This window comes from Carassius gibelio, chromosome A18 (assembly GCF_023724105.1).
Source record: "Carassius gibelio isolate Cgi1373 ecotype wild population from Czech Republic chromosome A18, carGib1.2-hapl.c, whole genome shotgun sequence".
Lineage (NCBI taxonomy): Eukaryota > Metazoa > Chordata > Actinopteri > Cypriniformes > Cyprinidae > Carassius > Carassius gibelio.
Window position 1 is genome coordinate 23,355,194 of NC_068388.1, and position 273,787 is coordinate 23,628,980.

At 37.4% G+C, this 273,787-nt stretch overlaps 14 protein-coding genes across 21 annotated transcripts; 6 read left to right on the plus strand and 8 right to left on the minus strand.

Moving 5' to 3' along the window:
- Positions 1-2,388: 2,388 nt before the first annotated feature.
- Positions 2,389-9,633, plus strand: LOC127934585 (aminopeptidase RNPEPL1-like). Its single transcript, XM_052532066.1, has 11 exons — positions 2,389-3,281; positions 4,431-4,571; positions 4,656-4,807; positions 5,079-5,195; positions 5,283-5,518; positions 5,704-5,817; positions 6,088-6,200; positions 6,301-6,409; positions 6,604-6,828; positions 6,943-7,085; positions 8,207-9,633. Exons 1-11 carry the CDS (start codon positions 2,817-2,819, stop codon positions 8,462-8,464), a joined length of 2,073 nt encoding a protein of 690 aa, XP_052388026.1. The 5' UTR covers positions 2,389-2,816; the 3' UTR covers positions 8,465-9,633.
- Positions 9,634-11,029: 1,396 nt separating this feature from the next.
- On the plus strand, positions 11,030-47,887 carry LOC127934609 (segment polarity protein dishevelled homolog DVL-3-like). Its single transcript, XM_052532104.1, has 15 exons — positions 11,030-11,553; positions 23,505-23,574; positions 31,870-31,994; positions 36,893-37,029; positions 37,108-37,243; positions 38,853-38,946; positions 39,032-39,101; positions 41,465-41,604; positions 41,691-41,767; positions 41,875-41,942; positions 42,865-43,014; positions 43,721-43,852; positions 44,898-45,065; positions 45,169-45,384; positions 46,202-47,887. The coding sequence occupies exons 1-15, from the start codon at positions 11,393-11,395 to the stop codon at positions 46,582-46,584; spliced, it is 2,127 nt and encodes a 708-aa protein (XP_052388064.1). The 5' UTR covers positions 11,030-11,392; the 3' UTR covers positions 46,585-47,887.
- Positions 47,888-50,174: 2,287 nt separating this feature from the next.
- On the plus strand, positions 50,175-65,021 carry LOC127934399 (AP-2 complex subunit mu-B). Its single transcript, XM_052531771.1, has 11 exons — positions 50,175-50,367; positions 51,834-51,947; positions 55,561-55,826; positions 56,763-56,845; positions 57,482-57,617; positions 57,705-57,849; positions 61,153-61,272; positions 61,346-61,481; positions 61,563-61,660; positions 62,537-62,648; positions 62,848-65,021. The coding sequence occupies exons 2-11, from the start codon at positions 51,874-51,876 to the stop codon at positions 62,980-62,982; spliced, it is 1,305 nt and encodes a 434-aa protein (XP_052387731.1). The 5' UTR covers positions 50,175-50,367; positions 51,834-51,873; the 3' UTR covers positions 62,983-65,021.
- A 3,841-nt stretch (positions 65,022-68,862) lies between these two features.
- Positions 68,863-78,205, plus strand: LOC127934400 (matrix metalloproteinase-23-like). The gene is made up of 8 exons (XM_052531772.1): positions 68,863-69,057; positions 70,549-70,691; positions 70,952-71,091; positions 71,193-71,360; positions 72,791-72,955; positions 73,372-73,482; positions 73,659-73,785; positions 77,536-78,205. The coding sequence occupies exons 1-8, from the start codon at positions 68,917-68,919 to the stop codon at positions 77,729-77,731; spliced, it is 1,191 nt and encodes a 396-aa protein (XP_052387732.1). The 5' UTR covers positions 68,863-68,916; the 3' UTR covers positions 77,732-78,205.
- Positions 78,206-80,224: 2,019 nt separating this feature from the next.
- Positions 80,225-88,636, minus strand: pcyt1ab (phosphate cytidylyltransferase 1A, choline b). Its single transcript, XM_052530753.1, has 9 exons — positions 88,429-88,636; positions 84,742-84,848; positions 84,568-84,664; positions 84,368-84,484; positions 83,881-84,032; positions 82,198-82,276; positions 81,980-82,122; positions 81,691-81,879; positions 80,225-81,414 (listed from the first exon to the last, which is right to left on the minus strand). The coding sequence occupies exons 2-9, from the start codon at positions 84,844-84,846 to the stop codon at positions 81,205-81,207; spliced, it is 1,092 nt and encodes a 363-aa protein (XP_052386713.1). The 5' UTR covers positions 84,847-84,848; positions 88,429-88,636; the 3' UTR covers positions 80,225-81,204.
- A 2,339-nt stretch (positions 88,637-90,975) lies between these two features.
- Positions 90,976-171,437, minus strand: LOC127934639 (spectrin beta chain, non-erythrocytic 4-like). 6 transcript variants are annotated; one of them, XM_052532149.1, is made up of 37 exons: positions 171,049-171,437; positions 155,951-156,118; positions 155,363-155,514; positions 154,337-154,510; positions 150,253-150,344; positions 149,447-149,527; positions 149,222-149,337; positions 147,601-147,713; positions 147,312-147,499; positions 144,032-144,149; positions 142,648-142,806; positions 142,264-142,566; positions 141,978-142,128; positions 139,968-140,838; positions 138,900-139,037; positions 136,102-136,858; positions 129,928-130,130; positions 127,457-127,547; positions 122,777-122,923; positions 109,047-109,310; positions 106,966-107,187; positions 106,792-106,881; positions 105,779-106,057; positions 104,851-104,981; positions 104,473-104,677; positions 104,106-104,351; positions 103,301-103,435; positions 102,913-103,157; positions 99,990-100,128; positions 99,402-99,486; positions 99,104-99,300; positions 97,883-98,682; positions 97,430-97,490; positions 96,307-96,563; positions 95,262-95,429; positions 95,133-95,175; positions 90,976-93,977 (listed from the first exon to the last, which is right to left on the minus strand). In XM_052532149.1, exons 2-37 carry the CDS (start codon positions 156,093-156,095, stop codon positions 93,741-93,743), a joined length of 7,803 nt encoding a protein of 2,600 aa, XP_052388109.1. In that variant the 5' UTR covers positions 156,096-156,118; positions 171,049-171,437; the 3' UTR covers positions 90,976-93,740. The 6 variants fall into 6 exon arrangements, 5 of the variants coding, with proteins under 5 accessions (XP_052388109.1, XP_052388107.1, XP_052388106.1 ...); XM_052532147.1 differs by having other exon boundaries at positions 95,262-95,432; XM_052532146.1 differs by having other exon boundaries at positions 99,990-100,176.
- A 1,202-nt stretch (positions 171,438-172,639) lies between these two features.
- LOC127934336 (flavin reductase (NADPH)) lies at positions 172,640-175,107 on the plus strand. The gene is made up of 5 exons (XM_052531645.1): positions 172,640-172,877; positions 173,646-173,807; positions 174,120-174,209; positions 174,304-174,435; positions 174,543-175,107. The coding sequence occupies exons 1-5, from the start codon at positions 172,793-172,795 to the stop codon at positions 174,695-174,697; spliced, it is 624 nt and encodes a 207-aa protein (XP_052387605.1). The 5' UTR covers positions 172,640-172,792; the 3' UTR covers positions 174,698-175,107.
- A 69-nt stretch (positions 175,108-175,176) lies between these two features.
- On the plus strand, positions 175,177-177,706 carry LOC127934335 (uncharacterized). Its single transcript, XM_052531644.1, has 2 exons — positions 175,177-175,385; positions 176,443-177,706. Exon 2 carries the CDS (start codon positions 176,453-176,455, stop codon positions 177,281-177,283), a length of 831 nt encoding a protein of 276 aa, XP_052387604.1. The 5' UTR covers positions 175,177-175,385; positions 176,443-176,452; the 3' UTR covers positions 177,284-177,706.
- A 428-nt stretch (positions 177,707-178,134) lies between these two features.
- LOC127934334 (potassium channel subfamily K member 6) lies at positions 178,135-191,854 on the minus strand. Its single transcript, XM_052531643.1, has 3 exons — positions 191,420-191,854; positions 180,115-180,510; positions 178,135-179,124 (listed from the first exon to the last, which is right to left on the minus strand). Exons 1-3 carry the CDS (start codon positions 191,733-191,735, stop codon positions 178,901-178,903), a joined length of 936 nt encoding a protein of 311 aa, XP_052387603.1. The 5' UTR covers positions 191,736-191,854; the 3' UTR covers positions 178,135-178,900.
- Positions 181,237-191,413, minus strand: LOC127934333 (uncharacterized). Of its 2 annotated transcripts, none has more exons than XR_008147747.1 (2): positions 181,625-191,413; positions 181,237-181,352 (listed from the first exon to the last, which is right to left on the minus strand). XR_008147747.1 is itself a non-coding variant. In XM_052531642.1 (2 exons), the coding sequence occupies exon 2, from the start codon at positions 187,588-187,590 to the stop codon at positions 181,825-181,827; it is 5,766 nt and encodes a 1,921-aa protein (XP_052387602.1). In that variant the 5' UTR covers positions 187,591-187,828; positions 188,101-191,413; the 3' UTR covers positions 181,237-181,824. The 2 variants fall into 2 exon arrangements, 1 of the variants encoding a protein (XP_052387602.1); XM_052531642.1 differs by having other exon boundaries at positions 181,237-187,828; positions 188,101-191,413.
- Positions 191,855-194,458: 2,604 nt separating the features above from the next.
- Positions 194,459-202,429, minus strand: LOC127933859 (uncharacterized). The gene is made up of 6 exons (XM_052530887.1): positions 202,027-202,429; positions 199,094-200,964; positions 196,731-196,930; positions 196,215-196,336; positions 195,613-195,736; positions 194,459-195,424 (listed from the first exon to the last, which is right to left on the minus strand). Exons 2-6 carry the CDS (start codon positions 200,940-200,942, stop codon positions 195,302-195,304), a joined length of 2,418 nt encoding a protein of 805 aa, XP_052386847.1. The 5' UTR covers positions 200,943-200,964; positions 202,027-202,429; the 3' UTR covers positions 194,459-195,301.
- A 634-nt stretch (positions 202,430-203,063) lies between these two features.
- LOC127933824 (neuroblast differentiation-associated protein AHNAK-like) lies at positions 203,064-219,005 on the minus strand. 2 transcript variants are annotated; one of them, XM_052530839.1, is made up of 8 exons: positions 218,927-219,005; positions 214,048-214,097; positions 213,828-213,935; positions 213,615-213,740; positions 212,702-212,867; positions 212,256-212,449; positions 207,796-212,131; positions 203,064-207,615 (listed from the first exon to the last, which is right to left on the minus strand). In XM_052530839.1, exons 4-8 carry the CDS (start codon positions 213,648-213,650, stop codon positions 203,954-203,956), a joined length of 8,394 nt encoding a protein of 2,797 aa, XP_052386799.1. In that variant the 5' UTR covers positions 213,651-213,740; positions 213,828-213,935; positions 214,048-214,097; positions 218,927-219,005; the 3' UTR covers positions 203,064-203,953. The 2 variants fall into 2 exon arrangements, with proteins under 2 accessions (XP_052386799.1, XP_052386798.1); XM_052530838.1 differs by having other exon boundaries at positions 203,064-212,131.
- A 10,476-nt stretch (positions 219,006-229,481) lies between these two features.
- LOC127934630 (5'-3' exonuclease PLD3-like) lies at positions 229,482-238,684 on the minus strand. The gene is made up of 12 exons (XM_052532136.1): positions 238,520-238,684; positions 236,775-236,842; positions 236,534-236,584; positions 234,401-234,561; positions 234,046-234,226; positions 233,857-233,974; positions 233,626-233,753; positions 232,667-232,864; positions 232,302-232,441; positions 231,035-231,197; positions 230,498-230,597; positions 229,482-230,405 (listed from the first exon to the last, which is right to left on the minus strand). Exons 2-12 carry the CDS (start codon positions 236,799-236,801, stop codon positions 230,218-230,220), a joined length of 1,455 nt encoding a protein of 484 aa, XP_052388096.1. The 5' UTR covers positions 236,802-236,842; positions 238,520-238,684; the 3' UTR covers positions 229,482-230,217.
- A 28,676-nt stretch (positions 238,685-267,360) lies between these two features.
- Positions 267,361-271,405, minus strand: LOC127934679 (hepatocyte nuclear factor 3-gamma-like). The gene is made up of 2 exons (XM_052532213.1): positions 270,973-271,405; positions 267,361-270,074 (listed from the first exon to the last, which is right to left on the minus strand). The coding sequence occupies exons 1-2, from the start codon at positions 271,042-271,044 to the stop codon at positions 268,827-268,829; spliced, it is 1,320 nt and encodes a 439-aa protein (XP_052388173.1). The 5' UTR covers positions 271,045-271,405; the 3' UTR covers positions 267,361-268,826.
- Positions 271,406-273,787: the final 2,382 nt, after the last annotated feature.

Genomic DNA, 273,787 nt, shown 5'->3' on the forward strand with positions numbered 1-273,787 from the left:
CAGAATTGTGTGAATTTCCTATCATCTGTCAGTGAAGCTTGATAACCACTGGTATTCTTTCACTTTTTTATTCATAGTTTTCACGTCATGTAACACCCTTGCAAGGACACCCACATGGAGGGCAAAACAAGGCTTTCCTCGACTGACCGCCAGTTATTTTTTACGAGGTTTGCATTAAGTAGTTATGTAGTAAGAAAGTGATATTTAAAAGGCAAATTCGGTATGCACCCGATTGATGATGCATTCTTTGTTCAGTGAAGCAGATGAGCCCAGAATTTAAAGGCAATGCGTAAAATTTTATATTAAATGTTTTCCTATAGAAAACTATAATAAAGAAAACGCAACCATTTAGCACATTGTCTGCATATTCCGGGCTCATCTGTTGTCCTGTATATAGCAGGCATCATCAATTAGGTCTGTACTGAATGAGATATTTTAATATCATTACATTACATTTATGCATTTAGCAGACGCTTTTATCCAAAGCAACTTACATTGCATTCAGACTAACAATTTTCTTCTATCATGTGTTCCCTGGGATTCAAACCCCCCAACCTTGCGCTTGTTGACACAATGCTCTACCACTTGAGCTACATAGCACTGTTTTAAAGGCACTTAAGTGTTTAAAAATTAAACGTTTTAGAATGTTTCTATGTTTTTAGTGCTTGAAATATTGCGGCAGGTGCTTTATATGGATTGCTAATGGTTCACATATCTTTGTTTTATTCTTTTGGGAGTTGTTCTAAATATTTTTGGATTGGAACAGATAGAAGGTTGATGGGCTTGTGCTGCAGATCTATGGATATTTTGCCCACCAGGTCTTCGTGCCAGTCATGTGAATGTAAAAAAAACCCAAAAAACTATTTGTATTGAAAAGAGCAAACCTATTTTGCTAGATAATTCTTTAATGTTCCAAGGAAAAACATGTTCAAAGTACCATGTTGATAAATAAATGACAGAATATAATTTTCAAGTGAACTATTCTTTAAATGTCCTGCAAAAGGTTCATGATTCATCCATTCTGGAATCTGTAGGCAAGGTAAGTTTATTTATATACTACGCTACACAATGGTAATCTAGTTCTTTAGATGAATAACAAAGAAAATGTAATAGTATTCATACAAAGTTACATAAGAAATAATAAAAAAAAGCAACATTTGGGTTACCCCTGACAGCTTCTGGAAGCTTTTCCCAGCTGTGGTTGGCATAAAAGCTGAACACCATCTCACCAGAATATCTCCAAGGCCATCATGGGATTTCAGTGCAATTAAAAGTATTCTGAACTGGAACCGGAAGCTAACATAATGAACTAATGACTTGCATTATACTCAGTTTTTTGGTTTGACAGAAGCCTGCAGCAGTGTTTTGTATGAGCTGCAACTGTCTAATGGTACTCCAGGCAAGGCCGGTGAGAAGTCTGTTGCAGAAACCTACCCTGCTGGTCATGAATGCATGATTAAGCTTCTCTAGGCCTACTTTAAGTTTGTGCACGAAAAAAAGGATCTGATTTGTACTGTTATGGATGGAAGTAGGCTAATTAGTAATGGCTTTTGAAATAATTTTCCAGAATGTTACCAAGTTTCCTGACTTCATTTGATATTTCATCTTTATTTTCAAATAAAAGGACCTCTCTTTTGTCTTTATTCAACGTGGAATATCCAGCTGTAAATGTTATTCATGCACTGGCACAGGGATAGTATGGGACTCATAGCACAGCTGTGATTTATATGGCCTGTGGGAGTATACAAATTGAAGAGCTGAGGCTCAAGGATTGAAACTTGTAGACGTCTGTTTATCATGGCAGCCCAAGTTAGATTTGTAAATGTTCACAAAGCTGCCCTGCCTGCTAAATATATGACCTGAACCATCTTAGCACTGTTTCAGAGTCCAACCCACATTTCCAGTCTGTTAATGAGTATACTGTGGTCGACAGTATCAAATGCAGCACTGAGATCCAGTAAAACCAACATTCTGCCAGAATCAGTATTTAAAGGGGGAGTTCACCTAAAATAGAAAATCTGTTCCAAACATGAGTTTATTTCCTCATTTAAACACAAAAGAAGATATTTTGAAGAGCAGCCAAACAGTTGGTGTATTTTTTTCCATATGGCAGTCCACTTTGGTTACACACATTCTTCATAATATATTTTGTTGACTTGAGTAAATAATAACATCATTTTCATTTCGATTAATATATTATCAACAGTACTGTGAACACTTTATATAAACTACATTGTAATCCATCACAGATATAGCCCAGTCCTGTTGTTTTAGTTTTTGCGGTTCATCGTGAGATGTGTCGCGAGCTCCGCAGCGCCGCCCTGCAGCTCGAAAACTTTCCCGTCTCGGAGTGAGTTCCTCCCCTCTTTTTACTTCCTGTTTTCTAAAGGAGTCCCTTAACTAAGCTCGTTTCTTTTCATCGGGGTTTCGCTATGCGTTTCTTCTTCTGCCGGTAGTTTTTTACCGATCTTTCCGTAGGGATCTCATGACGGACTGGGACATCCGCATCTATATTCTGCTTTAGATGGAGGTCGGAGGACTGAAGTCAGTCGTGTCTGCGGCTCTAATGGATTTTACGTAGACTTGTGTTGTGTTTTAATGACTTTTACTGCCTTCCTGCTCGTTTTATTATCATTACTTTCATTCGGTTTGCTCCTCCGCGGAGTGTCCAGTCCCTTTAACTCCGGCAACAATGTAACTAACTGGATCGCTTGCTCATCTCTCTTCCGCCGAGCTCCACTCCGAGGACCGCAGCTCGCCACCGCCGCTTAGACGCTCTCGACACCTTATCGTGTGTTTAATCGCCGAGCTTCGCGATGGCCGAGCTGCGGCGGCCGACGCTGTGCTGCTGTCGGAAAGTGCTGTCCGTGGCCGGTAATAAGTCCTGCGAGGGCGGCCGGAGTCTGGCGCACTGTCGCCTGGTGGACGTCGCGTCGGCGTCCAACTTCCACAGCTTTAAACTCCGACATTTCCACCTGGACCTCCACCTGAACTTTGCCATCAAGAGGATGACGGGATGGCAGGTTCTGGAGCTCACGCCCGTCCAGCCCGGCGTCCAGTCGCTCATTCTGGACACGCATCCTTCATTATTAATTCATTCCGTGGACTGCAAGGTGCCCGGGGCGTCCGGTACTCCCGACGTGTTTTTGTCGCTCACCTACCGAATAGAACCGTTCACCGATTACGGCTCGTCTCTGAACATCAGCCTCCCGGCCGCGGTGACCCGGCCGCACCGGGCTTTCCGTGTCACCATCCGCTACACTTCCACAGACGGTCCTGCGGTAAGGTCAACGCGGTGACAGCTGGCGAGCCGCCTCTCATACACGCTAATAATAACTTTGTTGCACAGGACCATTGTACACAGAGTCAACATCCACTCAAAATATCCCAGCAGTGCAGCTCTGCTCCCTTCTGCCTCGTTCGCTCTTATGCCTTTGTTTTGGCAGATTTAAGGGGTCCTGTGGGGTCACCCCGTTTATTTATTAGACACACGCAAAGGGGGAACCAGTGAGTGTACTGGAGCTATACTGATTGGAATGACCTCAGTGTAGTGTCATGTCCCCTAGAGTCATGATTATGAGTGCACGAGATAATAACTGGAAGGTGGGCTGTGTTAAACACGTTTCAATTACAGATGGCTAGATATATATGCTGATTGCAAAAACAAATCTGTTTAGTCATATTTACACTGTAACCTGTACATGTCATTGCCCACTTGCACTGATGGATTTCTTTTTATTTATATATATTATTTATATTAATGTGTATTTAAATAAATACAAAAACGTTTTGGATGCAACTGATTTATATAATTTGCAGTATTAGCCAGAAACTGCACCGCTTTAAAGTATCAGCGTGACAACTGTTTCTTGGAAAACTATTTTTCAACCCAGCAAAGCAAAATATTCTCACAAATGCTTCCAAAACAATTCATTATCACAATTTCGATCAAAACTTCATCTATAATAGCCAGCTAGATAACATTACCTTGACAAACACTTGGCATCGGCAGAATTCATAATATTAAACAATTAAACATCGTAGAGAGTCAAATATATGAGTTTGCAATGCATATAAATAAATATTAAAACAGCTCAAGAGACTAAATTGGACATGGGCTGTAAGGTCACTCTTACCGCTGAGCCCTGCTTACACAGTGCTGTTTTAGTGGTGTAACAAACACACAAACCATGGGCACTTTAGCTGCTCACCTCTATATGGGTAATTGTTTTCTTTTTGTTTCTTCAACTTCATATTATTAAATGCTTCACCTGTATGGATTAAATGAAATGACAGCACTTTAATCTATTAAACTTGCTACCTAAACCTGGTTAGCTGAATCTGTATTGAATCATTTCAGAGCTATTCTCTAGAATGGTTATTTGCCAAAGGTACTCCCTCACTTCATTGTTCCCTGGTTCCTTCATCAGATTTGGTGGCTGGATGCCGAGCTGACATGTGGACAAACGCGTCCGTTGGTCTTCACTCAGGGTCACTCAGTCTGCAACCGGTCGTTTTTTCCCTGTTTTGACACCCCAGCCGTCAAAAGCACCTACTCTGCCACTGTCAGGGTGAGTCTGCTCAGATCCACCAAAACAGCTTTGTGGGCATTCAGTGTTGTTGTCTGGTTTTAGATCATGTGTGCTGTGTTACAGGTACCAGAGGGTGTCACAGTGTTGATGAGTGCCTCAAGAAGTGCATACTCTAAACAGGACAGGGTTTTCCAGTTCTCCATGGAGTACCCTGTCCCAGCCTACTTGGTTGCCCTGGTGGCAGGAGACCTACATCATGCAGACATTGGGCCCAGGTAAAGAGGGATTGATATGCTGGGGCTCAGTTTAAGATACGCTTTTGGTGGTTTGTCTCTAATAGGTTTCTTAACCACAGTTTGGTTAAGCAACAGAAAAACAATGCCAGTTGCTGCTTTTGCTTCCAAGCAGCATTGATTGCATCAGCTATATCAGAGCCAAACCAGTACTATCCAGCTATCTCAGGCTCATTGCTATAAATCCTTGTGGGATATGTGCATTGCTTTCATTAGTGTTTACTGCTTCACCTTGGCGACAATCTGCTTTCAGGAGTCGTGTGTGGGCAGAGCCCTGCATCCTGACGTGTGCGGTCAGTAAACTGGGCGGCAATGTGGAGCGCTGGCTTAATGTGGCAGAGGGGCTTTTTGGGCCGTATGTATGGGGAAGGTCAGTTCTGTGCTTTTCAGTCATATCAACCTCGTTGCATCAAGTTTGCTCTCATATACAGGTATTAACCGATCTCTTCCTTTACAGGTACGACATAGTGTTCCTTCCTCCTTCATTCCCCATCGTTGCCATGGAGAATCCCTGTCTTACTTTCATCATTTCCTCCATACTGGAGAGTCAAGAGTTTCTTCTGATCGACGTCATCCATGAGATCGCTCACGGCTGGTTTGGCAATGCGGTCACCAATGCTACCTGGGAAGAGATGTGGCTCAGTGAGGGTCTGGCCACTTATGCTCAGAGGCGCATTACCACAGAGGCCTATGGTATACACGTCCTCACACGTATCCAAACATAGAAACATTAGGAAACATTCCACATTGTATACATTCCAGTGATATGGGAGTGTTACACCCATGCAAATGCAAAATCTCTGTGGAGTGATTCACACAGGCCTATACATATTCCACAATGCTCTCGTCACATTCATCACTTCCATTTTCTGATTCAGGAGAAGCCTTCACTTGTCTTGAGACTGTGTTCCGTCTAGACGCTCTTCACAGACAGATGCGTCTTCTTGGAGACAACAATCCTGTCAGTAAGCTGCAGGCCAAATTTGAGCCAGGTACAACCTTTCTAACAATAGAAACCAGCCTTTGTATGAGTCTGAGAGAGACCTTGGCTTTGGCACTTGGTGGTTTTTCCGTACACCTGAAATAGCTGTGTGGTAAATGCATCTAAGATTCCATGTCACTCCGATTTCAGAAAGACAGAAGCAAGGAAAATCCTAATTTGCAATGTTAAGCCTGTCTGGAAAATGTGCTGCTTACATATTTATAACGTTCTTTTGAAGTGTCAGAGCCATGTTATCCATTTTCCTCCTCTTTCTCCGAAGGTGTAAACCCCAGCAGTCTAATGAATCTGTTCACCTATGAGAAAGGCTTCTGCTTTGTATCGTACCTCTCGCAGCTGTGCGGCGACATCCAGAGATTTGATAGCTTTCTTAGGGTGAGAAACATGACATTGCGTGAATTTTCATGCCCCACTGTGCACATGTGACACAGTCCACACATGAAGCTTCTGAATCTTCCCACCGTGCACTGTGTAGGCCTACATTGAGAAGTTCAGATTCAGCAGCGTGGTCGCTCAGGATCTGTTGGACTTTTTCCTTGGCTTCTTCCCTGAGCTGAAGGAGAGCTGCGTTGCTCAACGAGAGGGTGAGTTTCGACAGCTGTCCGAGATGATGATTAACACACAGAGACACTTCTAGTTACTCATCTCACTGCGCTCCGTTTGTCCTCAGTTAGGAATTTCCCTGTTGAGCCAGTCATAACACCCAGTGAGGGGTCAGAGCAACATTAGCAGAAATGTGACACTTCTTCCCCTCCTTCTTCCTTCCCCTCTTGCACAGGTCTGGAATTTGAGCGATGGCTAAATGGCTGTGGTCCTCCGTTATGTGAACCAGATCTCTCGGCGGGTAGAGCTCTCACGGGCCCTGTTCAGCACCTGTGTGATCTTTGGGGAGTGGATGCCCCTGACCCCCATGTGATCTCTACATTTGACCTCTCCTCCTGGAGCACCTTTCAGACCGTGCTCTTCCTGGACCGACTTCTAGACCGCTCACCTCTGCCTCAAGGTATTAAGAGTCCATTTCGCAGTTTGTCAACATTCCTTTCATTTCAGTATCCCCTTTGCTTCGACGTTGGACATCTCTTCTCTTGTGATGTGAAATATGTGATTGACCTTTCAGAGGTGATGAGTCTTTTGTCAAGCTGCTACTCTGCGCTGTTGGACGGCATGAACGCTGAAGTCCAGATTCGATGGCTGCAGATAGTTGTGCGGAACAGCTTTTATCCCGATCTGCCCCGAGTTCGCAGCTTCTTGCATAAACATGTGAGTTTTGTGAATTAAGTGCCTAACTGATAATACATTAAAGGTGACATAACACACAGTTTCGGACAATCTCGTGTTAATCGTGAGGATCTATATTAGGGCTGTGCAAAAAATCGAATGTGATTTTCATGCACATCTCATCAGTAAAGATGCTCCTGTAATTAGAAGTATATCTCCAGCACGTGCGTTAAGATCATGGTTGCCAGGTTTTCACAACAAATCCTGCCCAGTTGCTTCTCAAAACTAGTCCAAAACTAGCACAAACGCGATTCCAGGAGGTTCCCCGATAAAAAAAATTGCTTCCCGGGGTTAAAGTTTAAGTTTTATGGCATGGTTGCCTTGGTAAAATTAGCATTTTAGGCGCTAAATATCACGTTACTGGTATTGTCGCTTCGACCCGCGGACATGAAAAACAATCACAGATTTGGCAACATTGGTTGGCATTTACTACACAGAGCCGTAATTCACTGACAATCTACACAAAATCGATTTTAAAATCGGTGGCGATTCGTCGTCGATTTTGAAAGCGATATTTTTTTTTTGTTAGTTGTCGGTAGACTACGGCTTTGTGTAGTAACTGCCGCTCCACCTGAACCAGTGTTGCCAAGTCTGCGGTTGTTTTTCATGTCCGCGGTTTCGAAGCAACCCCATACCAATAAAGTAATATTTAGCCCCTAAAATGCGAATTTTACCAAGACAACCATGCAAAAAAAAAAAAAAAAACGTATATTTTAACCCCGGGAAGCAATTTTTTCAAAATCTGGGAACCTCCTGGAATCGCGATTAGTTTTTGACTAGTTTTGAAAAGCAACAGGGAAGGATTTGTTGTGAAAACCTGGCAACCCTGATCTGAACACACGTGCTGGAGATAATACTTCTGATTAAAGGAGCATCTTTACTGATGAGATGTGCACGAAAATTGCATTTGATTTTTTGCACAGCCCTAATCTATGTAGAAGTATTTCATCCTTCATATCTCTGAAGAGTCTTCAGTTTTATCAGATTTAATAAAAGAAAGATACAGCTTCACTATTGCTATTGCATGCATAGAAAATAAGTTTATTCTTGTCTGTTTTATCAGTGGTTTGTCTATAAACTTTCCTCTTCACTTTTCTTTCTAGACCTCACGGATGTACACCGTGCCGCTTTACGAGGATCTGTGCGGAGGGGTGATGAAGTGTTTCGCTGTGGAGGTATTTCATCAAACTCAGGCCAGTCTGCACCCAAATCTACGCAGGACACTTCAGCAGATACTGTTCCAAAGCAACACCAGCACCGCTTCACCTCTATTCACATCAGCCCCCTCTGCCCCTTCCTCGCCCACAGACCCCCCTGCCAACGGGACCATAGCCTTACGAGACGTCAATGTGTCCGCATGAGTTCAAAACCTCTGTGGAGACGCAGAAGGATGGAGGTGAAAAGCCAGAAGGGCAGGAACTGGACAGGAATTGAAATCCTTGGCTCAGACTGGACAATAGCAATGCATTGTGGGAGGCCAGCACTGATGAGTGTACACTCTCACCAACACTGGGATGTCTGTTTATAAAGGCAGACACTGATTTTTATAAGCTAAACATATAAAGCTGCTTAGGGCTGTGGAACAAAGTGGAGGACAATTGTTTTCAATGGTTATTAATGCCATAGCCTGTGTGTTTGTGTGTGTGTGTGTGTGTGTGTGTTTGTTTATTTTTGTGGGTGTTTCGCGTATGTTCTGCCGGCCTATGCACATCATCTCACGTTGTGTTTCGTTCTCTGAGAAATCAACTGGAGGACTTAACAAGATTTCCGACTTTCCTTTTGCTAGCTGCGCAGAGGTGTTCTGAGGAGGACCAAGTGTTTGAAAACTGACGTGAATGCACACCGTCTGTACTCACTGTGCAAATCTGATCATGGCCTAATGAAGATCCTGCAGAACCAATGCACTCTCAGCCTTCCTGTGATAAACAGACCGTTTCCTTTTTGATTGACCTGGACTCTGTGTTTCTCAAGCTTCTCTTTCCTGGTGCTAACCACTCGACATAAGTCTCAGGTATATCAAGACAGAAGACTTGGTGCCATGTTAGTGCCTTTCAAACCTTTCAACACTCCTGTTCAAATGAACAGTCTGAATTTGTTATTTGAGCCATTCTAGGGTTATATTGGTGACCATTGTCCTACATACATTGTGTTAGAGGTTGCTTTCAGGAATTGAGATGCTGTGGTGATTTCTTTTTTTATTTTATAATAGGCAAATTTCCCTTAAATTGGTACATTTTGAAGAGAAGGGAGCAGTTTATGGATTGAGAGGATGCAGTGACCAGGTGTTCAGGGTGGGGTTAGAGCTAGATGGGTCCAAGCTGATCATCAGTGGCCTTAACTACAAGCACAGTTCAGTTTTACAGTTAATAAAGACATCAGAGAGGACTGTTCCAAAGACTGGACTGGATTTCACCTTCTTGCATATGTGGCAGACACAGTTTCTCTTCTTTTGTTGACTGAAGGTTTAAACCCTGCACATCCAAAAATAAAAGGGGTTGTTTCAACCCTCATCAATTGATGTTTACTTTAATGAGATCCTGTCTGTGCTGTGTGTGCTCTGACCCCTTCAGCCCATTGTTAGAAATGTATCATGGTTTTTCTATAGGTACAACTCCGCAGCTATAGAATTGAGATTTTTGTAGATGCTAAATCTTTTTAGGATTGAACTTAATTTAATTACAACTACGGCATTAGTTATTACCTGTCCTACACCATTGTTTTAGAGAAAAAAAACAAAGTGTCGGAAGTGAGAAAAACACGATTCTTGTAATGAAATATTTTGTTAGATCTACTCATGCAAGTATTATATGCCTATTATAAGACCATTAGACTTCACAGCAGAGGCTATAAATATGTTAGAGTATTTCACAGGGGAGGGGGCTTGTGAAAATGTTTAAAAAAAATATATATATATATATATATATATATATATATATATAATATATATACATACACACACATCTCAATAAATGTCATGGAAAAGTTCATTTATTTCAGTAATTCAACTCAAGCTGTGAAACTTGTGTATTAAATAAATTCAAATTCAACTTTGTTAACATGCTTCGATACAGCACTCTGTGAACAGCCAGCTTATTGGCAATGAATGTTTGTGACTTACCCTCCTTGTGAAGAGCCTAGTGAACCAAACTGAGAGACCATTTTGAAAGTTCAGGAAACCTTTGCAGGTGTTTGAGTTGATTAGATGATTGGTATGTCACCATATTCTAATTTATTGAGATCGTGAATTGATGAGTTTTTGTGAGTCAAAATCATAACAATTAAAAGAACTAAAGACTTAAACTACTTCAGTCTGTGTGCATTCAATTTATTTAATACACGAGTTACACAATTTGAGTTGAATTACTGAAATAAATGAACTTTTCCACGACATTCTAATTTATTGAGATGCACCTATATATTATAAATGTAGAAAGATAAGTAAAATAAAAAAAGTATTTCATATTTAGATTCTTAGTGGCGAAATATGACCTACTTTACATATTTTACAAGATATTTACCCCATAAAAGGCATTCGAAGTCTGACATATGCTAAGGATTTTTTGTTGTTGTTGTTGATGAATGCTAAAGTGCACCTCCAGAGTTAAACAGCTGTTCAGGATCCGTGTCATCCTCTAGAGGGCGCTACTCTCAAACGAATCATTATCCAATGTGCCAATTTGTAGGGATACTACCTCACATCCCCAAAAACATTTAAGGACATTGAAAATAATTTAACAATATATGCAGTTTGCACGCAGTCCGAAAGGTCGAGTTGTTTTATTGAGTGATTAATATGCAACAACACGAAATAACACCTGCTTGCGTAAATGATATGCATCTTCCCACATATACTTAGATCAAAGATTAAATTTAAAGGCCAAAGACCGGTATAATATTGGTAAAGCTCGTCCTGTAGAGGGAGCGCAGTGATGAATCGATAGGAGGGGCTGTCTCACTGTTCTCACATCGGCCGATAGTTGTTTCCAAAGGACAGAGAATAGGAAAAAGCAACAGTATTCACAAGGAGCCCAGAGGAGACCGACCTGCAGGTTCTTTCGCATCGTTTTGGAAAGAAAATACACAGGGGGCCGTCTATTATACTCATGTATTCTACTATTAGATAGATCTGTATTACGTACGACCGCAAGTATACTCTGTTCTTGTGTTTAATCGTCTCTGACTGGAGAGCGCGCGCGGAGGCTGCGGCTGGACAGAGGCGCGGTGGAAGCGGAGAGCGCGAGCCGCTGTGGGGCTGATGCGCGCGGCCTGTCCCTCAGCAGCGGCCCGCCATGGCGGAGACCAAGATCATCTATCACCTCGACGAGCAGGAGACTCCGTACCTCATCAAGCTACACATCCCCGCTGAAGACGTCACGCTCGCCGACTTCAAAAATGTCCTCAATAAACCCAACTACAAATATTTCTTCAAATCCATGGACGATGATTTCGGGTAAGGCACACTATGCGCGTTAAAAGACAACAAAACCCTTTGTATCTCTATCGTCCGCTGTTCCTGTCAGACTGACCACTTTCACCGGCTTTATTTTGGTTGGCATTATTTTGTCTTTTCGCAAACCTCCCGTCGCTTTCTCTCACACAACCTCAGAAATCTGAGCTTTAGTGGTTGTATTAGTTTTGTTTCCAGGTCGTTGTAAACGCTATATAGTTTCCAGCACATATACCTGTCTATTGTATAAACGGTGTTCAATGTGCATGGGAGGAGGCTTTATGTGATATAAGGTTCAAAGTCTGAGTTTTTTTTTTTTTTTTTTAATGGCTAAAAAGACCAGCTTTAGATCAGTGAGAGATCAGGTGTGAAACCATAAACCAGACTAAGAGAATGTTTTCAATGTTTCATGTTAAAATAATGACTTACAATATCAATAACACGATGTAATTATACAGTACAGGCTACTTACTCATTATTAACTCATGTAAGCTTACTGTGACATGAATATTGCAATGTAAAGTGTGTTTGAAGAAGAATAGGTCACTTCAGGGCTCCCAGTTACATGGAAAAAGTTCTAGAGGTGTGTACTCTTCGGGGTGCAACTTTTAATAAAAAAAAAAAAGGTTTAAACACATACCAAACAAACAAACAAAAAACGTGTTCTAGTAAAAGACGACATTGACATAGGTCAGTGTTGTGAGAAATCTGATCTTCACATTTTGAGAGAGAAAGTAACTAGTAGATAGTAATTAATTAGTAACTTTGGCTCATATAATCTTCTGACACAGTTTCTGATTTGCACCCGATTTACAAAATGTTCATCAGCTCTACTGAAAACAATAAAACCAATTCATTCCTGTATATCTGGTCTAACTCGAGACCTGTTAACATTCAGGGTTTCAACTGTGTCTGGAATTTAAAATTGTGATTTCTATGCCCTGGAAAAGTCATGAAAATAAACAAAATTCTCACAAATTATATTATTTCCATAGTGATTATATGTAGGAAGATATTGTGCAGCTCAAAAATATTTCAAAATCTAGAATTTTCTGTTTGTGAGTGCAGCTTTTCTAAAAGGATTTATAAATTTGATTTACTAGAAATTAAGAAACGTAAGGAAATCTGATTCTTTAGGGCTGAACTTGGGTTTGAAATAGTCTTACATTCAGACTCTCATCATATTCAGCTACACACACACTTTCTGATTTGCACATGATTTACAAAGTTTTAATCAGCTCTACTTTAAACAATAAAACCAATTCATTCCCTTATAAATGGCCTAACTTGAGACTTGTTACACATTCAGGGTTCCCACAGTCTTGGAAAACATCAGGGAATTTTAAAACTGTGATTTCCAGGTCTGGAAAAGTCATGAAAATGACTAAAATCCCCAAAGTTAGGGAACTGTCATGAACACTATGACATTTATCAAGTAATGTGCAGCTCAAGAAAAAAATGAATAAATCAGCAGCTACAAAAATTGATCTTCGTGAGTTAAAACTCAATAAAATTATTTAAAAAATCATAATCTAATAACCGATGACTATAAAAGTAATGGATATTCATTGGTCAAAAAGTGTGGGATCGTGCCCCTCATTATTTAGATGGTGTTGTTTCAATGCTACTGTGTTTATAAAGCAGCAGGCTGTGTATTTAGATGTAGGAGTTGAAAAATGACTTTGCTCGGTCACCACCCCCAGTAGTGCAGCAGTCGTTCCAGTGTTTATGAGCGGTAAAGTGCACTTTAGTGCTGTTACGCACCTCCAATGCATGCGGCTGAGGTCTGGAATTCTGACTTGGAAACACCGGACCACTCGGGAATCATCCTCACTGATCCTCTGAGCAGATTTCTGCAGTCACTGTTAAGCCACAAAGAACAGTGTCATGTTGCGAAATTCAAGTCCATGTGATCTGCTTTTTGTTTGCTTTTCTTGGCATGCCAGAAGGTTTTCTTTTAGACGCCAAGCTACACAAACTTCTTCACGCACACACAGACCCATCCACCACATGCAAACCAGGACCCTCCGAACCCACTTTTCCTGTCCACTTTCCTTGTTTGTATCAGCGTACTGCCCAAACCTGCTCATCAAGGTGAACAGCCAGCTATTGTTCCGTACCCTGTGGCATAATCACTTCCAGACTCTGCCCATGCCATGATGCAAAACAGGCTCGCTTGATCCATGCCCATTACACTGCACGTGATTTCAAATCAAAACATTAGCTGAATTCATCTCAGTGACCTGGAGCAACAGGCAAACTACGTGAAAGATTAGTGAGAGTGACAATAATAAGTTGTGGTTAACGTTTGTACATTACAGCACGTACAGTAGCATTAGGTTTTATCCTATTGATTGGCAGGTTGACTTGTTTTATTTCTGATTTTAAAAAGTCCGCTTATGAACCTCACCGTTTCTTTGACTAGTTACATTCCCAGATGTTTCCCATGTGAATATGAAAAGACCATTTAAATCTCAGGGTTTGAGACATTAAGATGATTCACAAACTGTAGCAATCATGATCTGATGATCTAGTGTCTGTAAATACACTGAAAATATTTTGGTGTGGAAACAACTGTCACTCACAAATTGGCAGTAAATTTCATAAAAAAACAAACAAAGAAAAAGCAAGTAACACATTGCATTAAACATAAAATTTCGAAGAAGAAAACTTATATAGTATTTTCTTGTAAAAAAAAAAAAAAAAAAAAATCTTCACAAAAGTCGCAAAAAAAGCTTAAAAAAAGCTTTAAAAAAAAAAATATATATATATATATATATATAAAATACAATCGACAATACATATATTGATATGTTTTTGAATTTATTTTGATTGGAGCAAGTAACCTGAACAGTTAAAAGTGTTTAGCCAGATCAATGTTAATATTGTTTTGGTAACACTATTATAGGGACCAATTCTCAGTTGCTTTTTTGCATGCATATAACTACCATATTGGCTGTTTATTAGTACTTATAAAACACACAGTAATGCCTTATTCTGCTTGACAAAGTTCACTTATTGAAAAAGCAAATTCATTCTCTGCCAGCAGGTGGCGCTTTCAGAGCGGCAGAAATATAGTGATTTCCCCGGTAACTGCAGGGGGTGAACTAACCAACAGTGCAACCCTGATCTCCCTTCTATTGGTTGGCACCTTGCACAATTCATAATTCCCTAATTTTACCCCAAATGCAGTGACTATTCCTTTCTACCAGCAGAAACCAAATGGTACGCACAATATTCATTATTAGCCAAACGCTTTTCACCTGCCTCAAGATTTCTGACTGTTTACACTCCAATTGATGCACATGAGCAAACAGACGATGCAATTCCACATTTAGTAACTTTTTCACCACCACACCTTATATTTTATTCCTAACTTTTAATCCATAATGGAGTGTGCAGCACTGAAGCGTCACACCTGTCACTCTCACTGTTTACAAGGGATGAGCCACGATGAGCTTTGCAGTCAGTTAGTGAGTATTGAAAAAAATGGCACTGACCACAGAGTCATGGACAGCGCTTACTACTGAATTGTACATCACAGTTGTCATCAAATACACTTTCCACTGCTTTGGACCACTAGGGACTAAGCTGTAAAATCACTGCATGCGTGCATGACAATCGAACAACATGGTGCTTGCCAACATTGAATGGTTACAGTGGGACTCTCAGCCTTGTTTTTGCACACACACTCCAACTCGCTACAAATGACAGTTTCAAACTTCAACACATAAACCGTGTCGTTGCATCTGCCAGTCATCTTGTTTCTCATTTCCATCACAGCACAACTTCAGCTCAAGCACTGAAACAAAAGCAGCATCTGAAGAACTTGCCTGAGCACAAATTAGTACAGTACTAATGAACTAGGAGGAATTCTATTCATGACATGTTCAAGGCTTACTAGAGCAAAGATGGGCAATATCTGCTGTCTTATCAGTCAGAGTCAAATCATCAGATGCACAAACCCTCAAACTGACTGGTTGGGGAGTTATGGAGGGACTCTCATCAGTGCTTCACACCACTGCCTTGTGTGGAGAATCCAGAGTATCCGTCTCCATGATTTACTCAGTGACAGGAACTCTTTTCATAGTGCGAGGAAGAGATAGGCCTAAAAGTAGAATCAGATGAAACACAACCGTTGGCCACAAAGGGCTTCGCTGTCTGCATCTGCAATCACAGTCTTGTTCGGTGAGGACTATAATGTAGAAATCCCAGACACAACTGAACTAAATCAGTACTGCCAGAACATGTGCTCATCCATCCACATCGACCCCAAGAAATGATGGGAAACCAATGAGCACAAAAACCCCAGACTGGCAAGAACTAGCAAAGGCTTACTTGTGTGTGCCCGCACCGTCTGTGCCATCAGAGAGGGTGTTCTCTGTGACCGGACTAATTGTGAACAGATTGTTCTCCCGTCTTCATCCCGAACATGTGAACATACTCTTTTATTTTTTTATTATTTTTATTTTTTTTATAATGTTCTATGGTGTGGCTAAATGGTGCTGAATATTGGGATCATAACACCTAGTCCTATCATGCAAACTGAGATTATTGTTATGAAGACAGACATCCTCAGCTTCCTGCTTCAGTGAGAGGTGTAATTTATGATCATTTGAAACCAGCTGCAAATCTACTTTTTAACACATTATAAACACAAATATGTATTATTAACACCATTATTCTGACTTTATCCAGTGGCAGGAATGTGGCGTTATGATGTAGCACGAGAGCATGATGAAGCTGAGCCCACTGCAGATGTGTCATCAGTTTCAGGGAAACAATCAAGACTCAGTTTCATTATACTTCATGTCCATGTCTAATATAACAATATAAAATAGTGTTTTTTAAGAAGGTGCTATTGGTGAGAGATATTGTCAGACAAGATTGATTAAATGGGTCACTAAGTTTTCATTCAGATAGACCTAGGGTACATTTTGTGGTGGTAGTCTGAATGACTGCGTGTGTGTGTGTGTGTGTGTTTGTGTCAGCCTCTCTCTTGGGTCTCTCTCATAACAGCTGCAGGGCCAGTAAGGCCATTAGCATCATGATCATCGTTATAGTACAAACACACACACACACACACTGGTTTCACAGACAGATTGAGGATTCTGCTAGAGTAAAGCCTGACATGGTGAAACAGTAATAAATGGTGATTCAGAGGATTTGTGGTATATGAAATTCTTGTTGCACGGTTATCAGTGACGCGATAGGATCACAGAGCCCTAGCCCTAAAATACTGTCTGTGTCACAGTGTTTTCTGTGATGCATGATAGCAGTTCTTGAGTTCAGCTCATTTGGGTAAAAACATGTTTTTGATTGTAATTAGGGATGTCAACGATTAATCGATGATCGATTAATTGTCGATAAGAGATGCAATCGATTAAGGCTATCGATGGTCGGTTAACCGATTCAATGTTGGGCTGCGTGCGGCTCATGCGCACTCAACACGTGCGAGCGGCTGTGAGTGACGGTGACGATATATAAAAGCATAATCATTCATTCACAATGTACAAATTAAGCTTTTAATGTGATTTAAACTTTAAAGTACATTAAAATAGAAGCAACATAAAAGTTATTCAACATTAAATGCAATAGAAATGTAGTTACTAATCATTTCATCAGATAACTGTTTTATATCGTGCACTTTGCAGGGCTGCGGGACACAGTGACAGGACAGGTTGTCTATTCATTCCTACAACTTGTTAATTCATTCCTACGAATTATTAATGTGGCAATTGTCCATGTTTCATTAATTTTGTTCCCTAAATAACCCATGATTTAAGTGAAATAAGGGAACAAATTAATAAATCAAACGAATTCTTAATTCATGAAATCTTTAATTTCCCTTCCCATGTTTACCACAGTAAGAGATGCGAAAACAGTTATTAAAAGCGAAAGATAATAAAATAAACCTGGGAAATTAGAGGGTTAGACTATGAAGATTTAGGAAAAGAAACAATGCCTAAATATACTGAATTTGTGGAAATTCGTGACCAACCGGCAAACCAGAACAAAGCCGCGTAAATGAAGACTATGGGGTCCAAAAGCATGGTCGCGATCTAACATTTTCCAGTTAACCTATTATTCCTCTAATAAACAAAGCTTTTATACCACACTTGTCATAATCAGATCTTATCATTTCTAAATAAATAATTGCTGGATTCAAAACAGCGATTAATAGGCGCTGTGACCGACACATTCCTGGAGCATTCACTGCTGTCACTAAACGGTGACGCCGAGCATCGTTCACAAGTTTCTGCATGGACCTGACTAGGGCACAGGTTCTAAGCCCTGGGCAAAATGAGATGTTTTAAGGGAAATTTATAGCCTACTAAGTAATAGGCCCAACATAAAAATAACAATTTGTTTTCATGTTTTTTTTTTTTTTTTTTAAATAGGCAATGCGAAATATATCCGACTTAAATAGGCTAATTAAGATTAACGGATTTAAAACAGAAGTGTGGGCGCTCCATAAGTTCACAAAAAAAAAAAAAAAAAAGGATGACAACGCATTCTGTTTGTTTGCTTTATTTCACAAGAGCACAAATCTTCTGTTTTTATTGTGAGTGTGCACAAATGAAAGTAAACACTTTTGCGGAAAATATATATTTTTTTTAATGTCTCCGCTGTTTCGATCGCCCCGGAGCCTGCTGCACACGTATATTCTAGCGATTCAAACTTACATCGCAGTCTGTTCATTATCAAAATAAAATGTCAACTAAACATTAAAAGGTTACACTGGTCAGTTTAAATAGACCGTAGTATACCGGTCCACTCTGCTGTTATGCCAAGGACGTTTTTGCTCATATGAAGAGGATCATCTTTTCCGTCTATATGCGAATGCGTGTTAAGTACAAGCCTAGTTTACATTATAAATAATAGTTTAACATTCAAATACATTGCGAATATGGAAACATTTCGATTTGTGCCGAATGAGACATGAGCAATAACCTCCAAATAAATCTAGCCAAAGCCGCGCTCGCTCATCCTCGTCTGCACGCATGCACTGTCACGATCTAATGCGCTGTATGCCGGATTTTTAAAAATCTGGGACAGATTTCTAGGACAGAATCCAGCAGGATCAAATTAATGTGAGCAACTGTGTTTTGGTGCAGCAGCGCCGATGTAGTTCACTTAATGTGCAGCGCAGTCACACGCGCTCCACATTTCGGATAATTTTATACAATAATGTCAGTTGAAAACATTGCAATTGTGCTTTAAAATACAACAACAAGCACCACAAAACCATTTAAAGAGGCGCGTTCAGCGTTCTCCGTGCGGGATTGGAAACTGTCAACAAAGTAAAATGACCTCAAAAGTATGGCGTGCTCTCTTCATTTTATCAAATGATCATAATCGCATCTATTCATTTTATAATCCTGCTACTAGCATTTTATTCAGACTAAAACCTCTTTAATTCAAGTGAGAAAGCGTTTTGTGTGTGTGTGTGGCTTTTGCACATCCTGTCATACCGCTGACTGCGTGCCTGCAATAGACGCATTTTGCAGTATTATGGTTAACGATTAATCGATTAATTGATCGTTAATTTAAACGACGATCGATCATGGAAATAATCGAAATTTGACATCCCTAATATAATATTTGTAATATGTGTAATATATAATATGTTTATTTGATTTATCCTACATTAAATACAAGAATTGTAGCAAAATAAATTTTCATTTTAATATTGAAAACTTTTAATCTTGGGCTCTAAAACTTTTGTGATGATGATTAATAGTCATGCAAATATAAATTAATTTATTATCTTAAATTATTTTTTTTCCTTGGAAACATATATAATAAAATGATTTATTTCAATGCTTTGAAAAATACTAATATAATACAAAATATTTTTTATTGATTGATTGTGGCTTTGCTTTTAGTTTTAGTTGTAGTTAACTAATAACTCTGAGTACGACTCCCCTGCTCTCCCTATACTACACCGTAGGGCTGGGAATCGGTTCCAAAAAGAATCAATTCTGAGGCGTTAGGAATCGAAAGTCCTCATTCAGAGTGTTTTTCAGTTCAACAAAGCTTATCAATGGAGTCTCTCAAACGGAGAGCTACATCCGACAAAGGCTGCACACATTTAAATTCATGAAAATAAACAGTAAATAAAAAGAGTCAGTACTGATCAATTGAATTTTAGGATGTAGCCTTCTGTTTCAGAAGCACGATTCACCAAATCCATAATTACAAAAGTTGTGAGATAAAAGATAATTTTCAATTTTCATTAATGTTCTGGGTATTTTGTTTCAGTGTACAGTTTGTTACTATTTGTTATCATATTATAGGAATGACACATTATACGACATATCCTGCTGTCATCGTGGTAAGATTAGGTTCCTTTAATCAAAAAAATAAATAAATAAATAAAATAAAAAATTGGAAAAGAATCAAAAACCACAGTGAGGAATCGATTCCAAGATCAAAAATTGGAATCGGAATTGGAAACAGCCCTACTACCCCGGAAAAAGAGACACTATATCACACAAGTGCTTACATTTCAATTATGTTGATGGCAAAAAATGTATTTTCAAAATACGTAATTATTGTAATTGGATCAAATAACCACATTCAGACAATTATACAATGATCACGACAGGCGTAATATTCATTTAGAAAACATTTTAAATGTGAAAGGAATCATTCATCTCATTTGTCATCGTGGAAGCAAGGACTTCAGTGTTTTTCAGTGCACTGAGGGGGAAGTGACCCATACATTGTAAAATGATGAAGTTGATCATTTTGTCACTGTTGGATTTCAATTACATAGATCATTTCTCGGGTCATATTGCAGTGCTCTGATTCTTGTATACAGCTGGTGCACACACACACATCCAGTCCACTCTGCAGCATACTGCATCAACTTTGTTCAGTATTTGTTTTTTTAGTTTATAAGGTACACAGAGTATTTAACCTCCTTTGATACAGAAGTTGAGACTTTTTCTGTCTTGAATAAAATATGTGTGAGTGGTCAGTCTGACAGAGAGCCTTTCACTCTGTGATGGAAGTGATGTTTCTTTAAAGGAGACTGACCTACTTTCCCTGCTTTATTTTCCTGTCTTGTCTTCTCCCAAGTGTGCGCGTGAGTACAGTTTTCCAAGTGTGTTGGACAGCATTGGTATATTGTACGTGTGTGAGATTTCCATGTTATTAGCATTGTGTGTATTTTGGGTCTCTGTGGATTTCATTGCATCACTGGCTCATTGTCTGGTGGTCTCAGGATTTGGATTGACCGCGTCTCTAAAGACAGGAATGAGCACTTCGGTAGTGCTTACATCCCTTTCTTTTTTATTTTCATCAATTGGCCTTTTCTCTTTTCTTCCCCCTCTCTCTCCTCCTCCACATCTTCTGCGGTGGGAGTCCAGGCTTGTTTTCTAGACTAAATCTAATCAACGTGGGTTATGAAGAAGGAAGGCCTCTTCATTAGAGATCAGCTCTGCTCACAAATCAATGGGCCTGTTTGCACACACATGAGCCATCTGCACACACTGCCCCAATTCCAATGGGCTAGTCTGATGGGTCAGTGTGTGTGTGTTTGGGTGTGTGTGTGTGTGTGTGCGTGTGTATTGCAAGTTTTTTTTTGTTTTATTGCTAAAGTACACAGAAAAGAGATGAAGTTATTGTGTTTGTAACAAATGAAGGAGATCTATGGCTAAAACAGTTGGAAACCACCTCAAAAAAAAAAAAAAAAAACTGCTTGGATGCACATGTGGGGAAAGCAGACAGAGCGTCTTGAATCTATCTGAACATCCTTACAAAGGTGTGGACGTCCAACTTTAATGCACCCAGCGTTTCATTAATTTAAAAGGTTGCTAGTTCATCAAGAAATAAGTTTTTCCAAACCCATATGATTTTTTATAAACAAAAAACTGTGATATTTTGAAGAATGTATGTGTTGCTTTTTCAACTACTATGTACTGACACTTAAATTAATAATTTCATACAATGCTCTTATTGTATCCATGTTCCTGTGCTTGTTACACGTTACATGTACTATACAGTAGTAGTAACAATAAACTATGAACAGCTAACCTTAAAACAAACCCTCATCCTAACTCTAATTCACTTACATTTATAATTACACTGTAACAAGGAGACGTAAAATAAAATGTTAACAAAATATCCACTCAGTAGCCCATTATGCAAGTTGTTGATCGAATATAGTCTTGGAAAAAAATAATAATATTTAAGTGAAGCATATTCTATCTGTAAAGTATTTGAACAGTACATGGCTATATAATACATATGTCATGGTTATGTTAAATATTTATATCAGATGTACATCACAATCCTTAAGAAAAGATGGCTACCTCATTTCATTGCAGCTTTTTGTGTTCCACAAAAGAAAGCCATACAGGTTTGGAAAGACATGATGAATTGATGACAGAATTCTTTATCTTTGGGTGAACTGTTCATTCAAGTAAAAATACAACTCCTATCTGAGCAGGACTTTTGCTTCTATCTAAACTGAGGATCTCAGATAAAACCGCTTTAGGAGAAATGGGACCTCATGCTGTCGGAGGAATGAGGAGAACAGAGGAGAAGAACAGAATGAGAAAAGGAGAAGTAGAGTTGCTCTCTGAGCCTCTTATGCCACAGTCCCTGCTGAGTTTTTATTGCATAGCCCAAGCAGGATTAGAGTCTGCGCTGTGGAACGATGTGAAATCCACTCACTAAAAGAAACAAAGTGCTCAGATTGGAATTCTCTGAGAGCTGTCAATCATCTGGTCATGCCAAAGTCTACACACTCTGCATGGGATCAAATATGCACAGACCCATGCAAATAAAGACCTCTCATAAACTAGCATGCTGCCTATATAGATGTCATTTTGGGCATCATCGATTTGGCAGAACATTTAGAAGAGTTTGTAATAATACATACAGCATTCAGAGGCATCCACCATTATGACTTCCAAAAACTCAACAGCATTGCTTTTCTGTATGCTGTAAATTGGGACAGAGAGTTGGAATGAGATCTTGAGCCTGAGAGACTCTGACTCAACTGAACAGATGTGAATCCAGTGGATACAGTCACTGTTGAAGGGTTTCATTAGATCAGCTTCATCTGGCAGGAAGAGAGAGAGAGAGAGAGAGATGATGTATGACACAAATAAAGCCCTGAATGTGGATGTAAGCTGTAGATTTTTTTTTTCATAATATCTACAGTGTACATAATATAATTGACGTAGACAATAGGGGAAAAGCAGAAGAACAAGCCAGTCAGATCAGATTGAAGCTTGTTGTTCTCAAACGTTGCTATTTTTATGTACAATGTGCATCAGATGGTCTTTTCAAAGTCCTTGGAAATGCCATCTAAAGCTGAGAGTAGCTCGAATGAAAAACACCACAAGAAAGCATTCACATATATTTTTGTCAGTAGGGGAAACAATAAGCATGTCCCGTGTGCAATATTGCTGTTATTTTATAGCATAGTCTCTGTTTCGTCACCATTGCTGTGGTGTGTGATTAAAGACAGCCGTCTGGTGTTTGATTTATGTTGCATGAGTGCAATCATGATCACTCGATAGATTTTGATTATTAATAGATCACATGGTCTGTTCCTGCAAACCTCGCATGCTTTCCCAGCCAGCTGTCAGCACCTTTTTAAGGAACAGCCAGGAAGGGGGAGGGACTCTGGTTTATTTTTTGGGGGAGACTAAATTAACCTGTGTGCATGTGAGGGGGCATTTATTAATGGAGCTGATCATTGTGTCTTTACTAATTTAAAGGTGTTTGTTAAGTCAAGCCTCATTATCAGAACATGTTTTGATGTAAGCTGGTAGGCAACCTTTTAGCAATCACTCAGAACACCCTAGCAACATCTTAGCAATGCCATAGCAGTCAACAGAACACAACAGCAACCTAACAACCAGTTAAATCACTATAACTGTTTATTTGTTATTCCGGCGAAACATTTTAATAGACCTGTTATGTCTCTGCAGGGTGGTGAAGGAGGAGATATCTGATGACAACGCCAAACTACCGTGTTTCAACGGACGTGTTGTGTCATGGGTGAGTTTGTGAGTTTCACACAGACACACACACACACATATATATACAGATCTTCCCACATCTAATTTTTCATTGAGCTCAGAAAGTAACAAGGCCCTGCGTCTCGATGTTGCTGGTAAAGGTTTGATTAGAAAGCCCAGGTGTGAGGGAGTCTCTGAGCTCAGAGATCAGTCAGTCGGGCGTGAGTGTGTGTTTGGATGCGGTAAATTGAGCGCAAGTGTTTATCGGTTAGAAAACATCTGCTCCTCGGCTGTCTGTCTTAGAGACACGGGAGAGGATATTGAGAGTGGAGATTTTTAATGGTGTTTTCACGCCTTTGAAGGCCACTGCGGGACGGAGATGCTACTCGGAGGGTCTCTTTTCATAAAGGGTGCATGGACGGTTGATGTGTATCTTATTCAGTTCAATTCAATTCAAGTTTATTTGTATAGCGCTTTTTACAATACAAATCATTGCAAAGCAACTTTACAGAAAATTATGTTTCTACAATATTTAGTAGTAGCTTTTAAGTGGTGACTGTCAGTTTGTGCACATATGTATAATACAAGCATAATACAAGACGTAGTCAACCAGATTATATTATGTTATATGATGCAGTCACACTTGTAGCAATATTTGTTAGTTCTCTTTGTTGATTCAAGGTTAGCATCATCTGGGGTCCTCTGAGGGTCAGCATCATCTCTTCTCAGGTGTTCTGGATCCAGACTGGAGCTTGTGTAAATCATAGTTACACAAAACAGAGAATAAAATAGAGACATCATTAGCGTAGCTGCTGATCTAACAAAGTAAAATTAGTTTAACCCAAGCTAATGAATAAAAATGCACCTTTGATCAGATACAACTACACTCACAATTTAAGAGATACATTATTCAAATGCTTGGTGAAAGAGATGTGTTTTTAATCTAGATTTAAACAGAGAGAGTCTGTCTGAACCCCGAACATTATCAGGAAGGCTATTCCAGAGTTTGGGAGCCAAATGTGAGAAAGCTCTACCTCCTTTAGTGGAGTTTGCTATCCTAGGAACGACCAAAAGTCCAGCGTTTTGTGACATTAGGGTGCGTGATGGATAGTAACGTGGTAGAAGGGTAGTTAGGTATGCAGGAGCTAAACCATTTAGGGCCTTATAGGTAATGAATGATAATTTGTAACTGATACAGAACTTAATAGGTAGCCAGTGCAGAGACTGTAAAATTGGGGTAATATGATAATAGTTTCTAGACCTGGTAAGGACTCTAGCTGCTGGATTTTGGACTTTCTGTAGCTTGTTTATTGACGAAGCAGGACAACCACCTAGAAGTGCATTACAATAGTCCAGTCTAGAGGTCATGAATGCATGAACTAGCTTTTCTGCATCAGAAACAGGTAACGTTTCGTAGCTTGGCAATGTTTCTAAGATGGAAGAATGCAGTTTATGATGGTCTTATGATGGTCACTTCAAGAAATTAGGTTTACGATTTATGATCAGTGATGTGTCCTCTTGTGAAAAACATCACACTTTGGCATATTTTTTGTAATATATTTAAGTGTGAACTGAATGTAATTAAATTAAAATGTACTATAGTTTAATTATATTAAAGGCAATTAATTCAGTCAGTCAAGTTTACATTATTTAAGAAACTGATAGCCAATGGAGAAAATAAACTCCATGATGTTTTTTTTTTTTTTTTTAATTAAAGTGGAAATCAGTTGTTGTCTCAAAATATGGTTAAAGTGTAGCCTACTGCAGAGAATGTACAGACAAGCATTTATGATCAAGTAAAATATTATTTGATGTTATTCTATTTTATGTAATGTACCTAAATATATGTCTAATTTTGCTTTTGGAATAATAATACGTTTTTTGTAAAATTTTAATAATAGAGTTAAAATTATAATCAAGTACTTTACAGGTGTATGTTAGTATTTTAGTGTCACATTGAGTTTCAGGAAGCCACACCATTAAAAAATAAAGTACTAATTCAATAGTAACGTATAAAAACATAAAAATAATCCACAAGGTAAATTGACTGAAGGCAGTGAACCAAAGCAACATGCTCAGACAAGACCGGACAACCAAAACTGAAAACACAGAAACACAGAGATGCACATAGCTATATACCTAAAATTTTTGTATCATATCGGTTTCGTCCAGATCGATCCGGTGTTTTCGAGCCTGAAACCGATACTTTTTGAACCCGGGTTCCAGAGTGGATAAATCTGAAAATGACACCAGTGTGTTTCATGTGTTCAGTCAATCCGTATATTTTCATTATTATCATCACCGTTACATCACATTACGGCAGCAATATTGGCGGAATGTACTTAAGTGTGTTAAGAAACATAGTCATGAAAGTGACTTTCTTTAAGTGCATTGAACTGACTTTTATTTTTTTATTAATATTATACCATCTACAATTATTTAAAAAAGTATACTTTTAAGATAAGATACACTACAAATGCACATTCCATTCAAGTAAGCACACTTCTTTTTCACAAGGAGTCATTTAAGAGCTTGCCTGTTTTTTTGGTATTTTTACTTAATACCTGGTAACTCCGGGTATTAAGACTTGTATGGCTTAATATAATGTAAATTATGTCTCTTACTAAAATATAAAGTTAAAAATCCCATGAAAGATGTACGCTATTTAATAAATGCACCTTGTTTTATATATATTCTGTACTATGGGGGCGCCATGATTTCAATGAATAAAACTTCCTAAAGACCTGCGCCTTTGTTCTCTCCACTTTAGTCCTGATGCCTTTAAGGCTTTTAGTAGACCACAGCTACTGAAAGAGCTTACAAACGGCAGAGACAAGAAACATTAGATGAAAACATGCCGACACTTGTCATGACGCCGCAGCTACTGAAGGAGTTTCTCAGCGCGGGTTTCACTCGCTATCCGGGAGCGTTTAGACTTCTTACGGTTATGGCATTTGGTTTAAGCCTACGCTTATATCCATCGCCACCTGTAGGATCTTTCAGTAGCTCTTTCCTATCAGTATTTTATTTTCTGAGTTGTGTATTTTTAGTTTTGTTGCAGTAAAAATGACAACAGGTAGTGCCAGTAGCATGCAACCATTTGACGTCATCAAAATAATGATGCCCCCAATAGACCAAAATATGTATAAAACTACGTTTTTTTTTTAAAATAATGTAAATCTTTCATGCATATTTCAGTAGACATCATTTACCTTATATTAAGCCATACAAGTCTTAATACCCAGGGTTCCCTTTAAAAATGTTAATGAAAGAAGTTTTTTTTTTTTACAAATAGGATTCAGTGAACAGCTTTTGCATTTTTGCTGCTAGGGTATCAAGGTACCACATTCTGATTCAAAAATAAAGTCTCAGTGATGCATGTCTTCATATATTGTGTACCAAAATCCATTCACACACAAGTGAGACAGTAATACTCACTCGATCCTCACTTTGGAGTGGAATCAATCCAGTGTGTGTTTGGGTCAGCTGAAGTTTTCTGTCCGCTACTGTAGACAGCAGGTGGATGTAATTGTGTTTTGACTCTCTTGTTTTGCTTTTTTTGTCATTTTTTGGGGTGCTTGTCTGATGTCAGTGCTGGTTTTATGCTGCTCATTTCCGTGCTGTGTGACAGATACTTTCTCTTAAACTCAAGATGACATCAAAAGTGACCCTGATTTATCTTCTTAACACACATTCCAGGTTTTATTGGGTGTGTTCACACTGTGGCTAAATATGGTTGTCACTCCAGTTTTAATCCCATTCTGTGCATATTTCGGTTGTTTACAGGACCCTCGTGAAAAAGAAGTGCACTTAATTGTATTAAATAAACAATTAAAGTGTACTTCAAATCTTAAGTGTATTTTTATACATTATGAAATAAAACATCACTTAAATGCACTTAGAGTTCACTTATATAACTATATTTCTTGGCAATCGTGTACACTTTTAATAAAAATGAACTTGCAATAATGTTAAATAGTTTTTTCTGCAAAGTAAATATTTTAAATGTTTAAAAAATATATTTCAAGTTATCCACATTTTAAAGTTAATATATTTTAAATGTATATAATTTACTAATTACAAATATATTTCAAAGCATGACGTACATTATATACCATATTTTAGTTTACCATAAATGCTTGTCAGTACTTTTTAACAGTATTTCAAAGACAACAGAAGAAATTATAATGAAATTATGACCTAGTGCATTTAATATGTACTGTGGTTTCTTCATATTGATATCCTGAAAAACATCACATTACAGAGATAGGTTTTAAACACTCTCTTTCTCTCTCTCTCTCTCTCTCACTCTGAATCACTTATTCACACCTGGTTGCACAATTTCAATGTATTGAAATGAATTTACAGATGAATGCACATGTAAGTTTCACATTCCCTATAAATTTTATTCTATATAGTCAGACTCACTCTGATTGACTCTTTTCCACTCACACATACACACACACCCTGTATTTTTCAGCCAAGGGAAACAAACTAAGCACACATACACACACACACAGAGATAGAGGCTACGTAGCCAGACTCCCATTTCTCAAATCTCCTGTTCCAGAGAGAAACACAAGGTGTGCTCTTTATCACTGCTTTACTCCCTGCCATCTACAGATGCGCTTTTCCAATGCAGCAGCCAGAAGAGGCAGGAACCTGGGGCTAGGGAAATATGCATGTCCTCTTACTGCCCCCGTTTCAGATTCAGACCAGCAGCTTTCCCATGCAGAGCTGAACCTGTGGAAGCTGTCGGGCAGGGAGGGACTTGGCTCTGTCCAGAGCAACGCCAGTGTGCTGCAGAGGCATCTAGTGGCCAGAGCATCACTGCAGTCAGCTGTTTATTACTGTAAAACACAAAATTTGATTTAATATATGGCATCCATCAGTTAGAATTAGATTCAGTGTCATTCCATTTGAGTCTGCCAACAGGAAATTAACCTTTGCTTCCAAAAAAGCAATTTATTGTGGTAGAGTAGTGATCGATATGCATCACATTAAGTTTTGTATTTTTGTTTTTGTTCATGTAAAAAAAAAACAAAAATTATCCAGAGATATAGAAAAAACAAAACAATACAAATACACAAAACTTATTTATAAGTATTATATTTATTATTTTATATATTAGCATATCTGTCTGTGTTTTATGTATTTATTTATTCTATTGTTTATTTATTCTTTCAGGTTCTTCATGTAGCTTTTTCTCTTAACTGTTCTGGAAAATAATGTTTCAAAAAACAAAAACAAAAAACTATCATTCAAAATGTAATAAGTATCACCCAAGCTGTAATAAGCGAAAATGGCTGCTTATTCCCTGTGTGCTGCTGTGCTCTTAAAGCACACTGTCTTCTTCCATGTTGGCTGTGATTGGATTATCTAAGTGAAGTCACAGGGTGGGTGAAAAACACTCCTGAAATATCCCCTCCGTAACGAGAAGATTCAATCAGACAGATTTAGGGTGGTGTTGGGACTCCAATGCAGCACATTATGGCCAGCGTCGTGGATGTATCAGAGCGGATGTGGTTGTATAAGAAGCTCTCTGTTTCTCCAGAAGGCATATGAATGCTTTCTTTCCAAGAGATTCCTAATGATCATTATTATAGGGTTCATGGCATTCTGATTCATTTATTCCCCTCCTAAACCATGCCCCCTGTGCCCTCAGACCGCATAGAAAACAAAGCGAACAGTACACATTTCATTAAGATTTAACACAAGTTCAAAGTTCTGTACACTTACAGTGATACTTGTACAATGGAAATCTATTGCACTGAGATGAACATGAACTGTTTATAAAGCTTATATATTATACATTACTGTTCAGAAGAATGGGGTCGGATTTGTTTTGGAAAGTTTCAGACTAACTGAAACACCTCCGATTGGCCCCTGCTTTCCAGAAATCAACAAATATGTCTGTGTAAAAACACGTTGTGAATAGAAACCTTTGATGCTCCCCAGAGCGCAAACACAAAAACACTTTTGTTATGTTGTTTCTGTTTATTTTGTTATTAAAGTCATGTTTGCTGGGTTCCCTCGTCCTTCTTTGTACTTTGTACTTTGTTACACACATATATACAATTTCCTTAAAGGGATACTCCACCCCAAAATTAAAATTTTGCAATTAATCACTTTCCACCTTTAATCAACCTTTAAATCATCCTTGTGACCCATTTTTTAAGTCTCGTGACTCAGGGTTTGAAACCACTGCATTAAATTGATCTAAAGTAACTGTGAAGACATTTATAATGTTACAAAAGATTTATATCTCAAATAAATGCGGTTCTTCTGAACCTTCTAATCAGCAAATAATCCTGAAAAATAAAATGTATCACAAAATCTGAAGCAGCACAACTTTTTTCAACAGAAATCTGAAATGTTTCTTGAGCAGCAAATCAGCACATGTGACACTGAAGACTCGAGTAATGATGCAGAAAATTTAGCTTTTTTTTTATTTTAGATTTTTTTATTTGATTCTAAAATATATTCAAATAGAAAACAGTTATTTTGAATTGTAATAATATTTCACAATACTTCTGTTTTACTGTATTTGTAACTAAATAAATGCCACTTTGTTGAGCGACAATTCTTTCGAAAAACATTTTAACCTGTTAGTCTGCACCCAGACACTCTCGTCCTGAATGCCCCTCAACTCGCACGTGTCAACATTTACGAACAGATTAAATGAAACGGGACAAATTTAATCTTGACAAACTATCTATCATTATAAAGATCTAAGCCTCAAGCATCGACGACAGATCACTGTTTTTCAATGGAAAGCTAATAAAAACTATATTTGCTAAATTTGTGTAAGCAGTACACATAAAAACATGAACATCTGAAATGCTGTACATAGCAGATCCGTCTTAATAACGAGTCATAAACACATCCACAGCTGTAAATCCTGGTTCAGTTAGGAAGGTAAGGGTCCACTGAATGACATCTCATGAAGCACGTTTAGTCCAACGAAGCAAAAAAGGTTGTAATATGGATCATAATTCCTTTGTTTACGTTTCAGTTCTTCAGCGACAGAACTGTTTGCGTCTGTTATGATATAACTCATGGTCGGAAACTACGTCTTGGTAGTAGTTTTGCAGCGTACAGTGTCACAAACAGAATGAGACGATCCACCAGAAAAAAGAATAGGCGAAATATAGTTTATTTGAATTTTATTTTGGCGCTCCCTCGTGACGAGCTCTGACGCACCTGTCAGCTGATGGAGGCGGAACTTATAGCGACCGCCTTTTTCTTTGTTTCTTTTATTTTTCGACAGTTTTTATATATGTGAGGGTGTGTTTTATGTTGCATGTGAATGTATCTGCATGATTACTATCTGTTTGAGTGCAAATCAGCCCAAATCAGCTCAATATTACTGCATGATCACGGCTATCAAAGTGAACGCGTCTATATGAATAGAGAGAGTGGTTTATTTACTTTATGGCACATTTGTGTTATTACCATCTGTAGAAGTGGCCATCAGCACATCAGCACTTATTTGCATCGTAATTCATTGTAAATGCTGTATTTCTAGCAATCTCAGGATTTTCTGTAATTGGCAAACAAAGTTAAATCTTTTTTTATTTTTCTTATTTTTCTTACTCAAATTATTCTTGTTGTATTTTTCTAGTGCAAAAATAAATCACTTATGCGATGTCTATGTTTCTGTCTAGTGTTTTATAATTGAAAAAAACTATGCAGTGGTATGTTTACTGACTAAATAGTTTGTAGAAGAATTCAATACTATTGGGAAATATGTTTTTGTATATTTGGGGGATGGGGGTGTAGACATAGTCTCATAAAAATATTTGCAGGAGTCTCACTTTTCATGATATCTTAATCAGATTTGAAATAGAAACTCATGACACATGTGGCTTTCAACCCATTACTTTTCTAGATTGCTCCAGGTATCATTTAATGCATTTTTATATAAAAAAAAATATATATATTGTGTGGTAAAAAATATAATTGTGGTAAAAAAAAAGGCACTTCAGTGTCTATAACTTTCAATATTTTTGAGCATTGTCAAATCTGGTTGATAAAAAGTAAAGCCCAAAGGGTCTTCTTTTCAAAGACACCAAAATTATGTTTGTAACACACTGAAGTAGGAAATTGTTACAATTATAAGTTAGGTAGAGCACTTTCAGCTGTGAGTCCCATAATGGTGGGTGCTGGCTAACAGGTTAAAATCTTACAGATCCCACATTTTTGAACGGTTGTATTTACTGGCATATTAGCATGAGACATGAGGCATTGTCGATCATGTCACAGATGCTATAGATAGAGCTTCCTTTGCTGTAGATAAGCCAATTCCATTGTTTCTCTTTGTGTCTCGGTACAGCTGGTGTCTGCGGACGGCTCTCATGGCTCTGACGGTGGTTCAGTGTGTGCAGACTCTCAGGCCGATGTACCGCCCCCGCTGGAGAGGACAGGAGGCATCGGAGACTCCAGACCCCCTTCCTTCCAGTCAGTAACCCCACAGCTGTCCCACACTGTCTCTTACTGTGTGTGTGTGTGTGTGTGTGTGTGTGTGAAAGAGAGAGAGAGAGAGTGAATGTGTCTATTTAATTGTACACCAACAGACCAAAATAAAATTAAAGTCTTCATTTAGCCAAATACTGAAACTGGAAGTAATGTTTATGTAATAATTAATTAATTAAATCTATTGAATAAAATCAACACTCCAATAAAAACGCAAAATTTCACATAAAGCAGTTTTTATAGGAACTTTTTAATGATAAAGTTATGTTTCTACTCCAGATTGTTGTTGAAATATAAACATTTAATCAGTGGCTGTAATAACTTGTTTTCATGACAGATTAATTCAAACATGGATTAAATAATGAAGACATCACTAACAATTTAAGCTCCGGCCACACTTTATTTTAAGCTCCAACTTCCACTATTAATTATGACTTTTTTGCCTCAGTTAACTCATAATTTGCAGTTTATTAAAGGAGTCATAAGATTATCATATGATTACATTTTTCCTTTGTTACAAGCTCTTGGTTTATGAAGAAGATCTGGAAAGTTGCAAAGACTAAAGTCTCAAATCCAAAGAGATATTCTTTATCAAAGTTAAGACTCTGCCACGCCCCCTAAAACAACTCGTTTAAACACGCCCCCACATGTCTCTGTCACTATGTGGAAATATTAGCGTAATGCCGCCCAAATGTTCACACAAAGAAAGAAGGCATGGTTTCACTTGTCAGAAGGAGGGACTTTGTAGAAAACTACGTGTTTGAAAGAAGCGGGGATACATGACTACAATAATGTACAGTATTTAAAATAAAATAGTGTTTTTTGAACATTAAACCACGTCAACATATTCTGTTACACCAAATAATCATCTTTAAAAAAGCATCATATGACCCCTTTTAAGAGTTTGTAGGTAGTTGTTAAATTTAGGTATGGGGTTGGATTAAGGGATCTAAAATATGCTCATAAGGCATTAATACAGTATGTGCATTATAAGTACTAAAGCAGTTAATATGCTAGTAATATGCATGCTAGTTAAAAGTGAGAATTGGTTCTTAAAATAAAGTGTTACCATTTTTTCTAGCTAACTGCCTAGTTTGTGGACATTACATTACATGGCATTGTTAACAAGCTGTTTGACGTCTTTCAGTGGAGGGATTACATTTTTATCACAAAAAATAAAACCAGTGCCATTCTTTATACTTATTGAAAATTGTGTTTAAAGTTTTTCTACAAGTAATATAATTATGAAAAACAGTAAACAAGTTTCACTAAAATTTTATTTGTCTTTTAATTAATGACATTTAAACATTTTATTTTTTGGGTAAATAAAGGGGATTTGCTATTAAAATTAAAACATGGAAGTAATTTTGTGTGAATTATTTCCCTTAAAAAATAAAGTTGTATTAATTTTTTCAACAGTAGTAGCAGTATCACATACATTCTACTAAATAATAGTGATATTTCTAGCACAATGTCTTTATGTAAAAATTAACTTTTATTTTGACGGGCTACTTTTATTTTGACACTGGTTTTACTTAATTGAAACGGTAAAATGCTTGTGAAGTGACTCAGAACAGTTCTGGTGATGTAGTTTATGTATTTATGTCCTCATTGAGACGGCAGATGCTGAAATTACTGCAATCGTCACGCGCTTCAGTCTATGTAGTAAACAAACCATTCATTCATTCACACAGAGACGCGCGGGAAAAACAGGATTCATATTTACAGGCTTAACATTTACAGATAATGGTACATATGGAGATTTGATTTAAATAATTCATGCTAACTTTGACAAATTCCGTGACCGTACATATTAAAATGTAAGTTTAATTTTCATGACTGGATTTTGAGATTCTGTCCGTGTTTTCTGCTTCACGGAAATCAAAGCGCTGTATGCGTCAAGAACCGGGTTGACCGGGTACTCGGTACCATCTGTACTTAAAGAAACCTGGTACTGTGACATTTTCATTTTTTTACGGAAGTACCGGGTCTTTTGACAACACTACCACTGGTTGAGCCAGACGCTTCAGACGCACAGTTTTCTTGTCAGATACACACTCGGGAGGTGGTAAGAGACCAGAAGCGCTCGCTTTTGACATGAACTCATTAACCTTCAGTTTCCTTTAACATGCACTAATCAGAGCCTTAACCTGAGAGCGCTAGCACGTCAATACCCTTAATGACATCTGTCAGATCACAGGAGTGTGTTAAGAGGAGCTGTGCGAGTCTCAGATCTGTGCGTGTTTAAATTCTCCAATAAGCCTGGAGACCCCATTACGTGTTAATCTAATCAACTCTACAGGCCCTCAAAGAAAGACGCTCATCCATTTAGATCGACGTTTTACCTACAAAGGCATCGATTGCGTTAAGTGCTCATTATGATGGGAATGTGGAAGACGAAGAAAGACCTGATGGAGGTGAAGTGTTTTAGGTCTGAACAGCTAATTAAAAAGCAGTTTAGCCTTTATTACTGCAATTTAATTTAAATAAATAGTCAAAGTCCAAAGTAAATGAGCAGCCTTTTGTTTAGTCTTTGTTATAATACATTTTTTACAGTCTTTTCACACTTGACTCATTCTTAGTTGCTTTTGCAGATCATATATATCATATACTATAGGAATATTAGGTACTTCTTTCATTTCAAATCAACCCTTGAGAAAAAGAAGTGTGCTTATTTGTATGCAATGTGCACTTTCAGTGTATTTAAAAATCTTAAAAGTGAATAAAAAATACTTGCGGATAATGTAATATTAATGAAATGGAAGGACACTTAAGTGCACTTAAAGAGAGTCATTTAAGTACACTTTTAAAATCTGCACTTTGTAATCAGATAAATTAAAGTTGACTTTAACTGTTTTAATAAAATGCGATCTTGCTTTAATGGTGTACATTTATTGTGATGTGTCGATTAATATACTTAAGCACTTGATTTTAATTTTAACTGTAGTGTGTAATTTAATACTACATTTAAAGTTAACATATTTCAACTGTACTAAATGGCAGCTTAAATATATTAAAATACATGACATACAAGTTTCAATAGAAATAACATTAAAGTATATATTAAAGTATATTTTGGTTTACTACTCAGCAGTACACTTTAACCATATTTCAAAGAACTGAGATAGAGAAATGTACTTACATCCTACTTAAGTGGGTCAAAAAAAGTTAATCTAATTGCATTTAATACATTTTATTTAAATTCAGTGAACATGCATTTAAGTGTCCAAAAACATAACATTCGGTTCACACTTAAGGAAAATTATTTTTAAAAGTATGCTAAAGTCTATTTTATTTCATAAGTAAAGAAGTACCATTTGATTTTAAAGATGCATTATGAATCACAGCTCTATTCTTCATTGATTTTTATAAAAACCCTTACGGAGAAAGTGAAAGGGAGAATACTTCTGAAACCAAGGCCGGTTGCTGTTGTGATCTATTGGGACATTAAAAGTTTTATGATTTCACAGTTTAAATATCACACTCAATGTTTGTCAAAATCATACCAATGTGATTTATTTTGACCAAATCGCACAGCCCTCATATATGTTTTGATGTTTTTTTATTTTCTTGTCCGTATCAGTGTCAGGTTTCTGGTTTCCCCACAGGTCTGTTAGTGGCATTGTTGGTCAGTGGGTGTCTTTATCTGTGTGTAACCACATGTGTGTGCATACTTGTTTGTCGTGCTGGTGTTTCCTGTCTGTGTGTGTGTGTTTCCTGTTCTGTCTGTCAGGCAGCATGACTCCCCTCTGTGTGAGTGTGTTTGTGTGCAGGTTAATTATTCATGCACTGAACACACAGCTCGAAGCAGTCAGGTGAAATACAGCAGCAACCTGTGATCGCCCTCTGCTGCTGATCCACAGCTTTTCTGACTTGCAAACTCTTATTAGTCATAATTAGGTTTTCGTTGTGAATCTTTATGGTACTCTTTAGTTTATACATATTATTATAAACTATTAATGAAGAATAGCTTTAAAGCCAGCTAGAAACTGCTGCTTATGGCAAGACTGGCTAATGAAACAATTACTGGCCACATGTTCTTCCAGTGTTATTTTAATATAATTCATATACTATTATAGTAAAATACTTTTAAATATATTATCATATTTTTTTCTGTTTTTATTTTAATTTTAGTTAAAGTATTTTTTTTTTTTGGCTTTTTTTGTCCATATAGTATTTATTAATTTTGATTTATTAGTTTTAGTTTATTTATTTGATTTATTTAAGTACAAAAATTTTAGTAAAATTTATTTTAAGTTACAAAAATGAGAAATGTTAATGGCTAACTCATATCAAATATGTTACATTTTTTTATTTTATTTAGTATTTTATTTAAAAAAATGTTTTTTTTTAAGTATATTTTTAAATGTATTTCAAAATATAGCAAAAATATGGTGTGTGCATAAATATATATTTTTTACTAACAAATTCTGGGCCATTTTTTTGTTTTGTACAATAATAATGATAATAAAAAGTAAAATAATCATTCTTGCCGCTAAAATAAATATTTGGAAATATTGGTGTAGAAATGTTGAACTATGTATAAATTCAAGTATATATTCAAGAATTTCAAGTAACAATTTTTGATGGTTTTAGTTTTATTTGACAATAATGATTTTGTTTAAATGCATGGAATAGGTTGAATGTTGAGTTGCCTGTGATTCCAACATGATTCCAACACTTTCATAGTCCAATGATTTACAAATGCTTTATGATTAGATTATCAAATGAATCATTGATCAACTAAAACCTGTTTAGAAGTGGAGTATAGTTCTCTTTAAATAAAAAGCTTCCTTGTGTGAATTGTGTGTGGCACTCAGCTATGTTTTAGTCACCATCTGAACACTCGTCCTTCATTATTCTGCCTTCCTCTTTTTGTCCAGTGCGAATGCCGCAGGAAGTCAGGATGACCTGGGCAATGATACCGAGCCTGAGGTGGGTCCATCGCCGAGAAAAGACCGAGACAAAGTCAGAGACAGAGACAGAGAGAGGCCTCGTAGAAAAGATACACACGACCATGGTGAGTTTACCCATAAGTCAGTCCTGGCTTATGATGAGGAGAAACACAGGCTTGTTTGATGAGTGTTGTGTGCTGCAGGAGGCCGGATGAACGGTCACTCGCGGCCGGAGCGCAGGCCGGACATCACCGGCTTCGAGAGCTCGTCCACGCTGATGAGCAGTGAGCTGGACACCACCAGCTTCTTCGACTCCGAGGAGGAGGACTCTACTAGCAGGCGAGTCCTGCTCTCACAGACAAAACAAGGATTTTAATTACTCTTTAGAAATAGACATCTGATGTGGGGCTGCTTTTAACATCTCAATATCTTCATATCTGCTTCACTTTTAATTTCATTTGAGAAAAGCTACTGTCAAATACAAACTGAAACTCAAAGATCTTCACAACAAACCACCAAAATAAATTTAAAAAATCTTAACTTGAAGAAATTATGACATAAATGTATTACAATGTATGAATATTAAACTCATATGTTTGTACTTCTCAAAGTAATAGTACAGTAATAATAGTAGCAATTATTTTTTAACCCAGATTTTTTTTATGTACTGTATATAGTTTGGTTTGCAGCATGCTATTTGACAAATGCAATGTTTTGATTGTTTCGAAAATTGTAAATTTTTAATTTATTTTCAGATTATTTATATTTTCATTTAATTACATTTTAAAAATACCATATTTGATTAAACATTTGTAATAAAACATAAAACACAGAATGCATAAAAAAATTTATGTAAAACAGGATTTTGGGGAAAAGTTTAATTTTGGGCCCTAAATTAAAAGTTAGATTAAGCTGTGTAGAGTTTAATTGTGAACAAACCCATTATGTTTACATTTATTATAAACTGCATAATGGTCAGTTTACAAATCTTTCAGACTGAAGAGGGAAAAACATATTTTGCAAATAAATATAATCTACTTTACTATTAGCATATTGAGATTTTATTATTTAATTATTTCTAATTAAGCAGGTTTCTCATTTTAATGATAATTTTGATTACAATAATACAGTCCATTTTCAGTGTATTACAGTAAAAAATACTGTTTTACAATGTTTTTTTGGTAAAAAAAAAAAAAAAAAGCTCAATATTTTAACAATGATTTTCATGACTGTAATACAGCCAGTTTTTACCGCATTACTGTACAAAATAATATTCCTCAATTATTAGTATTTTTTTTTAAATAAATTAATATTTCTTACTTCAAACAATGGCATTTGCAGTAATTTTTAACTGTGTTGTAATACAAAATACAGTTTTTTTTTCATTTGATTTGTTTTTTTAGTAATGTAAATTAACATTATTTTTAATTATTTTCATTACGGTAATACAGTCCATGCTTTATTTTATAACAATATTAAATACAGTTTCACAATGTTTTAAAGAAAATATTTCTCATTGTTTTTAACAACAGTAAAACAGTTGATTTTTATTATATTAGTAAAAAATAGTGATCAATGACAGAGAGCTATTCTGATATTTTTCACATGTAAAGAGGCCAGTCTTAACAGAGGTCATCTGGATATGGACATTATAAGGGTATTTATACAAAAAGAGTCAGAGTTATGGTGGAGCTATACATCTTAAGTGTAGCTTTGGCTCCTCATGAAGACTCAGATCACATGCTCTGGAAAGCCAACACAAAGCATGGTTTTCAATGCTCTGATACACTACTACACTATTGCAGACGATTGGCTGGTAAGCATCACATGACTCTCCTGACCAATCAGAGCAGAGACGACTGTAATGTGCATTATATGTGCACAAAAGCCACTTCCAGGCTGAATATGATGTTTTGAAGATTGTGTTTCGTCTGTGATGCTGCTACAGGTTCAGCAGCTCTACGGAGCAGAGCACATCGTCACGTCTCATGAGACGCCATCGCCGCCGCAGACGCAAACCCAAAGCACCCAGGATGGAGCGGGTGAGAGTCCAGATAAACCTCATGGCTATCAGTGTTTATATCAGTGTGTCCTCATCTCTGGCTCTCTTTCTCTCGATCTCTCCAGTCCTCATCGTTCAGCAGCATCACTGACTCCACCATGTCTCTGAACATCATCACTGTCACATTAAACATGGGTGAGTATGTGCACATGTATATCTGTGTGTCTGCCGTCCAACATACACCACAACATGAAGGACATTCACTAACGGCGTTCATTTCTGAGTGGAACAGAACTGTAAACCGGGGCTTCGGTTTTCCATCTCAATTTATTTAGGTTGTGAAAAGTTATATTATTAAAAGTATTGTAAGTATCACACTTTGATGTGTAACTCGTTCTGAACCATCTGTGCTATAGACAGTAGTGGAAAAGATCTTAAATACACTACTGGTTAAACATTTTGAATTTTTTTTATGTTATTGAAAAAAGACTCTTATGTTCACCAAGGCTGCATTTGTTTGGTCAAAAATACAGTTAAAACAGTAATCTTTTTACAATTTAAATGAAAAGTTTTCCATCTGAATATATAGTCAAATGTATTTTTTTTCTGTGATGCAATGCTGAATTTTCAGCATAATTCCTCCAGTCTTCAGTGTCACAAGATCTTTCAGAAATCATTCTAATGTGCTGATTTGCAAAACAATAAATTTAGATAATTTTGGGTGTTTTTATTAATATTGATTTATTAATATTGGTTCTTATGATTGTTGAAAAACTGTTTTACAGCTTAATATTTTTGTGGAAACTGTGATAATCTTTGATAAATCGAAGTTCAAAAGAACAATATTTTTTTTAAATGTACTTTTTTGTAGCGTTATAAATTACTGTACTGTCACCTTTGATTAGTTTAACAACAATAATAATAAACTTTATTTTATATAGCGCCTTTAAAAGTAGCATCTCAAAGCACTTTAAATAAAAATATGAAATTAAAAGATACACATAACTTTTTTTGCAGGCAGTAAAAAAATTAATAAAAATAAAAAGCCAATATAATAACAAACAAAATAATCACATGAATCACATAAAAGCTACCCTAAAAAGTATGTTTTAAGGGAAGATTTAAAAACACTGCATTCTGCAAAATTCTGCATTCCTAATCCTAAACCAAAGAAGAAAAGCCTGATCACCCATAGTTTTTAACCGTGTTGTTTAGACAGTTAAAAGACCAGCTTCAGAAGAGCGTAGAGCATGTGTAGGAGTGTAGGGGGTTAAAAGCTCAAACAAATATTGAGGGGCCAAATTATTCAAGGCCTTATAAGTGAGCATGATAATTTTAAAATCAATACAAAAAATAACCGGAAACCAGTGCATTTTTTCCAGGATAGGTGTGATGTACTCCCTTGCTCTGGTCCTAGTTAGAATTCTAGCAGCTGAATTTTATACAAACTGTTATTTACTTTGCCAGCCAGCAAAGCATTACAATAATCAATACGTGAGAAAACAAAAGTGTTGATTAACTTTTCAGCCACAGAGAAAGTCAGCATGGGACATTATTTGGCAATGTTTCTGAGATGAAAAAATGATGCTTTGAATGTTAAATTGGCGTCAAATATCACCCCCAGATTTTTTTGTTTACTTTGGAATTGTAAAGCAGAGCCAACCACACTTGAGGTTATGAACTCTGCTTCACGCAACTGATGAGGTGAACCAATAAGCATCACTTCAGTCTTGTCAGTGTTTAGACAGAGAAAATTTTCGACATCCATTTTTTTATCTCAGTAAAACATTAAGAAAGAAGAGACACAGGCTGAATGTATATAGATCTGAGTGTCATTGGCATAAAAGTAAAAAAGTTAAGACCAAGAGTTCTTAAAAGTTGGCCAAATGGAAAAATGTAAATACAAAAGAGTAAAGGGCCTAAAACCGATCCCTGGGGAACACCAGAGTGCACCACACTGACCACAGACTTGAAATCACCCATCACAACAAACTGCTTGTGATCAGAGAGGTAAAAAAAAGAGTCCAAAAAAAGAAAAAGTAGGGTGGGACATTGTTTTACACATCAGTTGTTGATTGGATGTTGAGAAATGGGTGTGGCCCTAAAAAAAGAAGGCAGATGAATGTGAACTTGCAGTGGTGGAGTTTAAGAGGACTAAATAATTGAAGAAGACCTTCATTCCTCACCAGAGAGCAGTCTGACATTTTTCGCTGGAAAATCCAGTTTAGACATTTTGATTAAACATTATAAGGTCAAAACATAAAAAGTGCAACATTTGAACAGATTAATTCGTTCATAATAAGATCTATAACATGCATTTAGAAACTCGATTGAATTTTCGGCCCTGTGTTTCTTTCAGTTTATTATTTAATGTCTTGTGCAGATTGCGTTTTGTTAATATTCCTTCATATCTATACCCCTGGAAAATTATTTGTTATATTTGTTATATTTTAACAAATGATTATGAGATAGATAAAAATGTTGCACTCTATCAATACTGAATCTATAGTCTGCCGTTCATCTCTCCATTTTGCTTTTCTCTCTCCCCCTTACTATAGAGAAGTATAATTTTCTGGGCATCAGTATAGTCGGGCAGAGTAATGAGAGGGGTGATGGAGGAATCTACATCGGCTCCATCATGAAGGGCGGCGCGGTGGCTGCTGACGGACGCATTGAGCCTGGGGACATGCTTCTGCAGGTCTGATTCGGCTGCTTGATTTGTACTGTAAGACGTTCTTGCTCACGGTTGTTGTGATCTATAAGAGTTGCTTTCTTTTGTTGCAGGTGAATGATATCAACTTTGAGAACATGAGTAATGATGATGCAGTGAGGGTGCTGCGAGAGATTGTCCATAAACCTGGGTAAGAGGTGGACACTGTGATGTCTGCTGCTCTTATTATGGATTAAATTAGATTAATGGCAGCACCGACCAACATTTCTACTAATTGTGTATGATCACATTTTTCAGACCCATCACACTGACTGTGGCCAAATGTTGGGATCCAAACCCCCGGAGCTGTTTCACTCTCCCACGAAGTAAGAGTGCTTTTAAAATAGAAAATGTACTCACCCTGAGGACATCCAAGATGGAGATGAGTTTGTTCCTTCATGGGAACAGATTTGGAGAAATGTAGCATTGCATCACTTGCTCACCAATGGATGCTCTGCAGTGAATGGGTGCCGTCAGAATGAGAGTCCAAACAGCTGATAAAAACATCACAATAATCCAGAAGTAATACACACCACTCCAGTCCATCAGTTAATGTCTTGTGAAGACAAAAGTTGGTTGTTTGTATGAAACATATCCGTATTTAAGACAGTTTTAACTTCAGACCATCGCTCTTCACTCCATAATATTGCTTTCTCCAGTGAAAAAGTCGTCTCGTTGAATCAGGAGAGAAATATGCACCGATCAAGCACCGAAAACAGTCCAAAAATGTCCTGAAGAAATATGTTGGTGGATTTTGATGTGAGAGGACAACTGGAGATGGACGTTTTCCCTGGAGGAGGCGTTATTATGGATTATGGGCTCTTATTTTGCCCAGCAGTGATGGTTTAAAGTTAAAATGCCTTAATGATTGGATTATTTCTTACAAACATACAGCTTTTCACTTCACAAGACATTAAATGATGGACTGGAGTGGTGTGGATTATTGTGATGTTTTTATCAGCTGTTTGGACTGACGGCACCCATTCACTGCAGAGGATGCATTAATGAGCAAGTGATTGAATGTTACATTTCTCAGACAAAGAAACAAACTCATGTATATTTTGGATGGCCTGAGGATGAGTACATTTTAATTTCTGGGTAAACTATTATTTCAAAGAACTATTCTTTTAAACATGAAGTGGCGTTCGCAACCATTTCACTTTCACAGGTAAAATGAAATCATTTTCTTTGAATTTTTTTGTCCTCTTTGGTATCATCTGAAGTGACCAGGCATCTGTGTTTGTTCAGGTGAGCCGATCCGTCCCATAGACCCTGCTGCCTGGGTGTCTCACACTGCCGCTCTGACGGGGGCGTACCCAGTGTACGGTATGAGCCCTTCCATGAGCACAATCACCTCCACCAGCTCCTCCATCACAAGCTCCATTCCAGAGACTGAGCGTAAGTGTTTATCCATCCACCCTTCCCATAATCCACCTCTGCTGTGCACACGCTGTCTGTCACCAGAGGATGACTTCATCTGCCAACCCACTGCTTACTGTGTTGTGATCGTAGCCCTTTACAACTGAGTGTGTCAAATCAAAGATTTGTGATTAGTCTTGAACAATTAAAAATGAGGCAGTACAGGCCTTGTCAATAAGACAAGAGTACATGCAAATAAAAAAACTAGTATGAACTGAATGTAATGTTTACACATAATTGCATGTTATTTACAATTAAATAAATCTGTATTATATTTTACATTTGATTAATAATAAACACCACAGTTAAAATTATAATCAAGTAATTTACATGTGCTTTAGTATGTTAACACATCAAAGTAAGTGTACGTCTTTAAAGCATGACAAAAAAATCATTAAAACATAATGATATAAAATGTACTTTAAAGAAAACTTTTGAAATTATTAGAAAGAGCACTGTGTGTAAGAAAGAGTCATGAAAGTGTATTTTTAAGATTTGAAGTACACTGTAAGTGCACATTAAATACAATAAAGCACACCTCTTTTTCACAGAGAATATTAGATGGATTTGTAATGTTTGAGAATCAGATCAGATCAGTTGATAACGGCTAGAACATCTCGATGTTCGTCTTTGTAATTCACGCTCACATCTGTGGACTGCTGTCTCACTGAGCTTCACTCTGCAGGGTTCGAGGATTTCCATCTGTCCATCCACAGTGACATGGCAGCAGTAGCCAAAGCAATGGCATCTTCAGAGTCAGGCCTGGAGGTGCGGGACAGAATGTGGCTGAAGATCACCATCCCAAACGCCTTCATAGGTAAACCTGCAGCCTCACTCTTGAAAATGAACCTGAGCCACCGAAAGGGATAATCAATTCCTTGTTTATCTGTTATCTCATATCTGATGTTTTTCACCATTTTCAATATCTATCCAGTTAAGCCAGTGTGACGAAGAAGTGTGCTCAGTTGTATTGAATGTGCACTAGTAGTGTGTTTCGAATCTTAAAACTGTAATAGATAATATAATAATAATTAAATAAAATGCCACAAAAAAATTTAAATAGGTCTTTGTAATCATGTCAAATTATTATATTTTATTTTAAAGTAATACTTATGTAACCTAACTTTATATTAGGCGTCTTAAACTACTATGTTAATATAAAGTGTGTTCCAGTATGTTTAATAATCTTTTGCTTTGAAGAAGTACACTTATTTTGATGTGTTGACTGACTCATATACTAAAGCAAGTGTACTTGATCAGAATTTTACCGTATAGTGTAATATTTGATATTAAAGTTAGTTACTATATTTTAAATGTACTTAACTCCATCATTACAAATGTATAATTACATATATATATATATATATATATATATATATATATATATATATATATATATATATATATATATATATATATATTTGTATGTATGTATGTATATAAATACTTTATTAGAGGTTTCAATAAAAATTGAGAACTATATTTTAGTTTATCATAAACGCTGTCAGTACATTTCAAAGAGAGTATAATTATGACATTACATTTAAAAATGTATTTCAGTAGATTAAAAGGACTCTTTAAGTTCAGATATCAGCATTTAATATAAATAAATAAAACTATTTAATACAATAAAGTAAATAGCATGTGAATAAGTGTATTGTACTCAATTCCCACCTAAATATATTCCTATAAAGTAACATTTAAAAGTATGCTAAAGTTTACTTTCCACAAGGGTGAATTAACAGCCACTGCTGTATTTGATTTGATTGTTAACAGTCATGTTTTTTTAAAAATAATAATTCATTCTCGTTAGATTGAAGTTGGATGTGGACATTGCGCTAGTGTCTTTGTTTTCCTCTCAGGTTCAGACGTGGTGGACTGGCTCTTTCATCACGTCGAGGGCTTTCCTGACAGACGGGAGGCACGCAAATACGCCAGCAACCTGCTCAAAGCTGGCTACATCCGGCACACTGTCAACAAGATCACCTTCTCTGAACAGTGCTATTACATCTTTGGTGACCTGTGCGGCAGTGAGTTCCTCCACTTCTCCCCACTCTTTCACACTGAAGCATCTTTTATTTGTTCATTTGGAGTGAACTCTCTTCCCTCCTGTTTGTTCCTCTTCTGTCTCAGATATGGCCAGTCTCTCCTTGCATGATCATGATGGCTCTAGTGGGGCGTCTGACCAGGACACTCTGGCTCCGCTGCCTCACCCTGGTGTAGCTCCCTGGCCGCTCACGTTCCCCTATCAGTACCCGATCCCTCACCCGTACAACCCCCACCCTGTGCACAATCCCAGCTACAGCTTCTCTGCAGGGGGCGGCAGCGCGGGCAGCCCGCACAGCGAAGGTGAGACTGCCTTCCATCAGGGGCTTGGGGCAAAAATGGCATCAAAATAAACAATAATATCCCCATTAGCCCCTGCACAATTACAGTAAAACAAATGTGATTATTTCGGACAAAACACAGATATCCAACATTCACTGATTAAAAACCTTGTAACTCCACTTAAGCTCGATTTTGGTCAAATCTTTATAACATGCAAGGATCGGACAATATTGTGCCGAGATACAACTATATGAAAATCTGGAATCCGACAGTGCAGAAAAATCGAAATATTGAGAAAATCAGCTTTCTAGTAATATCACCAATGCATATTACTAATAAAAAATAAAGTTTTGATATATTTACGGTAGGAAATTTACAAAATATCTTCATGGAACATGATCTTAATATCCTAATGATTTTTGTCATAAAAGAAAAATCGATAATTTCGACCCATACAGTGTTTTTTTTTTTTGGCTATTGCTAAAAATATACCCCGGCGACTTAAGACTGGTCACATATATAAAGCCATGATATCATCTTTGACAACACAGTGTTTAATTATTAAAAAAATATACAGTGTTTTTATTTTCTCATTTCCTGAAAAGTAGTGTTTTTGAACAATCAAGGTTTCCACCCAACACTGACAAGCTGTAAGTTCTATTAAGTTTTTAACAAGCAGTATACACAATAGACTAACTATTAGTTTTGACTTGTAGCTGATATAGTCTTTTTAAGGACAAGAACACTTTTACATACAAGGTGAATACCTGGAAAAGTTATCAAAGAGTTAGACTTGAACAGGAAGTCTCACTTTTGCTTTCTTTCATTTCGCTCGCAGGCAGTCGGAGCAGTGGCTCGAATCGAAGCGGCAGCAAAACCGATGCAAACGCCGCGGCTGGAACCCAAGAGTCTGGAGGCCGATCGGGCAGCGGCAGCGAGTCGGAGAAAAGAGAGAACGCTCCCAGCGAGCGCTCCGCGGCGCCCCCTAGTGAACACAGTGTGTGTAGCTCACACACCATCCACAGCGTCCAGAGCCTGGTGTGTGCAGCACCCGGCCTCCCTCCACAGACACACACACACACACAGACACCCTCCACAGCAGCGCCGGGCTCTCCTCCAGACCGAGACCTGGCCTCGGTGCCGCCCGAACTCACAGCCTCGCGCCAATCTTTCCGCATGGCCATGGGGAACCCCAGTGAGTTCTTCGTCGACGTCATGTGATGAGCTTCATGTGACCCCGAGGGTCGACCCACATGCTCAAGGCACTGTGAAATCAAGAAAGAAAGATGGGGAGGAAGATGAGAAATAGATGCATTGACATTTTAGTGGCTGAGTGTCCCTCCTGTGTCCTGTGGCTTGCACTTTCTTCAGTGAAGAAGACAGATCACGTATCCCATCATGCCCTCAGAGACCCGAGGTCTCTGATTTAAGGAGACTCTGTACGATGCAGTGATGAAGGTGAATGCTTGCTGGTTTTGTGCACTCTTTTATGTACTTTACCTGCATTTTTTTTATATTTTGTCCTCTGACCAGTTTATTAACCTTAAGATCTGTTCTTAAATCAAAGATGAACTAAATTAAGCGGAAGCATGACATGAGGAGAAAGTCATGATATCTTTTACTCCTAAATCACCTTTTGCTTTTTTTAAAAAGTCAAACGTTATCAAAAGAGAGAATCTTTGTCAATTTTTTTATATTTATGGCTTTCATTTTCTGCTAAGAATTGTGGAGAGTGAGAGAGAAAAAGAGAGAGTTTTTATGTTTACAGACTGGTCTGCCTCACTCTTTGGGTTAAAATGAATTCCTTAAACATAATGCATGATGTTTTTCATCTGTTTTGTTGTTTTAATAACCTGAACTGATAAATCGTGCACATTTAGACCAGGGACATTTATTAAGGAAATCAATCAAGTCAAATTTAGAACTTTTTATAACAGTGCACCTGTATTACATGTTCTGAACCTGCAACAGTGAAGAAGTTTGAAATAGATCTTTAATGTTTCAATGTTATCATCAGTCCTATGATGCACTATTATTATTATTATTATTCTATGATGGAGACTCTCTCACTCTTCCCCAAACAACACAGTACTTATATCTTAATGTCTGTCATCATTAACTATCAGCACTGTGCTTCATTGTTTCTCTGTAAACCTTACTTTTTTTCTTCACCAGGTGCATTTATGACATTTTTAATTATTGGAAACAGATAGTATTGAATAGTTCAATTCAATACTCGCTGTACACTGTTTTATGACAACAAAAAACAAATTGTTTTATTTATAATATAGTTTATTGCCTAAACACTGAGTGTGAATCTTTTCTTTTTTTTTTTGTGCGTGTGAAAAGAAAATCACTTTTATTCTTCTGCATCATGAAGACATAACAAAACATAATGAAGTCCTCCTAATTCCTTCAAACCTTACAACTGAAGAATACGTTTTCAGCAAACAGCCCCTTTTACATTTTAGCACAATAAAAAAATATAAAAATCAATAATAAAATGATGTGTTTGTTTGAGCTATATGTGTGTGATGGTGTGTGACACTTTACGATGACAAGAACATTTCATGCATGTTTACAACTAATACAATTAAGTTGTATGCATATTTTAAAAAGATAACTTATTATGGAAATAAATAATATACTTTAAAATAATAAACATGCAAACTGAATGTAAAGTTTTTGGACACTTAATTGCATGTTATCTACAATTACATGATAATATATTGTAGTATGAAAGTATATTCATGCAATTAGTTGAACTGTACAGTGCTAATCTGAAGCACTTAAGTACATCTTTATGTTTAAAATGTATTTCTACATTGGAATTGGGTGTATTTAAAATATAATTAATTTAAAGTAAAAAATGTAATATTGGGTAACAAACTACAGTTAAAATTATAGTCAAGTACTACATGTTTTTTAATATCAAAATAAGTATAGGCCCACTTCATAAATAAAAGATTATTAAAACTGTGATTTAAAATGTGAAGCTTTTAATTTGACATTATTAAAATGCACTTTTTTAGAAGCTACTTTAAGGGTAAGTTCATTGAAAATGAAAATTATGTCATTAATAACTCACCCTCATGTCGTTCCAAACCCGTTTATCTTCCGAACACAGTTTAAGATATTTTAGATTTAGTCCGAGAGCTCTCAGTCCCTCCATTGAAGCTGTGTGTACGGTCTACTGTCCATGTCCAGAAAGGTAAGAAACACATCATCAAAGTAGTCCATGTGACATCAGAGGGTCAGTTAGAATATTTTGAAGCATCGAAAATACATTTTGGTACAAAAATAGCAAAAACTACGACTTTATTCAGCATTGTCTTCTCTTCCGTGTCTGTTGTGAGAGAGAGTTCAAATCAGAGCAGTCTGGATATCCGGTTCATGAACGAATCATTGGATGTAACCGGATCTTTTAGAACCAGTTCACCAAATCGAACTGAATCGTTTGGAACGGTTCTCGTCTCCAATAAGCATTCATCCACAAATGACTTAAGCTGTTAACTTTTTTAATGTGTCTGACACTCCCTCTGAGTTCAAACAAACCAATATCCCGGAGTAATGCATGCACTCAAACAGTACACTGACTGAACTGCTGTGAAGAGAGAACTGAAGATGAACACAGAAATAATTTTGATTTTTCGGTGAACTAACCCTTTAAGTGTTAAGACTTGTACTCTAAGTATACTTAAGTGGCATTTAATATTAGATTATTTGCACGGACCATTTTCTTTTTTTTCTTTTTTTTGTGATATACCTTTAAGATTTACGCACATTCAAAACAAGTGTGCACAATTTATTTTCTACAAAGGCATTTATTCTTTACCTAAACACGTATACTTGGACCCAGGCATAGGCTTTTGTCCTCTGTATATAGAGGACAGGAAATTTTAGTGAATTTCTCTGAGACACATGCCACAGTGTTTCTGGATGTCCTGTAGGCTCCTGAGCACATTAGGGCTTTTAAAAAATATCAGATGTTTGGAGGTTTGATCATATACACTCCCTCTCCTTGATCTTTAGATATGACTGATATTGATTAGCACAGGAAATATGATGGTGTTTTAAATTATCATTTAAATCTTACTAATTTTAAAAAATGTTACATCAAATGTTAAAATAAACCACTGTTATGTTATGGGGTTTCAAATCGAAATATTACTTTTTGTTACGAAACGGCATAATTTTCATTCATGTCTTCTGTAGAGGACTCCAGGAGAAACATCAAGTTAATCAGGTGTTTTTGGGAAACACAAGTCAATAAGGAAAGAAATTATAGATTAATATTTCTTTTAAATATAGATATTCTTATAAAACTGTTGCCAAGCTATAACTCCCATTATTGCACTTCTTTTTTTCATTAAGGTTTGCCCCAATAACACATTATTATGCAAATCAAATGCAGTATATAGATACATTTTATAGAATGGGAATAGCAATTTATGAACATTTTATGCACACATTGAATAAAGTAAAATAGTACATCGAATAATTATGTTATATATCTTTCATAACATAGCTGAGAATCATCTTTGTAGAAGTTTGCTTAAAAAATAGCCTGAAAAAAAGATTGGTTGAATGAAAAAAAAAAAAAAATTTATTTTCTATTTTTCTAAATATCAAAAATATTTTTTTTTCTTATGCTCCAACCAATGTGTGACTGTATCGTTTTGTTTCTTACCTGCTACTATGTCTCACAACTATGTGTAAATTATCTTATTTTCTTCTGTGGAGGTTGGCAAAGCTTAAAAACAAAAATGAACAGTGTCGAACATTGTGTAGCATCGTGAACCCGACATGTGTGCGCGCGTGCGCGTGTCCAGTGACGGCTGCAGAGGGAGTGAGCAGCGGCGACATCTTGGATTCACGATTGAACGGTGACCTCAGCCTAAAACACCATACTATCGATTACACGGAGCCTCGGTCAGAAGCGGACATAGCTGTCTCTGCTGAGCCGGACCCGTCCGGAGGACACCGAGTGACTGACACACAGAGGTGAGGGCGGGAATCCGCCGCGCGGGGCTAGTTAAAGGTAGTTAGCTTAACCAGCTAACCAGCCGGACGCGGGTGTTATACGTTGATTCACTGATGGGAATGTGTTAAATCAATAACAGGGAGTATTTGAGTATTTGGGAAACAATAGTTAAAGAAAACATAATGTAATGCGTTTTAAATCGTGATGTCTCTGCGTTTTAAGGGAAATAGCCGCTGTTATCGCCACATACCTTTACTGTTAACTATCTCGGGAAGATATTTAAATTAAATTATACAATCTGTTTTATTGATGCTATGATATAGAAAGCAAACAGCATGTTTATATATATATATATATATATATATATATATATATATATATATATAGTTGAGGCGAGATAGTCTCGGTGGGCAGGCATAAAATATGTTGCTGAGAATCACGAAAAATCACATACTGATTAAAAATCAATATTGGACGTAATAGAAACCTTATAAAATCCCGGACATAATTGCCATGTGAACTCTTCTATTTTACCATGAGCAGCCATGATGCTGTAGAGCTGAGAAATGACATCATCATCAAAATGTGATGTTCTTATGAGTATTCAGATATACTCGGAGGCACAGGAACGAATGTGACAGGTTTTATTGTTGAGAGGGTTGTAATCCTACACAGGCTATGTAGTCTAGCTATATAGTTATAATAACTTCACTTATAATTCATTGAAGAGATTGCACCCACATTAGGTTCAGATTTAGTTCCTGTTAGCCAGAGGTGAGTGTGTGTGTGTGTGTGTGTGTGTGTGTCAGTCTCTGGGAATGTAAAATCTGACATAAAATTATCGGGAAAAAAATTATTTGGAACACTATTCAACCTTTAGACAAAATATGAACATTTGCATATGTTCCAAAAGCTTAATTTATCATATTTGATGAGTTATATTTTAATAATTTTTTATATATGAAGTTATTCTCACATTTACTTTTAAAAATCAGTGAAGATTTCACCGCAAATAGGCAGATGAACCACAGCCTGATGAGAGAACACACACGGTCTGCTCATTGTGTGTATGATCGCATGTTTTGTTTCGTCTTATTGATTTTTTATTGATTTTTTTGCCGTGATTTCTGTTAGGTGTAATTTTAGGTCTTTTCTGAGAGAGGATAACATGAGCAGGTTATTAGTAGACTATCTAGTAGTCATGTTTTCAGCAACTCTGTGGTTGTGCATTTTAATCTCTTGTTAAGCCTCAGAAGCAGAGATGTTTTTTTTGTGTGTGTGTTAATTTTTAACAAAACTGAAAACAATCAAAAGTCAAAGCAGTTGACTGTAAGACAGCAAATAAAAAAAAAAATACAATTAGGAGATTCAACCGGAACAAATATTATCATGGTGCATGTGTACAATCTACAATCTGTGTCCTTTATTTTTTAATGCGTTCTCTGTCCAGTGACTGACAGCTTGGCTCCGCCTCTTTTTTTTCCAGTTTTCTAGCATGGCCCGTGGACACTGAGAAGAACTGCACCATGATCGGAGGACTCTTCATCTACAACCACAAGGGCGAGGTGCTGATCTCGCGTGTCTACCGGGATGACATCGGGTAAGTCATCGTAACGTTGTGTTTCAGGTGTGGAGAAGATGGGCTTTGATTACTCCCAACAGGAGGTAGCTCTAGGTTGTGACATCAAGGGAACGTGTCGTTCATGTTCATGTTCATGATCTGATGTGTTGATGTGCTGCCTTATTCGCATTTCTTTTCCTTCCATAATCACCCCGTCGGATGTCAGATCTGTTTGTTTCATTGGCCTTTGTGGGAATAACAGCAGTCAAATGCTCCATCTCCACCTTCAGTCCTACTTTCACTGTTAGAAATAGAAAAGGGCTGAATTCTAGATCACTGTTAGAATTTTAGAATGAATTTTAGGCTTCTGATTGTGTGCAAGTTCTTTCTGGAAGATCCTGGCATCCTTTAAAACCACAGAGATGGTGTGTTCAGAGAAGGGTTTCTATGGATACTGTGGGTCTGTACATCGCTGCCAGCTCGTACTGTCGTGTGTGTGTTCAGCTCATACTGTCACAGTGTGTGTGTGTGTGTGTGTGTGTGTGTTCATATAGCATGCAGGGCTTTATGAGAAAGAGAGATCATTAGATGGAGTGGCAGTGTGTGAGCATGACGAGTTTGCCTGGAGGAAAGGGAAATCTGGGAAGAAGAAGAAGAGAGGGCTTGAAACCATGTATGCAGCTTAAAAACAGACCGTTGAAATGAAGCAATGATGATTTATAAACCCAGTGATAAACAAAACATAAGCTTGATTACAAACCCTGTGATCTATTTTTTGATTGCATGTTATAGGTCTTATTAAGCAGCATGTCTACAGATGTGCACCTGCTTCACCTTCACTTAGTTAACTGATGTGATATTGGATAAATGATTATCAGAGAGTGAATCCATAAGTGAATGTATTCAAATTCTGAATGGATTATAGCCTAAAAAGTGCACAAAGAGTGCACCCTTATAATCAACGGAAAAAAAAAAACCTAGACATATTGTACACTGAGATAAATTTGCTATTTATTTTTTATGTCTGTCAGAAAAAAAAAGACTATGCCAATTTGAGGGTGTTTGTGTCCAGGTTTTGTATGTTGTTGTTGTTTGCATGTTAAAATAAACAGGTGAATTTTTTTATTTATTTAATACTAATTTATTATTCTAATTTTATTCATTAATGGTTAATGTTCAGATAACGATCGGAGGTTGCTGGTCAGGAAAATTAACCTAAATGACCATCCCCACATCCTTCAGTAAGAACGCAAATAATTCCTGAAGGGAGCTTTCCATTAGCATTCCCAATCATCTCAGTGGTAGATGCTTGGCTGACACAGAAATGTAATTAGAAAATGTAAATAAAAAATTAGACTTTTGAGAAATTTGACTTTTTCTTTTATGCAGTTTTTGGATGGATGTGATATGTATTTTTGTATGTATTAAGCCCAAAGTTTACTTCGTTTTGTATGTGTATGCATACAGCCGAACACGTCGCCTTTCAAAGTATACTCCATTTGATAGTGTGCGCGAACACAGGCGGTCCTTACATGTGCTCCAGAAATCTTTGACCAGCATCTGCTGTATTTTTCTGCAGCAGTTTTGACCACCAAAAATGTATTTGAACTCTTTTAAACTAAGGTTGTAGCTCTCTCTTAACCCCTTCACACAAGCACTTGCCACTGCGGCCATCAGCTGTTGTTACAGTCTCCGACTGGTGCGTACAAAAGGAGCATGCTTACTAAAATCGTATGGTGTGCATATAGTACACCTGTACTAATTTGGTTCACTAAATTTGCAACATAGGCACTAGGGCTGCACGATATTGGGAAAAAATGACATTGTGACATTTAATTTTTCTGCAATATATATATTGCGATATGAAATCTAATCAAAAAATTTTCTTACAAACAAAAATGGGTGAGCACACATACATTCTCATTTTAAATTATTTAAACATCGACACCATCGTGTCAATTGATTAATATGAGCGAGGGAGAGAGAGCAAGACAGCGCTCGTGTTGTTTGAAAACGGTGAGCGTGCGGCCACGGATCTCTCTCTCTCTCTCGCGCTCTCTCTCTCTCTGCCCTGTTAAACTGACAGGACTTCAAATTTTAAAATTGCTGTGCAATTAATCCACGAATCACATTCGTCAAGGGCCGGGGAGCAGCTGGCATATACAGTTAATGAATAACGGATTACCTACGACAGCCTACGTCGCACATCCTGCGATGTGACTATCGTGGATTCGTACATCGCGATATCGATGCTTAAACAACACATCGTGCAGCCCTAATAGGCACTGTACTTGGACCTACGTGTATGCGTAAAACGCAAAGTATGCTTTTGCTTTTAGAGTATCATGCTGTTGTTCTAGCAGTATGATAATGCAGAACTATTGAAATCTACTGTAAAAGTCACATCTCTTCTGCACTCTCATTAGGATATTACACGTTGCTTTCCATGTAGAGTGTGATTGAGGTTGAACAGTTGAACAGTGAGGTTTCAATTCAGTTGAGGTGTTGTTTGCTCTAGCTGTAAGTTTTTGACATCAGAGTCCCGTTCTTCGTACGTCGCTGACTCAGTTAGCTGGATTTGATTGTTGATGATTTAGCATTATCTTGGATTGGTTGGTTCTGCGCAGCTCATTTTGGAGTTGCTTTCATAGCAACAGGTCTGTAAGCTTAAACCTGCTCGGGAGGGTTTACTTCATGTAAAGAGGATTAGATCGCATCTTTTTAATCAGAATTGATACTTAAAGTCAGCCCATTTCCACCTCTACTTTATAAGTAGAGGATCCTACTGATACAGGGACAATAATTTAAAATAATAATTATTACAAAATTAATTTAAAGATAATATAATAATGTTGTGTAGTCTTTAATGCTCTAGACACAGCCAGTTTTACTCACTAAAAGATTTATTCGTCATAAAATAATTTACGTCATAATAGGATTAATTCGAGTCTTCCAGACAGATAATGTAGAGTCGTGCATTAATTTGAGTGATGATGGATATTATGGGAGTGGCTTGATGGAGCGCAGGAGATGCAGATAACATGATCTTGCCCGTTAAGAATCCTTAATTGATGCTGCGATGTTACAGATCTGTTCAAATATAAAATTTTATTTGAAATATGAATTGCTAATTACTACATTAAAATAAAAATGTAAAGCCAGTACAAATATTAGAATTCATGAATATAAATAATTGGGAATCATGTAAAAAAAAATATATATATATATATTTTTTATTATTGATCTATTATAGTTTTGTTCTCTTGGCTGTTTTCTTATAAAAGTCAAGTTTTTCGTCTTTTGGTGTCTTTTTGGTTATATGACATCATCACATTGCTGTTTTGCCGCCAGCCAATCGCTGCACTGCTAATCGTGGTTTCGAGTATCGATGCATGGCCCCTTTTAAACCAAACCATGAACCCCCAATTATCTCAGATAACTAATTCCAGCCATACTAATCATCGACAACCGGTGTGTTCAAAGAACCAGATTAGCCAGATCCAGATTAGCGCGATGATATCGAAGAACGGACCCCAGAACTATTTAATGATTTAGCAGGATTCCAACCTGAATTAGAATAAGGCTGCAACTACAGTTTCAATTTCAGTGAATTAATCTATTGATGATTTAGATCTTGATGGTGTCTCTGCAGGAGGAATGCAGTGGATGCGTTCCGTGTGAACGTGATCCACGCTCGCCAGCAGGTGCGCTCACCCGTCACTAACATCGCCCGCACCAGCTTCTTCCACGTCAAGCGCTCCAACATCTGGCTGGCTGCAGTTACCAAGCAGAATGTCAACGCTGCCATGGTGTTTGAGTTCCTCTATAAGATGTGTGACGTCATGGCGGCCTATTTCGGCAAGATCAGCGAGGAGAACATCAAGAACAACTTTGTGTTGATCTACGAGCTTCTAGATGGTACGATGACTTTCCTGATCCAATACTTTCCTGAATTATCTTTAAATGATTACGAAAGTAAAAAGATATCCGCCTAAATGTTGCTTGGCCATAACATTGATTATATTGCAGTTGAGTTTTCTTTTCCCTCCAGTTCCAGCCATGAAGTCTCCCACAACTGTTGTGCTGTTGTTTTTTTAGGTTTTGATTTTTATGAAATGGCGATGAGAAAATCAAAACCTAAAGAAAATACTGCACAGACAGACAGACAGACAGACATCTCCTCTGCTCTCTGAGATGGATGCTGTTGATTTACAAGTGAAGTCATATTTATTTGAGCAGCACTTCATACAATACAGATTGTTTCAAAGCAGCTTCACAGTAATAAACAGGAAAACAACACTCAGTGTTTCACAGTTAATCAGTTATGAAACAAATTCACTTTCAGCTGTAAAGCAGCTCTACAGAACGTAATCTTCAGGACTGAACATTATAATGAAACTTAGAATCCCTTGTGATGCTGACTTCTAAAACTTCATGACAGATTGATGAGCACAATTTCTTTGTTGACGATTTTTTTTCTTTTTTAAGCTGTAGTTCCCTTCCCTGTAGCAAACCTATAAAAACTTAAAAGAATGCACAAAGACTTTTTATTTATGTAGCCATATGATAGTTGGGAAGCTATATAAAACATAAGCGTTAGTGTAATATCATTTAAAAACTTTACTTGAACAACGTTTAATTTAAATTAAAACAATTGCATTTCATTTAAATCCGATTATATTTTTAACAACATTTTTAGGAGTACACCAGGATATTAGATGACCAGTGATCGACATGAAAAAAAAAAGTCCAAAACCAAAACTACAATTTTGACTTCATGGATTCTGTAGAGCTGCTGTTTACTGCTGTATTAGTTCAGCACTGTCAAAGTTTTTCTCTTTGCCCTTACTGTAGAGATCCTGGATTTTGGGTACCCCCAGAACTCTGAGACCGGAGCCTTGAAGACCTTCATTACTCAACAGGGTATCAAGAGCCAGGTGCGTTCTGCTCGAAACACCAGCATCTGGTCCATTAGGTTTTCTAATATGTAAAGGACAGTTAATATAGCTTTAACAGAAGTGTTGAAATCTGAATTTGTTGAAGTATGTGGAAACTGAACTGTGTATTAATGTCTCTGTTATCTTCACATCATTGCTCACCACGTGCCTGATGACCTGTAACCCACTGCTTCCAGCATCATGTAAGCACAGCTGTATTTGTACACTTATAGAGCACTGCAGTGATGACGTGTTTTTGTAGGCCAATCCGAAGCTATCATCAACCGAAACCAAAGAGAAATTTCCCATTGACTTTCGGATTATGCCAGAAATTAAGCTTGTGACCAACAAAGGCTTATGGTACATTCATGTTTTGTTCATCATGATAATCTTCACAAATGAGCACATTTATGAATATAAACGAACTCCACTCGATTTTTTTGTGCTAAAATGCTAACTCGTTCCTGGGTTTCGGCCTACAAATACATCATCCCTGAAACAATCTATACCCCACTTTTATATTTTCCAAGTTGTGTTCACAAAGCTTTACATGACTTCTTGCAATTTCAAATATCTGGCTTCTTGTTTGGCGGTGCTCATATTTCTCTCACACTCTACACTTGGTGTTTTTCTCAGACGAAAGAGGAGCAGTCTCAGATTACCAGTCAGGTCACCGGACAGATCGGCTGGAGACGGGAGGGCATCAAATATCGCCGCAACGAACTCTTCCTGGATGTACTGGAAAGTGTGAACTTGCTGATGTCACCGCAGGGTGAGAGTTACTGTACCACATGGTTAATTTGACCATCATTCATTACTTTGTGATGAAGCTGCACATAGTGATGTTTTGTGCGTGCAGGTCAGGTGTTGAGCGCACATGTCTCAGGGCGTGTGGTGATGAAGAGCTACCTGAGCGGAATGCCAGAGTGCAAGTTCGGCATGAACGACAAGATTGTCATCGACAAGCAGGGCAAAGGTGGCACGACTGATGACTCGGGCAAAAGGTGAGTTGGATGACACTCAAATGGAAATGTGAGAGCCACTGTGGTGAGTAAACCATAGAACACATGATGGAGATACATTGTTTATGCTTGTTACTAATTTCCTAAATGCCATTTAATGACTCATAAGGCCAAACTAATGTGGTTTATTTAATTTTACATAAAAAAAAAAAAATATGTATAATATATATATATATACACTGATGTCACGGTTCGGTTCAGTACCTTTTAGATACAGCAAAAATTAAAAACATCTCAACTTTTCAGAATGCCGCAAACGCACCACGGGTCATGTGACAAGAACTAACCAATCAGCTTCATCCTTTCCCTTAACAACGTTGAAAGCTCAGCCAAGATGAAGGAACAGCTGATCATAGTTGTATATGTATAGGTCTGGTGTTTGTGTGCACTTTGGATTCCCTGTAAGCAGTGTTAATTTTGACAGCAAATTCGGATTTAGTCTTAGTCTTAGTCTTTTGAATAACACACCATTTAGTTTTAGTCACATTTTAGTCATCTGAAATGTTTTAGTCTTAGTCTAGTTTTAGTTGACTAAATATCATAAGAGTTTTAGTCTTAGTCTAGTCTTAAGTCTTTTAGTCTTAGTCTAGTTTTTTTTTAGTGGAACAAAGTCAACTTAGTTGACTTGACTAAATGTTTCCATCAGTCTGTTATGGAATGGTATTTATAAAATAAACATAAGGCCTGCTCTCAATGAAAAATAAACATGCTCTCTGAAAAAGATATGCATTCGTCCTGAATGATATGCAATGCATATGACATTCTTTCAAGATGAAGTACAGTATTATTGAAATAGACAACCACCTATATTATATTTGTATTGTATGTTCATTATATTTCTTTATTTGTGCTATTTACACAAAGTTTACATTTTTTTAAGTTTGTTTTTGTTCATTTAAAATAGCACTGCATAGTCTTCACTGTAAAATAAAATACACAATCAAACCAAAATGTATTCAGACACCTTCAACGTTTCTTACAATATCACAGTTTATTTGCTGTAGTTTAGAAATTGGTAATAAAATATGACATAACTCAGGGTTAAACTGTGTCAGAACAACAAATTCATCTTGATAATGTCTGATGCAATGCTTAATTTGGTTCAGTCTGTGGTGTGAAAAGGTTGCATTAGAAATTAAAGAAAGAAACACTTAAGCAAAACATGCTCAGGTCCCTAATAATTTTTTTTTATTTTTTTTTAGTCACTAGTAAAACAATATAATCTATTCTATCTGATTTTCGGATTGACTTTGGATAAATTCTTGTTAAAACTACAAAGTAATTCAATCAAGAGTGATTTACTTTCATTTTCATACATTAAAGACACTGACAGCAGAGCTAGTAAATTAGGCGCGGTCACTTTAAGAGACAAATGCATCCATCATAAAGATACGCATCCGAGTTCTTTCCAACGCTTTACTTTCACTGAAGACATAACTACCGACTTTTTCGAATACACTTTCCAAGACGGGTATTTCCACATATTTAGTATGTATTTGTTGTCGGTACAAAAGCAAGAAGACTTTGAGACGCGTCTCTGCTTGCTCCCTGAACACCAGAACGCCACGCTGCTGAATTGAGCTCTTTCACTTTTCGCTTTTTCTTATGTTTATTTAAAATGCGATTTGTATTTGTTCGTTCAGGGTGCAGGAGGACGCAAACGTCCTGAAAGAGAGCTCGGTTCAGTGTTACGCGAGTAACCAGCTGCTCTGCTCAGTTCAACTTTCCCGCATCGCGGGGCTGAAGCCAACTTGATGTGTTGAATGCTTGGAGCACGTTATAAAATGTATTCTTAAAATACACATTTCTGTTTTAATAAATGCTCATATTAAAACATAGCATTACACATAAGTAGGTACAAAAATAATCAGTGATACATTTACGACCCAAGAGCAAACTCATCTTTGTTCTCTTTTCTGTGTAACTGCTGCTTTGTTTAGCTGTTGCGCTTGCATTTGCCGCGGCTTTTTAAAATGGCTCGGCTGCTTCTGCATAGATCAACCTACCCTCAAAGATTCGCACTGATTGGATCTCTTCTCCATTCGTCCCTCCCATATATTTTCGTCTCATTTTTATTCGTTGACTAAAGTGTCAGTTATATTTCGTCACGTTTTTCGTCATCATATCTGACTTTTTATTTAGTTTTTATTTAGTTTTCGTCCGTGAAAAAGGTTAGTTGACGAATATTTTTCGTCATAGTCTTCGTCAACGAAATTAACACTGCCTGTAAGCTATAATGGTGATGATAGAATGAATGGTAAATAGTAAGGTCTCATATCCGCGGCTCTAATGTAAATGAAGCCTACCAATCGCTGCGGTGATGTCTTTTGCCCTGTTTGAATCCGTTGGAAATGTCTGCCTAAATGCTGCGAGGATAGTTTGTTGCGCGTATGTTTCTCCTTTTTTTCGTCTTTTTCCAGATACTGACACACTAAGGTGATGTCGGCGTAAATGAGTTGACATGTTTCAAGTATTCCCGCTGGTGTTTTTTATTTTTTATTTATTTTTTAATTTTTCTTTTTTAATTTTGTATTCCCGCTGGTGTACCCTATTGTCATGTAGCAGATGCGACATACCGTTGTTGTTTTTTTTATCCACCACTCTCTTGCCATCACCATTTTAGCTTACTACTGAGTGAGCGAGCGCCTGACTGAGTAGCCTAACATAAACATATAAGTTGGTGTTTTTTTCTTCTTCGGGGTGTCAGGGGCATTGCCTGTCACGTCGTTTGGGTTATTGGGCTACCTTGTTTAACGCATATCATTATATTTCACTTTCTTTTCTTTTTTTTTTCAAATATAATTAATTAGTCCAACGAACCGTTCGGTACATAATGCGTACCGCGTACCGAACCGAAAGCCTCCTACCGAACGGTTCAATACGAATACTCGTATCGTTACACCCCTAATAAATATATATATATATATATATATATGAAACTGAAAATCATTCCACAATAAAAACCTAAAAAATTTAATGACTCAAAACATTTTAAAATGAGTTTTCTGAAACACCAGGATTTGCAATTACCCCATTTGTGATGTCATGATGTTCCTCTACATGCTCCTTTACGTGCATATTTAAATGCATACACAGCCCTTCCCTCCAGTAGAAATCTGAAAGCGTCCTGTGTTGTATATCAGAATATAAACCTGTTGACCGTTTTCTGCCGTCACACAGTATACTGTCATGCTGCCCACCCCTGATGAGTGATGTGTGTTTAGTCTCTCTGCTCATGCTTCATAGTTTCCTCATCGTTTTTCTCCTCTGTGTCTCCTGCTGCAGTGGGAAACAGTCCATTGCGATCGATGACTGCACGTTCCATCAGTGTGTCCGTCTCAGCAAGTTTGACTCGGAGCGCAGTATTAGCTTCATCCCTCCCGATGGAGACTATGAGCTCATGAGGTCAGTGAAGAGCGTGTGTGTGTGTGTGTGCATTTGAGTGTCACACAGCACAGTTACGGTGTCCCTTTCTCAGGTACCGTACCACTAAAGACATCATCCTCCCCTTCCGGGTCATCCCATTGGTCCGAGAGGTGGGCCGCACCAAGCTGGAGGTGAAGGTGGTGATCAAGTCCAACTTCAAGCCCTCCCTGCTGGCACAGAAGATAGAGGTGAGACTGACAGCAGTAATAATATTCATTATTCTCAAAGTGGTAAATATTGCATTGGAAATCCTGTGTGTTTCTCTACAGGTGCGCATTCCTACTCCACTCAACACCAGTGGGGTTCAGGTCATCTGTATGAAGGGGAAAGCCAAGTACAAAGCCAGTGAGAACGCCATTGTTTGGAAGTACGGCTTGATTTTACTGTACAAGTTCATTTTCTTCATTTGCAGTTACATCTGTTTTGGCCATTCTTACATTTCCCTCAAAATGTTCAGTTTCCAATCCCACTGTTCAGATTTGTACTCTTTTACTTAGGAGTGAGGATTTTATAATAAAACTAAATTTGCTTTGTTCTTGCTTCAAGTCATATTAACTTATGCTTCCGCTGTCATAGAAAAAGCCAGAGTTTTACACTTGTAATTTCAAGGACCAGATGTATGAAACTACGGATAGTTTTTATTTGATCTATTCAGCTATCCATTCATCCACCCATCCAAATAATTTATCCTTTCATCCATCCATCCAAATACTCCACCCATCGACATAAATACCATCCCCTTGGAATTATAAGGTTCTATCTGACATTTGTCAAAATTGAGTTATTCCCATATTGTTGTTCTGTGACAACTTATTTACATTGATAGATTTTTTTTTATGTTGTATACAATATGGGATTTTTATTTAAAAAACAATAAGGTTCTATCTACACAGTCGAATGGAATGCAAAAACTTTGAAGCTCAATATCCCAAAACTACTCTGAATGCAGATAGAACCTTATAATTAAATACCTCCATCCATCCATCTGTCCATTCATCTTTCTGTTGCTTTAAATACACCATCCATCCCTCCGTCCAAATACTCAGTTGAGTATTATTATTTCAATATCAGAATGTTTTTTGGAGACATTTATAGTAAATATACTCATTTAAAGCTATAAATTCCAAGGATTGGTACTTAACATGCAAATGAAAATCTTTCTGAGAATTTAAAGTGTTTAATGGGTGAGTTAAAATGTAAGTGGTGACATGTTTTTATTTTCATATTGTTCTTTTTTTTGTAGGATCAAGCGAATGGCTGGTATGAAGGAATCTCAGATCAGCGCTGAGATTGAGTTGCTACCAACTAATGACAAAAAGAAGTGGGCTCGCCCACCCATCTCCATGAACTTTGAGGTCAGCTTGAATCCCTCTTTCACACAGCATGGTCTCTAAAGATGGATGGAAATTTTTTATGTTCTATTAAGTGGCATGTCAATTATGCTTATAATATTATAATTAAACTAGGTTGTTTTGAGATTTTCTTTAGGTGCTTGGTTTGGGAATGCAGTCTCTGTGTAATGAAGCTAAGGATCCATTTTCTTTTGTTTTCCAGGTACCTTTTGCTCCATCAGGACTGAAAGTGCGTTACCTGAAGGTCTTCGAGCCGAAGCTCAACTACAGCGATCACGATGTCATCAAATGGGTGCGTTACATCGGTCGCAGTGGCATCTATGAGACCCGCTGCTAACAGCAGCCCTCCTGTGAGAAGAGGGGAGGGACGCAGATGGATAAATGGGCAGAATTAACAGAGGATTATTCATTGTTTCACTCTCCTCTCCCTTCCTCAACTTTTTATACTGGGCTCTGTTCACACTAAAAACATCAACACAAGGAAACCCAAAAAGAACATCCGAAACCTCATGAATTAAAACAAATGTGCCCTTTAAAATAAAATGCATAGTTTATCTGCAACTATAAAAATATTTTTATCCAGAATTTCACTTGCTATGAGATGTAAACCCCCTCTCGTTTCTCCTTTCTAATTCTTCCACAACATGCATTCCAGACCCCCAGTCCCCATTGAATCCCAGCTAATTTGGTGCCCAGGCCCCCTTTTCAACCCAGTGATTAGCGCTGAACCTGTGTTCCTGCACGCAGGCAGTATCTGTGTGGTCATGTCCTGCTCCTAAGTCTAAGTCTATCTGCTAACCTGGACCCTAAAAACAGATCTTCATTTTTGTAGTGGTCCCTCCTATGAGTATTAGTTTGGTATTGTCCACATTCTTGTTCTCTGTGAATTAGTGTAAACGTTAAGCAGATGGCCCCACGGTGTTCTTGAGCGTAACTTTTCATTGAAAAGTTGTTTTATGTACACTGATGTAACCATTTGGGTTTTGTCTTAATTTTTTGTTGTTGTCTCAGTATAAAATAATTTCTTAATGTGACGACAATGAGGTTCGAGGACGTTTGAATTAAAGCAACAAATTATACTTATGCTTAGTCCAGCTGTGTTTGTGTGTATATGCTACACTGTAACAAAACCACCAAGCTGATTGAATTACAGCTTTCATTTGGTGTCATATAGTGAATGGTGCTTATGTGTGTGAGTTAGGGGTCCCCAACATCTCTCAGGGACTTTTCATTTGTTCGCTTAACCGTCTTTTCATGTCACACTAACTTTCATCACTTTGTTTACTTGACTGAAGTTTACCGGTTGAGTTTGAGTGCACTGAGTCTGTCTTTGCATTAGTGAATTCTCTCCCTGCATTTCAACACGTCTCCTGGGATTAGTTTAAAGGCAAATGCAACTTTAAAATGAATTTCAGTAAATACACGAGTGAGGGGCTAGAATATTAGGGAGTCACATTTCTAACCTCCTTCTTTAGTCCTGATCTAATGCAGGAGATTTTGGATATTTCAAAACATTGAAGCCATGTCTGCTTTTAAGGTCTTGAACACCGTGCTTGGTCCTATAATGTGCGCACAAACTCTCCAGTCGGTGTCCTTGGCGGAAGGTGCAGGAGGATTTATCTTGATGTGAAAGCATTTTGGTTGAACAGCACAGAGACTACAGCAGTTTAGTGATGAGCTCACTGTCAACTACTACACTAGTGCTATCTACGTTATGTTTCATATAGGGATGCACGATATTTCAGCCACCATATTGGTATCAGCCGATAAATGCTCAATTTTCTGTTATCGGTATCGGCCCGATAAGAAAGTTTGTCCGATATCTTAAAGGCGATAAATAATGCATTATATCCTTCAGAAACACTTGACTTGAGATGACTTGTTTGCATTATTTATGCATTATTTTATTTATTTGTAAGACTTTTTATGAAATTTGGTAATGGGAGAGTTAAGCTATTTTTAAAATTTACACTGTTCAAACTAGGCTGCTTATGTTGAAGTGTTTGGGATGTGGCTTTAAATTATGATCTTTTTTATAATCAGGCTCTCAAAAAGTATATATAAATTTGGATATGGATTTATCGGCCAACAAATCGGTTATCAGCTTTCAAATAAAAATAAAATATCGGTTATCCGTATCGGCCAAAATGTTTTATATCGGTGCATCCCTAGTTTCAGACAACACTACTAACTCGACCCTGCAGATTTAAGTGTGCCACTTCTTAAACGCTTGTGTTGTAACACTCACACCGTCTGACCTCAGTGTGTTTAAGCTCTGAGAGATGATGAGGCTCCTTTTGCAGTGTATTGTCTTCATTTGGTAACTTTGTAACTGTCATCTTAATCCTAATAAAATGTGTAATCTGTTATTGTTAATGGAGTTGGAGTTTTTGTTACATATTATATAAATATTGTATGCTGTTTTAAATTTGCCATTGAATAGAAGTAGACAGTTTGCAAGACCTTGGTTCCCTCGACAGAAACCCAATAGGATTTTTTCATAGACTTTTGGATTATTGCAGAAAATAAGCACTGTGACCAACAAAAGTTTTAGATTCTTACATGTTTTGTTTTTTGCATGATGATCTTCACAAATGAATGAAACTTTTGAGTTTTGAAGCATAAATAAAATCACCAAAAGTAAAAAGCTGAATGTATGCTATAAACAATCTACACCACGGTCACATGACTTCAACGTCACCACCATTACGCTTCTGACCACTCTATCATTCATTATCTAAAAACATTTCCCCTAGACGTTTAAGTTTGACTAGATTGCAAGAGCACAATTATAAATGCTATGAAACTGAAAGCAACTAATGAGTAGATGAGTTTACCTGGTTCTGTGTGATGACGTTTAATGTAGTCCCATTTAGACACTTAACAACTGCCTTTTTCAAGACAAGTAAAAGCGTTAAAGAGGCATTACTGATCTATTAGATGTCGTAGAATAAAATGTGAAAATATTTTGAGCTTCATATGTTAGGTTTGTATCTTGTAGAGAACCCTACAATTGTTTTTTAAGGATCTAAATCTATTGGATGACTGAAAGTGAAGGGGAAAAGACTAACCATTGCAAACAAGTGTTTGGATATTTTATTTGGGCTTCTCGTTTACTATGGGCAGACCGTTTTTTTATTTCATGTGGATGTTTTTTGGATGGGTTTATATTGGCTGTAGTGTACTGTAATCCTCTGGATGGAAGCATTTAATCAAATTGGCCAAAAAACGGGATACAAGAACACAAGAATGTGCAAAACCTAGTGAATTATCTGTGGAGAAAAAAGAAATGACGTGGATACTACGTCAAACCACCCAAAACTTCTGCATGAGTGAGACTTCTAACAGAAAAGCCTTTCTCTTCATTGTTCAATGGCTTCGTTTAACAAAAAAAGTAAAGGAGCTTCAGTCAGACATATCGAGAGCACTGCATAACACCAACGGGTGGCACAAAACAAACTATGAACCATGTGAAACAAAGTATCCTAAAAATAAAAATTCTGTTAACAGTCCTGGGGAAAGGTACTTTTGAATGTAATGCATTACAATATTGCATAACTCCTTTAAAAAGTAACTAATTGCGTTAGTTAATTTTTATGGAAAGTAATGTATTACATTACTGTTGTGTTACTTTTTATCATCTAGGCTGGGCTTAAAATAAAAAAAGTTATATAGTTTCTGTAAATTTAAAGCCCTTTCACACACAAAAGTTAAACAAATAAGCCTCAGCCTGAAGGAAAAGTAAATCCACATCTGTGTAGTAGAGGCACAGCTCAAACAAACCTTTCAAGAAGATGGAGAAGAATGTTCAACACTCCAGCAATTAAACAAAAAAAAGGAAACATGGGTTTATCTAAATTAGTTTTTGCTTAGTAGTATTGGAATTGGATCATTGAAGGTCAGCATAAGAGACATTGGTTAATAAAATGGGATTAAATACATAAAGGATATTTGTGATATTTAACATATTACAGGTTTGCGTCATATTCTTAATTTGCTTTTCACTGTTTTTATTCATTTTGAGAAATACTGAATATGTTTTTGTGTGAGTGGGATGAATAAATGCATGTTTACATTCATAAAACTACTAGAGTAACATCCTGGTCACATGGCGCACTTCTGCACTTACTCGTGATTTTAACATGGGGACAAGAGAGCTGTCAGTCTATAAATGGGAAAAACTGCTGTTACTTAATAAAGTAACTCCGATATTTTCTTGTAAATTAAAAAGCAAAAAACGTAACTGACTGTAACTTACATCAACACCATCTGTCACTCATTTTCATGTTGTTCTAAACCTGTATAGAGGTATCGGAGGTCAATTGTTTACCAAAAAACTGGTTAAAGGAATTCTTCAAAATATCCTCTTTTCACAGAAGGAAAAAATGCATGCAGGTTTGACCTGAATGACATGAATTTTTATTTTTGGATGCACTATTCCTGTTATTTATTCAAGGGTTGGCAAGATCATGTTATTTCTGCATAGAATGCCTTTAAAAAATAGAAGAGAAATCTCTGTTTATATGTAACATTTTTGTTGTTGTTGTTGTTTTATCACTTTGACATAAGCCTCACAGAAGAAAAAATCAGTAAACGAGACTATTAGGAACGCTTTCAAGCGCTGTTTGTGGATTCGGATGGTCGTTGGTGGTCTGATGTTGCACCAGTGTCTGGAGCTGTTTTCCTGCGGCAGGGATAGAAGGAGTTTTTGTGTGGGAAGTCACTCATTAGCGCGAGTATTTAGGCTGACGTCATGGCCAATCATTAAGTGGGTGCAGGAGCCAGAGGACCTTCTGATGGATCGATGGCCAATTAAACTCTCATCTCTCAGGGCCCCTGAAAGAGAATCTCCTGTCCCGCTAGTCTTTTTCTCCTTCGTCCTTCCGTCTCCCTTTCTCTTTCTTTTTTTTGCTCGTTCCCAGAGTGAGTGACAGGGAAGGGTCAAGCAGCCCCCGGTTCCGCAGTCACCTGGAGCGCAGCCAAAGCCTGGGCCTCCAGCCAAATTCAAAACCACTCGCAAAAGATACGAGACTGCCTTTCAGGTGCCCTTCTCCAAATCCATGTTTCTCTCTGCTTCAGGAATGCCATACTTTATGTTAAAGCAGCCGTGGCATTGCTATTCGAATGATACTGACTGAAAACCAACTGTGGGCTCGCTGAATAGTGACACGATCGACTTCTAGAGCAGAACCGGACTTGTTACATTGCTTACAACTTACAACGTTGATAGATAGAGAGCTAAACTGAACCGAATAATGACACTATTGTAACCACATATATATATATATATACATGTATATATATATATATATATATATATATATATATATATATATATATATATATATATATATATATATATATATATATATATTTTTTTTTTTTTTTTTTTTTTTTTTTTTTTTATTGAATTTGTTTACAGCATTGACACTAATTTTCCTATTTTATTCAAGTGTAGCTGCTTTTGAAACAATCTGTATCGAATAAAGCATGACATAATAAATGAATGACTTTTAATGACATTTTGCTTATGTATATATGTAAGTAGTCATAATCTGATTTTAATATATTAGATTAGCAATTTGAGACTGAATGGGTGCCCAGGCTTTGTTTCTAATAAATGCATCGTCTTTTAGACACCGACCAAGAAAGGCATCATGAATGTGAAGCACTGAACACCCTGCATGTTGACCCGGCAGGTCAAAGAAAAAATCCAACATAAGTGACTGACTTCTCTCTCCTTAGTGATGTGAGAGTTAAAGTACAGCACTGTGAAAAGTCCTGGCTGTTCCTGAACCCTCCGAAGGTCGACCAGACTAATGAGGTTAGGGCTAGAGACTGAGGGCTGTTTGGCCATGCGTGCCATGTGTTATGCCAAAATCTGCAATTCTTCACAATGGATTTTTAATGAGCGCAGCTTATGCATGCTTAATTAAATGAACTAAAAAAAATTAAAACACTTTTTTTTGCCTTCAAATAAATAGCCTTTGCGATTATTATGCTGCTCTGAGTTGATAACAGAGAGTGCACATGCATGGAGAGCAGAGGGAGGAGAAGAGGAGGAGGAGGAGGAGGAGGGGGACATTAGCTTTGGATCCTCCCTGCACCCTAGAGAGAGCGAAAGTTCAGAGCAAGAAGCAGAAGTGCGCTAAATAAAGTCTATCCAGCGCATTCAGAAACATTCGCACGGAGGCGCGCACACTTCTGTCTCGCGCGCGCGTCTGGATGCGCTTAGCTCTGTGGAAATACTGCCTCACTCCAGAATAAATGGATGAAAAACAAATGCAAAGTGGAAGGTAATCCTCGCGGAAAGTTGTGTGGTTTTAAGATGCGCTGGGTTTATTCCTGCGCGCTGCTGATTGTGCTGGTGCTGGATAACGCCGTGGCCGCGCCTGCGTGGAGAAAACACACGGTAAGCGCTCGATATCATCTCAAATTCATATTAGGAGATTTGGTGTGTGTCTAGACCTCATAAAAGAGCTGGAAGTGACATGCACAGCATTTCAGGACCCTAGAGCATAAATTTGGCACTGACATCTGACGTGGCTCTATTTCATTGAAACTATTTAAACTAATTATTTGATCATTTTCATGCATGCATTTTCGTGCATAATAGAATACATATACTTTTTACACTGCTGAAAGGTGATATCATGAAAGAAAATGCAGACTTCTAAAAATATACTTTATGCACAACATTTACTATAAAGCTTTCACTTAGATATTTTTTTTGTAATTTTCATAATTAATTAAATACAAGTAACGCGTTGAATTAAACGTGAAATCTTGAAGCGTAAAGACAGAAGTAGCATTCTCTTGTAAAACCTACTCCAATAATCTTAGAATTTTTTATATTTTAGGCTGTTTGGACAAAAACTGTTACTCATTTGACACAATGAGAAATGCATTGCTGCCTCACGAGCTTTTTTTTTTTTTTTTTTTTTTTTTTGGAAAGAGTTGTAAAATCTTTGCAAAGATCAAAAGGAGGAGAAAAAGAGAGGAAGAGTGTTGAATGCGCGTTCACATGTGGGTGACAGATATTCCAGAGCCTCGACTGACTTCAGCTTCTGAAGTTCATCTGGAAATCATATCACACAGCAGCAGACGATAGCTCTCCTGATTTATCTAAATATTCATATATCCGAAACCAAAAAAATAAAGATTACTTTTAAAAAGAGTTCTTAGTACAGAATTTTTTTTGCATGTTAATATTTTATAGTTAAAATTTATGTTTAGTACAAATATTTGAATTTGGCAGTGTCGCTTGAACCATTTAAGTGGGATTCTATCTTTAATTAAACTGTTACATAAATCAAAACTTATGTTTTTAAATGTGTTCATTTAAAAATATATTAACATTAAATATATCACATAACTCTCAACAGGTAAAATTAAAATCAAGTACTTTACATGTTTTAGTATGTTAGTCAACACATTAAACTAAGTGTACTTTATAGAACAAATCAAAAAAAGATTATTAAAACAATGTACTTTACTGTAGAACTTTTAATTTGACATGATTAAGTGTGTCATAAACGTGTATTCTCTTTATTTCCACTTGTGTCCTTTTTTTCATTATTCAGTAGAGTTTTGTTTAAATACTTGAAAGATTTGTGCACATTTAGTCAGTACAATTAAGTGCACTTCTTTTTCACAAGGTGCAAGCTTGATTATTTGAGTGAAACAGCAGGATTGGAGCTGCATGAACGCCACAGTTTTGTATAAAACGTGATAGTCGTGTTCTCCAGCATGGTTTGACATGATCCAAAGTGGACGCTAGTATATCAGAGTTGATTTGTGACTTAGAAACATATCTTGACATAAGAATGTCAGTTTCCCGGTAATCACTATGGACTGGCTTGGTGGTTTGCTAAATGCATAATCTTTTCTATCTTCCTCTTAGGTGGCTAGTATTCAGTTGCATAAGCCATGTGTGCAGACACTGGCTCCTGTGGACACGAGATCTCATCGAGGTCTGGCTCGATCCAAGCGCTACGCTATCAACCCACTGGGATACAAGTGGGAGCATTTTAACGTCACATACAAGTGAGAGAAACAGGATATGTATATAAAAAACATGCTGACTAGATAGAAATAGAATAGAAGCTTTTCTATTGAAGTGCATGTTGATGCATGAGATGATCTGGGGTTCAGATGGTGAGGGATATTTTGGGAAGAGCAGATTGATTTGGGGAGTATTGGGTTTTTGCTAAATGTGTATTCTGATTGATAGCAGACACAGAGTCTCTTTGAAAGTGTGTTGTTCATTCCTGGCTGGGAGTAATTTACGATTCTCCCTCTTCAAGGATCACAAAGTTTCCCAACACATTGAATAAAGACGATACCCGCAAAGCTATCAGCATCGCCTTCACGAAATGGAGCGATGTTTCTCCTCTGACTTTCACTGAAATCACCAACCCCGACAAAAGTGCTGACATCACTATAGGTAAATAAATGAGCGGGAAAGGAGCCAAAACATCAGGCGTGTGCACTTTGACAAGCTGACAGAGTTTTGCATGAAACTCTAACACCTTTTTTCTGAGACAGGCTTCTACACGTACAATCACACAGATTGTTGGTGGTCTCCTCTGCACCCGTGTTTTGACGGACTGAACGGTGAGCTGGCCCATGCCTTCCTTCCACCACGAGGAGAGATTCACTTTGACAACCATGAATTCTGGATTCTGGGGAAATCCCGCTTCAGCTGGAAACAAGGTACTGGTCTGATACATTTATTTATTTCAATCGCAGACATAATGTTGGCCCACATCTGGTCCATGTCTGTTCCACTCGGGCCACTGTGTTGCTGTCTGGGGATGGATGTGTTTGACAGAATACAAATATAACAGATTTCATCATTGATTCCAATATTCAAAACTTTTGACAGACTTGTGGTGCATTCACCAGTGGTATTGTCAGTGTGTGCAAATGAAAAAAAAAAGTGTAAATAAGCAAAAGTGCTGCTGTTTGACTAATTTCCAATTACTCACTTTTGGCACCTAAGTTTGAATTCAGTTCAAAAAGTATGTTTCAGACAAAATTTGAGATTTGTGGAAAATCTATTTCTAGTCAAACGGAAATCGCAAGCACCAGGTGACTTTAGTTTCTTGACCATTTGTGTTTGTCCAAAATGTATTTACTAAAAATTTGAACTGATGGTGGCGCTGGAGTAAAGTGTTGTGCACTGTAGAGATGAATAGATGTCTTCTGTAAAATGCGTTTCACAAGCACAATACAGGAATATATCACATACAGTAAGTAGACAGGTGATCAAGTGCAGAGACCACAAATGTGAGCATTGAGACAGACCCATTGATGCCTTTCTGAACTTGTTAACTGAATCAAAATGATCCACTGTTTTGAAGAGCTCACTACAGATGTTCTAATTGAAGTGTAGCCTGATCTACAAATGAATGAAACTGTTAAATATGAAGGTTTGGTCAAATTTATGTTCTTGCATTAATGTACATAGTGCTTGTTTTATTGGAGCTTGGCAAACTACTACATTAAGGTCAAACTTTATTTTAAGGTCCAGTTCTCACTAATGAATTTGCTGCTTGTTAATAGTTAGTAAGGTAGTTGTTCAGTTTAGGTATGGGATTGGATTAAGCGATCTAAAATATAGTCATACAGAATAAGTGCTTAATAAGTATTAATAAAAAGCCAATATGCTAGTAATATGCATGCTAGTTGATAATGAGAATCTGTCCTTAAAATAAAGTGCTAGCGAAATTAAGTATCATTCTCTTTTCTGAATTATATGCATATAATACAATTCTATAAAAATAATAAAAATATAAACCTACGTTATAAAACTGATCTGAGATCAGTTCAAGTATAGGGATTTGAACCATCAGACACTCATTCATGGGTTTTAGTAGATCAGTTTTGTTTATTGGCAAACCAATGGATTTCTCTAACATTTTGGAAGTAAGGTTTGAAACAATATGAAATCATGTGACTTGGGGAGTTTGAGACAAGCTCTGAACCTTGTGCTCATCACTAGTTCACTTTGAATGTCAAATGTTTAACCTGAAAAATCACATCACATCTCTTCATACTCGTGCTCAAAGAAATCTCACGGTCCTCCGTCTGTTTTTCTGTCCCTTTCCTCTTTGATTTGATGGTGTGTTGTCTCTGCACAGGTGTGTGGCTGAATGACCTGGTCCAGGTCGCTGCTCATGAAATCGGTCACGCTTTAGGCCTCTGGCATTCACAGGACCCTAATGCGTTAATGCATCCTAATGCAACATACACGGGTCAGAGGAACATCGCTCAAGATGATATCTGGGGCATCCGGCGCCTTTATGGTAAACAAAATATAGTCACAATGAACCGGAAATAGTGACAGATCTTTTATTCCATATTGTGACATACATAAACTGTAGAGCGGGGTTGTTTCTATGAGTCAGTTGATGATTGGATGATGAGGTGTGGGCGTGGTATCTAAAGTGGAGGCGGAGTTTCAGTGACCTAACTGATCATTTTCACCCAAAGATCCAGTTATTACATTTTGATTGAACATTCTGAGATCGATAATGAAACATGCACAGGTGAATCGTTAACAATAAGACCAATAACATGCATTTAGAAAATAGATAAGTTGAATTTTGATTGTATGAGCCTTAAAAATAAGTGCAAAAATAATGTTCTTTTGACATGTTCACATCTCTCTGGAGTGTTATAGCTTATGTTTGTATCTATCATCTGCATGTGTTTGCTTCAGGATGCATGGACAAGAAGCGTGTGTGTGTTTCTTGGGCCCGCTTGGGTTTCTGTGAGAGGAGGCGGAGCTTCATGAAGAAAAACTGCCCCCAGCGCTGTGACCTGTGCCACGGTGAGACACTGAAAACATCCTCCTCCAACATCTCCTGCAGCGCTAGCTTCACTTCCACACAGTGCTCTTCATTGTGCATGTGGACGGACATCGTACCATTAGTTGAAATAGTAGTGATTATTACAGACTCACACACTTGTTCAGCTGACCCTTTACTCTGATTGTTTGCTCCTCAGAGCCTCTGGATTCAGTGTCTACACCAACACCTCCTCCTGAAAATGTGAAGATTAAAATTGTGCCTCGTGGAAAAGTTGTGGGCTTCCGCTGTGGGACAAAAAACACCAGAGTGCCTCCAAAAGTCAGGTAGAGCATCCTCAAGCCTAAATAACTTTTATATTACTAGTAATATTTTGAGGTGAACACTTACTGGACTGAAGTAACTTAGATTTACTTGTTAATCCATAAATCAATTTTTTTTTTTGAAGAATCATGTTAAATTGTAAGTATCAAATATGATCATCAAGCTTTTAAGGAAGGCTTTTCTCAGTCTTTTTTTTTTTTTTTTTGCATCACTTTATATGATTTGCCCATGATAAAAAACTACAGAGAATTGATCATAAAACTAAGCATTTAAAATATCATCTGACTGAGATTTTATTGGAGATTAGGGTTAGGGTAAAGTTGAGTCTTATTTTTGGCCACAACTTTCTCTGTGTTTCAGCAAATGGAAAGATTTTTGTTGAAAAATCTTATTTCGACACATATTTTGGGAAAATGCTTTGAAAAATTTCAAAAACATTAGGCCTACACTGTGGGTAAATTAACTTCCCTTTCGTTATGTTTGTGGATGAAAACATCAACTAAATTAAACTAAAATGTATCAGATAAAAACAAAAATCTTTTTTTTTGCATAAATCTATTAATCAACCTCAGTCTTGATCAAAATCCAAGATTTGAACTCTTTAATTACCAAATTCATAAATTATGTCACTGATTTGGAAAAAAAATACACACAAAATGACTTAGACTTAGTAAAAAGTAATTGTGGCTGGATATTTTTTTACCTTATATCACAGTCTTGGGAGCATCAAAGATTAGTAACAACGTTGGCTTTTATGCATTGTTAGTTTTTGTGCAGCATTAGATTTAAATTTCTTCTCCCTCATTTATTGTTTGTGGCTGTTTTTGCCCCATTGACTTCCATTATAACAACATTTTTGGATTGCAAAGCCATGACACCATAAAATCATGCATTCTTGATGGTTGGTGGTTTTCCCTGTTGGGAAGAGGTACAATTTGTTATTTTTACAGTTGATCACAAGGTGGGATCATTAACCCTTTAGATAGACCTGTGCAAAAAAAAAAAAGAAAGGAAAAAAAGTAGTTTCTGGCTTGTAGATGGAGTTATATGGGGTATAACAGCAAATTATAGTGTGTGTGTGTGTGTATGTGTGTGTGAGAGATTCTTGATTGTTGGTGGTTTTCCCTGTTGGAAAGAGGTAAAATTTGTTATTTTTTTACAGTTAAAAAAGTTTTACAGTTAACCCTTTAGATATTATTAGTATAACAGCATATTATATTGTGTGTGTGTGTGTCTGTGTGTGAGATAGAGAGAGAGAGAGAGAGGGAGAGAGAGAAAGAGAGAGTGTGTGAGAGACCTTTGCGTGCTTACCTTGATGTATCTGAAAAATCAAAATATGCACCAAGGCTTTCAGAACTACATGGATTAAACAATAAAAAAACAAGTGTGTTTTTGCACCTGCTGCTTTTGATGGTGAAAAGTACAGACCAAACAAAAACAACTAGATTTAAACACTTGCATGCCCTCCTGCTTGTCATTTGATGGTGAGAAAAGCAGCAAGCAACATGAAATAGGGCTTGACTTGTACCAAAGTTTTAGAAATTATAGTGCAGCTTGATCCCTCCAGTGAGCTGCAGGATGTATTGTCTTCTCCCTCTGACACCACAGACTCAGGAGAGTCAGATCCTGATTTTGTTGTGGCACCATAATCATCCTCTCCAGCTTCCACTGAAGGCGAGGAGGATTCAGAGGATCCTGTATCTGGGTGGATTGGGAGAAATGGTAAAGTGTGGTTTTCCATCAACATGGAGACAACTCACTTCCTTCAGCCTGCCAGAGGCGTGACTTCAGGAATGGTGCGTTATGCCATCGCAAGGGACCAGAAGTGTGTTCGTGTATATGTGTGAGAGGGAAAGAGAGACCTTTGTGCACTTACCTTGATGTATCTGAAAAAAATCAAAATATTCACCTCAGCTCTCAGAACTACATGGAGTAAACAAAAACAAATTAAGTGTATTTATGCACCTGCTGCCTTTTGATGAAGTACGGATGGCCTATGTGTGAAATGCATGTCCTTCCTTGATGGTACAGCCAGTTTAAAAACTAGTTAAAAAATAAAAAAGTTTTAAAATCCTTCTATAATACACTTTTTGATTTTTGTGTAAAAAAAACAACTTTGCATCAGATTTATGAACATTATTATAAACCAAAATGCAACACCAACTTCAGATAAACTGTAGCTTGCTGGAGGGGTCAAGCTGCATAATCATTTCTAAAACTTTGGTACAAGTCAAGCCCTTTCTCGTGTTGCTTGCTGCTCTTCTCACCATCAAATGACCAGCAGGAGGGCATGCAAGTGTTTAAATCCATGTACCTTGTTTTTGTTTAGTCTGTACTGCTCACCACCATTAAAAGGCAGCAGGTGCATCAATACACTTACTTTGTTTTTGTTTACTCCATGTAGTTCTGAGAGCTGAGGTGTACATTTAGATTTTTCTCAAATACATCAAGGTAAGTGTGCAAAAGTCTCCCTCACACACACACACACACACACACACACACACACAAGCCAGACTAAGCTTTTTTTTGCACAGGTCTATCTAAAGGGTTAATGGTTCCACCTAGTGATCAACTGTAAAAATTACACATTTTACCTCTTCCCAACAGGGAAAACCACCAACGATAAACAATGCATGATTTTATGGTGTCATGGCTTTGCAATTAAAAAAAATGCCGTTATAATGGATGTCAACGGGGCAAAAACAGCCACAAACAATAAATGAGGGTGCACAAAAACTAACAATGCATCAAAGCCAACGTTGTTACTAATCTTTGACATGCCCAAAACTGTGTAAAAAAAATATCCAGGCACAATTACTTTTTATATTGAAAATAAGTCATTTTGTTTGTTTTTGTTTCCCCCCCCCCCCAAATCAGTGACATAATTTATGAACTTGGCAATTAAAGTCTTGGATTTTTTTTTAAACATTTGGTAGTTTTGATCAGAACTGAGGTTGATTAATAGATTTATGCAAAAAAAAAAAAAAAAAAAAAAAATCTGATAAATTTTAAAAGCAGTTTAATTTAGTGGATGTTAAATAGTCTTCTATACTGTGATATATATATATATATATATATATATATATATATATATATATATATATATATATTTATACTGTAATATATATATATATATATATTTATATTACAAGCTATTAGAAATGAATCTATATAAATCTATATATATTTTTGACTATATAAATATCAGGATCTGCACCATATTTTTGCATGTATATATTTGACTTTTTATCTCGCAATCCTGACTTTATAATACACAATTGCGGGTCGCAATTACCTTGTTTTATTTTTTTCAGTGGAGTTAACAGGCTTCCATAGGTTTATCAAATGTTTAGAATTTTTTTTTTTTTAGTTTATAGTTGAGGTTTTTTTCTCGCAATTAAGAGTTTAGGCAGAATTGTGAGATAAAAGGCACAACTACCTTGTTTTATTTTTTATTGAGTGGCTTTAAACAGGCTTCCATAATAATAGATATATTTTTCTATTTTTTTTTTTGATATATCGGGCTTCACTGGGTAAAATCTTAACATAAAGATCAAGAGATTAAATTGTTCAAGATCATATGAAATAATTTTATTTTAGTTGAATATTTTTTCCCCTTATAATATTAATGAAGTACAAAATGTCCATTAATGATCTCCCAACAGCCATCAACATGTTTGATGGAATGCATCATTTTTTAAGCTAAGTTTCTGTCCAGTTAATCTCAGCTGCTTTGTTTCATCTTTCATCAGCTGGTATAAAGACGGTGAGCAGTTGCTGACATCCATTCCTGGCTATATTGTAATTAAAGATCGGGACCTGAGGCTCATGGCAAATGAATTTAATGAAGGCACATACACCTGCCGCATCCATCGGCGCGGTAACGTTGTCTCTGCTAACTCGTGGGCCATCCGGCTGAAGCCAGAGCAGTCCTCCAACAACAGCTGATGGAGCGATGCTGATGTACTCATCCCATACTCTACCTCCAGACCCGCTGTCCTCCTCTGCAGCAAACACAGAGTCATAATGGACCACCGGCACAAGCAGGGGTTTCCAACCTTCATAGCTCTGAGATTCATGACAATATTTTGAAGGATCACCAACTAGATTTTCTTTTGTACGTCTGTCTGCTGCAGTGATGACAAAGGTGCTTTTTTATTTAGGTAAATGCCACTTCTGAGGCATAAAATTTAGTTTCAAAGATGCTTAAATGTTTGAAAACATTTTTGATGAATTAAAGTGAAAACAAAATCTTCTCAATTTTGTTTGCAAAGGTACAGTTCCATACACAGCGGTTTTTCAGTAGCCTTGATTTTAGTGTTTTAAAGGGCTGTTCACACCATTGGCTTCAACAATAACTATAAAGTGTTAATAATAGTGCTCTCAAATCAATAAATCGCTAATAATTCCATTCAAAATAAAAGTTTGCGTTTACATATGTGCATGTACTGTGTATATGTATATATAAATACACACATACACGTTTAAATGTAAGAAATATTTACGTGTATTCATAATTATATATGATTCGTAGTATACATATATATATTACATTTATTTCTTAAATATCTACACATATATTCGTGTATTTATATATACAAATAATTATCAGAGAACACACACACATATTATGTAAACACAAATGTTTTTTTTTTGGATGCAATTAATCACCATTAATCGATTTGACAGCACTAGTTAATAATCATATTAATTTTTTGAGAACAGGAAGTCCACCCCACAGCTATAACACTAACAAGAGAAATAAAAATTCAAGCAAGTTTGTTTGTTTAGTGCATTTTAAAAATGTCTAATGGTTTTAAAACGGCTTTAACAGAACATTGTGATGTTAAAGGGTTAGTTCACCCAAAAATGAAAAACCTGTCATTAATTACTCACCCTCGTGTCGTCTCAAACCTGTAAGACCTTTGTTCATCTTCAGAACACAAATAAAGATATTTTTGATGAAATCCGAGAGCTTTCTGACCCTACAGACAGGCGCTGTGCCTTGTTTACAAGCAGAGGAAGACGTACGCATGCGTCGTGGTACTGTCATGAACGTGCGGTGGAGACTGACACAGAGAAGAAATTGTTGAATAAAGTCATTATTTTTGTTTTCTTTGTGCACAAAAATATTCTCGTAGCTTCATAAAGTTAAGGTTGAACCACTGACGTCACATGGACTATTTTAACGATTTCCTTAATACCTTTTTGGGCCTTGAACATGGTATTTGCGTTGCAGTCTGTGGAGGGTCAAAAAGCTCTCGGATTTAATCAAAAACATCTTAATTTGTGTTCGAAGAGACACGTGGGTGTGTAATTATTGACAGAATTTTCATTTTTGGGTGAACTAATGTTAATGACATCTTAATATCTTAAGGCTTTATAGTTGTGTTAAGCAGATTAAAGCTGGGCGATAATATAGTGACATTTTGCGATGAAATAAAAATATTAAGCAGTTGATATACTATACAGCAAATCTCAACTGCTTGATACTTTTACACAAGTATATTTGTGGATAAAGTTGGATATGACTATTCATAACTTTATACACAGAAACAATATCATTGGAATAATTTTCAGAGCATTTGTTTTCCAGCTGATGAATGATTAAAAACATTGACCACCAATCTGAATCCAACCACTCATAGCTCAAGCATTTAAAGTGGCTTATAAACAGAACATTAGCACGTCTGTTGGTGTGGACACCAATATAGTCATCATTCTTGGTGTGAATGGGCCTGTAGCTTTTTAACTGTAAAATTATTTTAGTTTAAATTAGTTTCGACAAAATTAAGTTGGTTTAGCAGCCCTTGTTAAAGTTTACTGATGGTCTCAAATGGACTGAAGTATCCCAAGTTGAGAACCACTCAGATATGAGTATGAGTTTATGAAACTTTTCCTTACAATGTCATTGACTCATCCCTTTCTCCAAGACTGAAGTACATTTTATAAAGAGTTCAGACATGTATCATGAAGGGCATGTCAATTATGGTGGGGAATATGGCCTTGTTTACATATGATGGAGTTTTAGGTCCTTTATTGGCATCTATTATTAAAATGTTCTGCACACTAAGGAAAAAATGGTTCTTTTAAGAAATAATCACTGAAAGCTGTAGGGAACCAATAATGGTTATTCTATGACATCACTGCAACCCCCCCCCCCCCCCCACCCCCACCCACTTTGGAATCTTTATTTTTAAGAATGCAGCTGCTGGAACTAGTAATAGAATTGGAAAAGTGGAAATGTAACCTGAAATATCAAACATCTGTATCCGATGTTACGGGTATTTAACTATTCAGAAGAAATAGGTTAATGTTAGTTTTTTTTAAATCATCTTTTATTTTTTTATCTTATGTTATTGGACATTAAAGGTGCTGTAGTACCTAGTGTTTTTGGATCCCCATGAATAAGTAACAAGCCATGAGACAATACAAAAACAATTATTTTTCTTTCAGGATGGTTTAGTGATTCACTGATATTATTCACAGTCCTTTTGATTCTCAAAAGATAATCGAAAACAAATTAAATCAATGTTTCTGACCACAAGAATGTCAAAGTTGTCCTTTGGTCTGCTGGCAAACACATAATCCTGAAATCATCTTCCGGTCCTGTGTAAACATGTAAACAAACAGGTCCTGGAAGTCTTTCGTGTTAACACTGTTCCTCAGTAGACTTAGGTAATGTAAACATGGGACCTGTGCCTCAGACTAGCACATGATTTAAATGTGACACTGCCAGGCCCCAAAATTATTACTTCACACCAGAGTCTGAGAGAGATGTGAGGAAAAAAACCTAATGAACTGTAGCAGAGAGAAAAAAAGGTCAGTGAGACGCATGAATGTTCAAGAAGAATGATTAGAAGTAAAAACAGACTTTCACTTTGAATCATAAACTGAGATGAAATACAGTAAACAGCATAAAATGAGAAGAAAGATTCTAGAACTATACAACGACGACTGATTCTGAAGATTTCTGTCCCGGGATCCCTCCCCCATCCTGGAAGTAGTCTCAAATCTGGCCACTGTTCAAGTATGAAAAGATCTGGACAATGAAGGCAGGTGAGGGTGAGTTTTATGCACAATTGAGAATGAGATTACGTGCAAGCACATGTCATGTTGTGAAACAAAAAACTGAGAGGAATGCAGAATTATGCAAGTTCCAGGACGAATACGATCCAAGGAATAGAACAACAATTCGAGCGTTTTTGGTTAAGTGGTGTGTGACAAACCTCTCTGAAGCAAGAGGGAACCGTGGGATCAAAACATTTAAAAAGTACGGGTGGAATAATTTGGTCACTATTGTGCATTTCAACACATTTTTTGTATTCAAATACATTTTGAGCTAGTCCATCCCTAATTTATATTCTTGGCTACTCAGAATGGCTTAAAGGCGACCATGAAGTGTTGTTTGACATGTCGAGCTAGTCGTCCTCATCTCTGCCTGTGCAGTGAGCGCCACTGTGATGATGATGAGGAGGAGGAGGAGGAGAAAAGAAAGGTGAGGAGGTGAAGAAGGGAAGACGGAAAGTGGGGGACGGCGAGCGCTCCTCACGGACGGGACTGCTGCTGGGACTCTGTCTGGGACTGATGGCCTGTAACATCCGTCCTCTTCCCTCTTTCAACATGTGCTTCTATTAGACACATAATACACATTAGTGATTATTAGAGATATTAGTGAATTCATCTGTAGACAAGCACGTATTCAAAAAAATGGCTGAAATGAAAATATACTCCTATTCACTGAAAATCTCCCTCTTTATCACAGTGCTAAAAATCATTCGCGTACACCAAGTTTATAATAATTAAGATTTTATTTATTTTATGTTTCTTAAGCTCACTAATGCGGCAATTCTTCCATCAAAAATACAGAAACATCAAAGCTCAAGATGAGCTGCAGCTAGACTCACCAATGCCCCGTCCGGGCCGAACATCTGCAGGAAGTTCCCAATGAACTCCCGCGATTTCTCCTCCCACTTCTGAATGAGGTCGATGCCCTTCTCCTCCACCTTCTGCACAAACTCTTTACTCTTTTCCTCCACATCTCGGACCTTCTGCTTCACCTTGTCCACGTGCTCCTGCAGGTGGTACTTCTTCTCCTGGCAGAGCAGAAACTCCAATACTTAAATAAATGAGGGCAACATTTCCTTTCAATTACGTTGTTATGAAGAGATGGAAGGAGTAGTCAAGCGCACTCACGTTGATGAAGCTGACGTTCAGCTCTTTGGCGGTGTAGCCTCTCTGCAGGTTGCGGCGCACGTAAACATCATAGTCCCGTACGATTCGTGTGATGATGTCGGACGTGGAGATGCCCTCGGTTCTCTGAGTTGATGCGAACATACCTGAAAAAGTGAATTTGAAGAGCATGTATTAGAGTAAAAACTAATTGACTGAATTTGCAAGTTGCTAATACCTACCTGCCTCCTTTATGTGTCTGTAAACATCATCACTTCCTGCTGAGATGTATGGGATGTCGTCATGGGCGACAAAGTCTATCTGGGGACAGAACGTCATCATATCAGTGATGATGAAGACTTTCTCTGTTCCACTGAAGGAGAGAGTTCGGGGTTGATAATGAACCAAAGTCAAGTTCAAAATCTGAGACGATGCCAATATTTATTTTAATGGTTTGTTGTACTTTGTAAATTATTTTTTAATGTTAAAGAAAAAGGTAACCCTGTATTTTCTGGTGTCCTTGATACACATTACATGCACTTGCTATAGTAATAGTAAATCCTGCATAATAACGCTGAACCAAACACTAACTTTGACTCTAACTTAAGCACGTTGTAGTATCATTGATATACTATTGTGTTTAATATTCTGAATTCAATTCTTCCTTTTAAGTTAAAATGTTAGTAAATTTGTTGAGTTTTTATCATTTTTATCGCCTTTTTTAAATGCCTATATAGTTGTTTTTTCTTATTATTTAAGTTTATTAAGTATTAGTTATTTTAACACAAACTAAACACCAATATAAAATGTTTTATTTTATTTCAGTTAAAGGTGAGACACTGCAGGCAAAAACACTGTCAATTTTGAGATTTGGGGCTTTTTGGTTTTTCATAAAGTGCTTTTTCAAACTAGTGGAAGGAAAACATCCAAAAGACACTGTTAAGTGTTTCTTTTGTAGCACTTTATCTGTTTGTGTCAATAGATTACAATAGATATTTTTAAAGGCCGTTTTCTCAAAATGAGTTTTTTCTTCAACACTGACCCATAAATCTCCACTTCAGTAGCACTTACACACACCAAACTTGACATTTTTATTCCTGTCTATATTCTGAAGGTTTTTACAGAGGGATTTGTTCATATATATATTTTCCTTGATTATATACAACATTTTTTTTCCCCCACAATTGTGAAAATATATTGTTTTCTGGCTGCTCAAAGTATTTTCTGAATTATGGAGTGACAAAAAAAAGATAACCAGAATTCCCTCTGTAAAAACATTTGACTCTAATTTGTCAAATTGTTTTTAAAGAAAATTTGAAACTGACTTCATCTAGTGTTCAGATTTTTGTACTAGACATTTATACAAATTAACATAATGCCTCATTTGCATATTTAAACATAACATTTTTGAAAACTTGTAATACAATTTTTTTTTTTTGCAATAATCAATGTAATCAATCAACTGGGTAAGAAAGGTGATAACTATTAGTTATTTTTTTGCCCTATTCACCTGCAGTGTCTCGCCTGCTTATTTGAAGAAACTAAACAGTTTTTTTTATGGTTTCATCTTGGCTATAATTACCCAGTTTGTTAATGTCATTCCAAACTATGTGATCACTTTGAAACCTCTCCTACTCAAAAATGTTGACTGGTTACATCTAAATTTTTCAATTGGCCTTATAGAATTTATAAAATTAAATACACACTAATTCAATTTGGCAAACGGAAAAATTAAGATGTGATTAATCAATAGAACATATATATATATTTTTTTTTACAGTGTATACATTTTTGATTTTTGAGTGAACTATGACCTAAAACCTTTATGGTTACACACTTCACAAAGTCCTGTGTTAACCCTGGGAAATGTACATTTACATTGCCATTTCTATATTTGACGGCTGCTTGTTGATCTGGATACTCACTCTGTGCTCGGCCAGAAACCCAGGCGTCAGTGTCCACGGAGCGTTGCGGACCACCTCATCAACATAACGACAGTGACTCACTGCGTCGTAACGCTCATCCTCGTTCATGACGGTGAAACCCTTAAACTGATGCGTCAAATCATCGCTGCACACTGGAAAACCCATGAGGATCCATTTAACTGCATTAGTTCACATTAACAATTCACTTTTCTCTTAAGCAGTTACTACTCTTAGTTCATTTAAACATTTACTAATACATTGTTAAAATCATAGGTTACACCTGTAAGCATTATTTATCGTGCTAACATGAATTACAAATATACTGCTCACTGTAAGTTAATTTCTTAATGTTACCTAATCAGAATTGCTTTTTCACGGGTGACACTAGTGACACACAAATGAAATGAAGAGCTGATTTACTGCTTGAATCTGATTGGTTACACTATAACAGGGATATATGTCGCAAAAGACATTGGTTCAAACTCACCACCCACAATGAGATGTGTGTTGGGGAAAAGGCACTTGGCCTGCATCAAAGCCCGAGCGTGTCCGGAATGAAACATGTCAAAGATCCCGTCAGCATAGACGCGGACCGGACGGTGCTCTGAAGAGCGAATGAGAGAGGGAACACATGCAGGTCTTGCAGAGAGTGTGTAAACAACGAGGATGACTTCAGCCTTCACGCACCTGGAGTGCCACGGCGGGCTTCTTCCATGCTGACGCGGACGTATGGGGTTTGTGCAGCCACCAGCTCATCAGCGAACGGTGCAGGTGCAGTCAGGCCCTGGAGACACACATCAGATGAGGAAATCATGTCTTCACATCTGAGCGGCGACTGACAGAGACCTGCCCAGCACTCACCAGAGTCCTCCGAGGAAGTTTTCTGAAACACTCGGCCTCCTTCATCTCTCCGTTCATCTCCTCTCTCTTCCTCTTCCTGCCGAGGCCTGAACTGTGCGCCTCCATCCCTGCACAGAATTAAAATACACTGTTATATTTCACTGTACGACTCGTGCTGCAGTGTTCTTCATGCAGACAAATTCAAGTCGTTAATAATAGAAAATCTCCCCTGCCTCTTTTGATTTGTTTTCAATGGACGGTAAAAAGCGTAGAGCTTTTTTCATCACATTTTACACGGAAACTGCAGCAATTTTACTATTTCACATTTTGCACAGACATATGCAGTCAGGTTTTTCCCATGAGACTAGAGACATATATCTGTAAAGTGTGAATTAAAATATGTATTATTAAACAGAAATAATCAGATTAATTTTAGACACTTTAAATTGTGTTGTAAATGTATTGTGCATTGCACTTCAATATTTATAATGATAATAAATGTAACATTTTTATCAACACAAATATGAAATATACTCCATTATGAAGTGTTTATACTAAGGATTATGGGTATATGATTGCATCAGATTTTACAATCTGATTCAGCTCTTGATTCGATTCCATTTTCAATTCGATATTTGTTTATATATATATATATATATATTTTAGGGGTGTAACGATATGCGTATTCGTATTGAACCGTTCGGTACGAGGCTTTCGGTTCGGTACGCGGTACGCATTATGTACCGAACGGTTCGTTGGACTAATTAATTATATATATATATATAAAAAAAAAGAGAAATATAATGATAAGCGTTCAACAAGGTAGCCCAATAACCCAAACGACGTAACAGGCAACGCCCCTGACACCCCCGAAGAAGAAAAAACACCAACTTATAATTATATTTATATGTTTATGTTAGGCTACTCAGTCAGGCGCTCGCTCACGCGCTGAAGGCTCGTTGCAAAATGTCTAATGCATTTAACAGACCAGAAGTAGAAGATCCTCCAATAACCAACAGGTCTGGTGTTTGGGTGCACATTATAGCTTACAGGGAATCCAAAGTGCACCCAAACACCAGACCTGTTGGTTATTGGAGGATCTTCTATTTCTGGTCTGTTAAATGCATTAGACATTTTGCAACGAGCCTTCAGCACGTTCTGAGTGAGCGAGTGCCTTAGGGGCCGTTCACATATCGCGTCTGAAAACGCTTGGAAAACGCTAGTCGCGCCGCTTTCTCCTCCTTTCCAAAGCGCTCAGGCAGAAGCGCTCATGAGGCGTCTGTCTTTGCTGAGCAACAATGACGTGCTCTCTCCATGAGACGCGGAAATTTCAGCGAAGGATAAATGGATTTGCAGCTCTAAAAATCGCTTGAAGTAGCTCTGCTATTAAATTTATTTCAAAATTGCAATCCATATACAACTATGATCAGCTGTTCCTTCATCTTGGCTGAGCTTTCAACGTTGTTACGGGAAAGGATGAAGCTGATTGGTTAGTTCTTGTCACATGACCCGCGGTGCGTTTGCGGCATTCTGAACAGTTGAGATGTTTTTACATTTTGCTGTATCTAAAACGTACCGAACTGAACCGAACCGTGACATCAGTGTATCGTATCGAACCGAACCGTGAATTTTGTGAACCGTTACACCCCTAATATATATATATATATATATATATATTTTTATCTTTTTCTAAACATTTATTTATAAACTTTTTCAAAGCATTCAAAAGTTTGATAAAGTTTCAGTTATAGCTTGTCCCCCTTTATAACCCTTTCCGCCAAAGTTAACCATACATTACATAAAGGTTAACACAATAATACTAATATCAATAAAAATTTAAAAATAATAATAAAATAAAATACAAAATAAATAAATAAAAATATACATAATACATAGCCAATAATAAAAGTTTTCTCTAATTTTAAGTATGATACTACATCACATAACCACATTAAGGCTTTAGGAGAGCTTGTTGACTTCCACTCCAATAATATTCTTTTTCTCGCTAATAAGGTGGCAAAAGCAATAAAATTTTTACTTTATTTGTCAGTAATACTCCGTGTTCTGGTACTCCAAAAATAGGTTTTATATTCAAACTAAAGGCCTCATTTAATGTTTTGAATATGCATGTCCAATAGTCACTCAACTTTTCACAAGCCCAAAACATATGGAAATGGTCTACCTTGTCACCTTTACATCGATCACACAAATCGTCCACATTTGGGTAAATTTTTGAAAGCCTACATTTTGTGTAGTAGGCACGATGGAGGACTTTAAGTTTTAGAAGTACAAGAGGTTGATCCATTTACTCTATATGTGTTTTCAATGTTCATTTAGAATCAAATCAGTTTGTGAAATCTGTGTCTATACATATATATATATCTCAGGTACAGTAAGTTTATTTATCAACTAAAGTTGTAAACCTTACAGGGAACCCTGTCAGTTGGTACATTATTATTATTATTATTATTATTATATGAAGTGTTAATTTAACAACTGAGTCCTAATTCAATTGCTATTTATTTAAGATATAATAACACACACACAAAGAGTATTCAAATTTCCCATAAGGTCATTTAATATGAACTTTTAATGACATAATTATGATATTGTTGTTGACATCTAAGCCCGTTTAGAGAAGCTAGTTCTCGTGTCTGTGGTAATCATTAGTACAGTACGCGGTCTCAGATCTCCAGCAGGAGCAGTGCTTTAGTGACGGGTCAGCAGATGTACATGGGCCATGACGAGCCCACGCTTGCCACATCATTTCAACATGATGACCGGCACAAATATGACACAGTTCACAAGAGGAAAACAATCAATGTGTTCACCCCCCTTTCTTCATTATAACTGCTCTATTGTTCGCTCAGTGTTCACTTAAACGTCCTCAATGTGTCCAGATATAAACCTCAGACGTGGAAGCAGACAAAGCTCTGACCGATCCACTGTCCAGCCACATGTGAACCAGCGCTGCAGCTTTTACAATTAAGACTCATTTAACCCTCCTGTGATGTCTGGGGTCAACAGATATGATAACTGAACTGAATATGATCATTCGTTTTTTTTTTTTTTTTTTTCTTTCTTTTGCTACACGTGTTACACAAAAATCATAAACAAATAAATTCAAAAATAAATATATTTACATGTATCATTACTGTACTCCACCCTTATCTACTGTACTATATCATACAATAATTTCTACAAGCATCAAATTATTGTTGTTGGGTTTCTATATTATATTTTGTGAGTTTCCATAAATATCATTTTATACTAAACAATAATAATAATAATAATAATAATAATAATAATAATAATAAAGGTTTTCCTCATGGGGACCATCTAATTAAATGTAAACAAAAAAAATATTATACTGTCAATTTGAGTAATTAATTAATACATTTAACAATATTTGGAGTCAATTTGACACCTCACAGATTAAAAACGTTTGAAATTTGCTCATAACAGGAGCCAAAAACATTTCCATCACTTTTGAGTTCATTTCTATAACTTATTAAAGTATAAATAAGAAAATAAACATTAAGGCACACAGCAAAGTCAACAAACTAACACTTTTAACCGTCGTTATCAGCTTCAGCGTCGATGGAAATAACTTTACCCTCAATGTAGCGATGACCAAACGATTAAGAGAGGAAATAAATATGAAGTCTTTCTCCAAGTAAGATTTTAATTTGAAACATGAGGACTGACCCTGATTCAGAAGCTGTTTGTTCGTCGATCGCGCCGTTTCTTCGTATCATCAGCTGAAGACCGCGTCCGAAGAACACATTTCAGTTTTAAACACTTTATAGTGATGATACTCCATATATGCTGCCGATATGACAGCTCTCCCTGCTTACTACATCATCATCATCATCATCACTGCTCAGAAACACGCACACATCCGCCCATTCGACACACTTCCGCTTCGAAACCCTGCCATCAAGCGGTCACTTCGTGCAACAACCGCTAATGAAACTACAAGAGTGGCGCTCTACAATCAGATTGTCATAAAACTTTAGGATAATAATATATACTCCTGAGGAACCAGATTTTTTTTTAAATGAAAAAGTATATATATATATATATATTGAGCAAAATTATAAATGCAACACTTTTGTTTTTGTCGACATTTTTCATGAGCTGAACTCAATGATCTAAGACTTTTCTATGAACACAAAAGGCCTATTCCTCTCAAATATTGTTCAAATCTGTCTAAATCTGTGTTAGTGCGCATTTCTCCTTTGCCGAGATAATCCATCCACCTCACAGGTGTGGCGTATCAAGATGCTGATTAGACAGCATGATTATTGCACAGGTGTGACTAAGGCTGGTCACAATAAAAGGCCACTCTAAAATTAGCAGTTTTATCACACAGAACAATGCCACAGATGTTGCAGGTTTTGAGGGAGCATGCAATTGGCATGTTGTCTGCAGGAATGTCCACCAGAGCGGTGGGGTTATGGTATGGGCAGGCATATTTTATGGCCAATGAACACAGGTGCATTTTATTGATGGCATAAAATCCTGAGGCCCATTGTTGTGTCATTCATCCACGACCATCACCTCATGTTGCAGCATGATAATGCACGGCCCCATGTTACAAGGATCTGAACACAATTCCTGGAAGTTGAAAACATCCCAGTTCTTGCATGGCCAGCATACTCACCGGATACGTCACCCACTGAGCATGGTTGGGATGCTCTGGATCGGTGTATACGACAGTGTGTTCCAGTTTCTGCCACACAGCCATTGAAGTAACATTTAATAAACAGCCTGATCAACTCTATGTGAAGGAGATGTGTTGCACTGTGTGTGGCAAATGGTGGTAAACCAGATACTGACTGGTTTTCGGACCCCCCCCCCCCCCAATAATGTAAAACTGAACATTTTAGAATGGCCTTTTATTGTGGCCAGTCTAAGTCACACCTGTGCAATAATCATGCTGTCTAATCAGCATCTTGATATGCCACACCTGTGAGGTGGATGGATTATCTCGGCAAAGGAGAAGTGCTCACTAATACAGATTTAGACAGATTTGTGAACAATATTTAAAAGAAATCGGATTTTGTGTTCATAGAAAAAGTCAGTTCATGAAAAATGGGGGCAAAAACAAAAGTGTTGCATTTATAATTTTGTTCAGTATATATATATAAAATAAATTATAAATAAATATATATTAAATAAATTTAGAAATTAAATAAAAAATTGACATGAAAAGAAATGTATAGGCAGAAACAATGTTTTATTTATTTATTTTCATTCACCAGTCAGTTTTTAAGTTTCAGGCTATTTTTAGCCAAACTTTGAACAAAGATGATTCTCAACTATGCTATGAAATATATAACAGTTATTTGATGCACTATTTTACTTTATGCAATATGTGTGTAAAATGTCCATAAATTGTTATTACCATTCTATAAAATGTTTGTCCTGGTGTACTCTACAGAAGACATGAATGAAAATTATGCCAAAATTATTAGGGATGCACGATAATATCGGCACAACATCGGTATCGGCCGATATGAATATTTCTGCCGATGAGCCAAACCGATATTCTCCAAGTGAAATAATTGACCTGTTTTTCAGGTGTGAATGTCTGTCTACATTTGTAAAATAATACATTTATGGTAGAATCAGTACAGAAGAGATGGATTTCTCTTCAGTAAAATTAAAGTTTAAATATATCAGGCGAAAATTTTATATATATCGGTATCGGCCCAAATTATTTTGAAAATATCGGCATATCGAATATCGGCCAAAATCCAATATCGTGCATCCCTAAAAATTTTGGTTTCTTAACAAAAAATCATATTTCGATTTTAAACCCCGTAACATTTTTCTGAAATGTTTATTCACGACAATTTGGAAATTAGCCAGATTTAAATGATCATATTTCCCTAAGAGTGCTAAATTTGATAATTCTGTCAATATCAGTCATATCTAAACACCCAGGAGAGGGAGTGTTTATGATCAAACCTCCAAACATCTGATATCTTTATTATATCATCATGATGTACGTTTAGTTGGAAGTCTGACAGGCTTTGAATTGTCAATCTTTATGTTTCTAGAAAAGTATGAGGCAGTCAATGTTGGTGCAGAGTGCATTAGCCATATTCCTTTACCAAAGCTAATGTGTGAAATAATATTACATAAATCTCTTCTAGTATGTTCTGTTTTCTACAACACATTTACAGTTATACAAGGTTTTACAAGGACACGGATGTGCTAATTACAGAACAAATGAAAAAGGAGACATTTGACATATCACAAGCTGTATTTATCAAGGAGATAACTGTACAGAGTCAGTCAGGATCTGAATTATACAGCATTGGTTCATTCACTGTTTCCATGTGTATCAGTGTCACCCTTGAACAGTGGCTGTGAGTGAGAATGAGAGAGGTTTCATCATGCACAGCAGTACCATTACAAGGACAATGTTATTCATGCAACCTGAATCACCCAGTTTCCTTTCCTTTCCAACCCTTTAAGCATTGGAGAAATAACCCCACAGATCTTCAAAACTGATTTTAAAACCAACAAAATGTTCTTATTTCACAGCAGAAAAAAGAGCATTTTTGGTTGTACAGAAGCAATTAGTTTGTACTGTACAGGTCAGTGAGCTGCGGAGCTAAACCCATGGTGCTCAAGGGCCTGACACTATGGATGTGACACGGGGAGTGAGTTTCACTCTTACCCAAACATTTAAAGCAGATACAAACATTACAGTATATATAAAAGTAATTAAACAACTCTTAAGATTACAGATATCACAAGAACCTCAAAAAAACCGAGCGGCTATTAAATCATAACTGTTGGGGTTGTGCTTTCTGTTCCGTCATGGATTTAATAACATTTTATAAATGTTTCCAAATGCTTGTACGCAGCTTCATGTCCATCAACTTGTACAATATGGAAGCTGCAGATATAAATGTGTGTATGCATCAGTGAGTGTGAGAGTGGGGGGGTTTCATGCAGGATTTTCTCATGATTTCGTCAAAACCAATAGCTGAATGAATGCATTGTTTTATAGGATGCTAGCTGATCACAAAGCGCAGTAACTTGTCCCAGACCCTCAAGCACCAATCCTCCGCTCACACTAGCACTGTGCAACGGGGCAGTAATTTAGTGCAAAGGAAAAGTTGCATAATTTTTTACTTGCAAGTGTATACATTTTTTTTCTCTCCATTCACCACCACCTTGGATACTTTTACTGCATACCCTCCGTCTGTATAAGTTATTTTATTGCATAAAAATAGGATTTTTTAATACCAAAAAGTAGACTTGGAGACAAAACCAGGGGAGTCAAAGGAAGAGGAATTCAGACCCAGACACAGAAAGCTCTTTCGATATATACTGTATGCAATGCTTTGAGAGTGTATAGAAAAAAACGAGAGATGACAATTGAATATTTAAAAGCAGGGACATTACAAAAGCATTTGCATTATACTCTGTTCAGATGAAGGAACAATCATGAGCTTGCAGAGAAACCACAAGAAAATGTACATTAACATAATCTCTTCTCTTTCAATTACTGCTTTACATTTCTCTTTACAAAAAGAACACCATTGCTTCTAACATTATTTAGGCTTTTTTTTTTTTTTACATTTAAAGACAATGTGCTGAGGACTACAGCTGACAGACGTTAGGACAATGAGGTGCAAATATAAAACATGAAACATTACGTTTCTGTTTAACACACACACTTTGACATTTAATTTCAAACCCTGTATGTTGCATGAAAAATAGCATGTCATTATGTAGTTACCATGTCGTTTCAACTGCAGTGTGTGTTCATGTATATGGCTGGATCTCAAAAGAACCAAATTAGATTTGTCATAATTTGCAGAGCTGTCTAAAGCATGTACCGCTTTTCTTGCAATATACTGTACCTTGCATTTTTTGCTAGCTATGGGCTTTCTATACTATTACCTGCAGAACTACACAATTCAAAGACATATTTAACCCCGTTTCTGCCAATCAGGAGAAACAATCACATAATGACATCTACATGGCATTCAGCCCATACAGATTCATGTTGGGAGAACGTGACAAAAGGCAAAAACTAAAGTTTTACAAAACAATCAGTTCTGTGCTTGGAAGACTTTTGAGGATAAATAAAAAGATGTAAACTTGATCTCACGTTCAGAATAGCTTGATGACGAATGCAGTGCATGCATGCATAGACACATACACACCTAACTGATTTGGTAAATCGGTCATTAAAAGAGTGAATGAACTCACACGCAACATTTGATGCATGATATGAGATTAATGGTTGACATTTTCCTGGAAAACTCACATACGAAACCAACCAACCCTAATAATCAAATCTGAGAATACACACTCACAGCAGGTGAACTGCTTCCCTTTATTTGAAACAGACCATTTATTTCTTCACTTGAAAGTTGAACCTTGTAGGCATGCTCTGATATGTCATATGCCATTCAAACGTGGTCTACAAAGTGGCAAGACGAGAATCAAAATATCGTGTGGAAGAGCCAATGAATACAAATCAACACGTTAACAGTATAAAAGAGCAAAACAACTTACAAAATAAACAGACAAAACATGCTCTTCAGAAAAAGACTAATCTTGAGAAAGATTTTGGCATATTTCTATTTTCTTCAGCGCAGGATTGTATAGAACTGATGCTGAGACGTTCAATATACAAAGAGAGAGACGGGTACACATACATATGGGTCATCTTTTTCACAGACGGATTAGAAAATAATCTTCGTGAGCTACGTTACTATAACATCTTTCTCTTTTATCCTCCATGTGCCTATGCTATCAGCTCTTTGGCCCATTTGGAGCTCCTGAATTGTCATGGTCCTCGGCAGCCATTAGAGGGCGCTCACTGACACATGAGCTCTGTGCTCCTCCATGTTGCTTGATCCCACACTCAACTGGACAGCAAGAGATAAAGGGAGTTCACAGTGACGCCTTTGTTTCCTGATTCCGTCAGAGCACTGTCCTGGATTTCCGTAGTCCCGGCTCCTGTCTCACTGCTATCGTGTGCCTCATTTCTTCTTGCCTGTCTTTTTCTCAGGCTTTTCACCCTTGTCTGAGCGCACAGATCCCCCGTCCGCTCGGTCTGACTTTTCACCTCTTTCCGAGCCGCCTGCCCTGCTGCCTTCCCTGCGTGTTCCCTCGTCAGTAGATGAGGTAGTTAGATGGGTCTGTCCCTGTTTGCCGTTTATCTCTTCATGCTCACTTATACTGGTGTTTAAACTTGTGATCCAGCTTTTTAGATCGTCCTGCAGACCAAAGGGAGATTGAGGACTCAGTTTTATGCAAAAAAAGTTGCCTGAATCAATTTAACAAGTTATAACCAGGCCCAGACAGAATCTGCAGAAGGGACCTAGTTTCGGAAATTTTAGCAAAATCAAAACAAATTCACATTCTATACATTCCACAATTCTTGCATTTTTCTTTATTAAATATTTAGATTAATTTTATTAATGCTTTCTGCCTATAAGAGTGTAGTGCCTGCTGGTGGACTGGCTTGGTCAGGCTAGTTCGAGCTGGTAAACTAACATTAAACAGCAATAAACAAGCTTCTACAGTATGCTAAGTCAACTTTAGAGGTCAACCGATTAATCGGCCAATTTTTGCCATTTTTAAATTAATCGGCATTGGCTGATTGTGTTAAAATTAGGCTGATTTATAGGCAGGCGCACCGGTGGGCAGCTAAGCATTGTTGCAGAGCTCCCTCTAAAGAACTAGAATTGATCCCGGAAAGTTCATAAGTGCAACAAGTCACGTGCATGTGAAGTATAAACACATTCAATACAGATGAAACTTCTGGGTTGATTATAATGTGCACGTTAACTCGTATTAACGGGTGTTTTTATATGAATCTATCTTCAGAAAAGCTTAGATGCAATTTTCATTTCATCTTTCCTGTAAAGCCTGATAAAGTAGCATTTGTGATCAGCGCTTATTTGATTACAGCTGTTACCGGGGAAACCACTATATCTCTGCTCCAACAGCGCCTCCTGCTGGCAGACAATTAAATTGCAGTCTGTGGGAAACAATGGTATGTCAGTAAACATAAACACAAAGTGTACTTCAGAACTGTTTTTTAAGAAGATGCTTAAGCTTTGAGCCATGTATTATTACTCTAAATTGGGCTAATGCTACTATTACTATCTTGTACCATGCAATAATAATTGGCTCAAACTCACTTTTATAAGATGAATAGAAAAAAAAATAAAAACGGCCGAAAATATCGGCCATCGGCTGCCCTGATTTATAAATATCGGCATTGGCCAGTGAAAAACCCATATTGGTTGACCTCTAGTGAGCTTGGTGCAAATGTCTGTAGATGTCATCTAGGCCTGGTGTTGACTAAAATGTATTTCCGACTGAACTAAAGTCGGAAACTAGGATGATAAAAACAAGCAACTCACCTCATCTTTAGCATGGAACAGAAACTCACTTCCATCGTTAGTTCTAAAATTATAAAGCAGAATTAATGTTACGCTACACAAGAATACACAAGTATTTTGGAAAAGATAATAAAATTGCTAATGAAGTACTTGAGTGTGAAGACATTCTTCTTCTTTTTGTAACCATTGTTGATATCACAGGCACAACGGGTCAGGTTGATAAGTGGCTCGTTGTTGTAAGGTGTGGAGGTGTTCTTCGCATCCTTATAGAAGCCCAGCTCACCTTTATTCAGCACACAGTACAAGTTCACCCAAGATCTGCTGTAGTGTGTGGGAGAGAAAGCAGAAGATTGAACAATCACAACCCAGATGACACCATGCACCGACTAGCTACTCACCCACTGAGACCGGGATGACCAGCCCTTAAGACTGAGCAAGACCAAACTGAGATCATTAGATCTTTAGAAAGAGATGGACTGACCATGTCTTACCTTTGTAGAGAGGGAGGAGAACAGTCAGCGGCAAAGAGAGCATTAGAAAGAAGAGAGATTTTGGTTAATGAGATATACTTGCAATATAAACACAAATGCTAGTCCGAAAATGGCTTCAGATGACAGGCAGATTATGCGCAAATACATGCTCCAAAAGAACAGACAGCCATTCTTTTTAGTTCCTTAAACTCCTCGATGCAATGAATTGTTTTGTGACTTGGGCTGCAAAGGTGACGTATCTGGAAGCTGGAAGCTGTGAAGGGTGAAAGCTTCATACCTTGCTAGCCATGGCTTCAGAGACCCAGCATCAGTTGGTCTTCTGACACAGTCACATCCACCATCCAGGCTGATTTTAGTATTACCATGCAAGTGGCAAGCAGTGCTAACAGTAAGCTATTTTCTGCCATTGCTTGATATGAAACTTGTAATCAGAAATGACCAAAACCAAACAGCTGCTCCTCAATTTAGCTTCAGGAGATATTTTAGGCTTGTAAAGCATTTAAGCATATCCCAGTTTGACTTGAAACTTGGTGAAAGAAAATAAGAACTGCAATTGTTAGTGCTCTAAGCAGCAGTACCTAATGCTAATAACAACATTAGCATAGCTTTGAATGACCAATCATACTGATTGGCATATTTGGTTTAGCCGTTTTCATGCTAATTCCATGCCATGTGCCCCTAATTTTTAAACTACAAAGTCCCACCTGTTCGAACTCTTCTTTTGGCTCTCAATGTCTATTTTGCGGAATAGGAACCCTTCACGCTGGGCAGTGTGGGTAGGCGGCTGGGGGACTGGTGGGCTGCTCTGGGCTGGCGCAGACCTTGAGCGCCGTGTTTCGCCGGCTGGCTCCTTGGGTCGGGGTCTTCTTCTCGGTTTGGGTCTGTCGCGAGCACGTGGCCGGTCCAGTCTAGAAGACTTCTCAGGAAAACCGTTGGGTAGACGTGGAAGCTCTCCTCGTGCCTGAATTGGAAATATACAGCAATGTACATGTGGTAAAATGTGGTTTAAAACAAGAAACTAGTGGTCGACCGATATATCACCAAGGCCGATATATCAGCCGATATTTGGCATTTTTCAAATATCGGCATTGGCCGATAAGTTTTTCTGCTTGTCCGATGTGTTCGAGGCTTTTATTTTGACGCGCTGAGAGCGGCAGTGCCTGAGCACACTCTTGCTCTTTCGTTTGTCGTCATCGTTAACAGGTCTGTCTAATACAGATAGAAGTGTGTCTTATAATCAAATAGAATGCTTAAACAAAGGAATTAATGTACACAGAAAGTTTAATAATGATTGCTTTTATATAAGACGTATTAATAATAGAAAGGCAAACATTACAATACTTTTTGTTTGCCATCAGCATTAAGCAAATATGCATTTATATAATTTAAACAAATCTTTGTATGACTAATGAACATTTAATTTCACAAACCTTGTGCTGCGCTTTACGCATTTGTCCACTGTCATATTCATGTCATTTTCACTGTGTGCTGTATGTATAATGAGTGTTACCGTGGCTTTATTTGAAAAATATGATTCCCATTGCACACAAACTTCCAAGAGTACTGAGTTTCTTTTTAATTTTATTTTTATTAAATATTTATTTGTGAAAAATACTGTGATGTAAATTATAAGCATGATTCTTTTACAGATGTATTTTTTTATCCATTGTCAAATAATTTCAAATTTCTTAAATAATAATAATAAAAATCATATCGGCTTTATATCGGCTATAGGCCCCTCCGATTTCCAAGATATTGGCATCGGCTGTCAAAAAAAAACATATCAGTCGACCACTACAAGAGACAAAAATGAGATTGTCCACATACCTGTGCAGCTTCTCTTTCCTGAAGCTGCTCCACAATCTCAGCTAGCGTTGATCTTTTGTCCCTGCCAACATGAAAGGTAAATCTGAGATCTGGAAATGCTATTTTGCATGAACAGAACAGAGAGAAATTGCTGGGGTACTTCAAAGCTTTAAAATCAGTATGGTAGAGCATTAACAATCCTTTTTACGTCCTTCATGTGACAGGTTAAACAGTTTAACAAGAACAAGTACAAGAAGAATTTATCCATCAGATGAATACGAATTGCAGTTGAGAAGTTATCCTTGACATATGTCCTTTATTGATATGAACCTCGACTTTGTGTGAACTGACTTGGTGACCAGCATGTGGAAGTATTATAATACTTCTCTTTCAAATCTAGCATTAGCACTGCTGTAACTTTTGTAATGTCTTTTGTAATGTGGATCGTTTGAGGTCACAAATATAGACACTCACCCGCCAGCAGAGCGTCTGTCCGACTGCTCCCTGGCCTCCTGTTCGCTGCTGTCCTGTCTCTCCAGTCGGTGTCTGTCCCTGCGCCGCACCTCATGACCTTCCTGTTCACTAGATGTCTGTCTCTCCAACCTCCTCTCTGCCCTCCCAGCTCGTTCTCTCCACACCTCCTGAGGCAGCTCGTCCCTGCGTGCCTGAATCAGCTGCTCAGTCGATAGTTGCCTTTCCAGCCGTGCCTCCCTTGGAGGGGGATGCTGCTCCACCAAAAGCTCTGAGCGACTGCTCCCACTCCCTCCCACCATGCTGTTTAGGCGTTCCCTTCCTCCGCCGGGCTCCTGGAGCACCACCTCTGCCATCACGTTCTCATGATACCGCTCCCGTTCCCTGTCTCTCTCCAGTAGGGGGTGGACCGCCTCATGGATGTGTTCGATCTTCTGCTGTGGGACTTGGTCCTTAAATTCCACTCGCAACTGGGTGACCTTATGCTCCATAGAAGTGCCCAGTCCTGCAGCCACTCCAACAATCCCAGCATTCCTGGCTTCCTGAAAGCGATGAGTACCAGCTCCATTCATGATGGGAGTGTAGTTGGCCACAGTCGAACCCAGTCTTCGGGCCACGGAAGAAGGAGAGGGCTGAGGGATGATGCGCTCCAACCGGGGCTCGCCCTGCTCATATATGGTCTGTCTAATGATGGAGGAAGGGCTACTGCGAGCAGGAGAAGAGTCCTGAGGGTCCAAGAAAACCTTCCGTCCCAGCAAGGGAGTTGGAGGAAGCTTACTCTGCTCTGCCTTTATCTTCTCTACCTAAATCGTTAAACAAGAGAATTTCTTATTTCTGTAACATAACTATTGAAAGACATCATGCTATACACAATTCACCTTTTAGTAATGTTTTTTATTTTATTTCAGTAGTTAGACTATTGACATTCAAACTAAGGTAAAGTTAAGGAAAAGTTGCACGAGTTGCAAGGAGAATTTTATGACAGTGACATCAGTGTGGATCTGTTTAGCTGTTTTTAATGTTGCTCAGGGGTGTTTGAATACTGCTCCTCCGGGGCCACTATCCTGCAGAGTTCAGCTCTAATTCTAATGGATCCTCCAGACCTATTTTTTCCCTAAAAAAAACCCTTGAACCAGCTAATCAGAGTCTTCAGAATTACTCAAAACTTCTAAGTGGATTTGGCCAGGTTGGAGCTAAACTCTGCAAACGGCTTGTCTCTCTTACTGTGGTAAGACGACGTAAAGAGCTGAAGCGTTCTTCCCATGTGGCCGCAGCTTTGCGAAAGGCTTCGTGTCTGCGAATCAGTTGCTCAACCTCATCCACACTGCCACCCAGTTCATTACTACTTAGGAGGGGTTCCTGAGCAGTGAGCCAGGCCTCTGCCACCACTGCTTCCTGAGCAAACTGATGCACCTCCAACACTGCCAAGGCACAGAAAGAGAGTGAGATGTTGTGAAGTGCATGAGACTGATTACATAATTTATGCATTATGTTTGTTTTCCATTAGCCTCATTTCACCCACTGTGCTGCAACTCTTCCCAGTGTTTTTCCCATTTCTCCGTGAGCTCTTGCTGCTTGGCCAAAACTTTCTCCAGCTTTTCTTTGATCTGAAACGGTCAATACTCCATCGTTAGGTACAGACAGATGACAGCTTGGAATATCATGTAGTCACCATCATTTAGGCTGGAAACATACTTTACACAAGTGCACAATTGCAGACACAAAAGGATGGCCATTTCATTGGAAGCAGACAGTTACATCGTACATACTTAATGTGCTTTCTTGAATTTCTGTGGCAGTGACAAGCCACAGTATTCAAATGGGGATAAACTCTTTTAGATGTATTATTATTCAGGTAGCTTCTTAGACATGTCAACTTTAAGTAAATTTTTGAATCTGAAAATTGAAGAGTTATAGAAGAGTTTATGCTAATACACACTATAGTGCCACTTGTAGCAATGCTGACAATGCAATATGTAACTGCAGTCTGACATGTCTTGGATTGCATCAATGCCTGAAACTATACACACATAGAGTATGTTTTGCACATTGTAGTGATTTCAGATTTGCAACAGTTTATAAAAAGTTTAAACTTGATATTTTGTGTCACCTCTTCTGATGCAGGGTTACGGGCAGCCAGTAGAGTCTTGCCCATCTCGATACACTGAAGGACGCTCTTGTTTCGGGCCTCCACCTCACTCTTGAGGCTCTGGTGATAGTTCATCAGGACCTCCACAGATGACACGTCCCTGCAAGCACCAGAGAGCCCATATCCCATTAAAGCTCTGAGGAAAGAGCTGACAGTGAGAGGAGAGGGAGTTACTTGGGCAAGAATACATGGGCCAAGTCTGCCCACAGAAAGATACAGCAACAGAAGGCCATTCTGGCACCATGAAGAGTGTGTCCATAACGGCTCCTGAGCTTTTTCAGTATTATAGGGTCTTTCAAAGAGATACAAACATATATATATATATATATATATATATATATATATATATATATATATATATACACGCACACACACACTATAGCTCTGTTTCAAAACCTAGTGAGCTGCCAACATAGGTGTGCTCCCAATGCAAAAGCTAGCATCTTTTGTCAAAAAACCTTAAGGCAACAATGCTGAGAAGACCATTTCAGAAAACATTACAACAAACACAGTGGTAGAAAATGGTGGATTTTTCAAGATTTAAAAAAAATATATAATTAAATACAGAAAAGTATAGAAAAAAGTTTTTGCTCATACTGTGTATTTATTTGTTTATTAGAGATTCCTTTTGTTAGCTTAGTAACATGCAATGTCAGACGCTATTGGACTCAATTTCTAAGTGAAGTCCCCTGTTCATGTCACATAAAAAGTGCCACTTGAAAAGCATTTCAAATTAGAATAAATTACCATAGGTCTGTATCAATTTGATTATATTATTTATTAGATGTTTTACTAATAGCTGTTATTTCACACTTCGTAAATTCCAGAATCGGAAAGCAATACAAGTAATTTTACAAACATTAAACCTAAGAGAGATTTTGCAAAACTACAAACAAAAAGGTTTTTCATTTATTGTTAAAAAGAAGTTCAATGTACAAGCAGCGTTTTGATGTTAGCAAACATCTTGATGGTGCCCGCAATGCTGAGAGCTGTATATAGTTGAATATTTTAATATATGCTGCATGCTCTCCTCTCAATAATGGGATAAACACACAACAAAAATGACAGTGGTGAGAAAGCAGCAGATAAGAAAGCATCTGATCATAGCGATGTGTATATGTCTGCACTTGCTCTGAGTTTGTCAGTAAAGTCCAGTCTTGTCAAGTTTAATATAGCTTTTTAAACAATAGATTGCTATAAAACAAGCAGCTTTACAATGTTAAAAACAGTGTCAGTGTCGCTTTCAGTTAGAATTACAACTTGATTTAGATTTAAGCTTGATTTAGCTCAAGACCTTTTTTTATAATCGCAACACTATAAGGTATGTTAAGAGAGATAATGTGAATAAAATAGTTTATCCAAAAATGAAACCTCTCATCATTAACCTTTATTTTGTTCCATATCCAAATGATTTTTAAAAGAAGACGTTAGGCAGAGTAATACATCGGTCAGCTACCTTTCCATAGTTAATCAAATGATGAATGAGATTATTTTGTGTCCCAAATATTTGTATTTTTACTGTAAAAAATAACGGTATAATAATTGTAATTGTAAAGTAGTAATATAATTGTTTGACACTTTCAAAAGCTGAAGTGATTACCTTGTTTTGTTAGTTATTATGTTCAATATATAGCTCAATATAGCTCAATTTAACTAATTGCAAAAGCTGAATAATCAAATCCTACTGATTAATCAAGGATTAGTTGATTAAACATTCTAATAACTGTTAGATTAATCTATTATCAAAAAATAAATTAGTTTCAGCCCCATTTCAAATTCTCTTATGTCGCTTTCCCACCGAAATTACCCGGAACATTTTTCCCAGGAACTTTTTTTTTCCAGGAACTTTTTTCCCCCCAGACCTGTTGCTTTCTGCGTTTCCACCGCGGTGTAAAGTACCGGGAAGATTAGGCAAATAGACTGGTGACGTAAGTTTGCGCGCGTTTCTCAATACAAAGTACGCTGATTTTGGACGTGCCTCCTCCGGTAGTGCGGACTTTGTGCATTCGACTCGGGAGTGTGATGTCCACGACGACGCAAGTCCGGTAAATCTGCAAACAGCAGCGTACTTGATAACTTCAGTCAGCTCGTCTTGGCTACTGCAATTTTCCTCTCTGTATATTTAAAAAAAAACGAAATAGGATATCAAATAAAATTAAAAAAAATAGGTGAAACAACACACTTTTAAATAGGACCTGTCTTTATAAATAAACCACAGATTTTAAACAACTACATTCTCGCCTGAAATACTTTTAAAATTACATTTCATGACACAATAAGAGTAATATTTTGAAAATGATCCGAATAAATGGTGGTTGAACGCTGACTCAACCAATACTGCGTGAACTCAACCAATCAGGATGTTTAGCGCTCAAGTCCCGCCCCCGGAAGTTCCGGAACTTTGAAAAAGTACCACCTCGCCAGCAGGGACCTTCTAAAGGGGCATTTTTTTAACCCGGAACTTTATTTAGTTCCTGGTTCCTGCGGTGGAAACACACTGAGTACCAAGCCAAAGTCCCTAGTTCCTGGGTAAAGTTCCTGCGGTGGAACCCGCGGCATTAGGTTACCTTGTATCCTAAAAAGCTAGTTTTCTGTATAGGTAGTAGTCAGCATAGCAGCTCAATATGTTTTGCAACAGATCTGTAGTGTTCTTATAGAGTGCTCTTAATGGATACGATTATGCTTAATCTTAATATGATGTTTGGCTCATGCACTTACCGCTATATCACTTAATTGTGCTCGTGGTATGATACCTATAGCACACTCCAGCGGCCACACTGGCTGCTCTTCAGCTGACCTGATGCAAACTTTCATGCATTACAACGTTAAAGCACATTAATGAGCTCCTGTAAGCAGAGAGCAAGTGTCCCAGCATGTGTCCTACCTTGGTTTCTCGCCGGTTCCTATCTGACAGATGATGCTGTCCATCCACATCAGCTGATCACGCACCATCCCAAAGAAGCGCAACTTGTCAGTCGCTGTGGTGATTTGCATTCGACAGTCCTCACAGGATATGAGCAGCTCTTTCCACCCCTGCATCACTTCATGTTCCTGCATGGCGATGGCTTCTGCTTTCTCCCCGGCATACACTGTTCGGAGCTGGGCTGCACTCTCCTGCAACTGTCTTATCTGAAGAAAACAGGGACACTTCTTTATGCAAATGTTGCCATTGCCATGCACTTTATTCATCATCAAGTATTTACGAGATCTATCTACAGACTTTACATATTTGTTGCGCACTCCTTGCATAAGGATGTGTTGCATCAGTTCACCTGTGTAACAAGTAGCTGAATATCATGTTCAAAAGTCTGCATAAGTCTCTGAAGAGTGCTGGTGTTTGAAGTTCCTCCTTGACACGCGCGGACCTCAGGTAACCTCCGCTGCTTATCCTCGATCTGTGCTAAAACCTGAAACACACACAGACTCATGCTATTCCACACATGCAGACACATGAGACCACCGTGGTCTACGCTTTAAAACAGCATCAGCACTGCTCCTATTTATCATGTACACACAGTAAAGCTTTGACTCTGTCTCCTAAACACCTGTCGAAGAAGGACAAACATGCCTCAGCATTATCCAATAAATATCACTGTAATAAAAAATATACATCCACAAAAAGCTTCCCAGTGCATTTAGGAAAACTAGGACTGTTATTCAACCAATAATATCAAGTACACTGCCCATTCAACCTTCTTTCTTTTGTAAAAGTTGACCCCTAGATATAAATATATACACACACACACACACACACACACATATATATATATATAAAAACAGAGGCTCTGTTCTTTCTATTTGAGATATTGCATGTGCAGATATTCATACAAAATATTTTTGGGGCCATAACAAATTTTGTGAAAATATAAAAAATGCTTGCGTTGGCTGCGGGGAAAGAGTTAATGCATTGCTATATTGTTGCTCGGATGGATGCATGTCCATAAAACAGATCATTTCAAGAATTTCCCACGAGCAACAGTGAAACTGATAACTAATCATAATAACGACGGCATTAAGAAATGCCACTCAGTTCAGATGATTTCATTAATTAGATGTCCTGCATTTCCTTCTCCACACCTCTCGGCAGTCAGAGAAGAACTTGTGTAACTGGTGTGAAGCGGCGAGCATCTGTCCTCGTGTCTCCATCAGCTCCAGCAGATCCGCCCAGGCCTCGTTCACCCCATCCTTCCATTCGGCGATGGTGGCTGCATCAGCGTGGCCGTAATCTATGAGCTCATCAACCATCTGGTTGACAGCGGTGACCCTCTCCTGCCCCAGGCTCCCAGTCTCCGTTGCAAACTCTGTAAATTTCTCCTGCAGAATCTGAGGATCGGGTAAAGTGCCACCACGACAGGACAGAAATGTTAAGAAACTGCAGAACTACTGGAGCTACAATCAATCATGTTTAGGGGCAGATAAATGTGAAATCGCTGAAGCAACTGACCGTGACATGCTCAAAGTCCTGCCCGAGTTCAGTGGAGCTGGCGATGACCTCCCTCTCTGCGATCCACTGCTCAAGTTCATCCACCTCCCTGTTGAGCTGATAGAGCCAGTACTGCTGCTCCAGACGAGACTTCCTCTCCTCCGACAGGTCCTTCAGAGACACGTACAGCCTGTCGATCTGAGACTGATGCTTACTGATCTGCTCACTAAGGCACAAGCATACACACACATACTTAGATTTCATTCAAAGGGAAAAAAATCAGTGAAATCTGTTACTCTTGAAAGGTGTTATCACTGGAATATAAAGAGTGTGAAGAAACTGAAGATTGTTGTGTGTTTGTATGTTTGACTGGGTCAGTGAGTACTGCTGCACATTTACCAGTCCGGATGTCCGAGCTCCAGCAGCTGTCTGCACTGCTGAGAAAGCATCCCGATGGTCTCGGCATAGTCCTCGATGGTCTGCTCTAGCGCCAGCTGTTTCTTCAGGAGCTTCAGAGTACTGGCCTCATCCTTGAGCGAGAGCGGACACAGCTCAGAGACATTCATCCTGCTCCAATGTCATCATCTAGAACATCACAGCATCCCAGGAAACTACCTGGGTGTCCTTGCCTAAAACTAAAGTCCTTGAAAACATGTTGCCTACACAGGTCTCAACAATGAAGATGTTTGGTTATAAAATATAAATTATTATAATTAATTATACAAGTTTTTACTTATTTTTCATTCTCTGCATTTCTCCTCTATTCTAGTCCATTTCCTAGCTTTCTAATAAACCTAGCATTGTATACTACAAATATTGTATTATATATATGCATATATATGAATGTATTCAATTCAATTCAAGTTTATTTGTATATCGCTTTTTGCGATACAAATCATTGCAAAGCAACTTTACAGAAAATTAAGTTTCTACAATATTTAGTAGTAGCTTATAAGTAGTGACTGTCAGTTTATGTGCATATGACAGGAATTTTCAGAAAAATTAATACAAGATGTAGTCAACCAGATGATGAACACTAATAGCAGCAATTATATGATATCAATATGATATCATAGTAAGTATATATATATATATATATATATATATATATATATATATATATATATATATATATATTAATATAGAGTATACAGTATACACAAGCCAGAAAACTAATGTTCTGTTTCTGTTTGTTAGAATAATTTATTACATTATTTGATTCTATTTACTTTAAATAATATTTTATCTAAGACCTATAGAAACAGCACCTCAGAATGGCTGTTTGGTATTCCCACCCTCACAAGGCCTCTCCGTTTTCCTCTCCTACCTTTCCCGTCTCCTCATTCATCATGTGCAGTTCCTGCTCGCTGAGCCAAGCCTCCACCTCTCCTGCATCAAAGTAGTACTGCTGTGCCTGGTACATGACATCCAGCCGGAGCTGGCGGTGCTCAGTCTCTGTCCACAGCACCTCCCACAGCTGATGGAGCTGCTCCATGCCGGCCCTGATGCTGTCTGCTTCTGGACTGCGGATAGACGCAATCACACCTGCTCTCTCCAGAACATCCTCCACACGTCCACGGTGACCTTGAAGCTCCCTCTGCAGACTCTGAGAGGAGATGCCCATGAGAAGAACAGTCAGTGATATCCATATCTCTAAATGTTTCTGTTGAGCACAACAATAATATTGTTCCCAACCCTGGTCCCGGAGGCACCCCAACACTACACATTTTGCATCTCTCCTTTCTCTTACACACTAATTTCAGGTCTTGGAGTCTCTACTTATGAGGCAATGACCTGAATCAGGTGTGTTTGATTAAGGATACATGCAAAATGTGCAGTATTGGGGTGCCTCCAGGATCAATGCTGGGAACCACTGGGATAGAGCATTTTAAACATCCTAAAAGCAAGTTCACTCTAAGAATAATAAGTCAGTGTAATTCTTTGAGAAGAGGGAAGTTCACACCACAATTACAACACTTCCGTGTCTTTAAGTATTTAACAGCAAATTCCATTTTTATGACAGGATTCTGCAATTCCGTCCATGTTTTCCACATTACACCGACTTAAAATTATAGCCCCACTTTGATAATTCCTGCTGTAAACAACTGAGCATCACACACTACCAGACTTTCATTTTTTTTGTTTAAAGCACTAAATAAATAGACTGTCTCTGATTGTGTACAGACTGAAAATCAGGGCAAAAATTTAGGCAAAATCTTGTAGTATATTCTAGCCTTAATCAACCAACTAGACCAGCACCAGACAAGCCTAAATCAGCATTAAGCAGCTGGTCTAAAGTGGTTCTCCACAGGATTTAGAGTTGTTTTGATGCCATCTTACTTGATTCTTCTTCATGAGTTGCTGTACAGCTTGCAAACTTGTGCCATGCTCCTGAGAAGTGGCCACTGGAAGACGCTCTTGTATCCACAACTGCAGACAAACACATTTTCAAAACATGTAGCACTTTTCAAAATATATTAAAGGTAATGTTTATAATGAGGTTGTTAAACTCACAACTTCATCCTCAAGGTCACGGCCCACTTGGTGCACTTCTTTAGAGGCCAGCAGGATACGACGCCTCTCTTTCAGAGGCTCAATCAGTCGTACAATTCGCGTTTCCACCCCGGCTTGTCTCTCAGACACCTTTTCCACCTGCCCCTGCTGAGGGATGGAGGCCGCCTGGGCCTGCAGCTCTCCAACCTCTTTATACCACTCCTCCATCTGACACTCCATCGTCTGTTAGAGGTGGACATGATCAATGAGCAAAAGAACATCAGTGAAGAGATCGGTGGAAATGTATGACAGGAAAGATGCACAGGAGAACGAAGTGGACGTTAAAGAGAGAGGGATGGAGAAATACACAGTTCAGCACAGTTAAAAATGACGACAGTATTGATAGTGGGAACGAGGAGAGGAAGAACACCAGGGACACCAAAGGAGACAGGAAGTGAGTTATGACATCATCATAAACTTTTCAAACTTCCAAAGAAAATGTATTAGCTCATTAATATTAAAATGTGCTTGTAAAAAGTTTAAGTCCAGGAAAATTCCAAATTACAGTAAGTATGACTGCAAAGATATCGGGACATACACTACTATTCAAAAGTTAGGGGTCAGTAAGATTTTTAGAAATTAATTAATGCTTTTATTCAGAAAGGATGCATTACATTTATCAAAAAGTGAAAATTCATAATATATTTATAATGAATAAAATATGTATTTTTCATTTTTAAAAATTGTAATAGTATTTCACAATATTACTGTTTTTACTGAATTTTTCATTAAATAAATGCAGCCTTCTTTTGAAAACAATTAAAAATCATACCAAACCCAAACTTTTGAATGCTTTTGTAAAGAAAGATTTACATGCTGTAACCCATTCGGCTCACATGTTACATAAATTAAGACCAAGTGAGTAAATGACCAATCAAACCCAATATATTCAGGGCTACAATAATTACAGTAATGGGATTCCAACCTGTGACCTATTAATACAGACACACCGTTGTTATTTTCATTCTGAAGTGAGAAGCAGCAATTCATTGACTTATACACATTTAACATCAAACTAAATGAGTATTACAAAGAAATGCAACTGAACCTTAAAGGGACAGTTCACCCCAAAATGAAAAATGTCATAATTTACTTACCCTCATGTCATTCCAAACCTGTATGAGTTGCTTTAGGAAAAAATACTATGGAAGTTAATGGCAACCACCAACTGTTTGATTACCAGCAATCTTCAAAATAGCTTATTTTATGTTCAACATAGGAAAGCAATTCATACAGGTTTGAAACAACATGAGGGTGAGTAAATGATGACAGAATTTCCATTTTTGGGTGAACTGTCCCTTTAAAAAGAATCTAGAATTAGAATAACTACTTGAAATGTTTCATTTTGATCGGCATAACTAATTGGAGAGACAGAGAGCTAACATTTTTTAATATTTTAGACAGCTTAAACTTTTAATTACAGTAAATGCTTCTGAAGGCATAATGTTTGAAATATGCTGATGTATAAAAGGACAGGAAATATAACACAATTAAAAATCACACACTCCCTTACACACACACACACAGACGCTTCATAGGACTGGTCGGCCTGCACTGACCGCAACCTATGATGCACATATGAAATATATTCTGGTGAAGACTGATGGGAATTTTAAAGAAGAACATAAAAGATAATGGAAAGCAAGAGAGAGGGTGTGCGAAATGAAGATGCTACAATACCGCTGATGGTGATGAGGGTGGAGTGATGTGGGGACAGAGCTCAAACTGAACTCAGATCAGCTAAGATCCATGGCATGCTGTCAGAGAGGAGAGCCACACCAGTGACATGAATCACACTCATACGGTGGACAGCGATGAGGCTCATATTACCAGTAAATGCAGCAGTGGTTAAGAAAAGAAAAGTCTTCAGCACAGGAATCGGAAAGAAATAAAGAGCAAATTAAAGGCACGTTGGAAACCAGCATTCTGACAGATCAAAAATAAATTTTGGAGGAAACATCATCTTGATGCACAAAGCTTGTGATGCTTACGAGAGAAGTGAAAGCTGCTGATAGGTATGTCTGTAAAACTAGAGTAAAGACCTGTAGTTTCTTCAGCTGCTTGTTGACAGTGGTCAGGTCCTGGCCGTAGTCCACGTGTGCCAGCTGTCCCTCAAGCTGCTGGAGTCTCTGGTCCAGACTGGAGTAGCTCTGTACCAGCAGGTCGGCTCGGTTGGCCTCGAACAGCTGCCGGGCTTTGGCTTGGGTGGTGCTCTCCAGATCCTGCCAGCACTCACGGATCTCCTCCAGCTTCTTTTTCACCAGCGCGCTCATCTCGGGCTTCTCTTGCATTAACCGCTGGCCCTCCTGAGAAAACAGATAACAGACAGAGAAAAGCATCAGTATTCAGAGGCGAGTATTCTTTTCCACTAGTGGCAGAAACATGGAACTGCAAAATAATGAAAGCTTCCCAAATACTTAAAAAAGATAAAAAGTGCACTTAAGCATACTTTTAAAAAAGAGTGCTATGGAAATACTTTAAAAGTATATATTTAAGTGCGAGCTGAATATATATTCAAACAATGAAAACGTGCTATAGTTTAAATGTATATTAAAATGCAATTAGTTTAACCTTTTTACAGTTTTATATGTAGCTTCATAATTACATCTATTGTCTTTGAAGAAGTAAGGTTAAAGTGTACTTTATAGTAAACAGAAATATACCATGTAATTTTTTTTAACTTGCAATTTCATGTATTTAAACATTTGTAATTACACATCTGTAATGATGAAGTTACAGTTAAGTACATATAAAATATATCAACTATAATATCAAAAAACACCCTACAGCTACAATTCTAATCAAGTACAATCTATACACGTGCTTTAGAAAGTCATCAAAAAATTTTTTAAAACAAAGATTTAAAATGTACTTCAAAGTAAAACTTGGAATTTGACATTATTAAAAACCACACTTTTTAAGTGTACTTAAGTGTGTTAAGAAACATGAAAATATAATCTGAAGTATACTTAAGTGGCCTTTTATTAATATTACATAATTTTCTGCAAGTTCAGTTTTTTTAAATATATATTTTTTTACTATAGAAAACATTTGCCTTTAAATAAAGATTTGACACCAACATCCTACAACAATAAAAGCATATCTGAAAACTAGACTAAATAGGCTAAATCTGATTAACTAATCATTATAATCTCACAGTGATCACAGGAGTGCTGAGGACTTTCCCTGTGTCCGAAATTGACCTATTGGGCACTATTTGAGTGGACAGCATATTTAGTGCTGTCCAAAACCTCAGTGGACATTATCGAGTGCACTCGTTCAATCGCACAATGCACAGCAATAACGAGAGTACAACTGATTGATTTTGGATTCAGATACACACGAGTACAGTTGGCCGCGTCTGGACTCCAGCCTTCCTAAAAGAAAACTGCACCTGCGTCACTTCAGATCAGCTCAGGACAGAGAAAGCTGATCTAACGATGAGAGCAGATGCTCCATCACAGACGCACACATATTATAAAATTGCTGAAGTCTATTTATTCCTCAGACACTCATCTGTGCCTCCACATTTAGATAAAAAAGTCAGAACTATAGAAACAGTGCACAGTTTTAAAGAAGGTACCTTTGGCCTTTAGTTCTGTTATTGACACTATTAGCTACTTTTCACTATTACTAACCTTGTGAAAATAAGTATGCTTAATTAGTATTGAATGTGCACTTGTTGTGTACTTCAGATCTTAGAAGTATATTTCTAAAGCACTGTACTTGTGGATAATACAATATTAATTAAATAAAATACCATTTTAGCGTACTTACATAGATGACACTTAGGTGCAAACTTAAGTAAACTTTTAAAAAGTGCACTATGTAATAAAGTCAAATTAAAAGTTTTAAAGCTTAAATCATGTTTTAATAAACCTTTATCGTGCTTAAAAGAAGTACACTTTGATATGTTGACCAATCTTCTAAAGCACATGTGAAATACTTGATTAACTATTATTCAATATTACAAGTTAATATATTGTAAATGTACTAAATTCCTCATAACAAATGTGTAATTACAAAAGTATTTAAATTCATGACATACAAGTTGAGAAAAAAATTACCTTAAAATATTTTAATTTATCATAATGTTTCACATTTCCATACTTAAAGGGCTAGTTCACCCATAAATTAGAAATCTGTCATAAATTACACACCCTCCAGTCGTTTCAAACCAGTAAGACCTTTATTCATCTTCAGAACACAAATTAAGACATTTCTGATGAAATCCGAGAGCTTTCTGACCCTCCATATGCAGCAACACAACTACCACAGTCAAGGCCTAGAAAGGTAGTAAGGACATCTTTAAAACAGTTCATGTGACATCAGTGCATTAAGTGTATGAAGCTACGAGAATATTTTTTTTTTGTGTGCAAAGCGGCAAAACATTTAAACACAATAAATAGCCTACATTTCTTGTTAAAATATTTACAATTAAAACACCACAGACAGAAAAAGTCTTGTGCATTTTGCATTTGAATCTTTATCACAAGCAATCCCACGGGTCTTAAAGGTCCCCTTCTTCGTGATCCCATGTTTTAAACTTTACTTAGTTGGTAATGTTGTTGTTAGAGTATAAATAATATCTGTAAAATTCTAGAACTCAAAGTTCAATGCCAAGCGAGATATTTTATTTAACAGAATTCGCCTACAAAAACGACCCGTTTGGACTACATCCCTCTAGTTCCTGCAGTAATGACTTCACTAAAACAGTTTTTTGACTAACCTCCGCCCACATTAATTCACAAAAAGGGGGGCGTGGTCTTGTTGGACGGAGAAGAGGAAGAGCTGCGTTTGTGTTTGCCATGTCGTTGAAACGCTGTTATTTTCATCTCGGAGTCCAATCATCTTTGTTTGGGCTTCACAGGGATGCTGTACTTGGAGATTAATGGCTACAATTTATGTTTAACTCGGTTCCCGAAAATTATAATCCACATGTAAAACTATGTGTATTTTTGCTGAGGACAGCTTGCTGAGGACAACTTTCTCAATCTCAATCAGTTTGATGCCGGATTCGCACAAAGATTATTCTGGAAAGATTGAGCAGTTCCCTCTTTGTCTGTAGAAGGCGTTGTTTATGGACCCCAACCAGTAAGTGTATTTTATTATTTAAGTTGGTGCGTTTAACAGTTTCTGTAACTTATTACACAAAGGGCAACGCTGTTTAGCTTTGTTAACTAGATGTTAGGGCTGTGTAAAAAAATGAATGTGATTTTCATGCGCATCTCGTCAGTAAAAACGCTCCTGTGACTATAAATACATCTCCGGCACATGCTTCTCAAAACTAGCCCAATCGCGTTACCAGGAGGGCAGCGCGCGCTCAGCTGCTGTCGAAACACAACACAGGAACTGCTGGCCCAATCAGAACCCGTTACGTATTTCTGAAGGAGGGGCTTTATAGAACAAGGAAGACATCCGCCCGTTTTTATGACAGTGAAAACAGCGGTATACAGATACGTAGGTGAATTGTGTGAAAAATACTGTTTTTTTACACGCAAAACATGAACACATGTTATATTGCACACTGTAAACACAATCAAAGCTTCAAAAAAGCGTGAAAAAGGGGACCTTTAATGAACTTAAATAAAAGTGAACATATATATATATATTTTCCTTGTTTATCTAAAAGTGCTCTTTTCTTGTTTTAAACCTAGCCAAAAACCCATGTGACTGCGTTTCCATGTCAATCCATGTTCATTTTTCCCGTGAATAATACGCTTTCACTTTAATTCAGCGCCTGCAGCACAGCAAAAATAGACTCAGTATGTTAACAATCGCTGCACTGCTGCAGACGACGCCCTGCTCCTTGAACGCACTGACGGACAGCAATCTCGTGCAGCTGGAATCCGTTAATACGCACTGCAAACGGACTATGTGTAAAACAGGCATTATAACGTAACACCACAGCACTGCTGTGTTTACCCTCACCATGCCTCGCAGTCGCTGCCTAGAAGTGCAACATTGTAAAGGGGTGGTGATTGTATGGGGTGGTGATGGCGCGGTGGATAAGACGCATGCCATTGGTCGGAGAGACCTGGGTTTGAATCCACTGTGAGACACCAATGTGTCCCTGAGCAAGACACTTAACCTCTAGTTGCTCCAGAGGCGTGCGACCTCTAACATATATAGCAATTGTAAGTCGCTTTGGATAAAAGCGTCAGCTAAATGAATAAATGTAAATGTAATGTAAATGTAAAGGGTCCGTGTGAAACAGTGTCATGCGGAGTGCGCAGCATAACGGTCGTTCCAAACGCTGAATAATTAAATACACCGGTATGCCAGTATATTCAAAATTAACATCGTAACAAAAATATACACCGGTTTTCGGGAAGGAACCGGTTTACCGCCCAGCACTAGCTGATGCTCTGAATAAACTTTTTATTTTTGTGTTATTTGCATAAAAAAATATTATCGTAGTTAAATAAAATAGAGTTGAACCACTGATGTCACATGGACTGTTTTAACAATGTACTTATTACGTTTCTGGGCCATAATACATTTCAGTTGTGTTGTTGTCTGTGCAGGGTAAGAAAGCTTTCGGATTTCAACAAAAATATCTAAATTTGTGTTCCAAAGATGAACTAAGGTCTTACTGGTTTGGAACGACATGAGGTTGCAATTAGTGAGTAATTAATGACACAATTTTTATTTTTGGGTGAACTATCCCTTTAAGTATTAATTTATGTATTTTTACAGTATATTGTTTCCATGATAAGTACTCTAAGTGTGCTTAAGTGTACTTCTTTTTCAAAAAGGTAGTGCTCAAATTATTAGGGATTTGATCTTAATTATTAAGATTTGGCATGTAACTCCTACATAGCAATCCTAGCAATCGCATAGCAACATGCTAAAAAATACTCAAAACATCTTACCAACCACATAGCAATGACCTGCAAACATCCTAATGAAAAAACAATGGCCACAACATTTGCACGGGAGAGATTTCTCTGTTTTTCATTGTCTGTTCACCAAATACTTTTGTGCAAAAGATGTTTTTAGAGGATGTTTTTCCATATGTATTACAGACAGGTCTACACAAGCTGGCATGAGCACAGACTAAACTGGTACACCTCTCTCTCACTCACACACACACACACACACACACACTGCCCCTCCCCCACATGATCTCCACACAGACCATGGATCCTAAAACACAGACGCACATAGGCACATGCAGTATCCCTCCCCCAACACAACCAAACATTATAATTCATCCTCCCTGTCAGGACTGAAGGAAAGGGGGTTGGTACAGCGATACAGCAGTGAACATGGAAATGATGCCCATGAGCACAGCAATCAGACCGGCTGCTTCCCACTCACACACACACACACACACACACACACACACACACACACACATACCGACAGCCAATCAGTGACATCATAGGCTATCTAAAGTATGTGTAAAAAACAACGCTGGATGCATGTAGCTATGAAGTGGAAAAATGTAGTGCTGCCTGAGTTGCATTGCTAAACTAGAAATTTGCTTGTTTAATTAAATATTCATGCTTTTTAAGTATGTAAATGAGAGGGTGATGACTATAATGGGCAAACACAATTACGCTCACACTGACATATATAATGAAAATAAATTATTAGTACTGCATTTAAACTAATGATTTATTTTATTACTTCTTGTCAGCGTCAAACCTTACGAGTCTGAGTTGAATACATGTATAGAGGCATGTTATGGCAGCTTCCACATTATTAGCGCCTCTCAGTGATGCTGCATATGTGCAATCTGATGGGAGTCTGTCCCAGTGGTGCATTTCACATTGCAACAGCTGCTGCAGAGTCTTTTTTAAATCTGAGAACAAAGCTGGGAAATAGAATAGGTGATCTCTAAAGGTTACATTAGCTGTGTATTATAAATTGATATTTATTGCTCTGTATGCTTGAGGGTAAGATAAGAACACAGAGGCTGAGAAAGGTAGTGTTTACATGATTCTGTTTTAAACAAAGAATGGATTTGGCCCATTCTTTTACACAACAATGCCATTTTGGGAGCCTGAAAACAGAAATGGGTTTTCAAAAGTGCACATTTTGAAAACGATACTGTCATTGTCTATGTGTAATCTACGAAAATGTGAATTTAAAAAAACAGTGATGTCATGTTGATGCATATTATGTGTTCAGTGTGTGCAGGTGTGTAGTGTTTCTTACAAAGTGGCATGGCAACTAATGGCATGGCATGAATAATACAAAACTTTTAGTAGTTTTTGCAAGTCTGTGTGAACAGGATCATTTTGACAACGATGTCATCTGTATGCAAAACTTTTTAAAAATGCAAAGGAAAATCTTTCTGTTTTTAGTACATTGTTGTTTAAAACGTACCCAAAGACTTATGGGTGAATCACAGTCACATTTCACCCAAAAAAACATAGAAACAATTTGACAGAATCCATAACAATTTGTTAGGATAAGGCATTTCCATTTGCCCATTTAGATGTTTGGACACACCTTCTCATTCAAATTTTTTTCGTTATTTTCATGACTATGAAAATTGTAGAGTCACACTGAAGCCATCAAGGGCTATTTGACCAAGAAGGAGAGTGATGGGGTGCTGCTCCAGATGACCTGGCCTCCACAGTCACCGGACCTGAACCCAATCCAGATGGTTTAGGGGTGAGCTGGACCACAGACAGAAGGCAAAAGGGCCAACAAGTGCTAAGCATCTCTCAGGGAACTCCTTCAAGACTGTTGGAAGACCATTTCAGGTGACTACCTCTTGAAGCTCATCAAGAGGAAGCCAAGAGTGTGCAAAGCAGTAATCAAAGCAAAAGGTGGCTACTTTGAAGAACCTACAATATGACATATGACAACCCAGAATGGTTCTTCTACATGGCAAGTTTTATTTTTTGGACTGTAGTGGTTGATGTGCAGTAGAGCAGCTTCACGCAGCAGAACTGGGTTAAACATGGTGCTGTGAGAGGCTTTATGTAACATCTCTCTCTCGATGATAGCCTCTCGTTCTCTTTGCCTCCTCAGGAATCTGGCCTGAACTCCTAACATGCACTGCATGCATTCACTAGGACTCTTGAAGCGGTATTGTCTCTATGATTTTGCATGTACTTTCAAGATGGAGGCAAACTAAAATCAGATTATTGAAACATTGGTAATTAATATGCAGGAGATCACATGTATGTGTGCACACAAGGAACCAATGACACACAATATTAAACTGGTACCATATTGCTCTGGGAATTAGTTCCCGCAGGCCCAGCTGTTAGCACGACTCCCAAAGGTGCAAAACATAAAAAATACCCTCCAGGAAACATTGTTTTGGCAGAATATATTATGCTAATATCAAAAAGTTGAAAACAATCATTTAAGGACAATTGTGAGAAATGGAAAAATATGAATTGAAGCTGAATTAAAAATTTAAAAGGGGCCAAGAAGGTGATGTAGTTTCATATTGCATGCTCTATACAAGTCCGGTCTTGGACTCGAGTCTGGAGTCGAGACATTTTTCTGTCGTCTCGGACTTGTCTCTGACTCATTGTGTTTGCACTCGGACTTGTCTCGGACTTGGCCATTGGACTCGCCAAGTGTTCTAGTTGGTCTCAACCGAGTCCAGCAAAAAAATTCAATAAAAAATGTCTTCTTTCCAGCACTAAAAATCCCTTGCAGTAGCTCTGCTAATAGATTCATAAAATGTAATTAAAAAATTTAAATAGCCTTAAAAGTACCCTTTACAATAACGAAATACTAATTAATGTTGTACAGTATAGGGGTTGCAATTGAGTCGATTTTTTCATAAAAAAATGCTTGAGTTACTCAACTACTCATGGTTCATGCTATTGTAAATGAACTATATCAAATATTTTTTTTTATCAATAAACGCTTATTAATGTATAGCCTTATGCAGCAATTACATATGTACATTTTAAAAACTTTATGATTATGACATTACATATTTTAATTTTCATGTAACAGCCAGTATTTGTATCTGTAACAATTACAACATTTTTCGTATCTGCATTCAGATCCAATGTTGTACTGTTACTTGATATGTTTTTACCTTTTATCTTTTTTTGTCGTAGTTATCACTGAACAAGTATGTTGTGTTAAACTAAAATAATTATTAATTTCTAAAATAATATTTATCATGCAAGCAGAGAGATAAACGTTTAGTGGTCATCTGAACACGACTGAATCAATTCAATGCACACATTTTCATTACGCAGAACACTTTAAGCGAGTCTATAATGTTTAGTGAACGTCACTAAACAGATGTGTGTGTGCCGCGCAAACCAGCAAAAGATAAAGATGCAAACCTGTAGGCCAAGTAGACAATGTATCCGTATCGAAGCTGATTATTAGCCTACTCTTGAGAGAGAACTGATTTAGTTTTTGAGAGCCTGAGACACGCAACGCATCTGTTTGATTGGTGTGCTTATTCCATTCATTTGTTTCATATCGTAGCCTGGGCTTTAAATCATTGTCTTTTAAATATATACAAATACTATAATGTGTATGATGTATTATTATAGGTAAAACTACTCTTGCAAAGCTCTAATTTCTGAGAGATGCAGGGAGAGGAACAGCAATGCGGTGTTTGATTTGCGCTCTTTTACTCATGAAGTTTACATTTATTCACTTCACACTAATGACTTTAGAGCTCTCCGTATAATATTGCGCTGATCCCCTGGCTCACCTGTTATCTAGCAAACACCAGAGTGTGTCAGCTTCAGCCGAGTATTCAGGCAGAATTATTCCTTGTCCGTTATTCGTTTTTGAAGTAATTATCCTTGAAATTTCGAATAAGGTATTCGGCTTCAGGCACAACCGTAATTATTACATTACATATTTTATTTTAACATGCAACATAGATAAGGTCATAGAAAGTAAAAGCTCCACGCAATATTGTAATTCTAAAATTCACGTCGTACTTGCAAACACTTTGTATGCATTATGGTTAATGCATGCTGGAATAGTTGATTGTTTCCGACAGCGCTCGACTAGTCTATGCAAGCACTAGTATAGTATGACAAAAATTTCGCTGCATTTATGTGCGCATGCCCAGTAGAGCCAAACGTATCTCTTCTAGCTTTGCCGTAATATCCAGAGCTTTGCATGTGTGTGTGCACTGTGCCAAGGCATCAGTCATTTTAATTTTTGACCACAGACATAATGTCAGCAAAAGCAGCATTATTAAGTAAATAAAATGAAAATAAAGTACATAAAAATAATTTGACCTTACAGCTCCAAACTCTGTTCTAGAGGGCCAGTGTCCTTTATAGTTAAGCTCCCAGAGTCGGACTGGGGGTAAAACCAGTACTCATTACCAGGGCCCCAAAGGAAGAGAGGGCCCTTGAAAAATATGAATCTGAAATATATTTTATTTTACCTGGATATTTTCATGGGTGGGGGGCATGGGGGCTCATCAGGACTGCCTATGCATAGGGCCCGGGATCTTATGTAACGCCCCTGTTAGCTTTAACCCTAATTCTACACACTTGAACCAGCTAATCAAGCTCTTACTAGACACATTAATCTTCCAGGTGTGTTAAGGCCAGTTGGAGCTAAACTTTTCAGGACATTAGCCATCCAGGATCTAGTTTGGAGACCCCTGTCCTACAGAGTTGTTACTTTGAACATGCTTTTTGATCATTACAAATAATAATGTACATTTATTTTCGTAGAATAGGTGATATGCTGTCTCTCGCATCACAAACATTATCAGTAGTTTAGTATGTGGTCTTGAAGAGGACCCTTTTTTCTCTCATTTGGACTCGGTCTTGACTTGGACTCGAAACTTTTGGACTTGGACTTGACTTGGACTCGACAAAGCTGGACTTGACTGAATAAGTGATCATAATAAATTGTATTATATTTTAAAAGATTATAAACTTCCTGCTGACAAATGATTGGTAAAGATTCAATATGACAAATAGTTTCTGGAGGCTGCACTGATTCTTAAAGTCTTTTAGTGTCTAATGATTCCAGTTCTAAATATTCATCACAAGATTTTTATTTTTTATTTTTTAAATATACAAACCATTACACTGATCAACATTTTAATGTAAATTATGGTAAAAAATTGCTTAGAAAAACTGATACATTCTAATGTTAAACAGTTCATACAGTTCATCCTCTATATAAGAGACAATAAAACAAGAGAGAACAAAGAAACTGCATGCAGGTGGAGGATGTGAAGAGAGAGACAGATCACATTCACTAATCTTCCCCCAGGCTTTAAAACAAAGAGGTCCAGGTAACTGTGTGGTGTTAATTGAACACGCTTGCTAGAGAAATCCCAATTACATAATGAGACTGGTTAATTATCTACCATGATAAACACGCCGTCTCATGATTCAGGTAAAGATAAAATTGTCCACATTTCTGTAACAAATAGATTGTTTGTTTAAATAAGCATCAGTATTGCAGTATTACTTTATACATCTACTTGGCTTTTAAGGAAATATTACGCTATGAATTAATTCTGGTCACACTTTACAATAAGGTTCCATTAGTTAACTATATCAGTTAACATGAACTTACAATAAACAATACCTCTAAAACATTAATTATTCTCAGTGCTACATTGCACAGAGATACATACAATCAAAAAAGTGTTTTGTTTTCTGCCATTTACTGTATATACCACCACTGCACCTCAACCAAATTATGCAGTGCATCATTCCAGTTCACACTGACCTGGAAGTGCATCTCATCACTTCCTGTGAGCTACACACAGTACATGGATGTGTGAAGAGGAGACAGTACAAATGACCTTCACACATGGTACTGTAGATCTGGGATTGGGGGGAGGAGTAAATTGTTACCTAGCAACAGACACATACTCCACCCAACTTCACTTCCCTTGGCATGACTGCTTCATCTGACAGCTGCTGGGTTAGTGACATTGGAGCAGAACTAGTCAAAACCGCATGTTGTAATTATAACGCATGTGTTTATTGCAAGGGTGAGTCGCTGCTGAACACTGTCGACTGGAAAATACAGATTAATGAACAGAAGCGCTGATTGATATTTTGTAAATATCAACAATATTTTTTGTTATAACAATGCTATTCCATAACAACGATTGTTTGGTGGCTAATTCAAATGAAATCATATGATCTCATTCATACAATCTGCTGATGCTCCACTGAGGGTTATGTTTAGGAGGGGACCTTAATGCTCACATTGTATGAGTTCATATAAAATTGCCACCTTGTAAAAAAGTTATGTTTCCCTGTGGGATCAGGTTGGTTATTCTTAAGGCACTGATACACTTTAAGCGAAATCGAAGAATGAAGTGGTGTAAAAACATGAACACACTGGAGAGCTGCTTTATTGTAGAAATCGAAGGTGTATTTCTAATTAAAAGCAACAGTGGTGTTCCTCCCCTGCCCCTCCAGAGCTCTGTGCATGCCGCTGGAAAACAACACTGACACCGTTTTTCATGTTTAATACTGTAAAGTGGCTTGCTTTGTACCATTCAATTGTAAAGTGCTATATAAATAAATTTGACGTGACTTTATTTGACCGGAGGGCTGAACTGCACAGCTGATGCAAACATATTGCAATGATACAATTTGATATTAGAAAAACGTTCAATAAATATAACCTTTCAGTGATACATTTCTGTGCATATGTGCACCAAGCACCTTTTGTTTTGCAGCTGTTGTCCTTAAAAATGCTTAAATAAAGCTTTTTTCCACTTAATCTAGCAAACTTTAATGTTAAACATAGATTGTAGCATTTGATTGGCAGATAAAATAAATTTTTAAATCAAAGATAATTTTTATATTATACATGTTGGTGAATTACCCATCGTTTTGACTAAAGATCAGCCATGAAATCTTAACCTAAGACACTGGATATGACCAGAATAAATAACAATTTTGACAAATAAAAACTTCTGGTTTGCTGAACAGTAGGATTAAACAACTTTGGGGTTATAAAAAGAAAAAATGTCAAAGCTAAAGATTGATTTGACCCTTGTAAATACACTTGTTAACACTCTGAATGTTTAAAGCATTAATGTAGCAGGTAAAGCAAGGTAAAGCTGTCCAAACATGCCACATTCAGCAGAAAATAAGAGTGCAGTACATGAATCCAGGGCTCTTTTAGAAATATGTAGCCAGCACAGTTCAGTATATTTCTATTCCTGGTAACTATTTTAAGGTTATATGACAGAGAAATGAAATATGCCCCAGCATTCAGCTGTCTACAAGAAATTCTAGGTCAAGAGAAATCTGCACACACAGTCCTCACATGCTATCACACACTACGCTTGGGTGCTATCCAATATTTACATTACCTTCTTGATGATTATTCTGGTAACATCTAACAAGCAGCATGTATAAGCAACTTGAATTTCTTGATTACTTTGTCTCAAGCCTTCTTGTCTGAATCAGGAGAGAAATCTGCACAGTTCAAAAACATCTCTAAACAATTATGTTGGTGGATTTTGATGTGAGAGGACAACATAAATGGGCTTTTTCTCTCAAATTTTCTCAAAATGAAAATTTAATTCAAGATGTACATGAGATTGTTTCTTTGTTGCATTAGATTTGGAGAAATTGGGCATTACGTCACTTGATCATCAATGGATCCTCTACAGTGAATGGGTGCCATGAGAATGAGAGTCCAAACAGCTGATAAAAACATCACAATAATCCACAAGTAGTCCACACCAATCCAAACCATCAATTAACAACTTTGCTCAAAACGTTGCTTCTAACTAAAATAAGAGGGCTCTGTGTTTAGTCAAAAAGTCTTGTCTGAATCAGGAGAGAAATCTGCACAGTCCCAAACAGCTCTAAACAAATATATTGGTGGATTTTGATGTGAGAGGACAACAGTACATGGGTTTTTTCACTCTAGGAAACATTATTATGGATTTTGGGCTCTAATTTTTGTCCAGAAGCAAAATAAGGCATTTTATCTTCAAACCAAAATGTCTTTTGGTTTGAAGATAAAATGCCTTAATGATGGATTTGTTTCATACAAACACACACATTTTCACTTCACATGATGTTACTTGATGGACTGGAGTGGTGTGGATAACTTGTGGATTATTGTGATGTTTTGATCAGTTGTTTGGACTCTTATTCTTACGACACCCATTCACTGCAGAGCATCCATTAGTGAGCAAATAATGTAAAGCTCAATTTCTCAAAATATATTACCATGAACAAACAAATGTATGACTAAAATTAGTAAAGATACTTCAATAGTTCCTCACCCCAAAACACAGTTTACATGCATTAGTGTAGTAACTGGAGATGTTCGATTAACCAACCGTTAAAAATGATGGCCGATTAATATGCTACACGTGTATATATATATATAAATAATAATCGGTAAACAAGCGTCGTTGTCGGTTAGGAAAAATAACCAAAATGAACATCCCTAGTAGTAACAGTATTAAACAACAACATCTCTCATCCTCGCTTATGGTAGCTGACCACAAAATAAAATGATTAATGTGTGATTCCTATGCTCATTCAAGACAGAGAGACTGAGGGCCTTGGCAACTAAAGACAGTTCATTCAATCCACCAGCAATATCAATAAAACAGTGTAACTGGCAGATTAAACATCATCAGTCCTTCATATATCCAAGACTGACTTCAGAAACACTTTCAGTTACAGTAGCTATAACAATATAGCTGCTTGACTCTTTTCAGCAAGCTGTATGCGAATTGAGGTACAATTAATGTCTGTAGCACAAATGGTGCAGCATATAGTATTGGGATATTTAGTGGCATCTGAAGATAATGTGTATAATCCACGTAACCCCATAGATATGAACTTACTTTCTCGATCTTGTCCAGCCACTCCTTGTTCTGAGCAAGTTCTGCCATGAAGGTCTGATGTTTCAGCCACTTCTTATGAAGCTTCTGAGCTTCGTCGTGGGAGGTGTCGCGAGCCATTAGCATCTTTTCTGCCACCCAATCACCAATCTGTGAAACACACATCAACACAGGCGTTAGGAATCACACGTAAAACTTGTCTCAAAAAAATACAACAAAAAGTATGATACGTGATTTTCCCACCTATTCATTTATTACATTTTTTTTTCTAAATAACTCAAAGTGTAGGCTTACCAAAACATTTTTAGATTCAATAAATTAAATTTAATAAAATTACATTTAAATGTCATGATTTTTCTTACAGTAGATCATATAAACAATTAAGCACAACATTATGACACACTGAATATAGAATACAAAACCTTTACCTCAGTAAAACACCATTAAAGTAATTTTACTGTGTCAAGCAGTCTGTCTGTCCATAAAGACTATCAAAAATGACTCTCAGAAAGTTTCCCACTCACAACAAGTGCTCCCACAGAAAATACCACTTCTCCTTCCTCTTCAAACAACAGTATATCATATATTTTATTATAGTTTATAGTAGTTGTCAAGTAAATGTCAAGCTGTGACAGCAGTGACACACATTACTTCATCTAAAACTATTTTAAACAACATGTTTCTCATTCTTTTGGAATTATTATGCGTGCTTATTTGTGATAAATATATAGTTCTAAGTATATTATAAGTTCACATTTATACAAAAAAAAAAATTGCCACTGCAGGACTATTTAGGTAAACTCCAAGTTGATTAAAATAGATAAAAACAGAAAATGATCAACAGTACCTAAACATACACTTCACATACAATAACATCAAGAAATCCATGAACATAAAAAAATTGCAATATAATAATTGGAATGTTATTTGTAAACTAATTGTATACCTATATTTTATTTTCATATTATAATTACCACCTGAATCAAGTTCTGTCAGTCAAGATCCCAAATCCACATGTTCATCTGCAGCCCAGGTGAGCAGCAAAACCCAACGCTGGCCAGAACACACGCAAGCAGTCCAAAAACAGTGCTGGATGAAATATTCAATGTGCAGAGAACTCAGCGAGCACTATTCTTGGACCAAACTAAATCCTTAAATGACTGTATAAAAATCCAGTGAACAGAAGCAGTCTGCATTTTAGTAGAAAACAAAGAAAATCCCCCAAAAAAGATACAAAAGATTAGTAGTCTGGAACCCGAGCGGAGACTCTACTGAGTTACAGCGAGGCGAGAAATGAGCTCAGTAGTGGTGATTATTGCCACGGTCAGAGAGAGAGAGAGAGAGAGAGAGAGAGAGGGAGAGAGAGAGAGAGAGAGGGAGAGGGAGGATGTGGGGACTGTTTTTCCCTCCCCTCCTCAGAGTGATCCGGACACACGCTTCCCCCCGTTTGCAGCGTCTTGCATCTCAGACAAATACGTATTGTCTTCTTTCAGTCCGTGCTGCCTCTCCTCCTCCTGTTCTGTAATATAAGCTTGACTCAATATCGCGGTGCCTCTCCTGCCTGAGCTGAAAGACCCAGTTTCTCCCGCTGCAGCATCCACAATGAGAGAGCCGAGGAGGGAGGGCGACAGAAGCATATCGAGGGAGAAAGAGAGAGGGGGGGGAGTCTATGTAGTTGCAGGCATCACAAGGACAACACTGAGGCTCTTTAAGCAGGCAGGAAAGCCAATACGAATGAGGAGGAGGTTCAAAAAATAAAGGAAAAATCTGTCCGATTAAAACATGCACACTTAAAAATAAAGGCGCCAAAAGGGGTTTTCACAACAATGATGTAGGAGAAACCTATTTCTGTTTCTAAAAGAACCTTTTAATGATCAGCCACAGGATTGAAAAGAGAAAATTATGAACATTTACCTCACAGTAAAAAAACAGTAAGATAAATACTTTCAATTCTGAGGAAAATTCAGAATTGTGAGATGTTAAGGTTCTAAATTTGCAGTTGAAAGGAAAAAATTGCTATAATTTTTTTTCTGGTGTGAAAACATTATTTAAACAATATGTTTTTCCACTATATGAAACTGAAAGGTTCTATGGATGTTAGAGGTTCTTCACTGAACCAAAGATGTCAGTAAACAACTTTTATTTTGAAGTGTGCTGAGCTGGTAGATGACACTGTACAGTGACCTCTGCACTCATGAGGAAAAGCCATTTAGGTAAATCATGGTTATTCCTCAAACAGACCCTGGGGTGGAAAAGAGCATTAGATCCAAGGAAGAGTGAATGACCATACAGGGACATGGGAATGAATTATCCAGAAAACTGATGGTTAACTACACCACCACCAACACAAGGGAGACATTAAAATGTGATACTTCCGATCAGTTAACATCTGAAAGGAACAAGAACTGAAATCAAATGAGAAAAAGTGCAACATAGGGTGTGAATATAATTGCATTCAGTCTTACTACTGACTACTGCTGTAGGCACAATGCACTAGGGAAGCATGATTTGGTAAAAATCTAATCTAATCAAATCAAACTGTGATTTAAAATGCAATTATATAAAATGCACTACTATTACTAATACTAATATAATTACTAAATAAAAATAAAAATGACTAAATATTTCTTTCAATTCTGAGAAAATACGTGGGAGAAAGAATTTGTAAACTTTTAATTGTTTTAAATGTTGCAGTTACTTTTTTATTTGGCTTTAAATTATTATTATTAATTATTATTATTACTTCTAAATAAAATAGACATAACTATTCTATAGTAATATTTCACTGAAAAATAAAAACTATGTATTTAATAAAAAATAATATCACTGCAAATGAGTATTGTATCCCAAAATGCAATGAGCTCGGTTTGACTATCCACATCAAAATAAACCAACAAACAGAAAATGTATGTCAGCTCTGATTTGTGACTTTTTTAAAAGTATATCTTGTTCTTGATTCATTTGGACTGCGAAGGGATGTCACACAAAACTGAATTAAAAATGCAAAACAACACTTTCATTTGTACATGCCACTTGTACAGGTCTGACAAGACAACAATGCAGTCCTGTTTAAAATGTTCACTGTTACATAACATGTAAAAAAAAAAAAAAAAAAAATCTGTCACTTACTCATTGTTCAAAAGCATACTGTTTAATGCAGGATACTACGGTATTATGCAAAGATAAACATTTCAAACTGTAGTAAGTTACGTTATTCAGAAATCAAAAGTCTCGTTATGTTACATATTTCAGGGCTCCTTTACACTAGTATTTACACTGTGTCAGAAAAAACACAAATCTATTGATTCTGATGGGAATTGCACAAATATAAACAGTTATTTACCATTTTAATTTAAAAAAATTAAAAGGGAACTGTGGGATACAATATTCAGTACAGTACTCTCTTGTTGTATAAGATTTAAGCAAACAATTGATTATTCAGCTCTTCCACGTATACAGAAAGTTTGCATACAGTATATACATACATTGCATAAACATATTTTATAATTACTGTCTGCACATTATATATACTGTATACTTCTTTCCATTCAGGACATATACTGTTATTATGGAAAAATTACACAATGCTGTTCATAAACAATATGGCATTGCATGCAATGGACTTATTTCTGCTATTTGATTTCCTAAACACAATGCATAAGAGAAAGTGAATCAGTGCACTCGGGCCATCTCTGATCATTGCGTTCTTCTCAGTCTCCAAACGTGTTTGACAGCTCTTAGAGAAGGCAGAGATCTGTCCTCAGCCCCGCAGTGAACACACACACACACACACACACACACACACACACACACCCTGTTGAAGTTCTCTCTCTTGACTAAATAAGTGATGAGGAGACCTGCTAAATAATTGAGCATGAGAAAGGAAGATAAGCAAAGCCTAAATAAACCTGCAGGTTTGGGCCACACTGGGAGCGTCCTACTGTACAACTGCTTTCACTCAGCATTTACCCACAATGCTCAGCTGTTCAGAATACCACATTGAAAGTATGACTTTTGGTAAACAAATTTCTAAAGGTAAAAAAAAAAAATCGTAAGCTTAATGAAGCTTAATGTTTCTCATTGTGAAAAACACATATCACTTTATCACTTTCATCTGGTTAGGACACTCTGTAAGAGTAATTTATTGTAATTTTGCTACATGTAAGAAAGGCTTAAGTTACAAAGAACAGGAGAAACAAGCGTGAGTAGGGCTGTGCAAAAAATCGAATGCGATTTTCATGCACATCTCATCAGTAAAGACGCTAGAAGTATATCTAGATTAGAAGTATATCTCCAGCACGTGCGTTCAGATCAGGGTTGCCAGGTTTTCATAACAAATCCTGCCCAGCTGCTTCTCGAAACTGGTCCAAAACTAGCCCAATCGCGCTTCGGGGAGGTTCCCCGATAAAAAATTGCTTCCCGGGGTTAAAATATATGTTTTTTAGCAGGGTTGCCTTGGTAAAATTTGCATTTTAGGGGCTAAATATAAAGTTGTTGGTTTTTTGCACAGCCCTAAGCGTGAGCTTACGTCCAAACATTTACTTCAAAATCCTGCACTGCTCTCCAAACTTAACTGATGCACAGATTTACAGGGGACAGACATCTTTAGGTTAAAAATAAAAATCATCTCTCGCACAAGACAAAGCATGACACAGATTTTATTGTTTGTGGCACTCATCCTACCTCATGGCAGTCTTGCAGAAACCTCTGGTGCTCCCACTGGTCATTGAGCTTACGAAGCCACTGCTGAGCGTGTTCACGGTTTTTGTTCCCTCTGCGAGACGCACATAGAAACAGAAACAATCAGAAACTCTTTTATTATTTGTGATTAAACTCTTATAAATTATTTGTTACAGTGTTTCATAGCGGAGTCTCCGTTTAAAACAGAAGGTGGACTGGGCCATTACAGATTCCATATACAAATCCAATTTCACGCTCCTCACTGAGACTGCATTCAGATCAGTGACCGTGGATTCTCAGCGAGTTTCTTTGTTATGTCTCGATGGAAAAAAACTAAAACATTTTAAATTCAGTGTGTCTATAGGAGCAGCTGCACATTCTATACCACAGTGAAATGGGGGGCAGATACAGATTGTCAGGTGGTAGGTCGCATTAAAAGGACAGTTTTATTACCAATACTACTTGATGACTGAATAGAGGTTTTGCTATAAAGAAGAATTAAAGAACAACTGAACAATACAGTTTAACAAATAGCTAGGTCATTTTCAAGCAATTTCTACAACATTTCTGAAATACTATGGATATAATAAAACAGGATTCTAAGCTTAGTCATCTTATTTGAATTTTTATTATTTTTAAAGTCAAAGAGCAATGTTTTTATGTGATGCAAAATACAAGTTTGTTTTTCATTAGAAGATTCACCAATTTTTCCACTTATAACCATTTTATTTAATTTAAAAATGCTAATTTAGGTTAGATAGGTTAAACAAACAAATGTTATCAGACAATAGCTGAAATTAAAATATGATTTGCTTGTCTATATGATTACCTTAATAGCCATATTTGTATTTTTTGCTCTGCAACCTCTTCACTTCAGCATACTTTTATAAAGAGTATTACATTTATATTAAATACAATTAGTTGAAATTTTGAGGGCTTTTTGGACCCACTTAAGTGGGATATTTTTGTAATTTCATAATTAATTCAATTGTCTTAAAGTGTGCTGCTGTATATACTGAAAAGAATTTATAATAAATTATGCTTTACAGTAATTTTATCTTATATTACGTATATTTGAAGTGCACTTAAGTGTCCTTTTATCCGATTACTATTACATTATTTGCAAGTACAGTTTATTAAAAACATGTTTGATAGCTTCGAAGTACACTACAAGTGTACTTTCAATACAATCACAAGGGCTTTTTATCCCTAAAACACTTAAGCGCAGGAGGGCTTACATCTTTTAAAATATAAATATAATGAAATATTAAGAAATATTTGTTTGAATTAAAACAAAAAGCGTGATTTAGGCGCACAAAAAATGCACCTGAATTTTCTGTACGTAATACAGTATTTGTAAATACGTATTTGACCGTTCAAGCACAATAAAACACAAAAGAGATCTGTTTTCGTGATTGCATGATGTTGTGAGAGGGCCTTTGAGTGCGCGCACTTTGGCTGTGTTTTCACTGCTTATTGCACTCAATAACTTTACCAAGTGCGTCTAACTCTTTATTTTCCTTAGCATTTAAAGGTGAACATAACGTTTAAGCAGTACTTGGTTATGGGGATATATTTGCATACCACAACATACATGAAATAGCAAAATCTCTAATGATAGACACTTTGTTTTGCGGTAACGATATATACAGTCATACTGCCAAACCCTACTTTTAACTAAACAACAACTACTGTTACTTTGCAAGGCTGCAACCCTACTTTAGGGATCCGGGTTAATAGTTCAAGAATCTTCATTTAAAAAATGTTACATACATATTTGTTGATCACTAATGTGATAAAATCTATGATTTTATATGTAAAGCAATAACAAGTTAAAATTAAAGTTTCAGGCACAAATAACCGTTTCCTGAGGACCAACCTATGGAAGCCCCTTTGCGCCATTGAATAGAAAATAAAAAAGTTAACTGCGACTTTTGATCTGACAATTCTGACTTTTTATCTTGCAATTATGAGAAATAAAATAGCAATTATGAGATAAAAAGTCAGAATTGTAAGATAGAATTGAACAATTCTGAGAAATAAAGAAATAATTGCAAGATATAAACTCACAATTCTGACTTTCTCAGTATTGTGAGTTTATATCTAACGACTGTGATTTTTTTCTCAGAATTGTGACTTTTTACTCAGAATTGCGAATTTATATAATCGCAATTGCTACTCTCAGAACTGTGATATAAACTCGCAACTGCAAATTATAAAGTCCAATTGCAAGTTCATCTGACAATTCTGAGTCAGATTTGCAAGAAAAATATTTGAATTGCTAGTTCATATTTTTTCCTCACTATTATGAGTTTATATCATGCAATTTTGAGAAAAAAAAAATATTTTTTTAAAGAATTTTTAGATAAAAGGTCACAATTAACTTTTTTTGTTCTCTTTAGTGGCAGAAACAGGCTTCCATACCAACCGGCTCTATGTGGCATAAATGTTATTATAAGTGTTTTGGTTTTGACCTGTTAGCGAGTAGATCCACTCTTTCTCTGATGCGCTCTGAATAGATATTGTTCTGACTGATGAGGCTTTCTCCCGCCTCTATGACAGCTTTAATGCGGTGCAGGTTGATCTCCATGGTGGTGGTAAAGTCCTTGTGCTTTTTGATGGCCGCCTCCACAGTCTCCACTGTGGTGGGGAGCTCCACATGGGCCAGCGCTGACTCCTGAGGAGAGGAGAGAAAGACAGGGTGAAATACTGCATACAGAAAGCATCTAAAATGTGTCCAGATCAATTACACTTAAAGCAAATCCATAATCAGGGCAAATGGCAAGCTGTTGGTGTTACTGCAATAATAAACACTTAGAAACAATATCAATGCTCACATATTCTTCTGTGACGATTCCACAAATGTTTTCTAACTCGGTCAGTTCTACAGATTGAAGATGCAAATAAAAACAGTCTACTTAAATTCATTTTTCTTGCAAACGTGTGTTAAATGATGGAAGCAAAATAATAAAAACATAATTGTCAACTGTTTAGTAAATGTTCCCATTTAGAAAAGTGCAGTTCAAACAAACTTAAGGAATAGTGGCTTTTGAATGCCACTGCCATGTGTTTTTAGTGCAAACCAGTTCACACTCGATGGAAATGCAGATTCTTATTATGTACCCGCAGGCAACAGAAAGCGACTCTGGGCTTTTAGCAAACCAGAAAAGACACAACTTCTAACATACACCCAGACAGATTGAGAAAATGCATGTCCTATGACATTTAAAGTGCATTTTTGCTGCAAGATATTACTATGAAGGGACGACCCAACATAAAAGCAGCAAATGTCTCAGAATATGAACCAAGCAATGACCTTAAAATGCCCTGATGCTCCTGACATTTACAGACGTGACCTGAAAAAGATCAGTCAGATCAGTTTTTGTCTCCTAATGGTCTGCTCTCTAACAGAACGGAAAGTCGTACATGAAGTGTCTTAAATATCTCAATTGTTTCTCCTAGACAGCAACGAGATCTAAAGGAGAGCTAAAGGAAAACTAACTTTTTTTCTCATTTGCATTTATCTTTTTACTTTTTACTTTAAAGGTTTTCTAATTTGTGAGGGTGAACTGGTTTGGACTAAACACACGGCAGAATTCTGCCATGAATAATAATCTATAAACTGCCATGTTTGTGATCAGTCATGTGGCACATGGAAACCAATGTCATTTGACCCCAGTTTCAGAAGAGATCGCAACAATATGTCAAACTGTGCTCTGATTGGCCAAGATATCGAAGTCTGCAGTCAAAAGTAATACATTTCATCATCACCCAATTGATTTTATGAGAAACATTTTAGCAATTTGTTTAATATAAAAAGTTTGAAATAATTTTTTTGAATTCTCTTATGGTCCCCAAGGTTGCATTTATTTGATCACAAATACAGTAAAATGGTAATATAATGCAGTATTGTTACAATTATTACAAAGTTTAAACAGCACTACTGGTTTTAACGTTTATAGTATTATTAAAGGGCTCATGAACTGAGAAATCAAAATTCTCTTGATCTTTTAACAAAATAAGAGCTCATTGTACTATAAAAACATCCTATTACTTTCAGAACTCAAAACTTTCTCATAAGTCTAAAATCAGCTCATACTGAAGCCAATCTGCCAAAATGACAATGTGCCACTTAATGATGTAATTGTGAGGCTTAGCCTTAGCTTAGGTTCTCTGATTAGCAGTAAATTTCCATCACCTGCTTTCAGGTGGAGCAGTATTTACTACACAGAGCCATAGTTCTCTGACAAGCTATCCAAAATCGCATTCATAATCCTAGATGACATAATCATAGGATTATGACAGCTGTTTGCGTATCTTCTCAGTTAACTAAGGCTCTGTTTAGTAAATGTTGCTCCATCTGAAAGCACTTCAAAATACCACATTTAATAGCATGTTTTTACTCCAAACTCACTTCAAAACGTCAGTCAAGTTTAATAAATCCTTCTGTAAGATGATGTGACTTCTTAAACAGAATAATTGAGGCACACAATATTTTATTGTATTCTAAGTAGGGCAGTCTATGGCGAGTAGCATTTCAGTATAGATATACTTTATTATGAACGAAAATTATAATAAAAATAACTCAGATAAACCATAAATTGCCATAGTAATGCGTTTATTATTCACGTTGAATCAATGAAAGCAGTTAAATATTCTGTTTATTTAGCTGCACCGATATATATATTTGGATTTTCAGCACGAGAGCATCCTCTGGCCTTTGGATGGAGATTTATTGCTGATCACAGAACTGTGCTTCACTGAAAGATACGCATGACAATCACAGCTTCTGCCTAATATCTATTTAATTGCCTTTGCTATTTAATTTAGATGAATTGTGCAGCCCTAAATACTACAATATGTTGAAAAAACATTTAAGATGCTTTTGATATCATTTTTTGTTAATTAGCTTTGTCCTTGACAGGTTACAAGATGACCTACAGTCTAAATCTTTCTAAAATTGTTTTGTTCAAAATAAATACTGGTAAATTAAATACTAGGAAATGAATATAAAATAGGAAATATACAAAAACTGTTTACTACAGAAAACGTCTAGGTTACATATGTAACCATCGTTCCCTGAAGGAGGGATTTGAGACGATGCGTCAGAAAGAGACTGACAAATGGGGTCTCGCCCGAGAGCCCAATCACCTTTGAGTGGTAACAAACGAGCCAATGGTACACAGTGTACCTTGGTCTGCGGGATTTGCATTGCAAGATCCGCCCCTGCTGTGTTGGTATATAAGGAACAGTGCAAGCAAGCAAGCAACATTCAAGTCTTTGCTGAGGAGCCGATCCCAGTCACCTGGCCGTTCAGCAGAAAAGCAATGTGACATTTGTAACCTAGACATTCCCTTTCAGTCGGTCACGTTCGACGTTATGTCAGAAAGAGACTGGCAAATGGGGTCCCTTACAAAATGCCACATTGCACATGATGCTGGACATCAACAATGATGGATGAATCCAGGGTTCTGAACTGAGGAACTCACCTGAGGGGAATAGCGCATGCATCCAGTCAGTGGAGTGGAATGGAGCAGCAAGCGGATTGACACCGAGCAGGTCCTTACTGGCCCGTAGGAGTGATACCTGGTAGAAAATGGCTCTACATGGAGATTATAAAATCTCGCAAATGTGTTGTGTGTCGCTCAGCCTGCAGCTCTACAGATGTCTGTTAGATGTCTCTACAGATGTCTGCGCCATGCTCCAGCGCCCAGGAGAAGGCTACAATCCAAGTTAAGTGAGCTCTCATCCCTAGGGGACATGGCAGGTCTTGAGCCTGATAAGCCAGGACAATAGCATCTACTATCCATTGGCATAACCTCTGTTTGGAGACAGCCTTTCCCTTCTACTGGCCTCCATAACAAACAAAGAGCTGGTCTGAGGTCCTGAGGCACTGAGTTCTGTATACGTAAGTGCGGAGCGCACATACTGGACAGAGAAGCGCAAGGGCTGGGTCTGTTTCCCGGGGGCAGCACTTGCAAGTTCACCACCTGATCTCTAAAAGGAGTGGTGGGAACTTTGACCACGTATCCAGGCCGGGATCTCAAGATAATGCGAGAGTTGGTCGGCCTGAATTCCAGGCAGACTTCATCAACTGAAAAGGCCTGCAGGTCCACGACCCTCTTAACCAAAGCAAAAGCCGCCAGGAGTGCAGTTTTTAATGATAAAAACTTTAGCACTACTGAGAGCAAGGGTTCAAAGGGAGCCCTCTGCAGTGCAGATAGAAACACTGCAAGGTCCCAAAAGGGAACTTGATGAGGGCGAGGTGGATTGAGCCTCCTGGCCCCTCTCAGGAACCTGATGCCCAGATCATGCTTCCCATCAACAGGATCATGGTGAGCTGAAATGGCGGCCACATAGACCTTCAGGGTGGAAGGAGACAGCCTTTGTTCCAACCCTTCTGAGGACACAATTGCATTGCAACAGAATACTCCACTGAAAGGAATCCCAGTATACCCCTTGGCCGCTCCGCCATTGAGGCCAGTGTAGGCGGAAGAAGCACCAGAATGGTTTCGGGCAGTTAAATGTGCCTTCCATGAACTGGTCACTTCCTGGTCCACCTCCAGAAAGAAAGGAACCAGAGCAGCCCCCAGGAACCAATCGTCCAACCTCGAGCGCTCGGGACAGGGTGGAGGATTCCACTCAAGCCCGATGCTCTCAGCTGCCCGGGAAAGCATGGCCGTCAGCTCGGGATCAGACTTGGGCAACGGTGGCATTCCCGAGGGAGACAACGCAGCCGAATCCTCATCTCCTGAGGACTCAAGCCCACCTTTGATGCGGCGATCGACATCTGGTCTTCCTCCTGAGCTCCGAATGAGATATCAGAAACCTGAGACGGTCCAGCAAACTCATCCGGAAACTCAACCGGATGTGAGGAGGGTGCGCCCTGAGGAGGCTGGCTCATTAGGGAAGCCCACACGGTTACCCTCAGATCACCCTGGCAACCAGTCGAAGTAGCCCTTTCACGAGAAGAGGGGCTAGAACGCGGTGTGGCAGAGGGGACTCTATACCTTTTAAGGTAATCAAGTCTCGATCTTAACGCAGAGATGGTCATGTCCCCACAATGAGAACATGAATCATCCACGAACGCAGTCTCAGTGTGCTGAAAGCCCAGATACGTGACACAGCGATCGTGGCCGTCACGAGGAGCCATATATCGACCGCACCTTGAAACACACAGGTGGCGGAATGACATCTTTAAAAAGAAACAAACACAACCCAAACTCTTTTAGTAGCTCTTTCAGTGGTGCTAAAGAGCTCATGGGAACGCAGGAGCTGAAAGCAGGAAGCTCTAGACGAACCGCTGCCCACAACACCAGTTGACTTCCTTTGTAAAAACCAGCAGGAGATGTGCTTTTTTTTTTGTTACCACTTGAAGGCTTTTTGGCTCTCGGGCGAGACCCCATTCATCAGTCTCTTTCTGACATGACGTCGAACGTGACCGACTGAAAAGGAACTACATTTCAGTTCAAATAACAACAACAAAAACATTAAAATGGTCCAAGAACTGGTAACTTAAACAGAGTTTGAACAAATACTGCAAAATAAAATTCCAAGATTTTCAAGGACTTTTCAAGGACCTTTTCAAAAATCCCGGGAATTTGTTCTGGCAATCATATTGTTCTTGACATGATTACTCTGAGCTGTTTACAAAGCTCCACTGCTTTTTTAATAGCTTTTCTATGTAAATATGATGCTAAATGGTAATCTTTGACCATTGCACCTCGCAGCTTGTCAAGTCAAGTCTGCTTTGTTGTCAATTCTTCCACATGTATATTACATACATACATACATACATACAATGTGTCGTGCTTGAGACCCCCAAGTCAACAATCTGCCACATCTATTCAAACAGAGCATTCCCAGGAGGGGGTCAAAACCGGACTGAAAATCCTGAAGAGATTTACTGCTAAATTATGATGTTTTCATAATTTACTGCTAAATTATGATGATTTTTTATGTAAAAATCTTGATAACTTTATAATTAGACCTCAGAGAATGGTACAAAATAATAAAAAGGCAGTTGATGCCCCCTTTAAGAAATGCGCCTTGAGCAGCAAATCAGCACATTGGAATGATTTCTGAAGATTCATGTGACTTTGACTCACAGGAATAAATTACACTTTAAGACATATTAGAATAGAAAACAGTAATTTTAAAAAAGTAATAATGTTTCACAATATTGCTACTGTATTATTTTACTGTATGTTTGATCAAATAAATGCATTTTTTATTCAAAGACTCACACACACACACACCTTTTGACTGGTAGTAAAATTACAGGAATAGTTTACCCAAAATGAAAATTCTGTCATCATTTACTCAGCCTCATGTTATTCCAAACCTGTACAACTTTATTTTTTCTGTGAAACACAAAATAAGACATTTTGATGAATTTTGTGGTCCAAACAACATCGGACCACATTGACTTTTAATGCACGAGGTTGAGTAAATGATGGAAAAATTTTCATTTTTGGATGAACTATGACGTGATTATAACTAAATGTAAGTTCTAAATCATAAATGAGATCTCCTTTAAGATTCATCATCTATGAAAGAGCAACCTCTGTGCAATAACATTTAGGAAACAGAAATATCTTTCAAAACTGAATTGTGCAAATGACACAAAGAGGTGTGAGGGGCTTCACCTGGTTATTGAGGAAAGCCTCGGCCTGCTTGACATCCCTCAGGAAGAGATGGAAGATGTGAGCTTGCACCAGCACCTCCCTCCTGCTCTCCCACATCTCCAGCAGTTTGTTCCAGCCCACGTCCAGCTTGTGCAGCCACTGCTGCAGAGCTCCATGAGGCAACGGCGCTTCCTCTGTCTCCAAGAACTCATTCACAGCCTGGAGACGCTCGTAGTCCTCTTCGTACCTTCCGATCTCCTCCTTGAGTGCGGCGTGTTGGTTTATCAGCCGTTCTGCATCCTCTAAAGCATTGGGAAGCTCATCCGAAGCAGCAGCTGTCTGAGTTTGCACTAACCAGGTGAGGAATGAATCCAAGTCTTGAATGAACTGTTGCAAGCGGCCAGCGACAGTTAAAGAGTCCTCACAGCCTTGTAATGTACGCTTTAGCTCTTCCCACTCCACGCTGATGCCCTCAAAGGGAACCAGGATGTCTACGGCCTTGTCTGGATGGGATGTGGCGAGCTCCTCCGCTTCCTCCTGAAGGTGAAGGAGCTTGGGCTCAAGAACCACCAGAGCTCCCTCCATGGTGGAGAGACGGCGCTGCAGTGCCAGCACGCTGCCCAGGTCGCTGCCCACATACTGCGTGGCGTCTATGGCTTTCCGCTTGTCCTGTATCTGGGACTTGATCTCTGTGCATTCCAGTAAGTAGTTCTGGATGCGCAGGATTGAGTCCAGGTGATCTTTCTTCTGCTCGACCAGCTCCACAATTCGGTTCCACCTGTGATGTGCAAAAAGAAAGCAATTTTCTTAGATTTTCTTGATTTCTGACATTTTTGGAATTTAAAAGACACTTTAAACAATCGTGTCTTCGTTAAAGTTCCATTTCAAATCTTGCTCCTTTTTTTGTATGTTACTGTGCCTTTTAAATTGGGTAGGTTCTATCTTGCATTGTAAATGAAATATTCTTATAAATACACTGTGGCATGAAATATTGAAGAACATAATAGCTGTGAATGTGCCCATAGTGCTCTGTTTTGGGTCAGGCGTGCGCTGTATGTGGCAGCCACAGCAGATGGCAGCAAGCTGAGAGAGGCTATCTATGCCAAGCTTGGTCTAAAACGGATCACTGGAGTTTTTCACACATACGTCACAGCTTGCCAGTTTCAGTGAAAGCTTGTGAAAGCAGCAGCCCATTTTCTAAATACATCCACGTAGAGCCATGTGTTAAAAGTGATGAACAACAGCAGCATCAAGAATGTGCAGGCTTTTCTGAATGAAACCATTTTCAAATATAACACAAATGACTTCACCTGAAAACAACTACATATCAGGGTAATGAAAGACTAACATGTTATTATCACTAAAATTATCAATTTATGATTAAAAGAACAATTAGCCAGAGATACTTGAACAGAAAATCATGGTTTTTGATAATTAATTTGCATTAATAAATCAATAAATCAATAATTCTGTTTTGGTTGGAGCACAACAGTGTCCGCCCACTTCAGCAGCCTTGGTTACGGTTGGTTATATGTTAACTAATGATTTTCTAAATTTAAAAAAAAATTACAGACAGCATTAAAATTTAGTAAGGCAAAGGTAAGAGACAAAGTACTCAACATCCATGAACCACAATCCCACGCAGCACTGCTAATGTTGTATTTATATATATATATATATATATATATATATATATATATATATATATATATATATATTTATATACTTTTTTATACTTTTATTAACTTAACTAAATTAAATCAACATTTTGTATATATATATTTATATTAGGGCTGTCGATTTAACTTGGTAATTTAATTTATTAGTTATTGAACAACATTTTTAAATAATTTTTAAATAACATTTTCATTCTTGGAAGTACTATCCTTGTAATACCCATTTAAACCCCATTAATCTCATGGCATTATGTATAGGCATGGGTACTGAGAAGCGGTATTTTTTTTTTGGACCGGTATGTAATTAGGTCGATACCGGAGTACCGATAAGTTTCAGGACAAATGATACTGTTATCAATATCGTAGATTGATCTCCGTATACTTCAATGTTATAGGCGTATTAAAAGCTGCTGCTTTTCATGTCCCTTCACTGAAATATGTGTTGTGTGTGTGTGTGTGTGTGTGTGTGTGTGCAGTCAGTCATCGCGGCAAGAGTGAAACGTTTGAAAGTGTGGGCTCACATTACAAAACTAAGCCAGTGTCAGATGCAATATATGCAGTAGTGTAATTGTGAACGAAGGAGGCAACACAAGTAATATAACATCTACCTCAAACAATGCGTTGTATTGTCTCACGGCTCTAGCTCCAACTACAAATCGCGAGGCACATTAACTGAAAATGTCAATTCAGTGGTAGAGTTACACTCACAAGACAAGCACTTATTTGCGATCACAAAAGTACATTATTTGCATGTGCTTTAAGGCCTTGACAGTGAAACGTTTTATTTGCGTGCTCTTCTAACATGTGCTTATTCAGAGCGCGTTCAGCCGAAGCATCTATCTATCTATCTATCTATCTATCTATCTATCTATCTATCTATCTATCTATCTATCTATCTATCTATCTATCTATCTATCTATCTATCTATCTATCTATCTATAATATAGATATAAAACGTTTTTTAAGGCTTCATGTGAGTAGGATTGATGTGTTGATTAAGTTCAAAGTTCAAATTATTCAAATTAATCAATAAAAGCATATACTAACAACCACAGAGCTCAAGGTAGATTTATTTTGAAAAGTTTTTGAAGGAAATTTTTACTTCCTGTTGGTTTTTGAACTGTATTAATGATGTGGAGTTACCTGCTGTTCAAGTGATCTTGACAGCCCCTGACTTCAGTGGAACTGGGATGACCGCTGTCTAAAAGCTGCTGGACGATCTGATTAACGTCTAGAATTCTTCCCATAAGGCTGTTCATCTCTTGGTCCAAGCTCTCAAACCTAAAATGCAGAAAATTTCCTTCTTAGATAAGAAAATATTTAACGGTAAATCACAGCTAACAATCCAATTTTGCCCCAAATGATGCATTTGTGTCCATGAAAACAACTTCATCTGTGGGTAATTGCAAAAATGCAACAAAGGTTCATTGGAAAATGTGTAATTCACTGCGTTTTCCAGATTAAATAAACACTACTGGTAGGACAAATCACCATTAACTTTTATGGCTTTTCAGTCTAATAATGATCACAGCAGCAGATTATCGATTAATAAAGGCTTATTTTTGCACAGTTCCTATACGAAACAATAACAATACTGTATAATGACCTCAAAACCCTTTTACCATAGTGCATCATTTGTAAACCAACACATTTTAAATTTGCATCTCAACCAGCTCCATATGCATGGCTTTTCTAACATAGTAAACTTGCTTCATAGCACACCTGGTTTGTAATTGCAAAGCACTCCAGGTACAAATCCAGTGAAACATGAGCCACAATAAAATAACTCATAAAACCACGTTTGCCTTGGCAAATATGTTTTATCTCACATTTGCTTTCGTTAACACTATTGGTTAGATTAAGGGTTTAGGTAAATAATTATAAAAAGCATTTACCTTTTAGTGCATCTCAACAAACATATAATTTCCAAACTGCCACGAAATGTCCAAAAACCAATGTAATAAAACACTTCCAGATTCTTGCAATCTGTTTCAGACAAAACTGAACAGTTTTTCAGCACCACTCACTTTTAAGTGTCACAAAATGTGCAGGAGGCAACTAAATATTTTGCAGAAGTTACCCCAAAGGTGCATTTTTTCCAATGAACCTACGTTGCAAAAAAGTCTCTCATTTGTAATACTTGTGTGATTTCCAATGCAATGACATTTCTAAATATCGAGAAGACATGCAGCACCTGGTCAACATCCCTACCTGTGTGCGATCACCTCCACGTCCTCTAGTCTCTCGGGAACCTCCATCCTGTTCAGCCACTGCTCTTTCTCATCAATCCACACCTCACAGGCATTCACCTCACTAAACATGTGATACACAGCCAGCGCGTCATGAAGCCACTGCTGCCGCAGCACGGCAACTTCCGCCACCTCTGTGTAGAGCTGCTCCGTCTCAGCCATACGCGCTCGCACTTCATCCAGCTCCCGATAATGCAATGGCAATGCAACCATGTGTTTCCGAAGGCCCACCACTTGTACGCGGTGTTTATCGACACTCTCTCGGACACCTCTGTGCTTTTTAAGGAGAGACTGCGTTGAATACTCATCATGTCCGAAGTCCTCACTAGAAACGAGCCGGTAAGCATCCTGTAGCCAAGCTAGTAGATCGTCCGTCTCGGTGCTAAACTGAAAAAAGTCCAGCGCCTCCTGTAGGTTACACAGTCTCTGTGTGGCCTGGTCCTCAAGTCTCTTCCAGTCCGCCTTGACCTCCATCAGTCGCTCTTGTATTCCTGCCGTACCGAAGCTCTTCTGGGTGAGGATCTGCTTGCCCTTCTTCATGGTCTGCTGAAGTAATGCACGTCGTGCCAACAGCTCTCCAGCCAAAGATTTGTGCTTCTGCAGCAGTCGCAGGACACTACTCAGGTCTTTTCCGCAGCTCTGCGTGGCCAAGATGGACGTCTTCTCTCGGATCCAATTCTCTGATTCCTCTACCTCCTGAAAGAAGGCCCAAAGCTCCCGCGAATCCTCCAGCTCCGAGTGCCGTTTTGCAGCCAGCTGCTTTAATTCTTCCAGGCAGGTGTTGACGTGGTTGACCCGGTTACAAATGACCTGAGGGTCACACGGCTGGTAACCTGAATGAGAAACAGAGACAAGGAAAGGAGCTATCACTGATTTCACCAATTTGTTATTTAGTTGGCTGATATAAAGTTTTGTCAGATTAGCAAAAATGACCTGTGATAGTCTTGAAAAAGTCAAGAAAATCAAGAAAGTGTTGAAAACTGCAAATGAATCAGTAAGTTCTGCATCATTCCATGAAAGTATTCATGAATTTATGAAAATAAATTATAGCTGTATAATTTCTAGCTTGCTAGAAATTTTATTTTAGTTTATATATATATATATATATATATATATATATATATATATATATACACACACACACACACACACACACACACACAGTCTGTAAGATTATTAATTTTTATTTTAACAATTTTAAAGACTTTTATAATGTAAAACAACTTGTGTTTTAAAAAGATGCTGTTCTTATGAGATTTCTATTGATAAAAGAAAAAATATATATATCGCCATTTCCACAAGAATATGAAGCAGCATAACTGTTTTCAGCATTGATAATAATAAGAAATTTTTGAGCACAACATTAGCATATTAAAATGAATTCTGAAAGATTATGTGACACTGAAGACCGAATTCAGCTTTGCATCACAGTAATAAATCACATTTTAAATATAATTTTTGATATAATTAAATTGCAATAATATTCTGTATTTTAGTTGAAAATGGCATAGCCATGGTGAGCATAAGAGACTTACTGCTTCTAATCCTTTGACTAATAGTAGTATATATATATATATAATCTTTTTTTGTAAAAAAAAGAACATCTTTTTAAAAAAGAAGCTTAACATTTAGTTGAAAACATCATTTCATTTGTAGCAAATAATAATAATAATAATAATAATAATAATAATAATAATACAAACATGCCAAAAGCAAAGAAAATCCTCATTGTTGAGCTCTGAATCAGAATGTGCACTGAATAGAGAGCAAACCAGCTCCAGCCCTCTCGCGGCGCATTTTGCAAGTTCCTCATGTGGTATTATTTGACTTGCTCTACCCTGCAAAGGTCTCTGGACATCTCAGTGAAATCCAGTAACAGTAACCTTTATATCACAATCTGCCATCACATTCTGAACCAGGACAGTGTCTCTGAATCAATATTCATCATGTTACTGTTTAAAGGCGCTCTCACCTTCAATAGTGGTGAATTTGAGAGCTGCAGCGTTGAGAGTCTGAACTCTGTCTGCCTGTATAGAGATGTCAGCCTCCTGTAAACTCTGTTTCTGGAGCATGTCCTCCACTTCCAGAAGATGTTTGCCGTAGTCTTTAGACAGCAGCTTAACCTAGAGTGAGAATATGGTACTTTGATTGTGACTACTGCATGAAAATAGTGGCAAGAAAAGGTGTTAAAACACAATGTATGTTTTTTTGTGGTGGGTTTTAATCAAAAACCAAATCAAATTGGTATAGCCACCCACCTGCATCTCCTCCATCCAATCGATCATGTAGACCATCTCTTGGAAGGTCTTCTGCAAGGCCAGGTTCTTCTCCAGACGGGCTTTACGTCCCACCACCAGCTCCTTCAGAAGGCTCCACTGGCCGAAGATGTTTTCTTTGCGTGCCAAGATACGTCGGATATCATAGTACCCTTCTGACTCCATCTCAGTCGCCAGCTCCACCACAACACTGATGCGCTCCTCGTATGAAAAGATGTCTGCTTCGATCGCCTCGTGTTTCTTCATGGCAGCTTCAACGGCTGGCAGGTCATAGCCGAAGTTATCCTGCCAAAAACACAGCACCCGTCTAAGTCCGAATGTCACCGGTTTTATTTTACCCAGTTTAATTTGTTCTGTTCTGCACACCTGTGAGACGAGACGCTGGTTTTCATTCAGCCAAGCCTGCCTCATGGTGGTCTTGTGATCGAATCGTTGAGCTAGAAGTTCTAGCTTTTCCTGACGAATCAGCTCTTTTCTAAGAGCCACGCCCCTATCGTGCTCCGCCTTCTCTAGTCTCTCCCACGCCTTTCATGAAAAAAAAAAAAAAAAAAAAGATTCTGTGAGACAGTGTCAATAATCAGAAAATTATTTTAGGAATTCATTCAATAATATAGAAATATAATAAAATGGGAATAGCTTAGCTGAAAAGGGTAAATAGTAGGTAAATAAACTTCCAATAGTAATATCAACAAAAATTATAAAATTATACACCATCTGTTATTATTAAAAAATCGGAATCACTAAAAGTTTGACATAATTATAAAATGTTACAATAGTTTTTACAGTCTTGTCTTTTATGTTCACCAAGCCTGCATTTACAGCAAAAGCAGTAATATTTTGAAATATTATTTCTATTTAAAATAGATGTTTTCTATTTGAATATGTTTTCAAATGTAATTTATTGCTGTGATCAAAGGTGGATTTTCAGCATCATTACTCCAGTCTTCAGTGTCTCTATGATTCGCTGCTCAAGAAACATTTCTGATTATTTGAAAACAATTGTGCTGCTTCATAAATTTAGTTGAAACTGCTGAAAGTACACTACCAATTAAAAAAAAAAAAAAAAAAAATATATATATATATATATATATATATTTATATACCCTTATTTAGCAAAGATGCATTTAAAGCATAAAAGTTGACTGTCAGGATATTTATAATGATGCAAAACATTTCCATTTCAAATGTTGTTCTTTTGAACTTTAAAATTATCAAAGAGTCCTGAAGAAAAAAAATTAAGCAGTAAAATCTGTTTTCCACATTTAAAATAAGAACTATTATTAATTAAGCTACAAATCAGATTATTACTGTATAATGATTTCTGAAGATCATGTGACACTGAAGACTGGAGTAATGATGCGGAAAATTCAGCTTTGACTCACAGGAATTAATTAAATTTTCAAATATACTATAATAATAATAATAAATAAAAAAACAGTTGTTTTAAACTGTAATAATATTTCACAGTACCGTATTATGGTTTTTACTATATGTTTATGAAAATCTGGACTTTTACATTTCATTAAAAAAATCTTAAATATTCCAAAACTTTTGACTGGTAGTGTATATTTCCTCTTTATAAGTCATTAGTTATAATTTCACTCAAATTACATGATATTGAATTTATATTTCTATATTTTCAAAAAAATAAATAACTTTTTTTTATAAAAAAATCCTTGATTTGGTTATACAAAAATAGAAATTTGACACTGTAACCAGCTAAGACCCATGTTAATTAAACAGTACATACCTTATTGATGTCTGAGATGAGTTTCCCATCATGAGGCATGTATGGCTTCTGATTGTTAGCTCTGAGCTTACTTTGGATGGTGAAAAGCAGCACCTCCAGGTTCCCTTTCTCCTGGAATCTGAACAAAAACAACTTTCCATTAAAATCAGCACGGATACCTACGATTTCAGACCACATAACAAACTGTTTGTAAGAGTCACTGTACAATAACTTCGGTCACTGAATTGCATTCCTCACAGTGAAAGTAACGGCTCTCTCAAGAGTCAGCACATTCCCTGATTATGATATTTGATGAATGCAAAGGAAAGAACAAGTCTTCATGCCAAATGTACTAATGTAATTAACTTAAAGGCTTCGTTCACCCTAAAATGAAAATCAGCCCATGAATTACTAACCCTTGATGCATCCTAGGTGTATTTGACTTTCTTATTTCAAACAAATCCAATCAGAGTTATATTAAAATGGTCTTTGATCTTCCAATCTGTTTAATGGCATTGCTGCAGTGCATCAGTCGAAAAGAAGTCAAATAAACCACATCCATCCATAAAAAAAAGTGTCTTACACGGCCTCAGAGTTGAACACCGATACACAACACCGACCTCTTACCTCATCCGCCCAGAGATGCTTCCATGTACAACTGTTGGCACAAGCTAGAGTAAAGTGATTGTTATGTTTTGAATATATATATATATATACAGTATTGTTCAAAATAATAGCAGTACAATGTGACTAACCAGAATAATCAAGGTTTTTAGTATATTTTTTATTGCTACGTGGCAAACAAGTTACCAGTAGGTTCAGTAGATTGTCAGAAAACAAACAAGACCCAGCATTCATGATATGCACGCTCTTAAGGCTGTGCAATTGGGCAATTAGTTGAAAGGGGTGTGTTCAAAAAAATAGCAGTGTCTACCTTTGACTGTACAAACTCATAACTATTTTGTACAAACATTTTTTTTTTCTGGGATTTAGCAATCCTGTGAATCACTAAACTAATATTTAGTTGTATGACCACAGTTTTTTAAAACTGCTTGACATCTGTGTGGCATGGAGTCAACCAACTTGTGGCACCTCTCAGCTGTTATTCCACTCCATGATTCTTTAACAACATTCCACAATTCATTCACATTTCTTGGTTTTGCTTCAGAAACAGCATTTTTGATATCACCCCACAAGTTCTCAATTGGATTAAGGTCTGGAGATTGGGCTGGCCACTCCATAACATTAATTTTGTTGGTTTGGAACCAAGACTTTGCCCGTTTACTAGTGTGTTTTGGGTCATTGTCTTGTTGAAACAACCATTTCAAGGGCATGTCCTCTTCAGCATAGGGCAACATGACCTCTTCAAGTATTTTAACATATGCAAACTGATCCATGATCCCTGGTATGCGATAAATAGGCCCAACACCATAGTAGGAGAAACATGCCCATATCATGATGCTTGCACCTCCATGCTTCACTGTCTTCACTGTGTACTGTGGCTTGAATTCAGAGTTTGGGGGTCGTCTCACAAACTGCCTGTGGCCCTTGGACCCAAAAAGAACAATTTTACTCTCATCAGTCCACAAAATGTTCCTCCATTTCTCTTTAGGCCAGTTGATGTGTTCTTTGGCAAATTGTAACCTCTTCTGCACATGCCTTTTTTTTAACAGAGGGACTTTGCGGGGGATTCTTGAAAATAGATTAGCTTCACACAGACGTCTTCTAACTGTCACAGTACTTACAGGTAACTCCAGACTGTCTTTGATCATCCTGGAGGTGATCATTGGCTGAGCCTTTGCCATTCTGGTTATTCTTCTATCCATTTTGATGGTTGTCTTCCGTTTTCTTCCACGTCTCTCTGGTTTTGCTCTCCATTTTAAGGCATTGGAGATCATTTTAGCTGAACAGCCTATCATTTTTTGCACCTCTTTATAGGTTTTCCCCTCTCTAATCAACTTTTTAATCAAAGTACGCTGTTCTTCTGAACAATGTCTTGAACGACCCATTTTCCTCAGCTTTCAAATGCATGTTCAACAAGTGTTGGCTTCATCCTTAAATAGGGGCCACCTGATTCACACCGGTTTCTTCACAAAATTGATGACCTCAGTGATTGAATGCCACACTGCTATTTTTTTGAACACATCCCTTTCAACTAATTCAACTAATTGCCCAATTGCACAGCCTTAAGAGCGTGCATATCATGAATGCTGGGTCTCATTTGTTTTCTGAGAATCTACTGAACCTACTGGTAACTTGTTTGCCACGTAGCAATAAAAAAATATACGAAAAACCTTGATTATTCTGGTTAGTCACATTGTACTGCTATTATTTTGAACAATACTGTATATATATATATATATATATATATAATTTTTTTTTCTTACAAAAATGCATGGATTCGCTACAGGAGGCCTTTGTGAGGCATGCCACGTAAGGCACTTTTTTATGATGAATTGATGCACTTTATTTAACTTCTTTTGGACTGATGCACTGCAACACTCGCTGACTGCCATTTCCAGGTTGGAAAACCAAAGACAATTTTAAATATATCTCTGACTGGATTCATCTGAAAGTAGAAAGTCATATACCTGTACACCTAGGAAACCTTGAGGATGAGTAATTAATGGGCTAATTTTCATTTTTGGATGAAAGCTTTAAAGCTTTAAAACAGAATGCATCTGTGAAATCCTTGTGTAAACACTTTGCATGTAGTATGCTTTTAAAAAGAGTGCTTATTACAGAAATAATATACCTTAAAACAATATACTCAAGTATGGACTGAATGTAATGTTCTCAGACACTTAATTGCATGTTATTTATAATTAAATGAAAATTATGATAAATGCAATTAGCTGAACTTAAAGAGTGCTTTTTTAACCCACTTAAAAAGGACTTAATTACAACTTTATATTTAATGCCATAAATTCTTCTACTGTCTGCTGGCTGAACTATCCCTGTGTTTGTTAACAGTGTTAAGAAAAGTCATCAAAGTGTACTATCTTTAAGTACACTTAGGTGGCCCTTTATTTCATTAATATTATACTATCAGTGCTGCAAGTAAAACAAAAAACACACAAAAAAAAAACTTTTAAGATTTGAAGTACACCGCAAGTGCACATTCAGTTTAAGCGTGCTTTTCAGTTCAAGGGTAGCTACACCTTTGACCAACAATACAGAGACTAGTCTCCTTAAATGGAAGTGTAAGAAAGATGATTCACAGTCATAGTTTGAGTATTTCTCTGGCAGTCATGGATCGTCTGCCAACACTCAGACCTCTGTTTCATGTATTCTCTCTTACTTGATAGGCTTCTCAATGGTGCAGTAGGTGGTAAAGGCTTGAAGCTGTTGCTGAACACCCGACAATGAGTTTGCAAATTTCTGGTTGCTAATGATGCTAATGGTTCTCTCGATCCACTCTAACAGGTCGGACGCTAAAGCCTCGTAACGGCGAATGATCTTCTCAGCTTCTATCGCACTGTCCAACACCTAAAAAGAGGAAAAATGTGCATCTGATAACATGCTCGAGCTAATTCACAAGGCTATAATGTATTTAGCTTTAATCAAACATGCACCAAAACACTTCCTACCTTTCCAATTCTCTTCCCTTCTACAATAAGTGCCTTCATTTTGGAGAAATAATGATAGTAGGAAACTACATAAGTGATGATGGACTTCTCATCTGGATTCTCTGTGTTTACATCTGCGTGGGAGAAAATGGTTATAGTTTTGAGCGATCATTCAGATATTTAGCTGAATCAATGTAACAACAAATTATTTTTCTAGCATATGGAACTGACCAACTACAGTGATTACGTGTGATTTAGTAGCACATTTTTGAGTCTTTTCTTATTTCATACACAAAAATTGTAAAATTCTGACAAAATCTGATTTCTTGATGATTTGATATTTTATAATAGTGATTTTATAATTTCAAAATACAGAGAAAAATGAGTAATGAATGACTAAGTGCTCATCGGCTGCTGTCTACTGGTTATAAGTGTGATTTGATGTTTTTTTTTACATTTTACATTAGTGTCAAAGTATATTTTATCCATCTCATAAAAAAATAACTTTCAAACTGGATCATCTTAGAGCTTTAAAGAGCTGGAAATAGCTGTGAGAAATGCCTGAAAGTCATTGAAAAATGCTCAAATTTCTCTCTCAAAAGGTTATAACCCTGAAATGAATGATATAATGCATTGGAGTATTTCTACCACAACACCATGGTTACAGTTAGTGTTACGCTTCTGGTTTCCTGACGTATGTCAGCGCTAGGGCTGCACGATGTGTCGTTTAAGCATCGATATCGCGATGTACGAATCCACGATAGTCACATCGTAGGATGTGCGTTGTAGGCTGTCGTAGTTGATCCGTTATTCATTAACTGTACGGGCCAGCTGCTCCCCGGCCCTTGACGAATGTGATTCGCGGATTAATTGCATAGCAATTAAAATTTTTTAATTCCTGTCAGTTTAACAGGGCAGAGAGAGAGAGCGCGCGCGAGACAGAGAGAGCGTACCCTGGCTGCACGCTCACCGTCTTCAAACAACACGAGCGCTGTCTTGCTCTCTCTCCCTCACGCATATTAATCAATTGACACAATTACACAGTGTCGATGTTTAAATCATTTAAAATGAGAATGTGTGTGCTCACCCCATTTTTGTTTGTAAGAAAAAAATTAAATTAGATTTCATATCGCAATATATATCGCAGAAAAATTTAATATCGCCATGTCATTTTTTCCCAATATCGTGCAGCCCTAGTCAGCACTGTTTATATCAGAGATTTCTGTGCAGAGTTTGAATGATTCTAACTAGATCTTGCAGTAACCTTATGATTATGCAGTGAATTCAAACGCTTCTCACTGGATCTCGCAGCACAGTTGCATCTACAGTTGCAGCCTTTACTCTGGCTCCCGAGTAAAGCTGTTCTGAGCTCAGACAAATTTGCACAAATGTTTGTGTCGTGGTCCGAGCTGATAAACGGTATGCGCTACACAGCTGGAACGTAGTGCGGTTTAGTTTGGCTTTCGTTTCGTTTACTGTTTGATGTTTCTCAAATGCAACAGAAATGGCAGAGCTTATGAGCTGGACAATGTGTTGGTCACAGTCTGGATCCCTGAAATACCCAATCTCTGTCTGAACTAGGGAATGTAAAGATTCACACTGTATTTGCTGTATTTAGTGAGAGTAAAACGCTGCTCGTTACCCTCAGGGTCTAGTAGTTTGGTGAGTCCGAGACTCTGCTCAGCTGTGTTAAAGGCTTGCTGGAGGTTGTGTGTTGCATTGGATCTGGTCAACTTGTGGAATTCAATTAAATCAGGCCTGTGAAACATAGAAGCAGGAATCAGTTCACATAACAGCCTCTATCAATGATGTGAATGGTATTACAGAAAGCCAAGTCAGTATGATGTGTATCCGTCTGACCGCTAACCTGTGCCTGTGAATAAGAGCGTTGAAAGCAAGGCCGTCCCTCCAGCAGGTGGTGAAGTTGTGAATGTTGACCTCTGGGTACCTGGGGCAAAACACAGGAAGGACATCGCAGCATCGTCAAAGACTTCTCACGTACAGCAATATCATGTCTATTTCTCTGAAGGCCCAAATAATACACTACCAAACACTGTCAACATTTTGGAATAATATAGATTATTTTATTTTTTTTGAAGTTTAATGATTACCTTTGCTGGTTTTATATGATCAAATATATAATAAAATACAGTAATATTGTGAAATCTTATTAAAATCAGTATGAACATATTTTAAATGTAATTTATTCCTTTGATGACAAAGCTGAATTTTCAACATCATTACTCCAGACATGAAATAATATGAATCAAAAGTGACTGTAATAAAGACATTTTATAGTGTTACAAAAGATTTATATCTCAAATAAATGCAGTCCTTTTACAGTGCTACAATTTCCATAAAAATATTAAGTGGCAAAAACGGTTTTCATCACTGATGATAAGCTGAAAATTCAGCTTTGATCACAAGAATAAATTACATTTTAAATATATATTCAAATAGAAAACATTATGATTTTATTTTAAATTGTAATAATATTACATCATATATAAGTGTTTTACTGTATTCTTTGATCATATAAATGCAGAGAGCATATGAAACTTCTTTTAAAAACATTAAAAAACGAATTATTTCCTATTATTATTTTTACCAGTAGTGTATGTAAAGTATGTCTGTCCAAGGGTTGGTTATGTGGGATAGATATATAGATGTTACCCTGCTGTTTTCATCTGACACCACAGAAGTAGAGCATCTTTAGCGGAGCGTGTCTCTCGGTTGTCCTCCGTTTCAATCTTAATCACCTGGATCTGTTAGGAATGAGAAACAATACAAAAATAAAAAAAGTTTCTGCAATCTGAAATACACAGACATTACAAGGGACCAGTCACTGGCTTTGCTTTCCTTACTGGGATCATGAAGCCAAGAAAACTTCATATTCAGGAGGACCATGGAGTATCCTAATCATAAGAAAAGGGTACATCTTGACTGTTATTTTTGGAGGGAAAACTTTTTTCCCTTCTTTTTCTTTTTTTCTAATGAAATGACAAAACAATTCCCTGAAGCAGCAACAGCAATACCATATACTTTTTTGATGCTGAAATGTTAGGTAACTTCGATCTTATTCAAATCTTATTTAAATTTCATTTTGCAATTCATTTTACCTTGAGTTTTTTTTTTGAGTGAACCTTTTGCACTCTGGATGTTCTATATAGTCTCACTGCTTTATTATTATTATATTATAATCATAATTATAAAAAACACACAGAGTGCATATCTAAAAAGCCAGGTCTGAACCAGTCAGATTGACAAAAAAAAATAAAAAATGAAATCAATCAGAAATGTCTCATGAGGGTTAAAGAGAGATTCACCCAAAAATGTTGACTCGTAACCAAACAATTGACGGTAGCCATTGACTTCCATAATGTTTTTTTTTCCATCCCACAGAAGTCAATGGCTGCCGTCAACTGCCTGGTTGCCAACATTCTTCCTTTGTGCTCAACAGAAGAAAGAAACTCAAACAAGGTTTGGAAACAACTTGAGGGTGAGTAAATGAACAAAGAATTTTCATTTTTGGTGAATTATTTCTTTAAATTAGATTTTCTAATGAAAATTTAGCTTGTCAGTGCAAAGGTTGCCTCCATCGTGCTTAGGTGTTTGAGTGGTTGATAGGACCTTGCTAGGAAGATGCTAGGGGTTTCTGGGTAGTCACTAGGTGGTTGCTCACTGGCACAAGCCAAAAGAGCCAACCTTCGATCTCAATGATATTCAGGTCTCTCCTCCAATGAAAATTTATGAGATACAATGACAATGACATCAAAGCTATACATTCATTCATTAATTCATAGAATTACCTAATCATATTTAATGTGATTGCATTATCTGTGGTTTACTGGCCTTTTCCGTCATCAGGCCACAAATATTATATTGTGCTCAGTGTCGTCTCATCAATAGATATGACAGCAATTGCACCGGTTTTGTCCTTTTTGACGTGATACATTCTAATGAGTGGCACAAGGACACACTCTCACAATATCAGGCCTTATAGTGTGAATCAAACACACACACACACACACACGAACATCCCCAGCACATTACAAAAATACAGCATCCCAAGATCATTCGTCATATTGAATTTCTTGCATCATGCAGTTAATACATGATCAATATCTACAACCTCAAAGAACAGCACTGCAAAAATCTGTATTTTAGCTTCTTTTCCTGTAAAAACATCCTTAAAACAAGATCAATCTGCTTGAGAGGCAACATTAGGTTAGATAAGATGTCTTTTCCTCGCAGAATATATCTTGAGTTACGTAATATTTTAGTTTGGAAACTGTGAAACTGTTTTTTTTTAAGCATAAATTAACAATTTACAAAGGCGTATGCTTAAAACAAGAGCTTAAAACAAGAGTATCAAAATTCTACAAAGGAAAGATAGGAAATGTAAACAGATTTGTATTGAATAATATATAACAAGAGAAAGCAAATATTAAACCTCCATAAACTAGTGTAGCCTAAAAGTTGTGATATATAGTGCTACATCTGTAACATTTCTGGTCCTCAAGATACTTAAGTTTGCATTACAATTTTCCCATCTGCCCTCTTCCTAATTCCTCTCTCTCTCTCTCTCTCTCTCTCTCTCTCTCTCTGTTCGGCTGCTGCAGTGTTGGGCCTTACCTGCTGACTGGGCAGAGTTAACTCCAACAGAGATGGGGAGGGTAGGAAGGAGATAAATGGGGGAGCGGAGAGATATTCCGGCATATATGGAGACAGGATATAAAGAGGAAAATCAAGGAGGGAGGCGGGAAAATGAACGAGAGAGAGGGAAAGAGAAAGAATCAGGACGAGACGTGAACGTGAACGACAGCCCCACCCTGCGATCTCTACGGCACGCTCGGTGGATCGAGTGACAAGCCACCTCTCTCCGTCCCTGCATCCAGATTCACCACAGCATCAGCTTACTGGGCTGCAGTCAAACGGCATTCTGGGTAACCTGCCACTGCTTTACTGACGAAACCAAGAGATGACAGGCAATACAAACCAGGAGCTGCTCTGTGCTTTGTAGTTACATGGACACAGACTGCTTAAAAATATTCAGAGAGATGATGGAAGTGAGAAAATACAAGCCTAGCTTCCCTTGTGAAAATGGAGTACAGTTTCACATTTAAAAAGCACTCACCACGTCCCACTCATATCCTTCTTATTTTAATAAAAAAATGTAGGTTAGATATGATAAACAAACAAAAAATGACCTACATTTAACTTTCTCGGCCTACAGGAGTTTCCTTAAGAGCCATATGGGTTGGATTAGCTTGCGATTCATTTGGATATATATCAGGTACAGTATAAAACATTTTCTCAAGGTAAAAAATAAAAAAATCTCTCAATTAGTGCTCTAAAATATAAATGAGAGTCAGTTGGTACTACATTACTATAATACTAACCCTAAGGTTAGAAATTAATGAAGTTTTTACAATAAAAAGTTAAAGTTACACAATAATATTTCTACTTCTTGTTAACTAGCCATATTGTTAACTAGCCATTATTGACGTCTTTGCGTGGCTTAAATACTGATTGAGCGATCACATGAGACGGGTTATGGACTGTAAAGTTCTACTCTTTCTTTTAACCTATCTTCGAATGTCTAGTCATGATTATTTTATGCTGAAACTGGTATTAATGTGGAGGAGATTTCATAATATCTTCTGTTGTCTTTAAAATATGGTTCAAGTGTAATGCCAATAAGCATTTATTATTCACTAAAATGTACTTCAATGTCATTCTGTTGAAACTTGTGTGTCATGTATTTAGACACAATTGTAATTCTATTCGTAAATGCTGAAGTTGTAATTTAGTAAATTTAAAATATACTTATTATATATATATATATTACGAATATAATATATATATATATATATATATATATATATATATATATATATATATATATACTCAGCACTACAGTTATAAATTATAATCTAGTACTTTACATGGGCTTTAGAAAGTTGAAATTAAATAAATGTACTTCATTATTAAAACATAATTTAAAATGTACTATAATGTTTTATATGGCATTGTTGATGTGCACGTAAGTGTACTTAAGTGTGTTAAGAAACATAAGCAATAAAGTGACTCTATATAAGTGCACTTAAGTGGCCTTTTATTTGATGAATGTAATAATATCTGCCAGTTCCATTTTTTAAATATATACTTTTAACATTTCAAGTAGAAAGTATTTTATACAGTTAAGGACACCTCTTTTTCACAGCATTGCCCTGAGAGCTTGGCAGAGTGATGGACTAGTTCAACCAAAATGTTCATAACTTCATAAACCCTTATGCTGTTCCAAACCAATGACAGAAAAACACCATAAAAGGAGTCTTCCAGGCACTTGTAAGCAAAAGATAGAAATTAAAAATGAGAAATTGGTCACACTATGGTCTTGTGGCCTTCACAGTCACACACATTGTTAGTGCACATAAAGTGAGCCATTTAGGACAAGGCCTTTGACAACTCCACCTCTATCAGTACTGCATACAATACAGTACATAATGCATTGACAGTCGTCCATACAGACACACGGGCACCACACAGACAGTGATCACACACACAGCAGGGACCATAAAGTGCAGACAGGGATCAAACACCCCCACAGGGTCCAAACATGCCCACCTCTTTACAGATCAGACTGCATCAGATCACATGAATCCAGCAATGGTAGCATACTGGATAAGACGGCCCAGAGATCAGTACACAGAGCAGTCCCAAAGCAGTCTCAAGAGATCCAAGCATCTCTTACCTGGAAGCGGAGGATGATGGTCCAAATGAGGCCGAGAGTGAGGCGGTGGTTTCCATCAACTATATCATGAGAACCAACATTTTCTAGATGAACCCTCTGTTCTTTGAGGAACTGAAGAGCCTTATCCACATTCTCCAAACAGTGAATCCTCATCCTGCCTCTCGTGGGTCGAGGCTAAAAACAAAAACATATAATAACAAGAATGTGTCAGAAACGTGTGCTGGAACCTTCCTGTATTCAACCTTTGATAGACAATTAATAAAATATAGCATGGCTGAATCAGGGTGATTGTCATGAATTAACACTAAAACTATTATAAATAAACATTCTTTTTATTTGAGAAAAAAACTAAAATAAAAAATATGAATATTAGATACAAGATATGGTTGTTCACTGGTGAAATCACCAATTAGCAAAAATATTAGGTCCAATGCCATAGAAAAAATAAGAGCAGACTTCTCTGAAGGTATTCATTTGAGTTGGGCTCAATCCAAATAGTACAGCAAGAGTATTAGTGATCCTAGCAAGCAATACTAATAATTAGTAATGGACTACATTCTGGCACCCAACAATATATATATATATATATATATATATTAAAAAAAAGTTTTAGCTGAAATACTTTTGGAGGGTCGAAATCAAACTGTGCTCTTTAATTAGTGGCTCTCTAATGATGCTTTTTGACTGTGTCAGCATCTATAAGCTACAACTGGTAAACATCAGCAGCAATACAGTAGCAATATGGAGATTTGTTTGGTTGAAATATGGAGAGGCAGCTCATTGCCAAAATGTAATACATCTGGTTTAATTTATCATCTTAGACCATGACATCCTGAACATCAGAACAAGTTTCATAACACAAAATTAATCACCAAAACTTTATTTTAGGTTATCGGCTAATTAATTTTTGACCAAAAAAGCAATAAGGTGCATGGCTACTACTAATTAATTATGCAAATTATGTAAAATTTAAAAAGTGGAGAAAAAAAATGTAGTGTAAAAAGGTTAGTTAAGTTGAGGACTCACCAGCAGCTCTCCTGACAGCACCTCCAGCAGCCTGATGAGCATGTATCCGTCTCTCAGGTCATTATACAGGTCAGAGATACGGCAGGACACACGGGATAAATGAGAGTTCACCCACTTAGTAAAGGTTTTCTTCTGGACTGCGTCCCTCTCATCTGATATGATTACAGAAAGACAATCAAAATGTATTTATTTATATTAAGGATACATGATATCGGTAATATATCGGTTATCAGATGATATTAGTATTCAGTCAGTTACATTTAGATTAACTTCGCTGTGGTATTTTTTAATGTTAATCTTAAAAAAAAACACTAATGATGCTGTTAAATGTAATCTTTAACGAGTCTCAGAATTCTTTTTTTTTTTTTTTGCATATTGTACATTATAATTTTGATTTGTCTAAATTAGATTTCTTAACTGTCACTTTTTTAACATTTTAGGGAATTGCTGCTGGATTAAAATATAAATTGATTTAATTAGAAGCAAAAGAAGAAGAACTGACCCCAAACTTCTGGACATTATAGATGCAGTATGTGCTCAAAATATAGACACATGCACAGCCACAGATCCAGCGGATCTTCTACTCACCTGCAAGTGCTTTGATGCGGGAGTGCTCAAATAGTTTGGCACTGGTGGTCTCTGTTTCCCAGAATCCTGTGCTTGAAGGCCTGTTGTTGTTGTTGAGCTGTCTCTGGGCCTCAGCATTGTCCAAGTCTGTTGAGGCATTGGCCATTGCGCCCGCTTCCTCAAGCAGCCCTGCATACAGTGCAGTAAAAGTCAGTTTTCAAAGTACCACTCAAACACATACAAACACAAACCTTATACAATCCAAATCACAGTTCATAAAGACATTGATTTCAGATTCAGGAGATACAGACAAGGAGACAAGGAACATTGAATAGGAGAAATGGATACTGGACATGGCAGCTAATCTATGTGACTTCAGCATTTAAATTAACACAGCCAAATGCATTTTTGACTTTTTTTTTTTTTTTTGAGTGTTCAGTGTATAGCTGATTTGACATATGTTGTTGGAATGTCAATTTGGCAAGCAGTTTCAGTCTTTTAATGGTTGATGAACAGATGAACATGAATCTGGCAATGGTTTGTTATGTTGGTTCTTGTACGCGTCACAGCAGTTTGGAAATTAAACGTCTGTTGAGTGGTGCTAAAAGGTTAATGGAATTTGAAAACACTACACTAAAATGAACCGATAATGTTAACAAAATCAAATGTGGCATAAAAACACTTGCCACCATGCCACTTTTAGCTTATTTCTACATGTGTTTGACATTTATTTTATAAGCTTACTTATGATTCGTGCTTCACAGGACTCATAAATGCTAATAATGCTGTAACGGGTGCGCTACAGAGCAAGTTTACTATATCAGAAATGAAATACATATAGAGCTGGTTATGTGATGTAAACGTCAAAATGTACAAATCTTACAAAAGAAAGTTGTTTTAGAAAAGTAAGGAAATTGTTTTAGAAAGATGTCTTTGAAGTTGTTTTACTGCCTATTAGTATTCATTTAATCTGGATACGGCTGTGAATTGCTTGACTTTTCTTTACCTTTGAAACACAAATGAAGATTTTTTTTTTATCGGAAATATTTTTGTTTCACCATTTTAAGCCTTTTTCATCAAGTCTTGGACGCCTCGAAAAGTTAATAAACAGACCAAACAACTAATCCATATGAATCAAGCTGTGGAAACAATTGCGAATAATATGTGAATAAAAGGCTAAATTAAAACTGTTCATCATATAAAGCAATGATGACATCTTTTGAAAGATTGGATTATTCCACTCAATTCATGTAATTAATTTTACTAACCCTTAAAAGTGTCTTTGCACACATAAAGCTACAGAAAGGTACACCAAAAATACGACCAACTAGGGCTGTCACGAAAACAAATTTTGCTGGACGATAAACTGTCCAGGAAATTATCGCAGAAAAATGATAATATTGTTGTTCTAAGACCAGTTTCAACTAATTTAATGATAATGGCACAGTATACCTTTTCAAAAATCAATAAAATTTTATTTTATTTTATGGCAGATTCAGAGCAAGAAATACCAACATGTTGACTTTGTGTGGCTTAAAATTCATTAATTTTGCATGTTATATTATGTTTATATGCCAGTTAGGGAAGCTGATATTGACCGTTTAACCATTAACCGAAAGGAAACATTTTGACAAATGAAGGGGCCGTTGACATATCAAGTCTTTTTTTTGTGCTCAAGTTCGTTATTTCAGATGCGGTATGCACGCTCATAATGGAAGCGCAACGCGCTCGTTTTTTCCAGGCCCGCCTGTACCACATCTAGTTAAAAAACATGCAATCTTTAGTAAAATTAAACAAATAAATAAATGTGATTTCGTACTGTTGGGTTCTAGTCTAACCAATTTAAGATGAAGAGAAATTTTCTTTTTGTGTTTATTTTAGTCACTTCAAGAAGTTATGAGGTGAAGTTCAATGACTAATGGATATATTTACCATTTTGGCTTTCTGTTTAGATAAACTGCACACTTGATCACTATTTTACTGCTCTTGGGACTGAGCCTACATGCTTCCTACAGCTCTTCTGACGTCTGCTTTGTAAGGCACTATGAATTGGAATTGGTGATTGCAACACAGCCATGGTTCCTGACATGTGAACTAATGTATTGTCTATGTGTGCAGTGCAAGCTAGCTTAACAGGTGATTTGCGTCGCAGTTATTAACCTACTATGTTATCTAATGTAGCTCAGAAATGCTGCATTGGCTATTCAGCAGCATCCATGGCCGGAACGGTTTGTTTTATGAGGCAGATATTCCTGTGAAACCAAAACAAATATCTGTCCCATTTTCCCTCAAGCTGATGTACAGTAGCTTCATGAGAGTGTGACGTCAAGTGACCCTTTCACAGGAATACAGAACAACTGGGTCAAATCACCTACTAATGTAAGAGAGAGCACCCCCTCTTATTTTCTTCAGCGTCTTGAGAAGTGAATTTAGTATGAATGAATTTCTAATAGATATTAGGAGGCTAATCCTTCACCCCATCCCCCTTCCAGAAGCATTTCCACTGCCTGCCAGTGAACAACCAGACCATCATTGGTGAGCTGTGCGTCATATGTGCCGTTTCATGAATTTCCATCCAACAGTCACTGTTCTCCTGGTTATAAACAAACACAGAGAGTCTTTGACAGGTGTTCACCTCACACACTCATTGAGATTTCAGTCATTATTATCTTGAGAATGCAGCACACAAATGCAGAGCGTTCCCCTTCCCCCAGTACTCATAAACCCAAAATCTCAACAGCCCCATCCCCCATAATAACACACACACACACACACACACACACTGTGGTTTTGGACATCCTGACAAATATTCCAAATGGCACATCAAGAGATAGCAAGAGATACGCTGAATTTATGTTTTGTGTGACAGATTTATGCCTTTCTTGTTTCATTTTATTCATTTATTTTTTGCATTAAATACATTTTCATATTTGACTTGTACATATATAAATGTATATATATATATATATATATATATATATATATATATATATATATATATATATATATATATATATATATATTTAAACATTTATAGTTAGTAGGTGTATTAAATTGTATGTCAAGAGATAAGCTGAATTTGTTTTGTGCGACAGGCTTATGTCATTCTTTTTCTTAATTTGAGTATATATTAGCATTTTATACATTTTCATATTTCATTTGTACATACTGTATTTATTTCTATTTTTGCATTATTTTTATTTCCATATATTTAAATGTGTGTGTGTGTGTGTGTGTGTGTGTGTATATATATATATATATATATATTTTTTTTTAAATCCTCATTATGTTTAAACATTTTCAGCATATATATGAAAGTGTTTCAGATGTTTCACAGTTGGCCTTATTTCTCAGCTTCTTCACAAATCGTGAGACGGGGCATATGTTTTATGTAAAAAGGAATTCATTTCTTTAAGGCACACTGACATTTTCCCTTTTGTCACAGAGTAAAATTCTCAATCACAATCCACTCGGGACATTCTTTTGTAATATCATTTGATTTATCAATGTATTAATAACACAAACCCAAAACAGACTATTGAGAGCTTGCAAAAATTATTTTTAGAACAAATTGTAAAAATGAACATTCTTAAATACTCTCTACCCATAAGCAGAAGGGGGGTTGAGATACAGTATCACCCAAGAGACAATGCAAATTATTTCAAAATGAATGCCAGTTTCAAAGGAATGGGTGAAAGACATACGCGACCATGGACCACAAAACCAGTTTTTAGGGATTTGCGATTTTCTATTGGTGTATGGTTTGTTAGGATCGGACAATATTTGTCTGAGATACAGCTATTTGAAAATTTGGAATCTGAGGGTAAAAAAAAATCTAAATACTGACAAAATCACCTTTAAAGTTGTCCAAACGAATTCGTAGCAACGCATATTATTAATAAAAAAAATTTTTTTGATATATTTACAGTATGAAATCTACAAAATATCTTCATGGAACAAGATCTTTACTTAATATCCTGATGATTTTTGGCATTAAAGAAAAATCAATCATTTTGACCCATACAATGTATTTTTGGCTCTTGCTACTACCCAAGCGACCTAAATTTTGTGCTCCAGGGTCACATATAAACATTTTCCTATCACATTAAACTAGTTTATGAATTAGATTAAGCCCTGCAGTGCAGTACTACCACTGGAATGTCAAATAAGTCAAGAATTTTATCAAACCAGAAATCTATGTATCAGTCTGAGATAAAAAATAAAAATAAAAAAAACATCTATAAGCCAACATTTTTTATTTATTTCAGAGTAAGACATGGATCTTGCTAAAATGATCCCAAACACATAATATTAAAATGCAAACCTGACCTAAATATTACTCCCACTTTTGAGAAAATACACCCACAAAGTCTATGAGCTGTTGAACACAAGCTCATAAGTGTGATCTCTGGTGCTTGTTCTAATTCACTAATTCATGTTCACAATCTCTTCTTTATTTGCAGCCTTATTCGATTAAAGATGCACTAAGCAAATTTTGCCAAGTGATGCTGATATCTGAAAGCACCAAAACAAACAAGCCCATACCCCAAAAGGACATCGCCCCTATTTTGAAATCTTGATATCTTGATAAAAAACATTTTCCAGAAGTTGCTTAGAGCACCTTTATCACTGAGATTCAAACATATCATCACAGAAATCTGACATACAACTTGTACAGGAATCCTCACTTATCTATTTTATGGTACAAGTGTAGTTCCATCAGTTCCTTCAGCAAAGCCCATAAACAAACATCAATTTTAATTTGGTCTTATAATCATACTGTTGTTTCCTCATATATTTCCTACTGAATGTTAATGGGCTTCATTTTTATAGACAGTAGCCTTTAATTTTAATATCACACCAGAGGAAACTTGACAGCTTTTGTCATCGATGAAAGCAATGAAAACATTTTTTAAAATGTGAAAAAAAAAATTCAATTGTGATTTTCTACATTCTATTGCTAATGGTTCATTTTCCAGAAGAAAAAGACTGTAATTTAAATGTGTATTCTGATCAATACTAATTAAGTCAACTGTTTTTAAATCTCAAAGCTAAAATACATTGACTAAAAGACAAACTTTTTTATGTCATGGGTTCTTTACTATTCTTTAAGATTCCCTTGTGAAAAATGACATACTTAAGCATACTTTTTTTTTTTAACAGAAATAATGGGATTTATTTATAGGTGCAAACTGAATGTAATCAGATAAATACATATTATAGTTTACATTGTTACATAAATGTGTGTTGGAAGTGTGTGTACACATCCATTCTATAATGATAAAAATCCACCCGTTTTTAAAATCCCTATTTTAAACCCTATTAAAAACCCCTTTCTCAAATCAGGCTGTTCTGAAATTTCCTGTCCGAGTGATGTAGTTCTGCACAGGCCCCTCCCACCAGGGCCATGCACAGAGATTGTGAGGGGCAGTGGGCAAAACCTAAAAAAGGCTAATACATGTATTTCATGATCTGGGTCATTATTTAATACAAAACCACACATAATGTTCCTACTGTATCTCTGTCAATCATTCTGATATTTAGTTAAAATAGGTGCTGTCTGTCACTGTCTTTAATCAGTTCTGTGAATGACTGTATGGTCATTCTTTATAAATGTCGTTTGTAAAGTACAGTCTTAGGCACATTAGTATTTTCACCCCAAAAAAGGGTCCCTTTTCAGGAACTCGAGCTGTGTTGAGAATGTTTGGGGAATGCCTCCAGCGTGACGTCTCTGAATAACATGTGTAATTAGTCCAATGAATGGGCGAGACGTCATAGGCGGGTGACGTCAGAGACCAGGAAGCATAAAAGCACGAGCGACGAAGCCGGCAGCCAGCCTTCTGTTTTCAGCATCTGTGCGTTTCAGTCGCTATCTGTTTGAGTCTTATTTAGTGTCGTTTGTCCACTGATAAACTCCATTTGTCAAAGCTTCAGTCAAGAGAAGTTTTGGGTGAGAGCAGGCAGTGTTCAGGCTGTGTGTTTTCCCTGCCAGCAAAAAAAAAAAAAAAAGGGTAGGGACACACGCAGCTCATGTGTTGTCTACTTGATAGTGAAGCGCGCAATGTCAGCTCTCGAGGGAGTTAACGGCTGCAATGCGAGTGTTTTCTCTTGGTGGAGAGAGCCTTCACTGACGTTTCTCATGGTGCCAGCCCAGCTTTCGCTGAGGCGTAGCGGTGGTTGTGCTCGCGGGTTTCGCTTTTGGATCTGCTGGAAGTAATGTAGACGTGCAAGTCCCTACCTTCTTCCTTAACCACCAGATCCGGCGCCCACTCTCGGGGGTTTGAAAGCCCGCGTTTGCAGTACTTTATCCCCGGTGAGAGGGTGTGACGTGCTGCCTGTCTTTCTCTGAGGAGATTGATGTGGAAGGCGTCAATGAGCTTGCCAGTTGCACAAGCACCAGTTACAAAAGCATATTATGTCCAATATTATAATAAGCAGCATTAATGAGGAGTGGAGCTCACGCAGTTGGCTTTGGGGGGCTGACTGTGTTTCTCGCTGTTAAGCGCTCCGGTCTCGCCGGGAATGCTCTGAGGAGTATGTCCGTGCATGCAATTTTGTGGTTGAGGTCGCGCTGCTGCTGAGGCATGGCGGGGACCCTGATAACACAAATCACACATGATCTGGTGAACGGGTTGGAGATGGCTTGTCCTATCTCCACCCATGCTCACTAGATCTAGAGCTCGTTCTCGAGGCTTGCAAGCTAGCATTGCGCTTTCTTCGCCCTCTGTGGCAGAGCTCGCTGCAGAATTCATCTTTCTCTGAGGAGATTGATGTTGCTTGTGTGACTGAGTGGCAAAAAAAAGAAAAGACATGTGCGCTGCCGAGGCAACGCGTGTATTACATTGTTTTGTTTTGATGTGAGTTTTTCTACACCAGACTGTGTTGACTTGTCTGGTTGTTGACTACATTTAATTCTGAGGAATAAAATGACATATTTATATGACTATGTGAAGTTAGATGTACAGGGGCTCTTGGGATGTAATTTCCTGTGTAAGAACACGTTTACCTCTCCTCCTCTGAGGAAGTTGAGGCGGTCAGGGGCTGCTCGGCAGAGCAGTCCCAACCGTGTTCCAGCCTCTCATGCCCGGGGGTGTCACTTTTTTACTCTGCAGACAATAGAGTCAGGTGGCGCTCCCAGGCCAAAGCCTTTTAGTGGAAAGTGGTTCTGTGGACTGTCGTTTTTGCTGGATAGCCTTCGTCATAACGTCCTGATGCCGAAGGCCTAGGACTTTTTGAGGGCCAGCTCCCTCTGGGGAATAGCGGTGTACACCATATTACACGGTGCCCATCTCTCCTCAGTGCCCTCAGGAGATCGTTCTGACAACCCTGCCATTGTTCCAGGGCACAGCAGTCCCCGGCGAGCGCTTCTCTGTTACCGCCCGGAAACGTAGCGGTGCTAAGAGGCTTGCTACCTCTACGGAGGTCTCTAGAGCAGCTAGTACAGTCTTCCCCTGCTGGTCTGCTGCTTCAGGGCACTGAGCTGGTGGCTCTAGAATCTAGTGGTGTAGAGTCTAGATGCACCAGAGGCCAGTCTCGCGAGACTGCTTCCCTTAGGACAGGGATAGGCAACTCCGGTCCTGGAGGGCCACTATCCTACAGAGTTTAGCTCCAACCCTAAAAACACACCTTAAAAAAAGGCAGTCAGTGTTTTCGGGATTACTAGATAGATACAGGCAGGTGAGTTTTTATGAGGGCTGAAGCTAAAGGATGGTGGCCCTCCAGGACCAGAGTTGCCTATCCCTGCCTTAGGAGGTCAAATGGCGGTGTGGGAGCCCCTGCCAAGTGTGCTTTATGGGGTCCTGCCCTGAGCAGGCTCTGGTCTAGTCTTGCTAGTAGATGACGTGGGTCTGAGGACTGTCGTTTTTAGAAGACTTCAGCTACAACTGTCCTGATGCTATGGCTCAGGACCTCGGAGAGCAGGCCCCTCTGGGGAAGAGTGGTGTACACTGCATTATACAATGCCCGTCTCTCTTCTATGCCCTCAGGAGTACGATCAGCCAACCCTGCCGGTATTCCGAGTGCTCCTCTCAGTTACCGCCCGTAAACGTAGCGGTGCTAAGAGGCTTGCGACCTCCTGGGAGGTTTCCAGAGCAGCTAGTTCGGCCCTCTCCTGTTGGTGAGCTGCTTCATGGCACTAAGCTAACTGCTCTGATGACACCAAAGATCAGTCTTGAGAAGCTGATTCCCTTAGCAGACTATTTGGCAGCGTGAAAACTACTGTCAAATTTGTCTCAGTGGGTCCTGCACACTGTAGTGAGAGGCCACACAATCCAGTTCTGGTGGGCACCAAGCAGGCTCTGTTAATGGAACAGAAGTAGACTCTCTCTGAGCACGGAGGCCATCAAGGGGGTCCCTCCTCAGGTTGTAGAGTCTGGGTCCTACAGCCGGTACTTCACTGTTCCGAGGAAGGATGAGGTGTTGTGTCCTTTTTTAGATCTGTGCTTTTTGAACCGCTCAGTCAGAGGACTGAAGTTAAGCACGTTTGCACAGGCCGAGGGCTGGTGTGTCATGATCAAAAAGATGCACTTATCTCCATCCTTCTTAGGGCCCTATTTTAATGATCTGAAACGCAAGTGTCAAAACGCGAAGCGCAAGTAACTTTGTGGGCGGGTCTCGGCGCTGTTGCTATTTTCCAGGCGGGATAAATGGCTCTTGCGCCCGGCGCAAATCTAAAATGGGTTGGTCTGAAGTAGCTTCATTATTCATAGGTGTGGTTTGGGCGTAACATGAAATAAACCAATCAGAGCGTCATCCAACATTCCCTTTAAAAGCAGGTGCGCAAGTTCCATTATGGATTGCTATTTTTATGGCGTATTTACCAGGCGCACGCCAGGAGCGGTTCACAGCCGAGGAGACTGATGTTCTTGTAAGAGCAGTGAAAGACAGAGAAGTTGTGTTGTATGGGGATGGGAGAAACCCACCCAAAATAGCGTCGGTTAAACAGGCGTGGGAGGAAATAGCCACAATTTGTCAGATGTCCTTATATACACATATGTCTTGCCACTATTTGGCCAACAGGTCTGATCCTTAATTACTACAATTAGCCTGAATAATTTGTGAGCTAGATTTATGCCTATTTTTTCACATCTTCGTGGCACACCACAATGATTTCCGTCATGTCACGTGTTAATATTTTTTAGTGTAACAATTTATGATTTGCAAAAATAACTGTTGCATCTGTGTAGATTACATGAGCAAAGTGTATGCGCGTTGTGCACGCTATACATTATGGTCAAGCATGCGCCCTTAAAATAGCATAATGAACAACGCGCAACGCGCCACTGACTTTAGACTAGGTTTTTTCTGGTCAGTGGCGCAATTGTTTAATGGAACAGCAAAATAGCACCAGGGATCGTTTGCGCCGGAACACGCCTCCTTTTTTGTGCCGAACCGCCCAGGGAGCGCAAGTTCATTCACTAGTTTAGCGACGTGCTTCTGTGGAGGGAAAAGCGCGCTTTGCGCGGGTGCAAAATAGGAATGACACATGCGTCGGTGTACAAAGTCAATTGCGCTGGGTGCAAGATAGGGCCCTTAATCGAAAGTTCCTGAGGTTTGCCTCTGTGGGCAAAAGCCTACCAATACGGATCTGGCTTTGCACTCTCACCCCACACTTTCACGACTCAACCACATTGATGATTGGTTGATATTAGCTCAATCAGAGCAGATGACAGTTCGGCATCGAGGTGTCATTCTCGCTCACGTAAAAGAGCTAGGGTTAAGATTTAACGCCAAGAAAAGTGTGATTTTTCCAGTACAGAACCACTTAACTGGGCGTGGTGTGGTATTCGACCACGATGCAGGCACGTATGTCACCTGCTTGGATTGAGTCGATCCTCACTGCAGTTGCGAGAGTGAGAGAAGGCCGGTCACTCACTGTCAAGCAGTCTCAGAGACTGCTGGGTCTGATGGCAGCTGCGTCCAACGTGAATGCTATTGGCCTGCTATACATGAGACCCCTACAGTGGAGGCTCAAGACCAAGGGGAAACCCACTTCGCATGCTAAAGGTCTAACTTGTGAAGGGGTCAGTGATTGTCTTCTTGACAACTGTCAGATCAGTAGTCTAGTAGTCTTATTGTGTAGCATAGTAAACCAAAATGAGAGACCATTTTAAAAGCTTGGGAAACCTTAGCAGGTGTTTTGAGTTAATTAGATTGGCATGTCACCATATTGTAATTTGTTGTGAACTGGTGGGTTTTTGTTAAATGTGAGCCAAAATCATCACAATTAAAATAACCAAAGACTTAAACTACTTCAGTATGTGTGCATTTAATTTATTTAATACACAAGTTTCACAATTTGAGTTGAATTACTGAAATAAAGGAGTTTTTCCACAACATGCTTATTGAGATGCACCTGTAGCTGTTAATTAACAAGCTTCGAGAACTGTGGTCTCTACACCAGTGAGGTTGTGAGTGATGCTGTGGAATGGCAGGAAAACACGGAGCGGTTTCTTGGAATCAGCGGATGTTTAGCGGAAGGTTAAAAAAACGATTTGAGCTCAGGTGAGGGTGGGGTGTGTTGAGAGGGGCATCTCAGCTGATGAAGGGAAAGGGGCAGTGGCTCTAGCCACCGGGCCACCCCCCTGTGCACGGCCCTGCCTCCCACAATAGTTGATTGACAAGTCCCTTTTACCTTAGACCCACCCTGAATGAGCTGTGAGCTGTCCGCCACTGTGTCGAATCCGGTGCAGGGGAAGACAAGAATGTCTCTGATTGAGAAATTGAGGTGTTTTGTTGTTGGATGTAATAATGAATATATCAGTCGTCATTTACTACCAACATCTGACCCGCTGAAGGATTAACATTAAATTCGTTTTGAAGTAATGTGCCGATCCTGATCTGCTTAAATGCATCTATATTCGCACTAATCATTTGTGATCCAACATCTTTTACTGAAGAAGTAAGGGTTTTTTTTATGAATCTTTGCAAATCACCTTTCCCAATAAGTGTAACTTAGCAAGTTTCGCGGCTGAAGTTTACAGTCTGCTCATCACCCCACAGAAGAAAGGGTCGTGGTCAGCAGAGCTCATTAGCATTTAAAGCAACATGGACTAGAACTGCGTGCTGAAAACAGAGCTCATTTTAACAGGGTTAAAAGGGTGTTTTTTACACTACCATTGAGAAATTAAAAAAAACGTTCAATTTGACATTATTACAAATTTCCCTTTTTTGAAGTGCACATTCAATACAATTAAGCAAGCTTCTTTTTCATAAGGGTTCACATGTTAATAATCTCCAAACTTTTTTTTCCTATGCATTTAGCAGGCACTTTTTATCTAAAGCAACTTACAGTGCATTCAAGCTAACATTTTTACCTAACATGTGTTCCCTGGGAATCGAACCCACAACCTTTTGCACTGCTAACGCAATCACTCAGCCACAGGAATATTTATATATAGTAATAATAATACCCAAACAACAACAGGAAATCCACACATTCAAATTTTTCACATATTTATAATGTATCTCTTACACAACCTGTGTATCGGATAACATCAGGAGTCGGTATAATGTGCCCAGGGTTTCCCTGTCCACTTCCCTGACACCAGGAGTAACAGTTTGACCTTGTGTCAGGCTCTCTTGTCCTTAGTACTAGGCCTGTCAGGGTTTGATTCCTCTCCAGCACCTGGTGTCTACGGACATGACAGGCCTCTGACTGCAGGATCTGACTGACATGTGTTTCTCCCAGACAAACAAACACAGCTGTGAGAAGACCACAAGTCTTTAGGCGTTCACAAGTTTACAATTAACTACACTCCTCACAATCCATCTCAAAAATCAGACATGACTGCACCACACACACACACACACACACACACACTACATTGATTCAGGTCATTTATCCTCTGAGGTTTAAGGCAAAATCAGTAGTTCTGGTTGATGAAGTGTGTATTTTAGAAAGTAGATGTGTCAAAAAGGCTTGTTTTATTTTATTTTTTAAGGTGGGTAAATCAAGGAGTTGAAGCCTTATTCTACTGCTGTCCTTTGCAGAGTATTGCTCATTATTATATGGCTTCCTCACAGTACTGGCAAGTCGATTAATCTCACTCTCTCTTACAGAGCTGACAAACGCAAACTCTGCTCAGCCTTTCACCTCCTTAGAGATACACAGTTTCACCAAGAAATGATGTGGGGACAATGATGTAATCAAAAGGACACTAGAATTCAACAGCTGACTGTGATTCACCCACTGAAAAAGCAAAACGATTGTCATTTCTTTAAAGTGCATTTTTATATCGGTCTAATGAAAAGTCATGGTTTTGTTCAGTTTGTCTAGAAGCAAATATCTTTTTTAACATAAATTGTTTTTTTAAAGAAATGATTATACTTAATGTATAATGTTCCCCTCAGAGTATTCATGTGCAGAATATATATTAGCTTTACTGACTGCAGATTGTATTATTTTTGTGGTGTTTTTTTTTTTTTACATTGAAAGAACAATGGTAACCCCTAAATAATGATTAAAAACTGGTTTTATTTCTAATATATATGTATGTTATTTAACATGACTCATTCCACCTAAATACATTGTTTTGTATGTGTTAAATAAGGTAGAAATAATTCTTACAGATTTTTACAGTGTATTTCATAATGTAAAATATAATACATATCATCAAAAGATATCACAATAACATTAAAATGAAACATTGACTAACGATGTGTTCTTAGTTTCATATTAATCTACTTTCATATAAGAGCTAATTTAGCTTTGGTTTTTGGTGATCTTAACTTTTTAAAAACCAAATTATTATACTAACCAACATTTTGTTGGCCATTTTGGCTTATGTCTACAGAAAAAACATTATGTCTTTGTAATAAATATCTTTTACTTTATATTATTTTTTTTTTTTGTCTAATGGTAAATAAATATTTTTGATTAATACTAAATCAAAACTTTAAGGTTTGAATGAAACTACAAATAGAATTTCTGAAAAACTTATTTGGCTGTAACAAATTAGTTTTTTTTTTTTTAAGTAAATTTTTTTAGTGCATATAAAGTGTGCTGACAACAAAATTTGCAGATTTTCTGGACGTTCTGGACATGTTCCACTCCTTGTTTGTTTATTTATTTGTAGTTCTTTCAGCTCATTTTAACATATTTTTTTAGCATGCTGAAGTTCATTTCTCAGAATTCCATAGATCTTTGGCCCAGAAAATGCAATATGATTCGGTCTGGGCCCGATTATATTAATTAGTTCGCTCTTTTTAATCTTTTAATCGATCAAAGCAGCAGGTACCATCCACCCTGTCTCCTCACAGTCAGGAAATAAGCATTAGGATAAATCTGCTTAAATATCATACTGACATCATGTTCCTAAATCAGTTCCCATCTTCTCTCAAGACAATGTGAGACCGAGGGACATACAGCTTGGATGTCGACAATCTGACAGAAGAATTAAAAAAAAAAAGCATCTGCCCTTCAAAAAGGACATTCTACATTTAAATTCAAATAGGTTAGATATAGATAAGGAGCTGAAGCTTTTTCTTAGACTGTAAGTTTGCTTTCAGGGGAATAAAAAACTGATCCAGTCCTCAAAGAGTCGAGGAGGACCTGAGGGAGATCATGCCATGCTGCATTAACATGAAGGCCGTCAGTGCCCAGACAAGAGGAGTTCTCTGTCTCTATGCTTGCTTCATTTCCTGTTTGAACTATGTAGATATAGACATGATGAATGTATTACACTGAAAATCTGCTAGGGGATCAATGACATCATTAAAACTGGACTACACAATCAACATATTCACTTAAACGCAGAGCTGTGTATATTGAGTTTCAGAAACCCAATATGGGTTTCAAGAAAATTCAGTACATTAGGTTTCAGAAACCCAATATGATTTGATTTTAATTTAGCCAGTTTATTTTAAAAGACAACCAACTGAAAGGTGCAATAGAGCACATCAACACTACGAACTATGGCATACCACTATGACACTGTGTACTTAAAACATGTTACAAAACCCATTGCAAGTAAAGCAAGCCTTCAGTCTCTGTGAACGAAATTTTTTTGCATTTGCATCAAATCAGTGAATGCACAGGTATAAAATCAAGTTCTTGTTGGAAAGAAAAAAGTCGTTGCTCTGTATCGAAGCAAAGTTGTGCATCAAGAAATTGATACCACAAACTGTATAACACTATTGGAAATTCACAGACTAGACTGTAATCTAACAAGTATAAATATATTTTTTATTTTTATTAATTTTTTAAAATCAATTTTAAATGTCTGGTTTTAAATTAAAATGAACATTAACATTATCTTTGCTATTATAACTCCTGTGTAAATCTATTTATTCGACCTGCTTTACATGCAGAATTTACACAAACATTTTTGTGCCATATATGCTGCTTTAGGTGCAGTTTCTGAGCCTCCTTTACAGTCTAAATACTATATACAGTAAAATTGTTTATTGATTTCAGGAGAAAACAGGAGCAATGCAGACACACCAACTATATATATATATAACCTACTGATTGCATTTAACCTTACTATGACTCATATGTCCTGCCTCTAGTTTCGAATAACCAAGATCTGAAAATTAGACACCCTCACAATTCTTTTAATGCTGTAAAATAGGCCATAAATGGCAGCAAGTGTTTCACGATTTACACACAAAGTCCACTGCTTCTCATTTCTGACACATGACTGGAGCTGGGGGTGCAGATAGCACGGATGATGTATTTCTTCAATATCTTTACCGCATTGTTGTCCGCTATTCCTGTCACCGTTTACACCCAGCGCTGCTTATTCTCGTCAGCTTGCATATCTAATGCTCGTGCCTCCTAACAAATATTTTCTTCCATTCAGGCCTGTCACTTTACATTGACACATTGGGCTTACAAGCAACTTCCCTCAATGTGTTCCAGTGGGCAGTGTGTTGGAAAATACAGCACCGTGTGTGGATATAAATCCCAGGCCTGTCTTTCTTAAACACAAAACAAGCGGTTTACATTTACATCAAGCACAGTATCGGCTCAAGACACGGCCCAGAAATGACTGCAGTGTGTGGCCAGCACAGGCCGGTGTTCGCTGCATGCACCGTCCAGGAATCAGCGGACATCATCACAGCGAGCTTGAATCACTGTTCTCCAGCACGGACATATGCGACGCACGCGCCCTTACCTGCACACCCACTCCTGAGGATGAATGATTATGGCACAGATGATTGCGGAAAGATGCCTCTCATGCAAAGTATGAACGATCCCGGATGGACTGAGCGCCGTCTCTATTCTCTGGCATAATTCAGTCAGGTGCGCGGCGCGCGGATGCGATGAGAAGAAGGAGGTGCGTGGCGCAAAACGACACTCGGTTCCTTCGATGACACCGGTCAGTAAGCGACTTCTTCAAGGGTGATATCACAAGCATCACATTAAAAATGTGTCTGAGGCCAGATTTGCTTGCTCGGTCAGATCGCCGGTGTGCTCGGATATCCCGTGCACCGGATACACGCGCGCTCCTTCTCCCTGCGCTCTCAATAACGCGGAGGATTCAGCAGCAGTGTGACGGGGAAGACACGCACGCACACACACATACACACGAGCGCGCGCACACACACACTGGCACACTTTGGCTTGAAAGGACCTCATATATAGCTTTCTGTTGTCAGTCATTCACGCTGATTACGATTACACACGATGTGTGTGTGTGTGTGTGTGTGTGCACGCATACAATGGTGAAAAAAGGTAGGCTACATAAATAAGCCCAATATGTTTTATTGAATTATTATATAAAAATATCATTGGACTTATTTATGAACCTTTTTCACAATTTTTGGGTTACTAAACTAAACAAAAACTAAACCATTAATGTCTCTATTTTATTTCTATGTTTTGTGTAACTATGATTTACACAAGCTCCAGTCTGGATCCAGAACACCTGAGAAGAGATGATGCTGACCCTCAGAGGACCCCAGATGATGCTAACCTTGAATCAACAAACAGAACTGACAATTATTGCTACATGTGTGACTGCATCATATAATAACTATTAATTAATAATATTGATAGTTCATCGTCTAGCTGACTACGTCTTGTATTATTATTATTATTTTTAATTTTTTCTAAAATCCTGTCAAACGTGCACAAACTACTAGCTACTACTAAATATTGTAGAAACATAATTTTCTGTAAAGTTGCTTTGTAACGATTTGTATTGTAAAAAGCGCTATACAAATAAACTTGAATTGAATTGAATTGAATAAAAAAATCGTTACTTGAAATGAAATACATGTTAAATGAAATAAAATATATAAAAAACTTATTTACTTATTAACTTATTTTAATAAACTATTTGCTCTATGCCAGAGCAACAATTCTCATTTTCATTTAATTTTACTAAGGTAACCAAAACTTAAAGTGAAATAAAATGTATAAAACTTAAAAAAAAAAAAAAAAAAAAAAAAAAAAAAAATTAAATATATATATACATATAATATTTTTGGTATATCAACATATTATAGTGAACGTTTTGTAGATTTAGGAGTGATTTCACCTTTAAAAACGTTTAAGGAAGGAAAGGCGTGTTACAGTCGCCCACCGTCAAGCTCCGCCCTTGACCTGAGCATTCTTTGCTCTGATTGGTTAGCGCTAGTTATAAGCAATCAGCGATTGGACAGTTGATAAGTCATTCATGAAGTCGTAGAAACAACAGCAAACAGAGCGTTTCAAAGGCGGGGCTTGTCACAATACTACTGGCGACAAATACGCTTTCTAGTTTCCTGAAGGAGGCGTCACATATATCACAGCAGTGACATAACTTTAAAACGTTCAAGATCAGCACCGAAACAACACCCTGCTAGTGCTAGTGCCAGCGCGTGGGATTCACTAAACCTCTCTTTGCGCGTGGAATTGCCTTTCTACTCGCCAGTATGTCTGATGCTATAAAGAATGTGGCACTGTTCGGCAGCACGGGGATGACGGGGTTAGCGACCTTACCTATCGCAGTGGCCGCAGGTAAACAGATACAGTGACTCTCGGGATATACATGTTTTTTTTTTTTTATATATTTTTAATGCTTTACGATATTTCAATTTCAATTATTTTCAATGAGTTTTTTTTTTTTTTACCTAGCATAAAACTGACTTTGTTTAAAAACGGAAACTTGTTGAGTGGAAAGTTTACTAAAGTAATGCACGATTAACATTGTTATCGAATTGTTGTTATTTATTAATAACACGAACCCAGCAGATGTTGTCGAGCTTGCATTTTTCTTTGGATTCTGTTTGTCTTAAAATGCTCTTTTTCCTTTAGTTGTTATGCACCGTGATCACAAGACGTTTGAGAAACTTCTTAGTCATGCATAATAACTAACCTGCTGAGTCATAGTATGCATGTTAAAGATAAGCATAAAGATACAGCTTTTATCTGGACACTGCAGAGGTCTTGATCCGCTTGCCCTCACTTCAGTTGGATTCATTGTCGTTTTTGTATGATTTTGAGTAAATTACTATGAATATCAAATTAACAAAAGGAGAAAATATAACGTGAATATGATACAGATTAGTGCTAGTGCTGAATTTTTCAGTAATAAAATACTTAGCTTTTAGAAAATGACCACTTGTCTCAATTTCGTATGAGCTGTTTTTACCAAATTATTCTGGCTTTATTGTTGTGTTGATTGATAGTTGTTATATCTTATGGTCATCCGGACCAATCAGGCATGGCATCTTGCATGAGCTTTCATTTTAAGATGTTTAACCGAGTCTTCCTTGGCTTTTCCAGGTTACAGTGTGACTGTGCTGGTGAGAGACGCTGCAAGGCTTCCTTCAGACCACAAGGCCTCCAGAGTAGTGGTGGGAGACGTTCTGAACAAAGATGATGTGAAGAAGACCCTGGAGGGCCAGGATGCGGTGATCATCATTCTGGGGACAAGAAATGATCTCAGTGAGTTCACTTAAACTCTAAGCAGATTCACTTAGTAATGAAACTTTTCGTTCTTGGTCATATATGCATAATTTTTACTAGATATGAATTTAGTTTGACTGAGAAAAATCAGCATGAAAAACTGGTTTTACTTCCGTATTGTGGCGTAATTCATGATTGCATCATGAAATATGATGCGTTGGAGGGAACGGCTAAAATAAGTGGTTGGAAGTAAAAGGACTTGGAGTTATTAATAATTTTACCCGAATATGATTCATCTCCTAGTGAACTAAGTGCACTTTATTTATTTGTTCTCTGAATTTTTTTCTGCTGGTCCCACAACGATGATGTCTGAGGGAACCCGGAACATTCTGGAGGTCATGAAAGCCCGCGGAATCCGTAAAGTTATTGCATGCATGTCAGGTATCGATGTCTGAGCCGTATTTCGACTTCATTAGCTTGCAAGTGCATAGTGATATATGAAGAAACTGCTGTATCTCTCTCTTTTATTTTGCAGCGTTTCTTCTGTGGGATCGTGCCAAAGTTCCTCCTCGCCTGGTACCGGTCACTGAAGATCATGACCGAATGTACACTGTCCTGAAGGAGTCAGGATTGGACTATGTAGCTGTCATGCCTCCGCATATTGCTGGTAATGAGCACTAAAAGATCTGCATCGCTAAAATATGGAAGTATATTTTACTATTGTACCAGGACCTTTACTGTATGTTTAAGAAAATGTCACCGTTGTCTTTTTAGGTGACAAACCTCTGACAGAAAAATACACTGCGACTGAGAACATGTTAAAAGGAAGAGTCATCTCCAAATATGACCTGGGCCATTTCTTTGTCAAGTGCCTCTCCACTTCTCAATGGGATGGAAAGACGGTTGGAGTTTGTGGAGAATATAGTTAATGCACTCAGAGGCTCTTAGTAATTGTTGGGTTATTCAGTACTAGCCAAAATGACTTTATATTTGCAGCATCTTAATTTTTTGTTACACATGTTATTGTAGAAGTGCTTTACTCCCAATCAGCCTTGATACATTCTTCAACCAAAAGTGTCAAACAACAGAGAAACTTTTCTAAAGTGTCTGATTGCGCATATAAAAAACTTTTTTTTCATAAATACATAAACTGACCAGCAATAAATCTATCTAAAGTAAATCTTAGAAAGTTTGTTTTTATTGAAAAAAGGATTGTTTGAATTTAGAACTCCTTGCTGTTTGTTTTGCCTTAAGAATAATTGAATGAAAAACTATGTAATTTGCTTTATAATGTAATCATTTTATTTTCAGTTTTTAAATAAAGATATTAGTTTACAAAGCTCTTGTTTCTTGTTTACGTTGGCAGTATATTATGTGGAGTAAAACCTTTTCACATGCGAAAACTAGTAGGTACTTCTAGGACTACAATACCCGGCGTTCATTTTGCGCGTGACGTCAGAACCGATTGAATCACTGGCGGGAGAAAACATTCCAGCAAACGCTTCCAGTCGCCGGAGTCCGACGCGTTAGCAGTGTTATATAATTTATAGAGGTCGAATGAATACATAAACCTACTAGAGTTACGTCGATTTTGGAGTTTGTTTACATACTTTACAGGTGAGTAAAACGTGTTATCCTGAAAGTACTAGAGTGTAGCTAACATGCTAAGCTATCGCACTGATTTCTGCTCACAAACTTCTGGATAACGTTGTGCCGATTTATAAAGTAACTTTGTTAACTTAGCTGCTGTTCTAGAATGCTGATATAATACATATGCCTAGTTTAACACTAATTCATGACTTAATATTAAAAATTCAGCATTAGGATCATCTCTGGAGTTGTCGCAGAACATAACCTTACAGTCCCATGTTGTCTTCGACACCAAATATTTTCGAAATATTAAACATACAGACATCTCTTTTTTTTTGTCTTGATTGGCCTCTGCTCCTCTTAATTTTGTTATTTGATCTGAATACCAACCTTTGAGATTTAGTCAGTAAAACAGATGAGCTGTCTTTGTGTTTTTTGGAAAAAAGTGATGCTGAATATATTTTTATTGTATTTTTCTTATTTGGTTAATCATGTGTTTTGTGAATGTTTATTAATAATGGATTTCTGGACAAATCAGTGTTTTTTTAGATTTGTGAAGTAAAAACAGTTTTAAAAGTAAAAAGCTAAAATTACGTCCTTGGGGTGCTTTAAATTATTGTATTTTTTATTTTATTTAATATTTATTGTATTTTATGGGGTTATTATTGATTCATTTAGTGAGTTGTACATTTTAGGACATCTAAACTGTTCGTTAAAACCTTTAGGTTAATTCTGAGAAATCATTTGATTTGCATTCATATTGGTGACATTCAATTAAAATGTAATTTATATATTTATATGCCTGTATAAAATATATAAATTCTCCAGATTAATGTCTTTTACTGGGATTATGCTTTGTCTGCCCTCAGGTATAATATTATTAAAAAACAATTTTAATTTGAGAAGTCTTTTTAGTATTTTATCTAATTTATATTAAAAAGAATTTGTCTTTAAAGCGTGGTCAGATGGCCTTGTTAATCATTTCACATCATTCTTGACCTACTGTGTGAAGTGTGTTTTGCATTGGGTGTATCAAAACATTTCCTCATAAGAACGGTCTTAAACCCAAACTGTTGTTTTGCAGAGTGTGAGAAATGGTGGCCAAGGGACAGAAGCGCAAACTTCACAGAGAGGACGAGGGAGGAGGATCAGCGTGGAGGAGTCAGCTGCAGTCTGTGTTGGACATCTCCATGGATAAGTTTCACCGTGACCAGGCTCTCGTGGAGCCCTGCTTATTACGGTCGGTTCTGATCAACAACACACTGCGGCAGGTCCAGTCCGAGGTCCGGGCGCAGGTCGAATCTCTGTCCACTGGAAATAATCCCACGAAATCAAAACCAGAGGCCAATTTCCCCCAGTGGTCTCCATCAGCAGAGCATCATACACCTCTGTTCTCTGAAAATACGGATGACGATTTCATGGCCTGGACTTCTGAGGAGGATTTCTCTTTATCTTCAGCCATTTCTTCCATTCTCAAAGATCTAGAGGCCGGTCAAGGGCCTTGTGTATCTCAGCGGGCTCCGCTCAGCTCTGTAGAGAATCGAACACAGCGTCCTCCGAGGACTGAGAGAACGTCTGCCGTGGCATCGTCTGTCAAAACAGAGCAGATGTGTCCAGGTCGTCTCCAGGATGTAGGTGTAGACAGACTTCTCCTAGACATCGACACGGCTGTGTTTGAACCCGAGGTGAACCTTCTGCAAGGTTTCTCGGTCACGGCCGATGATCTGGTGAAGTATCTGCCATCCCTGTCCAAATCCACATCAGCGTCCTCTTCCTCCTCTATAGTCTCTCACACTGAGGCAACGTGGGAAATCCAGGAGATAGAGCATGTCATGGACATCCTGATGCGAACGTACCCACAAAGCTCTCAATGTCAGCAGTCTTTGTCATCTAGCACATCTCGTTCTGTTAAAGAAATGATCTGAAAAATAGATTCATTCAGTGTCATTTAACAAAGTTCAGTGACTTATACACAATTGTTTTGAAGGGAGTCCTTACAACTGTGCCTTTTTTGTTTTTTATTACTTTATGAAATAATGTTTTACTTACAAATACGCACTTTCCATCGAGTCAAATCCTTACATGGTTTGCGGGTTACCATTTGGAGTGACCTTTACATAAACAAAGGTCATTAAAATATGAGATTGTGTACGTTTGGTTTAAAGATATTATAATGTGCAGTTAATGTTACTAGAGCATTATGAATGTACTGATGCTGTTTCAGCAGATGAACATGTAAAATATTTACTATGTCAGTATGAAATTATTACGTGAATATTAATCTCTTTCTAGTCTATTATACTTTAAATAAAGTGGTACTTGGTGACATCAAGTGGCCAAATGATGAATTATATTTAAGAAACTGAAAGTTCCTGTTCGTCAAATTGCTGTTTGGACAGAATGCCATGCAGATGACTCTTTAATATCTAATATGTAAAGTGACCAGAGACCACCTCTGTGATTTGGTGACTTACATAGCAGTCGTCTCCATGTCTTTTGGTGGGCTGAAGCACCATTGGTTTATGCAGCTAAACAAACATGATCACATCAGGCTTTGGGATCAGAGTAAATAGGGTCATAAGTGTCAGTGATTGTTCATAAGGAAACTTTATTCTGCTTCTAGGAGAGATAAGAATTGTTTTTTGATTGAGTGGTAGGTTATTTAAACTCATCTATATACTGACATGTTAATTAACAGCTTTAAAAAACCTATTTAAAGATAAAACAGGCTGTGTAAAGTGTATTTCGTCACACCTGCCCATGCAAATGCATCAAGTCACAAAATACCAAACATTTTATTTTCTTTTTCTGTGCATGCATTTCTTAAAACACATTTTGTTCTTCTGACATTAAACATCAGAGACCTTTTTGTTCCCTCCAATCCAACACTGAATATACAATTGCAATGATACAAAGAATATTTATAGAATATACAAGTACTAAACTAAAGACAAAGAGATTGTGTCCAGCATTATCACTGGCTGTCCAACGGTTGCACAAACCTAAATAAAAAGCCAATTATAAAGTGCATCTGAAGTTCTCCACATGACTCGACATCAAGAACCATCATTAACTAGCTATGAAAATTAATTTCACACTCATTAAATGAATGTATTGAACGGAGGTCAAAGGCATTAATCTCTTCCTGTTACTATGATCCAGAGCAATCTTGGTCCATAAGATAATCATCTAATAATCTGAAATGCATCATCAGTTACGAACCCTGCACAAAACTAAAAGAAGATTCACACTTGGGACTCTCCACTTCCTAAAGCAATGACAACATCCATTTAGTTTTGAAGATCAGATTTGGCAACTCCAAAAAACAAAAAAAGACCTTATTTGGTTCATGAAATGTTCTGCTATGCTTCGTTCCTACAAAGCATCAGAAGCGGTTCTGTCTGACAGTGAAGTGTATTGCACACGTTCATACTCGATTGTCTTGACCTTTTTGGTGCTAAATTGCAACGTGTTGATGTTACATGTCCAGACAATGTACAATTGCAGGACACTGACATCTGAATATGAAGAGATCTGGGGTTTTATCTATTGATGGAGTTGTAGGACACTTGAGAGCTGGGATCCAGGGGCTTCACAGCCTCCGGGGATTCATCGTCAGGGTCTTGTCCCATTATTGGTTCTTTATCATCATCTTCCTCCTCGTAGCTCGGCAGCTGGAAGAAAGCAGTCCAGCCGTGCACATCTGCAAGCTTGTGGAAAGTCCGAAGGACCAGGAACATGACCATCAATCCCACAAACAGGTAGACTGTAAGAGAGAAGAACGAGAGCTCATGCTCAATTTCAGGTACAATTACAAGTGGAAATATTTTAGAACAATTTATTACATTTGTAATACAATATATACCTAAGACAGTCCTACATTAATTTATGATGCTGGTATGATATTTTTGAAGAAAAAGAAAACATACATGGATTTTACCATCAAATGTGAGACATTATTACATTGGATTCTGACATCAGCACCTAACATACCTAGCATATTCTTTTGGCTTCTGCTTTGTACACATTTCATATTTTTATACAACAGTGCATGACTTCTTAACAGTAAAAAGTGGGCACTGCATGACTGTTGAGGTCATAAAAGACCTTCATAACTTCAGCTCTAATCCTCTTAAGAGATGAAAATTACTGTACAGGTCGTGCTGACTCCAGAAGCTGATCAAATGTGAAAATGTTATTTTTTATTTCATATAAAAAAATAATAAATATAGTTAATTTTATTTTGCTTGTGTATTTTAGAGTTTATATTTTAGGTTTTGTTTAATAAAAGAAAATTTAAATATAAAAATGTAGGTCGTACTCGAAGCTAAAAAAAAAAAAAAAAAAGTGTGTGTATTTGTACAGTTGTGGTCGGAATTGTACATTCACTTTGCTCTTTGTCCTTATTTTAAACTGTAATATTTTCACTATTTTAACTGCATTTTGATCAATTAAATGCAGGGTTGATGGACAGAAAATACCTTTTCTGAGGTCCTCCGAGATCTATGTTCATGCCATGATACACTTCCACAAACATGATCAGTTTGATCGGGTTCTCTGTCAACTTTCAGGACTTGTGTGAAAATCTGATGATGTTTTGGGTTATATTTATGCAGAAAAATTAAAATTCTAAAGGTTTCACAAACTTTCAAGAAACACTGTATATATGTTTTTTCATTTATTTACTGGCTATATATAAGCAGAAACTATCTAAAAGAAACCAGCATTACTGAATTTGGAAAGTTACTTCTCTTACCCATGACTGATATCTTGTACAAAGCTCTGAGTCTCTGTCCTGGCTTTTCTGCTGGTACGAAGTCCCCCAGTCCTATAGTGCAGAGCGAGATGAAACAGAAGTAGAAGGAGTCTAAGAAAGACCAGGTTTCTTCTATGGTGCTGAACACCAGCGCAGGCACCACAAAGAAGCCGAGCACCACCAGGACCAGCATCATGATGAAGTGCAGCACACTGGCGCTGCGATGCTGCAGGCCGGCCCTCCGCTGGCACACAGAGATGGGTCCGTAGGTCAGCGGGTGCATGAGGCGCTGGACACAGGCTGTGAGCACTAGCATGGTGAAGGGCACTCCAATCAAAGCATACACAATGGAGAAAGCTTTACCCGCATCAGACAGAGGCGTAGTGTGGCCGTACCCTGAAGAGAAGGAAAGAAGATGATGGTGCTTGGAGAGGAGTGGCTCTAACAGAAAAATCACTTCAAGCCAAATTTATCTGTAAAGCGCTTTTCACAATGCATATCATTATGTCTGTAATGCCTTTGTGCTTTGCCACAGAGCAAGCTTTACTGCTGAGTGATAAGACAATATATAACAAATGATTTAGCTATACTACAGTAGCTCTTTATAGTGTTGTATAGTACATATATCAGTGCTGCTGTAACTCATCCAGACGTCTGGATTCAGCTTCAAATCAAAATCAGTCAAAATGACGCCCCTTGGATCACAAAAATGACTAAAAATTTTAGTTTCTTTCATACCAGGCCAGTAGTTGGCAATGCCACTTTGCAAAGAAACACTTTCACCCAAAAATGAAAATTACCCCATAATTTACTCACCATCAAGCCATCCTAGGCGTACATGACTTTCTTCTTCCAGACGGATGCAATCGGAGTTATTTAAAAATGCTTTTCCAAGCTTTATAATGGCAGTGAATTGGGGTCATGATATTGAAGCCCAAAAAAGCACTTTATGATGGATGGATTGACACCCCCACCCCCTTCACTGCTATTATAAAGCTTGGAAGAGCCAGAGCCATTATATATATATATATATACATATATTGAACGGGACTAATAGATCGGTAGGGGTGTTGATGCTAATCCACCACGGGACTCCGGTAAGAAGTGTGACAGGAGACAGGGCACTGTTCAACTCTTTATCTGAAGTATTTGAGGGTTCACAGCAGATGGCACAACATTGCTTCAATTAGACTGGATTTTGTACAAGTTATGGCCACAAAGTGTTAAATGTGGTCTTTCTGAAATAAACAGAATAAACAAACATCAGTTTACATCTGCTAAATGTAAATTACAGACCTGTAATGGAACTAACAACTTTCTACTGTCACATTATACATTAATCAACATGAGAGGATTAACGGTAGTGAGCATACACATTTGAATCACTGTATATCTTAAATATAACAACATTATAAACAATGTAAAGTTCGATTACACAAGTTGAGTATTTAAACACAACAACGAAATTAACATAGCTGACCTATAATCAGGAATGATTAAATAAACTTACATTCAATCACGCACATTAACACCTGATGAAAATGGCGCAGCAATCGGCTATTGAAAGTGAAAGTGAAACCGGAATAGCGGAACTCACATAAACTAGCGGCACACATTCATAATAATAGTCCTTCCACTATAAACACACATAGGGAATTTAGAACAGCCGCCCCCAGATTAGCATAGCTAATATGTCTAATGATAAATTCCCTAGTCATTGGAGTCCGCTTCACCTCCGTCCGGTAGTGCCGGGAGTCTGACAAGTTTGGCCACAGGTCGTAGGTATAGGCGATCATTGACCTGTACTTGAGCTGACCTGACATGTCCATCAGCACTGGGTATCAGTTTGACAACCCGACCAATTGGCCATTGGGCTCTGGGAAGCTGCGGGTCGATTATCATGACCACCGTGTTCTCAGCTAGATCTTGAGTTACCCGCTGCCATTTCTGGCGAGTCTGGAGACCCGGTAGGTAGTGTCGTGTAAAGTAAGACCAGAAATGATCGATGATAGTCTGGGAATGACGCCAGCGACGCTTGGACAAGGGCTCAGGGGTGTAGACCACCTGGGGAAGCGAGGCGTCTCGCCGCCCCATGAGAAGCATATTTGGGGTTATTGGATCCAAGTCTGCCACGTCGGATGAAACGTATCCCAAGGGCTTGCTGTTCAGGATACCCTCTACTTCGGTCAGTACAGTCTGTAGGACATCTTCAGGCACAGACTGACTCCCGATGACTACTCGCAGTGCAGACTTTACAGATCGGATCTCCCTTTCCCATGCGCCTCCGAAGTGGGGTACAGCGGGAGGATTCATCCTAAAAGTGATCTGATAACTAGCCAGCTGCTCCTGCAGTCTGGGCTCCATCTCCTTGAAAGCTTCTCTCAGTTTGGTCTCGGCTCCCCGGAAGTTAGTACCCTGATCTGATATGATCTCAGATGGGGTTCCTCTGCGTGCTATGAAGCGCCTTAATGCCAGTAAGAATGCATCAGTGTCAATGCTGCTGAGCAGGTCAAGGTGAATGCATCTGGTTGTCAGGCACTTGAAGATGACGCCCCATCGCTTCTCCGTCCGACGGCCAATCTTAACCATGAATGGCCCGAAGCAGTCGACTCCAGTAGAGAAGAAGGGGGGTTGGTACAATCTTAGGCGAGCTGAGGGTAAGTCAGACATAATAGGTAGAGTCGGCTTAGCTCTCCACTTCTGACATTCTACGCACTCTCTCTGGTGTCGTTTGATGGCTTGCCTGCCCCTTAGGATCCAGAAATGGCGACGGAGCTCTGCGAAGACCCTATCAGGTCCTGGATGGAGTAGACGCTCATCAAAGTGCTTAACGATGAGTTTTGTCACCTGATGATGGGGATCTAGAACCACTGGGTGTATCTCGGTTTTGCTGAAGCCATCCAATCGCCGTAGCCTACCTCCCACACGAATTAGGCAGAACTCAGGGTCGAACTCGGGTGCAAGCGTGTTCAGACGGCTGGCTGTGGGCACCTGGTTCCCTGATTTTAAGGCCTTGAATTCCTCTGGGAAAGACTCCTCCTGACATTGACTCAAGATAAGAGCTTCTGCACGCCTGTATTCTAAGGATGCTTTACTAGTATCTTGGGCGGCCGCCCCATGGAGGGACCGGTAGGTCGCGTCGACTAAGGCACTCCAAGAAGTATACTGAGATGCATCAGGCATGTCTGGATTTCGATCGTCTGTGACTAATCCACAGAAAACAGCTTTCCTTGTTTCTAAGGTATCCTCTCGGGCCTCTGCCAGGGGCTTGACTGGCCAATGATCTGGCGGTTCACGGAGGAATCCTGGGCCTCGACTCCACATGTCAGAGTTAGCCAGCTCCTTGAGCGTTCTCCCTCTGGTAATATCGTCCGCCGGGTTATTTGAGGAGTCAACGTATCGCCAAGAGTGGAGCTCAGTCAACTCTTGTATTTCTGCCACTCTTGTCCCGACGAACACTTTGTATCTACAGGACTCAGACTGGATCCAGGTCAGTACTGTAGTCGAGTCAGTCCATAATGTCACTGTCTCTATGGCAATGGTTAGCTCCTGTTTGAGAAACTGTGCAAGCTGAGCGCTAGTCAATGCTGCACACAGCTCGAGACGTGGCATCGACAGTTGACGCTTGGGGGCTACCCTAGAGCGAGCCATGACAAAGGTAGTGTGGATCTTACTGTGTTGCTCTGCACGGAGATAAGCCACCGACCCATAGGCAACCTCGGATGCATCGCCAAACACATGAAGGCTTAATTTTGATTTCTCCACATCAAAGTCAGCAGGAAGATAGCACCTTGGAAGCGTGAGCTTATAGAGATCAGGCAGCTCCTTCTCCCATACGGTCCACTTCTCCAGCAGGTCTGCAGGAAGATTCGGATCATCCCAATCTCTCGGTTTGTTCCAGAGTCTCTGAACGAGAACCTTGGCACGGGTGGTGAAAGGAATGGAGAATCCTAGAGGGTCAATGCTCTCTGAACGAGCTTTAGATGGGAGGTGCTGGACAACAGAAGGGATATTAGTGGCCCACTGTCTGATTTCAAAGCCCCCGGAGGCTAAGAGAGGCCTCATCTTGTCAATGAGTCGCTTGGCTTCCTCAGCAGTGGGAAGGCTCTGTAGGCAGTTGTCCACGTAGAAGCTCCGCTCTATGGACTGCAATACTTCCTCATTGCCGAACTGCTGGCAGCGAACGTGCATCTGCAGCGCGAAGGTGGCGCAGCAGGGGCTGCAGGTCGTCCCGAAAGGCAAGACTTGCCATTCATAGATGTCTGGCGGGTCCTTTCTGCGCATGTTCCTCCAAATGAACCTCAGAAGGGGTCTATCCTCCGGTAGGAGTCTCACTTGGTGGAACATACCACGTATATCCCCACTGATGGCTACCGCGTACTGCCGGAACCGCACAAGTACTCCTAGCAGTGAGGCACCGAGGGTAGGACCTGGAAGCAACTGCTGGTTAAGAGACATACCTTGGTAGGCAAAGGAACAATTGAAGACCAACCTGTACTTGTCATTATGCTGCACGAGGTGGTGTGGTATGAACCACGACTCCTCGTCTACATGCTGGCCTTCTGATGGTACCCTGACAACATACCCTGAATCAAGGAGCTTCTGTATTTCAGCTTCGTACACCTTAGCCCTCTCAGGGTCTCTACTCAGGTGTTTCTCAGTGTTCCTGAGGCTGGACAAAACGGATTCCATAGTCCCCTTCAGCGGTGGAGCGTTTGGCGCACGAAGGAGTGGAGTAGCGTAGCGCCGGACTCCGTCAACTTCTACTCGTCGCGTCTTGGTCTCCAACATGTCTGCAGCCATCTGATCCTGTTTAGACCGAGTTATCACTTTCTCGCTGCGAGATGGAAGGACATCAAGCTGCCAGAGTCGTTCAACATGCTGATAGACAGGATCTCGCAGTGGTGTAAGAGAAGTGAACAAACACTGAGATGAAGGTATCTGATGTGGGAGCAATCCATCTGGTCCCTGGAGGACCCAACCGAGCTGCGTGCGTACAGCGACTGGTCCGCCCGCTGGGCCCAATCTGATGGGCTCCTTTGGGGTAATTAATGTAGGATAATCAGACCCAATTAAAATTAAGGGTTGGACCCTAGCGAAAGATGGAATGGGTATCCCTCTGAGATGGTGATAACATCGCTGGAGCCTCTTGATAGGGTAGGTTTGCTCAGTAAGCGTGAGGAGAGGCGCGGTGAAGATACCTGTAAGGCTGTGCTTCTCCTCTGGCCTTGACTGTGGGGAAAGCAGCAAGTCAATTGACTGCCCCTTCAATTCTGTGATGTCATGTCGGATGGTACGAAGGGCCATAATCTCTTCTCTTCCATCAATACCAAGTTGCTGGACAGCTGCAGGAAGGATGATACTCCGCTGAGCCCCATCATCCAAGATAGCGTAAGTTGAAATAGACATCTTGCCTCTCCACAGAAGCACTGGAACTACTTTCAAGTACACACGACCCGTGAAACTAGGAGAAGTGAGATATGCACGCTCGTGAGAAGTTGTCAGCAGCACACTGCTAGGACCATCCTGGGCAATGGAATGCAGCACTCCGAGATGTATATTACCACAATCCCTGCAGGGCTTCTTCAGAGTACATTCCTCCCATTTATGACTTGTGCGTCCACATTTCCAGCATCTTTTCCCATCCTTTATCCACTTCAGAATCTGATCAGGTGAGCACTCAGTGATTTTGCTACACTGTGACAGGTAATGCTCCTGACTCTTACAGAACAGACACAAACGCTTCAGTCTCCTGGCCGATGACTGAGAATTAGCAGCATTGGTGTGGACAGACTGCCCTGTGCTAGCTTCCATGGGCTGTTCACTTCCATGATAGACTGCAGTGGATCGAGTCTGGGGCTTGGGTACAGACTGGCGGTCCTTACGTGAGACCTGTACTCTCTCTGTCTGGTAGCGCTGCACCATCTTGGTAGATAAACACTGCGCTTCCGCCTTGACCTTCAACCAGTCAGCAAGGTCATGCAGGTTATATGGATTTAGGCTGTCAGTGTGCAATCGGCCTCGTAACTGTAAATGCTCTATAAAGCTGTCTCGGTAGTGTTTGGGCAACTTACTGAGTAATCTATCGACATGCCCTGTACAAGAGAGCTCTCGGCCCTGTGGCCCCTCGAGTGACATCAGCATACCAACTAGTAAGTCAACATTGAGTGCAAAACTCTGAAAGGCCTTTGCATCACCAACTCTAATATCAGGTGAGTTCAGCAAGGCTGCGATCTCGCTCTGTGCCAGTTGATGAGGCTGGCCATACTGTCGTTGCAATGCTATCATAGCTGCCATATAGGGCGCAGGATGATGTCGGCATGCTTGGGCAATTAACCTAGCTTCCTCAAGAACCAACTGCTCCATCAGTACCCTGTATTTATAGTGCTCTGTAAGCTCGGTGTGAGGATTGAGAAGATTATCCAAGGCCATCTTCAGGTCTGTGAACTCCCTCTCACTATCGTTCACAAGCTTAGGCAAGGCTGGAATGGGAACTGGTTGTAGCTGGGGTGTAACTGGCAGAGGCTGGTAAACTGGAAAAGGAGGTGGTGGCTGGCGAACCACTGAAGGGGGATACCCAGGCTGCACAGGAGTGTGGACGGGAGGCTGAGCAGGGTGATACCCAGCAGTCTGTAGAGGAGGGCGATACGGGTCAGAGACAGCGAACGACTGCCGTGTGGCTTGGCTCGGCATGTGAGCCTGTAACTGATATACAGGGGGTACTAAAGGCCTATACGCTGTAGTGGTCAAAGGCAGCTTCACTGAAGTAACAGTATGTGGCAGTGATGAGGTAAGCTGACATGTAGAATCTACTGTGCTGAACAGAACCCCCTGCTGTGGCGTTACATGTGGTACAGATAAGGGGGGAGCACCACGATATGTCGAAGTAGTACCATATGCAGCAGGAAGGGTGCCTTGTGTTACGTGCCACAAAACTGACTGCTGAGAAATATCAATGTGGGCTGTCTGAGCTTGAAATGACTGGCCTAAATGCGGAAGCGGGACAGATGAGACTGCAGTAGCCTTTGGTCTGACTACAGGTGGTGAAGTAGTTTGGGCTCGTACATCTACCTGGAATATGGGTGATGCAGCACCACTACTGAATGAATCACACTCGGATGGGCTGTGATACCCTGGAGGAGCTACTGAAGAGCTAAGATGACCGACAGATCTCTCAACATCCAACTGATGACTCATAGCGGATACTTCTCCATACTGCACCAGCGATAGATCACCCATGGGCAGCTGCTCCACAGTCGAGACTGGCTCGGCCTGTCCACTGAGGTCGAACTGCGCTGCTGGAGAATCCATCCTTGGTAGGTGGTATGAAGTTTCGTGAAGAACAGGGTCTGGTATGAGAGACTTCGGCAAGGCTACATCATAAGCTTGCAGACGTGTGGAAAGCTGACGTGCTCTCGCCTGTGTGCGAACACCGTGTGTCGTATCAGGGGAATGAAGTAGGCTCTGTTGCTCCATATCACCGAAGTGAATATAGCATCCGGCTCGAAGGACCAAAATGAACGGGACTAATAGATCGGTAGGGGTGTTGATGCTAATCCACCACGGGACTCCGGTAAGAAGTGTGACAGGAGACAGGGCACTGTTCAACTCTTTATCTGAAGTATTTGAGGGTTCACAGCAGATGGCACAACATTGCTTCAATTAGACTGGATTTTGTACAAGTTATGGCCACAAAGTGTTAAATGTGGTCTTTCTGAAATAAACAGAATAAACAAACATCAGTTTACATCTGCTAAATGTAAATTACAGACCTGTAATGGAACTAACAACTTTCTACTGTCACATTATACATTAATCAACATGAGAGGATTAACGGTAGTGAGCATACACATTTGAATCACTGTATATCTTAAATATAACAACATTATAAACAATGTAAAGTTCGATTACACAAGTTGAGTATTTAAACACAACAACGAAATTAACATAGCTGACCTATAATCAGGAATGATTAAATAAACTTACATTCAATCACGCACATTAACACCTGATGAAAATGGCGCAGCAATCGGCTATTGAAAGTGAAAGTGAAACCGGAATAGCGGAACTCACATAAACTAGCGGCACACATTCATAATAATAGTCCTTCCACTATAAACACACATAGGGAATTTAGAACATATATATATATATATATATATTCCAATTGCGTTTGTCTGAAGGAAGAAAGTTATAGACTCCTAGGATGGCTTGAGGGGTGAGTAAATCTTAGGGTAATTTTTTTTATTTTTGGGTGAAAAATCCCTTCAAGTAAAAAAAAAAAAAAACCTCTTTGAAGAGTTTGATGTGAGTTTAACATTTTCCAAATCTAATTAGAAGTCATTTACACACAGATGTAGACAAATATAGCACATGGCTTCAATTTCAATTAGTCATGTTTCTGATTACAGACAGAAGTACTATATCGTCATGTTGTTCCTTAAAGTGGTTAAAGATAACCTACTCTAGACTGTATCATGCATAAAAGATTTTGGTTTAAAAGTTACTTGTATCTTGGTAAAGATTTAGCATTCTCATGTGAGATTTTATGTGAGAAGCTCTGACCTGCATCAGGGACAGTTCACCCACAAATTAAAATTTTCATGTCACATTCTAAATCTGAATGACTTACTTTCTTTGTGGAACACAGAATATATATTATGAACAGTGTACATTCATACATTTCACAGAACCAATGTTAACATGCTTTATGAAAGTAAAGCTTTATACAGACACACAGGCCAAAGGAGTGATTTCCCATGATACTGCTAGCAGGAGCTAAACTGAGACGTCCAGTTAAAGCAAACAAAGCTTGCTCTATACCTAAACTTAGAGTGAAAGAGAGTCATATGGGGGTTTGACAAAAACAAACATTTCATCAAATAACCTTGACATCATTTTCAAGGTTAAAAAAACATGGAGCTGCGGTCACTCATGCACGCTACAATTTGAATATTACCATACACAACTTATTACTCAAAGAAAACAAGTCACTTATAACCTTACAATATGATTATGAGGTCTTCGTTCAAACTATAGACAGCTATAATTAAAATGGACGAAAGACAAGGTATTTAAAATTCTGCTGCACATAAGGTTCCTAAGAGCACAGTGGCCTCCATAATCCTTAAATGGAAGACGTTTGGGATGACCAGAACCCTTCCTAGAGCTGGCCGTCCAGCCAAACTGAGCTATCGGGGGAGAAGAGCCTTGGTGAGAGAGGTAAAGAAGAACCCAAAGATCACTGTGGCTGAGATCCAGACATGCAGTGGGGAGATGGGAGAAAGTTGTTGAAAGTCAACCATCACTGCAACCCTCCACCAGTCAGAGCCTCTCCTCAGTGCAAGACACATGAAAGCCCCCATGGAGTTTGCTAAAAAACACCTGAAGGATTCTCTGATCTGAAGAGACAAAGATAGAACTTTTTGGCCTTAATTCGAAGCGGTATATGTGGAGAAAACCAGGCACTGCTCATCACCTGTCCTATACAGTCCCAACAGTGAAGCGTGGTGGTGGCAGCATCATGCTGTGGGGGTGTTTTTCAGCTGCAGGGACAGGACGAATGGTTGCAATCGAGGGAAAGATGAATGCGGCCAAGAACAGGGACCTGGACGAAAACCTTCTCCAGAGTGCTCAGGACCTCAGACTGGGTCGAACATTCACCTTCTGTCAAGACAATGACCCTAAGCACACAGCTAAAATAACGAAGGAGTGGCTTCACAACAACTCTGTGACTGTTCTGTTGCAGCTTTCCCAAAATGACTCATGGCTGTTTTCGATCAAAAGAGTGCTTCTACTAAACACTGAGCAAAGGATCTGAATACTTAAGACCATGTGATATTTCAGTTTTTCTTTTTTTTAATAAATCTGAAAGAAATGTCAACAATTCTGTGTTTTTCTGTCAATATGAGGTGCTGTGTGTACATTGAGAAAAAAAAAGAACTTAAATGATTTTAGCAAATGGCTGCAATATAACAGAGTGAAAAATGTAAGGGGGTCTGAATACTTTACGTACCCACTGTATAAAGCATGGATGCAATATATCCGTTCCATGAATATTTATCACAATGATCAAGTTGATAAATGGAAATCAGGTTTAGTAAGTAGTACGAAGCACTTAGTTTCAATTCTCCTTTGTTTTGGGAAACAATAAAATACTAATCTACTTCTCATTTGAAACCATATACTCCACTTGCTATCATTTACAGGTGATTTCTGTAGAGATGCACTTTTTTTAAACTCAAGTGAACACACAATTGTCCCGCAGGACCACTACCTACGTGAATTTTGAATTCCTGTAGGATTAGATCTATAGCTGTAGGTTTTTTTAAGCCTTGTGCATGAATCATCTTGCTCATTCCTGCAGGACTCATATTAAACCGGCTACTATTCTTGCAGGATAAACTTACTGTCTGTTTATATTGTATTTTAGCATACAGTGTTAAGCATGGACACATGTACTTACCTGCAATCATATACATTCACTAAAGAAAAAAAAAAAAGTCACTGACATATCTAAAACAAACAAGTTGTTCACATATCACAGTATAAGTTTTTGTATTATTTGCACTTTTATTTCACAGTGGATTTGATGTATTGCATTGTACAGAATGTTTCGGTCTTCCCACTTTCAATATTATATTCATGTGAAATAATTTCATACATGGATTCATTGCATCACACATTAACTGTACACATTATTCATAACTACACAAGTTATAACTTAAAATATTTTACATCAAAAGAGTTAAGCTGACAAATAACTTTGAGAATCCCTGAACTAAGGTTTTGTTGTGCTATCAGAAATCATTATATTAATCCATTTGATTTTAGTGAACAGTCTAGTGTTAGGTATACAGTCTTTTACATGCAAATATGCATCTACTGCAGGAAGAAGTCCAAAGTCCAAAAGTACCCTCTTTGCCAACATTTCCACATTGTTTAACATCCTGTTGATCTTGCATTGTGCAAATAAAGTTATACGTGATGAAGTGTCTACACATATTACTGGAACACTGCTACATTCTTCTATAGAAATGAAAAAAGATTGCCGAGTGAAGTAGTAAAACTCAAAAACATTGCAACAGAAATAAACGCTCCACTCACAAACTTAGGTTCTGTCGAACTCTGTAACTTTGTTTTGCAGTAGGCTACTTGTAAAGTTTGTTATGTTCCCTGAGATGAACTAACGGTAGCATTCTACACTCGCTTCAGATAAAATGGACTACTAATGTTAAACTAATAACTGCCCGTCATGAGCAGCATCAAACAAACACCCGTTAAACTCCGTTCGTGTGAAACTCACCCACTGTCGTCACCATCGTGTTTGCAAAGAACAGAGCAGACGCCAAATCCCAGTTTGTAGGCAGCGACGCGTTTTCAAGGACCGACACACCGTATTTATTCGCTTGCAAGACTTTCTCCAAGAAAATTTCGAGAGCCGTGGCGTTGATGCAGCTCAGGTTGAGGAACTCCTCTTTCAGCGAGTTCAGGTCTGATTTCATGGTCTCTTCGACAGGCCTCTCGATGGCAGAGAAAACAAGCGCTCCCAACAACAAATAAGCGATGTACGCAAATATGAAGCCGCCGAGCACGAGACAAGACCTGAACGCCGTGGACATGATGGGATTTGTGAGGAACCCGATGACACTGGTTCTTGATTTGCTTCAGTGATGTATGTTCGACTGATTGAACTCCACCCTCCGACACAAGTTGGCCACGGTGGCCAGGAAATACCAGAGTGTTCAGTCACATGGTGATACTTTCAGTTGTGTGGGGTTGTGAGGTGCAGCACAACTTTTTGTTTCTCATGCGAGTGCTTTCATTTACACTTAACTGAGAAATGCATTCTATAGTTAGATTACTATCAGGAGCTCTCATAGTGTCCGAGTCTTTAAGGTGTAGGCTACTCTGTCCTTCAAAGATTGACACTTACAGGAAAGAATAGTGTTTTGGGGATACATCATTAAATGATGTAGGCCTCTCACATGAGATGAAGACTCAGTCATTTCAGTCTTTTACACTCTTAAAAAATAAAGGGGCTTCAAGGGATGCCATAGAAGAACCATTTTTGGTTCCACAAATAACCATTTAGACAAAGGTTCTTTAAAGAACCATCTCTTTTTCACATTTTTATAATCTGAAGATCCTTCTCTCTCCACAAAGAACCTTTTTTTTTAAAAAAACAGAAAGGTTCTTCAGATGTTAAAGGTTTTTTACGGAACCATTTAGACAAAAAGGTTCTTCTGTGACATCACTATGAAGCACCTTTGTTTTTAAGAGTGTAGATAAAGCTGTTTTCTTACAGTTGGCCCTTCATGGGTTCCACAATTTTGCACGGAATGCCGTTTTTGTGAAGGAAATAAATAAATAAATATTAAAACATAATTGTGTCTTTGTGTTTCGCAATTCAAAGAAAAAGTCAGAATTGTGAGATATAATATAACATATCAGAATTCGAGCTCAATCTCATTTTTTTCTCACAATTCCGAATTTCTTCATCTCACAGTTTTGACTTACTTTTTTCTGAATACTTTTTGTTTTTACTCCACTATTTTAACACTTAAGTTGTACATGCTTATTCATGTGCTGTACTGATGTGGTGGTTTGGGTGTAGATTTGCATATGTAGTACAGTAATATGGGACACTTTCTTGCAGAAACGACCACACTTTGTTCAGACCAATAAATAAGAAAATGTCAATCGCATGATGACCCAGCTTGTCAAAATAGTCTAGATTGTGTACCAAATTACCCTTAATTCCCTGAATTAGCATTGTATTTTCTGGTAAAATACAGAATAACACAGTAGTCATGATGGAGTCTGTTGTGAAGATGAAGTGAGGGAGAGAGTCACATGTGGCTGAGGGGATAGAAATAGCTGCAGTGTCTGTCAAAACAGTTTATTCCTTTTCTCTTCATATTGTCCACTCGAAGTAAACATACACACTCATGACGAGGGTGTGTGAGGACAGCAGTGTGAACAGCTGGAGAAAGGGAACTCTTATCTTGGTAAACAAGCAGCCAAGTCACTCAGATTAGGCAAAGTTAACCAATTAATTGCCGAAGTTTCCTCCAAATGTCTTCCAAGTGTTTTGATGGCATAACCAGAACTAAATAAAGACTGTGTGCTTTTATTATGCAATATTCAATATATCTAGCCTATTAGATATGTGCACTTTCGTGGTGTATTTTTTTTTTAATCAAATGTCAATTCATGTCCCAGTCACATTTTCTTGACTAAATAAACATGGAATAAAACAACAATCCTATTTTAGATTTTTTTTTTTACATTAACAATGTAATCAATATTCTGTTTATTAAAGCCAATTAATCTAATCTAGTTTTAGTGTTTTTAAGCATTTTACATTTATTCCAAAATAATAATTAATGACAGTAACAATTTATACAATATATTTTATTTGTGAACTTATGTTCAGTTGTTCATTTTAATAGTTATCTTTTAACTATTTTTTTCTTCTTCTGATCATCAGTCATCAAAGCTCAGTGATTATTGGTCACAGACATAAAGATTTACTTACATTTTTTCCTAGCTGATTTTTTCAGGCCAAGTCTTATTTTAACGTAACAAAGTGGCTTTATCTAAGCGTGAGTTGTTTACTTACTTTTTTTTAAATTAATTTTCCCATTAATGCCATTATATTGTTCATTCAGACTGATTCACAAATGCGTAGAAATGCAAGAGGTGGGATTTATCGCATGAACCACTCACAGCTGAACATAACCAGTCATATCCGATGGAGGCACTGCCTCCTCTCACGTGACTTGCCCCCATTTATCCTCAATTAACCCCCACCAAAGTCACAGCATGCTTTAGGGCAGGGGTGTCAACCTCAGTTCCTGGAGGGCTTTAACCCTGTGGAGTTTTGTTCCAACCCTGCTCCAACACACATACCACGTAGTTATCAAATTAGCCCGAAGGACTTGATTAGTTGGATCAGAAGTGTTTAATTAGAGTTGCATCTAAACTCTGCAGGGCTCTGGCCCTCCACGGCTTTAGGGGGTCTGTTAAAACTCAGTGGGCTCAGGGGAGGCAAGAGACTCGGACTCCTGCTGTAACTTCACCTGCTGGTGTCGTTGTTGGACAGACACTTTTAATGCAATATTTTGTAATATTGCCATTTTTATCTTTGTTCAAATTTTTTTCTCATCCAGTATTTTGAGGAGGCACTGTATTCCTCGCCTTCTTAGAGGAAATGCCTCTGGTACACATAACTGAAAAGTGCCTAAAAAAGTTATTTTGTGTTCATAAGTCATACGCTTGTAGCACATCTGCTCAGTTATGAAACATTAAATGGTTGATCATCACTCAGTTATCCACTTCATTCAGTCCTTCAAAGATGTTTTAATTACATCAATCAACAAACAAGCTTACAGGCTCAATTTAAAATGTTAACATTCATTTTAAAACACTTCTGAAAATATGGTCTCTATTCATCAGGAATTAAAAATGGTACACTACAGTGTTATGTTTAGTTCTTCAAGCACAGGGAGAAAAGACATGGAAACAAGAAAATGGATTTCTCTGCAAGGTGGTGTATGAAAATACATTTTTTGGAAATTTGCTTTGACCGTTTTCAGGCAATGGAGAACTTGCGAAGATCAAAAATGAACCCTAATCCCCCCTAAAATCACATTAAAAAAAAATCACATCATGTGAGACAGTAGGAAGGAAAGTTTGGGACGTGGATCAGGATGTGACAGGCCAGATTTGCATCTACATCCCGGTGAGAACGTGCATTTTCTGGTTTGCTATGGTTCCAGAAAAAACAATCTTATTCTATCAAATGTATTTCACAGCAATTATTGAAAGTAATACACAATCTGATTATGCCAGTTATATAAATAACCAAAATTCCTTATACCTGGACTAGACAATTTGGCAAAGGGGTTATTAACTTGAAATTTTAGTATATTTGTCCTAATTTAATCCCAATATTCTGAAATACTGAAAAACATTTGGTTAAACAGGCCTTGTGTGTCTTGATACGCAGCTGAATGAGAAACAGAATCTAGCAGACACTGAGTGAGAACAGACACAGAAAGAAGAAACACACTTTAAATAAACCTTGAATAGAAGTCAATCCAGGGAAACTCAGTTCTTCAGCATGTATTTTTACTCTGCCCTGTATTTCCTGTTTTCAAGGAAGCATAGATGTTTCGCCAGACTAGGTCATAATATTTCTGTTGAAGTCATAAGACAGTCTCCTCTTAGCATTTGCAGCTAACTGCTGGTTGGATGTTGGGAGATTTGGAGAAAATCTGGCACTGGTCTTCAGACGAACACATTCCTGAGGTATAGAAGGATGATAGTTATTTAAAACATAATTTTAACTCTAAGAAAGCTCTATTTCTGGTAGTGTATATAAATATTTTGTTATTTCAAATTATATTACAAGTATTTGGTGTAGCAAAAGCTCAAGGAAGTTTTCATTAGATATTATTGCAGTAGTTTCCTGTTTGATAACAGCAGACTCACAGAGCTGGGACGTTCCAGATGCAGTGACTGAAGGAGAAGTTTACAGGAAAGAGACTCCGCCCTCTTATATTTCACACCAATCATCCGCTCTAGATCCTGGAGGCCTTCAAGTAAGCTCTGCTCCCTTTGGGCCAAAACAAAACGATTAACTCCGAATTTAGCATGTAACAAGAAAAACAAATACTATTATTGTACGTGAAATTATCAAAGAAAGATTTGTTTTTACATGATCAGTCAACTCAAGAGGATGAAACATAATTTCATGCAAAACAGTCAGTCCTTTGTGCTTTATGTGATGCAATGCAGTAGTATTTTAAATTACCAGAAGGTGGCAATAGAAGACTAATATATAGCAGGAGTTTTAAAAGTCCCTGGAGCTTCCCCAGCTCTGCACATTTTGGATATTTTTTCTTATTTGCTAAAAAGTTCATTCAGCTGTGTTAAATAAGCGAGGCATCCAGAATATGCATTGATTCAATCTGCTCTAAAAATGGCCTGAAAAGTATGTCTTTAAATAAAAATATATATTTTTTTAAATCATAAAAGTAACTAACTTTATAAGTCCCAATTGGTGCAGCCCAACTGCAAACAATGCAACATACTTGTGCTTCCCTGTATTGCTGTTTTCAGCTGGTCCTTGCAGAAGCTGCTTTAGTGTAGGAATGTGTTCAGGATCTTCACATGGGGACTTTTCAGAGGGAAAGGCCTCTAGAAACACATTTGACTACACACACAAACACACACACACATGTACAGTAAAGATCACTAATCATCAGAGCATCAACAGTGATGAAAAGATATATTAGTCATAAAGATACAACAACAATGTAGAATATAAAGATATATTAGTATGATACTAAAATTATAAAGCGAGCCATTAATTGTTATTTGTTCAGGATGAGTGGGTTGACCATTTTTCTGGTCAATTTTTTGCATAATTACTAATTAACTGTATTATTGATTTCCTGCTCATATCACACGGTCTCGTTTATCTCACATACTGCAATAAATTACATTTATATAATTGTTAAGTAATGTAATAAGTGGGATGCACTTTCTTTAAAATACTTGAGAATAATCTAAAAACATCTTTCCTATAACAGAGCATAAAGATTTACCACATTATGGAGAGGAGAGAGGGGAAGCTTTGGCTTTTCGGTAGAAGTCCACCAGTGGTCACCAGGGGCTATCTTCTGCTCCACAGTCTCCTGGCTGAAGGCGGTCCATGTGCTCTCAGACTGCTGGAATGACTGAACTGCAGTCCAATCAGATGCCCAGGATGCAGGTTCATTTGCATCAGCAGAACTTGTTTGTTCCTCTGAGAGGAGATAAAGGTTCATGTAAGTCTGTATAGTTTCATTTTCAAGGCTGTCACACAAAAACTCTTTACATGACCAATAGGGACTATGCTATTGGAAAGATTCTCTGCTTCCTGGAACACATGCTCTAGAACATGTGCAACTGACAAGAAGTGAAAGTGTTTTTTTACACTCTGCGAACAAAATGTCTTTGATATTTAAAGACCACTGTGGAAAGGTACAACATAGGCTTGTTAGAAAAAAACCCGCCTCTACCTACATTTTTGCAAAACTTAAAAAAAAAGAACTATGCATGTAATTCACCAGAGCATTGAAACACCAGTAACATATTCCTTTTCAAACAAATTATGATTACTTGGACAGATTATTAAGTCATTAAGACTTATTTTCATGCGGCTCCATTTAATCACTTCAAAACACTTACCATAGTGCATGATTTGTAAAAGAAATACTTTTTCTTGTTTGCATCATATTAGCAGCTTCATATGTATGGTTTTTCTGACACAGTAAACTTGCTCATTAGCTCACCTGGTACAGCATTTCAGTTACTGTGCGTTGTGAAGCAGTCAGGTACAAATCACTTAAAACACGTCACAAAAAAAGACTCAGACGCAAGCTAAAATGGCTTGGTTGCTTCAGCAAATGTGTTTTATCTCATGTTTAGTATAGGGATAATAGTAGGTGGTACATTATTAAGGCATGAGATAAGTCCAATCCGGACCATTAAACTTCAAAAGGCTATGATTTCATTGAATAAATATGAGCACTGCACAGTTTCAAAAAAAGTCAGATGCTTTGTGTACTGCTGTTACCAGGGAAAACACTATATTTCTGCCGTTCTGAAAGTGCCACCTGCTGGCATTGAATGATTTAGCATTTTCAATAAGCCGTCTGTTAAAACAAATGTGAAAATCAACCCATGTTTTTACGCAGCAAACACACAGAGTTGTAAATGTGAACTAGTGGACTGACAAGAAAATAATGCATAATAAAAATGTAAGCAATTAAGATGGTAACATATATTTATAGGTTATTTAATCAATATAATAATTGATGATTGTTTACATTTGACTACATTTTCTTAAAAAAAGGGTTTAAATGTGAAGCTTACCAGTTCATTAAACTTTTGTTTGATATGAACCTGTATATGAACAATAAATCATTCTTTTTACAGTAATTTTAATTTAATTTTTGCTTAAAAAGTCTTACATATGAGTTTAAATAGCCCGCCAAAACCCTGGTCTGCCAAAACCCATCAATTCATGTTTTTAGGTATATAATTGTCCAGACCTCTGCTGGTTAGGAAGGTCCATTACTGGACCACAAGTAATTTTATTTGAAGAGCCCTGCGTATTTCATTTCTGATTTACCACATTACAACCAATATAAAAAAGCATTACTAGATTCACATTCCTCTGTTTCAGATAGAAGTGATTGCACTTTTAGAACCACTCACTGCACAATCAGCTTTAAAAGTGTTGTGAAATGTGCAAGAAAATGTCCCAACAGGAAACAGTGCAGCTATGTTAAATGGCTTTCAGAAATAACTTGTCACTGAAAAAATCTACTTGACATTTCAACATTTAAAAGTAGGTACAACCTGTTTATGTTCACTACCTGAATCACCTGGATTTCACCTTTTTAATCCTGCGGATTAAGATTACATGGTTTAAGTGGAATGAAATCCATAAAATTATTATGTGGAAAAGAGTGTTTTTGACCAAATATTATAGGTAGAAGACATACTAGATGAATAAATTGTGCAGTGTTTGTCCTCTATTTTGATTAAACCATTCCCTCTAGACATGCTGCCTTTGGCATTGTGAAGTTGGCCTCACCTCTTGTCCCATTGGCTTGTGTTTGTATGTCTTTTTAATGCCTTAGGCTGATACACAGCAACAGGGGAGTGAGAGGGTGGTTGGGGGGGTTTAGGAATTCCAAGCAATGCCTTAAATGATTAATATCTTCACATGAGATCGGGGGACGCAGGGGGGTCTGCAGGAATCCAGGTCAATCCAGACAAACTATTTAGTTCATTTGGTCTGCATGTTTATCTGCTCACAAAAACCCAAACAAAGCCAGGTTCCTGCTCCAGAAGAACTTACTGTCCCTTTTGACAAAATGTATTTATTACCCTGCTACTTTCAAGACAGCATACTCACCACACTTGTAATCCTCAGCCGAATGTTGGACCTCACTGAATCCATCCGTCCACAGCCGCTCTCCACCTGCTTGCATGAAAGCCCCAAACTCCTCCTCCTCCTCCTCCTCGTCCACATCAAGAGACCCCTCGTCAGCGGCCACCTTGTCCTTGTCGTCAACTCTTGCCGGCTCTGATAGCAACTCTGAGTTCACCACCAGAGGCAGAAAGTCTCCACCTCTCGCCCCCACCTCCCCCTCTCTTAATGCTGGGATGGCTGTTGCTATGGCTGCTGTGGTGGCAGGATTAACCAGGGAGTGAATAGTGGTTATAGTTATATTGGCTGGTGGTGCGCTAAAGCCTCGTGAAGAGGATTTGTCAGACTGCTGAACTTCATGTTCTCCATGCCGTGTGATTAATTCCTCCCAATGCTGAGGTGAGCACATGGACGGCCTCCTCTTCTTTTCTGTAGTGCTACATGCAACACCCACTGGAGCGCGGTCCTCCAGCACGACTGTAGTCTTTGTGTCTGGAGTCCCATCTCTCTGTGTTGCAAGATCACCAGGCTCCACTGAATGTAGATTTTCACGGTCCAGTAGGCACTCATCTTGCCTGGATTCTTCATTTTTCTGAATGCTGACAGGGACTATGGAGGGAGTTAGCATGGGGGAATGATCAATGCTTGGCTCAGTATTACAGTCTGTTGTGGTCAATTTGATTCTTAGACTATTAAAGTTACTCTTAGATGCTACAGGTGACACTAGGTTTGGCACATCAGCAACAACGTTTTGAATGTTCTGGCGATCATCAAGGTCACATTTATTAACCTCAGTGTTTCCTTGTGCATCACCATTGGCACAACTGGATTCATTTTCAGAACAGTTATCGGACTGATTAATACTCATCCCAGCTTCAACCTGTTCAACTGGCTTGGCACATAGTTTGGCAGAAGAGCAGCAGGTTTGTGGATCCGTGCTCTCAGGTGCATCAGTGTTTACTGATATGGGTGAATGAGCCCTTTCGTCTTTGCCCATCTTCAAGTCGATAGTGACTTCAAGTGGATAGCTAGCACTGCTACCCTTTTGGCATTGTGTTATTGTGTTATCTGGTATTACGTTAAGTGGTTGTGTGTCTGAATTCAGTGCTGTCTTTTGATCACCATATTCCGGTTGACTGCTTTGATTGGCGATTTCCCCTTTGCCGTGAGCCGCTGTTCTTTTCTCCGCTAAGCCTGTTGTTTTACTGCACTTCCTCCATTTTCGTACGGCCCTGGGCTTGGCCTTGAAAAGTCCACCTTCATCTGGCCCATCCTGGCTCAGCTTCGGCCCTTTAGAGGAACATCTAAGCTCTTCCTTTTTCCCTTCAAGAATGACAGTGTGAGTCCAAGGACCTGTGACTCTCGTCCCAGTCCCTCGGTTTCCAACAGCGCAGATGTAGCTGCCCCTGCCCTGGGCCTTGAGAAAGAGACAGCGTGTCTGAGTCTGCCTGCCACCCCCCTCAGTGCCTTTCAAAGAGGCCACAGTTACAAGAGCACCAAGACTGCCTTGCCTGACCCCTGGAGCTCTGGTTGCACTAATTGTGCGATCCAGTGTGTGCCCATAGCCACTGCTGGCCTGCCCTGACCAGCTTCTCTGCCCTGCTTTGTTTTCAGAAGGATGTTGGCATGTGCCCTGTGCTCGCGGTCCATTAGCAGCCTTTCTCCTGGCTTTAGAGTAGCCGCCACTCACAGCCCATGCTCTCAGGCCTTTAATCAGGGGTATGGCTCCAAACTCAAGGGCACTGGTGAATGAGACATCGGTTCTTCTGCATTCATGCAATAGATCCCTATGGGCCATGTCCAAGCAGTTATTGTTGTTGTTCTGTTGCAGCATTCTTCGAGCGTAATATCAGACGCTGTGGGGGGTAAGAATGACATTTAAGATGTCTTGAAATCTTAAAAACTGTTTGTTACAGCACAGCATTTATCAATCAGGTACAGAATGCAGAGTGCATATATCTTTAATTTTAATATCTGACGTTAAAGGTCAATACAAAATATATATATATATATGTGTGTGTGTGTGTGTGTGTGTGTGTGTGTGTTCTTAAATTTTCTTAAGTTTTTCTATTTGTGTATGTACTACAAATTTGGAGTTTTTATTTGTGACAGTTAAAGGTCAATACAAAAGTGCAGATTCATATGTTAGTTTAGTTCATGGTAAATTTTCTTCAGATAAAATTAAAGTTAATCCATTCCATACTACACACGCACACACACACACAGACAGACGGACAGACAAGAATAGCAAATATTTTATTCTCTTGAATTAAAACTAATATGTGCTATAAAGTTTTAAAACTGTAATATTCTACAATTTGTATATTATTACAATTTCTTGTGTTCATTTACATTTAAATGTTAGTTTAATGTATTTTATGATTAAATACATACTGTAATAACTATGAAATACAATAATATTCAATAAAATTCATATTCAGTATTCATAATGCCTTTTATTTGTATACTATGTTATAATTTTTTTAATCATTATACTTAGTTCCATATTTAGTTAATGAAGAAGTATAAAAAAGGATACTGTCATATCCCACCACGAAAAGATCGTTTTATAATGTATTTTATTATTATTTTATTTGATATTGGCTATTTTTTCCCCAGTGCTATTATATTTAATACTTAAGTTACAGTATAGCGAATCTCATGTTTTATTTCGCGTCACAAAGTATGTCATGATGATCAGAGGATGCTGCGTTACGTACTCTCCACACACAGTACGTGATCACATCACTTGCACCAAATCTATCATTAACTAACACTTGCCCACACAGATGTATCTCACATAACGTAACCTCGGCGAGGGGGGAATTATCTGCATCGATTCTTTTCGTGGTTTGACGTGAAAATGCACCTTTTTGAATCATAAATAACCCATCTTTCTTTTCTTTGTATCCTCTCACCTTTACAGTGTGCCAGTTATTTTCCTCATACCGACGCGATGGCACGAATCACGTACGCAGTGAAGATGCTGCTGGGCTGAAGGATTTTGGCTTTAACCTTCATGAGGATTGTGGACCGTCTAGAAATGATGATATCCATGACAACACTTCGTTTTAAGACTGCATATCCGAATACAGACCACCGTAGATTTTTAGGTTAACCTATTAAATCCCATGTAGGTCTCATGTGCTCCGTTGAAGTGAACGTCACTCCGTGTCTCCTCATAGCGCAGGCTGCTTTCACTGGCAATGCAACGCAGAGCCTCCGCAATCTAGTGCGTGCACTCAGCTGACCAATAGCCGAGCGTGCATAACGCGCGCGCACGCTGTACTTTTACGCTTACGCACGAACAGGACACGCATATTACATCTTCTTCAGTCAATTCTGGTGAGTATAGACTACCTTGTGTTGTCACGCTTTGAAACCCTCATGTACTCTCTGTTTTCCTAAACTTCGTTTAAGCATATAATTAGTAGTAGAAACTCAATATAAAGACTAAGAGACTTTAGTGTTTATATGGTGATCTATGTATAGGCACTTTGATGCATATGCAAACGACTTCAGTTTAACCTTTGTGCAGTTTACAAAGAAAATGAAAAGGGTCATTGTTTACTACTCACACTTATTTTATTTCGAACTAGTATCACTTTATATACACAATGGAATATTAAAAAGAACATTTTCAGAAGATTTTGTGTATAAAACAAAACAAATAGACTATTTTATTTCTTTAATCATGCAATTTTTTTTTTTTTTTTTTTTTTTGCTATGTAGTTTAATTTATATGTAGGTTTCATCATTAATGAAACATTGTTAGACATGTTTAATATTACTGTATATTTCAGTCTTGGTATAGGCTGCCTGCAGTTGTTTGTAGGTTTTTCTTGCCATGTCAGTATCAGAATTGGACCATTACTTGTCATGTATTAGTGTTGACACATTAGTAGAATGATGAGAAATCTGTGAAAAAGATCAGGAAATAATTAGGTACCACTAATTAGAATGTTAATATTTTATTTGACTGTTCTTATTTTTTTGCATTAGATGGAGATGGAGCATCATCTAAACTACTGTTTCAAAAAAGCAGCACATACAAACATGCAGTTCAGTACTTAAACCTGCCTAAAATATGATACATATACAACAGCATTGCTTGCATGTAGATTAATCCCATCACCAACACAATTTAAAAAAGAAAAGAAAAACATTTCACACTCAGAAGAATTCAAATAAAATGAACAAACAAACAAAAAAAAAACTTAATATTATTTAAATTTATCTTAAAAGTGGCAAAAATATGTATCACAAAAATATTTAACATTAAAGGCTTTCTTTTTAGTGTCTTATCTGTACAGATCATGCATATAAATATGTAAAATAATACATGTACTTCTAATAGTTATTTAAAATACACACAATTCCATAACAACAACCATAAACTACAGAGACAAACCAGGCATCAAAAAGGCAAAGCAATATTACCAAAATGCTGTAAAATTGGTACAGCATAAATGTCATTCAAGACTGCACAAGAAAAGTGTGAGCACAAAAAAGAAGAAAAAAAAAAACACACAAAAAAACTATTCTGTTTTTAAATATCTTTGCATCTATCTATGTTACACAGATTTGTGCCTATATTGTGTTTAAGTTAAAAATGTTGGAAAGCTACAAAATATGAAAATAAGTTCTACAATAAATAATATTCTCTACATTTTCATTATGTATAAGTTATGTATTTCTTGCAAAAACTGGATCAAATATTTTTGCTTTCCCTACTTTAAATAGAATAAAAGCTCCAAGACTGAAATAATTGTCACATATACAAATATTTGGGTCTAATTATTATGCCACTACCGATTTTATGTCACAGTTCTGTAACTGAGATTCTTACTGTTTCAAACTGGTACTTTTTGTTTCTGTATACTTTGTTGTCTTAGTCACTACAGTAAGAGTTCCCTCTGTTTTAGTAATCAAAGGCTCTGAGGGCATTTCACGGGTCAAAAACTCAACGCTTGGCATCTTCACATAGAATCCTCCAGAGGCTTCCTCACTAGAGCAAGGAAGAGAGGACTTGCTTCCTTTTGGAGAGCTTTCTGGTGTGATATTATGGATGCCGGTAGAATGGGGACTAAGGGTGACCTTGGGTACTTTGAACCATGTAGTCTCCTCTCTTTCTTCACTCTTCGTTACAGAGACAAATTCAGCTGATACTGTGGGTACTGGAGACTCTGATCCCTCCCTTTCTGCCAACATTTCAGTCCTTGCTTTCGAGGATACTATAGTACTAATATTTCTCACCTCCTCATCCTTCTCTGTTTTCTTCCTGAGACCTGGGAACGACATTGTGCCTGATATTGTTTTCGACTCGTTGCTCTCTTTGCTTTCTCCCAAGGCCTCCTTCCTGAGTTTCAGGCTGGTTTCCATTTCCTCTTCCTCACTTGCATCTTTTGAGTATGGTGAGAAAAACTCCACTTTAGGCATTTTAAGCTTTCCAAACATTGATTTTTCATCTTTATCACCATTTAGACTTGGATTCGTTCCATCATCAGACCCACTTGGTGTTACATCAAGTGAGCCTCTCTGCCCAGACGAAAATGTCACTTTTGGCAATTTAAACTTACCAGTTTTTGACTTTCCCTCAGTTTCCACCTCATCTTTATAATATATTGCTTTCTCCTTATCATTTGATCGAGACTTGCCAAAACTTGGCTTCATTTTGATCTTTGGCTGCTTGAGCTTCTCATCTGCAATTTCTGCACTTGCTTCACCACCTATACTAGCAGTGTTCTCCATTTGTGGATTCACCATAACAAATACAGCTTTTTTTACTTTTGGCATATGTGGGCTTTCACACTCTGCCTCAGAGTCTGTGTTTACAGAGTGACCTTTTTCCTGAGATGAACGGATGTTGGCTTCTGGTGAACTTAAAGAAGGCAGAGGTATCCCAAATTTTGGAATTTTGCCTTTACCGGTCTGCTTTTTATCTTCTTCAGAATTATTAGTGTCAGCTTGGGCAGTCTCAATGTCAAAATCAAGCTCAGGAATCTTTGGTGCTTGTAAATCAGCTTTCAAGTTTGCATCAGTTCCTCCTTTTAGAAATTTAGTATCTGTTTTTCTAGACTTGTTTATGTTGGTTTCTAATCTAGATACTTTTAATTTTGGCATTCCAATATAAAATTTCGAACCTTTAACTTTTGGCCCTTTTATTTTTTCTTTCGGTGCGGCAGGTTCCAGATCTGGAAGTTCATTTTTCTTTTTATTCTTTTTTCCTTCTCTTGATAAGCCCAGATCCAGCTCTAGATCCACATTAGGCATCCTCAACATTTTACCCTCTTTATGTGAAACCTTAAGCTGCGCATCAGTGGAAGGATCTGACATGGTTGCATCACTAGAAATTTTTGTATCTAGGTTTGGGATTTCAACATTTGGCACCGTGAATTTTCCATGCCCTCCTCCAGATTCTCCCTCTTTGGTATCAATCTCTCCAGTTCTAGTTTCTGGTAATGATATGGCTACCTGTGGTATCTTAATACCAGGAATTTTACATTGCCCTTCTTCTACTTCCACAGACCCTGAAGCCTGAGGGTCATCTGATTTGCCATTTGGTAATGATATATCCACTTTGGGTATTGTTATTGTTGGTAATTGAAAGTTGCCGCCTTGTCTTCTGACCTCTGTTTTCTCTGCACTCTCTGGTTGACCTTGAGATGATACATCTACTTTTGGAATGTCAGGAACCTTAAATTTCCCTTCTTTGCCACACACTCCCAGTTCAAGATCACCAGTGTCCTCTGTTTTACCATGAGGAAATGAGTCATCTATTGTTGGTAGTTTAATTCCAGGGATCATGACTTTACCTTTTCCTAAATCTGGTTGAAGTTCTGGAACAACGTCTTTAGATTTTATTTTAGGAAGGGATATATCAGTTGCTGGCATTTTTAATTTTCCACCTTCTAGTTCTAAATCAGGTGCATGACTTTCATCTTTGCTTCTCTGAGGTAGCAATACATCTATCTTAGGCACCGTAATGTCTGCCATTTTCACTCCAAATTCTATATCAGGACCATCATTTTTTATTGTTTTTCCATGAGGCAATGATATATCAAGACTGGGCACAGACATTTTTTGCATTTTACCTCTGATTTCAGTGTCAGCATTAGATGTGTCATGTTTTGCATCTGGTAATGATATTTCCCCTTCTGGCATTCTTATTTTACCCTTCCTTCCAATCTCCACCTCATGGTTATCCGTGTCACCTGTTTTTCCATGAGGAAGTGAAATGTCTACTTTAGGTATCTTGACATGGGGAAAATTTACTGTACCCCTACTACTATTAATGTGTAAGTCAGAAGAGTCTACTGTTTCATTAAGTTTTAACCTAGGCAAGGAAACATCCAAATCAACTTTTGGAACTGATATGTCAATTGTTGGCATCTTAGGAATTTTTAAACTGCCCTCATAACCTCTGATATCTGCTTCAGATACATCAACCTCAGTTTTAGGAAACAATACCTCAGATTCTGGAATATTTGCTTTTGGCAATGATATCTCAACTTCTGGCATTCTGACCTTTCCTTTGTTTCCCAGGAATCCAGGCATATCCATTTCTGCATCTTTGAGTTTTGCTTTAGGGGTAGGTGTCTTGAATTTGGGAAATTTGAGCTTGGATTTGACCTTAATATCAGGACCCTCTACTCTACTGATTTCTGGTTTTGTAATTTCTCCAGCGCCTGCTTTTATCTTAATTTCAGCATCAGTACCAATTATTTCAGTATCCCTCTTAGATGTTTCCACTGATGGTGATGTTCTTTCCAAGTCCAAATCTATTGATAAGTCAGGACTGTCTAGTTCTAGTTTGTCTCCACTTTTCAATTTTCTGCCAAATTTAGGAAGTGATATTTTGGGCATTTTCATAGAGACGTCTGCCCCAGATGATGGCCTTCCCTCCTCCGCCTTAAGAAGTTCAATGTTTTCTCTGTCACTGCCCTTTCCCTTTGGAAGAGTAAAGTCCAGGTCAACTTTAGGATCAGATATGTCAACAGTTGGTATCTTCACACTTGGCAGCTTGATGTTCCCACCTAAAGTTACTTCAGGGACATTTAGATCTCTAATTTTGACACCAGTAGCTTTGGTCGCTATATCAGAATCATGAGTCAGTTCAGGAACTGAACTATCTATGGATTTCTTTTCTGACCCAACTATTAGTTCATGATCTGTTAGTTTCATTTTAGGGACAGAGACAGTGGCAATCTGAAATCTTAAACCATTTTTAGTGTCATCACCCAGATCAAGTTCTCCTTCTTTGGCTCCAGGCAGAGATGTATCTATAGAGGGCATGTGAATCTTTCCACCCTTGATATCGGGACCTTCAACATTTATTTCACCTCCTGATGGTTTTAATTTAGCCAAGGAAACATCCAATTTAGGCATTTTAAGTGTTCTTCCTTTTCCTGGATGTCCTTCAACATCTGTATCTCCTCCTGCTCCTTCTCCTGTCAGAGATGTATCTATAGAGGACATGTGGATCTTTCCACCCTTGATTTCGGGACCTTCAGTGTTGATTTCACCTTCTGATGGTTTTAATTTAGGCAAAGAAACATGAAATGTAGGCATCTCAAATCTTTTTCCTCTTCCTGCATGTCCTTCAACATTTACATCTCCTGCTCCTCCTCCTGTCAGAGATGTATCTATAGAGGACATGTGGATCTTTCCACCCTTGATTTCGGGACCTTCAGTGATTTCCCCTCCTGATGGTTTTAATTTTGGCAAAGAAACGTCAAATGTTGGTATTTCTAATTTTCCTACTTTTCCTGCATGTCCTTCAACATCTACATCTCCTCCTGCGACTCCTGCAGGCAGAGATGTATCTATAGAGGGCTTGTTAATCTTTCCACCCTTGATATCAGGACCTTCAGTGTTGATTTCACATCCTGATGGTTTTGATTTAGGCCAAGAAACATGAAATTTAGGCATCTCAAATTTCTTTCCTTTTCCTGCACGTCCTTCAACATCTAAATCCCCTCCTTTGCCTCCTGCAGGCAGAGAGACATCAATAGAGGGCATGTTAATCTTTCCACCCTTAATATCGGGATCTTCAGTATTGATTTCTCCTCCTGATGGTTTTGATTTAGGCCAAGAAACATGAAATTTAGGCATCTCAAATTTCTTTACTTTTGTTGCATGTACTTCAACATCTACATCTCCTCCTGTGCCTCCTGCAGGCAGAGATGTATCTATAGAGGGCATGTTAATCTTTCCACCCTTGATTTTGGGATCTTCAGTGTCGATTTCACCTCCTGATGGTTTTGATTTAGGCAAGGAAACATGACATTTAGGCATCTCGATTTTCTTTCCTTTTCCTGCATGTCCTTCAACATCTACATCTGCTCCTGCGCCTCCTGCAGGCTGAGATGTATCTATAGAGGTCATGTGAATCCTTCCACCCTTGATATCAGGACCTTCAGTGTTGATTTCACATCCTGATGGTTTTAATTTAGGCAAAGAAACATCTAATTTAGGCATCTCAAGTTTTCTTTCTTTTCCTGCATGTCCTTCAATGTCTACATCTTCTACTGCGACTCCTGCAGGCAGAGAGACATCAATAGAGGGCATGTTAATCTTTCCACCCTTAATATCGGGATCTTCAGTGGTGATTTCACCTCCTGATAGTTTTAATTTAGGCCAAGAAACATGAAATGTAGGAATCTCAATTTTCTTTTCTTTTACTGCATGTCCTTCAACATCTACATCTCCTCCTGTGCCTCCTGCAGGCAGAGATGTATCTATAGAGGGCATGTGAATCTTTCCACCCTTGGTTTTGGGATCTTCAGTGTTGATTTCACCTCCTGATGGTTTTGATTTAGGCAAGGAAACATCAAATGTTCGTATTTCAAATTTTCCTCCTTTTCCTGTATGCCCTTCAACATCTACATCTCCTCCTGCTCCTCCTCCTGACAGAGAGATATCAATAGAAGGCATTTGAAACTTTCCATCCTTGATATCAATATTGATTTCTCCATCTGAAGATTTAATCGTAGGTGAGCTAATAACACATTTAGGCAAAATTGTTTTTATGCCATCAAGATCAATGTTTCCTTTCCCCTGCCCTTTTGGAAAGGACATTTCAGTTGATGGCATATCTAACTTTCCTCCTTGGATCTGTGGAGCTTCAGCTCCATTTCCTCCTTCTGTAGCTTTTACTTTTGGCAGTGAAACATCTTTCTTTTCAAATGTTATACCTGTTCCACAATGGCCTTCTATATCAGTGTTCTTCTCAGTTTTATTTTTAGGCAAAGAAATATCAAGGGAAGGTGTGTGAACTTTGCATCCTTTTAGATCAGGTCCTTCTATATTGACTTCCACAGATCTTTTTTTAATCTTTGGAAGTGACAAATCAATTTGAAGAAAATGAAACTTGCCCCCCTTTCTGTCATTAACTTTACCATCTCCCTTTACTTTTCCTTGTGGAAGAGAAATGTCAACATCTGGCATATCTATCTTCCCACCCTTCAATTCAGGTCCTTCACTATTTATTTCAGTCCCTGCTGATTTTATTTGTGGTAAAATGATGTTCCATTTTGGCATGTGAAATTTTGTGCCCTTTTTGGTTTTTCCCTCCAGACAAATATCACCCTCTGTTTTAACCTCTGCTGAGGAGATATTATAAGAATGTATATTTAACTCACCACCTTTGAATTCAGGTCCTTCCACACTGAGTTCCCCCTTGGTTGATTTAGATTTTGGTGAGGAAATATCCAGGTTTGGAATATCAGGCTTTCCTATTTTTCCTGAATGTCTTCTGAGATGTACATCACCTTTGTCAGTTACTTTTGGAAATGATATATCAGCGGATGGCATGTTGCTGTCAGGCCCTTCAATACTGATGTCACCTTGTGGTGACTTCATTTTTGGTGAGGAAATCTCAATACCAGAAGCTTTCACTGCAGGCAGAGAGATATCAACCTTTGGCAATTCAATCTTTCCACATTTACCAGAGGGTTCCACATTAACATCTCTTTCGTCTATTTTATGTGGCAAGGAAATATCAGTTGCTGGCATGTGGAACTTCCTATTGAATCTTTTAACATCAAAAACAACTCCTGATTTGAGTTTAGGTAGACTTATATCAGATTCAGGAATCTGACACTTATCTCCCTTCTCAACCTCAAGATTAATGTGTTCATCTGTTATTCCTTTTGGTAATGAAATATCAGCTCCGGGGGTGCTAAACTTCCCTTTATCAGGACTCAAAGAATCAAGTTTACTTTCTGGCAGTGACATATTTAGATCAATTTTGGGCATGTTTGCTTTTCCAGAATGACCCTCGACCTCAACACTGATCTCTATTTTTCCTTTTGGTAATGATATATCAGTGGGTGGCATTTGGAATTTCTCACCTTTGACCTCTGGATCCTCAGTATTGATTGCACCTGTGGATAATTTCATTTTTGCAATCGAGACATCTAGATGTGGCTTTTTAAATTGGCCTCCTTTCCCAGATGGGACTCCAATCTCAATATTTCCCTCAGTTTTACCTTTAGGAAGTGAAATTTCAGTTGATGGCATACTCAGTTTTCCTGCTTTTATATTAGGCCCCTCATCAATGGCATGCTCAGGTGATTTTACATTAGGTAGTGAGACATCTACTTTAAACATTTTAATCTTTTCCCCTTTTCCAAAGTGGCCCTTATCATCTGCACCTAACTCTAGCATTTCTTTTGGCAAGGAAATGTCAACCTCAGGCCCTTCTATATCAATTTTACCTTGTGGTAATTTCATTTCGGGGAGGGAAATGTCTATTTGTGGCATTTTCACATTTGGTCCTTTCTCAGAATGACCATCCACCTTTGCTTCACCTTTACCTTTTGGTAACGAAATGCTGATATTTGGTTTGTGAAATGTTCCACCTTTTGCTCCAGGTTCTTCAACTATGACTTCACCCTCAGGGGATGTTACTTTTGGAAGCGAGATGTCTAATTTTGTCATTTCATATCTTACCCCAGTACTTGCATGTCCCTCAGTATCAATGTTTTTTTCAGTCATCTTTGGTAATGACACGTCTAATGTAGGAAGATCTGACGTTTCTATCTTGGGCACTGCAATGTCAGGTTTGGGGAGAGAAATCTTTTGCTCTTTGACCATGGATCCATCAATGGCATCTCCAAATTTTTGTTTTGCATGAAGGTTTAGCACTGGTAATGATGTGTCAGGCTTGGCTATGTTGATTTTTGTTCCTTTTACATTGCAATCAGGAACTTCACCATCTTTGAATTCAGCCGTGCCCTTAGACTTTGGGAGATCTAAGTCTAAATCCATAGTTGGTGCTTTGATGTCAATCTTGAGCATTTTAAGTTTATTTTCAGATGTATCAGTTTCTTTCCTTGTCTCTCCATCAATTTCATCTGAATGACAAGAAAGTCTTGCCTTTGGCAGCTTAAACTTTGGAACAGTCCCAATTGTATCCGAGACATCCGGATTTATCTTCAGCATTTTTATCTCAGTACCCTCTCCTTTACCTTTAAAACTAACCTCAAGATTAGGAACATTAGTTTCAGCTTTGCTCTGAGGCATGTTGAAATCACGCTCTGCTAATGGAGGCTTAAATTTGCCTTCTAGTGCTTTCACCTCAAAATTGTCATTTGAAGATTGTACATCTATCTTTGACTTTTTAATTTTAGGGAAATTCATTCCAAATTTTGGACCTTTCGTCTTGTCCTTCAGCTTTGCTCTAGAGGCCTCATGTGTTGAAACATCTACGTTGATATTCCCTTCACCCACAGTTGCATCCATGGCCTTCATCTTTGGAAATCTGATCTTCCTCTTCTTCTTAGTGATAACTCTTTCCAGATTTCCTGATCCATCTGCAGTGGCATTCCCACCTTTCCTCGTCTTGAACTTTGGGAATACAAACTCAACATCAACAGAACTGAGGTCTGATCTACCAGGTAAGCCCTCAACATCCATCTCTTCCCGTGCTCTTGTTTTTTTGTTCTCTTTCAGTCTTTTCAATCCAAATCTTCCTCCTCTCATTTTCTTGGTTTTGAACGGTTTCACGCTTTTGACGCTCTGCAAGAGAAAGGTTATCATTCCTTCTAGTTTCTACTTTTGTAAGTACCTTTCTTAAAAAACAAGAAAATACTGTGGATGTTAAAAAAGTAATTATATTTTATAGCAATATTTCAGAATGTACCATTTTTTGCATCTTGACCTTAGGTCCTCTGGGCTCAAGATTTTGTGCACTTGGATGTATGCTGACTTCACTTCCTGGCACAGTCCTCTTCAAAAAGAAGGACACTTTGTAGGGTTCTGCACACTGAAGAATTTTTAATGCGTCCTCATATTTCACGTTATCAAAATACACCCTGGCACTTAGAAGTTGATCTCCTGCAATAACATATCATCAGAAATGATTTATAACTATGAATTGTCTTTGTATTCTTAGTACACCTAGAAACAAAATCAATACAGTACACCAGTACTCAACAGGGAAATTTTGTCCTTTAATGATTATATGCAGGTTAAAGTTAGGTTAAAGGTTAAAGTTGCTTCTCCTGCTTGTTTCCTCAAGAACAGTAGCTCAAGTCTTTAAAGTATTTGACACTGCACTGTTTAAAGTAAAATACAGTCCCTTGGTACCTTTCTGTAGACTGAGGTGCTTTGCTGCTGGGGAGTCTTTCAAAACCTCTTTGATGAAGATGCCTTGCTCCCCTCCACCCACAACACTGTACCCACTAGCTCCAACCTCAGCCTGTGTTTCAACAACCACTTCCACAAGCTCTGACAAATGGGTTTTCTTCTCCATCTGCTCATAAAATGTACAAAATCAACTTTATTTTAAGTTTAAGCACATTGCATGGCAATGGAAAGGTAAACAAGTAAATGACAATTAGATCAGTTGGTAATACAGTAGTAGCAGTAGGATAGCAGTAAGATATGTTTGATTGTCAGTAGTTGAGTATATATATATATATATATACAGTACAGACCAAAAGTTTGGACACACCGTCTCATTCAAAGAGTTTTCTTTATTTTCATGACTATGAAAATTGTAGAGTCACACTGAAGGCATCAAGGGCTATTTGAGCAAGAAGGAGAGTGATGGGGTGCTGCTCCAGATGACCTGGCCTCCACAGTCACCGGACCTGAACAAGTGCCAACAAGTGCTAAGCATCTCTCGGGGAACTCCTTCAAGACTGTTGAAGAGCATTTCAGGTGACTACCTTTTGAAGCTCATCAAGAGAAGGCCAAGAGTGTGCAAAGCAGTAATCAAAGCAAAAGGTGGCTACTTTGAAGAACCTACAATACACTTTTTTGTTATGTATATAATTCCATATATAATTCCACATGTCTTAATTCATAGTTTTGATGCCTTCAGTGTGAATCTACAAACTTTTGGTCTGTACTGTATATACATACCTACATAACACTAATTAAGCTTTGAGTTGTATACAAGGAAGTTCAAATGATGTTCATACTGTATTCCACAAAGGTGCTTTTAAATCTATTTTATTTTTAGAGTAGTTCATATTATGGGATGTTTTATTCTTACCTCATTCTTACTGTCTGTCTTGAGGGGTTCCTCCATGTCTGTGTGGGTGGATTGGGTGTCTCTAAACTGGCTTCTTTTCAGACTCAAAACCTGTTTTAGTTCTGCATGGAGTTTCTCCTTTTGAACCTTGGAAACAAATTTAGAAGCAAGATTGAAAGAAGTTTGAGATTCACATTTCCACATGGCTGGGCTCACACTTCCAATAGTCCTCACAATTCGCTCTGGGCTGTCCTGTTCATCAGTAGAGATGCTGTGGTGTGTACTCAGATGAGCGCCAAAAGGAGGCGTGTCTGAGGGGGGAGAGCGTCTTTTGTTGTTTACCTATTTGTAAAGATGTAAACAAGGCAGACATGAGATAAAAAATTTAATTAAATTTAAAACAGCCATCTTCTATTGGCTTTAAAGTTTTAATGGTTTGACAGTGTCAACATACAGGTGAATCTCTGGCTTGTGGATTCCCATGACTGTTCTCTCTGTCAGACTCTGAAATTAGAGAAGGTTTACAATGTCAGGAGTCATCAGTCTAGATTAGCACATTTAGTCCTATTTAGACCAGGTACACTATGTAAAAATAAGTACACTTAGCATATTGTTTAAATACTTATTATTAAAATTAAATATTTTAAAAGAATATACTTAAGAGTGTTTTCAAACACTCAAAGTAATTGTATGTTATTTACAATTAAATTAATTGTGTTGTTTAAATGTTATAATATATTAGATGCAATTAATTGAACTTTTGACCCACTTAAGCAGGACTTAAGTACACCTTTATTAACTTTAAATGGAATATCGAATAACACACTACAGATAAAAGTATAATCCAGTACTTTACCTATGCTTTGGTATGTTTATCAACACATTAAAATAAGTGTCCTTTTAATTTGACATTGTTAAAATTGCACTTTTTAACGTGTACTTAAGTGTGTTAAGTCATGTGTATCTCTTTAAGTACACTTAAATGTACATCTCTAAGTAATTTGTTTATTAATCTTATATTATTTGTAAGTACAGTTTTCTGAAAATACACAAGTGTTAATTCAATACAATCAATTTCAAAGTTATTAAGAGGCATTTTATGCAACACTTACTACATCAAATGTGTTGCTGCATGGTTATGATAAGCTGAATTTTTTTTAAATGAAAATAATGTTTCTGCTTCTGCTATCCTCTTGAAACTTTTAAAACTCATTAAATGAAATTACTGGGCCTCCAGCTTTGCCTATTGTATAAACCTACCTCACTATATCAACTGTGCTGTTATCTATGAGACTAACAAAAAATCCTGTCCCACCATAGATCAAGTTGCCATCAGGTTAGTAAGCCTGCAAACTGTGTTCTCTCTCTGCATGCTTCTCATTCCTCATTCGGCAGTGGTGTCTGGTATCTGATTCTGTCGTAAGAGTGCGTAACCAACATTAAGAAATCTGTAGACCAGCGAGCAGGTGATTTCTAATGGGCTCAGACACCCACACTGAATAACCTATTACAAAGGCACACACAACACTAGCAGGTGCTCTTTTATCGTGCTGTGCCAGCTGTGTACAACAGTGTTTCCTGACCTTTTTGTCATACTGAGCACCACACATCATCAAATAGACTGCAAGACAATAAAATGCGTAAAACTTGCATTAGACTACGCATCTTTTAACAGGATTTTGTATTTATTATGTATTGAATATAAGCTGTCTGAGGTTAGCATATTTTTTCAATTGTTGTCAAAGAGAGCACCATGTTTTAAAAAAACGGTAGCAGCGTGACAAGGTGGTGCGAGCCTATAAAGATGGCTGATCTCTGAGTATCCACCTCTGTACCAGATGATATGTCTGGACTGCAGTAATGTTAATATAAAAAATACTGCTTGGAGGAATATTTAATTAACTATGTCTCTAATTAAACGCCGCACCTCCAAAGCAGGCTCAGGTGTCCACAGCTGGCCGTATTAAAAAGAACTCCTGTCATTTTCAATTGGCTTTAATACTTTGGTGGACACGTGGCCTTACAGTCACTTTTATAAAATAAAAACACTTGACACTGGTTGAAAAATAGAATTTAGATAAAAAGTAAATAAATAAAAGAACTTGAAAAATGATGCAAAAATCATATTTTTATATGCATATCTTTCTATGTTATTTTTTTTAATATATTTATAACCCTGTTCTGGGATGGACTGGACATGTATCCAGTGCTATCCATTCCCTGTCTTCAACCCAAAACGTTGGGAGAGAATCCAGCATCCCCTCGTTAGGACAGTCGATTAAGAAAATAGATGGATGGATATCTGTGTGTATATTTGTGTGTGTGTGTGTGTGTGTTTGTGAGTGAGAGAGGCAGCTGTTCCCTAGTGATGCTATGTGTGTCCAGAGGAGGGGACAGAAGACTGGAATGGTGCTGAACATATCAGATCTTTAAATAAATACGCGCTGGCCTGACCTACATGTGCTGGTGTAATGACAGAGCTGTTCACACTAGAGTTCCTGCTAATGCTGCCAAGCAATAGACACGCTGGGTACACATCAGCCAAACTCAACGGCAGTTTATGAATGCTCTTAAATTATATAACTCATACCAGATGTACTTTAGAAAGAAGATGAGAGTAAGAAAGTAAGAAAAGCTAATTCATGCAATTTAAAACAAAAGTTCAGGAGATTAATGGCTGTGATTCATGCGTACTGATGCATAACATATAGAGAACAGTGATAGAGAGTGAAATTAAGATGTGGTTTCCAGTTCCTAACCAAATCTATTATTTATGATCATGAAAAAATGTTTTGCTTTAAATAAATACATTTAATATGAATTGTTATTTATATAACCATAACATGTTTTGCATAATAATGTTTATTTTATTTTTCATTTATTTATATATATATGTATTTTTTGGTCAGTACATAATCCCCAAACTTCCATTTATGTAATTTGTAATAGTTTTGGACAAATGTAGAACTACGTCTGAATAAACCCAATCTTTCTTTGGACTTATAGTATATATAACTTTGCAGACTTTTTAAAGTGCTCTATAAACATAATTGTAATTAATACAAATCAAGTTAGCTTTCAATTCAAACCTACCGCCTAAATCTCCACTGTTCAATTATGCCCTATTGAACACACAAGCCAGCCGCTTACAAGGACAGCAGAAAATAGAGACACAATTCTATTGCTGTTGATTCAATACATCACCAGATCCCTGATCCAAACAAAGACGCAGGGATATGTACGAGTCATGAGATTCAATGGTCCAAAATAAACTATTCTGTGTAAAACTCTGAAGGGTCACAAAAATATCCTAATTCTGCAATCCTCAGAAAAACATGTCTCTCATTCTTGATTTGTCAGAATTGAGAGTATTTTACTCGGCACGTACGTCCTGCCTCAGGGGAGGAACACATGATGGATCGGCCTCTCCTGAGGGAGTGTAAAGCCGGGAAATGCCTCCCTTTAAACAGGAAACTGGGATTTTTACTGAGATAAAATAACAAACAACACCAAATCTGAGAGAGAAAACAAGTTAGGTATTACAGTAAACCAGAATGATTTCACATGCATCAGCACAGTTACAGTAATGCATGGTCACCTTTGACCTTTAAATTCTAACCTAATATTAATAATTATCATAATAATAAAAATGTAAAAAATATGTTCTCACTAAATATTCTTAATTTTACTATTTGTAAGCATTATTATTATTGTTGTTAACTAATATTTATATTTCATTTTAAAACGAAATATTTGACTTTAGAAAATAATTGATAACTGGCCTTTGCATTTGTAATTATTTTCAAAGACCTTCTAGAAACTCTTTTACTGTTTGAGTAGCATGCTATCATTCATCCACTGCAATTTTTTACCTGAATTGTGCAATATTTGCACACCATCATTGCATTTCATATAATTGTTTGTATTAAGAAACAGTCTCCCCAAAAGGTATTTGGACACTTAAGCCAACTTAATCTGACTCCTGAATCGTGGCAGGAATGGCACTAGAATCACACACGCAGACATTATTCCCATACTCGTGTTGGGAGGAGCTGGCTGAGGGCTATCACTTCCAATGAAGCACATGAATGAAGTACACCGGCAGTGTTTATCAGAACATATCAAATATCGCTGACAGAGTCTGCAAGTCATTCAGCATAAATCAGAAATAAGAGTTACCTGGCTACATATACAATCTTGGTTGTTGATCGATCTGATCAGTGCTGGTCCCTATTGGCTGTTACCAACATTTTTCAAAATATATTCTTTTGTGTTCGGCAGAGGAAAGAGATTCATACAGGTTTGGAACAGCTTGAGGGTGTATAAGTTTCATTTTGGGGTGAACTATCCCTTTAACTCTCATTATATATGACCTTGGACCACAGTCTTGAGTGCCAATTTTTCTAAATTGAGATATATACATCATCTGAAAGCTGAATAATAAGCTTTCCATTGATGTATGTTTTTTTTTAGGATTGGACAATATTTGGCCGAGATGCAACTATTTGAAAACCTGGAATCTGAGGGTGCAAAAAAAAATCTAAATATTAGGAAAATCGCCTTTGAATTTATCCAAATTAATTCTTAGCAATGCATTTTAGTAATCAAAAATGACGTTTTGATTTATTTAGAGTAGGAAATTTGCTAAATATATTTATGGAACATGATCTTTACTTAATATCCTAATGATTTTTGGCATAAAAGAAAAATCAATAATTTTGACCCATACAGTGAATGTTATATATATATATATATACCCCTAGCGACTTGAGGTTTTGTGGTCCAGGGTCACATATTTCATTATGCTGCTATCTTAACTATGGCATGTTGGGCCATGAGCTCCACACAGTACCGTGAGATGGATCTTATAACCAGAGCTGCAGCTGTGCAACTGTGTGAGACTAATACAGGAGGCACACACACACACACACACACACACACACACACACACACACACACACAAACATAGTGTGACTCAACATTTCAGTGCCTACAGTAAATATGAGTGACAGTACTAGGAAGAACATTAAGACGCTCATGTAAGCTTTATCTGGTAAGCATTGCAAGTTTCTTGTATAATGAACTTCTTAGCACAAATGAAATATACAGCATTTGGTATTTTATCACAAAAACAATGAAAGCATCAAAACCTAAATAAAAGTAACTAGTAATCCTCATTAGGTCTGTGAAAATCTTCCAATTCCCAAGAGCTAAGTCAATCTTGCACATATTTATCTGTACTAAAGTTTCCATATCAATCTAAGAGTCTTGTCATGTTGTTATTGTGAGCAAAGTCACTCAAGGTAACCCAACACAAGTCATCTATTACTCACCTTCATCGAGTGCTCCCTTGTGCAGAATCAATTATTCCCTCAGTAACAAACTCTCTTTCTCCCCCTTACACTCTGACTGACAAGCATGGACCGGGACATTTGCAGTATTATTATGGTCTCTGTTAGGGGAGGTGGTCAGCAATCCAATTGGATAAAGCCAGTATGCCCCAAATACAGAGGGTGGGAGAGCAGGAATGGGAGGTGAGGGGTCCTAGAGTAGCATCTCAGCTGCCATTCTTATATGGACACGAACAACTTCATAACACAGAAGAATATGACTCCGAACTGATGGTAAACTCATTAAAGTCATATCAGAAAGATCATATTTAAGAACTGAATGGACATTAACATCACCACAAATTCATAATTAACTCATCCTTCCACAAATTAAGAAATAAAGGTTACAGGTTTCACTTTAAATAAAATGTCATGTAAAATAAATTTTAACCAAAATAAAATGTAATAAATAAATAAATACTTTTTTTTTGCTAGTTGCAACTTGGTGTACTAAGAAGCAACTTGATGTAGCCTGCTAAAAACAGAAAAACGTACTTATATAATATAACCTTAATACGAATAAAAACTACAATAGAAGGCTATATCAATGATACTAAATTAACCCTGACTGGGAGTTGTATTCTCAAATATTTTCTGTATTTGCTTTAATTTATTCTTTACATCTTCCTTCATTGGTTTTATATTTACCTTCATAAAACTTGCAGAAACCCTGTCACTCAGCACCTTCATTGTTGAAAATTTACATCATCGTCAATCACCTTCAAGTGATTTGAACATGCCTGATGATGTAGGTATGACTTTCCAACATGTAATTACAGACTTCCCTGGAGGTCTGAATGCAGATTTACCGACATACAGTATCTCTAATCAAACAAGCAATTTCCAAACATCTGGAAAAGTAAAAAAAAAGTTGTGACAATATATTTTTGAACAAGACGGAATAGCAGGCCTATGTTTTTGTTCTTTGGGAAAATTACAGTTTCACTTTTTTGAGGTCTGTTTTGGGCTTAACACTCAAGGATAGCGCTTGCACAAGTAGCTTTCTGTCCAACAGTGCGGTGTGTATGCTTGTTTTTTTGGGCAACTTGCCCATGTTGAAACCGAGTCAGGGTGATTCCCAAACAGCTCTAACAGGTCACAAGATGCTGCCAAAATTCACTATCCCCACAACGTGACACGCAGGTGGATTGACAAGGTCAAAATAGCACTTAAAGCCTCTAGCCGGGCACCCGGCAGCGAGGGTGTTCACATTGTTGTATCGGTTCAATACATACAAGTAGGATAAGCAGCATTATGGGCAGGATAGGCATTCATCCAGTTTCTTAGTGAATGCACTTATCAGCTGAATAGACAGCCAAGAATCTAGAGCAGGCAGCAGGCAGCAGGGTGTAGATGTAATGTGACACTTATGGACTAACAGACAGGCAAAGTGATCACATGACAAAGCAAAAGAGAGGGTTTCCCTTCTTAGGTTTCCAACATTGATTCATGAAATCCTGTGTTAAAAAACAAGCTAACATAGACCTGACATACATCCTTTCTTTCTCGTACAAGCTGTTATAAATATTTGAAAGAAAAAAAAATCAACCATCTCAAAGCACTTCCTTTTACAACTACACGTTTCTTTTAAAATTATTTATAGCTAACAAACTACAGAGCAGATTAATTTGGATTATTAATTGGTACTTCATCACAGTTTCACATTCCAAACACATTCCAAAGCTCTGCTTTGGGCAGTTGTTGCCATTTCTAACTTGAAAAAAGGCAGTTGAAAATAATAGATTATTATTAGTTATTAGCTGTCCTCAGTATCTTTTTTCTTTTTACTATCAACTTAACTTTAAAAGCCAGATACTTAATTAATTTTTCCACCAAGAAGTGACAATTTTCAGCAGGAAAGCAACACAAAAATCAGTATTAACTTCGTATTAACTTCAAATTTTGACGTTTGTGTTATTTATTAGATTATTAGATTATGTCATTTTCAACAACATAAACAACATTTCACAGCAGCTCTGATTTTATTGTACTTAAGTGCAGCTTTTGACAAATTTTTGATTCTTATAAAATGGTTATCCCATTTAACTGGAATTCTGTTTTAGAGTAGTTCAAGTCTTATCTGTCAAATAGATCATTCTCTGTAAAGTATGGTTACTTTGTTTCAATGGCAGTGCCTGTTACTTGCGGGGTCCCCCAGGGTTCTGTTATTGACCCTATCGTATTTTCCTTGTATATGTTGCCACTGGGCTCATTTTTTTTTAATATGGCATGTCTTACCATTTGTATTTGGATGATATACAGATCTATTTACCTATAAGACTGGGAGAGAACAATGGTTCTAAAATACTATTTGCTTGTCTGGAGGAGGTTAAGAGCTGGATGACTCGAAATATGTCTAAGTTAAACCAGAATAAAACTGAGATTATGTTTTTTGGACCTGCCAAAGGATGTTTAGATATGTCCACATACTGGTGTTCATGGTCCGATTATTGGCATGACAAAATTAGGAACTTAGGTGTGTTGTTTGAACCAGAGCTGAAATTTGACAAGCTTGACCACCCTTGTAAAAGAAATGCACTTTAGCACACTTTTAAAAAGAGCACTTATTATGCGGATAATGTACCTAACTGTGAACTGAATTTAATGTTTCCAGACATTTACTTGCATGTTCAATGAAAATGTGTTCTAATGAGACAGAAAGAGGAAGTGGTTTGATTTAAGAATTCTGAAAATGCCAACAAAGCAACTTCTGATCCAGATCTAACAGTATATAACAATGGATCCATTAAAGTGAGCTTATAAGAGACATGAAACTTATGTAACCACAGTTTTCCACTTCCAGTCTATAAAATAAGTTTGGACAATGTGCAATGTAAATGTAATGTAAAGGACAATGTAAGAAAACGCTTAATTGTGAAATGAATGCAATGTTTTTGACACTTTATTCAATGTTATTTACAATTATACTTCTAATATAAGTGTATATTTTAAATGTATATTAACTGCAATTAGTTAATATACACACAAGAGTGCTTTTTGACTCTTTTTTTTAAGTATGACTTAAGTACAACTTTATATGTAATTTCATAATTAGTTTTTGAAATATGGTTAAGCATACTACCAAATGTACTGACAAGTGTTCATAGTATTAAACTAAAATATAATTTAATGTAATTTCTCTTGAAATTTGTATGTCATGCATTTAATATATATAGGCATATATAAAACATTTGCAATGATAGTGACTTATACTAGTACATTTAAAATATATTAACTTTTAATATATCGAATAACACACTATGATTAAATTATAATCAAGTATTTTACATTTTATATTAGTCAACACACTGAAATAAGTGTACACTTATAAACACAACAAAAGATTATTCAAATATAATGATTTAAAATGTACTTAATAGTAAGTGTACTTAAGTGTCTTTCTTTAAGTGCTCTTGAGCAGTCTTTTATTTGCACTTGCAGTCTGCAGTTTCACATTCAATACAGTTAAGCACACTTCTTTTTCATGAGGGGTGTTATGTCAGCAATCCCACCTGCGTCTGAAGAGGGCCTCCAGTTGACACGGAAGATTCCTCGCAGACACTCACACATGGCAGAATACAAGATACACGGTCACCCACACCGAACACGCATCCCACGCTCCACTGATACGGGTCAGACTCGGGCCGTGTGCTGTGAGCAGATCACTTCCAGCGAGCATGAAGCAGAGACGGTCACTGAGTCGGGAAGAGAGGCAAACCGATACAGGAGGGAGTCGGTCGGAAGTAGACACAGAGAGTGTGAATTTGGGTTCTTTGTTGGGGAGCATGCTGGTTTCAAAAGTCAACGAGAATGCAGTGGAGAAAAAAAGAGATGGATGGACTGCATTAGCTGGTGCTGAGAGTCAGCAGTTTGCGGACCCCTGACTAAAGCTCCTGTCCTTTGTTCATCAGTGCTGTGCATTTAGTCCCGGCCCAGTAGGGCCTTGTTATCGGGCTTAGTGAGAAACAGCTATCAGGGCTTCTGTCAGACAGAGCTCAACAGCTCCCACAATATAATTAAAAGAAAAACACATTCCCTCACTCACAGTCACAAACAGGCCTGGATAAGCACGGGCCGCTCGCTGCCAGCACACCTGCTATTCCTTCACTGCCACTGATTCTCAGATCGAAGAAGCAAGGGCCTACATTCACGAAAGATGGGCTGTGAATTCCCTCTGTGTGTTCAGAGGGATATCTTGGATTATGTGTTGTTTATTTATGTTTATATAACTTGTAAAAAAGATGTAGGTTCTGTGTTTAGAACCAATCGGCAGAAGGAATGATTCATTTACATGAATAAAATCACTTGCTTGATTCCTTAATGAATCAGTCCTTTTGGACGAATCAGATTATTCAATGTCACATTCATTAACTCAGTGATTTGCCTCGACCTACTGGAAATTTAGTTTCATATTTAAACATAAAGGTGCATCTCAATAAATTAGAATGTCATAGAAAAATTAATTTATATTAGTAATTCAACTCAAATTGTTAAACTTGTGTTTTAAATAAATTGAGTGCACACAGACCGAAGTAGTATAAGTCTTTGGTTCTTTTAATTGTGATGATTTTAGCTCACATTTAACAAAACCCACCAATTCACGATCTCAATAAATTAGAATATGGTGACATGCCAATCATCTAATCAACTCAAAACACCTGCAAAAGGTTCCTGAGCCTTCAAAATGGTCTCTCAGTTTGGTTCACTACACTATCATGGGGAAGACTGCTGATCTGACAGTTGTCCAGAAGACAATCATTGAGACCCTTCACAAGGAGGATAAGACAAAAAACATTCATTGCCAAAGAAGCTGGCTGTTCACAGAGTGCTGTATCCAAGCATGTTAACAGAAAGTTGAGTGGAAGGAAAAAGTGTGGAAGAAAAAGATGCACAACCAACCGAGGGAACCACAGCCTTATGAGGATTGTCAAGCAAAATCGATTCAAGAATTTGAGTGAACTTCACAAGAAATGGACTGAGGCACCCGTTTAGCAAGAAATTTTGGAGCACTTCATGGTTCCTTCTGCTGACCAGCTTTTTGAAGATGCCGATTTAATTTTCCAGCAGGATTTGACACCTGCCCACACTGCCAAAAGCACCAAAAGTTGGTTAAATGGGCATGGTGTTGGTGTGCTGGAGTGGCCAGCAAACTCACCAGACCTGAACCCCAGAGAGAATCTATGGGCTACTGTCAAGAGGAAGGTGAGAAACAAGAGACCAAACAATGCATATGAGCTGAAGGCCACTGTCAAAGAAACCTGGGCTTCCACACCACCTCAGCAGTGCCACAAACTAATCACCTTCATGCCACACTGAATTGAGGTAATTACAATCACAATAAATTGAGTAATTACAGCAAAAGGAGCCCCTACCAAGTATTGAGTACATGTACACTAAATGAACATACTTTCCAGAAGGCCAACAATTCCCTAATTTTTTTTTTTATTTGTCTTATGAAGTATTGGAAATGGTGGGTTTTTGTTAAATGTGAGACAAAATCATCACAATTAAAATAACCAAAGACTTAAATTACTTTAGTCTGTGTGCATTGAATTTATTTAAAGGTCATGATTTTCCGTGTTTTTCGTGCTGCACATAGTTTTACATATGGATTATAATTTTCGGGAACCGAGTTAAACATAAATTGTAACCATTGATCTCTAAGTACAGCGACCCTGTGAAGGCCAAACAAAGGTGATAAGACTCCGAGATGAAAATAACAGCGTTTTGACGACATGACGACAAACACACTCTACAAACGCAACTCTTCCTTCTTCTCCGTTGGAGCGCAACAAGAACACGCCCCTTTTTTGTGTATTCATGTGGGCGGAGGTTAGTCAAAAAACTGTTTTAATGACGTCATTACTGCAGGAACTAGAGGGCTGTAGTCCAAACGGGTCGTTTGATGTAGGCAAATTCTGTTAAATAAAATATCTCGCTTGACATTGAACTTTGAGCTTTAGAATTTTACAGATATTATTTATACTCTAACAACAACATTACACACTAACTAAAGTTTAAAACATGGGATCACGAAAAAGGGGACCTTTAATAAAAGTTTCACAGTTTGAGTTGAATTACTGAAATAAATGAACTTTTCCATGACATTCTAATTTACTGAGATGCACCTGTAATTAAATACGTTTATAAACATGCCCCCCCCCCCCGATTATTTCAAATGTCAATGTACAAAATGTTATATTTAAAACATTATAATTATAGCTTTAGAAATGATAATTGTTTTAAATGCACCCATTTTTTATGTAGAGTTAACATTAAAACATGATATCAAAATGAATATGCCCCTTACCTTTTAAGTATTCCAAAGTATTTAGATTAAGTTACTAAACTTGAGTAATCTTGCAAAATACGTTACAAAATACAAAATAGTAAAAAAAAGAGAATGTTTTTTTTAAGTAACCTTCCTAACCATTTATTAAAGGCAGTTTAATTTTCTTTGACCCACTTAAGACTTAAGTACATCTTTATATTGCAATTTATTACATTTATATCAAGTGATATACAGTTAGAATTATAATCTAGTTCCTTCCATGTGCTTTAGTATGTTAGTCATTACATCAAAATAAGCTTACTTCTTTAAAGCACTTTATAGTAAATCTGTTTGACATTGACAAAAAAAAAAAATTAAGTGTCCTTATGTGTGTTAAGAAACAGTAAGTAATAAAAAGCCTTCACATAAGGCACTCAAGATAATTTAATTTAATTAAAAGTTCAAATGCTCTGCATGTACAATAAAAAAATACATTCTTTTAAGGTTTGAATACACTATAAGTGCACATTCTTTTTTTCACTATGTAAAGCATGGCTTCTTGTAACTTACTGCCTAATAATGACAATAATGACAAATAATTTTTTTAATGAGGTAATGGGTTTCTTCATCCAAGGCGAACTTAAGCAGTTTTGTGACAGTCCAAAAATGCATGTGGCAGATTATAAACCAACAGCCTCACACTTAATCCATTTTCTAGATGAAGAAGCTTGAATAATCTTAATTTTAACGCATTAGAACCACAGGCTCCAGGCATGCTATTTCATTTGAGATATGGTGTTAGTAAACATATTTATAATTCATGCTCAGTGAATAAAAAAGCATGACTACCTCGTACAATAACTAAACCTGAGTAATGGCCTCATTAAAACATTAATACATAATCTTAATTAATACCAACTTTATCAGTCTACTGTTGAACTCAAAGCCTAAATATACTTTATCTGTACTTAATTTGCTGTGCAGACCATACAAATACAATCCATTTCCACAAGAAAGTATGCTGTTTAACTGTTCTTCATGAAATCAGACAGAAATGTAACTGATTAGTTGTGAATAATAGATAAATAAACAATGAAGTAATACGCTACAGGTCAAAAGTGCTTCTCAAGGATGCATTTATTTGATCAAAGATACGGTAATATTGTGAAATATTATTACAAATGAAAATAACTGTTTTCTATTTTAATGTATTATAAAATGTAATTTATTTCTCCAATCAAAGCTGAGTTTTGAGCATCATTACTCCAGTCTTTAGTGTCACCCAATGCTTCAGAAATCATTCTGATATCCTGATTTATTTATTTTAATATTGCATCGCAGGAAATTAAATTTTGAAAGTTTTCTAATAAAAAAAAAGTTATTAGATATTGTAATAATATTTCTGTATATTTTTAGTCAAATGAATGCAGAATTGACGAGAGACTTCCTTCAAAAATATTTTAAAACGAATCATAAATGTTCCAAACTTTAGGCCGGTAGTGTATATCATTTATCAAAAGTATACACGTCATTTAGACCACCAATTTAGATTAGTATCTTATGACCACATCACACCTCCACCCATCTTCCCATGGGTCGCACACACACCCACTGTCTCCAGAACACACACACACACACACACACAGGCTGTCGAGATTGATGACTGATGTCCGGATGGTAATTAAAGTACAAGAGATTTCACAGTCACACACACAGAAAGCAACGACAAGCCCTTGAGCACTTAACTCTGGGTATTTTATTACAGGAATGAAAGGAATTGTTAAATGTCCTGTAAATCACTAAACAAATAATGTGTCCGCTAGTTGTGTAATGTAATTTAATATTAGCATAAAGCACATGTACCTATTAAATCAGTTTAAAATACTGCAGGGCATTATATATCACATTGACTCTCAAATACATAATATGTCCATAATATATTGATGTAGTGCTCAGTTATGAATGATTATCAATTATTAATAATGGTTTTTATTAATAACAATGGTGAAAAGAGTTTTGCTTAATGTTTTTACAGTTTTCATTTTTTATTATCAATGTTTTTGTCAACATTTTGCTGCTTAATATTTCATTGGAAACCATGATACAATTTTCAATGGATTATTGATGAAAGTTTAAAAGAATTGTTGTTTTAAATAGAAGTCTTATATATGTCTTTACTGTCACTTTGATCAATTTAATGTATCCTTATTACTGGATAAAATATGTGTATTTAACTTACCCCAAACATTTCTACAATAATTATGATAATAAATTACATTTTACAATATATTTACATAGAAAAAATATAAATAATTTTTACAAAATATACAGTTTTTGTGGTATTTTGACCAAATGAATGCAGCCTTGCTGAGCATAATAAACATCTTTCAAAGAAATTTAAAGGAAATCTCATTCTTCCAGAATTAACTGGTTGTGTATGTCCAAATATACGGATTCACAATGGTCTGGATCTTGGAGTGGGAATTTATTCCAGAAATAATCTCATAATACTAATAGTGACTTGTTGCTTTAATGAGGTGGACAGTAGACGCAGCACAGAAGCTGATGAACCCCACACACATCTTCTGTTTTGACTGAAATTATGGGAAAAATACTCAATCCTGTGATCTCTAAGAGCTCGTGGAGGTCCAAAAGTCTCAATGAAGTCATAGCTGTAATTGTTACATTACGACCAATTTACAGAGGAGGGTAACATGCTGCTCCTCTTGTGTATAAACACAGGACATGCTTGCAGTGACCCTCAGCTCACAGACACACCCTGACTGACCACGTACAGCGGCTCCACAGCTAAATACACGGCTCGCTCCAGTTACTGTCATAGAATTATTTATTCTGTAGCCTTAATACTGACAGTTTCAACCATTTAAAACTCGTCTGAAATGATACGATGTGGGTTGTAGCATCACCCTCTCTCAGTTTATAAGGATGGCCAACAGACGCTGAGTTCAGATGATTACATCTAGGTAAATATGGTGATAGTGAAAAAGAATTACACTTTAAAAAAAAAATATATATATATATATATATATATATATATATATATATATATATATATATATATATATATATATATATAAAGCATATTTATTAAGGACATGATAGTTAATATAAAATAATATATTTAAGTGTGAACTGAATGTAACGGACGCTTAATTGCATGTTATTAAAATTGTATTATCGATTAAACTGATATTAAGTTGACATCAAAAGAGTCTTTTGAATCCTCATAAGAAGGACTTCAGTACATCTTTGCATGTAGTTTAATAATTACTTATATTTCCTTTATAATTTGTAGCATACTTTCTTGAGATTCTGAAAATACTGGTTAAGGTTCCACTGATCATATTTTCAAAATGTATTTGTAATTACACATTTGTAATTATAAAACTGCAATTTCCTTCATTTTAAATATACAAAGAAATATTGCATAGCACACTACAATCATTATAGTATATTATATACTAAGATTATTAAAACATAATGGTTTAAACTTTAAAAAGTGCACTAAGTATATAAAGCATACTCGAAGTAAACTTTGGTTGCCTTTTATTTCATAAATTTTGTCTGCAAGTATTTTAAAACACATGATTTTAAGTGTACTAAAAGTGCATATTCAATACAACGAAGCTCACTTTTTCTCAAAGGTAGCCTACTCTGAAAAGAATTACGGTGCAATAAAATGTTATGAAAAACATAAAAGAAAAAAAGAGAAAAGTGTTTTTTTTCTGTATGCTTTTTAACTGCATTGTACAAATGATCAAGTACTAAAAATCATTCATGGATCTAAAGCTGTTAAAGCTATTTCTAACAGGTCTGCAGGTGTCAGATTTGTGGTGTACATACTTGCCCTTTTGGTGTCAACTATATGTTTTTTTAACATTTGTAACAAATATGCAAAATGAAGTATACATGCTGTACTTAGTTTAGTGAAAACCAATTTTTGAGTGAAAATCAACAAGTTTCTAATGGCCAGATATTCAATTGAGCGACTGGGTGTTGAACGGGTGTGTGCTTATGATTTCATTTCTTGTCCTAAACCATCTGAAATGACCTGAAATAGCCTTCATAAACGCAGTTTGAAGGAAATCCAGGAGCATCCAGAATTATTTTCAGAATCGCATACAAATTTTATGCTACTACAAGAATGTTGCAATACGAATCAAATGATAAAACAATGTAAAACGACATAGAAATGACAAGAAACAGTTTCATTATATCAAGTGTTTAATTGCAACATTTTACACTTTCATAAAACACACAACTCTCAATGAAAGAGAGGCTAAATGTAAACTCCACTAAATTTGAAAAAAAAAAAAGAAAAAAGAAAAACCTCCCTTAAATATTTTAAGATTCACACCCAATAAAATGTGCATATTTTCAAAAACAAAAAGGTTATAAAAGCTTTAAACTGACTCACACATCACTGTTCCCCTTTCTGATGATGTCTGGTAATGACTCCAGATTTTTAGACATCATAAACCACGTCCTGAAGTAAAAACTCATGTGTGGAGTGAGTGAATGAAAACAGTCAAGTAGTGGTGACCTGACAACAGATGCGTTCAGACGTTCATGACAACAGACTGGTTATTAAATCATCAACCCTGTTTCTTCGAGTCAGATCTGATTTATAAATGCAGCAACTGAAATCACTTTAGAAAGAGAAAGCAACAATACAATACACTGAATCAATGCTAATACGATTTCTTCCTGAGAAACTATGTTGAAGTGTTTCTGTTAAGAGGTATATCATTGCATTGCCATTTTGTGCAAAATATATGCAACTGGTCAGAGGTGAGAGTGACATCATTATAATATAATTATTTTTTTGTTAAATGAAGTGCAACCCAGAAATAGAGCAGGACTGTAAATGCCCTAAAAACTATCCTCCAGAAAATGCCAGTGGTTTGCACTCTCCAGCGCCCCCTGCAGTGTGAAGCCTGGTCTAGCAGAGGTCTTTGCGGTTGGTCTTGTGGTTGATGTCAGTGCTGTATGAAGAGTCCCAGTCTCTCTCAAACACTGCCTGCAGCTGCTCCTGGACTGTGGGGCTTGTGGACTGAGCTGAAGTCTGGTTCACCACTAACGCAGATCCAGCTGTGTTCACAAAGTAGTCCCCTGACCAATTAGACGTGCCTGGAAAAATGGAGGCAGGGAATAAGATAACAAGACCAAGTTTTTAGAAGACAAACTCTAAAGGGTTTGGATGTTTAAGCAGTGAGCCGTACCTATATAAGCAACCTTATCTGTGACCATGTACTTGTTATGGTTGACTCTGGCAAAGGGAATGTGTTTCTGTCGAGCGTCGGAAGGCACAGTAAAAATTCTCTGTGAGGGGAAAAAATTATTTGTATTCATTTATATCAGACATTTTTTCATATAAATGAATGCATTATTTGGAAAGGGCAAATTTAATTGATCAAAATGACAGGATTTCCACATTGCCTAATCTAATTCTTATAAAATTATATTCTAATTCTACTGCTGTCTATTCAAAAAGTCCTCAGTTTTCAACACTGATAATGTTTCTCCATCAGCAGATCATCATATCAGAATGATTTCTGAAGGATCATGTGACACTGAAAACTGGAGGAATGATGCTTTGAAAAAAAATAATTTTAATATATATTCAAATAGAAAATGGCTTTTTGAGCAAATAAATGCAGCTTTGCTATGTGTTCTTTCAAACATGAAAAATCTCTGCCAACCCCAAACTGTGCAACACAAGGGATTCACAGATATAACACAAATGTGTTGGCACTCACCACTTGAATGTCCAGCTTGCTCTTGTACTGTAAGGAAGCCAGCGAGCGGAGGAAAGGGAACATGATGGGGTTGGTATTTTCCCAACAACTGATCAGCAGACGCACACGAACATCACGCTCATAAGCCGCGCGCCGCAGCTGGGTGTCGATATCCACCCAGTAGCTGCAGAGATCAGGGAGATGAAGGGTTAAACATGATGGGCATTACAGAGATATCTTTTGAAGGTTAAAAATGTGCAACTCCATGCAGACTGAGACAATTTTGCTCCTGTTAACTTCTAAATGAACTCTATGGTCTTTTATTGCTTCACTTGTACTCTGAGAGATAACTTCAAAAAATAAATGAACTACATGAAAACTAAATGAAAACAGAAAATATTAAAATGAAATCAAATTCTAAATATTAACAGTATTAACGAATATTAACTATAATTATGGAAGCCCATTTCCACAACTGAATGAAAAAAAAAAACTTTTTATCTCACAATTCTGACAATTAAAAAAATGTATCATTAAATTTTATCTATCACAAGTGCAGTATGGAGTACCCCAAGGCTCAGTACTAGAGCCATGTATTTTGACATAATTTTGCGCATAAGAGTCATTTCAGGCACAAACAGATAAAGTGAATGGAATTCAGTGTTCATGTGCATCTACTTCTTAAGCTCGAATGGTTTAAAATCACTTTAATGTTTAAACCAACAAGACCTAAAACACGAGCAAATGATGAACCTTCAATTGTATGATGATCAATTGTCAGTTAAAATGTTTTAATTGAGTTAAAATTTGCAGTTGAGACTTTTTTTCAGAATTATGAGTTTATAACCCACAACTGCGAGTTGTAAACATGCAATTCTGAGAAATAAAGTCAGAACTAGGAGTTTTTAACTTTTACTCGCAATTGTGTGTTATGAATAAAGAATTGCGAGAAATAAACTCCAGAATTGCGAGTTATCTCATCTCACAACTCTGTGAAAAAAAGTCAGAACTGTGAGATAAAAACTCGCAATAGCCTTTTTACATTTTTTATTCAGTGGCTGAAATGGGCTTCCATATATAATAGTATATCAATAAAATAAAAATAAAATAAAAAGGAAGAAAACTTTTTTGGACTGGGGAGGAACTTTTGAGGTTCCACATGATATGCCAGCTAAAATAAATGGTTGAAAAGCCATATAAGCAGATTTCATAATGAAGACAGATGGCTTTAGGCTGCTTGGTTATGAAACATGTGCATGAAGGAGGAGGTAGGGAATATACCACAGACCTTTTGTGTCTGGAGTACTCCATAGTGGGGAGATAGTTCATCACAGCGATGTAGACGAACTGCTGGGCATCAGCAATCACGCTGAGGATAGACTGCAGGTCTGGAGTCCGGCCCTCGGCACACAGTGAAGGAGGAGAGCTCTGTGAGAGAGACAGAGAGAGAGAGAGAGAGAGCGATGTGTGGCATTATTCCTCAATAATGCCACACAAAACTGCAATCAGCTCAGCAACCACTACCAGAACAAGGAACAACAAAAGCCACAAAAAAATTCCACTGGAACACATCGCCACATTCAGTGCATTAGCTGTGTCTCTGCTCAACCACAGACAAAGCTCAGTTTCTCCAGTGTGCTGGATCTCTCTTACAGATAGATAGACGCTGGCATCGGTCCCATTGAGTGACAGCTGCATGGGCGTGTCCTTGTTGTACAGGGTGGAGTATTCTTGGGGCCAGTGTGCAGGGACGGTCGTGGTCTGACTCAGGTACCAATAAGCCTCGAAGATCTTCCCAAGATCCTCAGCAAGACAGCTGCAGTCATACACAACCGCACCCAACTCCTTCACCTGAGCAGAATCAACGCATCAGACAAATAAAACATACACGGTCCAATGGAGATGTGAAATATATGGAGTATCAGTGCTATTTCTGGGTGAATGAACGTAATTAGAAAAGTATTAGCAGCACATCTCTTCCTGTATTAAAATGTTTATATTCATTACCATTCAGAGGTTTGGGGTCAGTAAGATTTAAATGTTTTTTTTTGTGCTCACTAAAGATGCATTTATTGTATTAAAAAAAATACAATAAAAACAGTAATATTGTGAAATATTATTACAATTTTAAATAACCATTTTCTGCTGGAATATATTTTAAAATGTAATTTATTTCTGTGATCAAAGCTGTATTTTCATCATAATTTCTCCAGTCTTCAGTGTCACATGATCCTTCAGAAATCATTCTAATATGCTGATTTGCGGCTCAAGAAACATTTCTGATTTATAATCACAAACACTTGAGCTGCTTATTATTTGTATGAAAATCGTGATACATATTTTCAGGATTTCTGATGAACAGAAAGTTCGAACGAACAGCATTTATTTGAACTCTTTGAATCTTTACAGACTCCTTTAATCAATTTAAAGCATTTTTTGCTGATTTGTAAGTTTTCTTTACATAAAATATACCTTTGAATGTTACCATAAGTATTTCTACTATATGAGGCATGTAGGTGAGGAAGCAAAAAATCCAAAATACTGATATCAAACCATGTGGCAATTCAAGTTAGCAATCCTTGTGTAAAAATGACAAAAGAAATATGGCTGACCTGTGTTAGTGACCTCCAGTCCATATTGGCGCTTCCTATGTAGATGTGCTTCTTATCCACGATCCAGAACTTCGTGTGCAGCACACCTGTCGTCAGCTCTCGCATGTTCACCATCCGCACATCAGCTCCTGCAGGAAGCAAGGCGTCATTTAATATAACGTTTACATCTGTGCTGATATACGCTTTTACTTTTGCATGGCTGTTAAATATGTCAAAGTCAAGTTGACTTACCAGAATCAGTCAGGAACTTAATGTCATTCATAGGTTTTTTCTCTGATGGTTTATCAACTGCAATTCGGACAGAGACTCTTCCCGAGAGCTGCCCTAGCTCCTCCAGAATCTGCTCACCCTACAATGAACAGATCACATGATCAGATCACAGTTCACTTATTATTAATTCAGTAAACGTCACGTCCAAACCTGATTGGCTGTGGCCTCGTGTGTGTGCGTGTCATCATTGGTGAGACTCCAGTAGAAGGAGGCAATGTCCAGACTGCTTTGAGCACTAGATATAAGGTTGAGCCAGGCTTCATATACAGACTGATGAGTGGTTGAGGAGTTAAACACCAGTCCCTCAGGAATACTCTCCACTAAAACAATCCTGTTAACGACACACATGGGCAACAGAGCCATAAATGCAGACTTCATTGAAAGTACAGCTGTGAAACTGTGTGCTGTGGTTAACCTCATTTACCAGTGGACCACAGAAACACACAAAGAAGTGTGTGACAGAATGAGAAGTGAGCCAAATAAAGTCCCATGGGTGGGAGTCTACCTGCAGGGATCATTACAGGTTTCTCTGATTAGAAGATGCTCCTTCTGCCCAGATGATTTTGAGGATGAGGATGTTGCCATGGGAAGAAGCAGGGCTTGGAGTGACAGGAGGATCAGCAGTATTGTGGTTAAACAGGTGAGGATGATCAGGCACCTGTAATACTAAACACAAAGATGGATACGCTAAAAACCTCTGGGCAATGATAGAGAGATAACGAATAAGGTACAGTTCTCCACAATTCTCATAAAATAATTGAACATGTAAAATTATTTTAACAAATTGAGGTACAATGTAACTAACAGTAGTTATAAATTTTGACTGGCTGATATTAAAAATTAATTTTTGATTTACCAATATTGATATTGGACATGCATCAGCTGATATTAAACAGATGTTTGAAAAGAGTCACACATTGGCTGGTAATATATTAATTTATTTAGAATTTTAGAAATTTATCGTTCATTATTTATTTTGTGCAAACTTTATATAGCTTAAACTGTAAATTCTACTTCTTGTTACAAGTATTGTAGAACCATTACTTCTACCACAAAAGACTCCTTTTTAAGTTATCTTCCTGATGTATCCAAATTCCTTAGCATATCCAAAACCTCAGAACAACTTAATGATTTAACAGAAACTATGGACTCTCTCTCTTTTTTTTTGCACTTTAAATACAGTTGCTCCTTTACGCTTAAGGAAGGTTAAGGAAAACAGTTTGATACCATGGTATAATGAGCATACTCGCACCCTAAAGAGAGCAGCAAAACTAGGAAAACAAAGGAAAAAAAGGAAAACAAAACTAGAGGTATTTCATATTGCTTGGAGGGAAAGTAACCTATCCTACAGAAAAAAAGCATTAAAAACTGCTAGATCTGATTACTTTTCTTCTCTTTTAGAAGAAAACATAACCTCAGGTATTTATTCAATACAGTGGCTAAATTAATGAAAAATAAAGCATTAACAAGTGTTAACATTGCCCAACATCACAGCAGTAATGACTTTATGAACTACTTTACTTCTAAAATCGATACTATTAGAGATAAAATTGCAACCATTCAGCCGTCAGCTACAGTGTCACATCAGACAGTGCACTATAGACCCCCTGAGGAACAGTTCCACTCATTCTCTACTATAGGAGAGGAAGAATTGTATAAACTTGTTAAATCATCTAAACCAACAACATGTATGTTAGACCCTATTCCATCTAAGCTCCTAAAAGAGGTGTTTCCAGAAGTCATAGATCCTCCTCTGACTATTATTAATTCCTCATTGTCATTAGGATATGTCCCCAAAACCTTCAAACTGGCTGTTATTAAGCCTCTCATCAAAAAACCACAACTTGACCGCAAAGAACTAGTTAATTATAGACTGATCTCGAATGTCCCTTTCCTGTCCAAGATACTAGAAAAGGTAGTGTAAATGTAAATGTAGTATCCTCACAAGTATCTGTGAGGATTTCCAGTCAGGATTTAGACTGTATCATAGTACTGAGAAAGCTCTCCTTAGAGTTACAAATGATGTGCTTTTATCATCTGATCGTGGTTGTATCTCTCTATTAGTGCTATTGGATCTTAGTGCTGCGTTCGACACAATTGACCACAACATTCCTTTGCATAGACTAGAACACTTTGTTGGCATCAGTGGAAGTGCATTAGCATGGTTAAAATCATATTTATATGACCACCATCAATTCGTAGCAGTGAATGGAGAGGTATCATATCGATCACAAGTGCAGTATGGAGTACCTCAAGGCTCAGTACTAGGGCCATGCATTTTGACATAATTTTGAGCATAAGTGTCATTTCGGGCTCAAACTGAAAAAAGTGAATGGAATTCAGTGTTCATGTGCATCTACTTCTTAAGCTCGAATGGTTTAAAATCACTTTAACGTTTAAACCAAAAAGACCTAAAACACGAGCAAATGATGAACCTTCAATTGTATGATGATTAACCTTTGCAATTAATCCAAGAATCACCTGCGTTTGGTTCCCTGGTACCTGGTCCATACAGATTAATGATCACTAAACATCTAAATCCTTTGAAGTGACTATCACCGATGTGCACATTGACGCTGAAACGATATTTCATGGACCCCTAGTTCACAGCCACGATCAGGATAGATTGATTCACTACCTTTTGTGAGCCAAGATGTGTTTCTCCTCTGCTTAGCTCCACATCATCCATCTTGATCAAGACATTGAAAACAAACAGAATTGTATTTAATCAAACACAGCAATTTAAGTTTGCACATAAATTCATAATTTAAAACCAACAGATAACTCTTAAACAATAAGTGAACTTAAGGAGTATATAAGAAATCACAATCAGTTCTAAATCATTTAAATGAAGAAATCAGTAATCGTGTATAACCTACCTTTTCGTACGGTATATTTGACTTCATTGTGTCGAGGCTCACCAGTGCATTAGGAGGAAATAAAAAACCTGCAAAAAATGAAATGCGAGTCAGTCTGTCTCTGGGGAATCAGTGTTCATGTAAGCATGTAGACTGGACGGTGAGCGCTTGCGCCATTCTTTGTTCTGTCTCCCGTGTCCAGCACTTTTATAGAAACAGGCTTTTTGCCAGCTCATTATACCGAAAGAGCCAGACGTCAGCGTTAGTGGTTATAGACTGAACAGTCAGGAGACTGACACATGAGTCTTGATGAGCTCGGCAAATGTTCAACACGCAGCCGGAGCTGTGGAATATCATCTGATTTAAAAGTGGAAGTGTTTTTGAAGACGCGGGGAAACTGAAGAAATGTAGATGCTGTGCAGCTTATGAGAGTCATGAGACTGAGCTTCCTGATAGTGACGTGATCTAGCGATTGAACCTCATTTTATTTAACACACTCCTAGTGTACAACTCAATGTGTGAATGACTTAATTACGTCTAATCAATTTTCATATTATAATGGTTAACCTCATAAAGCCTGTACATTTCAAAGGCCTTTAAATTACCAGCATGATCAAAACTTTGCTGAAAAAACTATTTTTTAAATCATCTTTTAAAATATAAAAAAAGATACATTAGGTTTTTGAGGAATGATTATTTGTCCATCTCTCAATCATCAATGCATTGCATTATGTTTTTCCTCCACAATAAAAACTACAGATCATTTGCTCATAAAACTAAACAATTAAAAATCACCTCAAGACATATTATTGGGTGTTAAAGAGTGACAACTGATATGTATATTTTATGTAAGTAGTTTGAAGTTCTGTTATAAAGATCTCAATGATTTATATTAAATGCAATCAGAATTGCATCTTACTTCTTGGCCATATTAATAAAAACTGCACCAAACTGAGCTCCATATCTTGACTATATCACACTGAATGAGACATAAAATCCCAGCTGCATAGTAATAAACTATATATTACACTAATATATTTTGACAAATAGTTCAATAAGTTGTTTACATTATTATTTCACATCTCAGGCTTTACCGGGTTAAAATGAGAGAAGAAGCACTGTCTGACACTTTTAATTGTGTGCAAGTTGCTGTTGATAGAAGCATCTGCTAAATGAAAAAGAAATCAAAAATACAGAAGGCCATATGTTTCATTCTTTCAGAAACTCTTCTGCTTAAGCCCATGACATAACTTCTGTAAAATGAGTCCTCCTCACATGAGTCTAATCATGTGCACTTTTTCATATAAAAAATAGTATTGTGCAACCTGAAAATGATAATTTGCCCTACAAAGAAATCAAGTCAAACAGGTTTGAAACAGCACGAAGATGAGTAACTGACAAGAAAACATTTCTGGGTGAAATGTCCTTTTAACTAAGAGTTGTGAATGCGTCTCAAAGATTACAAATACTGTCATACTGTAAATAACCTTCCTAATAAACGCTATCTCTAACCCAAGTGAGCTGTTTACAAAGATATCCTCTGTGGGACGAACCTATGATAACGTTACCCCACGAAGTCAGGCAGCTCACTAGTGTTTGACACACAGCCGTGGTCTATTTCTGCTTTCGTGAGTGTAATGTAACGTTACATACAGTAACACGTTTGTAGTTGTTGAATACTAAATGTGCACACACAACCTCAGTTAAAGCAGCTGTTTAAAAGTTGAAGGAAATGTTAGTAGCGTTATAGGAACTCAAGGACATACCTGTGATCTAACAGCTCACAAAGCAAACCATCCCGTCTGACACAAAGCGATAAATCAGCTGTCAGTGAGCTCTGTTTACTGACGAAGACAAGCGCGCGCTGTTAACAATAACGAGGTGAGATCAGATCAGCGTAAACAGAGCGTGCGCTGTTAGAAGAGTCACGTGACCACATTTTAAGTAGCCTATGGGTGAAAGCCATGACAGTGACGTAAACAGTACAAATTCACTTCAGTTTGATCAGGGTCATGTTAATGAAAACGGTTTTCTACAATAACAATTAACAATATGAAATCGGTTAATTGTTATTTCCCGCTGCTCTCCGGTCATGCTGTTTATTTAATTCTGTATGTTGGCTAACACATGATTTTATTTAGAACATCTCAAGTTACCCTACATAAAAACAACCCTGTCTGATTTAAATAATTTTACTGTATTTACGTTTTTTAAACACATAATGACTAGTAAACCGAAAACTATTTTACGTAAATGACTTATAATTATCTAATAATTATTATAATTCCAACACATTTTGTCAATTAACACGAATGTATATTTCTTAAAAAAAAACAAAAACAAAAAAACAGATAAATAGTAAAATTACTAATTTACAAAATTAAGGTTTTAAGTAAATTAATCAAATGAATTTATGCTTAAAGAAACACTTTTGACTTCTGGACCATAAAAAAAAAAATAACAATAACAATAATAATTATTATTATTATTGTTATTATTATTATTATAAAAAAAAACATCTGCTGAAAGCTCGACCATCTAACAATCAACAGCTGAAAGTCTATTTATGATGTCATGTGTGTTTTTCTCCAGCAGAGGGAGACATTGGACTACATTTTATTTGAATACCAGCGCTGCATACTGAGACTGAAAACTGTTAATTTAGATTATGATGCTAAAATAATGCGAGGAGGTGAGAACAAATGTTTAATTATTTATTTTACCTCTTGATTTCTTGAAGTAATACTCCATCATATAGTTGGAAGACAAAACTATTGCCCACATGTAGTGTTTATGAAATGGAACCACAGAAACCTCATTCACGGAGGTAAATTAATAATATTTGATCATGCTTAAACTGACAGTCTCAGACCTGAATTAATTCTAATTGTCAAATTCTCTTTTTTTCTCAATATCTTAAGTCAGAAAGTTTAAATTAGCCTAGGCTATATATCATTGGAAGAAGTCACATTATAACCGGCACAAAAGCAACATACCGGTAATTCATTGAATGCACAAACAGGTGTCTGTGTGAGTGTGCTCGTGTCTCGCGCAGACGGTGTGTGCCCCGCGGCGCGCGCAGTTACAGGAGAGAGCCAGGATTCAGGAACCTGCCCCGCTCCAGGATGCAGTCAGGTGTCTGTCCCTAAAAAAATAAACTGCACTGACATTAACGGATCAGTTTAACATCCGGGCTTCCAGCTAACACGGAACAAACTTTCTTCCAATTACATGAACTGTCCGATCTTACTTGTTTAGAAAACATTCAAAAGTAACGTTGCCTTACTTAATGTTTTGAATGTAACTTGAATGTTTCAAGAATGTTTCCTTTTTAACGTTATTATAAAAGAGAAAAATGCGTCATGTAATGGATCATAATAATGGCCATCCGTCCACTTCAAGAACATATTGCTTCATTGTTATGACCTCACATCCTTCTTTTAATTGGATATGGCCATGTTCTTATATTCTTGTGCAATTTTTCCAGGAACTGAATATAACAAGATCTTTTTTTTTAATTGACATAGATATTGAAATATTATTTTATATTAAACGCCATGCATAGGGTGATATCAGCTAAATTGGGCCACTTTTTGGTAAATCATTTGGGACAATAATACAATACCATACATGCCTATTCCATGTGTATTTATGATTAATAATGACTGTTTTTAATAATTTTGTGTTGAAATTATGTAATAAAATATAATTATTTAGGCCCTAATATATATATATATATATATATATATATATATATATATATATATATATATATATATATATATATATATATTCACTTTACACAAAGGTTCTTTATAAATACACAGGGATTTAAAAGGTTGTTCTGTTATTGCGGTAAGTTAATCATCTCATTGTATCAGAGCGAATGGTGTGTGTACATTACAACAGGTTACTTCATTAGCATGCAAGCAGACACTTCTCTGAGGTAGATTTACAAGAACTGAAGATTATAAAACATAAAGTCACAAAAGCTACCTTTGTTTTTCTGCATTGTAAACACAAACTGAATATTTATTGGTTGTTCTCATAAAGAAGTGAACAGTTGAAGTGATATTTAGATTCCCTTTGACCATGTCATGACTGTTTATCCCACGCGCCGCTCTTTTAATTCAATGCCAGTGTTTTCCTCTATTCTCAGCTCTCGCTCACCTGTACACATCATAAACCCAGGTTAGTCATTTCCCACCTGCCCATTTGCTTTTACCTGTTCTAAAATGAAACCTGTGTTGTAAACCTGCCTCTCATAATCCCACAAAACTTATGCAATTTCCTGCCAGATGAAAGGAGACTTTAAAAACCCAGTTTATTGGCAAATAAGCCCCCCTCTAACCCTGCCATTGGAAATCTCCTTCAAACAGATCGTGTGGACAGAGAATGAAAACAGGCCAGTATTTGCTCTCTGGCGCTGTATTTCTGATAAATGTCATTTGTATGTTCTCATTCATCCACAATAGAGACTTGAATATGTGTGGCCGGGTAAAATGAACGTGAAAATCACACACACACACACACACACACACACACACACACACACACACACACACACACACACACACACACACACACACACACACACATACACACACAAACACACACACACACACACACACACACACACACAAGCATAAGCATGTATATATGTGTGAGCTTCGGCAAACTCTTCACCTTTGCCTGTTTATCTTCGGATGATTTTTTTTTTCTTTCTGCCAGGATCACAGAAAAGAGAGAAAGCTTCATCTGTGACCACCCAAACGCGGAAGTAACCAGGACACACCCGGAGTCATAAACTGTGGCAAAGGGCCAAAGCTTTTGATCACATGCAGATAGAGATTCCTGGTTAATAAACAAGTGTACAAAAGGAAACGAGTGATAAACACAACAGTGAAAGAAAAGAATGACTGGGATATGTGTAATAAACTTCACTCCCCCATCTGACGTGGTTTACCATAGTAAAACAATATAATAATTCATATTTGAATATAATTGCTCATTTTATGAGGCAGCATTGAATCTCATATTTCATTCATCTTTTGAATCGTGTGGTGAAAGTAACCAGCCCACGTTTTTGTTCTAATATACTCTCTGTGAAATAACCTGCACGTCAGGTTGGTGCGTTGGCCACCTGCTTCATCTCTGACCAGGATGTGGTTTACAATCCTGAGGCTCTGAGCAGAGCATTGTCAAAGTCACATACTCCAGACACGACCTGAACACACCCGGCTCTTCAGACCTCGCCCTCTCCAACACAGATTCATCCCGGCTTGTCTCTACAGTCCGGTTCTCACGGTACAACATCGACATCACTGGGATCAGATCTTATAGTTTCTGACACTGAATGATATGATTCATACAGACTTTGGTAAAGAGTTACCCCTTGAGGTTTCTCTAAGTGAAATGAATTATAATGAAATTAATTAATTAAAAAACCTGAAGACACCTATGATAACCCATCATACTCCACCAGGGATTCACAAATCTTTATTTATTTATTAATTTTTTATCAGCCAAACCCCTTTGACCTAACATCTCCCGAGAAAGTAAATTAATATTTAAGTTTTAATAATTTAATATAATAATGATGTTCACCTCAAGTGCTGATTAAAGGTACAGGTTGTGGGACCTGCCACTAGAGGGCGCACTACCAAAACAATAACAATCTTGTGGTTTGATGACACTACGAAGGAGTGTGGAATGATGGGATTTGTTGTCTTCTGTCCAAAATTATCAAATTAAGTGATTGCTGTTTAGTCAGATGATATGAAAATGATTACCTCTTGTTCGACAAATATATACATTCGTGTACATTCAAACACAATAATTGGACATACATAGCAAACGTGTGTTTAACAATTTGTGTGAGTAGATTACATACAAAGTCAATGCAAAGATGCGATCAGACGATGGATCAGACTCGTCCTCCCGCGAGTCTAGAGATGTGATGCCCCGCGTTTGGCGTGTATGCCCCATAACACTAATCTTGTTGATCGTTATAATAGCATACGTTTTCTGTAAAGATACGAATCAAAACAACTCCCCTGTCGAGTAAAACACGAGCAACAGAACCAGCGGCAGACGGTAAACGGTATATTTTCAATTAATAACACAATCCACCATAAAACGTGCAAGAAGTAAATAAGGAACTGCTTGAAGCAAGCTAGTGGTTCGCTAGACTACTTCCGCATTTGTCCACGACACTGTTGTCATGTGGTTTCTACGTCAGTAAAGGCAGTAACAAAGGGTAACTAACATCACTGACATGCGACTGCACTGCCCCGTGTCACTGTTTAGAATCAGAGGGGCAGGGTTTCATATTTTATTGAAGCACCCCTTGGCGCCACCATTGGCTAGCGGCCCCCAACTGCTGTTAGCATTCTATTGACTCCCATTCATTTTGGCGTCACTTTGACAGCGAATAACTTTACATCCTAGGCGTTTAAAGACTCCATTTGTCCATTCATTATTTCTAAAGAACACGAAAATGTATAAAAGGCTCCTTTACCTTGTATCTTACGTTATGGCCACGTAGAAGACGTTTTTGTAAAAAAAAAAATAGGCTAACGATTGTCGCACATTAGAGAAATTACCGTACGGACAGGAAAAGATTGCCTGCCAGCTTCTCCTCCTGTCTATGAGGCTATCGGGGGGACATGGAGGCATGAAGTCAAGGGAGATAAATAATCAAAATACTTACCAAAATTTGCTCCTGTTCACACTCGCCTCCTCTGCAAAATTCGGTGGGTGATTCAGATTTCTCTTGGCACAGCGATCAGAGGACTTACAGGTTGCTCACGTGACATCTACGTCATCAAGCTCAGTTTGAGTCTGTGCAGTACGCTCGACCCCCAGGAAGTGAGTGCTTCTAAATGACTTCACTTATCTCCGTTGAATCCAATGGGGTCGCTGTGTCCATTTATTTTACTGTCTATGTTTAGAATGGGAATTTTCTCATTATTTACCATTCTTTTACTGTCTATGTGATTTACAAGTAGTTGAAAACATTAGAGATATTGTTAGTAATCAGCTGGACAAAATATATAACACTAACCTAGTGGTTTTTGGATATTTTACTGCAAATATCTTACAAATTGTACCTTTAATGGTCACATGACTTGCAGGTAAACAAAATATTTAAATGTTTTTGGTCATTGTTTTCACAAATTAATCGTAGCCTTATTAATCTGCTCACAAATAATTTTCAATTGAATTTACTGACCAAGCTGAGTCTCATCACTTTAAAAACGTAATTTGCAGATAACCCTATTATAATAAATATTATGTAATTTAATTATAATGACTTGAATTAAGCTAAATTAAAATAAGACTTACTCAATTAAAACCTTATGTCATCTGTGATAACCCAGGAAAAGTTAACCCCAGTGGTTAACATTAGTTAACACATTAAGTAACATTAACTAACAATGAGCAATTCATTTGTCAGAGTATTTATCAATCTCTGCTATCATTGATAGTACAAATACAAATACAACTGTTCATTGTTAACTAGATAATAATAGTTAGATAAATATTAAAAGACACAACTTTTGATTTTAAAAATGCATTAGTAAATGTTGAAATTAATATTAAGGTTGATAAATGCTTTATAAATATTTTCAGTATTAATACATGTCAAATAATGTAGTTAATTATTGTAAAGTGATACAGATGACCCAATAAATATATTTATTGTTACAACTTTATATTTATTGTAATGCACAATAAAACTAAACCTAAATTGATTTGAATCGAACTTCAATTTTGGCAGGATCAGACACCGTGGGCCCAGAATGAGTGTGTGAAAGAAACAGAGAGCAAGAAAGCAAGAGAGGGAACGAGGATCTAAACAGTTTGTTCTCTCGGGTGAAGGCTAGGAGATCAAGGTGGGTCACTGTGGAGGAGGGGATCATGGGGTGTGGGGGATTGGTTAGTAAGGGTTTGAAGGTGCAGAGTGGCATGAGTAACTCATTACCCCGCCTGGTCGAACAAGGACGGTGTGCGGGAAGAGGTGGACCGGCAACCTCCTTATTGATCCATTCGTCAGTGTGTGGCCCACTCACACTCCATGACACAGTGTGATAAGCCATGATTGAGCAACAGACTTCAAAAACCTGCAGAGTGCAATTGAAATTAAGGTGGAATCAATGTTAAATGCACACAATACAGACATTTAAAGTCAGATTTCAAAGGTCAGAGGGACCTGCAACAACCATCACATGCATTAATACACTGATCAAAAGCTCCGGTCGTGCTAGAGACATGATACAGCAACACCTTTGTGAGTCGAGGGTTAAGTGCAAGCTACGAAATCAGCCTTAGCAGGACATAGGAGCACATTTTCAAAACTCAAGATGTCAAGATGCTGACATACAGTGGGCTTTGGGGGACCTGAGATTGAATTTGGGTTTCTCTGACTTCAGTTTCAGAACAAATGTAATAAAACAATAAATGGTGTAAAGCATGCATTAAAAACTAAATAAATAGTAGAAATGTATTTATTAGTAGGTTTGTTTGTTTTTATTTTTTTATTTTCTACGTCCATGAGATATCATGTGTTGCTTTGAACTCTCTTTAAAAATAAATAAATAAATAAATAAATAAATAACTGTAATTTCCATCTGTGTAGATTTGGTTGAATTTGGTTGAATTTTTAAAAAGTTTTAGAAACAGTTACAAAAATAATAAGATTTTTTTTGTTGCATGTTTACTGTTGTTCAATGTTGGTAACCAAATAAAAACAATTTAATAAATGTAACATTTTTGTTTGTTTTAAGCTCTATGGGAAATAATTCACTCTTATCATAAAACAGAACTAAAAATGTTCCAAATTTCCAAAACATAATTGAAGATGTGTCCGGAGTTTTTATTAGTTTCTGAATCAAATTAAATATATAGATATATATAATGGAAATAATTAAAAACCTATTAAATATATAAGTATACTTTAAGATATATATCTAGGTTAACATGACTAAAAGTGCCTTTAATTAATGTTTCATGTTCTTAATATTTTTGTTATGCGGTAAACATTTCATAGAAGGTACTTAAAGTCATGCTGATGATTCTAGTCGTGGCTCAGTGGGTTGCAGGCACTCCGCTTTGCATCTGGCCTAACGTTTTTCCAGTTAGCTCTCTTATCTCCCTGGTTGCTTAAAAGTGATGTATATATTTTTTCAGTGTTAAAATACTTCTCCAATCTCCAATCCAACAGCTCTTTAAAGTAAAAGGCACGTAGGAGTCAGGCAGATACCGTTATATGCTGATGAATCTAAGCTTGTCTCTTAGTATCTCCAGTCCTCCCTCAGTTTCGCGGTTGTTCTCTCTTCCCCCTGTCCTGGTCATGTCTAGTCTTATCAGCTTCTGTCCTTGGCCCCCACACCTGTAGCAGAGGGCCACAACTCAGCACAGGCTACTCATTAACCAACATTTCCTCCTGCACAACAGACACAGCTGAGTTTGGAGACTGCAGACTCTCAGCAGGCCATCGGTCAGGGCCTGGGCCGTACAGGGGTTCAGCGTTTGGGGTCAGAGTTCAGCTGCTGAGTCGGGGTCTGCCAAAGCCAGCACATCTCATGACAATACACAACTGGTAGCTCATTTGTATGTATTTGCTCCACTGACTGCTATGTTTTAGGGGTGGCGCTTCATGCAAAACATATGTTTTGATGTTGTAAATAACAAATTAATATTATTGGTGTACGGTTTACTAGAAAATACTCTTTCACTCTTTCTACTATGTTTAATTTAAGGTAACTTTATGTAAATCCTATACTAATTTGTTTATCAGTATACGTTTCCACACAAACCACATCGTACAAATTTATCCGAAATTGCCATTTTGTAAAACAGTTGTTTTGTTTTAGATTGGTGGCCAAAACCAAAACAAAGTTTTGATATTGTTGGTGATATGCAAAAATTCAGTAATTCAAAAGGATTGAATTTGGGTGACCATATTGTTCTTTTCCAATAATAAGACAATTATTAGTTCACACTATCTTGTGCATTAACAGATGTTCACAAACCTTATTGTAAAGTGTTTCATTTAGTTAATTTCGCTCACAAGCTCAACCCTAACATTTTGTGTCTTGCTGGACTAAAATGTGCTGATTTAATATGGTTTGCACCATTATTTACCACAAAAATACCTTATAGACCCATAAAATTTCTCAGTTTTCAACATAATTTGTGTTTTATAGTTGTCATGCTACATGTTAACTAATTAACTAAGGTTATCAAGATGTTAGAGTGCCTTTCATTCCATATCTGGTGACGTAAGCCTCCTTAGAAAGCTTTTTTTTTTTTTTTACCTGCATGCTTTCTTTAGTTCCTGAAGGAATGTTACCATTGCAGTGTTAGAATGGATTGCTTTTGTTACCTGCCGGGGGGTTGGTGCTCCGGCCCAGGACTTGACCAATCATTAATAAAGATGGTATGTGACTGTGTTATCAGTTGGCTTTGGGCCAGGCCTGTGAGTGGGGACTGAAACAGTGTTATCTGTCCACAGTGGACGACACAAGCTCCTCTTAACCTCTCTAACTTTCACAATAAATGCTTAAGAGAACACTTACCCCAACCAGGGGTCGCACAATAAAATATAGTTTACAAACCCTCATTTGCATGCTTTTGCAGATTGCACGTCAGAAATAACTTGAAAATGTGTCATTTGCATTTGTTCCTGCTCTGCAGTGACGTGTGCGGTGAGTCACATTTAAATGGACCGAGCAATCAATAGATTATCAAGAACTTTCAGAGAAGAACAGCCTGTTTTTCCGTGTAGAAATCTACTCTGGAAACTGACTCTTCAAAGTCTTGGCCTTCAGAAACTAGAATTTAAAGAGATACTGGACCCAGAAATTAAGTTCTAGTTATTTTTATGCATCCTTATGACTTTCATTGGAAAATATTGTGCTCCAATGGTTAACAAAGCCGAATGCAATGCACTTAGTCAAATATGAGAGAAAGGGAGATCAATGATTTGGTGGTTTTAAGATCCTTTAAGTCATAACTGCGTGCTGATCCTCAGCCAAACTCTCTGAGTTAGCACAACGCTTCTCTCTTTGGTTTCGCCATACAGGAACCTGCCTCTCATCAAACACAGACTCATCTCTTGGTCATACAATGCCTCAGGACTCGTTCCAGCTGATGGCCTTCAATCGTGTAGCACTGAGAGAAGAGGAGGGGAACATGGGACTGTACAGTGGGTCTGGCACTATGATCCTCTGGTCATGCTGATGTCTGGAGAAGATGTCTGCTGATGCAAATTACATTTATAGAATAGAAAAAGTCCTTAAGGTTAATTGCATAGTGTTATTGAACCTGAATATCCACAATGAACTTTTCACATATACTGTAATTTATCACAATAAAACATATGTACAATAAAATTGTACTTTTTGTTTTGTTTTCAAGTAATATTTACAGCACCTTGATTTGTCTTTATTTCTAGTGCATTAACTTTTTTTGATAAAAATTCTGGAAAAAAAAAATAGTTGCGGTGAAAATGAGGTCAAAACTGAGGAAGTCATGGAAATAAAATTATATATAAAATAAATATTAAAATGGTTTATTATTTCACGCTGTGCTTGGATGATCATAATTTTCAACATGAAATAATTCCTATTTTCATAATGGATTAATTTCCGTATATTAAGATTGAAAGTATGGTATAGAGCTACTAGTTTTTATTAATACTTTGAATTAGGTTTTAATTGTATATTTTCTGTTTTCATAGTTAGTAATTTTTTATTTGCTTTTGTACTTGTCATTCGTTTTTATAACGTTTTTATAATTTATAATATATATATATATATATATATATATATACAGTACAGACCAAAAGTTTGGAAACATTGCTATTTTTAATGTTTTTGAAAGAAGTTTCTTCTGCTCATCAAGCCTGCATTTATTTGATCAAAAATACAGAAAAAACAGTAATATTATGAAATATTATTACAATTTAAAATAATAGTTTTCTATTTGAATATACTTAAAAAATTATTTATTCCTGTGATGCAAAGCTGAATTTTGAGCATCATTACTCCAGCCTTCAGTGTCACATGTGACATCAGTCGATCACATGATCATTTAGAAATCATTCTAATATTCTGATTTATTATGAGTGTTGGAAACAGTTCTGCTGTCTAATATATTTGATCAATAAAAGGTTAAAAATAACTGCATTTGTTCAATAATAATAATAATAAAAAAAATTCTAATAATATATTTTCTTTACTATCACTTTTTATCAATTTAAAACATCCTTGCTGAATAAAAGTATTGATTTTATATATTTAAAAAAAAATTACTGACCCCAAATTACTGACCAGTAGTGTATATTCTTATTACAAAATATTTATATTTTAAAAACGTAGCTTCTTCTTTTTATTTATTTTTTATTTTTTACTTTTTATTCATTAAAGTATCCTAAAAAAGTATCACATGTTCTGAAAAAAATATTAAGCAGCATTTTTGATCAAATAAATGCAGGCTTGATGAGCAGAAGAAACATCTTACAAAAACATTAAAAATAGTAATTTTCCAAACTTTTGGTCTGTACTGTATATATATGTAATTTTTTTTCTAATACTATGTTTGTAGTGTTAGTAAACCATAAAAACGATATAGCCTGAAGTGACGTTCAAATAACAACAAGAAAAAGTTGAAATCTATTGGTTGTGCGTCTAAGTGCATTACAGGTTTTGTCATCGTGCTCTTCAGCTGTTCTGCTCTCAACCGTCCCATCACAAAGGTGTCTGTGCTCCTGAGAGTGGATGTGTGTTTGCATTTACGTGTGCTGGATTACACGGGCCCTTTCAAGAGCAGTAATGAGAAGTGAGCTCACATTTACCCGACATCCCGGTGTTGGTCAGGGCAGGGCTGACTCTCACAGAGGCCTCTAGTTGATCCCATTAAAAGCAATCAGCCTACTGTTTGCACAGTGGTAAAAGCTTTAAAGCTGCGCTCCCGACCAGGTGCGGGTCCTTCACTTCTCTAAAGCACACACTATATATTGTTATTTAGCTTTACACATTTACTTATTCATCAAAATCCCATGGGAATTAGAAAAGACGACACATATAAAAAGAGAAATCACAAATAAGATCACTTTAATGCCATAATTGGAGAAGAGTTTTCTCCTATAAAATCACTTTTGTAATCTTGTCTCAATGATGACTCAAATGTGCTATGATTTGCATAAAATATCTCAGTAACACTTTACAATACGATTCCATTGGTTAACTACATTACATAAACTAACAATGAAAAATGATTGTAAAACATTAATTAATCTCAATTCAAGTTAATTACAACATTTACTAATACAGTCAAAAGTTGCATCTGTAAAAAAAAATTAAAATAATGGATAAACTCACAATGAACAGTTATTTAACAAACATTAATAAAGATTAAAGTAATGTAACAACACTTTAGAAAGATTTTCCAATGCTGTAATGAGATTTTTGGGTTATTGGATACTATTTCAGATTTTTTTTTTACGTCAAAACTTCAAGTGTAATATGTTATGATCAATAAGTCATTGCAACATATGTTTTCCCATTTTGTAAAATGAATTAAAATAGCTTAACCAACAATTTCCTAAGTTATACAAGCATCAACTTGACTTTTAAAGTATAAAGTTAAATTTAAGTTGAAATGACTTGTAATAATTAAAGGCACCAATGCACCCTTTTTTTGCTGCAAAATGCCATTACATTTTAACTTGTGAAATTTGTTAGCAATTGTTGGGTGAAAATTGTTTCTACATCACTTTTATTTTCTTCTCCAGTGTATTACGCACTGGTAGTTAACTAGAATTAACTAAAGATATAACATTAACTAAAGTTAACCTTGCTATAAAATGTCTGTTTTCAAAAATCTAAAGCTTTTCTAAATGTCAGGTTTAGATTTTTAGGAGAAATGCCTGTGATATTGATATTTATATTACAAATAAATGAGATCTCATCAAGTATCCACAGCAAATCATTTTAGGATCTACCATCACATATTAAGCAATAAAAGGCTGATTGTTTCTGATTGGATCACTGCCACATTCACTTCACATTCTGTAGCCAGCCTCCTCTTCACGGCAAACGCATGGTATTCATGCTCTCGGTTCTGAAAAGCCAGCAGTCATTGTCTGCTTCATCTAATCAACTGCTCAGGTGTCAGTGCATCTGCGCGGCTGCTGCGTGAGCAAATACACCTCACAATACCTGCAGCCTGACCCACCAATCTCGTTCCTCTTCTCTCTCAGTCCCCTCTGTGTCTTTGGAGTGCTCAGGCATTGTGTTTACCTGAGTGATCTCTCTCTACATCCTTCTTCATTCCTCTCCTGACTCCACCCTTCTGCTGATAAGACTGGAGGACAATTAGAGACACTCCACTGTTTACTCCAGTTAAAATCTCTAAAACCAACATGAAGAAAAGAAACCTGACACTAAAACCTCTCCATGAAAGCCTGATCGCTGATAATGCATACGCATAAAGAGTAATATTTCACTCTCTAGACACCTTATTTTTTAACGTACGAATGGTGCGTCCATTTCTAATAAATATACTTGCTCATTAAACTGCCTGATGTTGTAAGCTGGTATTTATTGGCGTATTATTTAAATGTATTGTTGTATTAAAAACACTCTGGTTTGTAGCACAAATAGTTTTACTGTTGACTGTTATTCTTTTAGTTAGTCTTGCATATTTAGAGATAAATAGCTTACTTTCATGTTGCAAAATTCGGTGGATATAAGATGACTTTTGTCATCAAATTTAACCCTAAGATCATACGAAGTTAAATGTTTACATCTGCATAAAGAGAAACAATGCATGTTTTAAAACTAATATTTTCTGGTATTATTTTTATGGAAATTCAACCCTTTCCTCCCTAATTCTCCTGAACAATTCTCATATTTTTTATTACTGTAATACAAGATATATAAATATATACATATAATTTAAACTGTGTTTAATATTTAGGATTTATTCAACATAGCAGTATTGATTGTAGTGCCTTTATATATGCACTATTAGTAAAAAAATGTTTTGACTGTAATGCAGTAAAATATTAACTAATGTGAATCACTATTTACCAAAAAAATAAATAAATAAATAAACTCAAAAGTAAATGGTCCAGATCTATTAATTTAACGAAGACAAAATGCTCAAAATAATGAGTCCTAAAAACAGTCTGTTTTCTTTTTAGTTATTTTTATTTATTTTATTTGTATCTCTACGTAAGAGTTTGAACATCAATTTTAAATTGTACGATTTATTTATTGTAAAATTTTACAGTATGAGAACCTATAATGAAAAATACAGTTTGACAACGATGGGAACCAAATACAAAAAAGTGCACCGAAAAAAAAAAAGGAAAAAGAAAAAGTGTTTTATTTATAAAAATGATCTTTCCTTGTGATTTTGGGGATGCAATAAGATTATGTTATCGTGTGAGTTCAACACCCACATGATATCTTGTGTCCTTAAACTGACCTAAATGTATGTGCAATGGCAATAATAACATTCATGTTTAGCGTCCTGCACTCCAGGGGTCGCGGCTAGTACTCTAACGAGCTCAGTGCAGGTCACTCTGGTCCCGAAGACCCTCCACCCACACGCCATATTGAGCAAACACGACGAACAAACAGTGGGGTGTGCCTCAGATACCCCCCTCTCTCTCTCTCTCACCCTCCTCCTCTTGTCTCTCCATCTCCAGAGCACTCCGCCCAGAGCCCAGGCCATTAGCAAACACTCCGAACAAAGGGGCGGATGAATAATCGAAGGGAAATGTCAACGTTTCATCATGGCCTCCCGGCTGAAGCAGTTATCCATTAACCACACAGAGAAGTGCTGTATCGGCCAGCCACCTGAAGCACAGCGCTACAGTCAGACCGCCAGGTGCGCACAAACATGTCCCTAATAGAGAAGCAGACAGAGAAACAGCCAGACACATTCTGGATAATCAGAGAAAGAATAGAGAACAATGAGAAACACACATAGCATTCATTCGTCATGAAATCTGAACTGTCACTTTTTCAATCAGTTCTGATTGTCTTCACAAATCTTCAAAAGAAGGAAATCCACAGATGAAATCTCTTTAGCTTCTTTAGACATTTTTCAAGAGACTGAAATATTCTGCTTCCGAAGAAAGACTTGCCATAGAAAGATTTGCCATAATATCAAAATCTGCAATCAAACCTCAAATAATTAAAAAAAAATTACTTCCAAAACCAAAACTAACAACAAGACTATTAGTTATTTTTATAGCTATATACCGTACATTCTGACTGTATTTCTCTGAAGAACTTTTACTGTTTGACTGAACTGATGTTTCAATTTGTTAACTTGATAAAATCTCACAAACTTAGTAAAATCTAGTTAAGTTTGCTCAATATGCCAAAGTTTATTCAGAAGCCAATTTATGGAAACTTGAACTTACTAAATAACCTTATCTAAATTTTATTGGGCATTATTTTTTTTCAAGTGTTTACGGAAATGTTCAGTGATTATGGGCCCCTTAGCAAACTTAATATCTTTAGTTAACTAGAACTAAAATTAAAACCATACACAAAATACATTTTGTTACTTGAAATAAAATGAACATTAAATGAAATAATAATAATATTAATAATAATAATAATAATAATAACTTTTTTCACATAATAATTAAAATAAAACAAATGGCGAAAACAACAAAATTACTAAAAAGAAATTAAAAATAAAAATAAAAACTGATTAAAAATATTAACAAAAACTATTAATTAATTTTCTCAGTTTGTTGATGTCACTAATATTTTGTTTGTTGTCAGCTCAGGTCCAAATAAAATATAAATAAAATAAATAAATAATATAAAAGCTTTTAATTTAAATAATGTGTTAGTAAATGTTGAAATAAGTAAAGCTTCATGTATTACTTCACATAAACAAATGATGAATAATACATTTATTACTTTCTTAATGTTAGTTAATGAAAATACAGTTATTCATTATTAGTTCATGCTAATTCACAGTGCATTAACTAATGTTATCAATCACAACTTTTAATTTAAATAAATCCATAAGTAAATGTTGAAATGAACATTAGCTAAGATCAATAAATGCTGTAGACGGATTGTTCTTGCTTAATTCATGTAAACTAAATTAGTTAACTAACATTAACTAATGGAACCTGATTCTAAAATGTTACCATAATGTTAATACAAAACAAAAACATAAATAATTATTAAGAGTGACTTTAGAAGAATTTTTTTCTTGTTAGCTCATATATGAACTAGTGCAGAAGTGTTACCGTAATGAAACAAAACTGATTCATTTAAGTTTACCAAGCTATAAAAGAGCAAACACTGAACAATAAAAATTGTTCTAGGACTATAATTTAGCAAAAATTGTATCCAGTAGCTATTTGCAAACAGAATTTCTCTGCCTTTCATCCAACATACACAGATGTAAATGAGGCTCTATCTATTTATTTACTTTCATACATATGTGCACTGTACAAAAGACAGTGTGTTGAAGCCAGCAGGATTGGGGAGGGAGACGGGGTTATTTCTGCAGCTCAGGGCCGAGGAGGTAAATAAGATGTCGAATTCATGGAGCGGATGTTTTGAAGGAAACCGTCTGAGGATGTCGCTGTGCAGACCTGCTCGTCCACGCTGCCTTTCCAACCTCTCGCCGAATAAAATGTGTGTGCATATAACTGTTTCCTAGCACGCTTTTAAGAAGTGCACTTTGTAATAGTGTCAAATTAAAATTTTACATTTTAAATCGTTTAATCATCTTTTGTCAAGCTTTAGAGAAGTACACTTCTTTTGCTGTGCTAACTAACATATGAAAGCACATTGATTACAATTTGAATAATGTTGTAAGCTGATATTTTACTAAATTACAGCATCATTACATTATCATTACAATTACATGTATGACATATATGACATGACAAGTTTCAATAAAAATGACATTAAATTGCATGCATTTTAATTGATGCTGCTGTATGCATTCAGCTCACAAAAAGATAAATTTGATTGCAATTAAGTAAAAAAAAAAGACACTTTCTGCGCAATATACTCCCTTGGGCTTTAAATAATAAAATCATTGATGAAAATGATTAAAATAAGGGCAAAAAGCATTTAGACTTTTTGGATCAGCTTCACATGATGCATATGTTGACAATCAGACATTTTAACTGTGGCTTACGCATTCAAATACTTCTTGACGCCGGCACGGCCAAAATATATTTCTGTCCCATTCATCATCTGGTGAAACGCATGGCAAGAACGCAGCTTGGCCATTAGTGTTTTTCAGGCAGGCAAGAATACTTCCTCTAAAAGTGATGCTGGAAAGTTAGCGTCAGGACAGCTGAAGTATGGATGTTAAACTGAGCTGTAAAACACTATTTATCCTTTCCTATTTGTTCATCTATTTATGTTTTGAGTGGGAAGGGTTTTTTCAGTGTGGAATGTCTGCATGACAGATAGAAAGAGAAAGTGAGACAGAGAGAGGGAGAGAACAGTGAATGAGCCGGTGTTATTTATTTGGTTTGGAGCAGTGAAAAATCACCCGCTGTATCACTAATTCCGTCTCCCCCCGGCCACCGGACGAATGAAAGCACTCTGAGAGCCAAACAGACCAGAGCAGTGTGTGCCGCACTACAGTGAACGCACAGCATCCAGCCGCTGTCACACACTCACACACACTCGCTCTCTGTCTCCAGCACAGACACTCACACGCACACTCACACTCGGCCAGAGGTGTCAACCACACCGCACACAATCACACACTTGTTTGTGCTTTTATGATTTAAAGACACTGTTTTTTTTTTATAAATTCTTTTCCTCTTATAGGTCATATTTTATTATTATATGATTCTTAAATGAAAGTTGATATACACCAATATAAAAATAAAATAATAATAATTAAAATCGATGCTGGAACATACATATAATAATTTACGTAATAACAATGTTTTATATATATATATATATATATATATATATATATATATATATATATATATATATATATATATAGTATTTACATATAATAACACATATATATATATATATATATATATATATATATATATAGTATTTACATATAATAACATATATATATATATATATATATATATATATATATATATATATATACATATATATATATATATATATATATATATATATATATATATATACATATATATATATATATATATATATATATGCGCAAACTCACAAACACTTCAAATAATAGTAAAATAATGATGCTGGAATATTATATGAAAATGTTATGAATTCATGTATTTTTATTTTTATTTTTTTGGTGGGAAAATTGTTGAGTCATATAGCAATTAATTGAAAGAGGTCAATTTTTTTTTTTATAAAAATAAAAAGCACTGAATTGAATGACTGGCTGACTTTGGCTAAATAAAATCACAAGACAACTTCTAATTACAAGAGAAAAATACCAAATGCTATAGAAAACGAGGGAGAGAAGAAAAGCGCCACAGAAGAAGGCTAAAAGGTTGAGTGAAGTTTAAGCAGTCATGAATGAGCACACAGTGTTAGCTCAGTGAAAATCCTCACAAGTTCTTGAAAAGAAAAGAAAAAACAGGAAGCAAGACAGAGTCACAAATACAACAGAGAAGAACACAGCTGTGCTTCTGCTAACATTGCAGCTCCGGCGTTAATCTACAGAGGACGGCTCAAGATCGAAAGACTTTCCATATTTCCACTTGCTCTTTTTTTCATCTTATACCTTTCTCTGTTTATCATCTTTCACTGGCCTTCACCTTTCCCTCATCTGAATAAAGTACACAGCTCGTTTACGGGAACTACCGAGGAAAACCATCACTCCTGGCCCCTGTTTTCCGCTCTCACACTCTCCACCTTTTTCCAAATGGTTTTATGCGTACCTTGAAATGTTTTTAATTTTACTCTACACAACTACCCGCACCTAAGAAACGGACAGCGGTGAAGATGGAGGCTAAATATAAACCTGTAAAAGGTAGCTTTGTGAAGGCGGGCGCTGGAGAGAGCGAGAGCGAGAGACATTCTCCCTGTGGCCTAACTGCTAGGAAGGAGCCAGGGGCCGAATTTTTGCCCTCAATGAAAGAAGCGATTGTCCGGGGCCCTGCGGAGCCAGGAAAGTTACCCCAGTGGTCTGGTCCTATCTGGCAGGAATGCAAAAGAGAGAAAGAGCGGGGGACAGACAGACTCACATTCGTTCGGTCAGATGCCTTCCACCTTTAAGAAAAAAGCAGCTTTTGAGGTGTTTATAAATATCAGCTGTGAAGCCTGCAGCAGCGAAGCTTCAGAAAAGACTCTCATCTTGTTTGTTTAGACAGCGGCCGGCGAGAGCGGGACGGGCGAAGAGAACAGGTATTTTTGGAGCAGACTTCATTGAGAAGAAGGCCCCATTGATGATGATGGTGAGGAGGGGATGCTCTTAGGAGAAGATGGTAAATGCACACGTTACGCTCAACACTGCGCCGCTGTTTGCCTGCACGGCCGCCGAAATCCAACAGTCTCTGTGTGACGCTAGTGCTGTTTTATAAGGTGTCGTCCTATTATAACATACACTTGAAAACATGTGAATGCTGAAAATCCTAACCAGGGAAATGCATTTTCAGCTCAGCTTGCAAAGGCAAACAACCCCTAACCATTAAATATCATCTGGTGGCATAAGTAATTTTGATGTTTTTAGTTCCTTTTCTATTGATTTTTCATATATATAAAAAATAAGCTTTAATTTGTTCAAATACCTATTTATTAAACAAACATCTCCAATTCTACTTAAAAAAAAAAAAAAAAAAATATATATATATATATATATATAAATTATATATATATATATATATATATATAATATATACTAGTGCTGTCAAATGATTAATCGTGATTAATCACATCCAAAATAAAAGTTTTTGTTTCCATAATATATGTGTGTTTCTGTGTATATTTATCATGTATATAAATACACACTCATGCATGTATACATTTCAGAAAAATATGTCATTTTAATATATTGAATATATTTATAATATGAACTATATGAATATAGATAACCTATAGACATGTAAATACATGTAAATAATTTTCAAAATATATACTATATGTGTGTGTATTTATGTATAGGCTACATAATAAATATACACAGAACACTCACATAATTTATGCAAACAAAAACTTTTATTTTGGACGGGATTAATCGTTTGACAGCACTAATAAATATATATATATATAAATGTGCAATCACTGTGGAAAAACATTGGATTTTTTTTAAAGAGTCCACCTCTAAACCTAAGTTCATATGAAAACATACCAATTAAAGCATATAAATTCATGTGAATTAACCACTAATTCGCCAAACCATAAAATTGTTACAAATATTTGAGATTTTCTGGATTGAACCTTCAAAACCTCAAATGGGGTGTGTGATTGATTTAGCCCATGCCATCTAAATTTCACTCAAAAGGAACAAAAGTTATTTATTTTGCCTTGAGCCAAAACACCTTAGTAACCACCCAGGAGACCCTAGCAACCATATAGTGATATGCTAACAATCCACTCAAAACATCTTAGCAATGCCCTGGCAATCCCTCCACATCATGGTAATAAAATGGTAAGTTTTGCACATCAGGCAAACACTATTAAAATTTTGCTCCAAAATTGTAAAAAAAAAATAAATACTGGATGAAAACATTTGTGTATCTTGCTCATAGAAATGAGCACTGAGCGCTGCTGGACATTAGCTCTATTCATCCCTCCGCCGGTGCTCCAGCCACCGCTGTTTATGGACCCCAGCAGCCTAAAAACAGATAGATGGAAAAATCGAGGAAGGAGAGGAAAAAAGGTAAAACTCAGGATGAACAGCTCCAGATCGGGGGGGAACCTCCACCCATTAAAGCCTTGACAGGGATTTTACCACCCTGTTGCATAACTGTGCAATTTAGATCTTGATTTAGATTCAATTTACTAAGATGTTCGGGAGAATATTTTGAGCGGTGGTCGTCTGCAAAAAAACAATTTTTTTTTTTTTATCTGTGCTGAACTGTCATATTTATCTATTGCACTTTTTACATTATTACCCTTTTTTGTGTACGTGTTGTTATATAGCACCACTTTACTATAAAGTACAATTGGATAATATTAGTTAATGCTTTAACTAACATTTGTTAAAGTAATTAATAATCTTTATTAACAATAGTTAATAAAAATACAACATTGTTAGTTCCTGTTAGCTCGGGTCCATTATAGAATATTAACAGACACAACTCTTGATTTCATAATGCTAAAATAATAATAATAATAATAATAATAATAATAATTTAGATTTCATATGAATTAACATTAACTAAGATTACCTTGGAAGTATTTTTCACTCTTAGTTCACATTAAATAATTTTTTAATTTTTTAATTTATAATTTTTATTTAAGAAATAACCGTTTTGTAAGTGTTACTGGTTGTTCTTTTTTACTCAGTTTACTTTTCATATACATTTTGCATTGTAATTATCAATTTTGCATCCTGATCTAAGTGAAAAGAGCCAAGTCTGATGTCTGGAATGGTATATTGTTAAACACTTAAGGCTTACCTGTTATAGTTAAAGTGGCAGTTCTGTGATCATTGTCTCACCCTGACATTGTTCCAAACTTGCATGACTTTCTTTGCTTTGGGAAACATAAAAGATGATATTTTGAGAAATGCCAAAATGTTGTTTTTTTGTGTGTGTGTGTGCATAAAATGAAAGTGGGGTTCAGTGTTAACTCTTCAAAATAACTTCTTTTAAGTTCCAGAGATAAAAGGAAAACATTCATGTTTGGTATGACATGTATACGAGTCAGTGATGGAAGTCATTCACTCTTTAAGTATCTCTTTAAGTAAGATTGATTTAAAAATCACACTGAAAGGCTGTGAGGCGGTATGTCACAGTCACAGTCTTTAAGACGGAGAAGAACCATCAAGACAAAGACAGCCTCAGAGAATGATCTTTTACAGTTTCTGGTGAACATAAAGAGAACGTGTGTTTGAGTTTACTCTTAGATAAATATACTGGCAATGCCCGTGTGAAGAGATGTGTGTATGAGAGCAGACATGAGAGAATGTGTGATTGTATGAGGAAGGGAAGTATTCGACACATTCCAGTGCTACGGCTAGTGAATGATGTGATTCTGTCTTTCTCACACGCGGGTGTTGTTTTTAAACCCTCGCACTGCTATAAGGAGAGGAGGGTGCTGGAGGACCATTAATTTAGCCCAGCTGGGTTCCTGTCATTGCTAATTGGTGCAAACGAGGGGAACCTGAGATTGGCAGGGCACGAACACCCCCCCAGCAGTAACGTGACTATGGCAGGGGTTGGGACGCTGGAGGAGGGGGAGAACTTGAGATACTTTCACCAGAGATGTTTACCATCTTCACTGAGGTGTGATGCATTGCTCCAAATGTGATTGTCAAGAGCTACAGTTGTGGCCACAGGCAACTCAACACAGCACTCAACTGGCCGAGACAAGCTGATACACTACAAAGACTGTGATGTCCCTCGGGCGACGGATGGAAATGAGAAGCTGCTCTCAAAGACGGTAACTTAAATGAAGAAATACAAAAGAGTTGGCAAATAATGACAGCGAGCAAATAAAGTACATATTTGTTTAAAAATATTTTAATACTTTACCACTTACATTTTTTTACTTTTTTTTATTAAAATAGTACTGATTTATAATATTTATTATTTCTTAAATATTGATTTTATTTTATTAATATTAATATTTCATTATTTGTTTTTGTAACATTGAGTATTGCTTTTTCTCATCATTATTTATTCTGTTTAAAATGCTTTGCAATATTGTATAGCAACAGAATCATACCAGTAAGTACTTTAATATTATATATATATATATATATATATATATATATATATATATATATGTGTGTGTGTGTGTGTGTGTGTGTGTGTGTGTGTGTGTGTGTGTGTGTGTGTGCGTGTGTGTGTGTGTGTGTGTGTGTGTGTGTAAGCTTTAATATGATTTGACAAGGAAAATTATATAAGACTTTTGAGAGAGTCCGTCTCAAAGTCTATTGTATATAATATATATATATATATATATTTTTTTTAATTTAATTTAGCATGATTTTTTACACAGCAGTGTTAGTCATCATTCTGCACCCTCTTTATTAAATAAATTCTAAATTTAAAATAAAAAATTAACATATTTCATGTGCATTTTTACATTTATTTGGTTTGAAATAGTTAATAATTTTCAATAAATAAGCAGTAAGTAAAATATCAGCTCTGCCTTTAAAGAAAAAATGTAGATTAAACATTTAGACAGTGTTTCAGCTCAAATAACATATTTTTGCAGAATTAAAATGAGCACTTAACAAACATACTAATTAACAAATAAATGTAGGCTCCCACACAAACCTCCACAATTCCTCATAGACATCCATTACTGTAAACCGCATTACTGTAAACTTGATTTCACTCAAACAACATATGCTGCTGTCAATACAATTCATATAAAAAAGGAATTTTCTATAAAAAAGCTTATTATGTAAGTAGCAATTGGCTAAGAATAGTTAGTATTTTGTGAAGTGGAAAGTAATGGTATTGTCGCTGCTTATTAAACATGTTTCTAGAGGAATGCAGGGGATAGTTAAAGTGTAGCTTTTAACATGATGAATAACTGATTAGATCACTGACATGCCAGATTGAGTATTCATGGTGGATGATGTCATACATGAGGGGGCGGAGCCTGTGATGGACTGTGGCCAATAATGCAAGTGCTTGGACAGATGAACAGTAAGCAAGGAAGAGGAGGCGTGTCCCGCTTCAGCAGACAGTTCAACACAGTATGTCTGCACCTGCTTGTTATCAGTCTGCCATATTTCTGTTTGTGTTATGACCGACAGTCTTCTGCTCAAACTCAGACCCACTAACCTCAGCATAATCTAGACACTATCACTCCGAAGAGAAAGTTTTTATTACTTATGGAGGTGTGGAAGATGATAAACCATGGCTATTGAACACTTTTTGGAGGGGGATATTTAGCAACAGTGCAGAAAATTGAAACATTTAGAACTAGTTAAAGGTTTTTGGAAGAGCCTTTATCAATTCAGTCAAGGTATTCGATCTGGAAAGTGTTTTTAAGGGTCAAAGGTGAGGTTTGAGGGTTTGTGTGTATGTTTGAAGACACTATGGGAATGAACTCAGCAGGAATGTCTGTGCACATCTGGGGTCCTTGTGGACAAAAGGGGACAGATCAGGTCTTGACTAGACCGAAAGACAACACAGCCTGACTTGACAAGCACCATCCATCCATGGCTTCGTAAATCACCAGAGCACTAACACACACACACACACACACACACACGTATCACAGCCTTCTCTCTGTGACTTTTAGACCATATAAACTTCTTTTTTTTTAACACAAAAGAGTAGTTTCAACATGGCTTGGTCCATTTTAACACCAGAAAGTCATTCACACACATAATAAATGTACTCATTTAGACTGATCTGATTAAAACCAGGGCTGAAAAGCATGCACTTAAGCATTATTTTTTAACTTTATAAAAAATCTGTAGAATGCTTGTTAAATATGCAATTAAAATTTAATTTAGACCGTCTGAGAACACTTTGCATGCTATTAAAGCTACACTAGACGATTGTTTGGTTAAAAATTAACGAAATGACATCATTGAAAAAGTACATAAAACCTCAAATCAAACGTGTTTAAATGACTTTTCTTGCTTTTTCTGAAATATTAAATAATATATATCAAAAACGGTTTTACTAAAAAGGAAGTTGAAGATTTAAACACAGCTATATGTGACGGATTCAGAGCATTTAAGTATAGGACTGGCTGTAATGTGTGCGTTAGACTGAACTGACTGCGGCTATGACCAGAACAGCGGCTCTCTGTTGTGTTGACACAGTGATCAAGCCAAGATCAATCTGCCTCTGAAAGTAAAATTTAATCACGCTGTTGGGCTGTCGTTGTCTCTGTCTGGCCTAATCAGCAGCCATTTTACCTTCACCCACAGCATGCCATAGAGCAAAGTCCAGCCCTTTATCAGCCTCTAACCTGCACACTATGAATGCTCCCTGTGACACACACTCGCTCTCTCCCGCTCTTGTTTATGCTCTTTTGCTGGCTCAGTTTCTCCACCGAAACCCGAGAGCAAATGGAGTGACACTAACTTGTGCTCAAAATAACTTATGGATGGTTTGAAGACAGTTTGAACATTTTAGTAAGACAACATAGACAAAATGACCAATGAAGGCACATGCAATACTAAGAAACGTTATCAAAACGCATTTTTCAATGACTGATTCTAAAGGTTTTACATTTGGTCCCACCCAACTTGATTATTTGGTTTCATCCTTGATTAGATAAAAAAATAATAATAAAAAAAGTGACTGGGAAACCACATCATTTACCAGTCATTCGAGCTAATAAAGTCACTTTCTACTTTCCATTCCAGAAAAAGTACATTTTATTGATATGCAAATGGTTTAAATGAATGTGGCTCTGACAGACTCTTAATGACTAAAATGCAAATGGCTCTGTTATCATCATAAATGACTCAAACGTCAGCACTCATAAAGAAAAAAAAAAAATGAAGAAAAGAAAGTTTAAATCCATCCGCCTCAGGGCACACCTTGAAAAAACCTGACACCTAAGCAATCGCCGGAGGCTTGAACAGGTTGTTGCTCCGTGAGGCTCATGAACACGTCTTTAAAGAACGCCTGCTAAAGTCAACAAAGCACGCCTCTCCTACAGGATGCAGTTAAGGATGCTGCGCTCGTCATTTGCATAACACATCTTCTGGGATGACCAAGTTTGTATATTAGCTCTCCTTTTCCTTATTCCCTTCTCTCCGTTTGACTTTTCTCACTCTGACCATTTCTGCCCATTTTAAACCTTGTGCAGTTTTAAAATGTTTTACCTAATTTGGTGTACCCAGTCAAATATGGCTGACTTTGAATTTTCTTTTTTCTTTTTGGAACTGACTGGTCATAGGCCTCAGTGAACTGAGCTAACCCACCTCAGGTTTTGAGTGAAAAGAGCATTATTTGTAAATATTTTAGCAATATTCGCTCAAAACCAGAGGATCCTACGATCAATCAGTTTCAAAAATAAAAACAAAACCTGTGCTGTCTGAAAGAAAAGTAAAAAAAAAAAAATAGTATAGCATAATGAGTCATGAACAAGCAATGTTTAAAAGGTCAGTCAGATTTTTTTATCTTGAAGGTTAAAGATGTTTAGAGCATAAAGAAAAATTTGTAAACTATTTTTTTGTAGGCTGGTCAATTTTGACTGGGAAAACCACTAGTGCGACAAGGTAGGAAAAAAATCCTAAAACAGTACAAAAACTATCCTTTTTTCGAGGAAAAATATATTATCCCCTTTGTCCAATGCGAGAACATTAACTAGCATTTTCTGGATAAAAAAAAAAAAAAAATGTAATAATAATAATACATTTTATTCATATTGCGCTTTTCTTATACCCAAAGCGCTACAAATACAGTACAAAAGTAAATACATTAAAAATAAATAAAACAAGAAAAAGAAAACAACAAGAAGTATAATAGAATATACATCGAGTGTCACCAATTAGGACACAGACATCTTAAAAAGATGGGTTTTTAACTGTTTCTTAAAGGGAAAATAACCAGTCAAGTCAAGTCACCTTTATTCATATAGCACTTTATACAATACAGATTGCATCAAAGCAGCTTTACATTGTTAAATAGGAAAATAATGTGTCAATAATGCAAACAAATGTTTCGTTAAAGGGACAGTTCACCCAAAATGAAAATTTACTCACGCCAAACCTGTATGACGTTTTACTTCATCTGTGCAACCTAAAATAACTTATTTTGAAACAGAACACAACATGAAGGTAACTGTTTTGCACATTCTCAAAAAAAGAAAAAAAAATAGTATAGAGCTAATCAGAAACGTGACAAGACTCAGGAAGCAATAGAGATGAAAGGGATTTTATACATGAATGTCTCTTATCAGCATCTGGTGTCCTATCGCCAAATTATGGCTCATAACATCCAGGATTAATACACTAAGAACCAAAGTTATTATTTACCTAAAGTGTCCAGTAAAAGACAGACGCCAAAAGTGCCATGGATTTCCACAAGTACTCTGTAGCACCTGTCACACTTTAAAAACTCATAGTGGTTTGTTGTATGACACTATTAGGGCTCATATTGTTGTGATCATTTATCTTGCTTGTGAAAAAAGGGCACTTAATAGTATCGAATGTGCACTTGGAGTGTGCTTCAAATCATAAATGCATATTTAAAAAAGATATTTCAGATAATATATTAAATAAATAAAAGGCCACCTTGGTGCACTTAGAGAGACACTTTCACTTTTAAAAAGTGCATTTTTTAATAATGTTCAATTAAAGGTTTTAATTTAAATCTTGTTTTAATAATCTTTAGTCCGGCTTTAAAGGACAACACTTATTTTGATGTGTTGACTAAAGCATAACTAAAGCAAACTCGTACTAAAGCACATGTAAAGATTATAATTGTAACTGTGGTGTGTTATTCAATATTACATCTAAAGTTAATACATTTAGCATGTTCTAAATTGCAGCTTCGTCATTATAAACAAATTTATATACTATTTTTTAATGCAGTTTTTATTGAAACTTGTATGTCATGCATACAAATTTTCAATAAAATTGACTTTAAAGCATATTTCAGTTTACCATTAATGCTTGTCAGTACATTCAGAAGCAGACTTTAACCATATTTCAAACACAATATAGACATAATTATGAAATGTGCTAGTGGGTAAAAAAAAAAAAGCAGGCTAAAGTTAAACTAATTGCATTTAATACTATTTTGAACTATTATACATTATCATTTATTGTAAATAACATGCAGTTAAGTTTCCAAAGACATGTTTACACTTAAGTATACCCCCCCTCGTAAAAATTACTCAAAGAGTTTAATAAAATGTACTTCTTTTTATAAAAGGCTTTCTATTTTTGACATTGCTTTTAAAGGGACAGTTCACCTAAAATGAAAATGCTGTCATAATTTACTCACCCTCATGTCGTTCCAAACCTATATGACTTTTTATTTCATCCGTGGAACCCAAAGGAACATATTTTGAAAACGTCCCAATGTTGTTTGGGACTCTATTGACTTTCGTAGAAAACAGCTGTGCAGAAGAAAGAAAGTCATACAGGTTTGGACCAACATTAGAGTGTGCATTTTGCAATGAACTGTTCTTTTAAGACTGAAACAAAGGTCACAAAGGGAAAAGTACGTTCCAGTTTAGTCATGATGGGAAGGGCCTCTGTTCCTTGTTCTTAATTTGCCATTGTGTCACCTTGGAAACCATATCAGTGGCGTATTGGCGTATCTTATCAGGTGAGAGCCCTAGCAGCAAGGTCCCTTTGTGTTTCTCATGAAGAAATAGCCACTATAGATTCCCACCAGGAGACCCAGGGCAGAGTCTACTTTACATTCTCTCTCTTTCCCCAGCCCTGTCTATCTTTCATCCTTCCCTCGCTTTTGCATGCAATCTGCTATACCTTTGAAAAAGCTCTCCAGAGTGACGTGACAAGAGAGAATGGTTTCACGGCTCTTTGTGATAAAGCAAAAAACACTGAGCTGAACCGTGGCTTCAGAGTCCTGCCGCCATCAATCTCACAAGAGAGAAGTAACGAGTCAAAAACAGACAGGGTGGGATATTTCACACCAAAACAGAAAGAACACAATCGAATTCATGTTTAAAAATGATTCTGAGAACTTCTTTTGGTTCTTGAGGTATAAATGATTCATTGCCGGATGCTATTGGGTCAATAAAACAGGATAGGGTTATTATCCTGGCAGATGGATCATGTCTGCAATGTGGTTATTATATTGCTCACGCTCATTTACAGTAAGGGTCTTCGAAATGTCACTCTTGAGATTGTGAATTGTTTTATTTAGACATACAGTGGGCTCCATTAGGGAACGTGCTTCTGTTTTCTAACTTAAAACTAAAGTTTGCATTACAAATGATAATCAAGCTGCTTTAACTCCACATGTTTTATGCAATCATGTTGATCTCAAATTACAAAATGAGGCAAAATACACAAAACTGGTCTCAAATAGACTAAATTATCTGTCAGCATCTTATAATTCTACACCATTCTCTAGTTGTGCAATGAACAGAACTGATAATATTGATTATTTCTGCACACACACACACAAAAAAAGTGCATGGGAACAACATTAAATGGACAACTTTGTTCCTTATCTACCACTAAAGGGTGCATATTAGCAACTTAGTGTACTATATGAACCTCTTGGGTGCAATTAAGGTCCCATTTTGCTCATTCTTTATGTCTTTCTTTTAATTTGATTTATCATGGTATTATAAGGCATCATACAAAATCCAGCAATTTACACAAAACCTATAAAAGTAATATGTTTATGTCAGAGAGTCAGATGTTGTTCTAAAAATAACTAGTTTTAGTTTAATTTAGATTGATCAATGCATTGTCTATTTATGAAACCATTTTAACGTTTTCAATAGTAACATTTTTACTTTAAGAATATGTAATAATGAAAAGAACTCCAACGGATATGTGAGTTTTTTTAATAAGAAAAGAACATACCATGAAACAATTAACCAAATAAAGCAATATATATATATATTAAGACACTTCTCTTCTAAGCCCAAAGGCCAAAAAAGCTGGATTTAAATAAACAAAACAGTACAAGAACATCAATTCTGACCTGCTTTCTTACAAATTACAAAAAGACTTGCAAGAAATGTATTTATGACATGATGGCTTGAGACAGTTTTTATTATTAAAACTGCTTTGAAATCTCAGAGGGAGATTTTTAAATGACGAGATCTTACAAAAATACATCATGGCAAATTCAATAGGGTCTGTAGGATCTTCTGATAAAAAGGTGGTTACAAAGCATTGCTGTAACAAAACGATCTCACCCCCCCCCCCCACCCCCAGCAGTGAAGAACAGAGAGGTCACTAGTGCAAGTATTGTATGGAAATGGCCCTTACAGTGCATTCTCTCTTGATCTTACTAACAGCTTCAGCTGAGACACTGCAATAACAGAGAAACATCCTCAACCTCTTTTTCATGAACGCCATTGCCAGTTTTTCTAGAAAGGGAAGTCTGTAAAACAAATTGTTGGATGTACCACAGTTTTATCCATCTTTGTCAAACTTTTATCTCTCTCTATATATATATACTTAAAAAAAAATCTTCAGAATGTACAAAATGACTTGATGGCCAAGAGTAAAAAGTAATTTCTTCAGCTCGTGTAAGGGACAAGCATAATGATACACACTCTCCGTACACGTACACTGTATGTTAGTGCACTTCGACTGAACACGCGTTATGCTGTAACACAAAAACAGGAGAGTTTCCCTGTAACACAGTAACACCTGCTCACAGCAGTAACCTGAACTCAAACGCTTCCGCAATCACGCTCACGTCCTCTTATTATCACATTGTTAACGTAACTTCACAACACAAAATCATACATGATATATTAAATTCTTCCCTTCATAAATAAATGCCTGACTCCTACTTCCCCAAAACAGTATATACACGTGGCATCATTTGTATACATCTTCTGTGTTACATCCGAAACCAAAACCTTTAGTTCCTGAATATATGTGAATTAAATTAGTTTCTGAAAAAAAGCACACACACACAAAAAAAGCATTGGTACTCAATCTTTGGTTCTGGTAAAAGCTTTTTTCTCAGCACACTCTTAAAAATAAAGGTTATTTATTGGCATGGATCCAAGAAGAACCTTGAGGCTGCAGTCAACCAATCATCCGTGGAAACTTTCTTACTCTCCAATGGTTCAAATGGTTCTTCTAAGAACTGTTCACTGAAAGGTTCTTTGAGGAAGCAGAAATGGTCCTTCTGTGGCATCACTGTGAAAACCCCCTTTATTTTTAAGAGTTCAGGAACCCAAGCTTAGTTATCAATGGCAAAGCAAGCTCTGTGTTGAAGATGTAAGATCCTGCCATTAAGAGTCTGTAGATTTCACATGGCTGGTAAACACATTAGGAGGCGTTGAGGACAGACCTGCTGTAGAGGGTCTGGTAGTAGGCACCAGTGTCAATAGCGGACGGACCTGCGCTGTCATAGATCTGTTTGGTGGCCACTGGAGAAGCTGTGGTGTAGCTGTTGTAAGCCATCACCTGGTCTTGGTACGACTTGAGGTCCATCTTCTGCTCGTTGGACATGAGGTTGGTGATGGAGAACGGATGGTTGAAGTTGTAGTGGGGGTCCATGGACTTCAGTGGGTCGTTCTGTAGATCCAGGTGCTGCATGGGGCTGGCCAGCAGGTGAGGGCTGCCTCCCATTCCCTGAGAGTGCAGGTGCGAGCCGGACGGGGGCATGGAGGAGGACCCCGAAGATGGGATTGGCACTGGCGAGCTGTGCGAAAGATTGGGGGCTTGAGACGTGCAATCCAGCTGCACCAGGCTCCTCTGCTGCTCCTCCGAGGCATGGGAGCTGTCGGAATGGGCTGAATCGGCACCTTCGGAGCCGGTGGCGGGACTGTGCTCCTCTTGAATCCCCTCACCGCTGTGGCAGCCCTTGGAGCTGCTGCCGCCCTCCTGAGACTTCGCCGAGCTCTTTTTGCCAGATTTTTCCTCGAGCTTGAATCGCTTCTGCCGACGAAGATAGCAGCCGTTCTCAAACATGTTCCCGGAATTGGGATGGAGCGCCCAGTAGGAGCCCTTGCCGGGCTTGTCGGGGGAACGCGCCACTTTGACGAAGCAGTCGTTGAAGGACAGAGAGTGGCGGATGGAGTTCTGCCAGCGCTGCTGGTTCTCACGGTAGTACGGGAACAGATCCATGATCCACTGGTAGATTTCATTGAGAGTCAGCATCTTGCTGTTGGACTGCTGGATGGCCATCGTGATGAGGGATATGTAGGAGTATGGTGGCTTGGCATGGGTCAGTGAGCGCCGGTATGGCTTGGACATCTCCTTAGTCCGGTTGAGAGAGGTAGGAGAGGGGTAGCTGATCTGGGACATTGGTTGACCCATGCTTTGGTAATGCGAGAGGGGACCCAGGGAGGAGGCAGAAGAACCTAGCTGAGTCAGAGAACTGTGGTTCAGAGAGGAGCCGACGGGGGACAGGCTCATGTGGTTGGGACCTCCACCCATGCTGCTCAATGGACTGCTGTTGAGACCTGCGCTGGGATACCCCATGTTCATGCTGGATGTGGAACAGGCCGAGTTCAGATTTATGTAGCTGTTCAAGCTGCTCACTGAGTTCATGGCGCTCGGAGAGGAATACATCTAAAAAAAAAATACAGAATTAATGTTCATCATCAACAAACAAATTAGTAAACATATATAGTTTACAAACATATACACGCAAGCCTATAGGCTTCTGCATTATAAAGTTAATGCCAAACTATAACACATTTTAACTTTGTTATATTATACGTAATTTATATATATATATATATATATATATATATATATATATATATATATATATATATATATATGTATATATATATATATCATTTGAAGTGGATCAAAACATTTCAAGTTGTCCTAAAACCTAAAACAAAAATGTGTTCTTATTAACTTTTATTAACTTTTTTGATTCACATGAAATGTTGACTACTGTGTATTGACTATATGTGTGTGTGTGTGTGTGTGTGTAAAGAATTTTTTACTTAATTTCGTTTTACATATACAACTAACTATTAGTTAAACGGAGACTATGAGTCGGTGTTTTTAAAACCTCTTTAGAATTATTATAATGAATCTCTAAAAAAGAATTAAACAAATAACATACATATATATATATATATATATATATATATATTTTTTTTTTTTTAATCTCACCTGTTTGCCGTCACAAAGTGTCTGTGCACATACAGTAAATGTAAATATGAATTGAATTCATTAATGTGTTATTGTGATTCGCGGAATTCACAAAGAAAGTTTTCTGTTAGATCTACTTAAATGTAAAATGGGAACAGCAGACTGTAACGTTAAATTAAAATCACAATGTAATCGAAAGCTTAATCTATCTATCTATCTATCTATCTATCTATCTATCTATCTATCTATCTATCTATCTATCTATCTATCTATCTATCTATCTATATAACAATCTGAACAAAATAAAACATATTTTATTATCTAAATAAAAGAAAACGGAAGATTTTCTCGAACTTACCTCACTTGCCTCGCTGTAGAACGCATTCCATTCCGGAATTTCATGAGATTCCATCTTCACGGAGCTCAACATCCCCGAATAAAGTTATAACTCGTGAAAAGCGCGATACTGACAGCAGACTAAACGTACATTAAAATAGTCTTGACTTTTTTTTTTTAGGTTTTCTTAAAAAATAATAATAATAATTAAAAAAAACGTCCCACAAGACAACACACTTGTGTAATTCCACGTTATTTTACAGCATATACTCTAATAAACCGTTTTAAATAGTGAGTTGTTGTCTTCAGTCCTGTGGATCAATTAGATGTTTTCTCATGATTAGTTAACTTAGTTCACTCAGTTTTTTTGCGTGGCAAGACCAGTAAACATTTTCAAGTAATCCCGAGGAGTCCAGAGTGGAGCTGTGGTGGACACTGCGTCAGGTCTCTGAAGGAAAGCCTCACCTCAGGCTTTAAACACGCGCAGGTGAGGGACCGCCCAGCAGGCCCCGGGACTCAGGAAGACGGCCCTAAAGGTCTCCCCTGCCCCCTGCTGTTCTGGATATTGGCCTGCCGACGCGTCCATCTCAATTCTCATCCCAGACAACTTCAGGCCTACAATGGAATTAAATGAAATGGAGATGGGGCTCTGCTGTAACTTACAGAAGGCAGGTCGTCTTTACAAGTCAGGCTGCTATGAGAATTTATAAACTAAACACCCCTTAAAACCGTTATGTATTTATATTCTGGCTTCGCGGGGCTAATTGCTTTCATCAACGGTTATTCCATATATGTAGTAAGGTTTTACAGAATAAAACAGAGCAAATAAAGTGTAATAATATTATTAAAAACAGTATTCTTCCACCAAACAATGAAGTTCCTCGGAAACAGTTGTGGTTCTAACAAAGTAGTTGCCGAGCAACACGCAGAAGTAAACAAAGGTGTGTGTTTGTAGTTTATTTTACAGCAGCTTTGCACCTGGCTCAGCCAATCAGAATCCAGGACCGTTTTATAAATCATTATAGATGTCTGTTGGTCTAGAATAGATAGATAGATAGATAGATAGATAGATAGATAGATAGATAGATAGATAGATAGATAGATAGATAGATAGATAGATAGATAGATAGATAGACAGACACGTGTATGAAGTTATTTAACTTTATTCTCGTGTCAGATTCTTTCATGACTGATGCAATGCGTCTTGTTTTTGATTTGTCGTCATCGGTCAATCATTTAATGTCAATCATTCTGTCATCAGTGATGTGTTCAGGGGGGTATAAACTCATCAGGGTTTAAACTCATCACGGCAGGGGTCGACATCAGTAATCTGAGGTGCTAGATTTAAAGTTGTTAAATCCCCTCGACTATTACTCTCAGCTCGGTCACAGTGAGCGATGGACGGTGATTAATTCTCGAGATGATCTCATGCCGTCTTTTCTCAAACCTGGCTCAGGGCATGTGTGCGCTGAAAAACTAAAAAGCATGCAACAGAATCAAAATACACCGATTTGATTGTTGACCAGAATATGGTTCAAATTTAAAGCGACAAAACTGCCTTTCCGAATATTTTATTTTCGTTTTAATTAAGTAGGCCAATCATTATTATAGGCTATTATATTCGTTTTATTTATATTTTCTGCTTATTTTTTATTTTGTAAAAAAAAAAAAAAAACATTATTTGCAAGTTTAAACGTGCACAAGCGCGGATTCTAACTTATAAAACTTTTTGCCCCACAAAATATAATTGCGAACAAACTGTTCTTGGCTTGAAGCAGCAGCAGCCATGAGCGACTCTGAATACACATCTGTTGTTAGGCGCAGACAGGAGCATCACAATCTCAATGCATTTCCTAATGGCTAATGAATGGAGATGTAATTGATCAGTTGGCGGGGGGTCGACAGGATTAGGAGAGACCTGACCCCCAAAAAGCGACTTCATGGGATGTTCCCACAACCCTCTAAAATATTTTTTATATAGGCTATAACTACACTTATTCACAGAATATATTCAATTCTTTCTTAGCCAGTTGTTCTTAATTTTATGATCAGACTGTTTGCGACTATTTTTCACTGCACACGTTCCTGTAATAATGCAAATGCATGTGGGTGCATGATGAAAACTGAAACACAGAGAGATGTCTTGCGCACTTGCACACGTGTCTATCGGGTGTCCTGCAGGTTTTCTCCTCAGCAGTGATCGCTGCAGGGTCTTGAGATGGTGGATTGGTGAACACACATCTGAATCTGAATCCTGCTGCTGTCTCAGGCCGAAGCAGCGGCGCATCGATCATTAACACCTCTATAATTGGATAACAATAGTCTTAATGGGCAACGCTAATGGAGGAAGCAGAATATTAGAAACGTGTCTTAAGGCTTTTGAGGAGTCAAACAGCAGTGAGTCATTAATGATAGTTTAACAAGAGGAATTCACATGGAAGCCTTTAAATAACATGTAGATTTCAGACAGGAAGTGTTCACCCGACAATCTGTTAAATAGCCTACAAGAAGTAGCCTACATCTTGCAAGAACAATATCAACATATAGCCTACATATTGATTATCACTGTACAATGCTCATTTAATACCGTTTTTTTGTTCACAACTACTGCTCTTTTGTATGACTGATTTTAGGTAAATATTATTAGGCTGATAATTATTATTTTATTATTGTTTGTGTGCGTTTCTTTTTTTTATTGCTCGCTGAAATCAATTAGTCACGTGTTCCACATCTGACCAATAATTACGCCGAGGCTGCAAATTCGATTCTGTTATAACTCTATAGTAACGTATATCTGTAGAATTACACACAACGGTATTTGTGGGCTGTACTGGTTC

Coding starts and splice junctions, on each gene's coding strand:
- LOC127934585 (XM_052532066.1), top strand. CDS start 2,817: ATGGCCGAGCTGCGGCGGCCGACGCTGTGCTGCTGTCGGAAAGTGCTG. Junction 3,282..4,430: donor CTTCCACAGACGGTCCTGCG/GTAAGGTCAACG, acceptor TTCCTTCATCAG/ATTTGGTGGCTGGATGCCGA. Junction 4,572..4,655: donor CCTACTCTGCCACTGTCAGG/GTGAGTCTGCTC, acceptor GCTGTGTTACAG/GTACCAGAGGGTGTCACAGT.
- LOC127934609 (XM_052532104.1), top strand. CDS start 11,393: ATGGCGGAGACCAAGATCATCTATCACCTCGACGAGCAGGAGACTCCG. Junction 11,554..23,504: donor TCCATGGACGATGATTTCGG/GTAAGGCACACT, acceptor ATGTCTCTGCAG/GGTGGTGAAGGAGGAGATAT. Junction 41,943..42,864: donor CTGTTTCACTCTCCCACGAA/GTAAGAGTGCTT, acceptor GTGTTTGTTCAG/GTGAGCCGATCCGTCCCATA.
- LOC127934399 (XM_052531771.1), top strand. CDS start 51,874: ATGATCGGAGGACTCTTCATCTACAACCACAAGGGCGAGGTGCTGATC. Junction 51,948..55,560: donor GTCTACCGGGATGACATCGG/GTAAGTCATCGT, acceptor GTGTCTCTGCAG/GAGGAATGCAGTGGATGCGT. Junction 56,846..57,481: donor AACAGGGTATCAAGAGCCAG/GTGCGTTCTGCT, acceptor TGTTTTTCTCAG/ACGAAAGAGGAGCAGTCTCA.
- LOC127934400 (XM_052531772.1), top strand. CDS start 68,917: ATGAAAAACAAATGCAAAGTGGAAGGTAATCCTCGCGGAAAGTTGTGT. Junction 69,058..70,548: donor CTGCGTGGAGAAAACACACG/GTAAGCGCTCGA, acceptor TCTTCCTCTTAG/GTGGCTAGTATTCAGTTGCA. Junction 73,786..77,535: donor AGAGTGCCTCCAAAAGTCAG/GTAGAGCATCCT, acceptor ATCTTTCATCAG/CTGGTATAAAGACGGTGAGC.
- pcyt1ab (XM_052530753.1), bottom strand. CDS start 84,846: ATGGAGGCGCACAGTTCAGGCCTCGGCAGGAAGAGGAAGAGAGAGGAG. Junction 81,880..81,979: donor TGAACGTCAGCTTCATCAAC/GTGAGTGCGCTT, acceptor CTGCTCTGCCAG/GAGAAGAAGTACCACCTGCA. Junction 81,415..81,690: donor TCGGCCCGGACGGGGCATTG/GTGAGTCTAGCT, acceptor TGTGTCTAATAG/AAGCACATGTTGAAAGAGGG.
- LOC127934639 (XM_052532145.1), bottom strand. CDS start 156,095: ATGGCCAATGCCTCAACAGACTTGGACAATGCTGAGGCCCAGAGACAG. Junction 103,436..104,105: donor TCTTCTCTGACTGCCGAGAG/GTGTGGAGAAGG, acceptor TGTGTGTTTCAG/GTTTTAGCACAGATCGAGGA. Junction 99,487..99,989: donor GTAACCCTGCATCAGAAGAG/GTGACACAAAAT, acceptor TGACCGTTTCAG/ATCAAAGAAAAGCTGGAGAA.
- LOC127934336 (XM_052531645.1), top strand. CDS start 172,793: ATGTCTGATGCTATAAAGAATGTGGCACTGTTCGGCAGCACGGGGATG. Junction 172,878..173,645: donor ACCTATCGCAGTGGCCGCAG/GTAAACAGATAC, acceptor TGGCTTTTCCAG/GTTACAGTGTGACTGTGCTG. Junction 174,436..174,542: donor CATGCCTCCGCATATTGCTG/GTAATGAGCACT, acceptor TTGTCTTTTTAG/GTGACAAACCTCTGACAGAA.
- LOC127934335 (XM_052531644.1), top strand. CDS start 176,453: ATGGTGGCCAAGGGACAGAAGCGCAAACTTCACAGAGAGGACGAGGGA.
- LOC127934333 (XM_052531642.1), bottom strand. CDS start 187,590: ATGGAGCAACAGAGCCTACTTCATTCCCCTGATACGACACACGGTGTT.
- LOC127934334 (XM_052531643.1), bottom strand. CDS start 191,735: ATGTCCACGGCGTTCAGGTCTTGTCTCGTGCTCGGCGGCTTCATATTT. Junction 180,511..191,419: donor CACGATGGTGACGACAGTGG/GTGAGTTTCACA, acceptor CCTTCTCTTCAG/GGTACGGCCACACTACGCCT. Junction 179,125..180,114: donor GTACAAGATATCAGTCATGG/GTAAGAGAAGTA, acceptor TCTCTCTTACAG/TCTACCTGTTTGTGGGATTG.
- LOC127933859 (XM_052530887.1), bottom strand. CDS start 200,942: ATGCTGCAACAGAACAACAACAATAACTGCTTGGACATGGCCCATAGG. Junction 196,931..199,093: donor GGCTGAGGATTACAAGTGTG/GTGAGTATGCTG, acceptor ATCTCCTCTCAG/AGGAACAAACAAGTTCTGCT. Junction 195,737..196,214: donor AGCAATACAGGGAAGCACAA/GTATGTTGCATT, acceptor TTTGGCCCAAAG/GGAGCAGAGCTTACTTGAAG.
- LOC127933824 (XM_052530838.1), bottom strand. CDS start 213,650: ATGGAGGAACCCCTCAAGACAGACAGTAAGAATGAG. Junction 212,868..213,614: donor AGACAGACAGTAAGAATGAG/GTAAGAATAAAA, acceptor TTTTATGAGCAG/ATGGAGAAGAAAACCCATTT. Junction 212,450..212,701: donor GCACCTCAGTCTACAGAAAG/GTACCAAGGGAC, acceptor ATGTTATTGCAG/GAGATCAACTTCTAAGTGCC.
- LOC127934630 (XM_052532136.1), bottom strand. CDS start 236,801: ATGAAGTCAAATATACCGTACGAAAAG. Junction 234,227..234,400: donor ACCTGTAATGATCCCTGCAG/GTAGACTCCCAC, acceptor TGTCGTTAACAG/GATTGTTTTAGTGGAGAGTA. Junction 233,754..233,856: donor TAAGTTCCTGACTGATTCTG/GTAAGTCAACTT, acceptor TGCTTCCTGCAG/GAGCTGATGTGCGGATGGTG.
- LOC127934679 (XM_052532213.1), bottom strand. CDS start 271,044: ATGTTGAGCTCCGTGAAGATGGAATCTCATGAAATTCCGGAATGGAAT. Junction 270,075..270,972: donor TCTACAGCGAGGCAAGTGAG/GTAAGTTCGAGA, acceptor TTTTTTTTTTAG/ATGTATTCCTCTCCGAGCGC.